Source organism: Colias eurytheme, chromosome 23 (genome assembly GCF_061535395.1).
Source record: "Colias eurytheme isolate Ceu_HAF_F1 chromosome 23, ilColEury1 Martin Lab GWU primary, whole genome shotgun sequence".
Taxonomy (NCBI): Eukaryota; Metazoa; Arthropoda; class Insecta; order Lepidoptera; family Pieridae; genus Colias; species Colias eurytheme.
Genome location: NC_143002.1, coordinates 7,933,011 through 8,143,770, shown reverse-complemented (window position 1 = coordinate 8,143,770; position 210,760 = coordinate 7,933,011). Strand labels below are relative to the sequence as shown.

Genomic DNA, 210,760 nt, shown 5'->3' with positions numbered 1-210,760 from the left:
AATTAATATTCTTATTGCTTATTGGACCTACCAATATTCGTATTATTTTTCTACAGACGGTATTAAACAGAAACTTTCTACTTATAGTGGTTACAAAAGTACCTTATTCCGCAATAAATATCAATGCACCGAATGAATATTGAATGAATTAAACTTGTATTTACGTCTTGGGTGGTCAAACATTCAAATCATGAATGTCCCAAGTATTCGTCGCGACAATTAAATCACAAGGCGGACCATTTGTGTCCTGTCTCCCGGCCCACGCTTCAGTCCTGTCGTATGCAATACGGGCGCGCCTTTTCAATAGAAACAGTGTTAAAATTAGAATTTCCGTTTGGCATTTCTTAGATGAAATGCATTCAGTGCGTTTGATGAACGACTTCGGTGTTATAGTGCTTAGTGTTCGTTTATTTTTGTGCGCAGTTTTTTGTTGACTCATAGCTAGGTATATGAGTTTATTGTTCAAAGTGGGAACAATTAACGCTTTTATTAATCGAAAATACAAAATTGAGGTTCTCGTATGTTTTTTTCGCTTGTGTAATTTGTTTTTTTTTTTATTTTTTTCATAATTATTTGATGCGATGTTATCCTAATCTTAAAATTTTAAATGTTTTTCAAATTTCTTTAATTAAATTCTAATTTAAATATCTCAATTTACTGAGACCTTACTTAAGTGCAACTTAAGAGCGCGTATTTTGTTTTATCATTATGGATCATTATCCACGATAAAGAATATTCCAATTCTTATAAAAATATCCGTACAAAAATATTCCAGATCAACAGGTAACAACTTTAAACATAGGTAACTATCGTAAACAAAAAGCGTAAACATTGGACCAAGTGACTCACGATGACGTAGTTTTCATTATCATATCACAACCTCAAGCATACGTTAGTTGCAATCCGTCGCCGAACGGTATTTGTCGTGCTACTCAATACGAATTATACACCTATATATTGCTTTTAGAACATTTGTTTCCATAATAACGTATCGTCAAGGCTGTTTTTATCAAGTGAACGCGAGTGACACACTCCAATAGTGCCGCATAAATAACGCGTATATTTTCCTTAACGGCGAGAACAAAGGGAATTTATTATTTGCGAATTTATTTAGCGCTTTCCGGCTCAGCCTTTTGATTCTACACACGTGTGTGGTGCATATGTGAAAACGAGACGATGCGAGTGAGCGCAGCGCGCATATAAAAAAAACAAATGCAAAAATGATTAAAAGGAACGGTGATAATGTATGTGCGATCGCGTCGAACAATAATCAGTGTCAAGGCGGACGGAGTTCTGTCTCGCTCTGTCCCAACGCGGCTACGAGGATCCCGCGAGCCACTGCTGGCAGGATGACGCAGCCTGACGCGCACACAAACAGCAAGGAAGCGAATATCGCGCTGTCAACTTACGTCGAAAAGTGGAAAAACAGATACGAGGACGCTGAGAGGAAGCACAAAGCCTACCTGCTCAAGTCCGAAAAAGGTCGGTACTATTCATTTCGGTGCGGAAATCTTTAGTGTTCCCACTTTTTGTTGTCTGAACTGCGCATGCTCTGCCAGCCTTCTGGGTCGTGCTTATAAACTAAAGTACGAATGGCAGGTCTAGATTCGTATTTGTTGGATTATGATAGGATCAAGGATGACCTGTTGCGTACGCATAATGTATTTAAAACTTTTAACATAATATTCCTACCAGATGTTATTTTCCTTATAAAAACTGAACTATCAATTTCGTATAAAAATGATTAAATTATTTATTTTCCGATGACTATTAAAGGAATGTAATAAATTATATTTCCTGTTAATATAACAATGCCTATATACCTAATTAAACGTAAAATTGAAAATGAATTTATTTTTCATTTTGGTGGGTAGATAAATTAATACCCAATTTTTAAATAATTTTAACATCGCACATCACTATTTTTAGTTTACAAAATTGAACGTCAAACTAAATGTCATTTTCAAACAAATATTTTGTACTTATGTCTTAGGTAATTATTTAAAAAAAAATCGTATTTTTAGAGCAATCTCAATAATTATTAGTTATTTATTATGATTATATTTTTATAATGTGTGGCTCTTATTATGTTCCTAAATATAACATTTTTGAAATAAATTAAAAAGTTTTATCACAACTTCTGTTTACTTCTCATTTATAAATCGCAACATGGAGGTAAACAAATATTACATTAATTTTGTATTAATAAAGCGTGATTTAGTTATTCTGAGAAGCAAATTAGTTACTAATGCGTTAAATTCGTAATTGTTTTGTGAGTAATGATTTCATAAGAAACAATGGGATAAGTATTTTTTATCAAAAATAAGAATAACAAAGAATGTGCTTTTCATATTATAAAAAAAAACGTAGCCAGTGTCACTCTAAATACATAAGAAATTGTTTGGTTAGGTTGACTAAAATACTTACAAAAATACTAAGGAAAATTTTACAATTTACTCCAACAATGCAATGTTACGATGAATCAAGTGCTCTGAAACATGAAAATTTTCATTACAAGTTTTGAGTCACCGATTTAAATTAGTCTGTTTCCTTTGAATTATGTCTTGTGGTTTAAATAATACAATTTACTGCCATTTCACTCTGAAAACTTGGATTAGTCAGATGTTTTTAGTGTAGCGAGCATATTTGTGTAAAGCAAAATAGAACATTTAAATAAATAAATACAGTAAATTTGAAACATTATTTGTACAATGTTACTTCATTCTAATAGCTTATAGACCTATTTCCTTTTAAATATTACTACAATACTTGACTGAGATGAACAAATTCGATCCAGACATTCATACATGATAAAATAACAAATTGAAATAGCGATTCTTTTAAATCTATAAATGAATAATCTAAATTATGCATAAAACAAACAAATTGCTAAGAATTAACTTCAAAACAACTCATTGTAACGGCTGACAGAGATAATAACTTCAAGTAGATTTCCTCACTCAAAGATAGGTTTATCTGATTATAGCAATGTAGATAAATAATGAATTCTTAATATTGCATTACATGTTACATTATAGCTGTATTTAGATATAAATGTTATAAGAACTAGTCATGTGTAATATTATTTGTATTATGTATTACTTGTATTACTCATCTTGCGTAAATTTTTTAATTAATGTCTGATTTAATTCATTTATCTTTATTGTGTTATTAATCTTTACACTTCTTTATTAAGTGTATGTATCAGTAACACAGAATTATTTTAAAATGGTTACCAAACATGAATAAAAAAATTAATGTTTTATAATAAACGCAGGGCAGGTTATTTATGTTTTGTTTTGTAGATAAAGCGTTTAATCATAAAATAAATTCATAAGTCTAAAATTTTCTTATCAGCCATTGTTCTAATTTAAATGAGTGTAGAATATGTTATTGATAAAATATATTGATATCTACGCTTCAAGAAACAAGTGGGTGTTGTTTACAATCAAAATGTTTTGGAATCAACATGTGTGACATTTACTTAGAAAACAATTTTATTAACTTAAAGGCAGTCCTCATACATATAGATTTATGATTTTCATAAGAAATTTAAATATTACAAGATAGATAATGATCTTTCATCATATGAACTTAATAACTTAGGTTCTATAAATAAGTACCTAATTATTAAATAGATTACAAAACTGAATACCTATTACAATCTGCTTGTTTATAATTGTTCAAACATGTATAGCGGAGTTAGTATGAAATGTTAAACATCTTGGCAAATGGCAATCACTAGGCATATTTATATTATCTAAATGAATGTTAATGACTCCTAATGACTGCACTAATTAGGTAAACATGTGCTAGTTTCCCTTGTTTTAAGTGGTGCTAATGTAAAACTAACATTACAATGTTTTTAAATACAAAGTTATGAAAGTTATCACTGTCTAATTTTAATTCATAAATTATTGCTGTCTTATTTTGTTGCTATTTTGACTAAAATATTGGACGGCTGTACATGAATTATATGTTAAACAAGTGACAAGTACTGTTAATTAATGCTTCTTCTTATTTTGTTCAAAAGTTGAGATAATCTCAGCTATAGAAAAAGGAAGAAGTAAGTAGTTACATATAATTCTACCATATTTTGTGTAATGTGTTTCATAATTTTTATATGGCAAACCAATTTTGATACTTAATTCGTTTTTTATTTAAAACTGGTGCTCATGTAACTTGTTATTTAAACTTTACAGTTCTAACCAGCACTTTAATTTATCATGTAGTTCTTACTCCATACTTTATTAGCATCTCTTGTTGTCGGTTTTCTTATGAACATTTGCTTTCAATAATACATATTCAATTAACTTTACCTACGCGAGAAGTCGCTTTTTTTTTCAAAACAAATGTATATTTTGTAAAAAAATGCGTAATTCTAAAAAAAATCCTACAGCACGCAGAGAACACGATGACCTGCAACGGCGGTACAACATACTCGTTGAGGAGCGGAACCACCTGGACAGCGAGCTGGGCGACCGGGAGCGCGAGCTGAACAAGCTGCGGCTGGTCTCCGAGAAGCTGTTCCAGGAGTACCAGCAGCTGAAGAACCAGCATGAGATCGACGCGGGGGTTATGCACAAGTGAGTGCTCTATGATTTTGTTCTAAACTAGGTCGGGTTGATCCAAGAATATTAATTTCAATTAAAAAAAAAGAAAAGTGACTCGGTAGAAATATAGTTTCTGATGGTCAAAGATTTTTAAAATCCATTTATAAGCGATTATAGGTTTTTGAGTTTATTCGGAACATAAAAAAATACCTACAACAAATAAAATCATTCTTATTAGTATTTTTGTAGATAAAAAGGAGACAAAGATACGTGTGTTTGTATATACAATTGAATTAAAAAACAGCTGAAGAAAGTTTTTACCTACAACCTAAAACATGATTATCGATTATGAAATATTTTTTTGCATTGAAATTGAAAATCATGTTTTATCATACTTGCCTCGACACCCTCTACAGATAGGATTATTTTCAAATCCCACCTACTGGATGCGATTATCGTTGCCATGATAACGGTTTCTAAACAGTATGTGTTGCGCAATTTTTTTATTGTAATTCGTTAGTCGCCATGGCAACCGTTTTGGCACCCTGTGTTGGCACCTGGAGTACTCTAATTAAGGAATAAAAAATGTAAGAATAGTTTTCTTATTATTGTATTTTTAAGTTGATTCTCAAAATAAAGATCTTTTCTAGTATAAATAACTCTTACCCTTACTTAAATTAAGAATTAAGATTCACACTTCAATGGTCGAGATTTGAAGACCAAAAAATAAAATTGCAAAGTGTAAAAATTAAATTGCGAATTTGCGAATATTATACTCCTTATTCAACTGATCATAATTTTTATGAAATCTCCTATAATTAGAAACTGATTGCAACGGAACAACGTTACAAATTGCATTAAAAATGTACTAGATCCTCAATTAAAGTGGGAGGGAACCGTGGGCGATGTAATTTGATGTGACGTCAGCGACTGAGAGCCATCTAGAGTTGTGATGATAAGTCTCTGTATTCCTAACTTGTATAAGTTCCATTATTTCGAATTTGCGGGTATTTTGGCCCGTTGTTACAGGAAAAGATAGAGTAGGTATATTCTGCAGAATAAGTTCATATTTTAATCAAATTTTTAGTAATTTGCAAGTTGAAGGATATTTAAGGCAAAATTTTAACATCTTTTTTTGGCAGTCGCTTTAATTTCAAAGCAATTTTTCTGATTGTGTTTTTTACAGCGTGGTTGAGTATGCAATTAAACTTACATTAAATTACGAAACATTACGTAGCCAGTAGCTAGTTGTTGCGTTATTATCACTTTATGTTGTTGCAATTCTCCAACTGCGCCAAAAGGAGGGTAGGTGTTTCTAGTGAACTCACAGACGCATCAAAAGTTTTCCAATCCTAAATTACTTGTTTAACATAAACGTTTATTATTTATATCGCGTTATTTACCATTTCCTATATACGCAATGACGTAAAAGATCAAATAAATCAGCAATCTCTACGAAGAGGACACCGAGGCGTGATGGGAATAATGAATATTTGTAAACGTCATTATTTAATTTAACATGCATTCAATTAGAGGAAGCATGCATATTCAAACCGCTGGCTGATATAAGCGGTTAGCTGTTTTGTTCTTAATTCAGAGTAAAGCTTTGTACGGGATAAGACGGTGCAATCATGTAAGTTGGCTTTTCCCTTTAATAGATTTCTTTATTAATTGAATCACTGCGTAAAGTTGAATTACTGCGGACTCTTTTCGCCTGATAGATACTATAGAAAGTTCCAATAAGAGCTTTATATCCAAGTCATTTCACTTATACAAAACTAGCAGTGCTCCTCGGTTTTATACGCATTGTTCCGCTCCAAGCGGTCTTAGCGTGATCATATAGGTAATATAGCCGATAAATGGGCGGCGAGTATATACTCGATAAATAGGCTATCTACACTGAAATAATTTTTCAAATTGCATCAGGAGTTCCCGATATTAACGCGTTCAAGCAACGGAGCTTTAGTAATATAGATATGCTAAAATTATTATTAAACTTGATTAAAGAGTTGCTGGCGTGCCTAAAATCATCTCTTGCTATTTCTAACGTAGCACAAACAAAAATTTGTAGACTTATGAAGGTACTTACGAAAGTTTTTTGCCTATACCTTTATTCGCGGGTGAATCCACGGGCTGTAACTAATAGTTAAACATATAGTTAAAAATCAATTAATTGGCACAGTGACGTATTAGTTCCGAGGCCCAGATATCGGATAGAAAGCTCATAAGCATATGTCAGTAACGCAATATAATAAATTATACCAAAAATATGTTAATTCGGTCACATTTTCACTATTTTGACTATAACTTGTTTTTCACTACTCCCTCACGAACGTGGCATATGATTTTTAATATGTCCTAAAATTGTAATTATAATTCATAATTGCAATTATAATTCAATGCCCGGTTGTAATTAGTGTGATTAATTTTTAATATGTGTCCTAATTGTAATTATAAATTAGTGTGCGTTTAAATTATATTTAGGGTGATGGATTTTTAAATGTTATAATATTGTGTCACAGTATTTGTGTTTGTGATTAAGTAATAATATGTGTTCGTTATGTATAAATGATGATGTTATATTTACGTTTATTAAATACTGCATGTAAGTATTTGTTTGTGGTCAATCCAAGAACTCGAGATGCGTATAAATTTATTCTTGGATTTATTTACATTGCATCGTTGTTTTTATTATAAACACAACTTGGCTTTGTTTGCAATTTTATACCTTTGGAGTTTGGATACTTTTTTCCTTTTATTATTTTTCGGGAATATATATTTTGAGTGTTGTCTCATTTCTTTATAATTAAAGTGATTTTTTTAAATTCCGATTCTGTTAAAAATTGAGTAGCTGTTTTTGTTATTATATTTTTACGAGTACCCAACTAAAAAAAGTATTTAAATAAACTCATTTATTCAGGGAAAATTTAATTTCCTTAGTGGGTAGAAAAGTGAAATGATCTATGAAACTTTTTCGTTATACAACTACTTAATTTTTATTAAAGTGAAACTTTTATTACATCGTCTCAAACTGTTTGCTCTGTGTAGCGCATGTCGCGTGTATCGCGGCTGCCGAGTAGGTAGGACCGTCACGCGACATGCGCTACACAAAGCAGTGTTCGGAACCGTTCGAACAGTTTCACTTTTACCGTGATTTCATAAAACCACACAACATTTTTTTCAAAATTTCATATTATCATTGGTGATCTCATAATTCTACGGTGTATTTTTCAGCAGCAAACTGTCAATTAATTTTATGGGAACAGATTAATTTTCCATTTAACTAATACAAATTTTCTCATCATTTCCAGGGTGATGCAACAGGCGGGAGAATGGTACAAACAAAATAAACAGTTGAAGAGACGAAGCACAGCGTTGTTGCACGCGCTGCCATCTACCGTGGATATTGATCTCACTGATGCCAATGATAGTTGTAAGTATCAATTTTTTGAAAAAGAACCTTTATTTTATGTGATTATGGTTGAAATTTGTTTAGGTGATCAATAAGCTTCAAACACGTTAATGGATTCCAAAAAAACAAACTAAATATCATTTCACGAAGGTTTTTATCTCGGTTTAAGTTCATGATTTTTTTAAATGCATTTCTGTCATATTTGTTCTATTATATTTATTGAATGCTTTGAGAGTTCTGTATCCATCTACACTTGGATGCAATAAATTTCATTTTAACTTAATAAGTTAAAAAATGTTTACCTACTCGGCAGCCGCGATACACGCGACATGCGCTACACAGACCAAAAAGTTTGAGACGATGTAATAAAAGTTTCACTTTAAAATTGACTTATACAAAATCAATTGATGAAAATCACAATATACAACAATTTTTCTACACAGCATCAGAAGCAAGTACAAATGAAGAGGTAGAATTCCTCAAGCGCACAGTGAGCGAACTATCGGAACAGATCGCAACACTACAGACGGAGGCTAGTGCGGCGAAACTGCACGAATTCGAGGCGCACGAAGTTAACGTGCAATTGACACAGGTAATCTTAATATATATAAATCTCGTGTCACAATGTTTGTCCTCAATGGACTCCTAAACCACTTAACCAATTATAATAAAATTCGCACACCATGTGCAGTTCGATCCAACTTGAGAGATAGGATAGTTTAAACATGTAGGTACCACGGGCGAAGCCGGGGCGGACCGCTAGCTAGTCTAGCAAAATTGCGTTTTCAACAAGTTATTTGACAATTTTTTCCCGGCTAATGAAATGATAAACTGAATTTTTTTTTCTTGTTTATCAATTAGTGTTATATACGCAATGCGCGTGAATTTTTTCACATTTATAAAGTTACTTTATGTTACCTTAATCAGGCCTTCAAGATAAGTCTCTTTCCCCCAAAGACATTTCGAGCTAAGTTTGTGCACTCACTACGTTGCAACCGATTACAATTTACACAATCTGATCAGCGCATTATTATCCTTATATAGTCGTTATTAAAAACTGCTGAATACAATTGCCGAAAAACTTATGATTTTCTTAATTAGAACGTTATAAATTCATTAAATTTCCCATTTTTTGCCTTACAAAATCTATTGATAAATACTGCTAAAAGTTATTTTTTCCATTAATTTATTCGAGTTGGTTGAAGACCAATGAGTATTAATCCTTTAAAAAAATTTTTTTTTTAATTTTGATAATTCTTTAAATATTAAAAAAATATTTAAAATAATTAGGAAAAATCCTAGCGAATTTCTTTAGTCGCGCTCCTTGGGCCGGAGCGTTCTGACGTGTGCTCTACGCTCGATTTTCCTTCATACCGAAGTGAAAGTTGCTCTACTTCATTAAATTTAATATTTTTGTTAATTGATTATTTTTATCTTAGTTTTGTGCAAATATTCGTATTTTTAAACATTTGATTTCGATATGGAAAATAAACGAAAAAAATACGCGTGTTACTACTAGAAAAAAAATTATCTTCGAACATAAAGTTAATGAAACCAAATAGATTGCAAAGGTGATTGGCAACAATTTCTTTATTTTACGGGGTGTCAGTAAAGGGATGTATATTTCTTTAAAACTAAAGTAAGCTCATAAATTTTCTTATAATATAATTTTTTTGAAGTTCCAAAAATGTTTATTTTTCGTTTGAGAAATACGAAATATAATATAAACTTGTATTGAGAACTTGAACTTCCCAAGTTCATCCGGGGAAATCCCCATACGGGGAAAATGATTTGTTTACTCCAAAATTAATCCGAGGTGTTTTAATTTTTTCTTCTAGTCATTTTCAACGTAGCGGCATGTTGTTTGATTATTAATTTTGTAACTTAAATACAGGATGTTGGTTTTATATTCTGATCTTACAGACGCGCTGACAAATTTAGTCCGCCATTTCTAGTTTAGTCTACCAACTCTAAGTACCAATATTAAAACGAATGGATTATCATCACATTATCAAAACGCAGATGTAATGGAAGATCACAATAACATAGAAAATTCAATGGGTGTTGAGAACTAAACAAACAGAAGTAACAGAGACGCGAAGAATAAAAAAAGAGGACGAAAACGATAATTCGTTGATGCTTTCCCTTTTCGACGTATTGTTAGGGTACATCACCAATCTGCAAAAAACAAAACTGATGATTCCCAATTGCTGATTAAAAATGAAAAACAAATAATCGACAACAGTGGTGAAAATTTGCTGATCACAATGAAACATCCTTCAGTGGTAGCAGATTTACTCATTTCAAATGTATCGGTGAACAGCGTAAAGGAGAGGAGGACAGGAAAACATTATGAATGCGGATGGTGGATTATATACAGGGTGTAATCGATAAGTATGTGCAGGCGATTATGACGTTATTATTGCAGGTATCAAAAAACTTAAAACTGATATCGAAATTACTTTACCTAATGAGCAAAATGACAATAATAACTTTTTAAAAGTATAACGAGAAATATCTAAAAAATTTACTTTATACACTCCCATATCAAAAAGGGAAAATGGGACTAGTAGAAGTTAAATGTCTAATTCCGGCAAAAGATATGAATGCGGAAGATGCGGTTAAAAAAAATTTAATATTTGAAATACAATGCAAAAAATAACACTTTTGTCATAGATAAGAATCATGACTATTTTTTCTAAATTCAGGGACAACTAAACGTTGCAGAAGCAGAAGTCTGCTTATTTGCTGTTTGGACTGGAGTGAATAATTCGTTAAAAATAGAATATATAAAAAAAGTATGTAACGTTTAGGCAAAATAAAATGATGGACCATTATCAAGATTTTACATAAATTGCCTACTGTCAGAATTGATTGATTCGAGACTTCAGCATTCGATGCCCATCAAGGACCCATCCTATATCATTCAAGCGATTGAAAAAAAAGAGATAAATCCAGTGCAACCGATAAAGCATCAGAATGCTAGCAAAAGATTTATTAGGTTTATCAATATAAATCTATATATTACACATAATGTAATAAATCTGTAGAAGACGCGAAGACTGACATCCGCGCGGACGGAGTCGCGGGCGGAAGCTAGTCAGAAATAAATATCTTTTGTTTTCATTTGCGTATTTTTCTATTTCATAATTTTTTAAACACAAACATTACATTTTTTTTATTATATACAAAATTTGTTTATCCGTTTTATTAGTTAAGCTGAACAACTTTCACTAAGAAACTTAGGTCGAAAAAAATGTATAGAGTTCATTTTGTATGGAAAGCTTATTTTTTTTTATATTTCGTCCTTTCTTTGTCAAAGTTGATCAGTTATATAAACATGAAGTTGAAGATATCAATAGAAAATATTCGCAAATTTTGTGTACTGATAAAAAAAAAATCACCCGGTGTAATTTTCACGGAAATTGTTTCAAATTGTCATTTTTGGTACTTATTACGAATATTAAATTATGCATACGAATGATTTAATTTTTAAAAATTAAGTGGAGCAACTTTCCCTTAGTACATTTGTATTATTTACATATAGGATGACAGGATGCATTTGTTTGCACTACTAGACCAAGCCCTTAATGTTGTTTTTTATTTAGGGTGGAAGTTAAAAGGTTTTTGGAAAGGTTAGGTGTGTGATTTGGAAGATTTTATTGGTGTTATTTTTGTCTTGGTAGTTGATATTTGAAATTTTGTTCAAAGGGTGTTCCACAAAGTTCTATGTTAGGTCCTTTGCTATATTTTCTAAGTTATGTAAATGACTTTTCGAACTAATAGTAAATTTCTTATTGAAAAAGGATGCGTTCTTATTTCTGATGATTAAATAATCAATATTTATCGATAATTTCCAGGAATTAGAAGTGGAAAAAGAGAAATGTGCACAACAAGCGAAGGAATTAGAAGATTTGCGGCGACAGCTAGAGAGACACAACCGGGTGTCCAAATTGTTAATGGATGAGGTGACGTCACTCAAGGAGAATGCAGACAAGGACAGACAAATGGCTGAGACGTATGTATTGATATTTGTAATGAAAATAAATTAAATGTGTTCCTTGTTAATGGGGGTTAGGCGGTCAGCGAAAATTCAGCTATTCGGGCCTGAGGTAAGCGGTGAGGGGGTCCGCGTTTAGTATGGAATCAACGTGCTCGAAACTAAAAATCGTAAGCGCCATTCACATTTTTATCAAAAAGTGAATGAAAATATTTAGTATTTTCTAAATCTAAAACAGTCACGAAATCGAGAAGGTAAATACCTATGTATTTATGATTTTATACGAATTATTATCGTAAAATACGGTTGTTATGTGAGCATTTATATGATATTTTAGAGGTAACTACAGGAATTTTTTTTATCGAGCAAAATTTTTCCAATCGTGTTTTGGAAACAGTCATCCCATCACACATACGTTCTGTAATACATATAAGACATTTCAGTGCGAAAAAACTTCAATATTTTCAGTTATAGCTCATAGAAAACAGTCCATTTTTCCGTTTTCACCTACTAATGGCCCTTAAATGAGTTCTCGCTCGAAGCAAACTTGATATTTATCTTCTTTTTCTTGATTACTATACTATACTATTTAATTCTGTAATTGCTTTTAGTTTTGCAAGGTATTTTGTTTTATTTTCTGAACTATTTTTTTTAACCAAATATTAGTTAGCTGTACATGCTGGGTGGAACTGAACAATTTTATAGTTTAGGGTATTTTTTTTAGTAATGGATAAATTTTCATTTTTGATAATATATTTTTTGTTATTTCCAGGTACAAGCACGAAGCGCGCGACGCCAAAAAGCGCGCAACAGTGCTCGCGCACCAGAGCGCGCTACTGATGGGCGAGCTGGAGCTCGACGAGCGGCTCGGGCTGCTGCTCGGCGAGCTCGACAGCCTGCGAGCCGCGCTCGACTGCCAGGCGAACAGACACCGCGATCAGATTGAGCTACTGCAGGTGATCATTTTTGAAGTGAAAACTTCTTTAGCGGCGTTGAGCACTTTTTCTGTAATGGGTATAAAATGTTAAACTCGCGTCAGGACACGTGACCTGATCGAAAAAGCGTAAGACGGATACCATTCCAAAAAAAATATAATGTCAAACATGCTCAACCTAACCATGTTCTACGAAAAACGATAATCACAAATCTAAAATAATAAAATTACTTTAAGTCAATTTGATTTATGTTGTCAATCGTTGCGTATCCTTACGTAAAAATGCGGGACATTTATAGCCTGATCGTGCGGGGTGAGGTAAGTGTTTAATTTTGGCGGGCGGCGGAGAGTGTCCGTTCTGTAGCGTTTAGCTACTATTATGTATTCTGTGGTTCCGGCCCACAAAAAGAACAAAACGAACCTTATAGAATCACTACGTTGCCTCCTCGTTGTCTATCTGTTGTCAAAAAAATGACTTCTATGTCATCGCAATCTATACTAATACATTATAAAGCTGAAGAGTTTTTGTTTGTTTGAACGCGCTAATCTCGGGAACTACTGGTCCGATTTGAAAAATTCTTTCGGTGTTAGATAGCCCATTTATCGAGGAAGGTTATAGGCTATATATTATCATCACGCTACGACCAACAGGAGTGGAGTCACGGGGGTGAAACCGCGCAAAGCAGCTAGTCAAAATATACAGCCGTTTGTGCTACAAATTTACGCAAACCGCGCGAATCCGACTCGCCCTTGGCCGGTTTTTTAATTTCCTCACGACTTTAGCTTTTCGCCGGATTCGTATCCCGCCTCGTGATCAAATGTTTCCTGTTCTTTCAACATTCTTTAAAATTTTCTCATGATCATTTTTAGGTATGATGACTTTTTAATTGAAAAAAATCCTCTAGATTTTTATGAATTTTTAATCCGTACTCAACGTATCACTAAACTATAAGTCCCTTTCAACTTAGTATATCGACGCTGGGACAAATCTAGTGGGCTTGTTCAAATCTGTGATATTTAAAAATTTAAAGTGTTTTAAATTACATTATGTAACCATCATTTAACGCATCTCGATAATAGAAATAACCTAACAAAATAATATTTTCAGCTAAAACTATCAGAAAAACACGAAGACACAGACATACTCCTATGGGAGGAGAAGATAAAGCTAGCAGAAGAAGATGCACAGAAAGCGGTCGAAAGGGCGGAAAGGGCTGAAAGGAAATTGATGGAGTTTGAAAAGAGAATGAAGAATGAGCCCAGAAATACGCTCAAGTCGAGAATTAGTTACTTTGAGAGTGGGGGGAAGGGAGAGAAGAAACAGGAAATTAAAGAAGTTGTTGGTAAGTATATGGTTACGGGAATTTAGAATCTGAAATGAGTAGCTGAAAAAAGTAGTGTTGTGGAAACACTTGGCGAATATTATACAAAATAGATTGGCTAGTTTTATAATTAACCTGTTTAATGTGTTCTTATTAAAAGAAGTTGAAATGAACAGCTTATTTTATGCCAGTAATGTTCAAAGTAAGAAAACGCCTATAAAAGCGCGAGCAGAGTATTTCTTCGGACTATTTTTGCCAAACATAGCAATAATATTTTTGGTGTTCAATGTTATAATTACACTTTACATTTACAGAACCAGCACCACCCACCCCACCACCTACTCAAACTATCCAACCTCCCTCTCCAACCGCTATTTCCCCTCCTCCCCCTGCTCCCGCACCCCCAACTCCCCCCACACCCCCTCCCCCTCCCCCTCCCCCCTGTCTCCCCCCTCCCCCTCCCCCACCACCCCCTGCGCCAGTGGTGTTCGAGGGAAATGTGGAGGGTGATATGGCGAAACTATTGGCTAGCAAGTCGGGAACGTTGAAAAAGACGAAGCAGAATGGAGGTAGGTTTGGTTTTTGGTTTTAGCTAATGAGGGTAGTTTCGAATTTTTTTTTTAATTTTACCCAGAATATATTGCAAGATTTCACTGTCTATTATATTTTAAACAAACAGAAAATGAAATTTGCACAAAAAATTATTATGAACAGGCTTTTTTTTTTCAAATGTTAAACATTAATTTGTTTCAGGATATTTCTTATAGCTTTGCGCCCTTTTACTTTAATTGTTTTTTCTAGATCTATATCTACACTAATATTATAAAACTTTGTTTGTTTGTTTGATTGTAATGAATAGGCTCATAAACTACTGGACCGATTTTGATGAAATTTGGCACAGATAATCTTTAGACCCTGAGAAAGAACATAGGCTACCTTTTATTGCGCAATATGTACCACGGGCGAAGCCAGGGCGGGCCGCTAGTTAAATAGAAATTTACTATTTAGTTAGCGTTAGCTACTATTAGTATTCTGTGATTTAATATAGCAATATTTCAATATTCCAGTGACATTCTGAAAACAAATCTAACTTTTCAATAATCACTACAAAACTACACTTAACAAGCAATAAATTAAAAAATAATATTTGCAGGCGGTGCAATAGACGCAATAGTGGACCAAATAAAAGGTGGTAAATTCCACTTAAAGTCAACAGATCGCACTATAGAGAAGAAACAAACAGACGATCAGCCTGAAGCCGTGAAGGAAATGCTGCAAATACTCGGCACTTTGAGAAAACGGAGAGGACACAGGCCCAGTGTGATCAGTGATGAAGCTTAGTGTTGGTGATCATTTGTGATGTGGTGATGAAGATATAGAAATGTTAGAGAATGGTGAAGATATGGTTTTAAAGGATGTGTTTTTAAATGTGTGGTGAAGCAATGGTTTTTGGGCATTTGATGGACTTAAAATGGTGTAAAATGTGCATAATCATGATTTTGTAGTGATTTTTTTGGATATTTTGTTTATTTTGTCTGACGGTTCATCAACCGGTCATGTAACAACAGTTATGTAATATTTGGACAATTTTTGTAGTTATAAATGAAGGCAAATAACTACGGGAAAAGGTCACCTATGTTGTTGTAAGATTAGCCAATATTCACTAGGTAACATAACAGTGGATAAATCAAGTTTTAAATCCGTCAAATGTCTATAAATACTCGGTTTTTCAAAATGCCTATTTCTTGCGGGTACAGAAAGATTCAAGATGCGTCAATTAGAATGGAAGTTTGTAAAGTGTTAAGGAAAAATGTGTCAATCAAAATGGGTGATAAAGTATTTGTTTTTATAAATAAGATTTTGATTTATTAAATAATAGTTAGAGTTCGCGGCTTCACTCGCGTGATTCCTACATAAGGAGTATTCTATGTGCTAATCCAGATTTTATCTCTACAAAATTTAAAAGAGATATTTTATATTTTCGAAGCAATCTTCGCAAGTGTAGATTTACACAAATTCTTATATTTATAAGACCTTTATATTCTACTAATATAATAATTGATATTGTATTTGTTGACAAAATATGAAGCACATAATAAATATAATATTTGCCATTAGAATTATTCTGCACAAAATAGTTGAAATAATATTTAATAGATTCAGAAAGACATCGATTTTATAGTTGGAAATAATATGTCGTATCTCCTTTTAGTTTATAAAATTTATCAATAAATGGTGGATATCCTTTTTAACGAAAAGATGTTATCTTTAAGATTCCTAGGTTTAAGTATATGAGCTTATTGTCACCTTAGTGCTTATGTTTTGTGCCTTATTGTAAAGATAGTTAATAAATAATAATATAAAAAATATTAAAGATTATGTGATAAAATATAGTCAATCAAAATAATGGTTGCCTGTAAAGTCGGTTTTACGGGCGAAGATTTTACGTGACAACGTCTTTTTCTCGATCATAGTTGAGTGGGAGAGAGACGCAAGGCATTCGGCGGGCCTCTCTCTCGTTCGGTGACTCATCGTAACGTTACCGAGCGTTACACTTTTTCATAAGTGACTCCCAGTCGCAACCTAATTTAAGACGTTGTCACGTCAAAACTTATATTGTGATCTGAATACTCTTATATACATTGAATTTATAATTAATGATAATAATATTATTATATAAGTAGTTGTAATTTTTAATGATTATTTTCGGATAATTTTGTATTTTATGACTGATATGGTTTTCAATTTAAATATATTGTATGCGTATTACAAATACATAATAGTTACATTGTGAATTATAATTATGCTTTGAATCACTCAAACTTAAGAGAAATGTTATTTTAGATTAAACTAAATTTTTGTGAAATTAGAATTTTAAGTTCACCTTTGCACTTGACAAGTTACCCTGTAGTGCCATCGACTTTTGTGTTTAAGTTTAATAAAATATTATTATTTAAGCGTTGTTTTATTTTATTCGTACCATAAATCATCGACACACACTTTCCGAATGATATCTGATAAATAAGACTTATTTTCATGACAATTTTTGTTACACTACTTACTGTAATTTAATGCATAATATGTATTTACTTAAAAAAAATTGGGTTGCACCATGTTACTACAGCAATAACAAACATTTTAAAGTAACGGTTAGGGAAAATATCAATTGCATCCTTTTAAAAATTTTATAGATATAGATGTTGTCACAATTTTAACACTAACGCTATTTAAAGTTAACGTTAAATAACTGTCAGTAGCGTCAATAAAAAATGGGATATTATTTGACTTGAGACTGATAAAATATGCTAAAAACATACGCTGGTACAACCCATTTCACCTTCACTGTAAAAGTCACCAACTATAATTAATTATTTGGTTCACTAGCAAATGTTGCAAATTTTACAATCATCGCAGTTCTTGACAGTGCAAGACAATTTTAATCTCGATGTTTAAGATCCAATCATAATAAAAAGTTAAGTTCTTGTTGAGTTATTGACCTACTTCAGAGGCAATCACAATTAAAATAATTATCTCTTGTATCGTTTATTTACAAAGTCTAGAATTAAATTGATTGTTATGACTAAAATCGATTCCGGAATCGAAGTCATAATTTTATTATTTAACACAAATTCTTACATCTTCTAAAACCAAATTAATAGCCGATTAGGTAATTTTGGCTGCTGGAAAAGTTAAACGTCATAAAAGAAAATATTTATATGAAGCAAAGAAACAATACTCATATGATCACGAATTCATTTTATTATCCTATAATATTATAAATGCTCAAGAATTCTGTATGTTTGTCTCTTCACTCCTAAATTACAGAACCGACTAATGGATGAAATTTGGCACAAAAATTATATTTCTTGGCGCCAAATTGAATGATTTATCCCGGAAATCCAACAGAAACAGACAAAGCAGAAATAGTATTTATGTAGATTATTATTTCTAACGAATTATTTCAAAATAAATCAAAGGTAGAAACAATTTTTTATATTTATTGATACATACACAGCAATATTCATAATAGCAAAATTAACTGAGCAGTAATCAAAGTCTTTAGAATAATATTTTTCTCGGCGACTCCCGAAAATCTTCTTACAATGAGCCTATCGTCTTCCATTTTGCTGTAAAATAAAAGATAAAAACTGCACTAATTCAGTAACCAACTACTTTAGCAATAACAACGAGTAACGGTCAGGGAAAATTTCTCATGTTTCTGCATGTCTCATTTTCCATAGGTAGATTAACGGCACGTAAGGAAATTAATTCTTATAGAAAATGAAATCTATGTAACTACATACCATTTATTTTAAAAGGCCATTAGGAAAATTTTTATAATCGGAAAATTACGGATCGAAATTTTCCGATTATTATTGGAAATTTGTAATAATTGGTATGTCGATTTATTATTGGAAAAAAGAGTTGTTTTTTTTTGTGAGTGTAAGGTTTTCTGAGCAAACCATTTTTATATTTATAAATAAATGAATTATGTGGTTAAAAATGTAGATTGATACTGATTCCATGAAAAATGCAGTTTCAGTGTATGTCTATTACTAATATTATAAAGAGGATAGGTTTCTAATTATGTATGTATGTATGGTTTTCACGCATAAACTACTGAACCGATTACAATGAAATTTAGCACACATATAGAGGGTAACTTGGATTAACACATAGGATAGGTTTTATCCCGGAAATCCCCCGGGAATGGGAACTATGCGGGTTTTCCTTTGAAAACGCGGGCGAAGCCGCAGGCGGAAATCTAGTATATGTATAAATCTATGATTTACTTAAATGTATTTTCTTGGTAAAAGATTTCTGTAGGTTTATATCTGCGGTGATTTTATCAGCCTATACCTACCTACGTTATTAAAATTTTATAGCAAATCTTTAACAGTTCATTGAATTGACGTTTAGGCTCTTTTTGTCAGAATGTGAGAATGTTAGGGTAAAAAAAAAAACAAAATAATGTCAACATAATTTATTGTACCACATCGATCATTACATCTAGATAAATAATAAAATAAACATTTGATCTAAAAACGCTCACAACCAGCTTACGGACGGATAGACAAAATCACATTTACAATTAAGTATACAAAATAAACAAAATTAAATATATGGCGTATTTTAAACATTTTTAACAATATTTTTACACTATTTTCTATACATATATAAATAAGGCTCCAATCGATGACTTGATATATTATGTATAGCGTAAAGAGATGTCATGAAGATAGGTTTTCCTTGCCAAGTGGTCGCCGGTTCGATACTAGGAAATAAGATTTAAAAAATATTGAAAAAATTAAAGAAATAACAATTTTTAGCTAAAAGCGTACATTTTTAACGAAGCACATTTTTTTTTTACTTTGAACTTTCTACAATGCACATTTATTGGTCCCAATAGCCCGGTTTACACGCACACTCTTTACCGCGTGATTGAGTGCGCGGGATTGAACGCGGGAAAGCACGCGCGCTGAGGAAAGAGGAAAGATTGTGCGTGTAAACGATAATCACGCGCGATTGAACGAAGAAAAGCATGGCGCGTTGGAGTGTGTGCGGAGTGGATGCGCAATCTCGTTCTCTCTGTCATCGTTTAAATGCTCGCTCTTTCCCGCGTGAAAGCCGAATCGCGCGCGAAAGAGCGTGCGTGTAAACCGGGCTAATATTATAAAAATTAAAATACAGATACATAATATACAGATAATAAATTAATATAAAACAATATATATATAGCTTTGTTCGTTAAATAATTAAATGTCATGTCAAGTTTAAATTACATACAAAATACAATAATAACTACTAATACAACAATTATATATGTATTAGAATTAAACTATTTTATAATTTCCATATTAGTTAATATAATACTTTGTTAAAAATGCAACTACATAACAGAAATTAAATTGAATAATGCGTATTTAACTACAGGCGTTTAAAAGCCGTTACAATGTCTACTAGGTTTTTACTATTTAAATAATTTGTAGATATTTGTGACCAAAGTTTATAATTTCGTTAATCATACGTAGGTAAAAAAAAATGTTAGGTAAATTAAAATGTTATTTAAAATTAAAAGAATCTGGCCATTTAAGCTTTTCTTATACGAAATCACAAAATATCTTCAAATTTATCAACTGAACATACAAAAAGAATAACATTATACATAATTTATCCATTTGTAGTTGCGAAAGCGGGGTTATAAACAACAAATTAACTACAAAATGTCTATTTTTCCACTTTAGTAGTGTGTTGTCACTATGTGATGTATAGTAACTAAACACTAACTCACACTTTAGTTTAGTGTGAGTTAGTGCTCACTGTGAGCAATGTTATGTTGTGAGTTATGTGAGTAATGTTGGATGTTCACTGTGAGTTGTGTTGTTGAGTGTGTGTTATTTACAGTTTACTGTGAGTTGTAATGCGAAATAGTGTGTGTGCTTATTAAGTATTTTTAGTCTGATTTTTAGGTATAGTGCTCACTTCAAGTAGTCTGTAGTGTATGTAAATGTAATGTATATAATATGTGTGCTAACTAACTGCAAGTAGTATGTAGTGCATATTGCTCACTATGAGTAAATTATTAAGTATATATAATAATTATTATTGTGTGTGTATGTGTAAATGTATACTGTATATGTGTGTGTGTATATGTAAGTAGTGTATTATGCTCACTACGAGATCCAATTGCAAGAAGTATATCGTGTGAAGTATACTTGCTTACAGTGTACTATATCATGTGTACTGCACGTGTATCATGTAATAATAAAACAAAACTTCTAATACTGCGTAGTGTATTGTTGTTTATATCTAAATTATCTCTCTCTCTAGTTTATCTCACTACGAGTATAATGTAGACAGACAATGATATATAATGTGTACTCTATATTTATCTCACTGTGTCAAATGCACTGTATATCTCACTACGAGTACATTATTTATATATTTCACTGTAATTAGAATAGCATATGTACTGTATATCATGTAGGTATAACATTATTAATCTATTTCACTGTATATCTCACTGCGTACTAAAAAATTACTTATATATTTCACTACAAGTAGCATATCGTATATAATGTATTTGTATGTATCTTTGTATTACTTAAGTATTTCACTGCTAGTAGTATATCATGTATTTGTATGTTTATATTACGTCTTATATGTGTATGTATGTATGTATGTTTGTATATCTTACTGAGAAGCATGCCGCATATCGTTAACAACTTTTTGCGCATTCCGTTTCAACCAGGCAATGTTAACTCTTGCTGTTTCGATCCCCTGAGATACGCTGAGTTTGGCTTCAGATAGGTATTTGCTGTTTTCTGAAGACCATTTTAGGAACTGAAAGGAAATAAAGTTTTTATTTGTTGTATAGTTGTTATTATTTGGTTGGTTATGATGTTAGAATGGGTAAATTAACTATTTTCCAAGTTTGACAGAATAAATAGCTGTTTAATTTAATTTTATACAATTGTAGCGAAAATAGTGTAAAAGTTTGAGAAGCGAACTTGAAATATGTGAACTAAAATAAAGAATACACTGTCACACAGTATTAAAAATGTTTCATGGATAGGTCTCTACTTTCGACATATTATACAATTAAAAAAAATGTTAGATATGGCGCTGATATTCAGTAAAAACTGTCTTTCACAATTCTTTTAGAACCTAGTGAAAATTAGTAGAAAGGAAATTATAACTACATACTACAGAAATTAAAGCTATAATTAACTTACCTCATCAAGTTCCCTCTGTGTAGTGAATTGATTGAGCAGTGACTTTATGATGTAGCCCAAACGACGGCCCTGGCCTTGGAACCTGAAACATTATATTATCAGTATAAAACGATTGGCTGGAGATTTGATCTAAATTTATACTAATATTATGAAGCTGAAGAGTTTGTTTGCTTGAACGCGCTAATCTCGGGAACTACTTGTCCGATTTGAAAAATTCTTTCGGTGTTAGACAGCCCATTCATCGAGGAAGGCTATAGCCTATAGGCTATATGTCATTATCTCGCTAAGACCAACAGGAGCGGAGCACAGCTAGTAATAAATATACGACTCGGTAAATAGTAAATAGGTAAGTTTAATTTTATTAAATCACATAAATATATCAGTTTAAGTTTCTAGTCGCAATATACAGTACATTCGAGTGTGACTGTAATCAATAGAGTACACTTATACAATATAGAGTGCATAACTGTGTGACTTATAGTTACAGTAAACTCACACATTATACAGTGCTTCACAAGTATAATTACAGTACACTCACACATTATATAGTGCTTTACAAGTATAATTACAGTACACTCACACATTATATAGTGCTTTACAAGTATAATTACAGTACACTCACACTTTATAGTGCTTTACAAGTATAATTACAGTACACTCACACTTTATAGTCCTTTACAAGTATAATTACAGCTCACTCACACATTATATAGTGCTTTACAAGTATAATTACAGTACACTCACACATTTTACAGTACAGTTATATTAAAACTACTCACGCGTTATACATATCCTCAATACGTGTGTACACGAAGTCCTTAGCGATATAATAACCAACGTCAGACGAGAGCACAGAGGTGATAGCGGAGGCTGCGTCTTGACGACGAATGTCTGAGTTGTCGGATATTGACCATTCTAGGTATCTGTGGAAATTGAGGAATTGATTTCAAATGATATGGTAAAATTGTAGGTTTATAGTGTAGGCATTGATTTAACAAGTAATTTTGATTAAAGGTCAGCTGACCTTGTGTAAACTTAACTCAGTGTAAAATGTCAGTTATTAATAATTAAACATAATATGTGGATTAAAAAAAATATCGGAATTGCCACATTGTAAGTATAGTCATAATATCTTGGATGACAATTATCAATCTTGTGGGCAGTATTAAGATACCACAGTACATTGTGCAGTATGTGCCTATACAATATGCAGGGCGTGTGGTGTATGGATTGTTGAGTTTGAGTAATGCGGTATGTAGAGTGTAGCTGTGTTCGGGGTATTTGCATTATGCAGTGTGCGTCTGTTTATAAGTGCAATATATTGTATACAGTAAACCGTCTTCAGTGTGCAGTGTATGTGTTCGTATGTGTATGTTTTTTTATGTTAATAGCAGGCAAACGAGCAGACGAGTCACCTGATGTTATCCACTTGCACCCACAATACCAGGGGTATGGCGAGTGTGTTGCCGGCCTTTATACAGTGCATAAGTAAACTTAAAGGATCCCAAATCGTAACACAGTACTCACGCGTGAGTTCTGTATGTGTGATCGTATGTATATATATGTGTATGTATGTGTGTATGTGTGTACTCACTGCGCCAACAGCCACACATGCCGCGTGCAGGCCAGCGCCCGCAGCAGCGTGTCTCTCACAGCGGCGACCCGCGCGTGTCGGCGGCGCTGCAGGGCGAAGCGCCAGGCCGCCGCCCCGCCGCGACGGAGCGCGTGGCAGTACACTGTGGGGCGCAGGTCTAGCGGGATGCTGTGGACATAAAGGTACATTTACATGTACGGGGTAATAAAAGGTACATTTACATGTACGGGGTAATAAATGGTACATTTAAATGTACGGGGTAATAAATGGTACATTTACATGTATGGGGTAATAAATGGTACATTTACATGTACGGGGTAATAAAAGGTACATTTACATGTACGGGGTAATAAATGGTACATTTAAATTTACGGGGTAATAAATGGTACATTTACATGTATGGGGTAATAAATGGTACATTTACATGTACGGGGTAATAAATGGTACATTTACATGTACGGGGTAATAAAAGGTACATTTACATGTACGGGGTAATAAATGGTACAATTCAAAAATTAAATTACGATTAAGTATTAATAAACAAACTATATGTATAAATTACTAAAAACAAACAAAATTTCATAACAGATATGAGGGCAGATACAGACATAAGAGGACATAATATATACACCATTCGTATATTGGAACGCAACGCATTAGTATCAATGTACATTTTTAAATTAATATCAATCCATAACTTTACTCAAGATCATAATTTAAAAAAAAATATCAAAAATACTTGATATTACACAAAGTTAAACCATTCACAAACATAATGAAAGACAAAACAAAAATAGAAAGAAAACAGATACTCACGGGTTATTCTCATCAGGATTATCTGTTTCCATCCATTGCTGGAATAGAGCGATCGCGTTTTCAATGCATCCCGGAACTTCAGCACGACAAGCCGCTGAACTTGTTGCTACCTGTATGTGGAATATGTATTATTTATGTGTTTTTATATCTACACCTATTTTATCTACATTTGAAAACTATAACTTGACACGTAGACTTGACAGCTAACACAACACAAAAAAAAATTATTACAAAATGGCAGGTTACAAATCACAACAACCTGGTAGCTAACAAAACACTTTACAAAAAGGCAGGCTACAAAAAACAAAAATTTCAAAAGAAAAATTACATCCTGGCAGTTTACAAAACACACTCAAACGAAAAGTAATGCACCGCACCAACATGGTAGGTAACACAACAAATTCAATCAAAAAAATAAACCTGTCACATCCCAACCACACACACCAAAAAAACAAAACAAACATTCAAATATCGAACCTGCATCTTCACGCTACTCAAGTCATCCGGGTTCACAATCTGTTTGGTCGCCAAGCCTCCCTTCACGTAATTATTGCGTATTATTTTACGCATGTACTTTTGGAACGCGCCATAGTGTGGGGTGCGTTTTAGTACGTTTTCTATTTTAATGAGGGCTGATAGGCCTGTGGATAGGGGTAGGTATTCTTCTTCATGTTGGAGGTAGCTTGCTAGGCTGTAGAGAGAATAAACATTTATTTATGTGTAAAAACTTATAAGCGTAGTTCAATTTATTAATCGATATCTCCTAACTATAGTATTGAGTGTACTGGCTACTTATAATGATAACTCCCAACTAAGTAACTAATCAACAATAGTTTTATTCACATAATCCTTCCATATCTTTAAAACTAACTCAATAGCCACAAGACAAATAATTCAGTAGTCAGTTGTCAGTAAAAATCTAACACAGAAGTAATTATTCAACTAACACAGTAGTAATAAGCCAAATAACACAGTAGCCATTAGCCAACTAACTCAGTAATCATAAGCCAACTAAGTGGCTATAAGCCAACTAAGTGGCTATAAGCCAACTAACTCACTAGCCATTACCCTACTATCTCAGTAATTAGAAGAAAAATTAGTAGAAATTATCCAACTAACTCAGTAGTTATTAGCCATCTAACTCGGTGGTCATTAATCAACTAACTCAGTACTCATTAGTCAACCAACTCATTATCTATAAACCAACTCACTCGAGCGCAGTGCTATAGTCGAGTCGGTTGGACCAAGCAAGCTCGAAGGCGTCGGTCAGCAGCTGCACCCGTCCAAGCTCCGGGATTCGAACGTGCGACCGTTTGAGTGTGCTGGCCAAGAGCTGCCAGTTGCGGGTGTCGTAGTTCACGCGGTAGGGCGCTGTGAAACAGTTTTTATTATTTATTTTAGTAAGTAAGTAGTAAGAAAAAAGGTTAATTACATAAAGTAGTGATCTAAACCATTCTACGTCTGCTATACCTATAATTTTAGACTACCGTTACAATTCTTTAAAACTCTTTGCTAAAGTATTTAATCTAATACCTATTCCCTTATAATAGAATAGTCTATTTACTTGAAAATTTTAATTTTTGATAAAAGAAAATATTGAAAGTACAAAAATAATTTCTCAGATATTTTCACAACTATATAAAAACCAACTCACCGATCATATTATAGTTAAACAGCACCCACTCATCAGGAGTTGCACTATGCTCGAACCTGTACTCATTAGCCACACCTTCAGATTGTGATAACCACTGCACTTGTTGGTTTTGGGAATCCTTTTCACAGAGCACACTGAGTGGGACCCACCAGGATGAGGTTGTTTTAGCTGTGCCGAGTGAGAGGTAGCGTTTCTGTAAGATAATAATTACTTTATGACATATATTATATGAAATTATATAAATAGTTTATTTCAATGCAAATAGATTTAGGCAAATCGGCGAGTTGTATGTTCGAATTAATTAGATGACATAAATTTTAATAACATTTTACAAATTTTAATTAACCTTAGTTGACTCACTAAGTCGATAATGAATCACTTCAGTGTGTCTACTACATATTTCTGTTTGAGTTCCCGAATTATTTAAGTTTCCTTCTATTAGAAGAAGATTTATTTGTAAAATTCAATAATCCGGTAAGCCGATGAGTGAAGACAAAATTCATCTTAATCTAAAATTACGAACACACTCATAGTAAATACACACACTTTATAAAGCGACCGACGACGCCCTTAGTCAAAAGCGTTTTTTATTGTCGTGATTTCGACCGTCAATGAGTTTTGACACAACATATACGCATAAATCTAAATCTTTCATTTACCTGTGATATAGTTAAAGAATTATCCGCATAATCTCTAGTAACTGTAAGCAGCGGATACCCAGTCTGTCTTGTCCAAGTATCCATCACTTGTTTCACAGTCACGTTTCGAGTGAGTCCGCCATTTTGTTGACTCACTTGAGTGAGTTCCTTCCAGAGGTCGTCCTGTTCGGCGTTATTGTATGAGTGGGTTATGAGATAGCTGGAATTGAGTGGGTTTTAGTGAGTGAGGTTGTTTGTAACGTTGTGATTAATGAATATTGTGGCCAGTGTGGTTATCTTTATCTTTGTGGTAGTAAATGTATAATTTATTAAATACATATAATTGTTTTAAATTCAGAAGGGAAACTAGTCTTTTCGGTGAAGAATAAGAAATATTTTAGTTGGATATCATTTCGCCTAAAAATAGTCTACGTTTGACCAGATATTGCCATATTTTTTACATTTAAAATAACCATGTACATATTATTTTTGAAGTAATGATTATAATCTTATAATGAACGACTAAATAATATGCTTAGGTTCTATGGTTTTATTTTTAAAGTAATATTTACAAAGAAAACACAAATAAAGCACCTACATAATATTGAACTGATTTGCAATTTTCTGGTCAATTAAATTGAAATGCATAACATTAATTGTGTTCACGGTCGGAGTTAGGTATACAGACATGTGTATTTCAACAATATGTAACAATTAGTTTTGCTCTTTGTTTAAGAAAATAAATGAAGTCAAGTTATTATATTGTATAGCGAAATACTAGAAATCTATTGTAATTAAAGAAGGTGGTGAAAACATTATTTTAAGAAAGCAGAAATAATGGATTAATTATAAAGTAACTGATATTAAAAAATTCAAAATCAAATCCAATTGATTTTATTTTATAGCAGTTCCTTATATTCCAGCCTCTAATACCTTAAAAAAGAGTCCTATGTTTTAAAGTTCCTTTTATTTATTAAATTCTATTCAAATAATATACATAACTAGACATATTATGTTATTTTATTTGGCACTAAAAATAATCGGTTATAAAATGAACAATTAAAAAATCAAGTCTAAAATGGCCATCACTTGCAAAGAAAGGAGATTGCCCAAGTGACTATGGCACTTGGTATCGCAATCAAACTTATTGTGTCAAGATGAAATATGTATAGCTCAATTTAAAGCTTGATGTTAGTACTTGTAGAAACGATTAAAATTTTTATGTAAATAAGCCGCAGTTCGCGACAATAAAAATAAAACAATAGTTTAATTCAACACTTCAAAAAACTACTTAATCGAGTTTAAACTAACGATGAACGTTAAGTTTTACATTTATTACATAGGTAATATTTTAATTTACAAGACAAATGTGAAAAGTAAATCGTAATAAACATTATTTCAAAATAAATAACGTCGAACAATGCGTCGAATACATTCATTTCAAACAGAAACTATGACATGACACTTGCAAAAGAGATAGATATACTTATGTGTCAAAACAAAAACTTTTACTTTTATTTCCATTTATTCGGTATAATTACGACTTAATAGTGATAAATATGATCATTATAAATACAAATAGGAATTAACAATATCACGAACACGTGGCAAAACTAAAATTTTACAGATGCCACCCGTGGTCATTCTCCTTTCAATAAAAAAATTAAAATATATTATTATTACTCACTTGTGCAACGCTTTCCTAAACACATCTTCACCTAGGAACATGGTCATCATGCGGATTAGAGTTGAACCCTTTCTGTATGAGATCTGGTCGAAAATTTCCGATATACGCTTTGGATCGTCTATTGCTACAGACACCTGTAAAAAGTGTGATAAAGTTAATCAAAATAAGGGAATAGATATTATTAACATTAGAAGAAGCAAGAAGTTAAAATATTTTTCATCAAAGTATCCATAAGAATTTAAACATTATTTTGCGTATGCAAGAGATACGAAATAGTGAATCTACTGGTCGCCTAGTGCGTGTACTTGCATATGTCACGAAAGAAATAGTTGGTCGCTGCGACCTGGCAAATAAACTGCCCGAACATTAACTTACTCACATATAACCTAACTCAAACACCCAACTCACACATAACTCAACTCACACATAACCAAATCAAACATAACCAACTCACACATAACCAACTCACACATGACCAACTCACACCATAACTCGCACATAACCAACTCGCACATAACCAACTCGCACATAACCAACTCACACACAACCAACTCACACACAACCAACTCACACATAACCAACTCACACATAACCAACTCACACACAACCAACTCACACACAACCAACTCACACACAACCAACTCACACACAACCAACTCACACACAACCAACTCACACACAACCAACTCACACATAACAAACTCAAACATAACCAACTCACACACAACCAACTCACACACAACCAACTCACACACAACCAACTCACACACAACCAACTCACACATAACCAAATCACACATAACCAACTCACACATAACCAACTCACACATAACCAACTCACACATAACCAACTCACACGTAACCAGCTCACACATAACCAACTCACACATAACCAACTCACACATAACCAACTCAATCGTAACCAACTCACTCGTAACCAACTCACACGTAACCAACTCACACGTAACCAACTCACACGTAACCAACTCACACATAACTAACTCACACAACCAACTCACACATAACCAACTCACACGTAACCAACTCTCTCAGTTTCTTGCCGATTCTTCTCCGTAGATACTGCTTTCCGAATCGGTGGTAAATTTTAAAATATTTAATGACGTTACAAAAATGCTTCTATAAGAAGTCTAATTGAATAAATAAATGTTTGAGTTTGAGTTTGAGTTTGTAACTCACACATAACCAACTCACACGCAACCAACTCACACATAACCAACTCACACATAACCAACTCACACATAACCAACTCACACATAACCCACTCAACTCTGCCCCACTCACCGGGTGCGAAGACTCCAACGCGTCCAACGACAGCACGGACATAATATTCCCCACCGCGTACGCATGTTCCGCCCGCCACGTGGGTTCAACTGCACGTACGCCCAGAGATGCGACGAATGTAGCGAAACCCTCGTTTAACCACAAGTCTGACCACCATTTCATTGTAACTAGGTTACCGAACCATTGATGGGCGAGTTCGTGGGCTATCACCTGGTGGAATTAAAATATAACTTTTATAGAGACGTATCAAAACGTATAGGTAACATCTTGGTGACAGCTCTCGCTGCAAAGTGAGACGTCGAGATAATAATATAACGAATAAATCGCGTTAAACTACGAGTTACTTTAAAAGTTAAAATAATTTTAAAACATCCGTACTTATAATAGAAACTTAAGTTAGGTACTGTAAACACAGTCATTTAATTCAATTAAAATGCCGTTAATTAGGTATCCGTATCCATAAATGTTTCAAACTTTATTAATATTTTTAATGATAATTAGTAATTACACACAATAAATTATAGCAGATGCAACTTTAAAAGTACCCATAATCTCTTTCTAAAAGAATTGATTTCACCCCAAACGAAAAACTTACCTCCGCGACTCTTTCCTTGTTCAAGAACGACGATTGTCCCTTATCGTACAATAATGCAGTTTCTCTATACGTAATAAGTCCCCAGTTCTCCATAGCCCCAGCAGAGAAATCCGGGATCGCTATCATGTCTTGTTTCGGTAGAGGGAAGGATACGTTGAAGAATTTCTCGAAGTAGGATAACACTTTGGGACCGATTGTTGCTGCGTAGCCTGTCTGGGGATTGTAATAAAGAATTAAGGAGTAGTGTAGATTACTAAATAGTTAATGTGTAAATTTTAATTTTAATTATTAGAAGATAAAAATTCAAGTATATCAAGTGACAAAGTCCTGCCAAAGTTGTCAAATTTATGAAACTAATTCCTGTATCTATTTACAAAGATTGTGACGTACCCAAAAATTTACTTTCTACTTTTATTCTTTTTCTGAAAATTTTCGAGCACCCAAATAATTTTGCCAATTACTTTCTCTATTTACAAAGATACTGACGCGGACTTACCCAATAATCTACTTTCTATTTTTACTCTTTTACTGCAAAAAATTTTTGAGTACACATTTTTTTTTATCATTAAACATTAAACAAATTCTACAGTAGGTATAATAAAAAAAATGTCTTATGTGCTAATAAAAATTTCCAGATCTACCCTCTCTTACAAAAAAAAATCCCAAAAAGCAGAAACCCTCATCACTCCTCACTTACCTGATCAACAGCATCTTTCCTTGCCCAGATCCTGAACTTAGTAGTGGACAAAGCTGGTGGACTGTCCACATAAGCGAATTTGGAAACTACAAACGCCACTAGATATGTGGACATTGGTACTGATTTCTCGAATTGATCCCAGACAAATTGTTCGCGGGGTGCACTGGAATAGTTATAAAATAAAAATTGAAAATGTGGGTAGTTTTAAATTTTTTTAATTTCTGAGGTGTTTGCTGTGTCTGAAAAGTTCCATTCTGAAGATTCTTTAAAAATGTAAGAAACATGTCTTGTTATTAACTACCTATATGTTCTTATATCTGTTAAAATTTTCCGTTTTACGGTATTAAAGTTAATTTCAATGAATCACTGATCTAAAAAAATTACATATTTCGTTGGATCAAGTCAAAGTGTATCATTGTAAGCTGGAGAAAAAGTTACCTGAAAGATTGTTTCATCATTTCCCAAGGCCAGAAATCTTCTAGAGCACTGAAAAGAAATAGAATACACATAAGCAATCCCATGTATGTATTGACAAAAATATTTTAAGTGACTTCTTTATTGAATAAACAATAAACTAATACGATTATTTTTGAGTCGAAATTCATCATCTTCTATATAAAAATAAGTCGGGTTTTCCTTCCTGACGCTATAACTCCAGAAAGCACGAACCGATTTCCACGGTTTTGCATTCGTTGGAAAGGTCTCGGTCTCCGTGAGGTTTATAGCAAAGAAAAGGTGTCTCTGCTGGCGAAACGGAGTTCGCCGGGTTTGCTAGTAATATATAGAGACTAAAACAATTCTACTTAAATAGTTTAAAAAAGCAGAAATCTAAAAAAATGTTCAAAAAACTTACTTATCATTCGAAGAACTTTCCAAAGGCATATTAGAAACGGCTGTAAAATCTTTATTATGTGCTATGTTGATGGAAAACGTGGCTTTGTATATCGGTTCGTCGAAACATGGGAACCCTTTGCGGGCGGATATGGCTTCGAATTGGGTCGTTATTAAGTACCTGTAAGCAATAAAATTGATTGTTTTATTTATTTTTATTAAAAAGAGAAGATATCACGTAGTTCTACACATGCCATATGTAACGGGTAACTAGGGAAATGCGCACCACCTTAGACCACCTGTTAACTTAACATTAGACGAGATTGTGGCCAAGCCCTTCTCTATCAATAAACAAAAAACTTTTCTCATAATACATCGTCATAATATGTTTATTTCTTCGTATTTTTTAATTATTTGTCTTTAAATCTGGCCAGAGCTAAACTATTCCAGTGTCATTTCAAATATTTCAAAAGTGTTTTGCATTTTTCGAGCGATAAGGTAACCAACATTCGACCCATACTTCTCCATTTAGATATAAAATAAAAATATTTTACAGGAAATACCAGAAGGTATATAACAGGAAATACCAAAAGGTACCTATATAATATAACAACAGTATACTTACTCTTTCTTCTTACTCTTACTATCCACATAGGAGCTAATGTAAACTCCATCCAGACCTTGCTTCAAATTCCCATAAAAAGGTATGGCCAGCTTGTAAATCCTGTCTTCCTTCAATTCTCTATCTATTTCAAGTGTCAAGAAATTATAGGTATCGTTTAAATCTACACCCTTAACTTGATATTCATGGTTTTGACTAGTTAATTTGATTTTTTCGTTCGCTATGGAAAAGCCTTGCGCGTGCAGAACTATTTTTGATGTCGGACGTTTTGCTGTTAGCTGAAAGAAGAATAGCTTTTTATAATTCTGGGCAGTACAGAGTTCTTTAATCTGAATCGAATACGCCATACACATATTCTGACGAAGAATGTGACTGTCTTCTCCAATTCCCAAATTTCTCAAAATTAAGGATATAAGTATTGAATTAGGTACTTCTTTTGTTAATAGCAACAATCCAAAATGCAGCGAGCTTAAAAATAATATCAGTCTAGCAAAAATATTATACATATAACAAGAAGCTTATCGTAAAATGCATTGTCATCTAAATAATATGAATATAAATAGACCAGAAATCACGCCAATTATAGGATAAATATGCGACACGAGGACAAAACAATGTATCTACCTATAAACTATACGTAGCATAATTTAATATAAATTAATATTTTGACATATTGAGATCAGCCAATTAAATAATCTCCGTGCACTCAAGTAGTCAGTAGCTAAATTAATGAAGAGACAATATCAAATACCTATCTATTTTATTGTAATGCTTCAAGTTTATGGGTTAAACCTGGATATACAGATTATCAAGATTTTATCATCCCCGGTTGAACTGAGAACAATACTGCATAGACCTTAGGCATAGACCGAAATGAATGGAGATATGACATAAATAAATATTGACCCAGTCAACAAAAACCTGACTAATAAAAGTGAAAGTTAAGTTTGTTTAAGTTTTAGGCACTGACGCAACACCTAGGCTCCTTATTGGATTTAACCATAACGTCAATAAATACCAAATAAGTATAATGGCTTGGTTAAAACATTCGTCACGTCTCATTGCTAATTAAAAATGCTCATGAATCACATCCATTGCAATTTATATTGTACCTATATAGGGTGTCCCACTGTGGGTATACTAAGCTCAAAGGAGATTATAGTTTTGCATACGTTGAGTACGTAAAAAGTACTTATAAAATTCCAGGAGAATTTTTTTTTCAAATAGATGAATTCTTAAAACTCTATGCGTACACCCATAACAAGCAACCCGCCCAGCTTTGCTACCTGCTGCACGTGTCCTATAGTTTAAGATTATGTTTTCATAGACAAATTGCTCCTCACATTAGCAAAGCGGTATATGCTGGCTGCGCGAAGCTAGAGAAGAAAACATGGATTTTCAGGAAAAATTTAGAAAAAATTTTTGGATGTAATTTTGTTGTTTTTAAAGTATTTTTTACGTGATCAGTGTATGCAAAACTACAAGTCCTTTCGCGCTTAGTATACCAATAGTGGAACACCTGTATAATATTGTACGCTAATAGTGCCCGGCGGTTTTACCCGCATTGCTCCTCTCCTATTGGCCATTGGTCGTGATGATGCGTGATGATAATTGATGTATAGGTATATATATAGGCTTTCTTGATAAATGGGCTATCTTACTCTGAGAGAATATTTAGTTTCGCAAAAACAAACACTTTCTTCAGCTATATCATTAGTATAGATATAGATTGGTAAAAGGTGACTATAGTAGGTATGTATATCATGTTGGTACACATTCGATTTTGACAAAAATTTTACATTCGTGTGTTGAGAAATTCGCAATCCAAACAAAAAAAAATCTCTCGAGACTCAAACCTCTTTCTTATAAGTAATGATGATTAATGGATGTTATGTCCTTTTAGGTATATTATTGTGTTATGCTGTTTTCATATCGACGTTTGCCTTGACCCTTACATAGTACCTAAATTGTTACTAATACTATAAGGTATGGACAAGGGACAAATAATTTAGTATGATATGTATAACGTGTATAATGTGTGTGCGTAAAACTTTTTATTGAAGCTTCATATACATACTTACATACACGAAATATATTTACGAACATTGCTTTATCTATTGATTAATACTATACATATATTATATACATGGGAATAAATGGAAAAAAAATACTATACTACAATTTATATTTTGTATTAAATTTGTATACCTACGACGAAATTAAAAAAAAACGATAATTTTATCAGCTCAATCAACTCTTTGGATTTTAATTGGAAAAGTATCAACTTTCCTGCATAAATAATGTATGATTTTCATATTTCGCCTTAACTCTCTTAACCCTTAGCTGGTATCGCCTTTTTTGGCAACACTACCGGTATCGTGGGTCAAATTTTACCCATACCAAACAATCTGCTGTAGAACGTTGATTTTTTTATAATTTGCAAAAATTTGGTTAGTCATGAAATAAACAAATATTTTTTTACAAAATTAACTTTGTTTAATTTTAGAATATATAAAAAAATATCATGTTTTACACGCATTTGTAACTAACCTTATTTTTTGGCACTTTTTGGTTAGTGTGAACTTAAAACATAAAAAAAAATAGAAATGTAAGAAAAAATTTATCTAAAAGATATTTATGGCACTTCTCATATCTTTATAATAACAAAAAAATATATTACTTCTGAGATCAGCATAAAATAAAAAAAATGACAACCAAAACCAAAATGACTTCTACCATCAACCATCATCCTCATCTTCTTCACTCTCATCTCTCGTATTTTCTCTTATTCTCGTATTCTCCTCTTTCTTTTTCATTGTCGTTAGAACTTACTCCAAAAAAATGTCTTCTGAGCAACTAACAGGTTAGGGACTGTCTCGATCGTCGTCGATGATTTCGTCGTCACAAAGTTGGGTTATATTTGGTGTCCGTTCATTTTCCGATTCCAAATCATCACTTAAGTCGTCTATATTAACTCCTCGATTTGTCTATCGTCAAAAAGCCTCCATTGTAGTACAAATAAACACTAAAACAAAAAAAGTACGTAATTACACCCAGTGAAAAAAGTTACTTATTTGGTGTCGTGGGTCAAACGTGACCCAGACAGCTACTTACCTCCGCTCCTAAGATAGTCCCAGCGCTGCACTTCCACCCCCCGCCGCAGCTAGTGAAGCACTGAGAATACGTAGAAGCGCACAGTCGTTGCATAAATATTAAAAGAATTATAACCAAAAATGTTCGCTTCTGGGTCAAATTTGACCCACGATACCTGCTAAGGGTTAAGGTTAGGTCATTGCCCCAAACGAAAAAAAAAACAAATTTCGCAACCGATTTAATTCAAAATGAAAAAACAGCCTTGTAACGAGATATTGCATGCAAAAACAGTTTTTCATTGTCACAAAAGTAAAAAAGTTTGTAACGAAACGTTTTTTGGAGCGGACGTGGGTCGACTTATTATTCAAAATACAAAGGAAATGTTTAGCGTACATTGGAAAGTAGGTTAGGGAGATATTTTATGCATAATGTTGTTTGTTTGTCATGCGCGCAATGTACATTAGCTAGTTACCTTGTGTTCGCAATTTGCATAATTAGGTTAAGGTTCTGATGTGTATGGAAATTAAAAAATTGTTTGAAAGTTTACTTTTTATAAAACAGATTAAAATCCGTTCAATATGGGATTTATTATATTAATATGTCGCATCTTCATCTTGAACTGTCTACCAAATATGATGTACCTATGATGAAATTAATCTTGATGAGATAATAGCTGTTACCTCTATATCCATTAAATTTCACAAGGCTACCTAGCTATATGTTCTAGCTTCTAGGTATCTTATGAATAACGATATTAAAATATTGACCACGATCGGACGATCCTTATATACTTATACAGGGTGTAATCGTTAAGTGTGCACAAGCGATTATTCCGTAACTATTGCAGATATCAAAAAACTTTAAACTGATATCGAAAGTACTTAACCTAATGAGTAAAATGGCCATAATAAATTTTTAAAAATAAAACGAGAAATAACCAAAAATGTTACATTAAACGCTCCCATACAATTTATTTCCCATACATTTTGTATTCATAGTAGATTTTCGAAGTGACGTCCTTATTGTGCAATACAATGAGGAGGTCTATTTACAGTTTCTAAATGAACTTCCCTCCAAATTTGCGAAGTAATTAAAGCAGAAAACCAAAAAAACAAAAAAAAAGTTAAATCTTTCATATTAAATGTATAGGTTGATCCAAAAGTAATGATAATTGGGTATTTCCTGTGCACATAAAAATATAAAATAAATGTTTTATGCTTGCTCATGTAATCACTAAGTTATCACAAAAAAATTATATCTACAGGCCACGTTTCCAAGTATTAACATTAATTTTAATGTGAACAGTGCGAGCCAGAATGTTTCCCGACGAAAAGAAGAAACAACGATTCGACATTTAGAGGGTGAATTTCTAATTTTTTAATGAGATCAGGATAATTTTTTGTCACGATTTGTGACCATGGGCGTTACCTGGGTTCACCATGTTTATGCTGAAACCAAGAAACAATCAATGGCCTGGATGCGAGCTTCCAAAGTGACGGTGAAGATTTTCAAACTGAAAATTAGTGGGATAGATTAAAGCCGTAGTTTTTTGGGACGCTGAAGAAATGTGGAATATTTTAAGAAGGTAGCCACTACTTCACAGGGCTCTTACTACACAGACCAAATTAAAAGATTGCGGGTAGGTTAGTAAGAAAAAGAGACATGGCAAACTTCGGTCTTGAATGTTGGTTCACCAAGACAACGCACCAGATCACAAAGCGTCAGTTGCGATGGCTGCCAATCAAAAATCGGCATTGAAAATGCTTGAACACCCACCCTGTTTGTAAGATCTAGCTCCTAGTTAATTCTATCTCTTACCTCGGCACAAGAAACACCGTCGATACAAGAAATTTTAAGACGACAGCGAAGTGATGGCCGATTTTGAGGGGTTTTTGTAGATGAAGTCAAAGTTTTTTTTTTCTAAGTTAAGGAAAAAAAATATCGAAGTATATTATCTAGTTAGAAGACTATCTAGAGAAATACATAATTATTTTAACTGTAATGACCTTGTTTAATATTGATTATCATTACTTTTGGATCAACCCATGTACATGGGATATTCATATCTCATACTAAATGTATGGGAGGGTTTAAAGTTAATTTCTTAGATATTTCTCGTATTATTTTTAAAAATTTATTATGGCCATTTTACTCATTAGGTTAAGTACTTTCGATATCAGTTTAAAGTTTTTTGATATCTGTAATAGTTACGGAATAATCGCCTGTGCACACTTAACGATTACACCCTGTATAACTGTCGTCAGTACTTTTTAAATATATTAATCTTTACTTTCTAAAGGTCTACAAAATCTATTTATGTATCTAACTATGATCACAATTCACAATATTTTTGGATACAGATTGAAATTTTTACTTTCGCGCCCTTTTGGTAGCGACGCACTCTGCACAGATAAAAAATGCTGACCCAATTAGAATATCTAAGGAAAAATGTGATTCAACCTCACACGTGTGCCATTAGAATATAAAGCAGTTATCGATGGCCACAACATGTTTATGTATAACTGTAGTCTATTATAAATTATAATACTAAACATAGACAAGCGTTATTCTTTTGTTTGCATTTCGCGCGCAAAAGACCTCCTAAAGTTCGATGACATATATAGGTATTTTCGGAAGCTCCTAAAGTTGAATGACTTTGTTTATATATTATCTATGCTAATTTTATGAAGTTTTATTTGAATAAAAAACTCGATTAACCTAGTTAGAAATTCTAGTTTAATATAGCTATAATAAAATGAACTTTTGGACTTCATCTTTTGAATTTATAAAATTTTAACAATTTTCGCATGGCATTTTTCGTTACATCTACAATATCTATAACATTTTATAATGCTTTTAATACAGGACCAACACATGAACATATTTTGACTCTTAAACTTACCGTAATCTGAACAACGCCGAAGTGTGTGAAGTTAGTCTTTGGATCAGTATCGTAGGCCAGTTTCACGTCATAGTGTGTAGGTATGACGTCATCGGGCAGAAGGTACTCGCTGTCGGCTGCGACCAGCGCAACGGCCAGGCAGAATATTAGTAGCCGCATTTTAACTGTTGATAAAGAAATAAGATATTATTCTTCTTAGTATAACTACTAAAATTTTCTGCTTTTTCATCTATACTAATATTATGAAACTGAAGAGTCTGTTTGTTTGATGCGCTAATCTCAGGAACTAAGGTTGGGTCGCCTAAGATCGGATGTGACATAAGATCGGATGCATGGAATAACTCGCAAACTAGGCAATATTCTCTACTGCTACCAACACTACTAGATCCGCCATTTTGTTCTGCCCCTCTCTTCACTCTGCGGCCGGCCAGCGACCAGACGGGACGTGTACACAGGTGATTCAGCAGAAAATGTGTATTTTGTGGCCAAAATCGTCGATCCGATCTTACCTACAAAATTTTGATGGCTCATTGTGGAGAGTACTTTCATTGAAAAAATGTAATTAATTATTTTGGGGCAGAATTAGCGAATCCTCTTTCCATCTGTATACTTTGATTACGCCTAGGACGTTCACAACCCAAGATCCGATCTTCCCTCCCAATGCCGAAGATCGGACCGAAGTTTAGCTCTTGACTGCGCCTTATGCAATAATGCGCAATAATTATTAACTTTTAATATATTTTACTATCCAATGACGCTATGACTATCAGACCTTAGGTACATTTTCATTATTTAGTCCTAGAACACGGAGGATAAAAGTTTGAGAAACTTAATTAGGATGAGGAGGGAAGACCGGACTAAAAAAACGCAATAAAAAAAAACTTCTTTGTCAAATTTTTTGAGGAATTTCCTGACTCAATCATTGATGCTCAATGTATGGACGTAAGTCCGGATGTTTTCCTAATGTTAACATTATTATTAAACGCATAGAAGTGAAGATACTACATAGTCCGATCTTCGGCCGAACTGTTATTTTCTTCACTATGGTAAGTCGAAAAAAGTCTGCTTTTTAGGCTCTAAATTTGCTTAGATAGATAGCATCTACGCAAACCAAAAAATTAGGGGTTAAACAATATTTTTTTGTCATCAATTTAAAGTTGACCGCAACAGAAAAACGACATCGAATCATGAGAAATAAAATAAAAAATACAGTACGTATAAAATTTTCGGCATATGCGTCCGATCTTAGGCGACCCAACCTTACCTAGGTCCGATTTTAAAAATTCTTTCGGTTGTAGTATACAGGGTGTCCCACTGTTGGTATACTAAGCTCAAAGGAGGTTATAGTTTTGCATACGCTGAGTACGTAAAAAATACTTAAAAAATTCCAGACGCGTTTTTTTTTCAAATAGATGAAATCTTAAAACTCTATGTGTACCTACACCCATAACAAGCAACCCGCCCAGCTTTGCCACCAGCACGTGGGCTATCGTTTAAGATTATGTTTTCATAGACAAAATGCTCACATTAGAGAAGCGTTATATGCCGGCTGCGCGAAGCCAGAGAAGAAAACATGGATTTTCAGGAAAAATTTAGCTAAAAATTTTTTACGTAATTTTGTTGTTTAAGTATTTTTTTCATGATCAGTATATGCAAACCTTTAAGTCCCTTCGCGCTTAGTATACCAATAGTGTGACACCCTGTATATATCATCACGTTATGACCAATAGGAGTGGATCACTGCGGGTAAAACCGAAGGAGTTACATAGTTAGTTTTAAATATACCTACCTACAGTGAGGCAATCATTTTTCCTACAACGAGAAAAACCACAATTTTAAGGAAAATATAAGAATGTAAACAAATAAGGTGAATATCGACTTTAAAGGTCGAAATAGCTAATAATAACAAAGTAATAATCTATTTGTTTGACTTTGAAAGTGATTGACAAGGATTAAAAATAACAACATAGTTTTAGCACTATGACTTTTTGTGTCAAAGTACACGCTTAACACTTAGGTCTTAGGTGATAGGTCCTAACCGTCCTAATAGGTCATAGGACAGAATCTCACATCAGAGCTCAGAGGTATCACATTATGTAATCATGTGCCTTCCCAAGCTGTGTTATTTAATTGATGTGCAATTTGATCGAAACTAGCTTAGAACAAATGACTATAATATATAGTCACGAAAAAACTTAAAAAATAAAATTTGAAACTACGCCTAATCTTGAATTGATAAAAAAATAAAAAATGCATATGAATAAGATGAATTCCAAAGAACATTGAAACTAACAATTATCTGAATAGTTATGCGAAATGTACCTATTCATTTAATTCCCGCATGTGTTATCCTTACATTTTATGGCTTGTTTATATTTTACATAAATTATACAATTTATTTGTAATTGTTCAGTTAATTAAGGACAAACGTCGTTACATAAAATTAAACAATGAATAGTACCTAAATATGGGTCATAAATACAATGTGTGAATAGTACCTAAATATGGGTCATAAATACAATGTGTGAATAGTACCTAAATATGGGTCATAAATACAATGTGTGAATAGTACCTAAATATGGGTCATAAATACAATGTGTGAATAGTACCTAAATATGGGTCATAAATACAATGTGTGAATAGTACCTAAATATGGGTCATAAATACAATGTGTGAATAGTACCTAAATATGGGTCATAAATACAATGTGTGAATAGTACCTAAATATGGGTCATAAATACAATGTGTGAATAGTACCTAAATATGGGTCATAAATACAATGTGTGACGCCTTGGCTTCATTTTGATGAGGGAAAAACGCTCCTTTGTATGGAAGTACATTTATATGCCTGTATTTTATTAATATCTAAAACGCTAAGCTATTGTCAACAATAACAATATTGTTGGTAGAAAATTGTAGGGTGCGTGGTAAAATATATGTGGTAAACTTGAGAAAATTCGAAATAAATCCAACTTCCAATTTCGGTACAATATTTTTTTTATTTAAAAAATATTGAGATCTAACCTGCATATTTTTTCTTAACTGATTAATGTTAAAAATTAAATAGCCTCGCTGTTTTTAAACAATAACCGGAATTGTTTTCTTACAATAATAATTAATGACTTTGTCTTATTATTTTCCTCAATTCTAATGTTGATACTAAACCACTCTCACTTATAAATTTACCTATAAATACTGAGGAAAATGTTGGTAAATCCCCGACAATTTTGTTTTCATAACATAACTGATTCACGACTAAAACTCATTTTTTTATTGAGCCAAAAAAAAATCATTTTACGAAATAGGTTGCCATCTTTTCAGCTTCATTTATACTATGTAGTATACTGTATAGTAGGTACATATTAATTATTATATTATCTGTGTTATATGCAACCTTAGTATGAAACAGAACAAGGAATTGATAATTGCTCCGAGAGGAATATGCATTCATCACAAAGCTAAAGGCTCCATCAACATTGTTGTTCAACTGTTGTTCAACAAATGTATACGGTGAATACGAGGCTTTAATGTGTAGGTACTTATCCTTCGTGTAACGCAATGATACAGAATATTAGATTGTTGTTTTCATCATCACGACATAGATAATAATATAAACACCAAAGTTGCTTTCTCTGACTCTATGTATGCTTAAATCTTTAAGGCTACGCAACTGATTTTGATGCGATTTTTTCAATAGATAGAGTGGTTCTCAGGGAAGGTTTGAGTATATAATTTATTAGGTTATTTATTAGGCAAAGCGGGCGAAGCCGCGGTTGGAAAGCTATAGTACACCAAATTAGTCGAAAGCCAATTTGTTTATGATACGTACAAGGGATTGTGGAAAGATCCTAGTATGAATATAATAGCAGGTTTTTATTTCTTGAAATTATTACAAGTTATTAATTTGCATTGAATGGCAACATAGCGGCAGGTAAATCATAGACACAGTCTAATTTACTGACGCTAATATACTGAGCCTGTTCAAAAACAGCGTTTGGAATTTGGAGATGTTTGTCACCACACCCTGTGCCTCAGCAGTCAGCACACAGAATCAAGTACCTACATCCTATCCTATCTTACTAATATTATAAATGCGATGGATGTATGCGTGTGTGTATGTATAGGTATATGTTTGTTACTCTTTCACGCAAATATTACTGAACCGTTTATTATGAAATTTAGTACACATATAGAGGGTAACTTGGATAAATAGGTACATAGGATAGGTTTTATCCCAGAAATCCCACGGGAACGGTACCTATGCGGGTTTTTCTTTGAACACGCGGGCGAAGCTGCGGGCGGAAAATTATTATATTATAAGTTATACTATGTAGTAGGTAACAATCACAATAGATAATTTCTATCTTTACCGACTGTAAATGTAATTAATAGCATCTAAACTTACGTATACGGAACTGCCCTGATGTTACAAACTATTACATTATATCTCGCCTTTCACTTGAATGTTTTTGTGTTTACAATCTAGTCGGTTGTCTGTCAACTTTGAAACTTCAGCGACGATTTTCAACTTCAGTTTCAGAGACAAGTGTTTTTTTTTTGACGTGACAACGTCTTATTTAATTCGATAGAGCCGGCTGCACGCACGAAAAAACATGACTCATGCGGCGTTACCTCGCTCTGAGGCGTTCCATGTAAGGCTTGAAGTGCAAGCGAGAGCGCGGAACGAGCGACAAAGGAGCGCAATCGGACGTTGTCACGTTCAACTATCGTCAGTAAACCGACTTTAATGTATCTACAGACGCTCCGATTTGGTTGGTGCCAACCATATCGGAACCGACAAGGCAACCATTCCAACATTGCTACAGATTGTCCGACGGTTGGCCTTCCAGCTGTCAGTTGACCATAGAGTAATATGTCAGTTGACCATAGTACGAAGAGAATGGGCTAAATTCTACTATAGAAATAGAGAAAATTACAGTCATATGCGGCTCTTACAACTTATTTTTTAAGGTTTTTAATGTAGCCGCACTGTCAATTTTTTTTAATACTTCTAACATAATAAAATACGCTTGATTTCTGGCATCTCTATTTGCGTAATCTTTGTTACTTAAGTCCCACAAACAGGGAAAGTCTTTATATAGTTCCAGCAATTTTATTAATATGTCACGTTCGGTGACCGTAACTCCCTCGGCGTTCATGTTGACGTCCTACACCGGTGGCGATGCGAATGTGAATGAGCCAATTACCTATATTACTCTATGGAATGAGCCGATTTGGTCGGAACAAAGCTTCCAGACGTTCCAATCTGGTTGGATCGGATAGGAAGTTGGTTTGGTCGGTATCGCCGGCGCATCCGACCACGTCAAACCAATATTAATAATAATTATGTCGGACCGACCGCTCTCTACACTTTCCGATTTGGTCGTGGTCGGATGGTTGGCACCAACCAAATCGGAGCGTCTGTAGATGCTATTACAGACAACCAATTTTTTTTTCGTTAACTAAACCTAGGACTACAAACATTAAAAAGTGAAGTCCCATGTCCCCTAGTTTACATCACAAATCAGTATTTTAATAAAAAAAGTATATATCTAATATTATACTATCGCTGCATAGATGACTAGATTTCTAGGGCTTCAACTGTCCTTGCACTAAATAAGAGACTTAGCTTTCGCGGTAATGACGCGATACAATTTATATTTTTTTCAAACAAAACATATTAACTAGTTTTAATAATAAATTACGTACAATATAATATTGGGCTTTTGATGAACAAATATAATTTGGCTATAGGTAGGTATATAATATCAATATCAATAAAAGTAGGTAAAATTATATTCTCAAATATATGTAGATTTTAAGTTTTAACTAATTACTTCATATTATAGTTATTACTTACGTTTATTTTTTTATTCATTTAAAGAACCAACAACCACTGTATGATCACACTATTATAATACTATCTATACCCCGCATTGCTCGGCTGCTTATATTGCAATAATTGGTCTAAGCGTGATGATATACAGCCTATAACCTTCCTCGATAAATGGACTATGTAACAGTGAAATATTATTCATATTGGACCCGTGGTTCCTGAGCTTAGCGCGTTCAAGGAAACGAACAAACTCTTCAGATTTATAATATTCTAGTATAGATTTAAAGAATTGTTGTATTCTGTTATAAAAGGGAAGCCAAAATTATAATTACTACATATTTTGTTTTTTCCTCATACATTTTTAACTTTCTCCATTTTACCTGGTCCCAAAGCTCTCAGCTGGTTTTCGGAAACCTAATCAGTTCAAGGTTCATTGCACTGCCAATGTGATAGTGATACCCGCCGTTATGATAATGAAGTTTATAATTTATTACTTTTAACTTGAATACGTTGAGAAAAAGGTATGGAATATGTGTTGATAAAATATTTTACGCATTCTGCTATTGAAGGCTTTTTATTATACTGGCGTAACTAAGTAGTCCGTGATTATAATTATGATATGATAACAATAGCAATATAACTAAGATTGTAAGCTACGTTATTTGGCTATGTTTTAGAATGAAGCGATTCGTAGGTAAGCGCGAATTTACCTAATTATTTGTTTTTACTTTTATGTTTCAATGTGAGTTCAATGTTTATGTTGTTTGAAGGTAAATTTAAATTGTCGAATTTGTATATAAACAATATTCTTTCGCACGTTTTTACAACGTTAATTGGGTCAAATAAGTAGACTACTTATTATTGTCTTTGAAGGCTACTTGTATTTTTATTTTAAAAAAACAAGCTGACGTACAGCACACATTGATTTAAACATACAGAAATCAGTCAATCTGTTTCAAAGAATTAGTGACATTACAACTTACAACACTATGAAACGAAATTTTATAAATTTTTATCATACTTAACTACCTACTTACTTAACTACTTAATTTTTTTTACTGAAAATTTTTGGCACCATTCTCCTTGCCATTACTAAACCAATCCGTCCATAAACAATAGAAATTGTCGTATGAATTATTCAAAACTAAAGGTCGAAGGTCGTGGTGTGGTGATCGTCTGACACAGGATAACCATGTACGCCTGACCCTGAATATTTGAGGCTTTACTATGACTCATTAGGCGTCAGCAGTATAAATAAAAATATAATCATTGGATAACAATTTAGGTTTTCGCGATGTGTATTATTTTCTACTATCTATCCGCGCACGGCTTCATCCATTCACCAAACTTCACCAAAGTTTTGGGTTCATGACCAAAGTTAATAACAAACACAATATCTATGTTTGTTTATTTTTTTTTTACATCATAATATAGAGGAAAATTGTAAGAAATGTTTATTTTTCTGAAAGTATGCAAAATGTATATTTTTCAACATAATTAATAGGTAGGTATTTTCTTGTTTCGACCATAAGTGTAGCACACGCTTAACCTGTAAACTTTTATATTATTTTTTATGAAAGTGATGGTGTATTTAAAATTTAAATCAAGTATGAAGTAGCATACTGCATACATAAACGTCATAATCACTTCTATGAATAATACCTATATAGGTACTGATTACCCTAAATACATACCATGAAGTTACAAAAAATACATAATTAAATATTTGTGTAACGATATTTCTAACTAAGTAGGTATTGTACTCCGTTTAAAGACATGAGACTTTCACAGTAAATGGTAAGTTTAAACAAGCCTGAATACTTTCGAAGTATGTTTATTCTAAGTTTTACACCATCATTTACATCCGTTACTTTTGAAAATAATTAGCAAGTACTAAAATATGTAAAATATCAATGAAATGATATCTTAGGTACATAATAATAGATTGTATACCAACATCTGAAGATTTAAAATATAAATATTCTATTGTTTACTTTGCTAGTTAACAGTTATTGATATTTATTGAAAAATTTATTCTAGATTGACGGTAGCAGATAGCAGCAGATACCATCAACATGAATAGTCCGAAAGGTGTATCAAATTGTACACAAATGCGATCTTCGATTTAATTATGAGATCAAAAGTTACCCGTGCAAAAAGTTGCAAACGACGCATAAAACACCCACGTCACATGTGACTAATTCGATTAGGATTAAAATGAGTATTAAATATAAAATTCAATACTTACATCACGGGTTTATAATTCGCCATGAACGCGAAACTATAGAAAAATCGACAACGTAATAAAGAGAAAGTGAAATGTTAAACAACAACAGCTCACTTTATCGATACACGAGCGGTTGATACAAACATAAGATTAAATAATTTCATTTTTATGAATTGTGTAATATTTTTAATAATCGTAATGTAAATAAAATGAAAGCTACTTACGTGAACCGTCCGCTGCCACTAACGTCCGATCACACACTAAATTTGTTGTGGACTGTTGGACAATTGGACATTAGGATAGGTCGAACACTGCCCGTAGATTCATTAATTATGACATCGATTTGATTTTATGGATTACTGTATCAATGATGCATTTTAAGATTTTAGCACAATATTATATTGAACACCTGTTGCCAATGCATGTAATAAAATAAAAAAGTAAGTACTTATTATAGAAAATGTTTTGAAATTAAAGACCGAAAAAGAGTTCACTTTTGATTTTTGAATTTTTTTTCGGCGGCAAAAAAGGCGGCAACAATTTTTTTTTTTAATATTTAGTACCTATAATAACAAGTATTTTTTTAAATAATTTGTTATGATACTTTTTAAACTAATTCTGGGGCTATTGCACGCCTCATAAGCGAAGCGTTGAGGTGGGTACTACTGTGCTACTGTCACTTCGCGCAAAACATCTGATTTTTCAAACTTAAAATGTCTTTATGTATCATACATTGCACTTGTAAGATAATACATACACACACATATTAAGAAAAAACACTATTTTTAACGTTCATGATATTTTTGATGTCATTTTTGTTATTTAAACTAGTTAAAAAACAGTTTAAAAAAGTTCTGTCTTGGACGTCCGTGTGTCTGTATGTGCGGATCCTTTTTCTTGTTAACACGATAGCGACCGAAATACTTTACTAATCGAGTCTTTTTTTTTCTCTTACGCTTGAGTATGCTCAGGAATAGAACCCTTTCATTTTTCAGGGTCTGATTCGATGTGGTTTAATTGTTATTAACCTTTTGAACGCCAATGACATCTATAGATGTCATGCGCAATCGTGCCCTGTGCGCCAACGACACCTATACATGCCAAAAAACAGATCATAGATAAATACAAAATAAACATATTAAACCTTTACTTTTACGTGTTTTATTTATACAGTTTATGAACTGAATCCCCAGTTATTACATAATTGTACACAGTAAACAAAATTGCCAAGTAGTTATTCAAATATTTGATGACAAAAAATAACTTAATTAATGGCTAAAAAAGCATGTTCTCTCGCGCCAATGACATGTATACGTGCCTACTAGTGATGTAGTGTAATATTCAAGTAACTTCATTAAAATTTCAGCGAAATTACTCTAATTCGCTTAATTTTTGTAATAACTACAAAAAAAATATATAAGCTTAGTCACTGAGAAAAAAGGTAAATACTACATTCTTTGGTATAATACCATATTGTCTATATTGTGGATATTGTTGATTTGAATATTTTCCTTTTCGCCAATCATGCGCATCCCTAGCACAGTATCGATATGCAATCCCTTCTGCGCCATTGACATGAATAGATGTCGGACTGGTGACGTCGTAAGCGCGTGCCGTGTTGTTAAGTGCGGAAAGTTGTAAAAATATTTTATCGAGTAGCGGGCGAGTGAGCGAGCAGTTTTCAAAATTTATTACCTAATAAGTCTAATCAGTGCCTTTATTAGAATATTCTTATGATACAAATTGTCGCTATGTCATATCAAAATATGGTAATTGACCTAAATAGGTACCTACATATAATTAGTATTTGTAATAACTCAAGTATTAAACTAAATGATTGGAAAATAAATATGTAGTTTTAATGCAATTCCCTTTATTTAAAGGTAATAGTTGTTTTGATATTTACAAATAAACACTCCACAATAATACCTATAGTTCATATAAACTTAATAAATAAACTCGATAAGTTATAATAATATACAGCTACACATCCCTAATCAGAAGCGAGAGATTATAAAAAAAAGGATGGTTGCCCGCGCCATTGGCATGTATACATGCCAATGGGGCGTAACTGATAGAGAATAGTGCTGTAACTTGCTGCAATTTTATATGTATTTTTGTATCTCAAAAGGTTGATTTTTTTTGTTGATAGTTGCTATAAATGTGGTCTTAAGTTTTTACAGTAGGAGATGAGGTTAAATAAATATTATTTTTGTGTTATAAGCTGTTTATTCAAATATTCAGACGTGAATTATTATGTTTATCGATAACATCTTGGAATCCCTACTATTTTCAAGGTTATCTCATTGAATTTGTGGCTTGGCGTGGAGGGCACGGCGATGCGTTTTTGCTCTGGCGGTCAAAAGGTTAAATAAACAAAAATAATAATTAATAAATATTTATTAAAAAAAAATTATGAGGCGTGCACTTTTGGATTTTCCAAATTATTTATTTTCTGCACACGGTAATATTTATTTACATATACTTAAAACAATTAACTACGTATTCTCATTAAGTTTTGGGAGCAAAATAAAATTACTTAAAGGCGGAACTCAATAAATAGAACCTCTTAAAAACGATGGAGTTTCTCAATTATGAATTTTTATAAAAAAAAAAATAAAAGGAAGAAACTAATTGGCGCCCAAATGTACGATTTGATTTTTTTTTTACATGAAAAGAACTTTAATACAAAAATAAATAGCCTGAGTTCTATGAATGAAAAAAAAATTGCAACATAGAAATTAGAAAAAGTAGACAATTTTTTTTTTACACCTAAGTAACTACGTAGTCGGTAGGCACCCGCCTATCAATCCCATTGAAAAGTTATGAATGCCATGCTATTTTGGGAACCGGTTTTTTTTAGTGCTAACATCGTAAATAATAGAATTTTACTATTCAAATTTCGTTTGACATCAGCGTAGATGAAGATTACCGTTAGAGGAATGAGAGGCCAATCACCCAGCTGTCGTTTTATATAACAGTAGATGATAACTTATGATTGTAGGGAAAATATGGATCCAGCTTAAATATTATATGTATATTTCTTGGACTTATTTCTTGAAAAAAAACAAGGAAGTAACAAACGATACTTTGTGTTTTTTTAATGTTATTTGAATTTGTTACGTTATAGGTTTCAGTTCCGATTAAGTTCGTATTTGTGGTCACTGGTCAGCCGTAGGAGATCTATAGTGATAGATCTATATATGTATACATAATATGATATTTTTTTACACCGGCTAGCTATAAGTAGGTATGTAGATCACCTCTTAATTAATTTTATTTCATTAAAATATTTTTGACTGGGGTTACAATAAAAAAAAATTAAAGTATTAAAGCTTTTTCATGAAAAATACGAACGTTTATTTTACATTACGGTTTAAAAAATATTGGTATATAATTTATAAACTTTTACAATAGCACAAGCTTAATCTAACATGATCTTGACTTCTGGCTCTTGCTGCATGCCTGATCTATTCTATTTTTCGGATCATTCTCAAAGTATCTCTCGTTTTGTTCATCAGCACCACATCATCAGCTCGCTGCTTCAATGAGGTGGCTTCTTCCTCTAGCGTCGCCAATGTGGTGACTAGTGACGTCAGCGCTTTGGGCAAGATGGCGTCTGGTACGGAGAGACTTGCGTATTTAGTCTGTAAGAAAAGTGAGTATATTACCTTACTAGCAGTCCGCCCCGGCTTCGCCCGTGGTACATATTTACGTTTTCTCTACATAAAAACCATCCTCGTACTTCAAGGAATATAATAAAAAAAGAATTATCGAAATCGGTCCACCGGTTCTCGAGTTATGCGCTTACCAACACATTTTGCGATTCATTTTTATATAGGTACTAGCGGTCCGCCCCGGCTTCGCCCGTGGTACATATTTACGTTTTCTCTACATAAAAACCATCCTCGTACTTCAAGGAATATAATAAAAAAAGAATTATCGAAATCGGTTCAGCCGTTCTCGAGTTATGCGCTTACCAACACATTTTGCGATTCATTTTTATATATAAGATAAGATTATTTCATTTTACACTTATTACGTAAGCGTGTGTTTGAAAAACTGAACTTAATTTAATTAAATCTTTATTTAGTTTACTAGGCTTCTATTTTCCAATGATTATAAGGCTAGGACTATATCGATAAAGTTGAGATGAAAAACATGAACAAATCTATGAGACCCAAATATTGAATAGGAAATGAATTTCCACAATGGGCAAAGAAATAATCAACAAATTATAACAATATACCTTCGCCTTTTCACAGCTCTCTTCATACGAAACCAATTTCTGTTTCAACTGCCTTATATGATCGTGTATGTTTTCGGGATTCGGGTTCTGCTGAGCCAACGATTTCCTGGAGCATTCCAATTCGTCCCTTAACTCCTCTATAAACTTGTTATTACGGTCTATTTTCGCTTGCAGTGTTGCATTCATTTGTTTCAGTTTTAGTATCTCATATTCATCTTGCAGTCTTTCAGAGAGATCTTTCGATGTAAGGAGTGATATGGAAATAGGGTCTAGATTTGTATTGAATTCCGATTGTTTGACAGCACACTGCTGGAGTACTTGTTGTGCTTTTTGTGGTAGTTTATCTGGTGTTATGTTAAGTTTTGATAGTATCTCGGATGTGAGGGTAGCTGTAAAAAAAACGTCAGAAACATTATTGTAACGTTTCGTATGTTTGTATTGCTTACATTAATTTTTTTTTATAGTTTCTTTCAAAATTGAAAATCTTTATGAATTAGTGATTAAATATAATTACATTTTCCATAAATAGTCAAAGAAATATTTTTTAGATCATAGAGAATAATACAAAATATTAAATAAATAAATAGCATGTTATAGTATGTATGTAAAGTAGTATAGGTGGAATAAGAAAAGCTCTTGCATATTATCTTTAATTATTTATTAGTTCTTAACATTAAACAAACACAGATGCTTGCACAACTACATATTAATTTTAATAAAAATTTAGAATACACTCAAAACATTGTCTATTGTTTGTAATACTTATGCTTTAATAAATTAAAATGCAAGAAACAACAAGTCTTATATATAAATGTAATAATTGTCTTTAATAAAAACATAAAAAATCACTTAACAACTTATTACAAATATTATTCCATATCCAGTGTTGGAAAATTAACCAAACTTTCTATATTCTTAGCTACATTAAGTAATAACTCTTCAGAGAGACACGGCCCCATTAACTGCAAAGAGAGTGGCATATTTTGCTCCGATAATCTGATAGGGATAGAAACAGCTGGTACTCCTGCCATGTTCGCTGGTTGTGTGCAATAATCTTGAAACGCACACTGATCTCTGTTATTCTTAGCAACAAAATCTTTATACAATGGTGCATCGGACAGTGTAGTAGGTGTTAACAATAAATCAACTCCGTTTTCACCGAATACATTTTTAAAGTCATTTGCTATCAACCGTCGCAACTTCAAAGCTTTTACAAAGTATTTTTCGTAATTCTGTTTCAATAGGAAATAGTTTCCAGCGAATATCCTTGATCGTACCACATTATTGAAGCCTTCTGATCTGGTAGAGGCATATAGCTCTTCGGTAGAATAATCTGCGTCAGTTCTTAAGCCAAATTCCAGGCCGTCATATCTAGACATATTACTGGCAACTTCACACTGATTTAAAATAGAATATACGGTTATTGAAACAGAAGTGTGAGGTAAAGATACGGATTGTATTTGACACTTTTCATCATAAAGCAAATCAGTGACGTATTGCCAAGTATCTATTACTTCCTTACTCATGCCGTTACAGTGATACTCTTTGGGTATTCCAATCCTTATTTTAGACAAATCAATGTCGTTTTTCATTGTGATTGGTTTAAATTCACGTTTGATAGTAGTAGAATCTAAATCGTCTGGTCCTGCTATACAGTTAAGTGTGGTAGCAACGTCATCAACTTTTCTAGCTAGAATACCTGGTACGTCCATCGAATTTACAAGTGGAATAAGACCATATCTCGAAACTAGTCCATATGTAGGTTTTAAACCTACTATTCCACATAAAGCAGCTGGGTTTCTTGTTGAACCACCTGTATCTGATCCTATGGCTACGACACACGCTCCACTGCTCACTGCGACAGCACTGCCACCGGAACTGCCGCCAGGTATCCGCCAATCATCATCATAACACCATGGATTACGTGTCGGTCCGTATATAGAATCAACGGTGCCAGAACCCATCGCAAATTCATCCAAATTCGTCTTCCCTACGAGACATGCTCCAGAATTTATTAATTTCGTATAAACTGTGGCGTTATAAGTCGGCACAAAGTTCTTCAGCATATTGGAAGCGCAAGTGGTTGTTATGTCTTTGGTACAGAAGTTATCTTTTACTCCAACCGTTATACCTTCCATTAACTTTGTCTTGCCTTTAGAGTTTAATCGTTTTTCACTTTCAGTGCTTTGTTTCTTAGCTACATCATCCGATAATGTAATAAATGCATTTAATTCACTCGCTTTTTTAGCCCTTTCTAAACATAAGTCAACAAAACTCTTTGGATTCAGTGACTTCTCTCGATAAGCTTTGTGTATTTCTTTTATACTATACGAGGTTAACTTATTCATGTTTAATATATTAAATTAATTAAATGTTAATTTCGCTCAAGAGATAAATAAAATAGGGTTATACTGAAGTAAACATAGCAACTGTCAAAATCAAAACTTATTTTTGAAGTCTTCAAAATTAAAACTTACCGCTTGCTAGTTGTTCCTGTAGATCTCGTTGTACCAATTCATTATACAGATGGCCGTAATTACCAACAGAACTTGAGTCGATATCCATTTTAAATACTATGATAGTATAAATCAATTTAAAATTTAATTCAACGATTTCGTTTTTAAATTTTAAACTTTTGTTTGACAGTTGACACAAATCACAATAACAGCAAGTGACGTTTGTAAGATATACCTAAAAAAGTTGTAGAAATTAATTAATTATTTATATATGTCTAAAAAAGTTGTAGAAATTAAGGTGAAATTAAGCTTAATAATAATTCGTATTTTATTTTATAGGTGTTTGGACGAATTTTTAAAAAATTCATGTAAGAAATATATGTCACATTTGATTTTATCTTTTTATAATAATAAATTTTATCTACATTGTTAGTACTTTTGGCACTAAAAACGAAATATTACTACAGCAGCTTTAAAATAAAATCATATTTTATTAAAGTTAAAGCTTAGCACTAATTATATAAAAGTTTAATAAAATTTATTTTATAGGTAGTAGGTACTTGAATTCTTAATATTATGTCAAGGGTGAAGTTTGAATCGGCATGGTAACATTAAATTTGCGACTGAGCCGATTTCAGAAAAGTTGTAGAATTTTTAATAATATATAAATTACGCTATTCTTAACTTTTCCTGTTATATGAAGGAACTTAATTGGACAGTAATGAAATCTAATTTATCAGTTGTATATTAATTTTATTTTGTGAAGCAATATTAAAAATGGCTCATTTGCAATACATGCCTGGAGATCCTCGTTTGGTTGATCAATTAGTTTATGAACTAAAATCAAAAGGAATTTTCGATCAGGTTTGTGTTTTTAAGAATTTTTCATTTTATTTTATAACATATAAAAAGGTATAAACTTGTTCTTAGTCATTTATTCTAAAAATCCATTTCCAAAGTCCACCAGAACCTGAGACATTTTGTTTTTAATTTATGTTAGGAATGCTCTTAAATTATTGAGATAGTCAATTTCGAACAAATTTTATGTTATATTAATAATTCTAAAGAATTTCTGCAGCTGGGGAATTTAATAATAAAAAGAAAGTTATAATATCTGATTTCAATCACAAAATATTGTCAGAATAATTGATTGAATATTAAATACTTGATAACTGTAAATTTACAATTTTGAAGTAAAAATGTATTACTTATTAGAATTATAACTTAGTTAACATTATCTAAGAATCATGTGGTTTATTTCATAGGCTTGTTCTTATAAAGTGTAAAGAGATATATATATAAAAATCTCAACATACCTAATTGAAAAGTAAACCGCCATTCCATACTTCAATTAATATTCTATTTATGTGCCGTAATGATCAATTTGATATGTTATACATATTTCATACTTATATATTTCAAATTATTAACATCAATACTATATAGAGAATTGTTCGCTTGTCTCCATTGTACCTAGGAGGCGGTCTGCTTTCTGAACCGTTGCTAAATGTTAAACCTATGCTATGATAAATTTAAAAGTGCTTAGAAGAAGTTTATTTGATTTAATAAATGTTTGAGTTCAGAGTTTCTATGATTTTCTTGGTTATAAACTTAAGTTGTAATTTAAAGCTGTCATTAGGTTTTTATTCTGTTTGTAATAACAAGGGATAAAGTAGCCAAAGTGAATTATAAATCATAATTAGTATTATTTAAGATTATATATATATGATTAGTGTTCTGTTAGAATAAGTTATTTTGAATAAAATTTAATTAGTTGTATGCAAATAGATACACATTTTTTTAATTAATTAAGGTGTTTGGCAATAAATGTATTTGCCTTCTTCTTCAATAAAATTGAAAATGTACACCAAAATGTTTTTAGATATCATACTCATATCAAATCTATACTAATATTATAAAGCTGAAGAGTTTATTTGTTTGTTTGTTTGACTTCTGGTCTGATTTGAAAAATTCTTTCGGTGTTAGATAGCCCATTTATCGAGGAAGGCTATAGAGTATAGGCTATATATCATTACGCTAAGACCAACAGGAACGGAGCAATGCGGGTGAAACCGCGGAGCACAGCTAGTCTTAAATATATGTTCATTTTTTATTTCCATTTTCAGTTTCGTAAAGACTGCATTGCTGATGTTGACACGCGGCCCGCGTACCAAAATCTCAGGCAGAGAGTGGAAAACTCGGTGTCAACGTTTCTTGCTAGACAATGCTGGCAACCAGACCTAAATAAAAACCAACTGCGAGAAAAACTGAGGAAGCATATATTGGAGTATGTATAAAATATTTAAAGCTTGAGAATTTTTATATACATATAATTAGGTCATGTAAAAAATTATTGTAAAATATAATAATTGCACCTGCAATCATTGTCATTTAATTTTTTTTTTTCAAATAAATATATATTATTTAACAGCAAAAAAGAAACAAAGCAATATCAAAAAAAGCAAACAATATCTTAAAAGGTTGCCCTGCCTTGCTAACAGGGGATATGTTTTAGATTTATGTTGTTTTACTCATAATTTGAATTAAAATTAAATTCTTTCTGTTACAGTGGCAATTACTTAGAGCAGGGTGTAGAAAGGATAGTTGATCAAGTGGTAAACCCAAAAGTTGCGACTGTATTTGTGCCCAAAGTAGAAGATCTTGTGTACAACTACTTAGGCATTACAAGAAAGAAAACTACAGTTGCAGAAACTTCTAATGGAAACATTGATTTATTGCCGACTGACTTAGAAGCAGTCAGTCCAGGATCAGTTAAAAGCAATGAAGATAAAAATGAGAAAATGGAAATTGATGAATCTTCTGAAGCCACGAAGATGGAAGTTGATGAACAAACAGATAAAGTGAAAGAAGAAAGTAATGTTCTAACAGAAAATAATGAACAAGAGAAAACTGAAGAAACAGACACTACTGGTGCTAATGAAGTCACAGTACATGACTCTGATGGTAGTGACGATAAAGAAAGCATACCACTTCCAGCCGAAGAGATTAGACCAGAAGATATCCCCCCACCAGAAAATAGTCCGCCTAAAGTAGAGTTGGAAAAAATAGAACTGCCTAAAGATCCTGATGTAGCCACCGATATACCATTGCCAGATGAAATTATTAAAGAAGAAAATGATAGTTTCTTCAAACCAATAAATACTGAAGATGATGACGATTCTAGTTCGGATTCGTCTTTACGTAGGAATATGTCGCCGTTGACACCAATAAGAAATTACAATAATGAAAATTCTTGTGACGCTCAACAGGGCTTCGAAAATGAATTTGCGGAAACAAAAGAGGAAGACATAAAAGAACCGAGTTCTTTTAGATTTGCAATTGAAGCGAAATCGACGGAAAATAGTTTGGATACTACTAAACCTGATAAAAAGGAAGCAGAGTTATCCTATCAGTTTAATCAAGTAAATATCAATAATTTTAATTCACCAGCCTGCGAAGATAGCTCTAACAGCAATAACTTACATATAGATTACGAGAGTGACGCAAATAGTAAAATTAATATTGAGACAAAAATTGAACCTGATCAAAATTCTGAAGATGCCAGGAAATCTAAGAAACCCGAAGAAAAGAAAAGTAGTCACAAAAGCTCTCATCGCTCTAGAGATTCGCATAAACATTCTAGCAGTAAAGATAAAAAATCTGATTCTAAACCGTCAAGTAGCAGAGACAGTAGTCGGCACGATAAGAAGTCGTCCAGCAAAGATGATAAACATAAATCAACTGATAAAGAAAGGTCCAGAGACAGAAGTGACAAGAAAGATAGTAAAGATTCTTCAAGGCATAGAAGTTCTCACAAATCGAGTCATAAAGATTCCAAATCGCACAGAAGCTCCAGTTCTAGTCACAGGTCACACTCAAGTAAACATTCTGATGAGAAGAAATCTTCGTCGTCCAGCCACAAAGAAAAAGACAAGAGTTCAGAAAAGTCTTCCTCTAAAGAAGTTTCTAAAGAGAAATCTAAAGATTCAAAATCCAGTTCGCATCGTTCGGATAAAGAAAGAAAGGGTAGTAGTAGCAGTGGGAAGAGTAAATCGAGTGATAAAGACAAAGATAAAAAGACTAAAAAGGAAGCAGATGATCATTACAGTTTATCAGGGAGGGGAAATCCCAACAGGCGGTCGACTGATCGAGATTCTAATGATGGCAGCTCTTCATCCAAAGGTTCGCATCGCCCGGCAAGTTCAAAATCGTCGGAAAGTAAAAAAGATTCAAAAGAAAGCACTTCAAAATCTGATAATACATCAGGCAGTGGATCAACGAGCCCAAGCGATAAAGAGAACGTCGTACAAGATGCGGGAACAAAAGCAACAACATTACAAAATAAGCCTGTCATCAGAGTTGAAACTCATTTAGAAACTCCCGTCTCGTCACCGCCACGTTTACCTTTCGTACCTGATATAACATTAAAGAAGCCGAAAATCGCCGCAAATTTTGAAGAGGCTAAGAAAATAATGAAGATGCGGAAGTTTCTAGAAGAGGAGCAAAGGAGAATGAATCAAGAAGCGGCGTTGCTTTTAGAATTTCAAGCAAACGTCAGGCCAAGCTTAAGCCAAGTGTACTCAAGTATACCCGGACCTGAGTTGGAGTTTGCGTGCGATTCAAATACTTCGAGATCGCAGTATATTATAAAAAGTAACGAAAATGCAACAGAGACATCACTTGATAAGCAGGATAAACCCACATATACAAATGCGGAATTATTTGATGAGTTAAATGAAGGAAACCAAAACGATGCTATTAATAAGTCAAATGAAGTAGAATGTAATGAAAATGATGGTAAAACATCAACAGTAAAATGTGAAACAGAAAATGAGCATGTTTTGGCAACAGAAAGTAAAGATCTTGTAAAGGAAACAATAGCTGATAATGCAAATACTACTGAACGTGTAAACATTCAAGAAAATAGCCAACAACTTGCAGTACCTGACATATCTGGAAAGAAAATTAAAAAAGATACCGAAAATGAAAAATTAGTAATTATAGAAACTACAGAGAACCTGTCCCGAACGGAAAAACAAAGTGAGAGTAAAAAACAAAATGCAGAAAAATCCAAAGTAGAAGATACTACGAATACCAAACCGAGTCTATCTCACTTTGCAGAACATGAAAAATCTGAATCTGAAATAGAGAAATCTAAATTCAGTTCATTTCTTAAGTCATATTTGGATAAAGCTTCAGCAAATAATAAAATATATTTAATAAACTGTGATACATATGAAGAAAACGTTATTAGAGAGGCTTCGAGAACGTTCGGCGATTTTGAAATAATAAATTACCAGAGGAATGGACATCTAAAATTACCAAAAACAAAATCAATAGTAAAAGACGTTAACATTTCTGCTGAAGTGTCACTTCCTCTTGATATAGAATACGAACGTTCAAATGATACAGATAGCATAAGGTCACAAGTATTTAGTCCAGGAAAATCAGATTGTTCGTTCGAATTGAGTGACTACGACTCTAAATTGGAACAAATGGTCCATACGACATCCAGAAAAGAAATAATGGAGATTATACTAGGCGATATTGTTGACGATTCGTCAACAAAAATGCCGAAAATCGATTATATCACGGAATCTAACATTGACAGTGCAATGGATTGTAATTTGAAAAGAAAAATTGATGAAGTTGAGACAACAGAGAATAATAATAGGAGGGTCTTAACGCCGAATAAAATTAGGAAAATGAGCACGTCAGATCTTATAACATCTACTACAGAAGGTAAGTTACCTATTCAAAGTATAAGTCATATTTATTTATAGTCTTATTATGGTTATTTATTAAATACTATTGTATTTATTTCAGATGCGGAAGAAACAGAACAAAACAGTAAATTAAATACGCGATCAAAATATTTGGGAAGGGCGAAAAGGGTGGGCTTGCCCCGACCAAAAAGACCAGGTATTATTTTTCATCTTTTTGTTGAAGAATAATGTTTAAAATACTTAAACGAAGTAATAAAATGATAATAATTGTTTTTTAACATCTTTCGACATATTATATTGTATAAAATCTAATTTTAACAAAGACCAATTTTTCATATGTGACCTTATATTAATTCGCAAGTAAGACAAATAATTATGTACTTCTTTCCTTTCAGAATTACCTAATAGTCCATCAAGTGACAAATCAGTGGAAAATTACGAGCAAAATTCACAAATTACACCAAAAACACCAAACGGTAAAGTGAAAACACCAAGAAATGTAGTGCAGAGGTATGAAACGTCAGATTTGTACAAACCCAAGTTACATTATCTGTCGAGACGCAACGTCAGTTAGATTTATTATCTGTGCTGTTGCCGGAAAAAACACGGTGTAGTGTATCTGTGCAAATTTTTATAGGAATTTAAAATAATTACAATTTACAAACCGAAACGTCGCGTGATTGAGTAAAATAAGCAAAATAAGGTTTTATTGTATTGATAAAATTTATTTATCTATTGAATTTAATATAGATTGTTTTGATGTAATCTAGATTTAAAAAAATACATTTTGTATTTTCTCTGTTGATTGTCGATATTTTGAAATGGTGTAACTTTTGTCTCTGTAAGATATTATGTGTAAGATAATGTTATTAAGTGTTTGTTAAATTTAAATTTTAAATTAAAGAAGATAAAGTAATTTTAATTATTTTTTATTTGACATAGTAAATTGCAGTGTTCATCTAATTTGTCTATGGTTAGAATTCTTTTTTTTTATTTCGCATAATATATACCTATTTTGTAATATTGTAAAAATACCTCATATATAGAACACCAAAATTTTAACGTATACAATGTAAATTGTACTAAAAAAATGTTAGTGACGTTAAATAATTAGGGGCCATCCATAAATTACGTCACACGAACTTTTGAACTGTTCAACCCCTCCCCCTCCTCCTTGTCACAGGTTGTCACATTTTAAGTACTCCTCCCCCCATTAACATGTGACGTAATTTATGGATGGCCCCTTATATTTTATTTTGTTTCAAATAAAAGATAGGTCTTATATTATTATGATTGAAAATGTATAAAACAATAGCTATTTCTATAGCTATCGATATCAAATATATTATCGATATAATTGTAATTCAAAGTTTTTTTCCTTGTTCTATTGATGATATTTTTTTTTATTTTTTTTTATGAATAAAAATCAATCAATTTGTATTGGTACCTAGCAATTAATTATATACTTAGGTAAAATTATTTAAACACTGCCACTTAGTTCATATTATAATTACTATTGTATCGTCATTTAGAATTGTTTTTCGCCATTATTCATAAAGCAATATGTATCTACAATATTATAATTCATAGTCATAAAATGCTAATATAAACAAAGCATCAATAAAAATTAAAATAGTATTTTATATACGGCGCGACACGATACGGAAGTTTCAAGGTGCATTTACACATTCGTGTTGCTATTCGCCCTGTATACGAATGTTTCGTCGAACATTCGTATACGAGTGTTGCGAACCACAGCAGGATTAGAATATCATATCATCTGACCATCAGTCATTGAATGAATTTTAAGCGATGTAACGATGTTCATAGATTCGTCTTCTTTTAGATTACGTCTGAAAAACCGGTAACACGAACACGGGAGTCGGGACCCTCAACGCGAATAGAGTGTAATGTGTGCACATGCGTGTTCGTTATTCGCCTCGCTATTTGCAAGAATCTGTAAATGCACCTAAAAGCTACGATATGCGATTTACTGAACGTTTATTTTAAATTTAAATAAATTTCACCCAAGTTATGTGGGATTGTGTCGATTGTGCCGTGTTGAAACAAAGCTCCAAATAGACATAGGTGTAAGAGTGAAATGTAACAATTGCCTTATAAATATCACATTATTCATCAAAGTTCCTGTTATATATTTACATCGCAATTTTGATAGATGCATATTTTAAAACCCATTGAGATAATATTAATAGGAGACGACACCGCCTACATCACTTATGTTCCACTCAACATACGTCATGTGACGTATGTTGAGCGGTATTTTTTAATGGTTTTAAAGTGAAACGCATCAAACATGCCTTCGTGTGTGTTACGATATTGCACAAATAATACAAATAATACGGAAAAGTGCAAAGGAATAACTTTCATCGTTAAGTACCTAACTAGATAATAATTTTTAAAACTTAGTTAGAGCAAAAAAATGGCGCACAGATTTTATTCGTGGTGTCTCCTCCACACGTACTTAATATTATCTCAATGTTAAAACCTAGATTTTTCTGGTCTTTACACAACGGATTAATTATTCAAACATCCAATAATATAGAAATTGATAAAATGATAGTATTATCTCCCTTGCTCACTGACGCATTGATAATAATTCTGATACCACAATCTTAGCATCATCTCTGTCTGACTCTCAGAAATATTTTGATAATAATAATTCCTTAACTTATCTATCCATCGTTCTTTAATATATGCAGATTTCATAGTGACGTCTTAAAGCAGTACTAATTCCAGTGTGGGAAAGAGACAGAAATATAGGTCGTGTAGCGCTATCACTTTCCAACACTAGAATTAGTACTGTTTAAAGACGTCACGGTAACTCTCCTGAACATGAAAAATTATATAAAAAAATGTGTTGGTTTAAAGCAGCCGCATTGTAATTTAGGCAATTTTTTTCTCGAAATATTGTACAGATATTCTTATGAAATCACAAAAATGTAAACAGATACATTACCAGTAAGATGCTTTGTATATTATGTGATAATATAAAACTGTTATGCCCTTCTAAAATTTAATTAAACTAAATTCTTTAAGATTGTCTTTTATTCATGAATACCTAATAAATCCACACTTATCTATACTAATATTATTAAGCTGAAGTTTGTTTGTTTGCTTGAACTCGCTAATTTCAGGAACTACAGGTAAACCTGTATTTGAATTTTCTTTTTATTGTTATAAAACATCACCTCCATTTAAATATATAGATACTTAACAGAATATTACATTGTGTCTAATTAATCATGCAATAAAAGTAATAAAATTTCCATGATAACAAGAGCAATTATATTTTAATGAGGTCACCTGTCAGTCTGGTTTTTGCAGTACTATGGAATAAAACCACAATTGTTTGAAAGTTATCTTTATTCAATAAACTAAACATATACAAGCTACATGACAATAATTTAATTCAGAATGTTATAATACTTTAAAATGAGTATAATTTAGATTTGTGGCACGATAATACATTTTAATACTTTGACTATATATCATCCTTTATAAATATATCGATACAAATATTTGATAAAATAAGACCATACAGTAGAGGTCAAGAATTTATTACTGATAAAGTTGAAGGTTAAGCTAGGTCAATACTAAATTTTTCCATCCATAGATTCAGTCAAGATCAATGGATAATAAATAAATGATAATAAATTACTCTTATCTGCATTATCTTATTGTCAATTTGAAACAAAATGATTTTAAGTTAATTATCTAGTTTATCTGAAAATTAGTTGTGCGCTGCCTGTTTTTCTAAACCTGCCGGGTCCATAATCGGAGCCTGTTTCTTGACCATGCCTGATAACAATGTCTTGATCTGGGCAATAGCACGTCCTGGGTTCAATCCTTTCGGGCAAGTCCTTGTGCAGTTCATGATTGTGTGGCAACGGTACACAGAGTATGTGTCCTTCAACTTTGAAAGACGTTTACCTGTTGCGTCATCACGGGAATCAATGATCCATCTATATGCCTGCATGAGGACTGCAGGGCCCAAGTACTTATCGCCGTTCCACCAATATGAAGGGCAACTGGTTGAACAGCAAGCACAGAGCACACACTCATAGAGACCGTCCAGTTTAGCTCTGTCTTCTACGTCCTGCAGCAACTGGGTCTCCTTACCTTTGACAGCCTCCTTGTCACGCTGGAGCCAAGGCTCTATCGACTGGTACTGCTTATAGAAGTTAGTCAAATCTGGAACCAAATCCTTGACCACATACATGTGCGGGAGAGGATAAATCTTTGTGGGCTTTGACACATTCTTATCGATATGACTGATGCACGCGAGAGTGTTCACTCCGTCGATGTTCATAGCGCATGAGCCACACACTCCCTCGCGGCAAGACCTCCTAAAGGTCAGGGTGGGGTCTATTTCATTTTTTATCTTCAAAAGAGCATCGAGCACCATAGGCGCGCAGTCATCTAAATCCACTTCATAATTTTGTGTATATGGCTTCTTGTCGGGCTCATCAGGGTTCCAACGATATACTGCGAAAGTTTTCACTCTCTTTCCAAGGGCTGATGACGTAGCGAAGGTACGCAGCTGCCCGAAAGTGCCAGACGTAAGCCTTAGGAGCGGCATTATGTAATGTTTTCAAAACACACAAAATATACTAAAATGTTTCACAATGTTACACAACAAATTTGTTCTTACAAATAAAAATATAGCGATAGTTCGATTTTTCGTTCGTAGTTGGAAACGGCGCAGAGCGCGATCTTTTTCTCGAAATAGCAAGTGACAATTTACAAGACTGAAGACAAGTTACAGTACAGTAGGTAGGTACTCCGTATTTTTTGCTGTGTTCGATTGGTACATTTGGGTGAAATTTGAATTTCTATGACGTTCACAATGTCACTATCAGACGTAGACAGCTATCAGATGTAGACAGCTATCAGATGACATTGATTAAAATTGAACGTGCTAAAACCGGTGTCAATGTCACGGATTGATATGAAACTTGGTTAAAATTTGCAATTAGCTAGATAAGTTATACACGTGCACATAATAAAAAATAACTCGCACAATTTTCAGAAACAGTTTATTCATAAAACAAACTATGATTGCCATTACTAATTAGTTATTACATAACAAGTATCCGATCGTCACAGGTTATGGCGGGAAAAACTAGCATTTGATTGGTGGATAGTCAATTTGAAATTATTAATTCATATTTCATATTGACAATGACATATTTGTGAACACCGTAAATAAAAATAAAGGTCTAATTCGATGTATTAATTTTATATAAGTCTCAAAAACGGCGTCCAAATATGAATAGCGGCGTTAAATCGAAAATTGGCATTGATTCACCCAAGACCCCAGGCGGAATAAGTAAATCTCTACTAACACCATGTAGGAGAGTGGGATTATCAAGAAAGTGGGGTAAAAGAGGACCATCCCCATTTATATCTCCACTTTCTAATGGAAACAGTAGCAGTGCAGACGTTAAAGTGGAAAAGGATAATAAAAAAAGAAAGAGATGTAACAGTGAAGAATCAGATTCTATTCAAGAGATTGAAACAGAAATAAATTCTACACCAAGATCCAGTACTTTAAGCATTTCCAATACAAATGACACACCTGTACGTAATGTTTCGTTATCAAAAAAGAAATCCAAGACTTTATTAATGAAAGAAATTAAGGAAACTGAGAACATAGACAGTATTAAAGATGTGGATGCAATGCTAAAAGAAACTAAAAGTGATAATACTGAAACAATATCTAATAATTCAACAATAAAAAAATCTAGTCCCTTATCAAAATTGTCTAGAATTAATTCAAAAAATAAATTAATTTCTAAAAAAATAGCAGAAAAGAACATTGAAGAGAAATCTCTTAAAACTGATAATGAAAGCAAGGAAAATGGGGACACTAAATGTGAAAAGACTGTAAAGGAAAGAAGTCCTAACAATTTAACTAAAGAATGTGTAGTTTTAATTCAAAAGAAAATGATTAAAAGGTTGAAATTAGATAAGGTCGAGCAACAAAATAGTAACGCTAATAACTCTATTTCACAAACTCTTTTTGATTCTGATTCAGACGACACTCCGCTATGTGCATTGAGTAAAAAAGAAAACATAAAAACCAACACGGACTTAGATAATGATTTTATAGATACTAAAGTTGTAAAATTACAAGACAAGAAAACATCAACTACGGGTCTGAAAACAAAAATAAAAAATAAAGTTACACCGAAATTAAAACCAAAGATTATAGAAATAAACACATCCCAAAACTCATTTGACGATGATGATGATTTTGAATGTTTTAATAAAAGAACAATTTTGGTTAAGAAATCCTATGACAAAGTAATTAAGCCTGTAAAAGCTAAATCAACGGGGTCGATAACACAAAGGGATATTGATGAATTAAAGGCAAGAATAGAAATGAAGAAGAATTTATTAGTTGCTAAAACGATGAGCGAGGATACGGAAGAATTACGAAATTTAATAAAGAAATGGCAAAGGGGATGCCAGGAAGCTCTCTTTGAACTATTTGATCTGATGCGGAACAAATTTCCTGATAAAAAGAATATGGATTACTCTGAAATATTGCAGACACTGAAAATACCACCAGATTTAGTTGGTTATGATGTAGAAAATGATTGTTTTGTTACACCTGATGATAGAAGCTTAATTTTATCTAGTATTAATACATAATGTTATGTTAAGAAATAAATTGTTATATTTTTATGAATTTCATGTTTCTTTTACTATAAGTTAATGTATTATCACCTGCCTATGTGTTGCAAGTATTATTTGAATACCTAATATTTAAAAAAATGTATAACAATTTTAATACATAAGTTGCCATATAATGGTTTCATTTACAATTTATTTAATAAAACTTAGAAGATTTGCAAAGACCAGTGTGATACCTAGTTTTTCACAAATAAAGCTATACTGGAAACCTAAAAATTACAAAAAATTATTTCAATAAAAACAACTCACTCTAAATACAAACACTTTATTGCTATATACATTACACTACAACATTACAATAATCTAAAATCTATGTGAACGAACTGGGTTTTCTGGATCAAACAGCTTGGGGTCCTTCAAGAAAGATTTATCTTTGTAGTAATATGGCATATATGCACAATTTTGGGCTTTCCGAATTTCTTTTTCCACAGCAGCTTGTTTTGCTTTACACAATCCAGTTATGTGTCTTCCGTATATCCTGCCAGTATATGGGCTTTGGAACTGAGAAAGGAGCCTGTAGTTCTTATAGTCTGGTGTTATATTCATCTTGCACAAAATACATTGACGGGCTTCTTTTTTAAACGGATTCTCCATTTCTACTGGAGCATCTTCGTCAACTGCAGCCGTGGATGTGGACCGAATGTTTGCCAATACAATTCGATGAGTGTTCGATACTGAAATGAAATAAATACAATTATATATTTACGAAAACAAAAGTAAATAAGACATTTTTTACTTGAATAATTTGCACTAACTTATACTTCTGATCGATATATTCTTTAATAATGCCATTTTCTGATATGAAATCAACCTTATACGAATATTTTAATTGAAAATATTCCCACTTTATTATTATAACCTAAAATTATTATTATTGTGTGACAAGTGACAACTAACATTTGTCAACTAAGTGACATTTAATATGTATATAGTCTATGGTTAAGTAACACAGAAGCACAGATTTTTTATTCCAGAAGAGGCGTACAGAGACAAGATTCTGTGGCAGAGAAGCACGAGAAGTATAATAATTTATATAATAATTAATATTAGAGGTGCAGGCACAGGGTACAGCTCACAGGTATAGACAGGATAAAGCCAAAAGTTTTAACGTCAACCTCTACAATTATATCGACCTACACAATTTATAATCAGAAAGTTAGGTACTTCATTTTTTTTTCTTTGAAATATATTGGTAGAAGATAAAGTAATTTAAACACGACTTTCCTGCATTTAACCAAATAAAAAAAAGAAACCATTTCTTTCTACTTATTTTTTATGCATTTTGATGCGCCTTGTCGTCTAACGCGTAGAGCCAACGTAGAGCAAATGGTCTTCTAGGCATTAGAGCTCACTGCTCTGTATTTTATAGTTGCTTTTGAAAAATGAACTTTAAATTATGCAAAAGAGAGAAGAACCACATTATTAGTCTCTAAGTAATTAATTGTCAAAAGAAAAAGTGGGCAAATGTGGTTTTCGTGAATATAGTTTTCCTTTTTGACTCTACACATTGGAACTTATTGGTTCGTAGAACTATTAACTATCGACATTTCCCCTTGAAATTCCAGGATGCACAAAAAAATAATCAACCTACTGAATAAATATTGTGTACAAATTTGTTTTATTTATAAAATCACGAGTGTAATTCTTGGTAATAATTATTTTATTATCGTTTGTCATAACTTAAATTTATTACTTCACGATAAGCTTATAAATCAGCGCATAATTCGTGATAAAAAATTGTAGAGACTCAAAATACAATTATAAAAAATGAGTATTTTCGGAATTTCATGTACTTGATGCTAAATTTAAACGCCTTACAGTCAACGATAGGCAATTTGATACATTCATGCACCCATGAATTATGAAAGGATACAATATTATAAAAAGCGGTTTACACTGAACATAGGCCTTGAAGGCTGTTATTATTTTGTACTTATTTGTACTTCGTACTTAATAAATTCAGATGCATAAAATTAGTTATATTACCATACAAATAAATAAACGTATGCTACATAATATGTAACTCTATAATATAATACAGGATGTCCCACCGTCGGTATACTAAGCTCAAAGGAGGTTATAGTTTTGCATATGCTAAGTACGTAAAAAATACTTATTAAATTCCAGACGCATTTTTTTTCAAATCGATGAATTCTTAAAACTCACCCCTAACAAGCAACCCGCCCAACTTTGCCACCCGCACTTGAGCTATCGTTTAAGATTATGTTTTCATAGACAAAAAGCTCACATTAGCGAAGAGGTATAGGCCAGCTGCAAGAAGCTAGAGAAGAAAACATGGATTTTAAGTTCAAAATTTAGCAAAAAAATTTTGACGTAATTTTGTTGTAAAATATCAGTGTATGCAAAACTACAAGTACCTTCGCGCAAAGCTTCGCGCTAAGTATACCGATAGTGGGACACCCTGTATAGAGCTACACTGGTAAAGTTTAATCTTGAACATACAGTCAATGAATTGTAGAAACAGACATAGACATTTTCAGTTTCTTATAAATAATAATAACAAAATGTGATGGAAAAGGAATTGGACGATGCAGCCCCCCCACCAATTCGTATTTCTTACCATTCGCCGTTTGCAAAAATATGACAAACATGTCGTAAGTATAATTTTAAACTTACATAATATTATATTCTAAAAAACATATAAATTTATAAAGACTCAGCCACTCGTGAGTTGGTCAGGCATCCGCCCCGGAATGGCGCGAAAGGATGCGGGTTCGAGTCCCGCCTCGTGATCGAATTTTTTCTATTCTTTATAAATTTATATTTATAAAGCATTTGAATGCCATAAAACCAAAAATATCAATTTATATAAAAACATACTTATATAACAAAAAGGCTTAAATATCGACGCTAAAGTAGGCTTTTAATAATTTAAATAATAACTAAACATAGATAGAGCGTGACTCTACGTGGTGGAAAATTTTATATTTCATCGAATCACCAATAAAAAATTAAAGTGCATATCGTCAATGATAACTGCATTTTGCACGTTCGTTGGATTTGAGCACGAAATAACCATCACGATCAATTTTATACATCAATAAAAATATAATATGTCGTAATTTTATGAAGCTCCTACAACCTGACTGCTGACTACGTAATATTTGCGATGTCTAATGCGTTGTACCTACCTACTTTATTTACCCATCTTTTGCAGTTTGTCGTAATTGCGAAAACGGACAGCATATTTCAACATGTCCACTTAGTTGGTTAATGTATTATGCAACCGTTTTGAAATGCACGTTTCGTTGCGGAAATGGCGGGCCGGTGCATTGCATTTCCTCCGGCCGGATAATAGTTGGTGAGGCTACGCGCGGCAAGAAATTGGTTGAAGACGCGCGTCGAAACTACGTTCCGAGTTCACAGCCGGCGAAGCCACTGTCCGTGACGTACGTGGCTAACTGGCGAAGTCGATACCGTATCGAAAACCTAAAACAAAAACGCAGGAATCGAAATTTAAATTAGAAAGTGTTGTGTTTACGCGCGATTTTCCGCGCCATACAGTGACAGTGTCATCAAATTCTTGTGTTTGTGGTCTGTGACTTTTTGTTTTTTTTTAAACTTTGGATTTCGAATTCCTGGTAAGGGTTTCTTTTTTTTTAATTGTTAAAGCTGGCTATGATATTATTATGATCGTGTGTAATAGCAATAGATAATGTAGAGCTTAGAAATGCGTTTACATAAGTTTCCGTGTTATTAGAGTATTTATATAATTTCGTTACAATCTACCTCGGTAAGGGAGCGTTCGAAAGTTTGTGTGTCGGGAAAAGTAAAAGCGTTGCTTACCTATTGCTTACTCAAAAATACCATTGAAATTACGCATAGACGTTAACGTACCCAATGCAGGCGTAAGAAATCAAGGTTGTGAAGAGAAAGTGACCTGGCTGAGGGGCCGACTGTCTAAGAAATGACGTGTAAATACTGTCTTCTGTTTTGTTTACCATAAACATTATGGAAAATAAACGGAAAGGTTTTTTTTTTAATTTATTTATTTTACTCTACATTTTAAATTACATTAACGATTTTTATTATTAATTGCATAAGCTGTATTTCATAAATATAAAAGTAAATGGTAAGTTATGTTCCAGAATTTTAATTCTCCTTAAGTTATACGTCATCAAATAAGTTAGTATGCTAAGTTATTAGATACCTAGATAATATGTAATTTAAAATAGTAATGTTATAGCATAAGCGCAATGGTTGAGTAACAGCGTCTATGATTGGTTCGATTCACTAGGTTTGAATTATTACGATAACCGTTAACGTGATAAATCGCAAAGAGATTAAATTTATTTCATACTAGCGGTCCGCCCCGGCTTCGCCCGTGGTACATGTTTACGTTTTCTCTACATAAGAACCATCCTCGTACTTCCAGGAATATAATAAAAAAATAAATTTTCGAAATCGGTTCAGCCGTTCTCAAGTTATGCGCTTACCAACACATTTTGCGATTCATTTTTATATATAAGATTTTATCTATAATCTACATTAAGAAGAACTTACTAACATAACAGGATTTTAGCGTAATATTGGAAAACAAAAGCTATCTGAAAATTATTCATTTATCAAAATTACAATTATTATGATCATCACTGTCTCATTACCACTCATATATCTAACATGAAATATTAAAAAAATTGTCATTGCACCGAAGCTTTGACAAAGTATCTACATAATACTTATTTATCTGTGCTTTGGTATAGTAGAGCTAGTAGAGGTATTTTACACAGTCGCTCTCAAAAGGATGGAAAGAAAAGTAAAAACTGTGGTAAAAATCCGTAAAGTTCTTTTTTTTAGATAAGTTTCAACAAAAGTTCTAAAAATGCAAATTGAAGTTTAATATTATTATTAGGAAAAGCACAGAAATTACCGATTAAGTACCCTACTAGTGAAAAAATAATCAAAATGTAATATTTTACGCGACCGAGAAAATCCTTCAAACAACCCTGTTTTTAAGTTAAAAATATGAAGCTTGAAAAAAAAATATGAGCTTAAAAATTGAAGGCTTATTTTTTATTCGATTGTTGATAATTATCTGTGCCGGTTTTTAAACTTATATCCTGCTCTAGGTTCAGAATAACCAACTTAATTACTCCGGTTTTTCTCACTAAAAACACAAATATGAATAGAAAACATTAAACATCTCAATGAGGTTTAAAATTTTATATATTTGGATGCTAATTTAATTGTATAATATACTAATTCAACATTTTCCTGTTTTTTTTAATAGTACTCACTCACACAAGGCCATATTTTTTGAATTTTAATGAATATTTTAAATCTTAAAATATTATTGTATTACAAAGATGGCTCTACCAATATGAGTTATGAGTTATGACCTCATATTGGTAGAGTAGATATAATATATGTATATCATTGCACATTAAAAACGTCAGAATAATGAAAAAAGAAAGTTATTAAATAATATTGTAATAAGTATAAAAATACAATCAATAAATGTACTTAAACAAAAATAAATTGAAGACAAGAGCGTGTTTCACAGTGTCCCGGAAAAGGATAATATAAGTACATATTTTAATAATATATCTAAAGTAAAATACATAGTTATATGTATACAAAATATATAATATTATTTAACATAAAACAAGTTAATTCTAGTTGACCCGGAAACCGTAGTTCTGCAAGAAACAACCATGAAAATAAAAATATAATTTTACGGCCTCTTCTGAATGCTCAAACCTACCACATATACATAAAAAAATCATAAAATTTGGTCAACCAGTTTTTGGGAAGCTCTAGGTTAGATTTTTATACATAAGAGGAAAAATTAAAACATATATATGAAAATTAAGTTTATAATCATCCTAGTTGTGTTTTTGAATCGTCTTTATTCAATAGTTTTGATAAAACATCAACCAATAGATCTGATATTTTATATATGTATTTGATTTTATAAGACGAGAGTAAAGAAATAGCGCAAACATATTCACATAATATAATATACATACACTCTATCACGCTTCGGTAATAACACAATTGACAGTGGTAATAATATCTCCTTAATATTATTAACGTGACTCTACGACTCTATATCAATTATCAGCGGATATTTTTCTTACTGCTGCTGCACGGGCACAGACCATATTCCTCACTGGCCAAGTACGGGATGCATCTTGAGCTGACATAATATCCCAATCCTTGTTAAATACATTAATTATTGGAACGAACTTTTGGAACGAAGTTCCTTATCGCACGTTGTGAAAGGGGGCTAGACGGAAAAAATTCTTACGAAAAATTTTCACGACCCTTTTTGTAAGAGTTGTAAGCTGTGTTAGATAGCCCCTTTATCGAGGAAGGCTATTATTAGGCTAAGACCAACATCATCACGCTAAGACCAACAGGAGCGGAGCACAGCTGGTAATTAATATGTATTATCTTTATAAAACATGGGTTCTTATATTTATAGTTTAAAGCTTAGCCATCCCGGCACGTAAAAAGGCACAAAACCAGATATAGGTAAATAAGTTTTTGTATTAGGTATCTCTCAGGCATGGTACGCGCTGAAGTTAAATTAATAATTCTCCTTCATTTATGTAATTAAAATGTTTTTTTTTTAATTTAGGTAGACGATTTAACTGCGTTTTCGTGCGTTTAATTTTAGCGCAATTTATGAAAAAAATACCTTAATCCTATCCTACTAATTAAATGCGAAAGTTTGTGAGGATGTATGTAGTATGTACCTATGTGTGTGTTTGTTACTCTTTCACGCAAATACTACTGAACCGATTACAATGAAATTTAGCACACATATAGAAGGTAATTTAGATTAACACATAGGATAAGTTTTATCCCGGAAATCTCACGGGAACGGGAACTATGCGGGTTTTTCTTTGAAAGCTAGTTTTTATACATTTAAACGTGTTCATAAGGCCTTACCTTCAAAAGCGGGGGAAGATAATATGTACATAGGTACTATATTTCTACATAGTTATTATTATCTTTAAGAGTAGAGCTTATTAGCAAGGGTAATATATTTATATGTATAGTTCCGGCTGTATATCACATCGTATTTCATGTTTTCCACTTCGATGAACAAAAGGAAAAACATTTTCACGAAAAAATTCGACACGCTCTCATTAATTTCTATTTCTCTACGTTTTGTAATCGTCCTGTAAACTATATTGTACTTAATAAATGATCTCTTAATCTAGCTAATAGATTAAAATCACTACCTACATAGTATAAAACAAAGTCGCTATCTCTGTCCGTATGTATGCTTAAATCTTTAAAACTAAGCAACCGATTTTGATGCGGTTTTTTTAATAGATAGAGTGATTCAAGAGGAAGTTTTAGTATATTTTTTTTTATTTTTTTATTCTTACTTTATTTAAAAGGGGTTTTGTCAACAGTTGACAATGTCACCCCCGTAAAAGCAAATAACACGATATTAGCAAGATATTAGCATACATAATAAAAATTAACTACTACCACCCAAATATAGTTTTATCAGCATCTTTGCTTCTCGAGAAAGAGGAAAAGCCAAGATGCTGTTACACCATCCCAGATTTAAATCACTATCTATATTAATATTGTACATTAATTGAGATCGTAAGGCCTCATTCCGAACACATTCCATCAAAATATGTGTAACATCATCAATGACATCACATTCTTGGCAATTAGGAGATGTACTTAGCTTTAACAGAAATTTAAACTTATTTGACGGGATGTGCCCCGAACGAAGTCTCATCAAAATAACAGAATTTTTCCTATTACATTTATCAGAATCGAACCAGGCCCAGTAGACAAAGTAACAATTACAAAACGATAACGAAGTTAGAAATCGCAAAAATGTATGGGATTGACATACGCCGCGTTAGATCACGTGGTCTATCTAATGTCAATCCCATACATTTTTGCGATTTCTAACTTCGTTATCGTTTTGTAATTGTTACTTTGTCTAAGGCCCCTGGGCGATGTAGGAGGCTGACACTGAATCGTCCTATACCAAATACCTTTTGTGAGTGAGCGCTCATTAAAATATTCATGCCATAAATTACTACACATTTTTTTTGCACAGGAAAGTACTTCGGAATAAACCGGTAGACTATTAAATAATACTCCGTCACTAATTGCCTGCCTAGCCACAGTGTCAGCCTCCTCATTGCCCGGGATTTTTAGTATATGTTTATATGTTTTTAGTATACGTTTTAGACAAAGCGAGCGAACCCGCGGGCGGAAAGCTAGAAGTTAATAAACCAGTATAGAAATATCTCTACGTTTATAACAGGGTATGTGTTTCAGAGATCTAATGATAATTATTATTTATGACGTGCTCCTGCGGGAAGTCATACGTTGTTTTAATTTTAAACAACCGAAGAGTTGTGGGCAAAAATCACCACTATGTGGATCCCCGACAATGGAAAACGGCTGCGCGTGATGGCAGGCCCAAAATCAGATGGCGAGACGAACTGGACTCTCATTGCAAGGAATGGACTAAAATTTCAAACAATCGGAAGACGTGGACAGAGGGAAGAGAGGCCTTTGCCCAGCATAATGATAAAAATAATTAAGATTTTACAATGCAAAAAATATACCTATGAAAAATATTGAGCATTGATATATTCATATTAAAAATTAAAATATAATAGCTATGAATATGCATATTGTAGATATAGGTATTTTTTAAATGAGTTTCAAATTAAATATTAATTTTAATTTAGTATAGATGTGATTGATAAACAGCGGTAGATAAAGGTATGTCGAGTAATGACATGATTATTAAAATATTCGAGAATACATACTTACGTAATATGTACATGCAAAAAGTAAATAGATAATTGTATAGTTAGGTACGTTTAATATTTTGAGATGTTAATATTATTCATACGTATATGTATATTAGACTGCAAAGCAATTAAATTAAATTCATCCATACTAATATTATAAATGCGAAAGTAACTCTGTCTGTCTGTCTGTTACTCAATCACGCCTTAACTACTGAACCAATTTGCATGAAATTTGGTATAGAGATATTTTGATACCCGAGAAAGGACATAGGATAGGTTTTATCCCGGAAATCCTAAGGGAACGGGTTTTTCTTTGAAAACGCGGGCGAAGCCGCGGGCGGAAAGCTAGTTTAATTATATATCTACTTATCATTCAGACGATTAAATCATTGTAATTTTTAATATTATTCACATGCAATTTAAAAAGTTTTGATGTTATATAAGTAATACTAACTTTCCGCCAGCGGCTTCGCCCGCTTTTTCAAAGAAAAAACCCGCATAGTGTCGTGGGATTTCCGGGATAAAACCTATCCTATGTGTTAATCCAAGTTACCCTCTATATCTGTGTGCTAAATATCATTGTAATCGGTTCAGTAGTACCTATTTGCGTGAAAGAATAACAAACACATACACATACATGATACATCCATCCTCACCAACTTTCGCATTTATATGTAATATTAGTTAGGATTAGGATATGATATGATATATTATTATAGTAGCAGTACCGAGTAGGATTAGTAGGATATAAACTAACTTAATACTACCTTCTTCGTGTTTTAAAATATTGAAGAATGAAGCGAGTTTATTAGGCCTTTTTCAAATAATTTAAATAACAAGTCTTGTATTAGATGAAACAGATTAGTTCAAGTTTCCTGGCTCCAAAGGGTAAAATTTAAATTAATTAAGAGCGAATTTTGTAGGCTCATTTGGTTATGTTTTACTAATTAATAGCAGAGCAAAATATTCTTGCAATACAACTTAAATTGTGCCCGTAGTAATTTTTTATAATGTTGCCATAATAAAAATGCAGTGTGAGGAGTGAAGACCTCGAATTTCAAATAGGCGAGCGTGAAGAAAATAAATTGATTTTCCAATGTATATGCGCATATTGATAAAATCATAAAAATACATAAATTTTATTTGAAAGGGAAAGAATATTTTTTATTGTCCAGTATTTACAGAGGTACCTATTCAAGATAGAATAAAGTACATTGCATCAGTAATTTTCCGCAAATTGAATATTGCGTATTAATAGCTTGGCCTATTGTTGAACACACAGGTTGAACACAAGTTATAATTTCATTTAATAGCCTTCGTTATTAAACAAGTATCATATAATTATGCTTCAAAGTCAAGTGTGTAAAGTATTTGTTTAAGAGAGTGATATTTATGAATATAATATATAAAACTCAAAGGTGACTGATATATAGTGATCTATCAACGCACAGCCCAAACCTCTGGACGTATCGGGCTGAAATTTGTCATGCAGGTAGGTGTTAGGACGTAGGCATCCGCTAAGAAAGGATTTCCTGAAATTCTTGCGGGAAAGGGGAAAAACGGGGATGCACGTACAAAGTCATGGGCGGAAGCTAGTTTATGAATAAAATCTATACTAATTGCTAATATTCTGGCTGTTGTTTGCATGTAGGTATGTTATGTATAAGGTGTATAGGTATGTTTGGAAGTACTGGTTTGAATTGAACAAATATTTTTGTGCTTGATTTTCCGTTTATCGAGGAAGGCTATAGGATATAGGCTGTAGAGTCACAGTAGGTAGATAACGACAAAAAGTGATATACCTACATATGTTGAAGTAGATATTATGCACAGAACACAGTGCATACGTCAGCTAGTATTTCGTAATTGTGGTGACCGTTGGTCAAAATCACAGGCGAAAAATTCATTTGTTTGGTATTGTCTTGGTCTGCAACTTTTGCTGGTGTGGTTTAGCCGTGAAAGCGTAACAGACAGATAGACTTTCGCATTTATATTATGATTAGGGATTGGTCAATTGGTTGGTCACTATGGCCCATGAGTCTATAAAATCTGTGGTTACGAATGTTGAAAAAAATGACAATTCTACCTAACATCTGCAGACAAGTACCAAGATCTTAGTAATCCATACTAATATGTATTATAAATGCGAAAGTAACTCTGTCTGTCTGTCTGTTACTCAATCACGCCTAAATTACTGTACCAATTTTCATGAAATTTGTTATGGAGATATTTTGATACCCGAGAAAGGACATAGGCTACTTTTTAAATCCCACGGGAACGGGAACCATGCGGGTTTTTCTTTGACTGCGCGGGCGAAGCCGCGGGCGGAAACCTAGTAACTAATAAATAATCAGTAGGTAGGTACTACACTATCATTCCTATGTTACATAATTAAATCTACATAGACTATAGAGCAAAAGATAAATCGTAAAAAAAAAACAAAAACTCAAATCTTAGCTCATTAGGTATATATTAGTTTAGCTTCAAAGATTGTCCTCATTTATGTGGAAAATTTTCCATTACCAAATAAAATATGTTATGATCTTAGAGTTAGAGTTATACAATGTTTTAAATATATGAGCTTTATGTAAAAGTGTCCAAATTTAGATGTTTTGTCCTTGTCATAGAAGTGCTACTTTGGTATTGAATGAACATGATGTAACATACCTTCTGTAAGAAATGGACACTAATTTTTAATAATAATTTTTGAATTTGATTATTGAAAAAATTAAACATTAAAAAAATCCATCTTTATTCATTAGAATGAATGTGCATGTGTATTATATTTTCTTGTTCAAAAGTACCTACATAAATTCATCGCATTGTAAGTGACAAATGTTGCCGCTTGATTGTATATTCCCAAATTCATGGAAATTGAAACTTAGTACATACAAAAATAACATATACCTAAAGTAAGATTATTGAACTACCACGCAATACAGACACAAACATCCGTCAACAACGTCCTGAATGGTCGATATGCGAGCAATGCGATTGGTCCACTTCCTACGCACGCTCCCGCCATAATATTCATAAATAAATCAAACTGTACAAATGACACGAGCTAAAAACGCAGTGAAAGGCATGTTATTATGCGATAGTTACATCATATAACCGGCCACTGTTAACTGGGACATTCCGAGCTGCTTACCCAAAATATTGAGAAATATTGACATTAGGTACAACCTGACATAAGATGTTTTATAGATAAATCATAGGCTATCGTGGAAAATAACTTTATCTGTATACTACTATTAAGTTGGCTACATTTTTACTGTGTGGTTACGACAGAGAGCGTTCGATGTGAAGACTAGTAGAGTTTATACCTGTGAAAAGCCTCCTTATAGAAAAGTCCCATTATATAAACAGATCGAAACTATCTCTTCCATAACACATAAAAAGGAAGCTATCGATGATGTCATAAAATATCCAACTCTACCAATAATTACCTAATTTGCTTAATTTTCCTGAATTAGAGCTGGTTTAATTTTATTTATAGGTCTACTAAATATCTCTGCTTTTTCTGCCTCTTAGTAGGCTGTACCTAGTAAAGTTACTTTAAGATTTTGAGGAGGGCAACACTTTGTTTTCGGAAACGAAACAATACATTACTTCTTTGTGTTCATGAAAGCATTAATAAGTAAATACGTTTATAATCTTCTTATATATAAAAATGAATCGCAAAATGTGTTGGTAAGCGCATAACTCGAGAACGGCTGAACCGATTTCGATATTTTTTTTTTTTATTATATTCCTTGAAGTACGAGGATGGTTCTTATGTAGAGAAAACGTAAACATGTACCACGGGCGAAGCCGGGGCGGACCGCTAGTACGTTTATAAATATAGCATGTGGAACATTATCTTGCTTGTTTCCATCTCATAAGATATGCGCAAGTTGTCTGCATGCCTGAGGTCGTCTAACCGCAACGCCAGTAATGCAATCTGCATTCTGCAATTTTATGCCTACCAGAAAGGCAAATACTTGTCTTATGTTGGTAAAGTGTGCCTATATGAATTAACGATGTTATAATGTGGTGCTACCAACTTAAAAACATGTTTATTATCATTCGGAAAATATTTAAAATCATCTATATTCGAGCTCATAATATTATGCTTTGACATAATATAGAGTACAGACCTACAATAAGTTAACTTACAGTTTAAAATTCAAATAAGTTTAGTCATGAGTGTGGAAGTGTATTATTTAAAAAAAAAAAAAAATTAGGGCGCGTTATTATTCATAAACCATCGAGCAACAATTCGCGAGGAATGTCATTCCTCTATGCCCGGAAGTCGAATGCCATAAAGATACAACTACGATTTCCTGTTTGACTTCAGCATTATTTATATAAGCCTATACTTCAGTATGCAAATTGAAAACCTGACAAACACGTTAATTGCAGTTTCTCAAAGTGTTCTCTATTTTTTCTTAGATTATTACAATTTTTAATCCATAATTACAAACTACATAATGTTACCTGTTACAAGCTTACGTTATGCACTGAATAAATAATGTTATAAAAACTATACCTATGACTATGTTTATTTTGAAGCTGTGAGATTTTTCGTACATAATTTATCTTTAATTTTCAAACTAAAATTCTAAAATATTTTATACAACTGGTCTTCTTTTTGAATAGTCGTGTTTGTTACAAAGTTTACCAGTTTTTCTGTTGCTATAACATTCCATAGATTTTTATCTTCCATTTATTAATGAAAGCTACACGTATACAAAATTCAAGGCTGTAGAGTTTAGGATCTATGAACAAACATACTAAAATTTTTAACTGAGGTTCTCATAAACGATACGACTTATACGATGATACTTATTGGTGCTAAGTTGAATTCTAAAAATGTTTTCCAAATTGAGTTTCTCAATTGGGAAAGATTTTTTATAAGCTCTAATAGTAAGCGAGTCACTCATAAACAAATTTTAACTTTTGAAAGTCACAAAACAGGATTTTTATTATACTGAATGTTCTGTTGTTCCTTGTGTTCTTGAATACATAAGTTTTAAAACAAACACCAACAACCATATAGGGTTATATTTAACAAAAAATGAAGAAACTTTTTTTAAAGAACAAGGTGTGAATGGAGTTTCGAAATATGTACCTAATAATATGTAAAATAATAAATAAATAACACTCATGAAGCGGCCTTGCATGATTCAACTAAAAGGGTAAAAAATTTCCTCTTGCGTCTTAATTATCATTCATTTGGTATACACGGACATATTAAATGAGAATATTTCATTAAAATAGGGCTGTCAAAAGTGAAACTTTTTAATTTAATGCAATATTCCATATGAATACATATTAAGTATATCATTATATTTTCGTGTCACGTGTTATGTCATATCATAAGAATGTTAAGAAGTTTGGTTGTTTGTCGGTTTGTAAATGAAAATCTGAAAAAAATACTTAAGATTTTTAAAATGCATTCATTCAAGATTTAATTATTAAGTCACATAATACATTATGGAATCAAATTTTTACCCCGCGGTCTACCCGGGACCCGGGTAGAGCCGGGGTAAACGGCTAGTACTTAATAGGGTTGTCAAAAACAAAATCCTAATGCAATTACTAATATAAGACGTTTCTGCGTATGCATAAATCTTATATCTTATATATAAAAATGAATCGCAAAATGTGTTGGTAAGCGCATAACTCGAGAACGGCTGAACCGATTTCGATAATTCTTTTTTTATTATATTCCTTGAAGTACGAGGATGGTTTTTATGTAGAGAAAACGTAAATATGTACCACGGGCGAAGCCGGGGCGGACCGCTAGTTAGAAATATTTGTGGTTTATAAGGTACTTAAAGTCTTTTTATTAAGTACCCACTAATTCTTTGATTGTAAATCTAAATTGGTTTACGAAAAGTATGAAAACGGCAAAAATACTAAGTAAATTAACGTTTTTTTTCATGATTGCTGCTCATTATATTACCGATCTTGATTTATAGTGACCTCAAATGTAGGTCAATCTATATAATATGGTAGTTTTGTTATTTATAATTACTATATTGTAATATAAAATAAAATAAAATAAAATAAATTGCAATTTTATTTTATATTGTAATATACCTAATTATAAATTCAAATTATTTATTTATGTAATTCTTTATTTGAATAAACGTTGTAAACAAGATTAAAGTAAGTAAGTAATATAATTAACAAAGTTATTAATTCAAAAATTTATCTCATGTTGCAAAAAATGAAATGAATTATTATATGATATATCCAAAAACATTACGTTTACGTCACAGTTTTTTCATAATACAATGTCATGAAGTTAATTTAATCTATATACTTAACTAGCGACCCGCCCCGGCTTCGCACGGGTGCAATGCTGATACTAAATACACTACAGAAAAACTGTGAACGTTGTGTATAAAAACATAGCGGCCCGCTCCGGCTTCGCACGGGTATAAAATATATAGCCGGGCGGCCGGCCGGTACCGCCGCAAACGCTACGTCCTGCAATTTTTAAATCTGTAATATCTTCGAAAATATTCACTTAAATAATACGGTGTAAAGGTTTAATTGGTTAAGAATTAATGCTGTATGGGTTAAAATCGCATCGAAAATTAGCCATTATTTGTCGTAAAAAGTAAATGACAAAAAAAAGTTATTGTGGGTTATCCATAAGAGATAGACATATACCATCGCGGACTTTTCTGTAGACCATTTCAATGTGTATAATACTTAAAACATTATTTTGATAAAACTCGTGGGGCTCAGCCTGCGTTTGCAATGTAAGCGGAAAAAATGTAATTTTTTACGACATCACATTGGAAACCTCAAAAATAACAGTACTTCTCCACTATTTAATGGATGTTATTATACATATAAACCTTCCTCTTGAATCACTCTATCTATTAAAAAAAACCGCATCAAAATCCGTTGCGTAGTTTCAAAGATTTAAGCGTACAAAGGGACATAGGGACATAGGGACAGGGAAAGCGACTTTGTTTTATACTATGTAGTGATACTAGGTATAAAGATGAAGATATTGTTTGTTTGTTTGTTTGAACGCGCTAATCTCACGAACTACTGGTCCGATTTGAAAAATTCTTTCGGTGTTAGATAGCCCATTTATCGAGGAAGATTATAAGGCTATATATCATCGCTCTAAGACCAAAAGGAGCGGAGCAATGCGGGTAAAACCGCAGGGCATAGCTAGTATTTAATAATGTAAATTTGATACAAAAAATAATTAATAGTTTACAATATAGAAATATATTTATTCATCCCTGAAGGAAAAGCTAGATATTATACTATATAAAAAGTAAAATGGTAATTGGCACTAATGCCAATGTAATTATTTTTATAAAATTTTAATTATGTATAAACTGTGTAGTGACAGCCCTATAAAAGCAGATGACCATTGGCATTTAGTGGTTTGCCTTAACTCGACCTCATGGAGTTAATTTTGACGAGGTCTCGTAAATCGAAAACTGGTCCAGTAGTGGGTCATAATAATTCTGACATAAACAAATTACTCATGGTTTTCCCTTCCTTATTTTTATGTATGTAATTGGTAATTTCATCAATTGATTTAAAGAAATGAGAATAATGTAAGATGGATCTGTATAATTTATGGTTAAGTATCTGAATTTTCCTGTGAAAATTTGTATAATTTGATAATAATAAAAAAAATATCGGTACGTATCCCGTATCGGTATCTTTATCGATATCCAACTCTAGTATAAACTATACTTACTTACTTACTAGAGTGGCGCAGGGACCCAAAGTGAGTCTTGGCCTCCGACAATAAGAGCCTCCATTTGACTCTATCCTGCGCCATCTCTTGCCAGTTTTCAATCTGGAGGCTGCGCAGGTCTTTGGCAATTTCGTCTTTCCAGCGGTACCTGGGACGTCCAACCGGACGGCGTCCAGATGGCTGTCCCAGGTACGCTCGTTTCGCTGCTCGATCTTCCCCCATTCTTTCCACATGGCCGAGCCATCGGAGTCTTTGGGCTTTAATCTCACCTATGACGTTTGGCTCCGCCATTAGATCTTGAAGTTCTAGGTTTTTCCTCCTCCTCCAAACCCCTTCTTCTGTCAGCACTGGCCCAAACATCTTTCTTAGGATCTTTCTTTCAGTAACTAGGAGCTTGTCTTCTTCTTTTTGTGTCAGTGTCCAAGTCTCGCAGTCATACATTAAGATAGGTCTTATTATAGTTTTATAGATAAGGATTTTTGTGCGCCTGCTGAGGATTTTCGACACCAAGTATAAACTATAAGCACAGATATTAAGCTTTAAGCTTTTGGTAGGTACAGCTAGAATTTTCTTAACGTAAATTGAAAATACTTCGTGTTCCCATATAATTTCCAACAATTTATCTATTTGGCTTATTTCCAAAAGTAGAATATACAGGCCACATGTATCCTAGAAGAGGTCGTCTAACCGCAAAATAATATGACAACTATCTTACACATCTATACTAATATAATAAGGCTGAAGAGTTTGTTTGATTGAAAGCGCTAATCTCAGGAACTACTGGTCCGATTTGAAAAAATATTTTGGTGTTAGATAGCTCATTTATTGAGGAAGGCTATAGGCTATAATATAACATCACGCTAACACCAACAGGAGAGGAGCCACGAGGGTGAAACCGCGCGGCGCAGCTAGTTCTTAATAATTATTAAGTACAGCCTTTGTTTCTGCGGAAAACCCCAATAGTCATTATATAGAAGTATTAAATCAATAGGTACATAATTAGCTCCACCTTCTATATTGTTATACTAGCTGTGTCCCGCGGTTTTACCCGCATTGCTCCGCTCTTGTTGGTCTTAGCGTGATGATATATTATAATGCCTAATGCCTATAGTCTTCATCGATAAATGGACTATCTAATAGTGATATCAATACTCAAACCAAATCTGTTGTTCCTTCGAGATTAACCCGTTCGAGTAAAAAAGTAAACTCTACAGCTCTATAATATTAGTATCGGATAGATATATATTTTTCTACCGAAAGAAAGAAAGCTACATACTACATGCTAATACATTTAGCACAGTAGGTAAGGGTATGGTGAAGCTTTGGAACGATCAACCACCTGCGGTGTTCCTAAACAATTACGACCTTTAAAAAAAAAGGCTCTATTCTAAATGTCGTTAAAAGGCCGGCAAAGTACAAACATCACCAGTGTTGTTAGTTTTAATGGATTGCCACTTAAGATCGGGTGGCCTTACTTGTTTGCTAACTCTACCATTAAAAATGTATCCTGGTTATGCTCCTATCCTTAATTCCTTAATTACTACATTTACATATATAAGCTACATCCCGCTGTCTGTCTATCTCGATGTATGCTTAGTTCTTTTAAACTACGCAACGGTTATTGATTTGTTTTTTTTTTTTTATAGATTGAGTGGTTCATAGGACGGTTTTTGTTTATAGTTTTAGACAAAACAGGCGAAGCTGTGGGAAAGCTGTTTTAATTAAAATTCAATTTACGTTACCTATAGTTTTTGTGATGTTTGTTTGAACGCGATTCATTTAATAATATGCAACCTACGTTAAATTTCAAATAGAAGATCGAATTTCGACCACTATTTTTAAAAAATACTCTAAATTCTCTACTCTTTTGTAAAATATTTTCCATTCAAATCATCCCTTTTAATGTAAATATTTCTAGATATTCTTAAAGGTAGATAAAAACACAATGCACAACAACACAGTGTGCATAATTACATTTGCTACTCGTGCTGTGAATGCAAAAAATGTGTTTTCTAAACAAAGATGACCTTATTCTATTGTCGTTATGTTTTTCCTTATTAACGATAAAGTAATAATTATAGTTTAAATGAAACACGTGCGGAAAGCAAGATTTATGAGGATTTACACAATAAATATTATAATACTGTATACTAGGCATTCGCCCCGGCTTCACCCATTTTCGGTTCTGATAAATAGAATTTATGTTGCTAAGAATTAAAAAATATCTTTGTGTCAAAGGTGGAACCTATTAGTACATAAGCAATATTATTAGTAAGAAAATAAGCTATTATATACAGTGCTTTCCGGTTAAATAATAAAAAATAATTTTTATTTCATTACATTGATTAGCATTTGTTATTTAAAAGATGTAATAGTTGTGGTAAATAAAACTAATTATTACACTTGAGTGTTTTTAATTTATGACACGATGCGACTAGAGAATTATATTCTACGTTTTGTTAAACTTGTAAATGTTAGTAGTTCCATTATTTGTCTATGGTAGTTCTAAGGTATAAACATGTTGTGTGGTTTTATGAAAGCACGGTAAAAGTGAAACTGTTCGAACGGTTCCGAACACTGTGACGGTCGGCTGCCGAGTAGGTATACCTACTCGGCAGCCGCGATACACGCGACATGCGCTACACAGACCAAACAGTTTGAGACGATGTAATAAAAGTTTCACTTTAATAAAATAATTTGTACAACTATTAAAGTGTTAAATAAAGTTAATCTTAATCTTAGACTTTAGAAATAAGCCATGAAAGTTTGTCTATGTACTTGTGAAGCATAATGCGTAGTCGCTGGCTTTTAGTAGAGTTAATAAGGAAGCTATATAAAGAGCTATGTCTTAAACATTTAAATCTGCACTTAACACACATAATAGCCAAGGAGAAAAAATATGTACATCATTGTATATTAGGTTTAGTAAACTGCTATGTTTAATAAATCAGTGACATGGAAAAAACCCAGACTAAATCACATAAAATAGGTTAACAGCAAATATTTGTCTGGAATTGTAACCCCTTCTTCTAATTTTTGCTCTATATTTATTCTGTATTTCAATAATGTAAATTATCTGTAATTATTTAAGTACATAATAATGTCTGTTGCAATTTGCATATAATTATGTACTTAGCTGAAAGCTCGGCATATTAGAGGTCGCATAAACACACATGGTCTTACCAGAAAACAATTTAAACACAGTCTAACTTTAAACCAGGGATCTGTCACTTTAATAGTTGTCTAGACAGTGTCTGTCTTACCACAAAAAACTTTAGACAGGATTTAACTTTAAGCGCGGGTTCCCTTTTAAATCTGGTTTTGTCATATTTCACATAGACAACTATTAAGGTGGCAGATCCCTGGTTTAAAGTTAGACAGTGTTTAAATTGTTTTCTGGTAAGACCAACAATCTCTATGACCTAACTTCAATACACCAATATTTTCCGTCAATATATTTTAGAGCATATATTTAATTTATATTTTACTTTTTTCAGATATGGCAGCTCCGAATCATGTGCGATCGGACAGATTGCGGCAAATGTTCAGCTGGACGACAGGGTGAGGATTATTAAAAAATAAAAATTTAAAAACAATGAACATGAGATTTTTTTTCATTGGTATAAGTTATAAACAGTGTTAAAAAGCTGAATTGTTTTTTTTTATTTCGTATATATAGTCTCTATCTTAAAGGTCAAAAAAGAATCAAAGATGAAATTTCATTTCTCAAAGTATTTGTAGTTATCTATGTACCTATCACAAATAATAAAATATTATGGGTATCTATAAATATTATTATGTTAAATCTATCTATACTATAATAATATAAAGCTGAAGAGTTTGTTTGTTTGAACGCGCTAATCTCAGGAACTACTGGTCCGATTTGAAAAATTATTTCGGTGTTAGATAGCCCATTTATCGAGGATGACTATAGGACCGGAGCCACGCGGGTGAAACCGCGGGGCACAGCTAGTAATAAATGTAGAGCAAACTTAATAGCAAGGCTAAGACAAATATAATTGTTTAAAAAGTCAAAATAAAAGTCGTATGAAGCCGCTTATAGATTCAATAAATATTTATAACTAGCGGTCCGCCCCGGCTTCGCCCGTGGTACATGTTTACGTTTTCTCTACATAAGAACCATCCTCGTACTTCAAGGAATATAATAAAAAAAGAATTATCGAAATCGGTTCAGCCGTTCTCGAGTTATGCGCTTACCAACACATTTTGCGATTCATTTTTATATATAAGAAGAAAGATTATGTAGAGCCATAATCGATATTTGATATGATGCAAGGTGTTATGAGATGTTGATCTTCATGTGTTACTCATGACGTAAGAGCTACTTTCCCGTGCAGACACACGCCCATCACCAACCCACTTTATAGTGAGTCGTGCACGCGATTTTCAACCTTGTTGAATTTATTTTCTTTTCATACAAAGCTATCGATACATTTATTATTCTACGGTTTTAGTTCGCACTTTGATTTTGGAATAAGCGCCATCTATCGGACACCGTTGAGATTGGTATCAGCGCCATCTCTTTTTGTTAATTGATAATACTTGCTAGTCATTTTATACTAATGCTATTTAATATTTGCATATATTAATAGATGGCGCTGTATAAAACTTTAATGATTCAATTTTTTTATATCCATACTTTAATATTATAATTTATAAATGCGAAAGTAACTCTGTCTGTCTGTCTGTTACTCAATCACGCCTAAACTACTGAACCAATTTGCATGAAATTTGGTATGGAGATATTTTGATACCCGAGAAAGGACATGGCTACCTTTTATTGCGAAATATGTACCACGGGCGAAGCTGGGGCGGACCTCTAGTATTTAATAAAGCATACGTATATGAGAATAGTAGGAAATAATTAACAGTTATTTACATAAATATGAAAGGTTTCCTATGTCGACATAGCAAGTAGCAACCTTAATAAATCAAAATAAATAACTAAGTGAATGGATATACTACAATGAAAATAATTAAATTTTTGTTCGTGTTATATTTGTTTGTTGTACATATTTATTAACCTACATTAAATTCTAAACTTCTACAAAACAATTTGATTGTGCATCAATGAAGATTTAAAATTGAATTTAAAATCAATGAAGTATTCCAATAGGGTGGAACTGGAAGTTGGAACTTCCCTTTTACTCCGTCATTGCTTATCTGCTGATCAAGGGCCAAGGCCTATTGTATAAGATGAATTACCATACTTAAAGTGCGAAATACGGGGTACGATACGATGTACCCAGTGATTATTTTGGATCTGCAATAATGCCATATAAATAAATGCCAAGAAGTCTGCTTTCGACACACTTGACCTGTCGTTCACCTTTTATTTCCTCTACGATTAAATACCCATATGTCGTACGGATGTCGGAAATTATTTATAATATTTGAGACGCGTAACTCGGAAGGTATGATTGGGTAGTTGAGTTTTTGCTAAAGTTTTGACATAAATCTAATATAAAACATTATCCCTGTTTTCCTTGTCACGCTATCTTTAAAATCAGTAGTAAGTTACCTACTTACCTATTTGTTTTTTTTTGCTATTTACTATGTTGACTGACATCCAGAAAATATTGTGTTTTTCTAAGGTCAGCCGTTTACGTTATTGTTATGCATTTAAAAAAAATGTTTTTATGAAGGTATATTTTTGCGTTGGGTGGTTTCCACAGCAAAAGCAACGGAAATTTTTAATTAGCGATCAAATCACCTAGGCGCGGTGCAGAATGTAATGTAAAAAAAATTAAAGCACATAATGTAAAATCAACATTTCATTTAATAAAAATATTTCAAAATATTACCTGTATTTTGAAATCTTCTAGTTATATATAAAAATGAATCGCAAAATGTGTTGGTAAGCGCATAACTCGAGAACGGCTGAACCGATTTCGATAATTCTTTTTTTATTATATTCCTTGAAGTACGAGGATGGTTCTTATGTAGAGAAAACGTAAACATGTACCACGGGCGAAGCCGGGGCGGACCGCTAGTATTTTTATAAAATGAAATGTTGATTTTACATTATGTTCAAAGTATTTTACAGAAAGGTTTATCAAGACACCAAACACACTTGTAAAAGATAATAATAATTAATAATATAATGTTATCCATATTGATTGTTATTAACGTGCGTTAGTAAAATAAAAATGACAAACACCTAAAAAAAGCTTCCTGCTCTCTACGCACCTAAGATTTATTATTTCCAATTTCAAACAGCCTTCTCCAAAATCTTAATGAAGTTTCCTCCATAAGAAGCCTCGGAGGCTGTCAAATAACTCGTTTTCATTGGACTCTGCCCTCTGAGTCAAGGCATTGACTTAAGAAATCTTCCGTATGACGGAGAAAAAAAATTCATTACAATATTTTGTAAAAACGAAACGCTAATGATAGTTGTTCTTGAATAAAATTTCATATTTCAAGTCGATTTGGTCGCTGGTGACTGAATGGTAAATCGAAATGAATTGGCAGATATTGTGAATAAAAAGATACATCGCTATGGAAGTCACTAGAAAATACTATGTAATCGCCCCAGCTTCGCCAGGGATAAATCATCTTGATAAGCTGTACCGTTATCAAAATTGTTCTAAAAACCAGATAATATGAATTAATTTCATATATGCATACAATTTCATTAATTCAATTTGGAAAATCGCTGTTGTAAAAGAATCGATTGAGCTAGTTTTGCGTAGTATAAAATAGATGGCGTTGTAATACATATACCGAACTATTTACTATAATTTGTATACGTACTATATTATTATTAGTCTGTGCTATAATTAATTAGGTAAAAGTAGTATAACGAAGTTATTTTTTATTTCCAAATTATCTCAATTTATTTTTATAGAGGTTAAAAATTTATAAAAAAGATATCGTTGTCATTGGTATTAATTTTTAAAGTCATGTCGGAATCAAGGCAAAAATAAAATTATGGAACGTTTAAAAAATTATGTTCTATCAATTGCGTTGCGCTTCGTGGAAAAAAATCCATAATATGTTCAAGTTCTAGATTTTATAATTCTCTTGATGACTCTAACTTGGTGAAACTCTCTAACTAGTATTTTTCTCATCTTTCTAAACAACAAAACAATATCTAACTCAATTAGGTCCCCTTAATACAGGTTATACCTAGTAAGGGGGCCTGAACCCCAATCCAATATGTCAAACTTATGTATGAATTCAAATAAAGATTTTTTTTTTATTATTATTAGGACTTTATTATTTTGGCCAGATACAATAATTAATCGTATTATAATATATAATACCTATATGTTTACCTTTATTTAATTTCAACTAGTATTAGAAACAGTAGTTTTAGTAGTAGGTTAGTAAATTACAACATTGTATTGCTATGAAATAACTAATCTAGTTTTTGTAATAATATAGTACCTATTATATTATCTGTAGTAATAATAATAATGTAAGGTTTAATTTGACTGGATTGTAATACAACGATCTTAGTACAAAGCAACATATTTTCATAGTAAAGCCGAATGTTTTACGCTTTCTTCTGATTACGTGTAACGTGCAAGATTTCATTCAATCTGATACATATCAGTTATATAAGTCATTTCGAAAACTCTAGTTTATTTGTAACGTGGTCAAGCATTTGTATAACAAACTGCGTTCAAAAACCGTTGTTTCATAAATGATTAGCAGAAAGGTCGTTGGCTTCTTTAATGTGTTTTATCGTAATATAATTTAAAACGGCTATGAGAAAAGCTTTGTAATAAATATCAATTTTAGACGTTGCCTGATACATTGCAATTCAGAAAAATTAAACAGATTAATTAACCTGTTTTTGAAGTTCCATTAGAACTAAATGTAACGGCTTACCTTTGGGTTTAATCGGACTGAAAAAAAAACTAAATAAATAAAATGGTCTTTATTTGGTTCTCACAACATTAAAAGGTTACAAAAACTTAGTAATACTACACAATGTACAGTAGAAGATAACGTTGTGAGAAACTGGTGCCTGAAATAGACTACATAGAAGTCTGAAAAGGAGAGAAAAGCTCATGCTTTTATCTATTTCAACCAAAGAGTAATCCTTTCTCATATTTCAACTAGCATTCGTTTCAGTTTGATATTTGGGTATGGCTCTATCTCATTTTAGCTTCTAGATAGAGCTAGATACTAAAAATATCCTCATTTTCAATACCTACCTCAATAGGTACCTTACACATATCAGCATCACTACGTTTCACTACATAGTATAAAACAAAGTCGCTTTCTCTGTCCCTATGTCCCTATATGTATGCTTAAATCTTTAAAACTACGCAACGGATTTTGATGCGGTTTTTTAATAGATAGAGTGATTCAAGAGGAAGGTTTTAGTATATAATTTATTATGTTTTAGACAAAGCGGGCGAAGCCGCGGGCGGAAAGCTAGTTGTCTATAAATAAAAATGGATTATTTATATAATACATAAAACATGGACGATTATACATGCAGATGAAAAAAAAACATAAAATGCGAATTTATACATGAGAATGTATTGTATACGGTTATTACGTGGTAAAAAATGTACATAAATAAATAGTTGGGATTGTATACTCATTTGATGTTATCTATGGCGCAGTGGTTATGGCTCTAAGTCTAGCGCAAGTGACAGGTTCGATTTAAAACGCTTATTGAATTAATAAGAAAATGTAAATGATATAAGATTATATTCTACTACCTACTGTGTGTTCTCTTATATGCACTATTATATTTTTGCCTTCACAACTTAGTAGGTACTATTATTACAACAGTTTTGAGTGAATAGTATTGTATTCATATAAATAAGTATTACCGAAGCGAATGGTATCTCGACATATATCCAATCACATATAATAAAAATAATATGGAAATAAAAGTATTCGTTAAGACTTGTTAATAGAGAATAGATTTCATAAAAGTCAGCAAAGTTTCAAATCGTTTCGACGAATTTGCTTACAAACACTGTTTCAGAAAAATTTATAATTTACTAGCGGTCCGCCCCGGCTTCGCCCGTGGTACATGTTTACGTTTTCTCTGCATAAGAACCATCCTTGTACTTCAAGGAATATAATAAAAAAAGAATTATCGAAATCGGTTCAGCCGTTCTCGAGTTATGCGCTTACCAACACATTTTGCGATTCATTCTTATATATAAGACTAGCTGCGCTCCGGGGTTTTACCCGCGTGGCTCCTCTCCTGTTGGTCTTAGCGTGATTATATGCCTCTAGCCTTCCTCGATGAATGGGCTATCTAACACCGAAAGAATTTTTCAAATCGGACCAGTTGTTCCTAAGATAAGCGCTTTCAAACAAACAAACTCTTCAGCTTTATGATATTAGTATAGATTATAGGTAGGTACAGATAATAATAATATTTTGAGTTTCTGCAACGTTACAGACGCAAAGAAAAATAAAAATCCAAAAGACAAGGCGGTAATTGCAATATATACCTACCTACCTTCTTTTGATTGTGCAAAAATGTCAGACCATTTTCAACATTGGTCTTTATGGTTGAAATTCTTCAATAATATCAGTAACATTTAGATCAGGAAGTTATAGTCCCTGTCTCGCTTTGTTTCGCAGTCGCATCCTATAAATATATGCACATAGGTATATTGTTTCACAATATTTTACAATAATTAGTATCTGCTTTGGATAAAACCAGAGGCATCTTTCGTCTTTCATAACGAAAGCTATGAACATATATATTACATTAACAATTAACTTTAAGTTGGGAGAAATTCAAATAAAAAGCAAACAAAATAAAAAGTATTTGAAAAGGCTTAATTCAGTCGAATTTAATTTCGTTTCCTTGAAAAACTCTGACGCTCGATATAAAATCGCTAACCACTGCATCTCAGGCGAAAGACCTACTACAAAAAGTGTAAAATTTTATGTGTCAAATAATATACAAGCGTCAAGCATGTTTGTATGTTGACCGTATGACGCAGGCTTTACGTCAAAGAACAGGTTTTGGCGCGAAATAACGACGTTATTAGATATCTCACAAATATCGGGATATCCAGATCCTTGAATATGGACTGTTATTTTCTGAAGTTGTTTTCTTATTTGGATCCTCCGTCAACGAATTTTCTAGAAGGATTGTTTGTGGGAAATTTTAGCTACAAACGTGTGATTCATATAACTAACATATTATACACAATATTCAGGGAATAGTAAACTATTCTTGGTAATACGATATACAGGGTGTCCCACTGTTGGTATACTAAGCTCAAAGGAGGTTATAGTTTTGCATACGCTGAGTACGTAAAAAATACTCATAAAATTCCAGACGCAGTTTTTTTTCAAATAGATGAATTCTTAAAACTCTATGTGTACACCCCTAACAAGCAACCCGCTCAACTTGGCCACCCTCACGTGGGCTATCGTTAAAGATTATGTTTTCATAGACAAAATGCTCACATAAGCAAAGCGGTATATGCAGGCTGCGCGAAGCTAGAGAAGAAAACATGGATTTTCAGGAAAAAAATTAGCAAAAAATTTTTGATGTTATTTTGTTGTTTAAGTATTTTTTACGTGATCAGTGTATGCAAAACTACAAGTCCCTTCGCGCTTAGTATACCAATAGTGGGACACCCTGTATAGTAACTTATTTCTTAAAACCTTTTTGTGGTAAAAAACTATGTTATTATTTACTTAGTACCTACCTACATATTTTCTACTGTCCGAATTAATATTTTCCTCTTTTCGTTAGTGGAGAAATTATTGATACAGCAATAATTATGAATTAAGAAGCGGGCATCTTACATCTATCAATTATATGTAAGATGCCCGCTTCTTAATTCTTAACCTACGATATTATTAATAAATTCTTAACGACTGTTACTAAAAATTAAAAACCAGAAACAGCTTTTTTATAAAACTAATTGTACAAACTTGGATTTTGAATTTTAAACAGAGGCTTTGAACCTTAAGGTGTCCAGTTTTTTATTTTTATAGATATTCTAGTTGCTATAGTTGTCCTTGTGAGTCGAGTCTCAGGTGCGAACTTCGCTCCGTGATTTACGTGTTTTAGATCACAGTATTATATACCATAGAGACAGGTAATATGTATTATGGAAAATTATCTATGTGACAGCTTAAACTGGACAATTAAAAAATATTGTCTTCCTGTTGGATGGTAATGACAATTTTAAAATATGTTATTATTGTTAATTGTTTGTTGATTATTATTATTAATAGAAGCATGGGATTGTAAGTGGTTGTTAGTAATATCCAGAAAAATAACAAAATATTTAAGAGTGTAGGTGTAAATATCAAGTAGAGAATAATCTCGTAATCATCTAATAATCTAATAATCAAAAAATCTTTACAAAAAGATTTTTTTCCGTTCATTTGTTATCCATGAATATAATATGTATCTACATTTATATTATGAAATTATTAGAAACTAGCTTTCCGCCCGCGACTTCGCCCGCGTTTTCAAAGAAAAACCCGTTCCCGTAGGATTTCCGGGATAAAACCTATCCTATGTCCTTTCTCGGGTATCAAAATATCTCTATACCAAATTTCATGCAAATTGGTTCAGTAGTTAAGGCGTGATTGAGTAACAGACAGACAGACAGAGTTACTTTCGCATTTATAATATTAGTATGGATTATGAATCATTTGTTTGTTTATTGACATTTTACGTCTTAACTACTAAAGTAATATCCATGAATTGGTGCTCTATCAGAGATACAGCTCTATCTTTCTCAACATCAAAAGAAATGTGAGCTCGTAAAGAACCAAGAAAAACCTTGTTAATGTAATTCTTTTTTCATGTGGAGAATACATCTATATGTGTACATGTATATGTGTACATTGTATATGTGTACATGTATGGCCAAGGCCTATGTAAATGCATTCTCCATTTAATGAAATCCTAAGTACGTGTAAGTATGGCATTGTTTTTTAAATTGTTGTTTACGTTTAGACTTTTTCACCACAATTTCTTTCAAAACTACACAATAACAAAATAGTCAATGATTGAAACGAAAACGTAAACAAATTAAACATGTTAATGTGACATTAATGGACTTATTGAAAAGATAATAATTGTATCATTAGTGCATATGACCGTAAACCATACCGGAAGCGTTCTAATGAAATATCTTAAGTTAATGTTCTAATATAGTCATGGAAAAATTATAATACTGCGGAACGAATTAACAACAGGATTTAATCGGCAATACGGCGAAGACTGGAAACTTATGGTAAGGCCTTCTTTATAGTAAATACCGCCCACTAGTTCATGTTACGATAGCCTGAACACACTCATACAGAAATCTATTTTTGGTAGAGCTTGTAGACGTAGAGCCTAGTATCTAATCTGTGTTAGAGCGTTAAACTTGATATTGTTTCTTCGTAATGGAACTGCATTTTAGACCATTGATTTTAAAACAAACACACACACACATCACTCGTAAAAAATAGTAAGGGGATAATAGTGAAGTGAGTGTCTTTTTATTTTGAAATATACCTAGGACTCGAAACCTACTTGATATGTAGATGTATTTTTTCTAATAACAACTTAAGACAACTTGAAAAATATATTTTTGACTTCGACTATGATAAAATTTGCTTTAAAATACAAGTTATATTCTTGAACATTTTTCAATGATACACATGTATCAAAAAGGCTTGTTTATCCTGTTTTATTAGCTATTAAAACTTTGATTTTTATCACATTAGTAACAGGCCTTTTTACACTGAAAAATCTATTTATTATCTGTAAAAGATACTAAATTAGCTGGATAATCTAAAAAAAAGGTTTATTCTTTCCATATTGGTTATTTCAAGCGACTAAAATTTTGCACAGTCACCCTTAAACAATGCGAGCTTTCTCCAAAGTTTACCAAGGAAATCTCTCCTTTGAAACAAGTGCTCTAGATTTTTATTTAAAACTCTTCGTATAACATATAAGTTATGTCTCTACATAAAACTCTACCACAGCTCTACAAATTAAATCCTCAGCTACTCGAGATTCCACTAAACTCGTTAGAGTGTGTCATACGATTGTAGCAATAAAAACCCCAAGAGTTGCCGAAACAGCTTGCGTCAGCTCTACCGTAGAGACAACGACAGGTTCGGACGCAGCCAGGCAACTAGCCGCCGTCAGTCAGCTGCCGACCGCGACAAGGGACGCACGTCTACAATCGAATAATTAGAAAGTTTGAGTGTACGTGTGATAAATTGTGCTGTGTGTGTGTGTGAGTGTATGACACGACAATCGAGATGCTTATAACGTAAGTGTAATTTTATCTCGACAGGGCAAAAGGAAACTTGGCGATCAAGGTTTTTTAATTACTGTTAATTAAGGCTTTATGTCTCGACTCTACATGTCTTTGTGGAGTGCTACGTGTGTTGTAAGGCTTTCTAAATAAGACTTATTAAACCGATATATTTATCTGTAGAGACAATTGGAGTCTACTTTTTCTGTTTCTGTAAGTAAAAACAGATTTAAAGCTATTTTAAATTCAATCTGTGAGCTTGTTTGTTAATATAAATTACAAAGGACATACTTTTCAAGCCCGTTATTTACTTCGCAACAAAGATTATTTGCGCGATCAAACTGGGTTAAAATAGTTTACAGACAAGATTAAACCGAGCAAGTTCTGCGGAATTAACTATCATAACTTCAGAATCTTATGAAATATGATACCTTATGTAGATTGATTACCTAACACCATTCACTTATAAAGATAGAACCACCCGTTTCGTCTGTCCGTTTGTAAACTGGGGCCTTAGACAAAGTAACAATTACAAAACGATAACGAAGTTAGAAATCGCAAAAATGTATGGGATTGACATTAGATAGACCACGTGATCTAACGCGGCGTATGTCAATCCCATACATTTTTGCGATTTCTAACTTCGTTATCGTTTTGTTGTTGTTACTTTGTCTACAGGCCCTGGTCATGGTCAAGTGTGAGTCGCATTTTGACATGTTCCGTTTCACGCATACCTAATTGTGTGACACAATATATTTGCATCAAATCCCACCAATAAAGGTTTAGGGGTTGTTGTGCAACTAACGAACAATTATAGAGCGTTCAATTGGATTGTATTAACTGATTGATATTTTGATATTTTAATGTTAGGTTCGTGTCTATAATAATAGTGCTTCGGCGTATGTATTGGGCAATTCATAAAGCAAACTTATCGATTATTTTTATTAAAATAATGCATCATCATCATCAACTTAATTGATATTCTAATCTCATTACTTCATGGCATAATCTATCTGCATGCACAATTTGAACCACATCTTTGTTTGCTTTATTTGCAATCAGCTCTACATTTTTTACTCTATTTCACATTATTCCACAATTTATGTATAAAAAATAGAAAAAGAGGCTATTTTATGTAATAAATGCTTGAGTTTTAGGTAAAGAAACAGTAAGAACTTCAAGACATCTAACATTCAGTGTGCTCGGAACTACACTGGATGTAAATAAATTATTCGAAACGTTGAGTAAATAATCATATTATAATGAATTATTACAATATTTAAAATTCTTCAATTCCTAAACGATCTTCAGTATGTTATACCAACAAAGATTTCTCTATATATATGTATATCATCACGCTAAGACCAACAGAAGCGGAGCAATGCGGGTGAAACCGCGGAGCACAGCTAGCTATACATATAGCCCTCGCCTTCCTCGATAATTGGGCTATCAAACACCCAAAGAATATTTCAAATCGGACCAGTAGTCCCTGAGATTAGCGTGTTCAAACCAATAAACAAACAAACTCTTCAGCTTTATAATATTAGTAAAGATTTACTCAAGTTTCTGAAGGATTATATCGTGTCAAGGTGGACATACTGCATCGGATGAATGACTCAATTAAGTATATAATTGGTACCTTATATAAGTAATTATAAAATAACTAACTCATAACTGAGCTAAATCAAAGGACTATTAAAGTGGTCAATCAGGTCAACCATTTTCAAATGATACAAGGATAATAAATAATATAGTATTCATCAAAGAATATGCTAACATTTAATTGTCTAAATTTTGAATCTAAAAATCATATATCTTTACAAATAAATACATAATAAATAAATAAATCTTTAATTTATTGTGACATTGATTGTAATAAATGAGTGATAAAAACAGTCGTTTTCATATTTGAAAAATTAATACATTTGTTCGAGTCAATAGAAAAAACTGCTCAAATGTCAATCAAAAACTTATTGATTGATTTTATTTAGCAACAAAAGGTTTATAACACAAAATACACTATATACTGTTATAACAGTCCGCGCAGAGTCAGATGTAGACACTAGTTAAAATACATCTTCTTAATTTTTACTAGGTATCAGTAACTTTTGAAATTTTCAACTCTACAAAATTAATTGAAAAATTGCAAATCATCAAATAAAATATAAAAAGTCATGTACACATATAATTATCTTTTAAACAATTTCTCATAAGTTTTAAACAATAGTGTAATTTGCCTTGGTATCTAGTAAATGAAGGTAATTTGTAATTCCCATACGGTATAAACGAATACCTATTTTGTATTTAAACTTGTATATATAATATTATGTCTCTTGATTTTTTTCTTTAATTTTTATAAAGCGTTCTGAAACCGGTATTATAGTTATTATCTCGCCATTCGCAACGGTTAAAAATAAAACCTATATCGTTGACAATTTACATGATGGATATAAAAATATTGTTTTCTTCCTCAAAGTAAATTTTTGTTAAGTCACTATACTTAAGTGTATAACGTAGATAAATTCAAGTTAATTCCTTTGAAAACACAAAAACAATAGTAAATCTTTTAAAATGGTATTTATTATTTACGTAATTATATTTGTATAAAAATATATAAAACAAAATATGTATTCTCATCACCTATCTTATTTATAATTACCAACTACCAAGTATGAGTCATACACCTTTATTTAAAGTTTTAATTAAGTAGTTCTAATTTTAATCAAAAATTCCGCATTTTCAAACCCATATCTTTTATTATGTTCATATAAATTCAAAGCACAAACATTAAATACTTCCACATACCATTTGTTAAACCCTCAATATTATTTGCAAAATAAATTTTGACTCCACACATCTTAAAAATGAAATCAAGCGAAACACGATTTCAATCCAATCGCGTGTCAACACCATAAAGTATATTTTTCCGTAAACATTATCAATATTTATAAAGGTTGTTGTTCAGTGGTTGCAAGTTCATTATCTTGATTACTACATTTGTGTAATTGTTTATAAATTGAAGATCTAATTAACAGGCCTTGGTATAGTAAACAATTGAATCGTGGTTATCGATAAATTGTTATTCATTTGCATTAGGTTTTATGACGAATTTCAAGATGCTATGTTGTTTCATCACATTTGTTATGCATTATTACTAGCAACCCGCTCCGACTTCGTACGGGTGTATAATATAGGTTACATAGTGCCAGACAGACAGCGGGAAGCGACTATGTTTTTTACCACGCATTTTATACTAGACAATAATACAGTTATAGTCCAAATTTACCACATAGTGTTAGAGAACGTCAACAGAGATACTATGATATATTTATGTTAAATTATTACAAGTTACGTGCGCTTGTCAATGTTATTTATTTTTACAATAAACCCAGTGTTAAATGTCAATGCTATGATCATAAATTGTCATTGAAACAAGCAGTGCGTATTAAAATACGCACTGCGTGTTATACTTATTTTATTTACAATTATCTGAGCCAACAGATTATATCTCATAAAGGAAGAAACTGGGTTTTCAGATGACTTCCTAGTAATTAAACAAATATTTGAAATATGTAATAAATTGACGACATCTAATACCGCATTCGTGTTCGTTCTTCGCCTCGCTGTTCGCACGAATGTGTAAATGAGGCATAGAGTTTTGGAATTTGGATAAACTGTCTTATTCTATTTTTATAAAAAAATACCTATAAGAGTAAAATCCAATGTATGTTTTGAAAATTGTAGCTTATTTGGAATTACTTCTATGATATAAAAGTATTTGTTTTCGCTTCGTGGTAATTGAACACTATATATTTTTTATTTAGTATGGTTACACTAATTTAATAAACCTTGTGGGGTTTTCGATGGGTTATCAATGTGTTAATTTTAAAGATATATTAAGAGACTAAAATAAATATCTCTATGGGTTTCCTATTTTGATACCTATTAGTATTAGGTTATGCGTGAATTATCATTTATTGTATATTTTTTGCAAAACTACAATTATCAGTATGCGTTGCTAAATATAGAGCTTAACAAACGATCTTAAATTTTTTTATAAAATAATTTTTCTTCACATATCCAGGGAAATTAAATTCCATAGCAACCGTAAAACCGTTTCTTTCAGTGACAAAATCCGATTAATAAAGATTATATTATAATTAGCTGTGCCCCGCGGTTTTACCGGCATTGCTCTGCTCCTGTTGATCTTAGCGTGATGATATATAGCTTATAGCCTTCTATAAGCTATATAACATCGAAAGAATTTTTCAAATCGGACGAGCAGTTCCTGAGATTAGCGCGTTCTAACAAACAAACAAACTCTTCAGCTTTATAATTTTAGTATAGATGTAAGTCAAGAAATAAGAATATTTTAATCGCCACTAGAGAAGAGTCTCTCCAACTTATTAATAACCTACAAAAACGCTTCCGTGAGCATCACGATGTTATTAGTTTTTATTCAAGCTATTAAGATAATTCTGGAAAATCATTATTATATACTATTATGTAGCTCATTAGACTCACTATCAAGTCGGATGCGTGTCAAAGTAAACTACTTATGTGACATTTATGTATACTTGCATTTGTTTTTTTCTCGGTTCACAGTTCCTGGTTTTAATAAAAAGTGTTATAAATTGAAGAATAGAAGTCATTGATAATTGCTGGAGTTGGTATGTGTATTGGAAGATTTTGTAAAATCGCGAAGTGTCATAGATTAAAAAGAACCAAATTGTTTCCTCTAGATATAAGTTGATTGTTTGCAACAACAATAATCAAACTATAAATATAAAATAAAATGTAAAATTATTTATAATTTAAAGACAATACATTCCGCAAAAAGTAATATATTATAATTACTTAAATAACTAATACCTAATTAAAATCTATTTTTAAACGTATTAAAGAAAACAGCATCATACAAATATACATAAATTATTATAACAATGTATTAACTCAAATTATATAGTATAGCTTTATGTGTACTTTAAATAAATACAATCACACCTCTCATAAGATTTATCTCGTCGATTATAATATAAAATATTTTGATAGCTCTAATAGCTATTAATCTTTAGATTAAATAGATAAAACAAATACTTTGATTGCAATTGTTTTGCAAACAACACTGGCCTTGCGTGTGCAGTGAACGCGCGCGTGTGTGTGTGTGTGTGCGATTTCAATATACATGAATAAAGACTTATTTACAAAATTTATTAAATATATAATTTGGAATACCTTAACGTTTAAATTACACACACTTTAAGACGGTTTAAACTGTAGATTCTAAATGTAATGTCATTAATATCGGAAGATAGAGCTATGTTATGAGAAAATTCTTCGTCACTTTAGCTTGCTTTGTTATCATGCAGCGTCTTAGTTATAACATGGACAAATATAATGTTATAAAATAATAGCATTATTACTGATATATCTACAGTTGTGTTTGTTTCTTTCTGGTATATATCAAATAATATATAGGTGAAAGAGAGAGAAAAGACCTAAACATTTTCAAGCATTTGTAGTATGTATATATTTATTAAATTCGGTATCTCTATACCGTAAGAACTTAAAAAGTAAGTTATTATTGTAACATATGAAAGTACTGAATCAGTCTTACGACGTGTGAGCACTGATTGGAATTTAAAGTGCCTCCATAAAAATTGTCTGAGTTATTTTTAAGCGGCATTCGTTGATCCGTGTTTAAGGCTTTCGGCTGGTTTTGTGGACTATGATAACTGGTTGACCTCTAGCATTCGGTAAAATATTGATTTTAATATACGTTTCTTATTCAGGTATATTTAATTTAATAACTTAACCAATATGTGGGTATCATTTAGAGGCCTGCGGCATTAGCAACGTCGTGTGAGATTTTTTTAATTATCACGACATTCTTATTTTGGATATTTATAAATAGAGATGTAGGTATATTCTGCTTATAACAGCTAGATTAAATCTTATTTCAATCTTATTTTAGTTCAATCTTATTTCCTTATACATTCAGTAAAGTACATATCACAAAATTATACACCGAGTCACTCTTTAATAATATAATCGGTTTTATAAACGAATTAGTTTCTGACCCTGAATGACCTTTTGTGTTGTAAAAAGTTGTTTATGCATTGGTAGAACGATTCGTGAGCAGCGTTCGAGATCAACAACAAGTTATATTATGGAGAGGTACCGTAATTCAACTTATTGCTTTTATTTATGTTGTTCAGCGCCTTAATGTTTTTTGACCGCCTCCTTGGTACAGTGGTTAACGCGTGAGTTATGAGGGGTCCTGGATTCGATTCACGAATGATTTAAATAAATGTGAAATATGTGAAATATGGACAGGAGACTTTTATCATTATAGATTCTACGTCCTAAAACTAAGGGACGAAATTATTACAGCAATCTAATATTTTTTATAAAAGTTGTATCTGTATATTGGCGAGAAAAAATATATTTGCATTTTAGTATTGGAATTTTATTGGTATATTTCTGAATTTGGACAAAAAATATATGTGCATAGTTATATTTTTCTGGTTATTTTTTTCGTTTTTAGCTTTTTGTCTTTATCACTTACAAACTTGATAAAAAGTATCGTTTAGTTTGTAATATTTAGTTTCCAACGCTAGTCGAGGCTATCTAGAGGATTTATTAGATTCACATCTACCTATTTTTTATTTTTATTTCACAATGTATTATAGAATCTAATCAACATTTAATATCTTAAATCGTCATAATATGTCTTCGTCGACTAAAATAAAATATTTATCATTATTACTGTATTTTATGCACTGATAAAAAACTTTGTTAAAGTTGTTATTTTTTTTCATTTAAAGTATGGTATAAAATTTTTTTTAATACGTAATGATTACTAATAGTATCATATCATCAATGGCTCGACGTAACGAGAGGATGTTGTGTAAGCCTCCATCTTGTATTACGTGCACAGTAGTTTCAAAACACTGTGCAGATTGAAGAGTAATTAACTGAGGTCCCGGGTTCGATTCGGTAAAAATTTAAACTTGTTAATGGTGTCTGAATTATGTTTAAATTAAGCTCGGTCTTCCGTATTCGTCATATTATGAAACAGATTACTACCGTTTTCTTATATAAAAAACAATATATAAACTATAATGTATAATTTAAATAACAAATAAAGCGTATTTTTGAAAGTCGCGCGTTTCAAAAACTTTCGATTTGACAAAAATTAAGGTTCATAGAAAAGACTTCAACGCGCTCGCGTATCCGTGTTAAATTTATCTTCAGGAGAAATTGTGCGTTATTTTCCAGTTCCCAGTTTATTTTCGACGTTAATTGAGATATATTATCTGTGAATTAAACGATTTCAATACAGTTATAATTAATCGCACACTTCGCTAAACATAACGGGATGAGTCTGCGAAACGTATGGTAAAAATGCTTATTATAGTTTGCAGATAAGTTTATTGTTAGAAGTTAAAGGTGAAACTTCAGAGTCTATATGACATACAATGAAGAAGAGTACGGTTAGTCTCAAATTAATGATGCTAGGTTGCATTGTTTTATAATTTATATGTTTCTACATTATGCCTACATAGTATGTAACAATAAAAATAATTAGAAGGATTATTTATACCGTGGCACAAAATATGAAATACATAATACACTGTCTCATTTTTCTAGTAGCTATCGACGACTTGTAGTGAATTTCTACAAATTAGGTTTAGAGACATTTAAATTTCAAATTAAATTTTACAAATTAAAATTAAAAATTAACAAAGACATTCAAATTCAGAAAACCTAAATTTGTTATTTTCTTTATAATAGCGGAAATACAATCACAAAAACTTCAATAAAACGTTAAGATTAAGCACTTATTTTGGAAACAAAGTAACCTTAAGTATAATGCAATTCTCGAACAGTTCAGATGAAACAGGTTTATTTGCATCCGCGTATATTCGTTACCGGGGAACCCCGAGTGAAAGTGGCTTGCTCAATAATATCAGCGGTATTTATATTATAGTATTTTTGGTAATATAAAGCAAAATTTCCTCAAACGTATTGAAATCGTAATTCTACTTAATAGATGTGAGATTTAGAGTGGATTTTTGTAACTGTATCTATGAAATAAATAAAGTTTATTTTGCCAAAAAAAAAACACAGACGACGGTGACACAATATATATACAAAATATAACTGCAATATATATATTGGTACATAAATAACAGAATAAAACGGGTTTATAATATAGTATAGAGATATAAGTATAGATTAGAACTACTCTAGCATAAAAGCTCTTTAAATACCTTAGTACCTATGCACTAGATCATTTAAGAAATTTACTGATTTACCAGTGACCTCTGTACTAAAACGTTTATATTGCCATAAGTATTTATAGAAGGCAAAAACATCAGACTTTATCTATTCTTAAGTGTAATGGTCACTTACCATCAGGGACACACCGGTTTGCTTGCACGCTTATCTTATATATAAAATTCTCGTGTCACAATGTTAGTCTGCATACTCCTCCGAAACGGGTGGACCGATTCTCATGAAATTTTCTGTGCATATCGGGTAAGTCTGAGAATCGGCCAACATCTATTTTCCATATGTACCACGGGCGAAGCCGGGGCAGACCGCTAGTTATATATAAAAACACATTGGTATGCAATAACAACAGGTGAACAAGTTTCTTGGAACATCTGCAATATTATTAGAACGTGTAATAGTACCAGGGTAGATTGTAAGGACTTTTATACACCTTCATTACATAGTATAAAACAAAGTCGCTTTCTCTGTCCCTACGTCCCTTTGTATGCTAAATCATTAAAAGTACGCAACGGATTTTGATCCATTTTTTTTATAGATAGAGTGGTTCTCGTGGAAGTTTTAAGTATATAATTTAAAAGAAGCGGGTGAAGACGCGGGCAGGAAGCTAGTTTACTATAAATAAGCTAATTATATGTAGTCCTTATAGCTCGTTGTTGCATTATATTCGTGATCTTATTTATTTACACGCTCTAAAAAGCAAATACTAGTTGTTCTTAACCGATTTATTGTTTGTTAATTATTTATTTATTGAATTGTTTTTCTTTTTTACTAAAGTAAGAAATAATTAGTCTAAAGATTGATTTAAACAGCTTATAATTTAACCTTCTAACTATGAGCTCCGTGTCGTAGATTCTTTTGATATATATTTATTATATATTTAAATTTTGGTATATAACAAATGTTTTCATTTCAATATAAAATTCAATTTAGCATGCTAATTGCCAATAAATAATAATAAATTGTCATGTAAGTACTTTGATTATAACAAAATGAGCCTTGACGAAGTGCATTGTGAAGCGTTCCCAGGCTTTTCGCTGACACACATACAAAACAATGCTATTGTGGATCTTTCACATGTCGCACTCTTCCTTGTGTGACATAAATCGGTAAATACATAAGTATATAATACATCCGTTATGAATCATAATATATGCTATGCTTATTTACATTTATTTACTGAAAATTATATACTGGAACCCGAATATTAATAATTGTAATCTTATAATTTGCTTGATGCGGTTGGTTAAAAATTATATCTTACTGGCTAAAATATGTCTACTTGATATACATATGTACAGAACCACTAACGCTGTGCTGTGTAAATATGTCTACTTGATATATGTACAGAACAACTAGCTGTGCCCCGCGGTTTTACCCGCATTGCTCCGCTCCTGTTGGTCTTAGCGTGATGATATATACCCTATAGCCTTCCTCGATAAATAGGCTATCTAACACCGAAATAATTTTTCAAATCGAACCAATCGTTTCTGAGATAATCGCGTTCAAACAAAGAAACAAACTCTTCAGCTTTATAATTACTATGTACTCTATCTTGATTACTCGCAAAAGTTACTTTTATCCCTGTTTAACGGGAATGAAAATACTTTAAGATAATAATTTGAATTTATTAAATTTATGTATGTATTTATTGTACACTAGCGGTCCGCCCCGGCTTCGCCCGTGGTACATGTTTACGTTTTCTCTACATAAGAACCATCCTCGTACTTCAAGGAATGTAATAAAAAAAGAATTATTGAAATCGGTTCAGCCGTTCTCGAGTTATGCGCTTACCAACACATTTTGCGATTCATTTTTATATATAAGAAGATATTGTATTATGTTTTATAATTGATTGGCGCCATTTATCTGCGTCATGTAAGGGGGGACAAAAAGCAACCTTTAACTTTTATATATTACGTATATATTTTTTAATTCACGGAATATTACGTTGGTTACAATGACGCATTCACGGTTTTTATACAATTTCTTACGTAATAAGAATTTATTGATGTGTGTATGAGAGTGTTTATTAATAAACAGCTAAATGGGATTTAATTAGATTTTATGAATAGTTAAGCTTTGTTATAGCTTGATTCAATGTGTGTGCGTCATATTACAAGTAAAGATATACTGTGTAGTAAATATTTTTCAATATTATTAAGTTAATATTTGGAAAACATCTCAACATAAACTAGGCAATTGAGATTCGTTATATTGGACAAGTAGAAGCGCAAATACGTTGAAATATGAAATTAAAAAAAGACGTGTGGCATTCGGGTACTGCCGCAGTAAAGCATGCCTTCAAGCCACACCTCCGCCGTGCCCGTCGGAGTGGGGAGCGTGAGGTTTTTTCGTTACGGAATTTCTGGATTCGGTCCCCGCGCTCAAGGCCCGCGATAGAAGCTATGCAATAGCTTAAAAAAATACCGTTTGCCATATTTAGTGAATTATAGATGCTTACACCAAATTTATGTACTTTAGAAGAGGATCTTAAGCTAATATTGACGCTAAAAATCCCTAATAAGGACTTTACCTTGAAATCGCAAATTGATTACACTAATAGTGGTCAAACATCGCCATGTACAGGAAACGAAGTAAATATCTGCTTAAGGTGTTCAGCCTTCGTGCTTGAGGCCACGCCAAGTTCAAATATTGTGCAAATAGTTGCCAATCGACGCCATCTTTGATTTTAAAATCAACACTCAAAATGTTTAAGTGATCTTGAAATGAGATTTCTTAAAACTGTTCACTTTCATGTCTGTTAAGTCTTTGTATCGCAGTAAATTTTATATCCTATAATAAATGGTAATTTTAAATTTCGATGTAAAGTAGTAAATTAAATATTGACAGACATTTGATTTAAGATGTTATATGTAGAGCAAAATTCTGCACTAATATGTATTAAATGCGAAAGTAGGTAACTCTATCATTCTGTCATACAAAGAACTAACATTTAAATAGCTTAATAGATTTGGATGAGTTCGATAGATAGTTGGATAATAACAAACTCTACATTCGTGAAAAAGTATTCTACCTTTTTTATTATCACTGTTTTTCGTGCTTTATGAATAATTTAATTATTTAATTGATTCTGCTTATAACTTAAACGGTTTGTTCAACTTAATAAATAATCTAAACGAATACATTACTAATCAATTAATATTACAAATGACACAGTTATCCATCACGATTTAAACCACACACAAACGTATCAAATACTAATCCACAATCCACATTGCAAGACTACACATACACACATACTATGTTATCATATATTTCACGGCACGTGTTGGCAGTCGCGTGCCAGGCTGTAGTGCATACAAATTGCGAAGGCTCGCAAGGTCGGTTGGGAAAATCGAATTTCATAGAGGTTATATGGATGGTACGTGGTTGGTGATAGTGACGTTAGTTTTAATTAAAGTGTTTGCTATCTAGTGCAAAAAGGATTGTTTGTTATATTATTGGTAGTAAATTATTATTTTTCTGTATTTTGGGTATTCAAAAGCGCTTCTAAACGAAGTCTAGTTAAATAAATAAATGTTTTAGTTTAATTTTATATGCGATATTAATTACTTGAATGTGTTTTTAATCTGTATGCTTATTTTATATTGTTTAACTCATATTAGAATAAATATGGTGTGTTTTTCTGTATGTGCATAGTAAACATGTTTGACTGTGTACCTAAGCTACGTGGACGATAATCTCTATAAATGTTAGAATTCTCTATAAATATGAGAATGGAAGATTCCAAGACACTTATAATACAAAGTAATGTTTAAATTCATAGTAAGTACGGTCTGCATTGACGATACCTAATGTATACTATAAAAATAAATAGAGTCGATTTGCAAAGTCTTTGTTGATAACAAATCGTCCGTTATTAAACCTCAACAATTAAACTCAAACTCAAATATTTATTTATTCAATTAGACTTCTTCGAGTAGCACTTTTGAAACGTCATATTTTTTATATTTACCATACCGATTCGGAAAGCAGTATCTATGGAGAAGAACCGGCAAGAAACTCCATAGTTGCTCTTTTTAAAAATTAAATATCACAAACCCAATAGTTTATTAAATAGCGAACAGTAACATACAGCTAATAAACCGATTGTTTGTCCGTGTTAATAATTCATACAGCCTTTATAAACATATTATTTGGAGCAAGACGCAGGCCGGTCGGACCAGTCGAGACTTTGCAATACGCAATTTGTGTGATCGTATGATTCTAATGGCCGTACAGGTCACCCTACATTCATGTATTTCTTCATATTAATTGTATTTAAATATAATTTCGTTTGTTTGTCTCTCTGTTTGCTATAAAGTTGTTCTCTTGAAACGATGAATTGTAAGTGACGAGTAGATGTAATGCGTATAATCTTGTTTCACAATGTTTTTAGTACTTAACCGGTCTAGATGAAATTGTAAACTATGTGTAATTTGATCTTACTTGAGGCAAAGTATAACATCAATCAACTAAGATGAGAGAAAAAATGTTCAGAAGCGGTGACAAGACAAGTTAAATATTGCGACGTTTATCAACTTATCTATTTCAAATGGCTTATGGCTAGGGCGGAATTTATCTATACTGTAATAATAATTATTATAAAGCTGAAGAGTTTGTTTGTTTGAATGCGCTTATCTCAGGAACTATTGGTCCGATTTGAAAAATTCGATCGGTGTGAGATAGCCCATTTATCGACAAAGGCTAAGACCAACAGTATCATCACGCTAAGACCAACAGTAGCAGAGCAATGCGGTTAAAACCGTGGGGCACAGCTACTAATAATAATTATAAGGACCTACACCAACGTTGGCTCCAACATTGGCGCAGGTTGGGCCAACATGGAAAGGTTAGCTTATATAAGACTTTCGGTTTGACACACTTACCTCGATTCTGCACATGTCCGACATTTTGTGTCAGACAAGTTTTTGCCACAAACAAGAATAGTTAAGAAACAATAATGGTCGTATTTAGTTGATAAACGGTGGTTTTTATTGTTATTAGAGAAATCGTGATATTATAAGCTAACAGGAAACATTTTGTTGTTTGATACGAGTGACAAAAAATTGTGTAATGGTTTCAGAATTCGTGTGTGTTAGTATTTGTTCAATTGTATTATTAGTTACTTAATTTGTGGACAGATTAACTATAGAGTTTTGGGTATGTCATAGGCAAGGACAAGTCATATATTAAAATTGTTTGTGTTCATATTTTACATTTTATTATTTCTAAAACATATTAATGGTAAAGGGCCTCATCAACTACTGTAAATTGTATTAATTTATATTTATTTACGGCATTTATTATATTTTTTGTACACCATAAGAATTAATTAAACTTCAAATATACTTGTAAGTACAATAATAGCTAAACGTGTTGCTTAGCGCAAACTACTGAGTACCTATTATTCAAATATTTGCCTAAATCTCACTCACTCTCACTCTCACTCTCTCACTCATTATGAATGGATAATATATAAATTAAATAACAATAAAAAGCTTTAAAACTCGATTTTGTTTTCAACAACGTGTATGATTATACTAGTTTGTATGATAAAACGTACATATTATATTATTATATTATTTATTTATTATAAAGTCTTGTGCCGTATTAGTAGGTAGCAGATGCTTTGCACTTTATTTTTCACTTTAATGATATAGGTTTTATTTGTTATATAAATGTGTAGTATTTCATTGTAGTAGATTTAACGAGTCTTATATCCATACTAATATTATAAATGCGAAAGTAACTCTGTCTGTCTGTCTGTCTGTTACTCAATCACGCCTAAACTATTGAACCAATTTGCATGAAATTTGGTATGGAGATATTTTGATACCCGAGAAAGGACATAGGCTACTTTTTACCCCGGGAAATAGGATAGGTTTTATCCCGGAAATTCCACGAGAATGGGAACTATGCGGGCTTTTCTTTGACTGCGCGGGCGAAGCTGCGGGTGGAAAGCTAGTACGTTTATAAATTGTAAAGAAAGTTGTATAAACATCGAATAAATCGCGTTTTAAATCCGATATAAATATTATGTACTTTAATTTCTAGATTAATTTGTCAACCTTTTAAGTAAAATTAGATAGAAGAAGAGTAAAACTAGAGATATCTTAGATCTGTAGTTTATTGTCTCCACTAGGACCTTTTCATTAATTACTAATGCAGCTTCCATATTATAATATTTTCAATAGAAAATCTATGATAGGCCGGACGACAATAATGATGCAATGAATTACATAATTGATAATTTAGAAGATTAAACTGGGTCATGAACTCGCTTCCGTTAGAAAGTACTTATAATCGATCTGTATGCTTATCTTGCTAAATATTATAGAAATGGATTTTGCAATTTGAAAGTTACCTTGGCTAGACGGTTCAGAAGATCTTTCATAAGAAAAATTCGCTGTATAGTTTAGTAATTGTGAGTGTAAATACAAAAAGAATTACGATTTGGATAATTTATTTTTACAACATTAAATGCGATGTAATTTTTAAACGTCACGAAAAAAACACATTTTTATTAAACGACCTTGAGTGTTTTTTTTCTTTCTTTTTTAAATTTGCATAAAATGCCTTTTGATCCTACGTTTGAATGTTTTTACAAGAATAAAACATGTTTACTAGATAGTATGTTGTCTACAAACCATACATATTAAAATGTCGATTCATTATAAATGATTAATCATTGGCTCAACTGATTGTGAACGAATGCCATGTCTCAGGTAATTCCATAAAATTGTGTAACATACAAGACTAATATTGGTTTATATTTGACGCATTGAACGTAAGTTACATGCTAATAATATGTCACGAATATGATGACTCGTGTACTGTAAAATACATAAGCAAAATCACGTGTGAACCCTTGTATGGATAATTGCATATATCTGTTTCAATGTTCGATTTTCTTTACAGACAAATAGGTTAACCTTCTATATCCTGCCAGACTTTTTTGCTAGTCAAAGACCTAAATGTTTACTTACGTTAATTGTAAAAAATATTACTTATATAAACTATATATATCTGATTATTCTTGTATATAATAATTAGAGGTACAAATAAGGATGAAACTGAAGGACATTGCAAGAAATTTTATAAATATAGTAGTCCTTTTTTAACTCATGTCCCTTTGAATGTCAAAGAACGAGATGGTCATATAAAATAAGTTACGATATAAGTATTTGTACGACGTAACAGTAATTCAAAGTAAACTTCAATACAAAGAATCCTCAAGTAGTTGGAATGTCCTTAGGTAATAAGCATTGATGTTAGTCGGTCAAACATATAATCTATTCATTAGTTATTGTAAATAACATGTATCAATATTGTTAGGTTTATCCGAGTACTAGTTTACCCACGCAAATTCGTATGCTCTTCGAGGAATAATATTTTCCCCATTTTTACGTTTTTCATTGATGCTCCGCCCCTATAAGTTGTAGCGTGATGTCATAATATTTACCTCAAAAATTTTATCCGATTTGCAAAAATGTTATCTGTTAATATTTAAGGTATCAATTTTCACACAGCAATAACATGTGTTTGCAATCTTGTGATCTCCATATTCAATCGTAATATACATATAGATAAAGATTTAATTGATCATAAGGAACTCAAAGAAAAGCTAATTTAAATAAAAGCAGGTCACGCTATTCTCACTTCCAAGCTTATCTAACAATACCTCCTAAAACATCGACTTATATAAGTATATGTAATATGTACATTCATAATTTGTCGATGTAATATTTTGTATGAACTTGGCCTACTTTGAAGTCCTTCTTAGTATGATAAATAAGAAAGTTGCGGATATAACCATGGGTTGCGAAAACATTTCCCTTGCGAGATTCAGAAAAATGTGTTTATTATATCGACTAGAAGGATGTTAATTGTAATAAAACTATAACTTTTACCATAAAATATATAAAAAATACATCTAATTATACATACTAGATGTTTAAAAATAGCACACATTAATGAACATTAAGTAAGTCTTAAATTGCAACTCTTGTGATGTAGAGTTTATTTGATAAATGAAGGCTTTGAAATCTCTGAAATCTTTTCTTGTGCGTATACATTATCGTAGCGAATTAAAAAATATTTTACTTCACTTAACGTTTAAGTCACATTTTATATTAAATAAATAAAAAATAAAAAATCTTTATTGACATAATTACACAGGTCAAAATAATGAATCCTTCGGCTCAAAATTTCAATGTAATGGCAATTTCTTTGTTATAAAGCCGCATATTTTCCTTGCAAAACTTATAAAAAATTTACTCCTTTTACGAGTTGTGCTCTATTTATGTAATCACTAGCTTTCAAAGAAAAACCCGCATAGTTCCCGTTCCCGTGGGATTTCCGGGATAAAACCTATTCTATGTGTTAATCCAAGTTACCCTCTATATGTGTGCTAAAATTTCATTGTAATCGGTTCAGTAGTATTTAAACATACACATACACATACATCCATCCTCACAAACTTTCACATTAATTTTATAATATTAGTAGGAAATAGGATTTAGACAAGCAAACAACTTACCGTTATTGTAAGCACTCAACAATAAATAATCCTGAATACCTTGGACTTAGAAGAACTTTGTATTTCTCTAAAATAAAACCTTTGATGTAAATAGACATTGAAATAAGGCCGCCAGCGAGGTTGTTGAGAAAAATATATGCAAATGAACTAAACTATTTAATTCAACTGACTGCAAAACAACCTTCGTATTACCCAGAGTGCTTTAGATATACCTAGGAAATTAATTGGAAAATCCAGTTTTAATATGTATAATACATAATATGGTAGTCTGTTTATCTAAGTATGCCTTTCTTTAAATGTAATAGGTAGGTAATAGGTACGTATAGGTATTTCTATGTAATTTCTATGACTATAAAGAATAAACATGAGTCGTGCAACACACATTTTCGGTGGCTGTGAATATTTTTAAAGATCTTTAGCGTGTAAATTACTAAGGAGATTTCGGTTACATTTAACGAGTAAGTAGGTAAATGTGGAATTCGCTAAAATAATACAAGTATGTAGGTTAGTAACATATAAGTCACCTTTTACTTAGGTACTACGTGAGCGAAGCCATAGACTTGAGCTAGTATATTGAAGAAACTTTTCTCAAGTTAACGACTATTTACATGCAATCAATCTTAGATTAATCATAATGTTGGCAACATTCTATATATAACTTTTTAATGGGATAGGGAAAATACATGGGTTAGAATTACGAGCAAACATGTATGTGTCTCTACATACATAAATTATGTACTTGCTGTGCCCCGCGGTTTGACCCGCATTTCTCTGTTTCTGTTGGTCTTAGCGTGATGATATATAGCCTATAGCCTTTCTCGATAAATGAGCTATCTAACACCGAAATAATTTTTCAAATCGGACCAGTAGTTCCTGAGATAAGCGCGTTCAAACAAACAAACTCTTCAACTTTATAATATGTACCTATTAGTATAGTGACAATATAATTTCATAAGTTTATCTTTTTAAAGCATTTTTTAAACTATATCTGTTGCTATACCTATTATGTCATGATAGATTAGAGTTCATACAGTAACGTTTAAGATATGTACAATGAAAGTTCCTTGTTCCTACATGTTTACGTAATAATTGATTTTCCTCCGTTAAATGCCATGTTTACGTAAAGTGAAGTAAACTGCAGATAATCCTTGAAAGTGTACAAAAAAATGTGTGCGTGTACTAGTGTACACACGTAAGAAGTGAAACTTCTTTATGACCTTATTTTTCAAAAAATAATTTACTATATGCAACTTTACAGAAATACGTCGAATCACGCGTGGTAGGGATAAGAAAAAGATGGCGCGTAACGGAAAAATGTCACGCGTAACGAAAAAATGTTACACTAAATTTTTTTCCATCCCCGATAAAGAAGTTTCACTTCAATTATTATTCAGCACTTGATATCATTTTGTATTAATAATAGAATCTTCTTTAATAGGATAAATAAGTAAATTCGTTGATTGGTTGATGTTTTTGTAAATGTTTATTGTATTTGAATATATTTTTCTACGTTCACCTAAAAATATCTTGTTTCGATCTAATTTCTGCATATCCTCATAATATTATAGAGCTATTTTTATCATATGATTCTTGAATTAATTCTTCTATAGGTAAATGTATGCATACATATAAACGTAATTTTAATATCTATTTTTGTACTATAAACGATATAATATCAATGTCCTCGGGTAGCTTATATCAGTATTTATAAGTATAAAAACGTTCCTTATTATGCGGTCTCTTAAAATAAATATAATAATATTTAATTCTTGAATGTTATTAAATTTCTCGATCATTCAAAATAACCTCGAGTTTCGATGATTAATATTTTTAACGGAATCTTTTGCAACTGACTTTATATTTATTTATTTCACCCCCGCGGCTCCACTCCTGTTGCCCGTAGCGTGATGAAATATAGCCTATAACCTTCCTCGATAAATGGGCTATCTAACACCGAAAGAATTTTTCAAATCGGACCAGTAGTTCCCGAGATTAGTGCGTTCAAAGAAACAAACAAACAAACTCTTCAGCTTTATAATATTTCTTATGTTATTTTCCTCGGGCTAAAAAATATAAACTGCAATCGTCACTTTTAGCACTAAGCGTCGTATAAAATAAATGATGTAACTAAATAGTCCGGGATACATCGCCCATTTTTGCAAGTGATTACTATCAAGCTAATTTTTCGTGAGTAGCTTTATTTTGATGAGATGCCCAATAATTTCATGTATGAAACTCTCGATTGTGGTAGCGACCAGAGGAAACAAGGATAAAATATTTTGATTTGATGGTTCTCAAATATTAATTACTAAGTGAATGTTTTTTTTTTGTTCAATCTCAAGATAATTATCTAAATTATTCGAAAAAATATTTGTCCTACAAAATCTATGGTTTGATCAAAGAGTCCCCCTTTCCAATGTGTATCGATAACGAAGTCATCATAAATGATTACTAACAAGCTGATTTTTTTATTTTCACTTATTTAATACTTATATAATTCAACAGACATATTGTCCTACAAATTGCGTAATAAATATTTGAGAACCGTCAAATCAAAAATTTTTATCCTTGTTACCTCTGTAAGCTACCACAATCGAGAGTTTCGTACATGAAATTATTGGGCATCTCATCAAAATAAAGCTACTCACGAAAAATTAGCTTGATAGTAATCACTTGCAAAAATGGGCGATGTATCCCGGACTAAAATAACTAGGTATCATAAATATATGTTTACGTTTGTACAATAAAATATGTGAAATAAAAGAATAACATATAGTACATAGGAGATACTGTAATAACTTTCAATTCTTTATTTTAAAACAAAACTTGTTTTCCTTATTGAAGAGTAATTTGAAAAATAATAATTTTGACGTAACACCGATTTACCCTCTTACACAATCATACATAATGATAATAATTTAAAACATCCTAAACGCAAAATTCGTAGATATTAACTACATCGTTTAGATGTCAGCTTGTTTTTTGTAACAATATATTGTTGTGTGCGCAGATTTACGCGATGTAACAAAAAATAGTCAAATTGTTGCAAAAACCGTACGGAAAATCTGTATTTAAACAATGGTGCGACTTTGACACGACCCTAACCCCAAGTAATTGAACATAGTTACAACATAACACTAGTAAATTGCTCTGACTTCATCTGTGTATCCTTGATATATTGTAAATGAGGAAATACACTTTGCGAACATATTTTTGCTTTACATTAGTGATATTTTTCTCTATTTACATATTTTGTGAAATTTGGACTAATCCTTGGAATGAGAAAAGACATTTTGTATCAAGTAATTTTTCATTTACCTTTGTGAAATTCGGGCTAGTATTTCTATTTCCATTAAGTATCTATATCTTTTTTCCAATACATCACCTATGTCTAATGATATTCATAAGAATATAATTCATTCATATAATATTAATGTTAAAAAATAAATACTTGTCTACACGTGTTTAATAAAAAGTACCTACTTCATTAAATGTACTGTAAAGTACAGGCTCACTAATGATGGTTTAATAAGTTGTAGAGTGTTTTATTAGCTGTATTACTTAAAATTCAGCTTTGTTTTAGTATCGTTAATGAAGTAAATGATAGAGCCGACGGCTTGGCTTACAGAAATTCGATTTGTAGAGAAATTTTTCTAGAGCTTTCCGAGCCGGTGGTAACAAAACGATGTTATAAGGATTTGGCAGTTTTTCTGGAAGAATTCAATATATTATAATTTAAAAAGTTTAAGTTTAAAAAAATTAAAATAGTAACTAGTATACTAGCTGCATTTAATCTAAAAATTACTTAGATGATTATTGAGTATCCCTACTATTGAACAATTAATTTTCTTGCCATTGTAATTTTAAATACTGATTACAACTATAATTCATTATATTATAATGTCTTAGGACAAAGACAACGTGTGAGTCAGCAGTATTGCATGTAACAATGTATTATTGTGTTTGTAACAATTAAAAATTATTTAAATATATTATGCAAGTTGCAACACTGAAATAAAATTTGCATTATGGCCCTATTAATTATTGTATTATAAATAATATTTAATAGAAAGAATTACCGTTTGGTATTTCGTAATTATATTTTTGTTTTTGTTTGATTAAATAATAGTGTAAACAGTTTAAAAAAAGTTTCCGGAACTGCACAAACTCAAATCTACTCCATCGATTTTCATTCTGTTTTTACCAATGGATAGCGTGGGTTTTAGACTACGCAGGAGAAGCCGTGAGGTGTGGCAAAAATGCTTATTTCACATGAATTGCTATTAGTCTATTTATTACAAGTAGTACGGATTCAAATAAATAATAATATTATAAATCCACTTGTTATCTTACTTACTTCTAAGAATCACAACAAGAATCAAGTGTTAAAATTCTCAGTATGTAAGTAGTTAGTTGTGATTAAGTTGTGTCTTAGATACGATTTCAGACATGTACAGTTCTGAAAATCATGCTAAAATAATGCATTTTATAACTTAATAATTAATTTATAAAGAATCGCGAATGCCATAATGTACGTTTTATAAATGTATTAAAAAAAAAAATGTTGTGTGGTTTTATGAAACCACGGTAAAAGTGAAACTGTTCGAACGGTTCCGAACACTGCTTTGTGTAGCGCATGTCGCGTGTCGGTCGGCTGCCGAGTAGGTATACCTACTCGGCAGCCGCGATACACGCGACATGCGCTACACAGACCAAAAAGTTTGAGACGATGTAATAAAAGTTTCACTTTAATTAATTATTTTATTTTATTAATTATTTTTATTGAATTTATTTTATTTAGTGTTTAGAATAAAACGCCCAGCATAAAGATACTTTTCTGAAAACCCTGAAAGAAGATGATTATTGACTGAAGGAAAAATCATTGAAAAAATGCATTGATATTATTATAACGGATCCATCTAATTAAATTGAATACAATTACAAAACTATTTAGTAACTAACCAGCCCAACAATAAATTGAGCGTGTCTACAATTATAAAATCTACACACATCACTATGATATGCGTCAAATTACGTTAAAAAGAAATAGCAGTACGTAACTGCACCCGCCAAGGTCGAGTGCGAAAGGGACGGGTATACGTCTGTCAGTTTCGTCGCGTATTTTATCGCAATCATTTCACCACGCGACCGTGAGCAATGTGTCAAAACATACGCTCAAAGAATATTTAATCTGTGGACTGTTAGATGCATCTACTATGCCACAGATAATATTATAATAGTATGCTAGTAACTATGCTATACATAATATTATTATTTTTGTCTTTTTGTTTCGATCCATGTTTTATTGTTAGAAAATTGTAGCTAGAGAACAATACAATTTAATGCAATTCATTGTAATAGTATTACCATTTGTACCTAATAATATAATAATTTACTTTGTTGTTGTTATACTTACGTCTTCAGACACTTTTCAACAACGTATTCCAATAGTTACTATAATATGAGAGATTCTGAATTTATTCCAAATAGGTACTAGGTATTTATTATAAGCCTTTTTACGTCTCAGGTAACTGAAGTAAATATTTATTTAATAAACGATTACGAAACGATTAACAATCAAATAAATAACATAGGCTACGTCGTCCACCCTTAGAATTTAGTTATGGCTGTAGGTATAACTCTAAACCATATTCATTATATACGTAGCCATAACCTCAAAAATGGCAAATTATGTAAAAATTCTAAGCTCCACCACTTTCAAATAATATATTTGCAGTGTGGGATTGCTAAGGGTGGTTAGGCGAACCATTTAAGCCCTATATTAATCATGGTCGCGACATTTCATAGTCAGGTCTTGGTATGTATGGGCAGTGGCCGATGTCCTTTAATTGAGACCACAGTCAATATTGACACTACGGTTACAAATTCTCGTTAGTAAATAAAAAGGCAATGACCTATAAGTACTTTATCCTTCTTGCGGTTTGTGCCAATTATTTAGTGATTGCGGTTATTGCAATTCGAATATGACTTGGTATTTAATGAAAGAGCCAGACAACTGTGGAATGAATCACGATTAACTTTCCTATGTAAATATTTATTTATGTTTAAACAAAATAAATTAACAGAAATTAACTAATGACAATTTCATGACTGTAATTTTTACAAGCTGAGAATTGAAACTAAAAAAATATATGAAAAATAAGTTTTTAATTTAATAACTATTCCGAAAAGATGTACGCGAATGATTCTGTAACGGTGCATTTAGATCAATCGAACATAGAGCTAGAGCTAGAGCAAGAGCATGCTTTCGTGATCTTTTAGTGTAAACGAAAACTCGTATTCAGTGTTGTTCAGTATTAGAACATTGCATAGAATCTTTTCGAACGCGCTAAGAACAACGAAAGAATGCTCTACGTCCGTTTACACAAGAATTTGATATAGTGGGGTTAAAATGAGCATTCGTTCGTTTGATATAAATCGACCTATACTTAAAGATGAAGAGTTTGTTTGTTTGAACCCGCTATTCTCAGGAACTTCTGGTCCGATTTGTGAAAATTCTTTGGTGTTAGCCCATTTATCGAGGAAGGCTATAGGCTATTTATCATTATGCTAAGACCAACAGGAGCGGAGCAATACGGGTGAAACCACTGAGCACAGCTAGTGCACCATAAGACTATTTCTATTCAAAGGTTTAAAAGAATAATGCGATAATGTGAAAGCTACAAAAAATAAAAGAATTTCATATAATAATGACTAGGATCGCCCGGGGGTCGAAATTCGACCTTCTCAATGTAATGACTCTCACCTGCGTTCCACTGCATTAAATACGATAAATGTATTTTGTGTTGTCAGAGTGTTGGTTCGATATTTTGTATGATAAGCTTTAAGTTACTATAACTAGATACCGTAGAATATGTATATAAAAACAAACTAGAGATAATAAATGTATCTCAGCACTAACTTTATGACTTTGTATACAAAAGTTACTTCCAAGCCAGAGGTCGTGGGTTCGATTCCCACCCGGGGCAAATATTTTTGTTATGACAATAGATGTTTGCTCTGTGTCTTGGTGTTAATTATCTATATAAGTATTTATTTAAAATTATAATATATGTATCAGCCATCTGGTTTCTATAACACAAGCGAAAGCTTAGTATGGGATCAGATCGCGCCGTACCTATGTGAAAATTGTCCTGAAATATTTTTTTATTAGTAGCACAGGAAATCATGTCATCAATTGTATTCATAGTAGTAATTCTTTTATTGCCTAAAACTAATGTTTATTTTCTTTGTTACAGAGAGACCTCGCCTCCGTCGCCGATGGGTGACGAGAAAGAGTCTAAAATGAGTCACATACAGTTCTCAACACCATTGGACAAACAAAATACGATCGTAAGTATCATATAGCTATATTATTTTATCACATAATTTCTCAAAAGACGAAATCTTTATAATTACTCTTTAGTATCTACATACTAGATATCAATCAACGTGGAACTTAGATTTATTGGCTAATTAAATCGCTTTTCTATGGACTTTTTGATGGTTAGCTAGGACCAGTAGATACTTAAAAATTCTTGATTATTAAAACAATAAATACAAACTTTGTTGATTCCTTTTGGGTATGTGTCATATATAAATAATGATCTTAAAGTTAGCTCTAACTTCGCAACAAATGCTTAAGAGTATAACTAAGTTCTCAAGTTAACTTTGTTTATTGAATTGATCTCTATAAATACATATTATTTATATTTATTTCCTCTTTCCCCAGGCGTTACAAAAACGCGCCGAAGCTGTGTGCGTACAAAATGCCTACAAACACTACGGCTCAAACAAACGACCCAACCATGTGCTCAGTAAACTCAACATGACAGTTAAAAAGGGTACCATGTAAGTATTCAAACGCTATTTTTATGAATAAAATACGTAGTTAATTAGCATATGTCCAACGTCGTCCAGTCTCCCCTACAATCTATTAACGGCCGATCATAGACATTAAAGGCCCTTAAACTTTCGAGATTGCTTCTAATCGCCAAACGTTGCTCATGATGAAGAGGGCCCAAGGCGAGAAGTTCAAAAAAAATTCTTTTATTTTTCTTATTTCTAATCTTTTTTTGATCCTGGGCAAACTTGAATCATATTATCTTCTAAAATTCCATAATATAGATGAAAGAATCGAAACCACAAATAATATCCTATTTATTCTATTGGGCGTTAAACATTTCTAAAGAATATTAAAAATTTCCACGTCCAATGGTTAACCCCAATGCCAGTCATTTCAAAGAATGTATTAATCACAGGCTCAAACAATTAATTGTTGCAGTCTGTATAACAATGATACTCTGCACAATCATACAGGATATATCAAGTATAAATCAATACTATATACATAATATATATATAGGTTCTTCTATATACTATTGATTCACTATGTAAGGGCTATGGCACATGTCCAAGGGCGTCCCAACAAAGGATCATTAACCTCTTATTATAAACAATCGTCAATCAAAGGATGTATAATTAATATGATACTTAATACGAGGGCAATAGAAGCTATTTCCGCATATAATAAAGGTTACTGACGTAGGCTGTTACGTAGATAATTCATTGTAGAATGAAAATGGTTCTTACGTCCTGTAGATTTTATCGAAGTATTTAAATCTGAAATTAGGTGGAATTTTAACTTGATTTCATTATTGATTTTTAAGCGTGTTTAAATATTTGTAAGTATTTTATAATAATAGGTTTTTAGTTTAGTTACGTGAAAATAATTTTATAAATTGCAGTACGCATGATAGAGCTTAATTATTTTGATATTTATTACTATAATTTTATTCTTCGGCCTCTCTTATTTTATCAAATTTCGGTTACATAGCAGTATTCTTTATTTCATTTTTGTTATTCCTAAGAAATAAATACTTCAGATATTCTAAGAGCGACATCCAAATTATAAATGTGACGTATTTCTAAAGGATACAATTCCCCACATAATAATATATCCTTGATTTAATAATCTAAATATGTTTCCATACAAATAAACATAATAGCATTACCTTGGTTATACAAATTTCTACGGTCTACTTGTGGTTACGCCAGAAAGGATATTTCGACAGCGCATATTATTATACTTAAATATTATGGCCACGGTTTCAAGCGTGAAATATTAGATTTGTGAAGTATCATAATCCCGTATATCCCTAGAAATATTTAGTTTATTATCTTCTACTTGCCTTAGGAGAGGCCTATGTCCAGCAGTGGACGGAAAAAGGCTGAAGAGAGAGAGAGAGAGATCTTCTACTTATATTATAAAAAATTAAAAATGAATCACTAAATGTGTTGGTAAGCGCAAAACTCGAGAACGGCTGAACCGATTTCGTTAATTCTCTTTTTAAAGTGAAACTTTTATTACATCGTCTCAAACTTTTTGGTCTGTGTAGCGCATGTCGCGTGACGGTCGAACCGTACGATAATTATCGTACAAATACGATAATTTTGTGCCTAAGTTTCACTTTTACCGTGGTTTCATAAAACCACACAACATTTTTTTTATAATATTCCTTGAAGGACGAGGATGGTTCTTAAGGAGAGAAAATGTAACATGTATCACGGGTGAAGCCGGGGCGGAGCGCTAGTTTTTCATAAATATAAACTCTACATTTTAGTGTAAAAGCATCTTTTGTGATTAGTGAAATTGTAACCGATTTGAAATGCCTCTTATAATGTCAAGAATCGGCAAAAGTATACCTAATGTATACTGACAGAAAGAAACGTTCATATAAATCCAATGAAAAACTAGATTTTGTGCCACTTTAAATAGTGTAAGTCCGGTGTCTTACTTACGCATGCCAAACTTGGTCCCTGACTAAAAAATCTCTCAACCAATTAAGAGTTTGCCAACGAGGAATTGAAAGAAGCTACATGAATATCCGATTAAAGGACCATATAAAAAATACATCCATAAGGAAAGCAACAAAAGCGAACGACGTCGGTAATCATGTTCTTCGATTAAAATGGAGATGGGCAGGACACAACCAAAGGCAAAAAGATGAAAGATGGTCAACGATCATAACAAACTGGTTTTTAGCGGACAGGAGCCGAAAAAGAGGCAGACCCAATAAAAGATGGCAAGATGACATTGTTGATGTAGCGGGGAATCAATGGGTAAAACTGGCTAATGATAGGCAGAAATGGAAATTTTTGGAGGAGGCTTTCACCGCACAAAGCGGTCCTTACAATAAAGAAAATAGGATAGGTACTAACATAGAATAGCAACAATGTTACTAACAATAAACATATACTAGTTTTAAGATTTTACAAGTTATTATATAAAGTATTATTAAGTTATATATATATTAGTAGTATTAAGTTAAATTGTAAAACATTTTTTGTAAAAGTAAGGAAATAAAAGCTTATATTAAGGTCCGAATTAAGATCGGCCTTCATCCATCTAAACAAGATGAGTCGTATTTTTTATCGAATATAATTTATGAACTTACTAGATTTCCGCCCGCGGCTTCGCCCGCGTTTGCAAAGGAAAACCCGCATAGTTCCCGTTCCCGTGGGATTTCCGGGATCAAACCTATCCTATGTGTTAATCCAAGTTACCCTCTATATGTGTGCTAAATTTCATTGTAATCGGTTCAGTAGTTTTTACGTGAAAGAGTAACAAACATCCATACATCCATACATCCATACATCCATACAAACTTTCGCCTTTATAATAGTATTAAGATGCTTATCAGATAGGTGAAGATCGATCATAATTCGGATCTCGTACTAAAACGGACAGATTTAACTAATTCAAACTTTTTGCACTTATCAAGGATTGGTTACAATACAATAATTTCATGAGATTGAGCGTGTTTTTTTTTAGTTTTTGAAGTTATCGTCTTTACGCACGTTGAGAGTAAAATTTCAAGGTCGCGTCATGGCAATACCGTCACGTCATGCTGTAAGGCAATTTTGTATCTTTGTATTTTGCCAAAGAAATTTCACTTTTGACACGCATGCCCTTTTTTAACTTTATAAATTATTTACAGCTATGGCCTATTGGGGGCATCTGGTTGCGGCAAGACTACACTTCTCTCCTGTATCGTGGGGCGGCGGAAACTTAACAGTGGGGACATTTGGGTGTTGGGAGGAAAACCGGGGACCAGAGGTAAGCTATAGATACTATGTACTGTTAAAAAAACAAATGTACAAATCGAGACAATTCTTCTGGGTGAAAAAGTGACAAACATCCGGCAAATCTACTCTTACTGTGCATTTACATCAAACGAGCGAATGCTCATTCTAACCCCACTGTGTCAAATACTTTTAGTGTAAACAGGCGTAGAGCATTCTTTCGATGTTCTTAGTGTGTTTGAAATAATTCTATACAATGTTCTGATACTGAACAACACTGAATACGAGTTTTAGTTTAGACTAAAAGATCAAGAAAGAAATGCTCTTGCTTCTAGCTCAATGTTAGTTTGATGTAAATGCACCCCTAAAATACAGTTATAATTAAGATGATAGTATGGTACATAACATTGAACTAGAAAATATCTAGTAAGCTAATTTCCAATTCTAAATTTGTATTTTATAACTAACAATATGATGAAGCTCATATATTATCAATATAGGGCATCCATCAAAGATTTTTTTTAATCTTATGTATCCCTATTGTTCCGCAATGAAAAGTGGCAGGGTACAACTGATTTATATAGTTATCTTCATTTGAATTTTAATTTTTAGAAGTATGTAGTTTATTTGAGCTGTCTAGACTGCAACTTATCACGTTAAGTGATAATGGATAATGTAAATGTGTATTTGATAAAAATTTATACATTTAATAAAAACAATACACTTATTATCCTATTATTAGACACTTCATTGTCAGCTCTATAACAATTAAGCGCGTCACACACGGTGAAGATACTATAATATTTTATGTTAAGATTCTCTAATATAAAATATTACAGTATCTTAAGGTATCCGGTATCAGCGTTCTGACCATCATTTTTCTTTTTGTCATTGCGTACTAAGACCCCTGTAGAACCGCCATCCTGTTACAAATGACCCGAAATTTTGTGTCAGTGTTTCATTTTTTTTTTCAAATACATAGATGAATTCTTAAAACTCTATGTGTACACCCATAACAAGCAACCCGCCCAACTTTGCCACCAGCACGTGATCTATCGTTTAAAATTATGTTTTCATAGAGAAAATGCTCACATTAGAGAAGCGGTATATGCCGGCTGCACGAAGCTAGAGAAGAAAACATGAATTTTCAGGAAAAATTTAGCAAAAAAATTTTGACGTAATTTTGTTGTTTAAGTATTTTTTACGTGATCAGTGTATGCAAAACTACAAGTCCCTTAGCTTAGTATATCAATAGTGGGACACCCTGTATACGTTTTTATAATTGTAATATCCTTTCCTTCTGAGGTCACGCTTTAAGCATCACTTCCCCTATAAATGAACTAACCAATTATACCAATCTGATCACAGGTTCTGGAGTACCCGGCAAACGCGTGGGCTACATGCCTCAAGAAATTGCGCTATACGGCGAGTTCACAATAAAAGAAACAATGATGTACTTCGGCTGGATCTTCGGTATGGAGACAAGGGAGATTGGGGAGCGGCTGCGGTTCCTCCTCGACTTCCTGGATCTGCCCAGCGAAAACCGTATGGTGAAGAATTTGAGGTTAGTTTTTACTTTTTTTTGCTACTAGACCTTATTTTATTCATTTATTTATTAATAAATACTTTATTGCTCTGAATAAATTACAAATTGAGACTTAATCTGGGATACATTGTAACAAACGGCGGCCTTATCGCTAAATAGCGATTTCTTCCAGACAACCGGCCTTCTGTTGGTGTAAGATAATGTTCGTTAATCTTGACTGTACTAAGTAAGGTTTTAAAGTTATCTATAGGTGAGCATATGCTACTTATATAAAAGTTTATTTAAAGGAGTATGAGTATGAATATAAGCTGGAACAACAGTTAAGTAAAATTTGATACTTACGGACTTACCCTTAAATCTGTTTAGAGTAGTTCAATTAATAAAACCGTTAGCAACATACCTACCAAACAGATGGCTAAATTTTAATAACATTTGATAGCAAGATTTCCTATTTATTTATTATCGCTGCATAAAATAATATTAAATTGAAATTTTCACAAAAATACTCATTTAACGAAAACAAAGTACCGTCCATCCGTCCTTGTTAATGATTTAGGTGTTCGTACATCGTAAGCATGTTTACGTAAATATGTTTAAAGTTATGTAATATTTACCCACTTATTGTGTACTTATTAAGTTATAAATATGCATAGCGTATACCTTGCTATTATCCTGTGCTTTTATGTTCACCTTGGACTGTGTGTCTTTGAAATGCCTCGGATAATTTGCCCATTAAAATAGTAATAATTAGCGGTATAATTATAGGACAATTTATATAAATATTTAATATATAATACGAACACTTATTTCTGAATAACGATAGTTATTATAAAATATATATTATCGTTTAAGTTTTACAAATATTAAAGAAAAAACTGATACTGTGAAAAATCTTTATGAATAAGAATCTAGCATTTTTTATATTGAACTTGTATTTTAATTTATAACAATATAGTATATTGCAAATAATATTTTTTCCGTTACAAATTAAAGTTATTCTAATAGATTTCCAAACAGAGTATTGTAACGTAAACAATTTTAGGAAAATGTTTATTTTATTCAAGACAATTAGGTAATTGACAGCTTACATCAAACTTGGTAAAGAGTGAATCGATCATGAATCGATTACGATAATTGAGAATAATTTGTACCTTACTAACTTAGACCTTAATAAGAATTTAAAAGTAAACTGCATTCTGACCGCGAATGTATATTATTTTTATATATTGCTCTGATAAAGAATTATTCTTCATTGAATCAATCATTACAAGACAATTTTAAGAGGACATTTCTTCATAAAACCACAGCATTAAACTTTAATCAATGACATTTATTAACAATCACGTGACATTTGGTTCTGTGGGTTCTTTGCCTGCACTTTCGTACACGTCTAAAAAAAAGTTTTGCTGTACTTTGCGAATGAAAAAAAAACAAACTTCGCAGATAATGAAATTCACTTCCCGCCATTTTTATCTATACATATTCTTAAACATTTTGAAGCTATACAAGCGGACATAACTAAATAATACCCAGCTTAAGTACACATTGTATTTGTATATAAGTTAGCATATTGACATCACACGTAGGTACCTAAGTCTAATAAAAAATACGATATACATACTATATATTTTTCCGCTTTATGTGTTGGTCGTTTGTATGGATATTTTATTATTTGTTTACATCAATTCTCAAATTTTTGTTCGAACCCGTTTTATTTTTACCAATTCACACTACTGTAGGTTTTTAGAAATTAAATGCATTATTTAGGATTAATTCGATATTTAATCTTAAAAGATAAGCAAGTTTTGTTTTTATATTTCGTAGTAAATATATTTTTATCGATAGGTATTAAAATTGCATACCTACTTATACATATTTTTTCTGTATGAATTTGGCGGGAAGTCAGAGTACATACAGATTAAAATAATTTGGAAAATCCAAAAGTGCACGCCTCATAATTTTTTTTAATAAATATTTATTAATTATTATTTTTGTTTATTTATATTTATTAATTATTATTTTTGTTTAATAACAATTAAACAACATCGAATCAGACCCTGAAAAATGAAAGGGTTCTATTCCTGAGCATACTCAAGCGTAAGAGAAAAAAAAAGACTGTATTAGTAAAGTATTTCGGTCGCTATCGTGTTAACAAGAAAAAGGATCCGCACATACAGACACACGGACGTCCAAGACAGAACTTTTTTAAACTGTTTTTTAACTAGTTTAAATAACAAAAATGACATCAAAAATATCATGAACGTTAAAAATAGTGTTTTTTCTTAATATGTGTGTGTATGTATTATCTTACAAGTGCAATGTATGATACATAAAGACATTTTAAGTTTGAAAAATCAGATGTTTTGCGCGAAGCGACAGTAGTACCCACCTCAACGCTTCGCTTATGAGGCGTGCAAAATACGTGAGACAATTTTTTGGCGCGTTTTTTTTCCTATTTTCTATTAATAACATGCAAATTGCAATGCATGACATTGACACAATGTTGATTATTCATATTATTAATATTTAATGGTTTAATACTGCAAATAATAAAATATAAGTAACACCAGATTTTTACAGTCAAAATAAAATAAAATTTAAATCGTCGAGGATTATAAAACCGTGAGTAAAATTTTAGTAAAAAAATGTTTCACTAACATTTTCCGAAATAAAATTGTTTGTTTGTCGAAACTCAGAGTAGGTAAGTACGTTTTTTTAAATAATTTGCGAAGGAAACATATTATTTTCTTAAAGAAACAGAATCTAGTTAAGTTTGATTACTTACAATTATTTTAAACTAGCTTTCCGCCCGCGGCTTCGCCCGCACAGTCAAAATTGCGCTATTTTCCCGAGATAAAAAGTAGCCTATGTCCTTTCTCGGGTATCAAAATATCTCCATACCAAATTTCATGAAAATTGGTTCAGTAGTTTAGGCGTGATTGAGTAATAGACAGACAGACAGAGTTACTTTCGCATTTATAATATTAGTATGGATTATATTATGAATAAATTTAACTTTTAACGAAGGTCGAATATTTTGATGCCAGTTTTTCTAATAAGGCGTTAGGTAATCAGGATTATCAAATGAAGGTTAAATATGAAATACACCTAAAATTAACAAATTTGAAATTAATTTTAATTATGTTGTTATCATACGCTGTCTCTCGAGCATTTAAAAAGTCACATAGATTTCCTGAAACTAAAAATAGGTACACATTGTATTCAATATCATTTATATTACTTATTTTAGTATTATTTATTTAACTACGTCACAGTTTTACTATCCGGAAATTTTACGTGTTAAATAATGAAATAAAAAACAAGGAAGTAAATGTAGGATGTGTAAAATATTTTATAAAGCTAAGTAAGTTTTATATTTAAAAAATATGTTGTTATTTTATGATTGTAAAACAATATTCTCTCAAAACAATAATATGAAAAAGCTATTTATTATGGAATAGGTAATTCATCGATTCGTATAAACCTACGACTATAAGTTGAACGCGATTTATGAAAGTGATATTTTTCGATACATTAGCAAAAAAAGAGAGATAACTATTTTTCATATTTACATTAGCAAGGTGGAATAAACTTTCAAATAAATAAACAGAAGATTTAGTCCTAATCATAGTATTTTATTATCTGTGGTCCTAATGATGCTTAATTGGTACCTAACATATATTTTCATTTAGGAGTTAACCTTTATTACATCTAAATAACAACCAGATTTCATATATGGAGTATTAATTCTTGTCCTACATATCATTCACATCCGTTAACCTCAGTGAATGTAAGATTTCTTATGTAATCTTATTACGAACATTTAAATTGCTTGTTTCACGACGGTAATATATACTGTGAGTCTGTGATACATAACATTGGCCCAAGATTGGCCAATGTGGGCAAATATTTGTGTATAACTAGATTTCTGCAAGCCAACTTTCCTTTTGTTTAAACTATGTAATAGCACAGATAATATAACTTGATTTTAGTAATGTAGTGATATTCAAATTGGTAAAGTACTTCATAAGTTATCTTAGAAATATGAAAGTTGTATGAATCAATTATTTGTTTGTTTGTTCACGCAAAATCTACTGAATTGATTGGCTCTACATACGATGTAGAGCCAATCAATTCAGTAGTTCATAATCGTATTGAAATCATTGTATTAAATTACTCATTTATTCCACATCTATATATTTATTGCCACATCATTCTATGTTTTACCTATTTACAAAATTTAATCAGAGTTTAAAACATATTTTTTCCTTTTTAAATTGTTTGTAGCAGAAATAATGCCCAATTATCATCGCCCATTCAAAAGTTTCTCTCCAAAAGAACCGAACTGTAACAGACTAATTAATTACAAACATACATAATTATTTGTTTAAGTTAAGCGCCACCTAATTCATTACAAAGGCACTCCGTCACACTTATTACCAAATGCGTCACGCTTATTACCAAAACCGTCATGCTTGTAACAACGTCACGTTAGGGCGCCCATACACGGACCGCTTCAAGCAGTTGAAACCGACGGCTTGAAGCCACGACCGCGCGGTGAACTATGGACATTCATATCACTGCCGTACACGGACTGCTCGAGCCGTCGCGACCGCTTCAAGCCGTCAACTGCGCGGTTTGTAGCGACAGCTCGAGCAGTCAACGACCGATCGCTCGAGCAGTCCGTGCACGTTGCTCAGCCTAGCCGTTAACTGCTCGAGCAGTCCGAGTACAGCCGCCCTTAGGAGTGATTATTGTCAATTTGTCACGTACAATACTATGTCATTATTGTTACCTACTGTTGTTCCAAATGTGTTTGTTAGCACGTAACGAATCGTTTAGTTCTACTATTATACAGTAATTTGCCTAATTGATAATTAATTTAGTTCATTCGGCTTTTGATGTTAACCGTTTCATTGTATTTGAGTTAATTGATACTGTAAATGCACCTATTATAATATTTTGAATATGTTTTCTGCTATTACGTATTGACATAATTTTAGCTCCAAAAAAACAATTTGGTTGAAATTTGCTGCTATGGCTATAGGTTACTGAAACCAGTTACACTTATGTTATACGATAAAAAAATCGGCCTTAAACATTTTTAAGTAGTCATAAAATATTATTAAAAATCAGACCAGTAGTCTTAATGCCCCTGCGTTCGTTGATATAGTTACTATAGCCCTACTTATATGACTTCCATAGCACAGATACAAAATATACCTACTATATACCTATTACACACATAACTAAGGAATAGTAACTTTCTCCTTAATACGCCTATAAAATTCTACAGATGTCCTCAATCGAATTAAGGAAATGTTAAGATATAATGCCTAGGCTTGCGTGACGGTCTATCATTATAGTTCATTACTTTGAATAAAGAAAACCATGGTGTATTAAGAATGCTGTTTTACGACACTTTGGATATAAACAACTTGATTACCCATGATTATGTTTTTATGTCATATTTGTATAATTTATTACGAAACGATACAGAATCATTTTATAATGAAGATCATGGATAACTTATCAAGGAAGGGTTTGTCTTGGATTAAAATAGTCCCTCGTAAATTGTATAGATAATTCTTCGTTTGTTTTATACAAAAGGTAAAGGATCACAGCCAAACAGCCATGTTTTGTATGTGTTAAGGCTGTGTACGCGGTCCGTGCGCTGTTTGGCTCAAATATGTGATTTTTCAAACCAGATTGTCCATCAACCACTTATCTTACAAACACATGAATTACTAATAATTTTAGGAAATTTTATTGTCTATGTAGTTAGTTAAGAGTTTTTTTCAATTAATACAGTATTTGTGAATACCATCAAGATAACTAAGCCGATGATTACTTGATTTCACTTTTAGTGTCAATTTCGAAGCTAAAAATATCTGAAATTGCTGATAGATCTAACACACAATTATTTTTAACTAACTGCAAAAATCCTTATTAAAATAGTTAGTTAAAAGATTTTTTTATTTTGGACTCCTAACTTACGAAATTAAAATCCGAACAATGTGAATTTTTTTAGAAATTATAGTCGACAAAATGATTATTTTCACCAAGATATTTGACTTTATTGAATATAATTTATACATATTGCAATAAAAGAATGTCTTACTTATAAGATAAAATTTAAAAAATCAACTAAGGTACCTCTATTATTTTTCTACAATTTTTTTTAAAGTACTATAAAACACTGCGCGCGACTCACCCGATTAAAATCAGTCGGCAGCGAGCCTTTCCAGAGAGAGGACATGTTGCTCGGCGCTCTCCTGTGGACCTATGCTGTTCATAGTAAAAGGATAGCGCAAGCCGCGATCTATCGTAATAGATCGCGGAGATTTTGACTTGCGTTAAATTGAATATGCGCTCTTAACATAAAACTAATGTATATTTTTATAGAGCAATAAGTATATTTTTGTATAATATGGCTCTACATTTAAAAATTACAGTACTTTCTTATGTAAAATAATTAAATGTGTCAAATAATAGTAGTGAATAGGCAACTTTATTAGAAGTAATTAGTCAGTACAGATAATTATGAACTTTCGATAAAAAGTGTGTCTAAGTAGTGATGTAATAATTAGATAACTCACTTTCGCGTATTAAGTAGACCAAGTGAGATAGATGTATCTTTGAATTGGTGTACATTACATGCATTTAAAATTTGATGACTTGATAAATATTTGTTGAGCAACTGTTGATTAAAAATTGCTTGTAACTTGGTTTAAATGTTCGAAATCTATACTTGATAGAAAGCTGAAGAAATTGTTTGTTAGAACGCGCTTATCTCAGGTACTACTGCACCGATTTGAAAAATTATTTCGGTGTTAGATAGCCCATTTATCGCGGAAGACTATAAGTTATATATCATCACGCCAAAACCAACAGGAGCGGAGCACTGCGGGTGGAACCGCGGGGCATAGTTAGTAGAATATATTCGTCAATATGCGTTTTCAATTATGCATATAGTGTTGCTAGGGACTCCTCAAAATGTTCTACTTTATCTCGATCTACATCGACTAAAAGTCTTTTTGTTTGCATCTAATACAATTTTTAAGAATCATCAAAGAGAAGCAATATTTTTTAATTGCGAATATACAATAGACCGTTTTTGCATTGTAACGTCCACGTTATAACAAAAGATTTAAAATACAGCATGATCATTATATTTTTATCATCTATAGAATAAAAAGATTCGAAAGTTTAATTATTGTATAGAATAAAATAATGCAATGATTTGTGAATCTATACGAAACCTATACAAACTAAATTATACATTTGTTATTCAAAACTACGTTTGTGAAAGTGGCTTTAACAAAACAAAGATCTAGATAGAAGTCCATACTTGTGCCCTTTTCATTCATGCATACAATCAAAATGCTAACAAGAAGATCTTTTTAAAGAATATATTACATAATATGCCAATTGTTTGGCGAATTGTGTGGATTATTTTATTAGGTAATTGAATCATGTTATTTTTTGTATTACCACAATTCTAACAAATAAATTGTTTGAATTTGAATTTTGAATTTGATTTTGAATTTGAATAATTATACAAAATACAAATAAAACATTGAACATAATATTTACTAACTTTCCAACAGTGGTGGCCAACAGCGTCGTGTCTCCTTCGCAGTGGCTCTCATGCACGACCCTGAGCTGCTCATCCTGGATGAGCCAACCGTGGGCGTGGACCCACTGCTGCGACAGTCCATCTGGACCCACCTGGTGCGCATCACCAGCTCTGGTGATAAGACTGTGATCATCACCACACATTATATTGAAGAGGCCCGCCAGGCGCATTGTGTAAGTGTACGCTTATAATACGTAGATTAATTGTTACGTGGTTTTCTTTTGGCAAACTTGGTGACATAAAAAAATTGATTACAGAAATGAAACGTCGATGTTTATAATTATGAAAAATGGTTCATCAGCTTCGTTCCGTTTTGCTTGAATTATTTTTGGTGTAGAATACGTAAAGTGGTCAAAATTCAGTTGGTTTAGGACTTAGGTAGATATGACGATTTTACGGGATAATAAAGAGCATCCATCCTTCTATAGTTACGCATTTACAACAAAAATATGGACATTTATTTTATGAGTCAAATCACCTTATTAATATCTTCAATTTTCAAAAGTTCTATCTATCAAAACAGAGCAAAACATAGAGCCATATAGCCGACGAAATAAGCGTAAATATAAACCGGTTATAATATTTTTATAAGATCTCCATAGATAATAATTAATAAAATAAATGATTAAATTTGGAATGCGGTTAAACAACGTGACGATCGTCGATTGTCTGTTCGTTTGATGTCACGTTTTTGGTGTAAACACGTCTGGTGATATCGTATTATGAATCTTCGTTGTATCTGTAGGTTAAAATCGTTTGTTAGACTAACTAGATATTGGTAATAGAAAATTACTGGATTTGGATGGTTGGCGATGCTAGAATAATAAAAAAAACATGTTAAAAGTTCTAGAAAAAACATTTTAGAGCAAGATTTATATGATGATAGAGATGATAATTTCAGTACATTTTTCGATTCAGTAACTAATATTTTTATTACTAAATAAACGAGTTAAACTTATATTTTTATATAGTTTAATATTAAATTATCTGTGCATAGTACAAGCCAGTAATTAAATGTATTTACTAAACTACCAAGCAATGTCAATTAGGAGGAAAATTATTATAAAAGTTAGAGGTCGTACAAAACGTTTATTATATACATATAGAGATCATTAATTAAAGCATTATGAAGGTATAGGACAGATGGTTAATAATATAATTTTTTTACGCGCAAAATTTACATTTTTATTATCATAAATCATTATTAAATCAAGCCTAAACACTTACGTAAACTATTTATTAAAATTAGGTAGTTTTTCTCTATCGTCAACTCGACGTGACGTTTTAATATGTCATTAAATACTAAACAAATAATTAAAAACAAGTATAACTCGCATAGCAAATTAATTTTTTATTCTCTAATGAGAAGGCCGAAGCTTATTTTATTTGAATAACATTTAATAATTATGGATGAAAAAACACGGAGTGCTATGAGACCTTTTATCACATACAATATCTCAAATAGTGAAAAATAGTGTAGTCCTATGTCCCATAGTGGGGTAAGGGGCAGATGCATTATACATCTGTTTCACTGATCGTTTTTCTTTAGGGACAAGTAGGTGATCAGCCTTCTGTGTCCTGCCAGACCCAGACATTTTTTTTTCTTTGTCTCCACTGGAAATCGAACCCAGGACCCCTCGGGCTCGGTGTTACCTACGCTCACGCGTCAACCACTTGTACAATTGACTCTAACTGTAAATTTGCTTATAAGAGTTCTTATTAGCTATGATTTTTGTACGATTTAACAGACAACTATTATTTAATGTATATAATATAATAAAAATAAAAAAAGAGTTTATTTTCTCACATCAGTCACATAAAATAAGTTTACAATTTTCAGTGCATATAAATAAAATAAATACAACTAATACTATCGTACAGTAATCGTACCATATTTAACAGCTATGTCATTCAAAACAGGTCCTTAAGTTACACAAAATAAGTATTAATATTCCATAAATGAATTTCAGATTGGTTTGATGCGTAGTGGCCGACTGTTAGCTGAAGATCCACCTCAAGCCTTGCTCACTATGTACAACTGTATATCTTTAGAAGACGTCTTCCTCAAGCTTTCAAGGAAACAAGGTATTGTATTATCTATACTAATATTATAAAGCTGAACAGTTTGTTTGTTTGAACGCGCTAATCTCAGGATTTACAGGTCCGATTTAAAAAAAATATTTCAGTGTTAGATAGCTCATTTTATATAACAATTATTTAAAAGAATCTGAATTTACATTTAAAGTGGCATGCAAATAAATATAAGAAATGACGATGAGAGCAATAGCAAGTCAATGTCTAGCCTTTAATTTCTCAAAATAAAAGCGTAAAATAACATTTATTCCATTTTACAATTTATCTAATAGATTTTTAAAAATAACAAATAATTCAGTTTTATCCTTAACAATAACACGTGATGATACCACGCGATTTCATATTCATTATACCTATTCAAAATAAATTTAAATGAAACCATTTCTATCTAGCGTGTCTTGCGAGATCTGTTACATAAGGTTACATAACTACACGTTTCCGTGATGATTCCGAACCATTAACTTGATTCCCCGTGAAAAATATCGAACGAACGACAAAATAGAAATAGAACTTTCTATCGGACGCCATTTTAAAAGAAATTGAATATCACTTTCCATATCGATTTTATACACAAAATCGGATGTATTTTTTGCGTGCCAAATTTTAAGTGTTATAAATAATTTCGATTATTCATAATAGATCGTAATTATTTTTTATAAAATTCATAAAGCTTCTGAATATTGTTTTACTGTGACTTGTTAAAATGTTAAAATATGTAATGACGATTCAAAAGTGCTTCTAGAAGAAGTCTAATTGAATAAATAAATGTTTGAGTTTGAGAGAAACTAATGTCCAATTAAGTTTCATAATTTTATGTATATGTTTATTTAATAAACATTTTATGTATATGTTTTTACCAGTAACACTTAAAATCCAAACATTTATATATAGAGATTTAAATATATCATCAAAGTGTCCAAGATCATCTAACAACCTTGTAACGAACACGCGATCTAAGAAACATTAGTCATTGTGTTGATAAATTACCTTCCTGTTTTAAGGGACTAGTATTTCAAAGTACTATAGCCCTTTCATTGTTGAAACTATATAATATAAAGCTGAAGAGTTTGTTTGTTTGAACGCGATAATCTCGGGAACCACGGGTCCGATTTGAAAAATTATTTCACTGTTAGATAGTCCATTTATCAAGGAAGGCTATGAGAACACAAACTAAAACCTTTATTTATTCAATTAGCCTTCTTCTAGAAGCACTTTTGAATCGTCATAGCATATTTTTAACATTTAGACACAGCCTTAGCTACTAGTTATTATTCTGTGACACAGCTAAAGTAATAATTCAATAAAAATAAACAATAGATAATTAAAAGTGTAACTGGTTTTTATATGACATCCGTAAACTTGAATTCATAGAATCGAAATTAATTGCAAGATGTTTATGGATAGTTCTATTGATCGTAATATTAAAGTGGTCCAATCTATTGTTGTTTTCCTTATCATAAAATTTAGAGGCCTTATAATACAAGGAAAATCGTAAAATTTTCTGAACAACTAAAACAAATTAAAATAAAAGGTAGTGTAGTAGAGAAAGTAAATGCACTCTATTTATTTATTCTTTACAAGCGGTTCGACCCGGCTTCGCCCGTAGTACATGTTTACGTTTTATCTTCATAAGAATTACTCCAAGGAATATTATAAAAAAATAATAAATGAAATCGGTTTAGCCGTTCTCAAGTTTTGCGCTTACACATTAAGCGATTCATTTTTATTAGGTGTATAGAACACGTACTGATTACTGCAACGTTTTTCTTAAATACTCCATTTATTTATCTTATTTTTAAGCTATTGCATAGCTTCTATCGCGGGCCTTGAGCGCGGGGACCGAATCCAGAAATTCCGTAACGAAAAAACCTCACGCTCCCCAATCCGACGGGCGCGGAGGTGTGGCATAAAGGCATAGCATGCAATAGCTTTACCGCGGCAGACCCCGAGTGCCACACGTTTTTACACGCTTTATATTAGCTTCACCTGTATGTTTGTAACCGACTTCTTTGGGCGCGATTTTGACCCACTTTAAACGGCCAGATTTCGTTCAAACTTTGTAGATTTATTGAGGACCGATGACAATACACTAATTTGATAAAATTTTCTATTTTTTAGTTCGGTTTTCTATAAAAAGCGTGTTTTTTAGTTTTTTTAAACTATGTATTATTTTATTTTTAATAAATCAAATATTATTAATTTCCAGGTCAAGGCAACCAAGTGGTAGAACTAAACGTGTCCGGCGGAGCCCTAGGGCTCAACAAAATGTCCAAACGTGAAGAGGCGCCCTACGCTAATGAAGATGGGCAAGTTATTGGTCTGAATTTCCATCAGAGCAAGGAGGTGCTGATTGTGGATAATGGAGTTGGTTCTAATGGCGATGTGAGTTTATTTTTATATTTTATTTAGTTAATATAGTTTATTGTGAAATTCTGTTGATTTTTAGTAATTTTAGGAGCACGTTACAGTGCATTTACATCAAACGAACTAATGCTCATTCTAAATCAGTGGTAAATGTTAAAAATATGTAATGACGATTCGAAAGTGCTTTTAAAAGAAGTCTATTTGAATAAATAAATGTTTGAGTTTGAGTTTGAGTAACCCCACTATGGAAAATTATTTTAGCGTAGAGCATTCTTTCGTTGTTCTTAGTGCGCTCGAAAAGATTCTATGCAATGTTCTAATACTGAACAACACTGAATACGAGTTTTCGTTTACACTAAAAGAACACGAAAGAATGCTCTTGCTCTAGCTCTATGTTCGTTTGATGTAAATGCACTGTATGTAAAACTAAATCAACATTTTCTTAACTTAAAACGTAATGTTTGTTTTTTAATCACCTTTTTGTATATGAATTATTTAGAGCATTTCTGGTTTGAAAAAAAATATCTACATGAATATACATGTTTAGGAAATTGTTTTCATGTATCAACTCTACAATGCATCATAGTAATTTATTGAGTTCGAATGATAATGATTTGAAGAAAATTTAGTACACTTTTTGACGTAAATACGTCTTATAATTCGATAGAGCCGGCTGCACGCACGAAAAAACATGACTCATGCGGCGTTACCTCGCTCTGAGGCGTTCCGTGTAAGGCTTGAACCACAAAAGGACGTTGTCACGTTCAACTATCGTCAGTAAACCGACTTTACAGATAACCAATTTTTTTATTTAAATATTTGTTATGTAATCTTACAGCTCCCAGGTAAAATGTCGGAAGTTGCTACAGAGTGCACCGATTGCAGCGGTCGATTTAATGTGAGTTCATTTTTATTACTTTTACTTTTAATTTAGCCAATATGGACTGTAGATTGGGAAAATATTTCATCAGACACATTTCAATTTAAAATAGTTCATGAAAAATAACGCGATAGTTTTTTTCATAGCAAAATAAGATTGTTTTATGATGTTTTTGTTTTATTCAATTTGATTTGTTTCAACTTCAATCTAATGATTAATTAATATAGCTTTTAGGGATAGTGGTGAGCTAAATTTAAGATTTAAAAAATTAATACGAGCAATACGATTACCATTTGTGTTAATTTACATACCTACATAGTCAATCATAGCTTTTCTTTTCGATTTTCGATGAATAAATAAAAATTCTACAAATTCTCCGATGTAACCTACACATAGCTTAAATACAAACATCTTATATTAATTAATTTAAATTAATATTATTTCCAGTTCACATCCCGCGGCAAAATAAAAGCTCTAATCCAAAAGAATTTCCTTCGAATGTGGCGGAACATCGGCGTCATGTTGTTTATCTTCGCTTTACCCGTGATGCAAGTTATATTGTTCTGTCTGGCGATTGGAAGAGATCCTAGTGGATTGAAATTGGTGAGATTTTGTTTATTATTTAGTAAATGAATAACTGAATTGAGAACTTTTGCCTAATTGTATTTTTTTGGTGCAGAGAACTTTCTATTTTCATTCATCCATTCGTAAACCGTTACCATTAACACCCGTTACCATTAATTATACCATTTAATTTGTAATATTTATTGCATATATTGGTCTGTTAGTATTTTATTTATATGTGATAATTTTAAATGCCCAGCGCATTTTTGGAAAACTAATTTACGGATTTTGAGCATTATATCTATACATTATTTATGTTTGTTCTTCAAACCGAAGTGAACTTAAATGCTTTTTTATATAATATAGTTTTACAGGTGTTATTTCCTGCAAAAAAAAAATATTCCGCATCAGTTTAAGTAAGATTTTAGAGCGCAACTTAATAATAATATTTTATTTCCAGGCGATAGTAAACCACGATGTAAACGTATTCGACGGTTATTGCCCATACAATTCCTCGTGTTCCATGAAGAACTTGTCCTGTAGATATTTGGATAATTTAAAAAATGGCTCCATAATAAAGAATTATTTCGCAAATTTGGAAGACGCGAAACAAGCCGTGAGACAGGGCGAAGCGTGGGGAGTTATTTATTTTAACGAGAATTATACGGATTCGCTTGTTGCTAGATTGGCTTTGGGTAAGTTTTTAAATTATTAAGTTATTCTTTTGCTTAAAATATGTTAGTAACTTTAAGAAAAAAAATCAGATATAAACCGTTTGCTTAATGTTTTTGTGTGGAGAAAAGGATTTTTCTTATGAATAGAGAGAAAAACCAATTCACTTAATTTGTATGTTTGTGTGTTTAAGTAGTCTATTGAATCTTCTAAAAGAAATACACCTAGTATTGCAAAATGGATATAAACAGGGTTTTTAGTTTAAAACATTAATATAAAACTAAAGACAATTTCAAAATTCAAACTCGTGTCGCCTGAAAAACCTACAAACGGTAGCATTCTTTATTAAGTCCCGCTTAAAACAAGAACAAGATCTTTACATGTCTACTAGCGGTCCGCCCCGGCTTCGCCCGTGGTACCTATAGGGTTGCCAACCGTACTATAATATATAGTATTGTACTATATTTCGGGTCTGCGTACTATATACTGTTGAAAACATATATAGTACGCAAAAATACTATATTTTCAACACCGACAAATGTTACAAACAAATCCTTCATTAAAAAAAATAAGAACGCGCCTTTTAATTGTTAAGATGGCTAAGGGCTGATTTTTCAATCGTTGGTTAAAACTTATTCATCGAATAACGTATTAAACTACCATTTCAAAAATGTATTCTAATTGTCCGTATTTGACAGTTTACAGGTGACATTTTAAAATGTTCGTGTAATACTTTATTGGACGGATAAATTTTAACCAAGGATTGAAAAATCGGGCCTTAGTCATATATCCTATTGCGCATACAGGGTGTAATCGTTAAGTGTGCACAGGCGATTATTCCGTAACTATTACAGATATCAAAAAAATTTAAACTGATATCGAAACTCGAAAGTACTATACCTAATGAGTAAAATGACAATAATAACTTTTTAAAAATAAAACGAGAAATATCGAAAAATGTTACATGAAACGCTCCCATACATTGTGTATGAAATATGACTATTCCAAACATTTAATATAAAAGATTTTGCTTTTTTATATTTTGATTTTGTGCTTTAATTACTTCGCAAATTTTAATGAAAGTTCATTTATAAACTGTAAATAGAGCTCGATGTGATATTCCAAACCAAGGATGTCATTTCGAACATTTGCTCTGAATACAAAATGTATGGGAAATAAAATATATGGGAGCGTTTTATGTAACATTTTTGGATATTTCTAGTTTTATTTTTAAAAAGTGATTATTGTCATTTTGCTCATTAGGTATAGTACTTTCATTATCAGTGTAAAGTTTTTTGATATCTGACATAGTTACGGAATAATCGCCTGTGCACACTTAACGATTACACCCTGTATACCAGTGGCGAGAAGAAAGAAACAGAAGTAGTGTATCATTAATAAAAAATGAGCTTTTGTTTTATATTAATTTAAAAATTGAATGTGACAAAGCTTGACACTTTTATTTTAAACAAAAAGCTGTTACACAGTGCAAGAAGTGCAAAAAAATATAGTTTTTATAAAAATAAATATATAGGTATTTGTCTATTTTTTTTTGTTTTTCCCATAAAATACTATATTTTTTTTAAATGTACTATATTTTTTACACCTTATTTTGGAAAATACTATATTTTGATGATGAAGTGTTGGCAACCCTAGGTACCTACATGTTTAAACTATCCTATCTCTCAAGTTGGATCGAACTGCACATGGTGTGCGAATTTTATTATAATCGGTTAAGTGGTTTAGGAGTCCATTGAGGACAAACATTGTGACATGAGATTTATAATATATATTAAGACTAGATTTCCGCCCGCGGCTTCGCCCGCGTTTTCAAAGGAAAACCCGCATATTTCCCGTTCCCGTGGGATTTCCGGGATAAAACCTATCCTATGTGTTAATCCAAGTTACCCTCTATATGTGTGCTAAATTTCATTGTAATCGGTTCAGTAGTTTTTACATGAAAGAGTAACAAACATCCATACATCCATACTTACAAACTTTCGCCTTTATAATAGTTGTAGGATTAATGCTATTGTAGTATGATATATTATAGTAACTAAATGTATAATAATAATAAAATATATAATTGCAGGTGACACAGCAGACAACGAAACTATAATGTCTTCAGAAATCGAAGTATGGCTCGACATGTCCAACCAACAAATTGGTCTCATGCTCAGTAGAGATATACAGTTTTCTTACAGGGACTTCGCTAAGGTAAGTTATTTTTAGGAACTATTGATAGAATAAATAATTATTTTTTTTTTAAGTGAAATATCTATGTAAAAGAAAAAAATTTCTTTGGTCGCGTTGAGTGTAAAATTTCAAGGTCGCATCATAGCAATACCGTCACGTCATGGAGTAAGGCGACGATTTTGGTATCTTTGTATCTTGCGAGAGAAGTTTCACTTCTGACACGTGTGCACACACTATTTTTAATGTAATTGGGTACCAAAAGAACACTATAACTTAAATTCGACCAGGAAACTACTTAATATCTTTACTATTATTACAAAATTTAATAAAATGGAGACTAATATCTTTAACATTATTACAAAATTTAATAAAAAATGTTTTTCCAGGGTTTACTATCGACATGTAACTACAACCCGAAAGTGGGAGACATTCCCATAGACTTCAAGGACCCGATCTATGGAGACAACAATCCGTCCTTCACTGATTTCGTCGCGCCTGGTGTTATTCTTACGTAAGATATGTTTTTTTTATTATTATTATTATAGAAATACGTATTTAATATAAATATCAAGGATTTTGTGTCTTTATAAGCTTGTAAAATGAATAGTTAATATTGATTCTTATATTAGCACTAAACATTTGCAAACATACGCCGTTTATAACAATCTCTACTAATATTATAAAGCTGAAGAGTTTGTTTGTTTGAACGCGCTAATCTCAGGAACTACTGGTCCGATTTGAAAAATTCTTTCGGTGTTAGATATCCCATTTATCGAGGAAGGTTATAGGCTATATATCATTACGCTAAGACCAACAGGAGCGAAGTTACGCGGGTGAAACCGCGGGGAACAGCTAGTACATAATATTTCCATATGGACACTCTTTTTTTTTTCTTTTTTTTCTAAAAACAGAATAGTGTACATATTTTTTTATAACTTTTAATTTATGTTATGAAAGTTTTAACTGTTTTAAAATAGTAAGTAATCTAGATCTAGTATTCGTTCAAAGACACAAAATTCGATAGCTATTTTCACAAAATACCTAATTATTAGATTAATTAACTTAATATTTTAACGTTAATTTTATTTTTCCAGGATCGTATTCTTCTTAGCGGTAGCGTTAACCTCCTCCGCCCTGATAGTAGAACGAACAGAAGGTCTATTAGACCGTTCCTGGGTGGCCGGAGTTTCCCCGGGAGAGATATTATTCTCTCACGTGGTCACTCAGTTCGTGGTCATGTGTGGTCAGACTGCGTTGGTGCTGATCTTCATGATATTGGTCTTTGGGGTCAAGAGTAACGGGAATATTGCGTATGTCGTCGCTTTGACGCTGTTGCAAGGTGAGTTATAGTTTGGTAAATTTTGTGGTCAGGTAGTTCGTGGTCACACAGTTCGTGGTCACACAGTTCGTGGTCACACAGTTCGTGGTCACGCAGCTCGTGGCCACACAGTTCGTGGTCAAAGAGTTAGTGGTCATGTAGTTCGTTGTCAGGCAGTTCGTGGTCACGCAGTTTGGTCAAACTGCACTAGTGTTCATATTCAAGATATCGTTGAGCAGAATAGATTACATAAGTAGAATCTTTTATTGGAAAAGTCAGTCATATTAATTTTCTGTGTTATCTGGATAGTATTATATTATGCGGTATTATGCTATGTGTTATATCACATTGAGAATTTACATATTTATGTAACATGCCATTTGTTTACTAAAGTAATAGCAACATTTTAAATATGATATTTTTTGTTATAAATTAACTAGTATGTATACTTTACATTACCGAATTTTTAGTAACTATATATATTCTGTGCACACACTTTTTCTACACGTACACATATATTATTTGAAAGAAATCGCATCTAAGCGCCAAACTGTACATTATTATTTTTTTTTTTTTAGTAAATTGTTATAATTTGTATACAAGTGTTTTTACTTATAATCTGTATCCTTCCAGGTCTATGCGGCATGTGCTTCGGCTTCGTCATATCAGCGGCGTGCGAGCTGGAACGCAACGCGATCCAGCTCGCACTGGGCTCGTTTTACCCCACGCTATTACTATCCGGCGTCATTTGGCCGATAGAGGGCATGCCTTGGGCATTACGCGGTATTGCTCTTTGCTTACCGCTCACGTTGGCAACTTCAGCGTTAAGATCCGTGCTAACACGTGGTTGGCCGTTGTCCGATCCGGCTGTGTATATGGGCTTTGTTGCTACGTTATCTTGGATCGCGCTGTTCCTTGTTGTTACGATCACTATTTTAAAATTCAAGAGAGGATAGTGACCTCCCCCCCCCCACTGCTCGCGTGACGTCATCACATGTATTTATTGCAATAGCCCTCCGCTCATAGCTTGTTGAAAATGTTAGCTCCCCGCTCGTGACGTCATCGTTACTCGTATTTATTGCAATAGCCAAGCAACTATTTGTTGAAAATATTATAAAATTCTGTAATAAGTGTAGATAGGTTAAAACATTCGATCTTCGACGCACACTAACGCACATATGATTATAATGAGAAGTTCGTATATAGAAAGCATTATTCAATAAAGAAAAAGAGAGTTCGTGTATGGAAAGCACTATTCAATATATGAACGAAGAGACAATTAATTGGCTAATTAGCCACATTTCAACGTGCCCGCTTTTAACCTATCTACACCTTTCTACTAAAAATATCATATAAAATTTAAATAGCATTGTTTTTACAAATTTTATTTTCTGTGCATTCCGAATTTTTACATAAATAGATTATAGCTCGCATGCCCCATGCCTAGGTCACGTGACCCGGGCCCTAGAATAGCGAAATTGACTGTTAGTCGACGTGTAAATAGTAGAATATTTATTAAGGTTGTAGGGATGTTAGCAATAATGATTTGTCCAGCGCTTTTACGGTGTTTTTTTTATTTTTCTTTTATTTCCCGGTAGAGGACTCTCGTTACGTCTTTTACGATACCTGATGAAGTTACCAGATAGATTTAGATGGTGCCATAGTTGTCACGAACAATTCGAACGTATTTCGACAAAATTTTCATGTAATCGTCGATTATAACCTAAAATTTTGAAATTCACGCGCCATCTTCAATCGAACTATGTTCCATAGATAATAAATAGGCCGACGTATGTCAATGGTATAAAATATTATAATTATAGAATTAAAGTGTACAGTAAGTGAAATAGTTTAAGTATTCGATAGAATAAGGTTGTATCTAGATAACGGCAATACATATCTTGATATTTGGATTTGCGTATGTATCTTTCGATGTAATATTTTGTATTTTTTGTAATAAAATATAATTAAATTCGGTTTAATGACGGGCAATAATTAAATGAATATAATTCAATAGGAGCTAGATTATTTTTAGAATAGAAGTGTCAGACTGTGATTATTTTTGCTAACATTGACATTTTTGTAATGACAATTATACAATAATACTGTACCAAATACGATGTGATGTTTTATTTTTTCAACCTCTTCCTACCTGCTTTATATTGTTAATCTTAAACTTATGGATGTGAAAATGATTTTCGCTCTTCTACATAGAAAGTAAAAACTACTTGACCGATTGGAATGAAATGAACCGTTTGATTAATAGCCTGGGCTCATTAATAACCGACGTTTTATTAACTGTCTGAATGATAGCCAGCCATATTGTTTAATACAATATTTAACGAAATGATAACTAATGTTTGATGATGACGTTAAGAATCAGATAAGTATAGATATTGATTTTTAAATAAAATATTAATTTTTTATAACAAGTTTATTTTCAAAAATAACTTATACACATTATTTTAAATGTGAACTATTTCGTTAAAATTTCACTTAAAACTTTCTTCTTCTTCTGTCCTTTATTAAACTTTTGCTTCTGAAAAAGACAAAAGTAAGAAAAATTAAAGATAATCAAACATTTTGATTTTGAAGGGAAACTTCGTTGTGCGTTGAGAGTAAAATTTCAAGGTCGCATCATGGCAATACCGTCACGTCATGGAATAAGGCGACTACTTCTAACTTAATCTTGCCAATAGGCGAAGCCAATGCAAAAAAATTGATTGAAATAAATTTTGTACTAAAGATTGTAAATTTAATAGGGCAAAATTTTTTTTTTTTTGCATATCTTTTTTTGACGGTTAAACTATTGAACTTATTTTAATGACACATAAGAAGTTGATTATACGAAGTTGTTATAAGCAACATAAAGGCTACTTAAAAAATCTAAAATAGGGAATTTGGTATGGATGATTTTAGTACCAAAAAAATACCTTTTTCTTTTCTCCAGTTAAGCCGACAAATTCCTTCCTAGGTTTCTTCTCTCTATTGGGAGGGCCTTCACCTCCCTCCTGTAATAAATAAAAATTGGTTGTTTGTAAAGTCGGTTTACGATCGAGATGTTTACGTGATAACGTCTTATTGGTGGCAGCGCTCGAGATGAGACGGGAGATCGGTCCGTCTCTCTCTCGTTATACCTGCGATAGTGCGATCGCGCTCGTGAGGTTTTGGTGTGACACAAGTTTCTGAACACCCGACTAAAACGATTTTAAAAACGTTATCACGTTAAAAAACACTATAAGAGATAATATTTTGAACTTACATTTTTGTCATAACTTAGAATATTCAACTTGTACCTATTATGTCTTGCCATAAAACTATTATTATTTAAATGCATGAAATAAGAAAAAAGACGTGTGTCACTCGGGGACTGCCGCGGTAAAGCTATTGCATGCTATGCCTCCAAGCCACACCTCCGCGCCCGTCGGAGTGGGGAGCGTGAGGTTTTTTCGTTATGGAATTTCTCGATTAGGTCCCCGCGCTCAAGGCCCGCGATAGAAGCTATGCAATAGCTTAAAAAAATCAATTAATAAAACAGATTTTTGCATAAATAATGTAGCAATATTATATAATCATTCAATTGAACTAATTAATGGAAGAAAAATAAAACATACACACCTGGAATTTCCTTTTATTCATAATACGTCTGAACGCACCAGTTTCTTCTCCACCACTCACATTGTTATCAAACTTACGCGGATTCGACATATTTCCGTCATTTCCGCGCGAGTTGGACCAATTTCCACGTCCATTTCCCGGCCCATTCGGTCCATTACCGCGCACATTGTGTGCATTTCCACGTCCAAAAGAACCACCACGCCCACCTCCACGCATATTTCGTCCATTTCCACGCATATTCGGTCCATTTCCGCGCATATTAGGTCCATTTCCTCGTGCATTGTGTCCATTTCCTCGTGCATTTTGTACATTTCCTCGCGTATTGAAGCCTTTCTTGCCACTATTTGCGTTTTGCGTGCATCGTTTGACTCTCATTATCCTGTTTTTTATAGTCAGATCTTCCTCTGTGAGTGCTAGAGCGAGTTCCACGCCATCTTTTGACGCGAAGTTTACATAACCGAAACCTGTGAATGAAGAATGACTATTATCATAGTGTAACTGCTCATTATACGCATTTAAAAAAAAATTAATTGTCTTTAAAGTCGGTTTACTGACGATAGTTGAACGTGACAACGTCCGATTGTGCTTCTTTTTCGCTCTTTCCGCGCTCTCGCTTGCACTTCAAGCCTTACATGGAACGCCTCAGAGCGAGGAAACGCCGCATGAGTCATGTTTTTTCGTGCGTGCTGCCGGCTTTATCGAATTATAAGACGTTGTCACGTCAAAAGTAAAATTATTGAATATATAATGCAATATGTAATATTATAACATGTAGACTAGAGTCGATAATTTTTGAAACAAAAAAAAATCGCAGTCGGATGAAACCCATTAGAAAAGGAGGGGAATATGATGAAAATAAAAGGAAAAATAAATTACGGTCAATCCGAGTTCGGGAAGTGGGAGGGGGGAGCTTTTAAGAGAAAAAAATGGTTTCTCTCGATTTCCGACAAAACTACAAGTCCTACGGAAAAAAGTTCAATGGCAAAGTTGTAGATAATAAAAAGATCTACAACTCTTGTATTCACAATTTTTTCACATAACCTCAAAATTTAGGTGAAAAATTCAAAAAACCAAGTTTTTGGTTTTTTATTTTTATCTACTTCAAAATTTATTGTTTTTCTACGAAATTTGGTGGAAATTTACTTTATTATGTCCCAAATACACTGTAATTTATTTGATTGAAAATATTTATTTTTTCGCCTTATTTTGAATTAATACCAAAAAAACAACCTAATTTTCAATCGAAAAGTCACCCGTCAAAATATCAGCTTTTTTCAAAAACTTGGGGTGCCTTTTATTCATTAAAATCTCTACTTTCATATGGTGTAAAAAAAATAAACACCACCATAGTAAATGTTCTCAGGAAATGCATACAAACAGTGTGAAAATTAGCTTTTACTAAATCAGACACACTTCTCGAACTACCTGAAATGTTTTTATCGACATCATTTTGCTTTCGAATATGCTGTAAAATATTAAACTTAGAACAAATAATTATTTTTCTTTTGAAATATTACCGAAAAGCCGATACAAGAGAAGATATAGAGTTCGAGAAGTGTGCCTGATTTAGTAAAAGCTCATTATCACACTGTTTGTATGCATTTCCTGAGAACATTTACTATAGTGGTGTTTATTTTTTTTACACCATATGAAAGTAGAGATTTCAATGAATAAAAGGCACTCCCAGTTTTTGAAAAAAGATGATATTTTGACGGGTGACTTAACGATTGAAAATTAGGTTGTTTTTTTGGTATTAGTTCAAAATAAGGCGAAAAAATAAATATTTTCAATCAAATAAATTACAGTGTATTTGGGACATAATAAAGTAAGTTTCCACCAAATTTCGTAGAAAAACAATAAATTTTGAAGTAGATAAAAATAAAAGACCATAAACTTGGTTTTTTGAATTTTTCACCTAAATTTTGAGGTTATGTGAAAAAATTGTGAATACAAAAGTTGTAGAACTTTTAATTACCTACAACTTTGCCATTTTACTTTTTTCTGTAGGACTTGTAGTTTTGTCGAAAATCGAGAGAAACCATTTTTTTCTCTTAAAAGCTCCCCCCTCCCACTTCCCGAACTCGGATTGACCGTAATTTATTTTTCCTTTTATTTTCATCATGTTCCCCTCCCTTTCTAATGGGTTTCATCCGACTGCGATTTTTTTTATCTTTTCATTATTTTTAAAGGCTTCTACCCCAGTCTAATGTGGCTTCTGCCGAGATATAGAATTTACAAATATAAATAATATTACTACTTTTGAAACAAGCATCACAACAATTTACTACTGAATGTCTGTTCAATGTATAATATTAAAACTCAAAATCAATATAGAACCTCCTTTAGGTAGGTTATGGAGTTTCTTGCCGGTTCTTCTACATAGATACTTTCCGAATCGGTGGTAAATGTTAAAAATATGTATTGACGTTTCAAAAGTGCTTCTCGAAGAAGTCTAATTGAATAAATGAATTTTTGAGTTTGAGTTAATTATCACAAACGCACCTTTCCCCGCATTAGTCTTCCTATCCCTCACGATCCTGACCGACTCAATCTGTCCGCAGCCCTGGAACTTCGCCCTTAGCGCTTCGTCCTCCAGTCCAAAGGGGATGTTGCCAACAAACACTGAACATTTGGGATCGTGTGCTGAGCCGCTAGTGTCACTTCTAGTCACTCGTAGGTGGTGTTCGTTCATGACTGTATTGTTCGCTGATAACGCCTGTGGAAAGAAAGTATAGGTTTTTATAAGGTTCTAATCGTTAATCTATAGTCTATATCTATACTTCTATACTAATATTATAAAGAGGTAAGGTTTGTAATTATGTATGTATGGTTTTCACGCATAAACTACTGGACCGATTTTATTTATTTATTTATGTAAAGGTACCTTACAGCTAAACTTATACTAGGTATTACATTAACAATTCAATACGCCAATTAAAAGGTACACCAATAACAATGATAATACTGTGAGTGAGCAAAGTATAAAAATTACTTCGCAAATTTGAAGTGGAAATTCCAAATTCAAATTTCCACGCTTTTTCCGGACATTTTCACGCATTTTCCGGATATTTTCCGGACATTTTCCAGACATTTCCCTGGCATTTTCCGGGATTTTCCCAGGCATTTTCCGGGAATTTCCCAGGGTTTTTCCGAGCATTTCCCGGGGATTTTCCGGATGTTTCCCAGACATTTTCCGGACTATTTCGCAGACATTTTCCGGGCATTTTCCAGGCATTTTCCGGGCATTTTCCAGGCATTTTCCACGCTTTTTCCGGACATTTCCACGCATTTTCCGGATATTTTCCAGAGATTTCCCTGGAATTTTCCGGTTATTTTCCGGGATTTTCCCAGGAATTTTCCGGGAATTTCCCAGGCATTTTCCGGGGATTTTCCGAGCATTTCCCGGGGCTTTTCCGGATGTTTCCCAGACCTTTTCCGGACATTTCCCTGGCATTTTCCACGAATTTCCCAGACATTTTCCGGACATTTCTCAGGCATTTTCCGGGGATTTTCCGAGCATTTTCCGGGCATTTCCCAGGCATTTTCCACGCTTTTTCCGGACATTTCCACGCATTTTCCGGATATTTTCCAGACATTTTCCAGACATTTCCCTGGCATTTTCCGGGATTTTCCGGGAATTTCCCAGGGATTTTCCGGTGATTTTCCGAGCATTTCCCGAGGATTTTCCGGAAAATGCCTGCGAAATGTCCGGAAAATGTCTGGGCATTTTCCGGGCATTTTTCGGGCATTTTCCGGGCATTTTCCAGGCATTTTCCACGCTTTTTCCGGACATTTCCACGCATTTTCCGGATATTTTCCAGACATTTTCCAGAGATTTCCCTGGCATTTTCTGGTTATTTTCCGGGATTTTCCCAGGCATTTTCCGGGGATTTTCCGGATGTTTCCGGACATTTCCCTGGCATTTCCACGCATTTCCCAGACATTTTTCGGACATTTCTCAGGCATTTTCCGGGGATTTTCCAGGCATTTTCCGGATATTTTCCGGAATTTTTCACGTATGTTCCGGACATTTTCACGCATTTACCGGATATTTTCCAATTTCCGGACATTTTCTCGCATTTTCCGGATATCATCCAGGCATTTTCCACGGTTTTTCCGGAAATTTCCACGCATTTTCTGAGCATTTCCCAGGCATTTTCCGGTTATTTTCCGGGAATTTTCCGGTTATTTTCCGGGAATTTCCCCGGCATTTTCCAGGGATTTTCCGAGCATTACCCGGGGATTTTCCGGATGTTTTCCAGACATTTTCCGGACATTTCCCTGGCATTTTCCGGGGATTTTCCAGACATTTTCCGGGGATATTCCGAGCATTTCTCAGGGATTTTCCAGACATTTACAGGCTATGTCAGGGAAATGTCCGGAAAATGCCTGGAAAATCCCCGGAAAATATCCGGAAAATGCGTGAAAATGTCCGGAAAAACGTGGAAAATGTCACTTCAAATTTGCGAAGTAATTAAAGCAGAAAACCAAAAAAAGAAAAAGAAAGCTTATAAATCTTTCATATTGTATATGGGATATTCATACATATTTCATTCTTAATGTATGGGAGGGTTTAAAGATAATTTTTTTTGATATTTCTCGATTTATTTTTAAAAGTACTTTCGATATCAGTTTAAAGTTTTTTGTTATCTGTAATACTTACGGAAAAATCGCCTGTGTACACTTAACGATTACACCCTGTATAATTATAGTTAAATAAAAAGGTAACAATAAATATGAGTGAGTACAAGTGTGAGTGTAAGTGTGTGTGTGAGTGTGTGTGTGTGTGTGTGTGTGTGCGTGTTGTTTGTGATTTTCTTTTTCGATTTTGATGAAATTTGGCACAGACAATCTTTAGACCCTGAGAAAGAACATAGGCTACCTTTTATTGCGAAATATGTACCACGGGCGAAGCCGGGCGGGCCGCTGGTATATTATAAACAACAAGAATCTGATTAAATCATATTATGTGGCAGTAATGAAGAGAAAGTAATTACCAATTTTTAAAATGGTAGCAAAACAAGAAAGTGTAATACAAACCTGATCAATGGAATCTGCATGTTTGTACTTGATATACACATTAACAGTTGTCCTTTCTGGATGTAATTCATTTTTTATTACAGCTAATTTCGGCGTAACGGTCGCGTCTTTCACTGGTACTGTACGAATTCTGTAAATAAATATATAAATAACATAAATATAGTATACAGTACAAAAAAAAATTGTAAATGAAGTATCTAATTCTATATTCAATTTTGCTACATGATACATTCTAGTATTATAATGTAATTATAGACTGAAATATTTGTGTCTGTTTACTGTTATTGTTAGCTTAAAATAGCTTATTGATTCTGAATCTAATTTGATACAAATATAGACTATTAGTTTTATTCTAGATAATCAAATATTGCACTACTCATAACATAAACTTTTCTTTTCAGTTTATTAAGATTATAAAAAAAAAATTAACCTGCCTAAAAACCAGCACTTATAAAATAGTTGTAACGCGTCCATGATGCACATATTCATAAATATTTTATAGCAATGAAGAATTTATTAATTTTTGTTTATAAGAATTAACCAACTCACCTAACAGTTTCAATATCACCATATTGACTGAACAGCTTCTTCACTTCCTTCTTACATTTCTTGCTAAACGGCACATTACCGACAAACAATGTTCGTTTGATTTCATCCTCCGTGGCTATATGTTGTTCTTTAGGTTCGTCCGTTTTTGCTTTTTGCTTTTCTTTTTTATTTGACGTTTCTTCTTCCTCTTCATCGGAGCTTTCTTCTTGAGCTATAAAAATTAACAATATATAAGTGTTTATTATATGTATGTATTTGAAATACCAAATCTACACTTAATATTATAAAGCTGAAGCGTTTGTTTGAATGTGCTAATCTCGGAAACTACTGGTCCGATTTGAAAAATTATTTCAGTGTTAGATAGCCCATTTATTGAGGAAGGCTATAGGCTACATATCATCTCGCAAAGACCAAAATAAGTGGAAGACTGCGTATAAACCACAGCTAGTAGTGTATAATATTAATGCTGACTTTCATTTGTTAAAATTCATCTTTCTGTGGTATTTTAGTAGAATGTATTTTAGTTTTAACATGCTGCTAAAGAATTAAATAATCCATACTAATATTATAAATGCGAAAGTAACTCTGTCTATCTGTCTGTTACTCAATCACGCCTTAATTACTTAACAAATTTGCATGAAATTTGGTATAGAGATATTTTGATACCCGAGAAAGGACATAGGCTACTTTTTATCCCGGGAAATAGGATAGGTTTTATCCCGGAAAATCCACGCGAACTGGGACTGCGCGGGCGAAGCTGCGGGTGGAAAGCTAGTACATAATAAAATAACTTTAGTAAAATTGTGTTTATCCATAATGTGTTTTAGTATAAACATAAAAAGTCTTTAAATGATCTTACCAGCTTCAAGAGCTTCCTTATTTTCATCTTCAGACTGTATATCATCGTCCGATTCATGTTCCGAGTCAGTTTCCTGGCTTGTGATTGCATTTGGATTTACAATCATTTCCTCTTCTTGATTTGTGTCTTCTTGCTTGGTTTTCTTAGATTTCTTCTTTGATTTTAATTTATTTGTACTTGCGTCATTATTTTCTGTGTCCGGTTTAGTTTCTTCTGATTTATTGATTTGTATTGCTTCTTGATTAGTATTCGGTTTCTTCTTTTTGTTTTTCCTTTTCTTCTTTTTATTAGTTGTGTTAGTTGTGTTGTCTGATTTATTTTCAACTTCATTAACAGTGTCATTGTTTTCAGTTGATTTAAGATTCTCTTTCTCGTCAGTTTGCTCATTTGTTGATTTAGATCGCTTCCTTTTCGTTGGAGACGTTTTATTTGCCACTTCTTGATTTATTGTTTCAGTTACATTTTCTGTATTTTGTTTTGAGTCAACTGCGGGTTCACTGGGAGTAGACTTACGCTTTTTCTTTTTAGGCGTATTTTCATTGCTTTTTTGCACATCAACTATTTCTACAGATTCTTTCACAGGTGTCATTGATTCTTTTGATTTGTTCAGTTTATTTTTCGGTGACTTAGCCTTTGCCATGTTTAACGTCTGCGTATTTTCTGTATCTAATTGTTCGTTCAAATGTTTTTTAACTTTGTCGACAACTGGACTCGTCAAACTATTGTTACCTTCGTTCAATGTAGTATCACTGTCTGGGTTTTGAAAAATCCTTTTCGGTGATTTCTTAACAATGGCTTTCTTTTTCTGGACCGATGGTGACAGGAAAATAGATCTATCGTCAATAAATTCACTCTTCGGAGTAACGTTAGGAGACTGTGGATGTTTCGTTGGTGTAAGGGCCCTTTTTACTAATTTAGGACGACTCGGCGTCACGTTTCCTGATATTAATGCTGCAACACTTCCAACCACGTAATCCATGGTAGGAATTTAATATCAATTAATGCGAATTCTTTATTTTTACATTTCACGTTTGAATCGCACGTTTAGCAAAAGTCAAAATCCCACATGGTATTCGGGAATCGGAATTTTATTTTTAAATCTTTTTGACATCTGATAATGACAGTTTGTTTAGATGTTTCTACCATCAATATAATATTTAAAATTACCTACCAAAAATTACCATCGTAATATTATATTAAATTGTGAGTTAAAAAACAGTATATATTTCTAGTGTCAATTATCTATAAAAAGTAATAACTTTATTAACAGATTTCTACGTTAAAATATATTATGCGGAAAAAGTAGAAACATATCTCGGTACAGGCTTGGCGGCTTGGCGCTGACGCGGACGGTGCCTGAAACAATGTTACCAGTATAATTTAATTCAAATACTCCCAAAGCTGAGGAAAATAAGTCAAAAGGGTTGTAGAAAATACCACTTCATTATTAATTTTATGAGACCGAGAATAGATGTTTCATTTACACAAAAGTATTGATATAGATAGTGAGCTATTATAAATTCAAATTCAAATTCAAATTTCATTTATTTACAAGAATGTAGTTACAAAAAAGGTGTTATTACAATGTTAACGCGCTAATACATTCTACCCACTTTCTGGGTGTGCAAATATTTAAATGGAAATAAGTTAAATTAGGTACACTACACCAACACTACACAAATTCTTCACTAATCACTATTTGTTAAACGTCACTAATTCTTCCTTGTCACAGATTCCGCAATGTAATAAGTTCTTGAATATCATAAAATTGTTTCTCCATTAACCATTTCGTCAGTTTCTTCTTAAATATATTTACTGGGAGATCCTTAAAGTTATCCGGTATTTTTATTATATATTGTAATAGTCATAAATATCACACTATTTTTTGCTTGATTTATTCTACATGTTGGAAAGTACAGTTTATTTTGATACCTCGTTAACATATGCGAATTTACTTCTCCTTTCTTTTTAAAATATTCTGGGTGGTACTTAACAAATAAACATACTTCTCTTATATATATGCAGGTCAGTGTAAGGATACGTAATTTACCGAACATTGGTTTGCAACTGTCCCTTTGATGTAATCCGCACAGGGCTCGGATACATTTCTTTTGTGCCACAAATACCTTACGCACCTCGCAAGACTGTCCCCAAAGAATTATTCCGTAAGATAGTATCGACGATATATATGCATGGTAGGCATTTATTGCAGCATTCATAGATACAGTATTTCTTAGGCGACGTAATACGTAAACGAAACGATTTATCCTATCACAAATATATTCAATATGACTGTCCCATTTTAGACCTTCGTCTACCAGAACACCTAAGAATTTATGGTGTTTTACCTGTTCGATTACTTGACATTTCATTATTGTTACTACTATAACATTTCATTATTGCATATTATACACAAATTTTGCGTTAAGGATTTATCAGTAAATTAGCCCTTATTTTCACGTGGTTATTATGGTGTGTGAAGCGTATATCAAGACACATTTTTTAAGTATTTCAATTTCCTGCAATTCCCTTTTCTCCATCAGAGCTCATATTTTCTACAGGGGTTTAAAAAAAATAGTGCAATGGTTATGATTAAGTCATAACTTTTTTTTACAATTTGGCCAATCTGTCAGATTTAGTTACCACTTCACAGTTTCGCCGTGGGCACAGAACAGTAAAGTAGATAGAAGTGTGATGTGGGCGTGGCCCACGTGTCACTCATAAGGTAAGATCACCTAACTTGCTCTCAGTTGTGCGCAGAAAAATATTCGAGTCGGTTGTCAGCTGTCAAACCTTTTTTCCATATTTATTCATTAATTAGGACGTGTTGTTCGGTATTAGAGTGCAAAAATGATAGCAGACGTAATAATATCAGCAATGGAGGCATTTCATACCATCTGTAAGTTTTATTTTTATTTATTTTATATATAATATTTTATGTTATAACTTCGCTTGTAATTTGTCAAAATTGTATACAAATATCTAGTCAAAATGAACCTTAATCCGTAAGAAATTAGTACTATTATAGATTGAACAGCAAACAAGACTTTCTGGAATATTATTGCAATAAACAAACGAATGTCGCTTTAGTGATGCTTGTGGCGCATATCGACAGTATCGATACTTTAGAAAAGACAAACATTATAAATATTAAACTTTATTTTATTTTTCCTTAGCTTTCATTTGTCCAATTTATTTATAGATCTCCCAAAGAGGCTAATTTAAAAGAGAAATGGATAAATGCAACGTGACGAGTTAACTGGATGCCGAACAGCACTAAGCAGTCTAACAAAGGCCACCGATACAGCAAACCTACGGCAGTTCCAAGATTTAAAATAATGCATATTTTCTGTTTGTATTTTGTAAATATACAGGGTGTCCCACTATTGGTATACTAAGCGCGAAGGAACTTGTAGTTTTGCATACACTGATCACGTAAAAAATACTTTAAAAAAAAATTGGGTCCAAAATTTTTTGCTAAATTTTTCCTGAAAATCCATGTTTTCTTCTCTAGCTTCGCGCAGCCGGCATATACTGCTTCTCTAATATGAGCATTTTGTCTATGAAAACATAATCTTAAACGATAGCTCACGTGCTGGTGGCAAAGTTGGGCAGGTTGCTTGTTTTGGGTGTACACATAGAATTTTAAGAATTCATCTATTTGAAAAAAAAATGCGTCTGGATTTTTTAAATTATTTTTTACATACTCAGCGCATGCAAAACTATAACCTCCTTTGAGCTTAGTATACCAACAGTGGGACACCCTGTAGATTAATACTATTCTATTCCGTTTTTTATTTAATAATAATAATATAAAAAGACGTACTTAGTAGTTATAAACATACTCGAAAATGTGACACATTATACTATACTCATATAGTTAATAGAAAGAAAAAAAATACACAAAAAATATTTATTTGTGAATTATCGATAACAAGGCTGACATCCCTCAGGGCATAGCATCAGATAAATATCAAGTTAATGTCATTAATGTTGAGTGACACAAATTTCAACCTTATCTCTATGTGTTGAGGTTCAAAGTTATATCTATCGAAAACTAACGCCCTCTGTTGTGGAGTAGCTGAATGTTTTCGAATTTGGAATTTCTGTGCAATGAGAAACAAAACAGCTAATATACCTATATGATGTTATACTAAAATAAACCGTAACATGGTGCGTTAGGGTACATATTGAAATGCTGAATTTATAACCTAAGTCAGTTTTTACTCAAATTAAGCTGTCCAATCAAAGCCATAGTTTACTTGTAGTGTACTGTATAACTATCGGTTTAAATGTGTGAGTTTGGCGACACTGGTTTTCATACTAATTATGACATTAAAGCACTTCTATATGTTTTTACTGTTCTGTGGCCGTGGGATATTTTTATAATAAAACGGTAACACTCAATTTATTGTTGCCATATTAAAAGTAAAATTTGCCATAGTCAGCCAAAATAAAATTATTAATTTAAAACTTTCTGTAAATCCATGCATTATGTAAAAGTATTTTCTTATTATTACTATTTGTAACATATTAAGCTTGGACTAATTTTTTTCTCCCAATCTCCTATTATCTACTATGTAAATTTTTTTGTGGAATAGTGAATACGGCAATACTACAAACAAATTTCAATTTTTGTATCGCGCTGTCGGTGAAGTGATGAATAGCAACGACGCTTTCACGTTATACTAAATATTTGTTTGAATTCGTGTACTTTTCAGTGTAAACAAGTGCAGTGAGTTTGGAAAGTGTTCAAAACTTTGAAGAAAGTTAAATACCGTAAGTCCTTTTATTTCTTTACTCATAATCTGAATCGCGCCATGATACGCCGCCCGCCATTCTTAGATCTTGTTTTGCTTGAAGATTTGAACTATTTGAACATTCCTTTAGTTAATAAAGGTTGAAATTATGGAAATCTAACCTAAATTGAATGTATTTATAATAATTTACTTCATTAAGTATATCAAGTACATTGTAAGGTTATATCACACAGCAATAACTTCTATCGCTTCTCCCATCAATTTATTTAAACATTGGTAAAAATTTAGAATGTGGACCGTCAATGGGGGGGCGGGGAGGGGGAGGGGAGGGGAGGGGGGTCGGGGGGAACTCCTAGGTACCACCCCCCACCGGCGCAGACCAGTAGTTCCTGAGATATTCAAGGTCAAAGTTTGAGGTTATAATTGGGCCTAAAGTTACAAATAATGGATGGTAGGATAAACCTTTCCCTTCCCTCCACTCCCAAACTCCCTCCAGTTTCACTATACTGCTTCTGCTTCTGCTCCAGCGCTGCGGGAAGTGCAGCCCTATCACCCTTGCGTAGCTAAGTACATGCACTTAACTCGCCTTTGCAGCTTCGGCTGTTTGGTCGCCTTCGGCGACCAGCCTCAGCCGCTTCGGCTCGTACGGTGCCTGCACTTAGCTACAGCGGGTGAGGGCTGCTCTCCCTCCGCGCTTCCGATTTTTTACATACACTCTAGGGGTAACAGCGGAAGGACCACGTGGAGTCGGGGTTGACAGATTTGGTTATGTGACTGTTCAGCTTTTGTGTAATGGATTTATGTGTGTTACATTACCCATAATTGTTATTGTTAGAATTACTAACTTAAATTGAATTAGAATGAAATGTAATTGAACTGAATTATTAATTAGTAGCCGAGATGATATGTAAACTAGTGTTTTGTGTACGTAGGTAATGTCTTTATCTCTACTAAAATACTTTATTTAACTTTGTGCATTGTTATTATTATCCAATTATTTTAGAGGAAATATAATAATCCACAATTATTTTAATGTAATAAAAATTTATTGAATTCTATAAACATACTCCACAGCTTTTAATAACTCTTCAAAAGGATCTTTGTGATAAATTCTTTTATATTACTATCAATTTATGTATTTTATAAAGTATTATTAAGATAAAAATATCTCTAAAGCTGTATATGTGAATCCTTTGCTAGTGACAGGCATCTATCAACGTCAAAATTACGAAAATTATTACAAAATTATACAAATTTGTTTATTTTATTATAAAAAAAATAAGCGGCGTCGCAGGTTGAAACTTCGTAAAATTACTTCTCATAGTCTTATCTTATTGCTATAAAATCGCTGATATCCAACTCGACGGTCCACATCCTAAATTTTATCCTATGGACTATAGTAGGTTCGTGAGCAAACATCTAAATTAATATTTGATATGTTAAATATTAACTCAAGTTTTAGTTTTATTTCGAAGAGAAAAAATATGTATCAATATCGTAAAAATGTACGTAAAAAAATAAAAATCAAATCAGGTCAGATTTTGTACAAAATTAAACAGTCTATATTGGCAGAATGTTAATTATATCAGACCCTTCAAAATTAACTGAAGCATAGCAATCACTGAGGCATCATTAATGTGTAGAACCACACATCCTGTGTACGCTATGAAATATTAAGCTTAATTTGCCTTATTCTTACATTACATCACTACATACTACATAGTATAAAACAAATTCGCTTTCTCTGTCCCTGTCACTTTGTATGCTTAAATCTTTTAAATGCTGCAACGGATTTTGATGCGGTTTTTTTAATACATAGAGTGATTTTCGGCGAAGGGGTTAGTATGTAATTTAATAAATTTAGGTTTCAGACAAAGCGGGTGAAGCTAGTCTACTATAGAATAATTTTATGCAATTTTTATGTACATTTTTACGATATTGATATATATTAACGTTTTTTAAGTACAGTCAAAATCTGTTATAATGACATCGAAGGGACTACTCATATTGAGTCGTAAAAACCGATAGTTGTAACAACCGGATTTGAATTTTCTCCCTTTCTTTCCAAACGGTTAAAATTGACGAGTGTGATCTTAGTGTGATACACTATATTCTTTTGCTAGGTAGCTTTGAAATAATACGCGATTTTTCTTCGATATTGATTTGTTTTCTTTTTTGCGACATGTTACAATTTTCACAGTTAACTCAACAATAAGTAACAAAGTAACAAACTGACTTAAGAGATATGACGAAGCGGGCCTTCAGTGCATGTGCTTTGTTTCTAAGAATTACAAAAGACCCTAAACTTTGATTACTTTTACGATAATAGCCATTGACTATTATACCGTGCCAGATGTGGATACAGTTACCTATTCAAATTGTTTACAATAGAGCTGAGCTGGTCGTTCTACAGATATAATACTCCGAAAATATTAACCAAATGTGGTCGCTTAATGCGGTATGTCGTAGTAAACAATGTCGTAAAAACCAATGTTTTCGATAAGGCGGTCATATAACACTCAGCCAGGACCTTTGATTTTGGTCAATTTAACCGGTATGTTGTTCTAAACGATGTCGCCATAAACAGTTTTGACTGTATTTCCTTAATTTTTGCAACCAGTAGTTAGATGTTATTTTCAAGGCCAAGTAATTATTGATATTTGAGATTTTTTACTTCTATGCAAAATATAAATTGGGCAAATAATGTCATGATGATTTTTGTCTACACTTTTTTTATGTTTACATTCGTTCAAATTATGATGATTTAACTAGGTACATACATTTTCAGATTTGAACTTCATTTATTTTATAATTTCTTTGTTGCATAGAAAATAAGCTATTTATGATTCATACAAGTTTCTACTTAAATGATGTTTTCACATTTATGTAAAATAAGTAAGATATTTGCAACTCATAAATATTTGTACCGTTTTGTCCTAGGTAAATCTTTAGGTTCTTAGGTCAAATGCGCTTAAACACTATTTGTTATGTTAATATAGTCTTTTCACTTACTTGTGTTAATGCTAAACAGTGCTAATGTTAGTATTTGTCAATGTAAATAGATGTTTGGCCAAAGTAGGTGTTTGTTTTTGTATCATCTATTCATTATAACATTTTGTTAAACAAACAAGCTTATTCCTAAACATGTGAAATACTTATGTGATTATCTATGTTTTAATCATTGAGTTACTATGTTCACATAGTACATAGTAACTCAATGGTTTTAATCAAATTTTTTTATGAGAAGCAAGCCAAATTGCTATTAACTTTAGGGATATCTAATTTAATATCTACTATGACATATTATTATGGAAGAAGAATTGTAAAATATTTGAGATGTCTTAATTTAATATTCAGGTAGCGCTATTAAGAAGATAAAAAATACAAGTTACTATGAATAAAATCCTATAAACATACACAATTAAAATTCCTACATAACCATCCTGCGATAATGTTACCTTGACTTAATATCACTGTATTATGTGCCAATAATCTTATCTAAAACATGTTTGACCTTGTGTCTTTGAAGTAAGAGGTATAATATAAAGTTGTTATAGTCAAAACAACCTGTCCGTAATGTTTCAGACCCTGTATTTAAGATAATCGTGCACAATAAATAAAATGTAGTAACTGTAATTTACGAAATGTGTAAGAAAAATAAGATTTGTGGAAGAAATGTGCTTTTAGCTAGTTTGTGTTTACTAAAAAACTATAAAAGCAATAAATCAATCAGCCTATATTCCATTTATAAACAGTATTTGCTTTATAAATAAAGAATGCATATAAAAGTAAACAATTTACTACAAATTTTCAAACAATATTCATACTAAAGTGTTATTTGCAAGCTATGTGTACAAATACAATGGGTACATTGTGACAAGTGTTCCTTTGTTCAAATGCAAAACTAGGTAACATAAAAATACATCTGATTTTATATGGCTTCCACTAAACCATATCATGTATCGGAAAAAGTATTTTTAGCACAAAAAATTTGGTAAGTGTCACATTGCAATTGCAAAGTATTTTTGATTTTGAACTTATAGGTTCATTCATGCTTTCTAACTGAAATGAAATGAAAATTTATTTGTTTATTATAATTTATTGTACTGTTGTGTATAGGTATATTAAGAAGAGCTGGAACGTCAACACATTTACACATTGCACATGTTAGGCCGGGAGATACTGACACAAAATTTCGGGTCATTTGTAACAGGATGGCGGTCTAGAGCGGTCTTAGTACGCAATGACAAAAAGAAAAATGATGGGCAGAACGCTGGTATCTGCGGACTAGTCGCGTGGGCGTTAGTCACACTCGTCGGATAAATAGCGAAAGTCCAACGATTTGTAACACAAAAATTTTAGAATTTACCGATAGCCTTTAAAAAAGATGTAGGCGGTAGTGTCATGCCATACAGTTACGATGTGACTTACAGTCCGCCATACCGACGTGAATGCGTTGATTTAAAAAAAACAATTCAACCATTTGTACCGGGCTCACTTTTGCACAGGTAACCATCGTCGTGCAGCCATTTACTAAAATCGCCATGCCATACTTTTCGGACGATTCCAAATGGTCGCCATACCTCGGAAAATCTGCAAATTTTTGAATTTTTTTTCTCGCCAAACGATTTGTACCACCCTACATTTTTTTTTCAACAACTCCTGAATGATTATAAATAGAAGTGTGATAATGCCATACCTGTGGGAGGTGGCGAATGTGTATAAGATTTTTTTTCTTATTATAAGATTTTATTCGTAGTTTGAACGATTTGTAGCAGTATGGCACTAATTTTTCCCTCTATTAAAAGTATGGCAAATATAATAAATCGCCAATTCTTTTCATTTTTTTCTTACGTCTTGGCTTTAAGTCTTACAATCATCCGCCCCATGTTTGCAATCTGCGATATTTTTTTCTAGGTAGAATTGTATACAAACAAACAGAATATAATGATCCCATACTGTAAAAAATTATTTTACGTATTGTACAGTCGTATTTTTGAAACGTGACGAATAAATTAATTTTCAAGTATAGCAGCACTTTTTCCCCCTACTAGAAGTATGGCAAATATAATAATGGTCACATTTTATCAAATACTCTCCAAAAATCCAAATGCAATACTGGTACAAATTGTTTGGCGAAAAAAAATTTTTTTTTGCAGATTTTCGGCGGTATGGTGGCTATTTGGAATCGTCCGAAAAGTATGGCATGGCGATTTTCGTAAATGTCTGCACGATGATGATTACCTGTGCAAAAGTTAGCCTGGTACAAATGTTTGAATTGTTTTTTTTTTAATCAACGCATCGCGTCGGTATGGGGGGCTGTAAGTTACACCGGAAAAGTATGGCATGACACTACCACCTACATCTTTTTTATGGGCTATCGGTGAATTCTAAAATTTTTGTGTTACAAATCGTTTGACTTTCGCTATTTATCCGACGAGTTCGACTAACGCCCACGCGACTAGTCCGCCGGTACCAGCGTTCTGAGTTCTGACCATCATTTTTCTTTTAGTCATTGCGTAATAAGACCTTTGTAGAACCGCCATTCTGTTACAAATGACCCGAAATTTTGTGTCAGTATCTCCCGGCCTATGTATGTGTCATATTTTGCAATTGTTTATAAATACAGGGTGATGTAATTGGTGTAGTACGAATATCTAAAAATCTATGAATATGTAGTCTGGATATGTTTAGTGACGTTTGGAGAAAGACGCGAGAACATGAGGAAAAATATATTCAATTAGAACCAAAAGTAGATAATTACACTGACTCATTTATAATAACATTAAGAAATTCCGACAACGAAACATCGAGTTCTTCGAGCGATGAAAGTTACAGTGAAGTAGAAGATTACGATTATGATTAAATAGATTCTTCTTCTTCTCTATAGATACTGCTTTCTGAATTGGTGGTAAATGTTAAAACTGTGTTATGACGATTCAAAAGTGCTTCTAGAAGAAGTCTAATTGTATAAATGTTTGAGTTTGAGTTTAAAACCAATAGTGTGAAAATTATACAATAAACATGTACTTAACACATATTTGTTAGCGCGTATTGGTAGGTATTACGTACTTACTACAAATATAATATTTCTTAGATATCTTTACTCGACCAAAGTCAGGAATTTAATTATTATTTGATAATTGAATGATTATTAATACTTTTATCCAATTGATTATTATTAGAATAAATAATTAACTTCATCAATTGATTTACTTTTAAATTATAATTTTACAGGTAAATTATTATGAGAGCTTTCATAAGTAATTATTTTTGCATATATATATATATATATATCTACAACGCACCCATTTTACAATTCAAGTCTAAAATGAAACTAGAGTAGCATTTATTTTTGAACATACTGTAAGTGAAATTGCATAAGTGTGAGTACTGTGAACATGCCAGCTTTCCCTAATTGACCGATAGTTATGTTAATTCATTAATTTGGTTTTATTTTAAACAGCTCATTGTTAATCATTTGTACATTATACAATATGATTATCAATTGTGTATCGTTAATGCTAGTTTCTTATTGATAAAGTGGCAATTTTTTATTGATTTGATACTTCCATTGTTTACTATGTACATAATAATAATATATTGCATATAAACACGTTTTTTACACGGTATTTATTTATTTATTACTTTATTGCTCTTAAAAATTACAAATTGAGACTTAATCTAGGATACATTGTAACAAACGGCGGCCTTATCGCTAAATAGCGATTTCTTCCAGACAACCGGTTGTACAGAGAGAAATTAAGTAAAGGATAGGAGCCGGTATATTATTATTGGCTAGTAAACCAAATATGTAGTTATCATTTAATAGAATCATATAATAAAAATCATTTAAGTACCAAACACAAAGTACATAGAAAACAATGTAAATGCCTAAGTAATGTAGTACAATTTGGTATGTGGTACTAACCCGAATTTATTATACCAGTGTTTAGCGTGTATGCAGTATTTACGAATTCACAGCGCGCGTGTGGGCATCGTATTGCAATATAATTGAATGAGCTTCCTGTCTCATTTACACAATTGAGAATCGGTGACGTATCTGCCTTTGTAAGATGCTTTGAGCATGTTTCCAACCCTGTAGCACGATGTCTTAAAGCAGTATTATTTTCAGGAAAAATAACAGGCCCTTTAAAGTTTGTATAGCGGCATTACTTCATCGCATTAGAAATAATACTTCTCTATAACCTAAATATGTAATACAATTTTTTTGTCGACGCTACCAAAAATTACACGAGTTAAAATTGCGTGTTTTTTTGCTGACGGTCGTTCTGCTCATATCGTATTACATATTATGTAACATCTAACCGTGGACTAAATAAAGGACATTTATTGTAATACCGGACAGGTACGAATTGTAGTCGCGCTATAAGAGTACGCAAGTATTTAATTTTAGATCGTTTTTATGTGTCTTTGAACTAATTCAGAACATTGATAAAGACAAAAATCAAATATTGGAGCTTCTATTTCATAATTCAATTAGATTTCTTTTCGATTTGAAGAATTTAAATTATCATTAGCATATCCAATTATAAATCAAAACTCGCTGGAGCGATACATTCAAACGTGCAAAAGTTATATATATTTATTATATGTTAATAACCTTGTCTTTGTCTGTCAATAGTTGCTTGTCCTATATAACTACCCACACTCATCAACTTCTGAACAGGTGGGTAGGTATATCGTAAACAAGGCTTCAAATTACCAATCTTTTGAATTGTAATCTAGGTATATTAATATTTGTCAATGGTCAACCTACACGATTGTCGAAGTCTAGTTTTATCTATGGACATCATAGGTTGTTTTATATGGCTTCTAGTCTAGTCTAGGTAATAAAGTAACACTATTGACTTTCGAATCTTTAATAAGTACATATAGCTGTTTAGTGTCTCTTCTATCAACGTATAAATGAATAAATTTCAACTTTCTTTTTATGATGTCAGAATAAAAGTTTTTTATCTAAACATATTTTTTTATAATATTGGTTTGCCCTCTGTTTGTCTTTTTATTATAGATTGTTCAAAACGGTACGACCGATTTTAATGGTTACCGTGGTAACTGATTACTAACTTGGCAACTTCTACTTGGAAAAATAATCGCTAAAAATCCTCATTTAATGAAACAAGTGTTTATGGGCGGTGGTGACCACTTACCATCAGGTGGCCCACCTGCCCCTTTGCTTGCTCTGACATAAAAAAAAAACATAATGTTACATAGTTATTACGGACGACTGCTAGTACAATGCTCATAAAAAGCGCAGTTCCTTGCTCCGTTTAAAAAAGCTATTTTTATTATGACCAACAGATTTATGTTCACGAATCTATAAAATACACAGAGCATTTAATAGTAACATAGTTTACGGTAACAAGTGCGTATATAAATCATAATGTATTTATAATAAGCACGTGGATCTTAAATTAGCATGCAGGTACATAATTGCATTATTATTAATGTTATGCAAGCTAATGGTTCAACGACTTGTTGAATCATGGCGTACGGCCAGAGATAAAAGATTTATCTCGATAGGACTCTGTAGAGTGTAGACAGTGCTGAGTGCGTCGCCTCTTGAATACCTTGAGTTTATAGGTAACTAGAGGTCCGCCCCGGCTTCGCCCGTGGTACATATTTCGCAATAAAAGGTAGCCTATGTCCTTTCTCGGGTATCAAAATATCTCCATACCAAATTTCATGAAAATTGGTTCAGTAGTTTAGGCGTGATTGAGTAACAGACAGACAGACAGAGTTACTTTCGCATTTATAATATTATATTATTATAGTATGGATATAATGATGTTTGGATAGTGATATTGCTTGTAATGTTTTTGCAGCATTAGGAACTAACAAAAGGCTATCGAAAGATTAATTATGTTTTAGGATGCTTTTGCACCTGATTGTATAGAACCAATCGTACCGCTTTATTTATCGTTTGATGGTGGAAAACCACCCTAAAACATGAATTATTTTTACAAGGACAATGGCACGTTGGCTAATTATTAATTGTATAAAAGATATCTATCTTCAACTCTCACTGGAAAATAATAAGGAAGAGAAAGAAATGGTCTTGCCTGTAAAACTCAATCTCAAACATGTATTAATTCAACTAGACTTCTTTCAGAAGCCTTTTTTCATTCGTTATAAATCATTTTTACTTAATTTAATATTTACCACCCGTTCGGAAAGCAATTTCCACACAGAAAAGCCGGAAATAAACTCATACATTGCTCTTTTAACGAAGAAAAATCGATCAATAAATTGATTAAATATTTATTCAATTTGGGTTTCGGATTTCAACAATCCTGATTTGGAAATAAAAGCTCCTTGTCTTCTGGAAAGAATGAAGATGAATGAAAAATCTTGAGATAGTCGAATTAAACAAATAACAACACCAAATAATATTCCGCTATCTTTTTTATACTATCTTGATTCAACTTTTTTGTACTTAATATGCAAAACACGTTCTAATGACCGATAGAATACTAGTTCGTCTAGTCTGATGATTTTTTAGAAGTCTAGACCTCCATTGTACGAGACAATTTGATGTTTTTAAATTAATAAAGTTTTTTTACGTGTTATATTTAAAATTTATAGTTTGTAAACACAAAGGTTAAAAATTAAAAGCATTGTTTACCTTACTATAAAACCATTGCGTTATATAAAATTGCATTTTTAATAACTTCAATAACAAGATCTTTTATTTTATATATTTTTAATACTCTGGCACGATTGTAGTTTTTACAATAATCGAGGTCGTAATAATAAAATGTGCAGAGTATATTTAAAAAGGTGCATCTACTGGGTTATGTAAAGACGTTGACACCGTATATGATCATGTTACATATTATAACAATTCGATCGAATATCTAGGACACAGCTTATTTGCTAGAGATAACAAAAAGTCGCTTGCTGCACCTAGATTCAGCAATGATAAATTCGAATGTGTTTTGGATTTGAGGTTATGAATATCTATTCTGAGTTATAATATTACATACCTATGTGCACGTTGTTTTTATTTACTATTTTAGTTTTTAACAACGACTATTTGGCGATAAAGTGAATTTTTTAGATGTTTTTTAGCAATTTATAGTAAGTGAACGTGACTTACCTGATCCCTCCTACCTAAGGTTTTTTACACAGTCTCTTATAATCAAAAACAAAAATTAATGTGGGTCAAAAACACGATTTCAAAATATTTTTCAACTTTTTATGCTCAAGTAGGTACTGCATCTTTAACAATGAACCAACATTATTAAAGATAATAATAATTAACATCAATGAAAATTTGTAATCAAAACAATTGAAAAGCAATTAAAATTTAAATTACGTTTAATGTATTGCATGAATTAAACATATATCATTATTCAACTATAACATACATTTGACGTACATATTCTTCAATGTTTCTCCCATTTTCGCTAAAAGCATGTTTATTTATACACTGTAATTTGTAAATGTACACAGAAAGTCGTGCAAACAAGCCCATAGACTCAGACCAATAAAAAAGTATTTTATTGGTCTGAGCCCATAGAATAGTTTTCTAGTAAAAGCACATGTTATTTTCGTTCTGTCGCGGTCGCCGACAAGTGTTACCACGTGGTGTTTGACGAGAGACATGCGCTTTCGACAGGTTTGATTTGCTCTATTGACAGGGTTAGTTGATTTGGGAAAGCTTTTCGCTTTTATGGGTTGTTTATCTGGTGATGGTGATAACATTTCTGTAGACTTGTAGAGAATGTGGTTTTGGAAGGAATTCTGAAGTTAATTATTATTGAGCTTCTTAAGTTTGGTATGTACTGAGTTTAGTATTGAACTTTTGATGTATTTTTGAAGCAAGACTATTTTTCTAGTCTAACATTTACTAGTTACTTTTCGTGTGTGTTGTCTTACTGCACACTAGATAAATTAGTTCAATATACATAACACTTGATTACTTAGAACAATACTATATTAGGTTTGTCTACAACAAGACAACTCTCACAAGCAAGAGATAGCTTACCCGAGATAAACATCCAACTACCCGAATAAATAGAACGAACAACAAACGTGTTAATTAAACTTTCAAGTTTCAATCCTATTTAAAAATAGGATCTACTTCAAATTCTTCCAAACAGAAATTAAGAAAAACATTTACTATGGATGTTTAAAAATCTTAGATTTGAAAATAATATATAGAAAGCTCTTACACGTTCCGCATCTGTTCATAATGTTAATAGCTGCGGCCCTTCGACAAAAGTGGCGCGGGAGTGGTTGGCGTGTGGTGCAAGTGAGAAAATAAAGCGGATAGGTGATTTTATCATGTTGAAGTTCGATGTCTTGGCCCAATATGTAGTTGATTAAAATTACATGTCATTTTGATTTTTTGGTGAAAATGTATGCTTCGAATTAAAAAAAGACGAGTGGCACTCGGGGACTGCCGCGGTAAAGCTATTGCATAAGCGTGCCTTCTAGCCACATCTCCGCGCCCGTCGGAGTGGGGAGCGTGAGGTTTTTCGTTACGGAATTTCTGGATTCGGTCCCCGCGCTCAAGGCCCGCGAAAGAAGCTATGCTTAAAAAAAACTTTATTTACATAATAAATAGGTACAGCTTATACATATATGAATCCATAAGCTCCTGAATTAGTAAAATACTGTGTCTCAGGAGCAGAATAGAGTCGGGCTTTTTAAATTTATTAATTGTGTAACAGTGTATGTGCATAAAGTAAAGCTTTATAGCTTAGCTATTAGCTTAAGAAACTACGGCTATAAAATGAAATTTAATGAAACTGTCCAGGATTATGGACATGATATAGAATTGATTTTCTGTTTAACATAAACAACACACAATCGTTCACATCAGGATTCATGTTCGCATGGTGCATGAAAAAAGTTGTACCAATCTCTATTCGAAAAATTTAAGCCACCGCTTTCTGTTGCGTTCTAAACTACAGATAGACAAACAATCACACATAAATTCATGTACAACAATCTGCATGAATTAGTAACCACATGCTCAGTAGTTAGTAGACATCACACAGCAACGCTCGTGACTTACACCACACACAGTTTATTAGTGTGTGCGTGCGCGCGGTCGTTCACCCCGTCGCGTCAGCATTATTAGTGTGCTGATAAACTAAGATTCGTTACTGGAGGCCGTTTTTATAACCATTTCAATATCAAGGTGAGGTCTATGGAGCTGTTATGAATGTAGATTATATCTTTGGTGTTGTTCTTTGTTGTTTAGATTTTAACTTTTTAAGATTTTTTGTTTATGACAACTTGTGACATAACCGACACGCACTTGGTCAATAAAATTTAATTCAGAAATTCTTCATAACTTTATTAAGAAGTCTGTAAATTTCCTTTCCATATAAGGACACCGTAACTCTGTTATTATATTAATGTTATTTCCGGTACTATTCAGTTAAACAACTATTTTTTTTCGATTTGGAAGATTTGAGATCATTTATAGGTGTCATTAGAAAGTCGGTGGATAAATTAGTATAACCCAATTACTATGGGCAATGACCTAAGAAAATATTAACAGTAAAAATATTAACAGCCTCTACCAAAATTATACATTTTGATTATAATAGTCTTCACTTATTTACACTTCTTTAATCTTTTATTTCATATGTTAACTAACTTCTTCGTGTTTTTGTTTCCTACCAAGTTGTGACTTGAAAGTAAAAGTGATTGAGAATAGAATATTGATAAAATTCATCAATGTCAATAACGTTTTAGTTAAGCCGACTTAATAAGACGAAGCCATAAAATCATTAAAATTGAATCGTAATTAAGTTTAATTAGATGAATATTTTGTGTCACTTCATCATTCTCTTTTGATTAAATATTAATAAACAATTTTTTATTTCATTTAATAAAGTTAAAATAATCGTAAGTTAGGTAATAGTTCATACAAAATCTAGTTCCTCGTCGATTTTCAAATATTTCTATAGATAAAATAGAAAATTAAAGGTTCGAACTTTGCAGGTCACACGTCACAGGATGTTATGAAGTATGTGGTTCATTGTTTTTTGTTCCACTTAATTTGAGAGGCAGCTGTGACTCTACTCAATTTACAATAAAAATTCCTGTTATGAAAGGGGAATTTGAACCAATGAGTTTTTGAATGTAAAGAATAGGCAGTATTGTTTTATTAAATAATTTGGTTTGAGTAGGTAATTGAAAATATTTATTTAAATATGATATTTTTACCGTTTGCTGTCGATTTTTACATAACTTTAAAAAATAACTACAAATTTTTCGACAGATTTCATGACGTCCATTAATAAAATAAAAAAAAATGTCAAAAATCAAAATAGTGCATGTTCATCATTTCAACTATGTATTTATTTTTTTCAACATTTTTTAGTTTTGTGTTTCAAATGATATAATGAAGGACTTATTAATTGGGCCTACGGTCTCATCAAGTCATCAGTCACGATACGACGTTGAAATACAAACTGTTGAAGATGATTAAAAGGTCGTTAACATTTGACGTTTTAAAAATATATTTTTAATGTCTCACTCTCGTGCAACGCTGTTTTTAAACTACTGACTAGTATCCACGTGGGAAATATGTTTGGATTGATGTATTGCGTCACTAGGGCATGCACCCGGGTTTACCCGGTTCCGAAAAACCCGGGTAAACCCGGGTTTTTTGATGATCTTGAGAACCGGGTCTGAATAGTATGAAACCCGGTTCTCCCGGTTCCGACCAAAATATTAAAATATAAAGTATTATTTATATTTTACTGCATTATTTTAACAAATTTATTCTATCTGGCAACGTCAGACTCACGTGCATCGCGAATTTTCGTGCCACGCCTCTAGCGTGGCTCTGATTAGTTGATTGGAACCTTAGATGCTATGAGTTTCCTACGGTTGTATTACCAAAAAAAAATTAGGCTTCGAAAATGACAAAAATTAGGCTATTGAAATATTTTTATTAGATTTGTCGTGAATTTGAAAAGCTGTTGATTTTACTGTTTTATATAATGATCCAGTCATGTTTTGTTTTTGGTATCAGGCTGAAATTTATATCGAATACTCAAGTCTTCGGTCCCTTGATGCTCAAAGATGCTCAAAGTCAAACTCACAAGCCAACGCATCAAAAGATACAGCCGTAAATGCTGAAAATTTTCGCAAATTTTGACATTCGCATGGGACTCAAAACCTACAGGGTACTTCTCATGAACACAGAGTCTTTAAATTTGGTAAAAGTAACGTCTTATAACACAGATAAAGAAAAAATTTCTAAAAACATAAATTTTAAAGTTACAACATTATAAAAAATAGGTTTGTTCGGAGGCCTCGGAGCGCGAATCTGACTCGCACTTGGCCGGTTTTTTGCTTTACAGTTCGCAGTTAATGAATAAGGTTTAAGTTTATATGTGATATTATGATAACAAGGTACTTTTATAAAACTGATAAATATAGAGAAGTATTGAAATTTTGTTTCTTTATTAATGTAATAAAATAAGACACATGCCGCGTAAAATAAAAGGCCCATCAGGTACTTTTACAGTTACTTTTGTTTAATTTCGTATTTTTTTCCGAGGTATTATAAAAGAACCGGGTAACCCGGTTCTACCCGGTTCTGAGCTCGATTTGGAACCGGGTTTCAGAAACTTGGAACCGGACTCGGTTCTGCATGCCCTATGCGTCACGTTAGAACGAAGGTAGTTGCTAACAAACATAATTATATGCTCTAGCTAATGTTTCTAGTTGAAAATATGTTATTCCTTTCGCATCTACAGCATTAGGACTAAATGTTGTGTTGTTATGAAGATTTAATGATTGCTTGTTATGATACGAGTCGCAAATTGCGAGAATATCTATCTCGTTATATGGTCACGTAAGATTGCAAAGCAGGGAACTGTTTAAATAACAAAGGTATACAAATAATCTTGGACTGTTCATGCAAACTTTCTTTTTCTTTATACAATATTTCTAAACATTATTCCACCCACCAGAATCCCAATATTTTGCAGTAATAGGCAGGAAACGTAAATAAATAAGTGCAAATTTCAGACACACCTGCCACACTAATTGTAAATTAGTTTAAACATTTTGATAGAGTACGTTTTGCCTAAATCTAATTCTCTTTTGCAGATAAGCCATGAGCCAAAAAGTGACGCGAAAAGGGCCGATAGCAGAAGATAAGGAAAAGGTTAGAAAATATATTATGTAATTATTTAAACTGTAGCACTAATGTTCCAAACTTATTATAGACATCAGTTGACTTATATGAACTATTTAGTGCAGATAGCACACTTTACCGTCAATTGGCATCAATCCACTTGAAGCAACTGATTCATCTTATTCATTGCACCTATTAGATATCCAATAAGAGATGAAAGTCAATTTCAGTTTAAACGGAAGCTGAAATTAATTTTCCAATATATTTTTTCAGAGGCATGCAGATAGTCCGGTTAAGGATATGAAAAAGAAAATGGCTGCAAATGCAGAAAAAGAGAAACAGACGGCGGAAAAGGAAAAAACCACTGAAAAAGCCGCCGCAAATGACAAACAGACAGAGAAAGCTTCAGAAAAGACTGACAAAACGGTAAAGAAAGATGCAGCTGCAGATAAAAGTGACAAAAAAGATAAGCCCGCTGAGAAAATCACAGATAAGACCCCAGAGAAAAAAGCAGACAAAGCAGAGAAGAAGGAAAAAAGCGTAGAAAAGGTAGTTGACAAAAAAGATAAGCCCACAGAAAAGAAAGAAGCAGTAGTCGCTCCTACGGAGAAACCTAAAGAGGAGAGCAAAGAAAACGGCAAGGTGAGTTTAATTTACATTTATCACTGACCAAATATTAATTAATTGACGTATGATGATGATGTTATTGTTAATTTCCCTTTTTTCGTATCTACGTGACATCAATTTTTAGATGTAAACCAAAAACATTATTATCGAACAATGCGTTCATATGTGTTGCATATGGTTGATGCGCAGGATAAAAATTAGATGCAATTTCTGTTTATGGAAATAACTGCTTTTTATCGAATCTAGACCCACCATACCTTGTTTTTGACGTGATAACGTCTTTAAAATCGTTTTAGTTGGGTGACATGTTCAGAAACTTGTGTCACACCAAAACCTCACGAGCGCGATCGCAGGTATAACGAGAGAGAGACGGACCGATCTCCCGTCTCATCTCGAGCGCTGCCACCAATAAAACGTTATCACGTAAACATCTCGATCGTAAACCTACTTTACAAACAACCAATTTTTTTTTTAAGGAATTAAATGTATTTAGCTCTATTTTACGAATTTCCATCGTTAATTCCAGGCCGACACATCGGACAGCCGCAAGAAGGACACGGCTAAAGCGAAACAGAACGGCGCGCGGCACAACGGCGACGCGGACGCGACGGTGAGTTCGGACAGCGACGACGGGCTCTACCCGGAGCTCGCGTACGAGGACTCGGACATGGAGTGCTTCGAGCCGAACACGCCGGACGGGCCCAGCCGGAGCTACACCCGGCGATCGCAGGTGCGTGATACAGTGCAATGGTGCCACAGTATAAATGTGGAGCAGTACGGAAACTACGTAAAAACTGCTACGTTCTTCGTGAAACTACTACGTTCAAATAAAGCTAGGTTACGCTGTGTAATTCCTCCTGGATAACAGCAACGTTACAAAAAGTAAAACTACCTGCAAATGCAAGCAAAACTCTGATCCAAATATTTATTTTCAAGATTATTTGTTCGTAATAGGGTGGTCTTTCTTTTAAAACGGCTTTGATACCAGGTCAGGACTGTTGATTTTTTTTTAATCTGAAGATGCCGTTTTAGTTTTCTTAAAATTAGGCCTCGTGAATTTTTCAGCCTTTTTAATAATATTTAGTCATTAAATATTACGGGATAAAACTCCGTTAAAGTTTAATTTTAATATTTCAATCTTATAAGTGAACTATATTTTTCAATTCAATTAATTGATCATCACAGAACTCAAATAAAACTCAAATGTTTATATTATAAAAAACAACATCCAAGCCCTAACAATCTGATTGCTTCAATTTTATATACGTAATTATCTTAGCTTAGTTGCCATACTGTTACATATTTATACTGTGGTAGTGGAGTCTAGTGTGAGCGTGTGCGGGCTATAGGGGGACAGGTTGGTACAGCTGTGTATGTGTGTGTTATTGTATAGAGCAAATTGGTGACAATGCAGACACAGAGTTGGTACACATACTAAATATCGGCATGACACAGTAAATACCACTTATTTTAAGGTTCCAATCTCACTGAGTGTAGTCTGACTTTGAAAATGCTTAGAGGGCGTCCATAAATTACGTGAGGTACTTTTTTTTCAATTTTTGATTTTCAAAAAAAAAATTGCGTAACATTTTCCTAGACCAACATAAGATTAGATGAGATTTGACAAAACCCCCTCCCCCCTAAAACAGCTCACGTAATTTATGGACGCCCCCTTATGCACGGGTATTAGTCCCCGATACAAGAAAATGTGACTAGCGCTACATTCTACTAGAGAAGGTGAGTTATCCTTATACTCGTGGAGCTTTTTTGAACCATTCTAGATTAAAACTGGTCTGGATCTGTGTACTGCTTCGAATTTCCCGTAAAAAGTGAGTTGTTGAATGAAATTTTTATTTTTGTGTTATGGTAAAGGGAAATCTTTTGAGTGTCAAAATTTTTTCATAAAAATTATGAATAGCTATTTGGCAAGTGGTTTAATGTGTACTAATATGTATATCTTTATTTGAATTATATGTTGTGTGTTTGTATTATATGTTGCTTCATGTGTGAGTTTGCATGTTTTAATCTCAAACTCAAACATTTATTTATTCAATTAGACTTCTTGGAGAAGCACTTTTGAAACGTCAATACATATTTTTACATTTACCACCGATTTATTGACATAAGTCATTCTGAATTTATAAAAAGTATTGCATTGAATTGGTGGTACCTACATGTTTAAACTATCCTATCTCTCAAGTTGGATCGAACTGCACATGGTATGCGAATTTTATTATAATCGGTTAAGTGGTTTAGGAGTCCATTGAGGACAAACATTGTGACGCGAGATTTATATATATATTAAGATAAGAAGTAATAACTCCAATTCCAAATAAATATAAAACACTCATATAAAATGAATACTAAAGGTGAAAGCAAGCCGCACGCCAGAAACTCCACGACCGGCGTCCGACAAGCAAGCGGACAAGGACTATGTGCCTGACGATGTGAGTAAATATCCTGTTTTATTATTAAATGATATAATTTTTTGTGTATGTATGTTGGTTACTCGGAAAGTGCTGAATGGATTTTGTTAAAATGAAAAATAGGTGCTGTAGATTTGAAATTGCAAAAGAAGTTATTGGTTTTTATCTTGTGAGAAAATAATAATAATTTAGTCTGGGCAAGCCGAAAGCGTGATCGAATTTTCTCTATTCTTTAAAAATTACTCAATAAAATGTATGTAATTATTAATACTTGCAGCCTTATTGTGGAAAATAGTTAACATAATGTGATCGATATTGCATTCTATAAAAAAATCATGATTCCGTCATTTTTGGAAAAACTTTTTCAATGAAAATATTAAAATTTCCAGACGAAAGAATCAAAACTGCTCAAGCTGAAAGACGACGCGCCGTCCGATCGCAAGTTACGTTCGTCCGATTCACCGAAACCGCAAGACAAGAGAGAGAAGGCAGATGGCGTTAAACCGAGAGAGAAAGAGACGGAAGATGGTAACGATACCAAGGCGGAGGAGAAATTGGACGTTGAAGTTACCATTGAGGTGGAAACTGAAGGTTAGTGTTTTTGTGTTGTTGGAGGGTAGTTTTAGATGTTTTTTGAGGGTAGTTTCAATTTCGTGTTTGTGGGTAGTTTCAATTTTGTGATTGAGGGTAGTTTCAAAATGTTTGTAAATGCGGGTAGTTTTAAATATTAAGTTTTTGAGGGTGGTTTTATAATGTTCTTGTTTGAGAGTAGTTTCAAAATAATTGTAAATGCGGGTAGTTTTAATTTTTCTATGCAATTTATGATTTGAAGCTTGTGTTAATAACGTAAGAGGAATAATGGGCAGTCTGTTGTTGTTATTAAAAAAATTAAAATGGTATTAATCATTGAGTAGTAAAATCAGTGAAATATACTTTTTAAAGTCTGTTTAGAATGAATAAATTTTTAGAGCATTTCAATTTATTATAACTATGAGAAATTACCTTGCTTGATATCACTTTCTTTCGTATTTAATAAGTTAGAAATGTGACTAGAGACGTCAATGATGTTAATGTTATTCTTATTTTTAAAATTTTACTATTTTCTACCACATATTTATATGAAAGGTGAGTATAAACTTATAGATTTCGTAACTGACTTACATATTAATTGACAACATAAATTTTTGTACAATAAAATATGACTGTGTGTGCGAAACTCGCATGCGAATTTCGCACTCTAGTTCGAATTAGTTCAATGAATAAATGTATATTTTTGATTTGAAATACTCTCACATACTTGATATACAAATTACATATATAACATGATATAATAAAGCATGACAAGATTTATTTATTTATTAATGCTTTATTGCTTTGAATTAATTACAAATTGAGACTTAATCTAGGATAAATTATATCAATTAGCCTTATCGCTAAATAGCGATTTTTTCCAGACACAGCCCTCTATATTTGTCATCTCTCTCATTATACAATATACGTATAAATATGGTACACTAGTGTGTGTGCACATGTGACAATGTGTGTAGCGTGTACACAAACTCAAAGACGTTTTCACTGATAATATTTGAAATTAAATTAGTTGGATAACATTTTTTTTTAAATATTGGAAAAAGTATGACTCCTCTAATTACAATATATATGTATACAACGACTACTCGTTGAATTATAACTGGTCCTAAAGGTTTCTAATTCCCATACATTATAAAATAAAAAGACGTGTTGCACTGGGGGAGTGCCGGCAGAAGTGAAAACTTGATTATTAACGTTGAGCATGTTTGATATTTTGGAACGGTATCCGTCTTACGCTTTTTCGATCAGGTCACGTGTCCTGACGCAAGTTTAAGATTTTATACCCATTACAGAAAAAGTGCTCAACGCCGCTAAAGAAGTTTTCACTTCAATAAATCCCCCTTTTCTATCATGAAATATATACAAAGAGCACAAAAGTGAGTGTGTGTGCACGATGTGACGATGTGTGTAGTGTGACGCTGTGTGTGCGCAGACGCAGAGGCTCGCAAGCCGGACACCAACTACAGCAAGTCGCGCGTCAAGGTGTCGCCCTACAGACGCTCGCGAGTGCACGCGGATAACACGCAGACGTCTATCGTGGCTAACTATACGGGTGAGTTTGGGTTGTGGGTGAAAATAGTTTAATTTGTGTTTTTTGGATTTCAATGTTAAGGTAAAAGGTTGAAAGAAAAACAGCATAGAAGGTTTCTTTGAAGAAAACAACATCACGAAGAAAACACAATCATGTCATACAAGTAAATTAATTTCAATAATTTACTTGTATGACATGATAAAATAATACAAGTACATTCACTTTATTTTGACCTACATTTTACATCTTAAAAACTGCTTACTGGAAATACTTATTTAAGTTCGTTTGAAACACAGCAGAAAATACATACATTTTTTACACTAGTGCAGTGCTCCCATTAAAAAAAAAATACTATTCTTTTATTGAATTATAAAACACGGCGTACACTAACATGTTATGTTCTCAGGCTACACAACCTGATTCGTTATTTTTAAAAGAAGACCTATTAATAATTATTATGTCACATTACATTTTTTATCTTATTCATTACCCAGGCAACAACACAACAATGGAGATGGACTTGACAGAAACATCGATAGTTTCCGAAGAGCCATCATCAGCTGAGAGTCCCTATCTCAGTGGGCTACGCAGCATCCGTGGAAGGAGATCTTACAAGCATCTCGGTGAATTCTCGAGACGCACACCACTGGACTCGAGCCTGAGATATAACACTAGTGTAAATTCGAGTGTTATGAGTGCGAATGGTAAGACAAAACACCAACATAATATAGCTAACAAAACACCAACACACAGTATAGCCAACAACACACTAACATAAAATATCGCTAACAACATTTACACGAACACAAGCATCACTAACACCAACACTATTAATATTAACAACACCAACACCTTCAAAGCTAGCAACATATTATCAACACTATTAACATAAACACCATTGATAGTAGTTACGGCCCTGCCTTCATACGAAACTGATGAATACGCCGTTCGCACGGGAATAGAATGTTGGTCCGATTTCCCTGAGTTAGCATCCAAGCTTACGTCTTTATAATTATTAAAATGTATAAATTCATTCTTTAACTCCGATATGCATCGTGCAGACATGGGTGTAAAGTCTCAATTTAGCTATTAAATGTAGTTTTTAAGTATCTGAGTTTTCTTTTGGGGCCTCCGGCTGCGGGACATGTAATTTAGTAATATATGAAACACTAACACTATCAACATTTATACTCCATAAACATTGACATCTAAAATATTGGCAGCTGGAATATATGTATATGCAGCTCAAGATTATATTAAAACTTAAAAGTAGTGGTAAATTATTGAAACGATTTTTTGAAGTGAAAACTTCTTTAGCGGCGTTGAGCACTTTTTCTGTAATGGGTATAAAATGTTAAACTCGCGTCAGGACACGTGACCTGATCGAAAAAGCGTAAGACGGATGGATATCAAACATGCTCAACGTTAATAATCAAGTTTTCACTTCTGCCGGCACTCCCCCAGTGCAACACGTCTTTTTTTTTCAATGTAATGTTTCATATTATGCTACAAACAAACTGCTAATTCATTCACATTCCTATACTTTCATATGTAATATTTCTCACAGAACAATCGTCTCGTCCCACGGGCACAGTAGTAGGCCGAAAGCGCAAGCCGGAGCCCACAGACCCCACAGACCCCACAGGAGCCCTCGCGGACCCCACAGGGCCCGGGGACTGCACACACGTGGACGCAGAGGGCCGCAAGAGAGCGCGACTGTTGGACCGGCTCGGGGGACTCGCTAGACCCTTCCGGTTCAGTGCGGAGCGGGTTTGTGTGGAGAGTACCGCTGAGGTGAATAAATTCATTTATCATTATATCAAAGACTAGATTTCCGCCCGCGGCTTCGCCCACGTTTTCAAAGGAAAACCCGCATAGTTCCCATTCCCATGGGATTTCCGAGATAAAACCTATCCTATGTGTTAATCCAAATTACCCTCTATATGTGTGCTTAATTTTATTGTTATTGTTCAGTTGTTTATGCGTGAAAACCATACATACATACAAACCTTTCCTCTTTATAATATTAGTAAAGATAGAAGAAGAAGATCTACAATGTATAAATAAAAATATAATCGATCTTACTAATAACATGTTACCCATTCGCTATGCAATGGATTAGTTATTGCAATAACCTGTCTTGTTTTTATGATTGATGTTTCATGTGAGCAAGAGCAGGACACAGCTATGGTAGAAAATGGTTGAAATTTATCCATTGCTTAACTTTTTATTAGTAAGGCCGTATATATATAAAAATTAGGACTAGACTAAAAAAAATTAATAAAGTAATAAAAATCTACTGAATATGTCGACGAGTTGACTGACTCGCTAGACTGTTATAAAATTAAGAAACTGCAGTTTCCTTTGAATTCATCGAAAAAAATCACAATTTAAGGACGCTGTCACAAATCTGCGTTACTCAAATTTAGGTATCTAACGACGTAACTTTGTTCGCGGCAATATCACGCTCACGTAAACATAGCGCATTCCATTTTATAGACCATCTTCATACTTGATATTATTTTTAATTTTTGATATTATGTATTTTTATTGAAATTGATTCCAGAAGATTACTGGGAACTTTAAAAATTCATTTTGTTACTTTTATTAGTAGGTACGATCCTAATAAGTATGTTAGTATATTCAAACAACTTAAAAAAGTGTGACTATTTTACATCATTATTTCATTGAATAATAATCTATGAATTGTATACAATATCAAAGCTTTTTAAGAAATGTAGAATTATTATCATACATATGATGTTACCGGCACTGTATTAAATCCGGCATTGTATACAATTCTTAGTAAATGTATGTTATTCCGAAAAATAGGCGGAATGAAATAAATTATAGGTATTCGTCACATAACACATTACCTAGGATACTCTTAAATCTGAACTTTTCCTACGTAGTAAACACATTTGCAAGTGTGGGTGGTTTTTGGGGTAGCTATTAACCAATATGAGGTCAAAACTAAAATCCAAGATGGCGCCGACGAAAATTTTACATCTTTTCGTCATGGGTGTCATTTTCAAGGTTTTGGAGTAGCTCTTAACAAATATGAGGTCAAAACTAAAATCCAAGATGGCGCCGACGAAAATTTGACTTTTTTCGTGATGGGTGTCATTTTCATGGTTTTTGGGGTAGCTATTAACGAATATGAGGTTAAAACCAAAATCCAAGATGGCGCCGACGAAAATTTGACTTTTTTCGTGATGGGTGTCATTTTCATGGTTTTTGGGGTAGCTATTAACGAATATGAGGTTAAAACCAAAATCCAAGATGGCGCCGACGAAAATTTGACATCTTTTCGTCATAGGTGTAATTTTCTTAATAATAAAGAAATAAACTAAAATAAAATAACAAAGATGTTAACGTTTTTGTTATTCTATTTAAGCACGCTGTTTCTTTTTCCGTACAAAAAATCTAAGAGATATTGCAAAAAAATTGATCATCCATCCAATTTATGACCGCGCCAACCGATGCTTATCCTCGATATTTTTATTTGTTGCTATTGGTAGCGGTAAAGGAAATAACCTCATCTCTCAAAATTTTAACTGTTTACCTATCACGTTTCATGAGATACCTGGTGACAGATAAAAACACGAAATCTTTGTAATGAGGTCCTGTCATTTTACATTTACAATTTTATATTTATTCTATGCTAATACTAATATTATGAAGCTGAAGTATCTATTTTAAAAAAATAATTTTCAGTTTGTATTAGTAAGTAGGTACAATAAAACAAACAAAACATTTTCTAATTATGTAATTTCCGATATTATTAATAATTACAATAAATCTTGGCTCCACAGTGAGCTATGAGAATATGGGTTCAGTATTTTAGATGAAAGTAAGTAAAATAAAAATCATAAAAATCTCTATATATCATTTTTATATAAGACATGATGCAAAAATACACCAACAGTTGTACTGCTATTGAACTTTTGCTTAATTTTTGTCAGTCAACGGTCTATTGCATTTATGTGAGTTATGGTCCCTTAAATCCAAAAACCATGAAAATGACACCCATGACGAAAAGATGTAAAATTTTCGTCGGCGCCATCTTGGATTTTAGTTTTGACCTCATATTAGTTAATAGCTACCCCAAAAACCATGAAAATGACACCCATGACGAAAAGATGTCAAATTTTCACCGGCGCCATCTTGGATTTTAGTTCTGACCTCATATTGCGTAATATCCACCCCAAAAATCATGAAAATGACACCCATCACGGAAAGATGTAAAATTTTCGTCGGCGCCATCTTGGATTTTATTTTTGACCTCATATTGGTTAATAGCTACCCCAAAAACCATAAAAATGACACCCATGACGAAAAGATGTAAAATTTTCGTCGGCGCCATCTTGGATTTTAGTTTTGACCTCATATTAGTTAATAGCTACCCCAAAAACCATGAAAATGACACCCATGACGAAAAGATGTCAAATTTTCACCGGCGCCATCTTGGATTTTAGTTCTGACCTCATATTGCGTAATATCCACCCCAAAAACCATGAAAATGACACCCATGACGAAAAGATGTAAAATTTTCGTCGGCGCCATCTTGGATTATAGTTTTGACCTCATATTAGTTAATAGCTACCCCAAAAACCATGAAAATGACACCCATGACGAAAATATGTCAAATTTTTCGTCGGCGCCATCTTGGATTTTAATTTTGACCTCATATTGGTTAATAGCTACCCCAAAAACCATGAAAATGACACCCATGACGAAAAGATGGCAAATTTTCGTCGGCGCCATTTTGGATTTAAGTTTTGTCAAATTGCTTTACCCCACCAATCCGTTCAACAACCCATAAAAAAAGAGGATCTCAGTCAACATAATTTTTAAAACATAATTTTAAATTACTAATAATTGGAATATGAAACTTATACAGTTTACTCTTATAAAGTATCAAATATTTCAAATCACGAAAACGGCAGTATACGCACAATAATCTTTTTCTAATTCGTTTTTATTTTTGGGACGAGGAGCGATACACCCGTCCTTCCAAGAGCGCTTCTGAGCGCGGTCTGACGACCCGCGAGAGCAAAATGTATGAAGAAATCGACAAGTATTTTTAATTTAGCTAATAATTGAAATAAAATTTTGATTTAGATACAAAAAAATTATCACAATCTATAAAGGACTATATATCCCTCAATAATTAATAGGTAAGAAGATAGATTAGGCTTTTAATTTTCTTAAAAGTGTACCGGTTTAGACCCCATTTTTTTGCATTTTATGCCATCATTGTGCTGGGAAAATCGTATTTCAGCGACAATTTTGTATGACGTCGTACAATTTTTATAAGATTATCGTAGAACTGAATATATTATCTTTAAATTAAGATATTACTTTGTTCTCACGTGTAAGTGCTTTGAGTTAAAATTGTACCGTAAAATAGCGGTTTTTGCTAAAAATCTGTTATAGCACCCTTAAGCAAGAAACAGAACTTTATTATATTTGCTGTTTCTGCATAATAAAAAATGTTTTTTTTTTTCACATTACAGATAGTGGGCATAAACACAGACCTGCCGCTAACCGCTCCCGTCGCAACGGCTGATCCGGAAGCGATCAAACAAGTCGCTTCAACACCCATATATACACGACTCACGCAACAGCCGAGGGACAAACGGTGTTCTATTATGTGAGTGTTTTTTATATTAATACGTTTTTATTTGCTTCACCTGTATGTTTGTATGTTAGCGACTCTTTAAGAATCGATTCTGATGCGTCTTTCCATTCTATACATAGATAGAACACAACCATAGGAAACTGCTCGTGTATATATTGTAATGCTGTTTTTAAGTCTGTGATTACAAAATATACACGAATTTTGCGTACTGATCGTGTATACTTTGTAAGGCGCGGGTCAAACACAAGCGGCGCGGGCGCGGGCGTGCCATAAGCGCACCTCTTGAATCTGTTTTGCACCACGTCCTTCTTATACATTTTGTATGAAAGAATTTTGGACAGGCGTCGAGACGGCACGCCACGGTTGTGCCATAGTTGCGCCAAGGTTGCGCCGCCCCAAAATTATTCCATACAAAATGCCAATAGCGCACCCGATGCACGCCGCGCCGCTTGTATATGTCCCGCGCCTAACGCGGATGCTTGCGTCTTCGTTCCAGACTTGACTTACACTTGACAAAAGTGCTAAAAATCTAATAAGTCCATAAGAAGACGGTTGCGAGGCGACGGAGCCTATTTTTGTGTAGTTAAATAAAAAACGCGAACCTAAAAGGAAGATAGCAATGGTGGCAAAAAGGGCTCCCCGTCAGCAAAGCAGCAACCATTAGATTGATCACTTGTGTATAAAAAATAGTTCTCTGCCTATTTTTAGACCTATCAAATATCCATAAAAAAATCTATAGGACTGATTTATTCATTTTACAAGTTTAAAAATTCTTATATTTTCGTATATTTACAGGTAACGACAATGTAACGAAGGTAAGCGGAGGAATATATTTGCCTTATATTCGTGTCACAATGTGTCGAATAAGTGAATTGTTGTGAGCAATAGTGAAGGAATGTTGTTTTTAACGGATTTAAATCGAGTTTTATTGGAATAAACTAAGAAATATTAATTGGTGCATTGTACTCTTAGTATAAAGGGAAAGCAAAAGTTTTTTATCACTTCATTACGATTAAATGAAAGTAAAACAATTCTAGTAAAATCATTCAATGTCACAATTATGTTAAACTAGCTGTGCTCCGCGGTTTCACCCGCATTGCTCAGCTCCTGTTGGTCTTAGCGTGATGATATATAGCCTATAGCCTTCCTCGATAAATGGGCTATCTAACACCGCGAGAATTTTTCAAATCGGACCAGTATGTCCTGAGATTACCGAGTTCATACAAACAAACTCTTCAGCTTTATAATATTAGTATAGCTTATCCTTATCTAGAGCTACATAGAAAAATTGCATTTTTTTATAGTTTATCTCGCTCTGACATATACAGCGGTAGAAAGAGATAGCAGTTGTCACAAAAATACAGCTTTTATTAATGTTCCTCAATACAGTTAGAGATTTAAAAAGTTCAGTGTTGATAAAAAAAAGGTTGACTGGTTTTTTTGAAAAAATTAGATAAAATTGTATAATAAATCTCGATTTAAATCCGTCATTTATGAATCGTGTAAAATATTTTGATCATATTATGTATTTTCAATCAAAAATGTATTTACAATTTTTGCCCCCGTTTCAAAAGGGGATAACTTTAATGATTTGTGTATTGTCATCTTTATTGTGAAAATTATGTATTTTTAAATGTAACGGTTAGATGCATTAATAAACGCGAAAAAAAAAGCAATTCAAAGGACACGATAAAACGTCGTTCTTAATTTTTTTTTCATAATAGTGCATTTAACTGCTTGACATTGGAAACTGTGCTTTATTTCGTGTGAAAAAGGTATATAATGCGTAATTGTATGCTATCCAGATTATGGAATACATATGAACAATAATTATATATCGGATTGTTAAAATGATTATAAAAATACTGGTTCAAGACTAAAAATAGTCGTTTATTCAAAACCACACGATAATTTGTCGTTGAATGTAAATGCTACGACCAAATGTCGTTTAACTATGATGGAAACAGTAAAATCTTTTTTCAAAAATATACGATGAATTATCGTCGGGTGTAAATGCTACATTTTATGAATTGTACCAAAAATATGACAATTTGTAGCGATACTTTTATAGCATCCGACAAAATGTCGTCGCTATGTAAATGTACAACGGTACGATGTTTTAAACGTGGACGTATTGTAAGTTTTATTCATCGACTTTTTTCAATACATATAATAGGAATTTGTTTCATAAAAGTTGTCTAACCTATTGTTATGATCACTTGCTTTGTCCCGTGGCTTTACTCGCAATTTAATATTAATACATATAGAATATGAGTCTAATACTTCTTGAATAAGGCCAATAAAAAGAAAATATTGTATTTCTAAAAACATACAAAAAGTTATTTTTGCATCGTAATATTTAATCCATCAGTCCCCGGAATCACAGACACAATAGATAATCTATTGTGTCACGCCCCGATCGGGGCGCTCGGTGGTCAATGGGTTAAGGCTGAAAAACCTTAATATACACCTTTGTGCAATAAATTCCTATTATATACACCAATAGATTAAGTTAGGTTTACATTTGAGAACTAAAATATAGTGTTGCCTCAACTCTTTAAATAAGTGATTTGAATTATTATCAAGAAAATTAATGATATTGTTTTTCGAATCTGGCAACACTCTATTTTAGTCAATTGCGAATTTGCTAAATAGAAAATCCAAAGTTTTGATAGCAATCATGTACAAAATATATGTGCATTTTATATAAATAAAATATAAGAGAGACGCCGGTTTTTATTTTAAATGTTACTTTACTAACATGATAGTTTTTTTGCATGAATGTCCTACAACCAAGAAGCTTATATCTAATACACTGGAGATTGCACTATGACCATAAACTTGTAACAAGAAAATATGACGTTGAATGACGCCTGTATGTTTTTTTATCCCTTGGCAAGTTGGTGTGAAAGGGATAAAAAAACATACAGGCGTCATTCAAGGTCATATTTTCTTGTTACAAGTTATTGGTCATAGTGCAATCTCCAGTGATTAGCCCGGTTTACACGCACACTCTTTACCGCGTGATTGAGTGCGCGGGATTGAACGCGGGAAAGCACGCGCGCTGAGGAAAGAGGAAAGATTGTGCGTGTAAACGATAATCACGCGCGATTGAACGAAGAAAAGCATGGCGCGTTGGAGTGTGTGCGGAGTGGATGCGCAATCTCGTTCTCTCTGTCATCGTTTAAATGCTCGCTCTTTCCCGCGTGAAAGCCGAATCGCGCGCGAAAGAGCGTGCGTGTAAACCGGGCTTATTAGATATAAGCTTCTTGCCTACAACTATTTTACTGTTATAGGATAGCAAAATTAAGAAGTCAGACGAAGTTGGTTTATTTGGCACTTTTTGTCTGGACTATCTTTAACAAATGAAAAAAATAATTCATGACAATAGAACCACCGTCAAAGCCCAACCACCGAATTGGTATTGCCATATAGAAAATGATATTTTTTTCAATGCTGGTATTTTTTTTTATTATCTGAGCTCGTTTGAGCGCCATCTAGTTAAGGTTCTTAAATAGGTCAAATGGTTAAGTATCCACTACGCGAAACGAAACGGTGTGGGGATTTTGAGATACACAAATGATACTCAATTTTGAGTTTAACTCAAGGATATGGTACTGAGTTTGGGAAAAAACATAATATAGTCTTACCACAAAACAATTTAAACACAGTCTAACTTTAAACCAGGGATCTGTCACTTTAATAGTTGTCGTATGTGAAATACGACTGGTAACATTGGTAAAACCGGTAAAACCAGATTAAAGCGAACCCGCGCTTAAAGCTAAACCCTGTCTAAGGTTTTTGTGGTAAGACAGTTAAAGTTGAATATCGTTAAAAATAAAGGAAATATCGAAAAAAATTACATAAAGAATGTATTAAGAAATTGTATCTCTTTCTTTTTGTATGGGTTTATAAGAGACATATTTTTCGTAAAATTATAAAAAAAATCATCTTATTTTTTTACATTTTTTCACTCCGTTTCGCTTCGTGAATACCGCCTTCTTTAACATGTGTTCAAGGCATATGCATTTTAATATTAAAATACATTTAGTTCTGCAATAATAGCTCATAGACTTATCACGCGTTGAAGATAGTTTAAGTTTCGCACTCTGAGCTCGAATTCTTAAATTACTAAGCTTTTAGAGTCGTTTAAGAATTCGCTTGTTAATGTTAAGTGAAATGGACGCGTTTTTGGTGACATTTTAGTACAGGATAAGTGACGAAAAATAATCTATAAGGATTTCAAAGCATTTTTAAACAATTTTTTCTTCAATATTAAAGACAAAAAATGAAATTGCATGGTAACAGGCAATTTTTTGTATGTTAAATGTCAAAATGTTGCTCTGATGCAGTTTTAAAGAGTGACAAATATTTTTTTTTGTATCTATGTACATAAAAATAATGGAGTTTTGCAAAACGTGTAGCGTCTGGTTGAATAAATATTTTGTAAGTCTGTACTAAATGTCAAATTTACTCAAAATTGGTACATGAAGTATTTTTGTTCGTCCATCTTGGATTTATAACGTTAACTTATAGAATAAGTAGGCTAGTATAGATTTATTATGATTGAATGGAAATTATAATTTTTGTTAATAAATTTTTAAATCGGTACGATCTTGTTTTATTTTGATCCCTTTTTTAGTCATTTTAGAATTACAACATCGTTGTGGAACGAATTACCATCTGAGGTGTTTCCAAGCGTCTTTGACAAAGAAACCTTCAAAAAAAGGGCATACAAATTTCTTAAAGGCCGGCAACACATTCGCGGTGCCCCTGACAACGCGAATGCTTATGGGCGGCGGGCATCACTTTCCATCAGGTGACCCGCCTGCTCGCTTGCCCGCTTAAGTATAAAAAAAAAAAAAAAAAAAAATTTAGAATTAACTAAGATAATGCTCAAATATTCATACACAATCTTTACCAATGATTTACTATTTATCACTAATATATAAATTAGAAATAAAACACACAACTCAAAATCAATACATATATTTAATCGAAAAACTATTCATAATATTATCATTCTTCAACAATTGTGACGTCATCGCTCGTAATGCACGGCCAACTGCACACAGATACAACTTGCGCTAGAAAATAAAACAATTATTTATAAGATACATTTTTACAGAGTACCCTCAATTTTAGAGCAAATTCTTATGTCAATGAATGATTATTTTAGAGGTTCTTTCGGCATGAATAGCCTTTTATATTGAATACAATAAACTACTTATAATCTTTAATATTCTCATAATATACTAATACCATAATACCTTTTTTCTTTTCCGTGCACCCCTCAACCAATCCCATAGAATGTTGCCCGTACCCCACTTGTCCCCGCAAACCCCATAAGAACACATTATTGGGGATGGTATTAATCCCACAATCCTTTTTAGTCTGTTGACATTTGTCGCGCGCTTCGAACGTTTGACATTGTATCTCGGAGCGCAAGTGACTGTAATTCGTTTGCGTCGAATGCGTTTGACAGTTCACTATTGTTGCCTGAAAATATAATTTTAAATGCAATTGAAATGCTGTTTTAGTAACTGAATGCTCAATTTCATACAAATTAGGATGAGCTTTACATAAAATTCAGAAATAGCTTAGCCCTTAAATTCACGCCATTTTTTAGTTACAATTTAAAATATATTTTGCAAAAATATGTAAAACTAGCGTTCCGGTGGGATTTTCGGGATAAAACCTATGTGTTAATCCAAGCTATCTTCTATATGTGCGCTAAGTTTCATTGTAATCGGTTCAGTAGTATTTGCGTGAAAGAGTAACAAACATACATACACGTACATCCATCCTCACAAACTTTAAATTTATAATATTAGTAGGATAGGATAGTATAGTAAGATAAGATAGCAAATTCAAATTCAAATTTCTTTATTTGCAGAATGTAGAATAATTACAAAAGAGAGCAAGAGATTTATTACCACAATAAGCTAGCTACTACTTATTATTCTGTGCCACAATTAAATAAAACCAGTTTATATACACATATAAAACATACCCATTGACAGGCGCGTCGTTTCCACTCCCACATGTCCCAGGTGTAATTCTTCTCGATGTAACCGTCTACTGGATGAGCTTCTGTCTGTATGTCCTTGTCGCACACTTTCGCTGTATTCAAAAGTTGAAAAAAGTTCGTCATTCAAGTGCTTTTCTTTTTACATGGCTATGATAAACTATCTATTGCAGTCTGTAATATGTTGCCTGGCAGAGATTGTTGTATAGCAAGAAGACCGCCTTTTGCACACAATTTATTAGTTTTTAATTAATGTTTTAAGATTCACTTGTTTATTAGGATTGTAAATAAATAAACATCGCCACGGAATGGCGAAGACGTGGGCAAGTAACTATTCTCTAATCTGTGACGTGGGTTCGAATCCCGCCTCGTGATCTAATTTTTTCTATTCTTTAAACATTTAAAAATAAGTAAAGAGTTGTAACTATGTTCTTAAGGTTTAGGAAAACGGAATAACTACATAATTGCAATCTTTTAGAAAAAAAAAAAAAAAATATACACAAAACACAAACTCTTAGGCTGTGTCCTCACGACGAGTGTATCGACGTGTCGCACCGCACGCACGTCGCCCGCTACGTCCAGTAAGTTGATCAGGTGCGGGTTGTTGCGAGCGTGTTGTAATACTTCGTTCACGTAGCTGTTGTTAATTTTTATGTTATTTATGAGGCTTGAATGATATAAATCTTCTTATATATAAAAATGAATCGCAAAATGTGTTGGTAAGCGCATAACTCGAGAACGGCTGAACCGATTTCGATAATTCTTTTTTTATTATATTCCTTGAAGTACGAGGATGGTTCTTATGTAGAGAAAACATAAGAACCAACGTGTGCATGTACCACGGGCGAAGCCAGGGCGGACCGCTAGTATAATATAAATATTTCCTGGACAATTTCACACACGGCACGATCTGATCCCATACTAAGCTTTCTCTTGTGTTATGGAAACCAGATGGCTGATAAACATACATATATATAATTTTAAATAAATACTTATATAGATAATCAACACCCAGACACAGAGCAAATATCCATGTTCATCACACAAATATTTGCCCTGGGAATCAAACCTACGACACACGACCTCTGGCTTGGAAGGCAGGGCCACTACCAACCAAGCCAACCGGTCAGTCAGTTATTAATGATTAATGGTATGTTAATCAAACTTTTCCCGAAAATATAAATTTTGTATGCTTGGCACTAGGGCCAGTAGCGGGTTTACCAGCAGGCTGAGTAGGCCTAGGGCGGCAAATAAAGTTCATAACTTTTTTATTTCTATTTACAAATTAAACTAAAAAAATAACTACTAATAATTGGAGAGAAATTAAAATATTTTACAAAAATCGCAATATATTCCTAAGTAATTAAATTATATATAAAAATAAATTACACTAGAGCCACTATCAGTATCGCTACAAACGCTAATCGCTTCAAACTTCAAACTAAATGAAGCGGTATGATTGATTATTTACAAACACATTCCTCGCTACACATCCTCACACATTATTATATGTAAATGCACCCTAGAGGTCACTAGTATTCCTATTCTTAATTGATTCTCATAGTATGTACTTGGTTTTTACTCAACTTGTAATAAATAAACTAACCGTTGTGGATCCTTACTGAACCGAGCGGCCATTTTGACGGAACAGAATCCGTACCGCTCCCCCTTGCACTTGATGAGACCCATCTTCATGTTGCTGGGAACGAGCGCACCCACGGTTAGACACAGCGCGCAAAAACCTAGAAACTATCGAAAAAGATATATTGATTACGCATATTAGTTTATGTTACTTCACGTCAATAACAAAATCACTACCTACATGTCCTGTCCTGTCCTAATGTCTGTATACATAATATGTGTATTCTTAGATCTTTAAAACTGTGCAACGGATTATATTTTTTTTAATAGATGGAGTGATTCTCGTTGAAGGTTTATTAATTAGGTTTTAGTCACAGCGGGCGAAAAGATTAAGAGTAATCTGACCGTGTTTTTAACTTAATCTTTTCTGTGTACAATAAATTATTAGTAGGTAAATAAAACGTTTATTGCTTTTCTGTCAATTTTTCTATCTTTTCTGTTTCTTATTGTCAAATATCTTCATATTAAGCCATCGCTCACCCGCACATGCTCCCGTCCCGCGCTCAGCGTGTCCGCGCACACATAGTTCTTGAGCGAGCCGAGCGAAACTCGCTCATCCACGCTCACGCGAGATGAGCGGTCTTGGTCCGATAGTATTGTGCGACCTTTGAGCATTGACTGTACTAGACTGTATGGTACCTGGTTTTTGAGAGGAAATAAAATAAGTAAATAATAAAACTTTTGTCTAAAAATAAGTGTTCTTTTTTATTATTTTATACTTTATAACAACGTATGTAATCTACACTTTACAAGCTTGTTGATATAAAGCCGAAGAGTTGCTTTGTTTGAATGCGCTTATTTCAGAAACTAAGAACTGGAACCATTTAAAAATTCGGCGGCTAGTCGATACCGGGGCGGACCGTCAGTATTTTTATAAAACTGGGATTAATCTTTTTCAAATTCCACCACAATAGTACTTATACCTTATTTTTTAACATTGGGAAATGCCTTTAAGCATCCCCCTCTAAAGTTTTGCTGTATGAGGGGGTATGTGGGACTCGCAGGAAGTCATACCCACTAAAACCCAACGGTGGCCAACGGTGGCCACCTTCGGCGACAGGGGTTAACAGGCCACCACAATAGTTTATAGTATACGTAAACAACATATAATATAACCCATTTACTATTGCATTTCTATAATCTGCTATTGAACTTTTATAGACATCTGAAACACAGCGAAAACTAGGTATAATTAGGAGTCTGAAGTCCATATATTTTGTAATTTATACTTACTGTATAATTTTTCAATAAAGGATTTTAATATTATTTTATTGCTTTTTTTAATATTCCTACTTCCTACCTTCATCTGTTCCTGTATCAGGCCAAGGCTGATCATCAGCTTGTTGACGGTGGACACCAGATACATGATGTTCTGCATAGAGCGCCATACTTGCCACACTCGAGAGAACAGAGGCTGGGGCAAAAGTTTATTTTCGCTAAACAACTTAATTTTATAAATAATAATGAGAGGTATAGTTAGCATCTAATATTATAATATTATATGACAGTAACTAGGTATGTGGAAAATTATTATCTTATCAATTTTTTATTTTTAAAGTTAAAACATTTTTGAGGAGTAATTAAAAGCAAATTATGACTGTAAAGGCTATATAAACTTCGCTCTTTTCAAAAAAAAGGACGTCCAGGTGCGTCGTAAAAACTAAACTATTGTTGGATAATATCCTGTAAAGAAATAAAACTTAGATATCTAGTTAGTCCAGTTACAAATAAACTTACAAAAACAGTAATAATAGGCACAGCAGCTTTATATTTAACGGCCGCGTGTAGTTCCTCCAGCACCAAGCGGAATTTCTCAACTTGTTGAGTTCCACTTAGCACCATCGTCTCAACGTCAGCTAATAATTTGCGAATGTATACTTCGTATTGACGGTTGAACGCTAGCAGCTCGAATATTTGCTTGTAGTCCTTTCTAGAATGTTTAAATCGTAGTTAATAAAATACACACTAATTTTTTTTAGTTAACTAACTAATAAGTATATACTAGGTTTTAGCTACTTTTGCTGCCCTTGCTTTACAACACTTGTCATCATGTCTTTAATAAAAAAAAAATACAAAAGTAACTTTGTCTATCTTTGTTACATTTATATTGATTCGTCAGTTCAGTACCTACTTATTAATAGATGTCAATATAATATGTAGAATCAAGAAATCTCTAAATCCATTATAAAAAACATTAACATTCGTCAGTAGAGATCGCTACATGTTCAATAAATATCATTATCATGCATAGTATTTATTGGCGGACTAGTAAGTAAATACTCTACGTGTAACAGGCGCCTTATGTTAACAACTAACTGAGTGACCGCACTATTAGCCGGTAACAAAATACTAACTCAGTGACCGTGCCATTAGCCGGTACATCGATGAGAACATTCCCAGTCTCGTCGTGCACGCACAGCGCGTCCGCTATCGCCGTGGTCAGCGAGTTGACGCGCTGCATCACAGCAATCAGTGAGTTGGATAACGACGCTAGGCACGCTTTCCCAGCGTCCACTAGGTTAAAGGGCACTGGGAAAGTAGAGTGCATGGATAATATACCTACATTTATGTAGTCTCTCACTCGTAGTAAAGTGCTTTACTGGGTTAAAGATTGAATATAGTTAGATAAGTCAAAAATATGGGTGGAGGATTGACGTAAATTTAAGCTAATAATTATAGATACCAAATGGCTGCTACACTTTTAAGAATAAAAAGAGAACGATTGATTGTTTATTTGTATTTTGTTATTAACAAACGCAAAAATTGTTTAACAAATTTTGAAAATTCTATCTGTAGGTAGTAGTTAGGCACTACATTTCTGATCGATAGGTATTTCAAACAGTTGAAATTTGAATCCCATCTAATTTGTCATACGTTTGATAATATCCATAATTTACTTACAATCCGGTATACCTTCACCTCCCTTCTTACAGTCTCTATTGAAGAGGCGCACTCCAGAGGCGACATGCATCAAATAATTCAATTGTACTAATTTCTCGTTGCGCGGCAACGATGTGAAAATTCGCAGATCGTCTAATGAAAATACGCTCTCTAATGCTGACATGCCTTCTTTTAATGTCTGGAATGATTTCAAGAGATTTTTTTATTATTTATTTCAATAACTGACATATTAAATATTATTAATTAAATTTTATTAAAATCGGTTCTGACGTTTTAAATATTACTTAGTTAACTACCCTGGAAAGCGGAAAAAAAGCTTCTAGTTTTTTATAAAATAACTCATAAATACACGAGAAACCAATCAAATTTTTAAATCACACTTGAATTGGAAATTACTTTTTTAGATAATCTTTTGGTTTCGCAACCTACCACAATACTACCCGGGTTTCCCAGACCACTCGCCAATATAATATAAATGGACATTTTCCTGAACAGCTTCTTATAAGCGGCTTCATCATCAGGATCCTCGTCCAGTATTTCACTGACCAGCGGCCGGAGACAACTGTTAATTGAATCTAGATGTTTGTCGATTAGAGCTTGCAGTTTGTCGTAGTTCGACTGCATTGTATACTGCATTTTCAGTGTGTTCATTGATGTTTCACATTCTGAAAAAGTCGGACATTTTTTTTTAAATTGTCAAGTGCTGTTAAAGATCTAGTTTTTACTTTTTTTTTTAACAAAGCTACTTTTTTAAACGCGTCTTTTTAGCCCTAAGCAGAAAGAGGGGTGTTACGAGTTTGACGTGTGTGTTTGTGGCATCGTAGCTCCCAAACTGGTGAACCGATTTTAATCTTTGTAATTGTAGAAGTAATAGGTACCTAGTAGAAGTACAACTAGACTAGAAAATTGCAACGACCTTATCTACGCAGTTTGGCAGTTTGGCACAATTTATGTCCAGAAGTGAATTGAACCCGCACCGTCTGGTGCAATAGACAAGGACTCCATCCACAGTACATCTGGGCTAAAATATTAGGTATAAGTTTGTAAAAATCTACTTACTTATCAGCATTGAAACACATTCCGTGACGAAATACTCCAAATTATTCCTGCTAATAGTTCGCGCAAATAACTTTCCATACTTCGGATTTAGTAAAAGCAAATCTATCAAATATATAACGAACTCTGGGTCGACTGTAACATTTTGCGCTTGACAATTTCTTGCTATTTCGTTTGCTATATTTTTTATTACGTTCTCGTTACAAGCCATTCTTGTAAAATAAAATATTTGTAGAAAATTGATTGGAATGATTAAACGTTGCCATAGCAACCGCGTTGTTTTAAAACATTTTTTGGGAACTCCGTAGATAATAAATAACTTCAATTTTTTGGCTTATCACTCGTGCTCGTATCAATAAGATCACAGCATAGCATCATAATGTGATCATAATATTATAAGGCTGGCGCTACACATTGGCTTCAAAGTTTGAGCAAACATTTGACCAAACTTTGAAGTGAAAACTTTGACGCAAACACGATTACAAATATGCCTGCTAGACTTGTTTTCAAATGTTTTACGGCACAGTTATTGCAAAGATGGCTGATAGATCGGAAGACGATTTTGTGGACGCCGTCAATCTGTTTTATTTGAGTGCGTTCAATTTTTGGTTTCATTCTTTACATCAAAATGTAATTACATCAAAATGTAATTATTATATATATTATAATAGATAAATTATTTTTTATTCGCACCCATGCGTCGTTTACAACGTTACGGTTTTTGTGGTCTTTGTTTTTTGGATCCCATATGGAGGGTTCCGCTTCAAGTAGCTGAAGAAATTCGATAACTACATCATTACTCCACTCCATTATGACACTCAAAATATACACACACAACTGCTCCGGTCAGCGGCGCGCGCGTTACTAAGCATTGCAACAAGTGTGGCAGGGCGCACAAACTTTGAAGCAACTTTGAAGTTTGATTACTTTGATGTTCGCAGAAAAACCGACTCGACTCAGCAAACTTCAAATATGTGTTCAAACTTTGAACAAATAGGCAAATGTCAGTGCCACACTTCGCGACTTTGTAGGTATTTGCGTATTTGATCACATGTCTAGCGCCTGCATTACACACATTACGAAAAAAATATATTTTTGCAACGGTTTTTTTTTTCGAAAATTTTGTTAAGTATCGAAGCAAATTTTGATAAAGTACGGTCGCGAATTTAGAAGAATTTCTTGCCAAATTTCATCCAAATCGGTTCAATGGTGAAGAAGACACAGTTACTTTCATATTTATCTTAGTAGGGACATCTGTCACTCAAGCGTATTGAAATTATTGTATTTTATCGATCCTTGATAAGTGTACAGATGAATTAAATCGATTACATACAACGGTAAAAAGTGTACAAAATAAAACAACAATTGATTTGAAATTCATTAATTTAATCACTCTGGGACTTACAACCTGTTCATTCTAGCAAACTAGATTATTTTAAATATACATTTACTTGTCAGTACTTATTTTAGTGTCCTAATTTAAGGCCCATTTACATCACGCTAATTTCTGGCCTCTTGCCTAACTAATAACAGGCCTCCGTCACTCGCTCAAGGTCGCGCTATAAGCGCCTACCGCACAGTAGGTCGGTACCGACCCAAGCGGCAGTTGGTTGGCACACGCGAGACTGCGCACCCGTGTCACGTTTCCCGCGCTCGCTACCAAGATGCCCGGTTATTGCGATGTGGACGGGTGTCGGGAGTTCGGAGTACGGAGTCAAAGAAACTCACAAACCTACCAGGCTACTTTTTATCCACGAGACACATATAGCGGGTCCACGCGGGTGAAACCGAAGGAAACAACTACTATCAATAAGATTTCATTTTTTTTATTGTATAATGTAACAAATATAATTAACAATAAAAAATTAAGTGTTTCAGCAACTCTGTGTTTAATTTACGCGCTCGGTACAACCCTAAAGTTTTCGTTTGATGACGCAATCACGCGGCGTGCGCGGGAAACTCACTTCTCGGTGCGTGTTCGTAGAGTACATTTCTTACTGCAGCCGAGTTGCGGCGCATTTTGTAGGTAAATATAGCGTAGGTATTTTAGCTTTTGTATGGGAGTGATGTATCTGTTACGAAGTAACTATTCTCTAATCTGTGCTAATAATTAGTTTGAAGTAAAAAATGATTTGCGTACCTAGTTTAAACAATACGTAATATTATGTATTGAAGTGAAACTTCTTTAGGCGTGTTGAGAGTAAAATTTCACGGTCGCGTCATGACAAAACCGTCACGTGATGGAGTAAAGCGACGATTTTGGTATCTTTGAATCTTTCCAAAGAAGTTTCACTTTTGACACTAAACTTTTGCTTTCAAATAATGCTCTTGGAAAAGAAAATGGCGTCATGTAAATGGGTTTTTAGAATAACGTGCTTCTACAAGGCTTGTGTAATAAAGCACTAAATCATGAACACTTCAACTTTTCATTCTTATTGGCAATTTTCTTAAAGCTAAAAATTATAATCTGTTGACATAGTTGATTCAATATAATAAAACTATAGTAAAAAATCTATCAGTTACAAAATGCTTTCATTGCTGGTTAATGATACATACATTTTTTTCGATATGGCAAGACTATTATAATTATAGACTTGTTTATATAATACTAGCTTTCCGCCCGCGGCTTCGCCCGCGTTTTCGAAGAAAAACCCGTTCCCGTAGGATTTCCGGGATAAAACCTATCCTATGTCCTTTCTCGGGTATCAAAATATCTCTATACCAAATTTCATGCAAATTGGTTTAGTAGTTAAGGCGTGATTGAGTAACAGACAGACAGACAGACAGAGTTACTTTCGCATTTATAATATTAGTATGGATTGACTTGGTATAAAATAAATTTAATTTGCAGGTTTTTTTTATTTAAAAATCACAATTATTTCAATACGACGTCCCACTTTTGATTTAAATCTACGACATTATTAAAAAAAATTGTTACATAGTGACTAAATGAAAAAAATAAACATAGGAACAAAAACATTATATAAATCACTTAATATTTAGCTGCTTAAAACTAATATTACCGAGAAAATGCTTTCATTACATTTACACGTAATTATTTACATAGCTGTTACATTTATTTCAATTTTTTAATAATCAAAAATAGCTATGCGATATTTTTTATCCGTGCCAAAGTCAAAACTTAAATTCGTGCATTGTAAAAAAAAATTAAATCTATAAAAGAAATTCGGTATTTCATAGTATATAAACTACATTTTATTAATGTATTTAGTACATAATGGTACATTCTAAGTTTCAAACGTTCTATTATAAATCGATAGATAGCGTCTATCATGATATTGATAATTAATTAAAAATATTTATGTTTTAAATTCCTAAATTAGTGCTTATAGCATAAAACCTAGTCCAACTAATTCACAGTGGCTCGCATCCAAAGTGGACACAATTTTTTACGAAACAAATCTGTCAAATTCAAATTTACATTTTTTTTTAATTTCGATTGCGATCAAGGCATGGGAATGACAGTAAACTTGGCTGTCAATGACACTTTTTTAAATTTATTTTCTGTTAAAATACATGTACCTTCCGGTTCCGTTTCATTAAAACAGGAAAATATGGTACTTTTATATACCAAAGATCATCAAAATAAACTATTTTGTGTGTAACCAAAATGCTATATGTTTAGCATGTACAATAATATTATACTTTTTTTGTCAAGTTCACATTTAAAAACTTACAAACCACGCCCCTACATTTACTGTCATTTCCACTTCCGAACTTAATCCAAAAAGTGTGCCTTCAAGTACTTCATCATGCCAAAAGTCCTAAAGCGTTTAGTACCAATAACTTTATACAGGGCGTCATCACATATCGCAAATTGTTTATTATTGGGGTCATATAAATTCTTCTCCTTGACGATGGCCCACACTCGCTTAACAACTTCGTGTCTGGGCATTTGCTCTTGTCCCATGAGTTCAGCGAGGGCCGGTGACAGTTTGTATGCCCGTGTGTACCCCCCGCCCTTGCCTCGCCCGCCGGCAGCAGCCTGTAGATATGTAATTAAATATAGTGGTAAATTGTTATTTTTCTGTATTTTGATGATTCAAAAGATTTCTAACTGCGCGGCCACACACTCGACGAGTGGTATGGGATGTAACGAGGAAAGAATGCAGAGACAGAGTGTGGCCACGTTACTCGTCATGCCACTCGTCGTGCTCATCGTCCTGCTCACTGCTCCCTATTTTGTCGTCTTTTGCGCGCGAGTCAAAGGACCGGCAATACGAGTGCGAATGTCTGGCCACATACTCGCGCGATCGCAGTCCGCATCGAGCGCTCGCGCAACAAGCACACGTATGAAAAATAGGAATTTAATAATTATGTCGTCGCCAAGCATGGACTGGTCAAATGAAAAAGTGTTAATGTTTTTTATGTTCGAGGACGACGACGAAGATGTATATGTCCTTTTACTACCTACATTTTTTATAAAATAAATAAATAAATATTTCAGGACAATTTTCACACATGGCACGATCTGATCCCATACTAAGCTTTCGCTTGTATTATGGTAACCAGATGGCTGATAAACATACATATATGTAATTATATAATTTTAAATAAGTAAATACTTATATAGATAATTAACACCCAGACACAGAGCAAACATCTATGTTCATCACACAAATATTTGCCCCGGGTGGGAATCGAACCCACGACCTCTGGCTTGGAAGGCAGGGTCACTACCAACCAAGCCAACCGGTCAGTCGAACATTAATATAATTATACCCGGCGCGGCGAATGATGATCCCTATGACAGTTCGTCTTAGTGATTGCTCGTATGATGGGTCGTGTCGATACTTTACTATTTTATAGGCAAAGGCATGGTTTGCATTCATCCACGTCGGTAAACATGTTTTTATAAATATTATAAAATGAATTTTTAACTAAAATTTTTAACGTCTTTTATGTTGTTGTTGTATTAATTTAAGTTTTTTTGCATAGATTAAGTAGGTTAAAGTAAAACGAAAGTTTTCCAAAACATAAAAATGCGCCTTATCATTTTCACGTAATTTTTAACCCGTTTAACACAGTGTATTTTATTTTATCGTGAAAATGGAAGCCCCCATTTAATTTGTCTAAAAAACTTATATTATCATAGGTAAGTAAATTAACGCGAACGGTAATTAATTAATTAATTATGCTGCGAACTTCTGTTCCATTCAATAGTGAATGAACTGAAGCTTAAGCATGGAAAAAATGTGATCTCGTTTCCATTATCGAAATTTGTTTATCGATACTTTCCGCACTAGTCGATAAATGCCAACGATGTAAATTTTGTAGGACGTAAACGTAAAGTCAGATTGATATAATTTCTCGTAAATGTTAAGAATTGTTATAATTCCAACAGAATATCATTGTTATGGCATAAAGCTACGTAAAAATTAATAAATGCCATTTTTAGACGCTTCCAATACGTTTCTAATTTAATGGTGACGCCATTACAAGTTTGTCTCTTGAGAATAATTGTCAGTGTCATAGGGATCATCATTCGCCGCGCCGGGTATAGCTATACTAAAAATGCATAGCGCGCACGCTGCGATCGTTTCAACGGCCATTGTGTGCGACAAGGCAAATGAATGATTAATCGCGCGAGTAGAGCAGTGTGTGGCCAGAGAGGGCAATGTCGCGACTCGCGGCGAATAACGGTAGAGCTTAGATCATTAAGTAATGGATAACACTCGCAGGCGTTTCCCCTTTTGCTGAGGTATAAGATTATTCGAATCGAAAAATCTTATGCTTTCATAAAAACTACTTGCGTAATCGATTACAAACACTCTGCGTATTCGTAAAACATCGAAAGGACGTCTGCGAGTGCTCCGCTAAAAATGCCGTTTTGCACTGTCAAGTCTTGCAGAAGCAATTCAAACATGTCGAATATTAAAAAAGATGGAATAACCTTTCATTTGTGTATATTTTTTTATTTTTTAACGTACATTTCTAATTAAATGCAATTTCTAATAATCGTCGATGTATCGTTTAGCGATATGATCAAGACAAATAATCGAGTCATGTTTCGAGAGAGAAAGAGACGAGACTATCATGGAAAGAAAATATACAAATTTAATCTTTATCTACTAAGAGAGAAAGTTGAATTTAAAACGCGATAATGAACCGCATTCCTTACGAGACTATCTTTTAAAGAAATACAAATTTAATCTTTATGACCTAAGTTATAAAGTTGAATTTAGAACGCGATATTGAACCACACTCCCCACGAGACAACTCGGAATGAAATACAAATTTAATCTTTATGAACTTAGGGATAGAGTTGAATTTAAAAACTCGTCGCTTAAAAGGTCGTAAATTTTTACGACTTTCGTGACATAAATTATTTTTGTGAATGTGTGATTGTGTTTCAATAGTGTGAGTTGCCCTCCCCGCACCAAAATCAGCAGAAAGTTTAGTTAGAACATTTGCCAGCGTACTCCATCCATTACTTAATGATCTAAGCGGTAGAGCGATGAGCATGATAGTGTGGCTGCAGCATAAATAAATAAATAAATATTTGACTTTGAGTTTAATACGCTTAAACTCATGAACATCCTGATACAGTAACATCCCTGATATCCTGATAAAGTAAACCTGTTCTGTAATAAAAAAAAATAGAAACTAAATATACATTTTGATAAAATGGTAATTGTCACTCATTTTGAAATTTTCCTTAAAACTAGATTTAATTTAAAAAAATAATGATAAAAATATACAAATTTTGCGACAACGTTTAAGCTACCAAAATTAAATAGAAATACACGCAAATATAACTAAAAAAATTGGTTGTTTGTAAAGTAGGTTTACGACCGAGATGTTTACGTGATAACGTCTTATTGGTGGCAGCGCTCGAGATGAGACGGGAGATCGGTCCGTCTCTCTCTCGTTATACCTGCGATCGCGCTCGTGAGGTTTTGGTGTGACACAAGTTTCTGAACATGTCACCCGACTAAAATGATTTTAAAAACGTTATTAAAAATCATCAAGCTAACCTTTTTCTTGCCCCAGTCACTATCCTCGTCGTCTGAACCCTTCTTCTTCTTGCCTTTCTTGGCTGCTGGCTTCTTCTTTTCCTAAAAATCATAAAAAGGTTTATTGGTTGGGTAGTTTAGTTGCAATTAGTTGGAACTACATGTGCAAATCAAATTTTTGAAGTGAAACTTCTTTAGGCGCGTTGTGAGTAAAATTTAATGGTCGCGTCACAACAATTCCGTCACATCATGGTCTAAGGCGAAAATTTTGGTATCGTTGAATTTTGCCAAAGAAGTTTCACTTATGACACGGGTGCTCGGCACACACGCTATTTTTTATAGTTAATTTATTCAATTTATCAACTTAATATCAGCAGACTACAACTAATAGATACAAAGCATGAATAATACATTTTAGAGCATACAGAGTAGCAAACAAGGATCAGGTGGTCATAGGAGAAATATCATAGTGCGGATTTTCATGTCTCTTGCCGTATCATGGCAACTTAAAAAAATATATTTATTAAGCATTTAAATGCTATAAACTAAAATCACTAAATTATGCCTTATAGTAGTGAAGTCCCATGTCCCCTAGTGGGGTAAGGGGCAGATGCATTATACATCTGTTACACTGATCGATTTTCTTTAGGGACAAGTAGGTGATCAGCCTTCTGTGTCCTGCCAAACCGAGACATTATTTCTTCGTATCCACCGGGAATCGAACCCAGGACCCGTCGGTTCTACTCACGCATCAACCACTGTAAAATCAAATTGTGCCTTATAAATAGTTATAAATTCCTATAATAGCACGTCTTTTTTGTAAAATATATCTGTTTTTTTTGAAGTGAAAACTTCTTAAGCGGCGTTGAGCACTTTTTCTGTAATGGGTATAAAATCTTAAACTCGCGTCAGGACACGTGACCTGATCGAAAAAGCGTAAGACGGATACCATTCCAAAATATCAAACATGCTCAACGTTAATAATCAAGTTTTCACTTCCGCCGGCACTCCCCCAGTGCAACCCGGCTTTTTTTTTTCTATTTGCCATGATCGACAAAAAGTCGTCAAAATTCATTCATTCAATTATTCTATAATCACCTCTTCCGATTCACTATCAGCGGAACCGTCCTCATCAGAGGAGTCCTGCTTGGCTTTCTTGCCCCGAGCCTTGGGGGCTGATCTCTTTGCTGCTTTCTTGGGCTCATCATCATCGTCCTGGTGATTGGAAATATAATATATATATGTATTAGTATTTTCATTCGTTTGATTTCACCCGAGTATTATACAATAGCTGTGTCGAGCGGTTTCACCCGCAAAACCTTCCTTGATTAATGGGCTCACTAACACCAAAATAATGTTTCAAATCGGACCAGTAGTTCCTGAGATATGCGCGTTCAAACAAGCAAACAAAATCTTCAACTTTATTATATTAGTATAGAAGTATAGTTTATAATATTAGTATAGATAATAATACAGAGTACAGACAAGTGCAAATAAAATCTTGGCTATACCAGATTATGATTTAAAGTACCTACCTATAAAGAAATGGTGCCTTACCTTTTTCTTTCCCTTCTTGGCTGGCTTTTTATCCTGAAAAGTTAATTAATGGTTATAAAGTGTTCAATTTCACTGTTATTTTTTTTTACCCCAGACCTGTATAATGTTAACTACTACCAAATTGTTTCCCACACAGGCAAAAGCAACTACATATTTCTATGTGTTATTCTGATATATAAGCTACATCACTTCCATGCATCATCAAAATGTCTTCAGTGGTTATCGCGCAAAGTAGGTCCAAACATACATCATAACAATTTTGCATGTTGAAGGAAGAAGAAGGCCTGGAAGAAATCGCTTTTAAGCGATAAGGTCTTTTGTACTTTACATCCAAACAGATATATATTATACTGTACATTGTAATATTAAATGGTGTGGTACAATAAATGATTAAAAAATGTTGTGTGGTTTTATGAAACCATGGTAAAAGTGAAACTTATCGTACGGTTCCGAACACTGCTTTATACGTACTCGGCAGCCGACCGTCACGCGACATGCGCTACACAGACCAAAAAGTTTGAGACGATGTAATAATAGTTTCACTTTAATAAAAAAATTGGTTGTTTGTAAAGTAGGTTTACGATCGAGATGTTTACGTGATAACGTCTTATTGGTGGCAGCGCTCGAGATGAGACGGGAGATCGGTCCGTCTCTCTCTCGTTATACCTGCGATCGCGCTCGTGAGGTTTTGGTGTGACACAAGTTTCTGAACATGTCACCCGACTAAAACGATTTTAAAAACGTTATCACGTTAATTAAAAAAATGTTGTATGGTTTTATGAAAGCACGGTAAAAATGTAACTGTTCGAACGGTTCCGAACACTGCTTTGTGTAGCGCATGTCGCGTGTCGGTCGGCTGCCGAGTAGGTATACCTACTCGGCAGCCGCGATACACGCGACATGCGCTACACAGACCAAAAAGTTTGAGACGATGTAATAAAAGTTTCACTTTTATAAATAAATAAATAGAATTGTACTAAGAAGGTAATATAAAGCATACCTCTTCAGATTCACTCTCTTCCGAAGCGTCTTCCTTTTCCTCAGAACTGTCTTTGCGTTTCTTTCCCTTTGTCGGCGCGCGTTTCGCCGGTTTTTCTTCTTCACTCTAAAATTTACGTTTTTAATTTTAATTTATGTGATCTTATATAGTGTTTATTCAATTACTTCAGCGACTTTGTCAGGATTAAATTAGAGTTCTCTATTAAGCTTTTTAATATTAGTTTATAAGACAAGACATTATATATTGAACAGAAAATGAATAATAATTGAAACAGGACTCAAACAGAAATTAATGACAATTTACCACTGAGAGATAGACAAATTTGCAGTAGTCAATTTTTATTCCTCGGTATGCCGTTTCACCCGCAGTGCTCCGCATCTGTTGGTCTTAGCGAGATGATATATAGCCTATAGCCTTCCTCAATGAATGGGCTAACTAACACCGAAAGAATTTTCAAATCGGACCAGTAGTTCCCGACATTTGCACGTTCAAACAAACTCTTCAGCTTTATAATTTTCAAAGCAAAACCCGCATAGTTCCCGTTCCCGTGGGATTTCCGGGATAAAACCTATCCTATGTGTTATTCTGATGTATAAGCTATATTGTGGTAAAGTTTCACTCAAATCCATTCAGTAGCTTTTACGTGAAAGAGTAATAAACATCCATACTTAAAAACTTTCGCCATTATAATAGTAGTAGGATGTTTAGATTTACTTACTTCCTCCGAACCCTCAGATTCATCTAATCCTTCCTCCTCCGATTCCTTGCCGTTTACATAGTCCATAACAAGTTGATCTATGATCTTCTTTTTTTCAGTCAAGTCTGTACCAAATACCTCCTCCAATTTCTGTATAACCTTCTTAGTTGATGTTTTCGCGAGGTTTGCATTTTGAAGGATTTCTAAAAAATGTATTGTTTTATAGAATTAAGGTAGATTTTGAATAGTTTTCTGTTTATGGTTTTCTTTTAGATAGTTAAGTTTACATTTTGCAATGTATTGGAAGTTGGAACCAAATCAAATATAACAGTAACAAAATTACCCTTAAATTAGGGAAAATATGGGGGAAATTTAATAGAATATTTTCATAAAATGTTTCATTTTCGTTATACAATTGCAATTCATACCATAACAAAACTTTTTTTATACATATTGCTTAGACAAAAGTTGAAAAAAATATTTAGGTACCTGAAAAGTTTATACTTATATCTATCTTTTTAATTTAAATAATGTATGTAACCATTTTTCAATTTATTTTTATTTAACAATATTAAAATATTGAGAATTATCAAACTGAGAAATGGTAACACTAATAATTCTATCTGAGACAGAATGCAAACAATATGGCGGCTTCATAAAAATTGACAAAACAATTAATTGAATGTAAGAAATTTAGTTTATGATTAAACAAATACTGTTTAGCCGAAATGTTTCAGATAATAATTGTTCCAATATAAAGTGCGCGTTAATACGCATCAGAAACTTAAATAAAAATGCCGCCATTTCACCGTATCATACGTGGAGCATTGATGTAACAAGCAACGCATTGCATAAAAATAAACCACCAGTAGGCAGACCTAAATAGGATATGAGAAATAAAGGACCTAGCATAATAAAATCCGCATTACTAAGTGTAACAACTTTCACTTGAAACATTTTCGTATCGATGTAATACTATCAGAGATATTTCACTTTGAAGATACGAAAAAATTAACTTCTTTGGAACATAGTAGGGAAGCCATTACATGAAGCCCAACCAAATTTAATTGTATGGAAAATATGCTTAGAAATATATCTTAGTACGTTAAATATTACTCAAAAAGTTATTAGTTTCTATTGAGAAGATTTACTTACTTGAAATTTCCTTTTTTAAATCTTCTGTACTAACGTCTGCCATTTTCTTAGAACAAGTATATTCGAAGGAAGTATCAGCCACACAATAATATACCTACGCGCTAGATGCTACACGGCGCGCGGCGTCCCCACGAAATTTGACGACAGCGCAGTCGTCGAAATTCGGCGGCATTTACTCCACCAATGAAATCGAAGCGCACAAATTCAAATAATGCGTTGTCTTTTAAATATCAATTCTTTAATTTTAATGTTACATATTTCTCAATAATCATTATATTTATATTGAAAACTTCTTTTCCAATCAATTATCAACATAATTCTTTTCTTGTTTTGTAAAGTTTAATTCACCGTTATTTAATAAATATCGAAACATCGTAAGTGATCTTTGAACGAATTCATAATCCAGACGAGTGTCAATTTTGTAGTTGACATTTGTCAAAACCATGTGTTGATCGGTGGCTCATCGGTGGTGTCTCGGAGCAATTAACAAGCCTGGAGAAGTAACAATTAATTGAACAATAAAGCACTAGTTTGGCCTTTTTGGCTTATGGCAAAATGTCATGCGAAAAAAGAGGACAGATATATGTCAGTTCGACAGTTTGAAATGACATGTAGCCATTGAAATTTGTTTTAGTGACCAGACTGGTCACTAACGCATGGTGATTTTAATTATTGTTTTTGAGGTGAAAAACGTGTTTTCTAGTTTCTTATGTTATTTTCTGAAAAGATAATTTACTAAAGATTACATGGCTTGTGTTGTTTACGGCTGTAAAAGCCGTAGTACTGGGAAATCGGATGAAGATTGGAATTTGTCTTTTCACAGGTTAGTGTTTTGATCAATGTTTTTGTTAATAGTATTATAAATAAGTTAATTTACGTTATTTTCATAATCATCTATGTTTTATCTAACCGTAATCATTGAAATGAAATCATAATCAGCTTAGTTTTTAGAAAAAATGCAAAATATAACTTCCATAGTGTTGTGCAATTATCGATACTTGAGTAGGTACGAAGTACTTCATTGATAATGACTGCTTTAGGTTAGGAGAAAAAAAAGGTATATTTAAGTATGGATTTTATTGTTATTTGCAGGTTTCTGGCTTGAGAAAAATTAAAAGATGTTTGGGTTAAAGCTATAGCACAGGGAAAATTGGAAGCCTTCAAAACATTCTCGGCCTTGTTCAAATCATTTCGAATCAGACGGGAAGAAACGTAAAGTGCTTTGCAGAGATGCTGTGCCACAAGTTTAAGGTGGCATCTATTTTAAATAATAAATATTGTAATTTGTTAATTAAGTATCGAAATAAAATGTTGTAAAAAAAATTTTAAATTTTATTTGTTCAAATAATTGAAGCAATTTATTTTAAACTTTTACCAATTTTTTCCTGTGGAAATGAGTTATTTTCCCGCGGTAAATTGTAGCCTATATGTTATTCTGATGTTTAATCTATAATATATTATAATATGTTTAATTCACAGTTTAATTGTAAAGTTCCATAAAAACTCATTCAGTAGTTTTTACGTGAAAGAATATCAAATGTCCATTCTTATATATTTTTGCTTTTATAATATTAGTAGGATACGATTATTGATTTGTAAAAAGATCAACCAGGTGGAAGTCAGATTCGCGCACGAAGGGTTCCGTATAATAGGCATGACGACACTATCCATAAATGATCGTATGAGTGTTTTTAAGGGAAAATGTATAATAGATAAATTACATATAGTGACTTAGAAATCTTAAAAACATTAAGATTAATGAGATTATCAATAAAATAAAACATTGAAATACTGCAGTTGGCCATTTTGACTAAAACACGCGTGACGTCACGCTTAAGTAAACAACTCACGTCAGATGTTTTTTGTTGTTATGAATATGTTGAGAATACGCATTTTTATTTATTTTCTATTGTTTCACGTATGCTTTATCGACTCAGAACAGAAATATAATTGCGAATTCACGAATACATGGTTCGGGGTTCTCCGCGCCAACTTTATGCAATCATTTCTTATTATTTTCTCGCTTAAAATAATTACTAACACATTTTTGAGCATTATTTTGATGTGGATTCACACTGCAATTATACTGCACACCACTTATAAACTTTAAAATTCGTTTCTATAACACATATTAAATAAATATTTTTTTAATTTTCTTCGCAATGCGTACAAATAATTACGTATTTACCAAAGTGTGACGTCACGCCTACGCCATGACACCTGCGAGCTGTTTTGGCACAGTTAATAAATATTTTTTGGAAAATGGCTTTTATCTTCGTTAAATTTAAGTATATTACCGAAATATAGGGTTTTTCTTGTATAGTAAACGTATACACACATTATGGAAGAGGATTTCAAAATCTTTCGTCATGCCTATTCTATGAATGAATCTATGAAAACAGGAAAAAATACGTACCTTTTTACGAAACCATAAAAAACAACCTAAACCGAAATACCTAATAATATTTTTTTATAAATACCACTACCATACAATGCAATACGCATCGTAAATGAATAATTCCAAATTAAACGAATCTTAAAATTTGGAATTACCTATCCATAATTCAAAATTAAAAGAATCTTAAATTATCTTCAAGCAATTTTATAACCTAATTTTTTTATTTATCGATATTTTAGTAATCGATAAAGTGGCAAGCACTACCTTTTTAGAACAAAAAGTGGCTACATGTGGATTTGAATGCCAAGCCGATAACAGTGTGTTGTCTCTTTCTATCGCATTAATTAGGGTATTGAATAAAAGAGAGCCACTATATAAGAAACGTTCAATTAATTGTTACTTCTCCAGGCTTGTTAATTGTTCCGAGGGTGGTGTTGATACTTCAAAATTCAAATGTTCATTGTATTTGGGGGTGTCATGGCTGACTAACATCTTTCGGCCAAAGCCAACCTCACCTGCCCGTGGTGCACCCTGCTGATCAACGAACGAGGCTCTGGCGTTTTTCTTAACAGTGGTAGAGCTACAGCTGCATACATTTCATCTTTGTATGTAGCACGACCGGGCTGTAGCTCGTCCGGGGAAGTTACCACTGTCTCACTGAATACCGGCGTGAAGCATCGTTTTGCGTTTCGCATGAGTCTGTGAGACCACCGGAGGCCCATTCCCTAACCCCCTCAAAAAAACCATGGCAGCGGCATTTAAAAAAGTACTACCCCAGGAGGGTACCAGCGTCAATGACGCTGGAGAATCCCTCCCTGAGCGCTCTCGCTTGGGCTGCCCCACGTATTCTGGGGGGGGCAAAATTCCGCTTTCTTACACTGCTAGGCGTAAAAAAAGTAAACCCTCGTCGGTGACCCCTACCATGCCACTACATGTTGACTTTTGCAATATCAGGGGACTCCATTCGAACCTTACTGCCGTCCACCAACATCTTGAGACCTCCAAACCAGCTTTGCTTTTTTTGACGGAAACACAGATTTCTTCTCCAGCTGATACTTCCTACCTTAAGTACCCGGGTTACGCGTTGGAACATCTATTTGTACCCCGCGCCGGCGTGTGCGTTTACGCTAGAGATGACATCTGCTGTCGCCGCCTTGGTGTCCTTGAAGGTAATAACAACTTATCTATATTATGGCTTCGCGTAGATTGCGACGACCATCCCCGCATCTACGCGTGCCTTTACAGGAGACACAGTGGAAATAACGAAACCGACCAACTGATTGAGCACATTCAAGATACAATCGATTTACTACTTCAAAAGAATCCGTCCGCTGAAATTGTGGTTCTCGGCGACTTCAACGCTCACCACGCCGAATGGTTAAAATCTAGAACCACAGATTACGCAGGGCGTTCTTTCCATGACTTTATTTTGTCTTACGGCTTAACACAACTGGTATCTGCACCTACAAGGATCCCTGACGTAGAAGATCACGCGCCATCTTTATTAGATCTCTTCCTGTCCTCTCATCCGGACAACTATCAGATATCAGTTGAAGCTCCGCTTGGATCATCCGACCACTGCCTTGTTCGTAGTACTGTCCCAATAATACGCCAGTCTCGGCCGCGACCAGCAAACCATCGACGTGTCTGGCACTACAGATCAGCCGATTGGGATGGGATGCGTACTTTTTTTGCATCCTACCCATGGAGGCAAATTTGCTTTGCATCTGAGGATCCTGATGCTTGCGCCGACTCTGTTGCCGATGTGGTCACACAGGGTATGGAACTTTATATTCCTAACTCTGTGGTACCTATTGGCGGCAAGTCTCAACCCTGGTTCGGACAATCATGTAAAGCAGCGTCTCGTCAAAAACAAGATTGTTTCCGGGCCTGGGTAGAAGCCACAGCAGAAAAAAATCCCAGAGCTAAATACCTAAAAAAAAAGTATAATGCTGCCTCCAGACAGTATAAGAAAAGGATCCATAAGGCAAAATCTGAGTTCATTGTGAAGATTGGCAAGAGGCTGGCTCG

The 210,760-nt window shown here is 32.9% G+C and overlaps 14 protein-coding genes across 17 annotated transcripts; 5 read left to right on the top strand and 9 right to left on the bottom strand.

The window, feature by feature from the left end:
• The first annotated feature begins 831 nt into the window (after positions 1 to 831).
• Positions 832 to 15,649, top strand: LOC149898422 (uncharacterized). Its single transcript, XM_090115437.1, has 9 exons — positions 832 to 1,482; positions 4,400 to 4,586; positions 7,865 to 7,986; positions 8,409 to 8,557; positions 11,826 to 11,983; positions 12,738 to 12,921; positions 14,008 to 14,242; positions 14,536 to 14,790; positions 15,375 to 15,649. Exons 1-9 carry the CDS (start codon positions 1,221 to 1,223, stop codon positions 15,560 to 15,562), a joined length of 1,740 nt encoding a protein of 579 aa, XP_089971563.1. The 5' UTR covers positions 832 to 1,220; the 3' UTR covers positions 15,563 to 15,649.
• Positions 15,650 to 19,190: 3,541 nt separating this feature from the next.
• LOC149898421 (aminopeptidase N-like) lies at positions 19,191 to 46,761 on the bottom strand. Of its 3 annotated transcripts, none has more exons than XM_090115372.1 (19): positions 46,676 to 46,761; positions 38,389 to 38,552; positions 32,397 to 32,671; positions 31,794 to 31,952; positions 31,379 to 31,426; positions 30,941 to 31,103; positions 30,244 to 30,456; positions 29,649 to 29,858; positions 28,347 to 28,480; positions 26,681 to 26,879; positions 26,022 to 26,214; positions 25,579 to 25,738; positions 24,845 to 25,058; positions 24,368 to 24,477; positions 23,552 to 23,719; positions 22,737 to 22,880; positions 21,958 to 22,039; positions 21,420 to 21,565; positions 19,191 to 19,496 (listed from the first exon to the last, which is right to left on the bottom strand). In XM_090115372.1, the coding sequence occupies exons 2-19, from the start codon at positions 38,545 to 38,547 to the stop codon at positions 19,382 to 19,384; spliced, it is 2,892 nt and encodes a 963-aa protein (XP_089971498.1). In that variant the 5' UTR covers positions 38,548 to 38,552; positions 46,676 to 46,761; the 3' UTR covers positions 19,191 to 19,381. The 3 variants fall into 3 exon arrangements, with proteins under 3 accessions (XP_089971498.1, XP_089971499.1, XP_089971500.1); XM_090115373.1 differs by lacking the exon at positions 46,676 to 46,761 and adding an exon at positions 44,249 to 44,339; XM_090115374.1 differs by lacking the exon at positions 19,191 to 19,496 and having other exon boundaries at positions 21,392 to 21,565.
• Positions 46,762 to 49,801: 3,040 nt separating this feature from the next.
• On the bottom strand, positions 49,802 to 53,345 carry LOC149898419 (uncharacterized). Its single transcript, XM_090115573.1, has 3 exons — positions 53,178 to 53,345; positions 50,701 to 51,089; positions 49,802 to 50,098 (listed from the first exon to the last, which is right to left on the bottom strand). Exons 1-3 carry the CDS (start codon positions 53,263 to 53,265, stop codon positions 49,922 to 49,924), a joined length of 654 nt encoding a protein of 217 aa, XP_089971699.1. The 5' UTR covers positions 53,266 to 53,345; the 3' UTR covers positions 49,802 to 49,921.
• On the bottom strand, positions 51,367 to 53,116 carry GatA (glutamyl-tRNA(Gln) amidotransferase subunit A, mitochondrial). The gene has a single exon (XM_090115572.1). It carries the CDS (start codon positions 53,046 to 53,048, stop codon positions 51,570 to 51,572), a length of 1,479 nt encoding a protein of 492 aa, XP_089971698.1. The 5' UTR covers positions 53,049 to 53,116; the 3' UTR covers positions 51,367 to 51,569.
• A 407-nt stretch (positions 53,346 to 53,752) lies between the features above and the next one.
• Positions 53,753 to 61,938, top strand: LOC149898418 (uncharacterized). Its single transcript, XM_090115390.1, has 5 exons — positions 53,753 to 54,020; positions 55,283 to 55,443; positions 55,726 to 58,898; positions 58,983 to 59,078; positions 59,278 to 61,938. The coding sequence occupies exons 1-5, from the start codon at positions 53,934 to 53,936 to the stop codon at positions 59,454 to 59,456; spliced, it is 3,696 nt and encodes a 1,231-aa protein (XP_089971516.1). The 5' UTR covers positions 53,753 to 53,933; the 3' UTR covers positions 59,457 to 61,938.
• Positions 61,939 to 62,248: 310 nt separating this feature from the next.
• Positions 62,249 to 63,749, bottom strand: SdhB (Succinate dehydrogenase, subunit B (iron-sulfur)). Its single transcript, XM_090115530.1, has one exon. It carries the CDS (start codon positions 63,480 to 63,482, stop codon positions 62,634 to 62,636), a length of 849 nt encoding a protein of 282 aa, XP_089971656.1. The 5' UTR covers positions 63,483 to 63,749; the 3' UTR covers positions 62,249 to 62,633.
• Positions 63,750 to 64,059: 310 nt separating this feature from the next.
• On the top strand, positions 64,060 to 65,593 carry LOC149898416 (uncharacterized). The gene has a single exon (XM_090115482.1). It carries the CDS (start codon positions 64,172 to 64,174, stop codon positions 65,558 to 65,560), a length of 1,389 nt encoding a protein of 462 aa, XP_089971608.1. The 5' UTR covers positions 64,060 to 64,171; the 3' UTR covers positions 65,561 to 65,593.
• A 258-nt stretch (positions 65,594 to 65,851) lies between these two features.
• On the bottom strand, positions 65,852 to 66,497 carry mRpS18C (mitochondrial ribosomal protein S18C). The gene is made up of 2 exons (XM_090115589.1): positions 66,358 to 66,497; positions 65,852 to 66,276 (listed from the first exon to the last, which is right to left on the bottom strand). Exons 1-2 carry the CDS (start codon positions 66,392 to 66,394, stop codon positions 65,906 to 65,908), a joined length of 408 nt encoding a protein of 135 aa, XP_089971715.1. The 5' UTR covers positions 66,395 to 66,497; the 3' UTR covers positions 65,852 to 65,905.
• A 2,438-nt stretch (positions 66,498 to 68,935) lies between these two features.
• snu (ABC-type transporter snustorr) lies at positions 68,936 to 144,655 on the top strand. Of its 2 annotated transcripts, XM_090115607.1 has the most exons (16): positions 68,936 to 69,204; positions 85,597 to 85,660; positions 119,437 to 119,530; positions 119,910 to 120,028; positions 123,178 to 123,296; positions 124,631 to 124,826; positions 132,419 to 132,620; positions 134,418 to 134,532; positions 136,748 to 136,923; positions 137,744 to 137,803; positions 138,233 to 138,388; positions 138,810 to 139,044; positions 141,114 to 141,238; positions 141,604 to 141,728; positions 142,312 to 142,556; positions 143,169 to 144,655. In XM_090115607.1, the coding sequence occupies exons 2-16, from the start codon at positions 85,599 to 85,601 to the stop codon at positions 143,489 to 143,491; spliced, it is 2,352 nt and encodes a 783-aa protein (XP_089971733.1). In that variant the 5' UTR covers positions 68,936 to 69,204; positions 85,597 to 85,598; the 3' UTR covers positions 143,492 to 144,655. The 2 variants fall into 2 exon arrangements, with proteins under 2 accessions (XP_089971733.1, XP_089971734.1); XM_090115608.1 differs by lacking the exons at positions 68,936 to 69,204; positions 85,597 to 85,660 and adding an exon at positions 95,193 to 95,349.
• LOC149898414 (uncharacterized) lies at positions 81,980 to 82,540 on the bottom strand. The gene is made up of 2 exons (XM_090115289.1): positions 82,169 to 82,540; positions 81,980 to 81,997 (listed from the first exon to the last, which is right to left on the bottom strand). Exons 1-2 carry the CDS (start codon positions 82,538 to 82,540, stop codon positions 81,980 to 81,982), a joined length of 390 nt encoding a protein of 129 aa, XP_089971415.1.
• Positions 144,656 to 144,954: 299 nt separating the features above from the next.
• On the bottom strand, positions 144,955 to 153,729 carry LOC149898412 (uncharacterized). Its single transcript, XM_090115559.1, has 7 exons — positions 152,602 to 153,729; positions 151,743 to 151,953; positions 151,194 to 151,323; positions 148,656 to 148,869; positions 146,154 to 146,617; positions 145,469 to 145,546; positions 144,955 to 145,074 (listed from the first exon to the last, which is right to left on the bottom strand). The coding sequence occupies exons 1-7, from the start codon at positions 153,578 to 153,580 to the stop codon at positions 145,012 to 145,014; spliced, it is 2,139 nt and encodes a 712-aa protein (XP_089971685.1). The 5' UTR covers positions 153,581 to 153,729; the 3' UTR covers positions 144,955 to 145,011.
• Positions 153,730 to 157,239: 3,510 nt separating this feature from the next.
• On the top strand, positions 157,240 to 183,335 carry LOC149898411 (uncharacterized). The gene is made up of 10 exons (XM_090115375.1): positions 157,240 to 157,380; positions 172,473 to 172,530; positions 172,774 to 173,142; positions 173,654 to 173,857; positions 175,497 to 175,574; positions 175,943 to 176,144; positions 177,577 to 177,696; positions 178,170 to 178,379; positions 179,243 to 179,469; positions 183,195 to 183,335. Exons 2-10 carry the CDS (start codon positions 172,480 to 172,482, stop codon positions 183,333 to 183,335), a joined length of 1,602 nt encoding a protein of 533 aa, XP_089971501.1. The 5' UTR covers positions 157,240 to 157,380; positions 172,473 to 172,479.
• Positions 183,336 to 188,309: 4,974 nt separating this feature from the next.
• On the bottom strand, positions 188,310 to 195,156 carry LOC149898410 (cilia- and flagella-associated protein 206). The gene is made up of 12 exons (XM_090115640.1): positions 194,949 to 195,156; positions 194,319 to 194,554; positions 193,890 to 194,067; positions 193,343 to 193,517; positions 192,726 to 192,918; positions 192,289 to 192,402; positions 191,469 to 191,627; positions 190,954 to 191,096; positions 189,860 to 189,984; positions 189,333 to 189,442; positions 188,590 to 188,818; positions 188,310 to 188,406 (listed from the first exon to the last, which is right to left on the bottom strand). Exons 1-12 carry the CDS (start codon positions 195,154 to 195,156, stop codon positions 188,339 to 188,341), a joined length of 1,938 nt encoding a protein of 645 aa, XP_089971766.1. The 3' UTR covers positions 188,310 to 188,338.
• Positions 195,157 to 197,781: 2,625 nt separating this feature from the next.
• On the bottom strand, positions 197,782 to 206,491 carry Non2 (upstream activation factor subunit spp27 homolog Non2). The gene is made up of 7 exons (XM_090115610.1): positions 206,332 to 206,491; positions 205,198 to 205,379; positions 204,480 to 204,584; positions 203,480 to 203,512; positions 203,021 to 203,137; positions 201,944 to 202,024; positions 197,782 to 198,951 (listed from the first exon to the last, which is right to left on the bottom strand). The coding sequence occupies exons 1-7, from the start codon at positions 206,372 to 206,374 to the stop codon at positions 198,685 to 198,687; spliced, it is 828 nt and encodes a 275-aa protein (XP_089971736.1). The 5' UTR covers positions 206,375 to 206,491; the 3' UTR covers positions 197,782 to 198,684.
• Positions 206,492 to 210,760: the final 4,269 nt, after the last annotated feature.

Bases quoted from the DNA above. Each gene is read 5' to 3' on its own strand.
- LOC149898422 (XM_090115437.1), top strand. From the start codon at position 1,221: ATGATTAAAAGGAACGGTGATAATGTATGTGCGATCGCGTCGAACAAT. The intron at 4,587-7,864 runs GTGAGTGCTCTA...CATCATTTCCAG, and splicing joins GACGCGGGGGTTATGCACAA to GGTGATGCAACAGGCGGGAG. The intron at 7,987-8,408 runs GTAAGTATCAAT...TTTTCTACACAG, and splicing joins CACTGATGCCAATGATAGTT to CATCAGAAGCAAGTACAAAT.
- LOC149898421 (XM_090115372.1), bottom strand. From the start codon at position 38,547: ATGCGGCTACTAATATTCTGCCTGGCCGTTGCGCTGGTCGCAGCCGAC. The intron at 31,427-31,793 runs GTAAGTTTTTTG...ATTTCTTTTCAG, and splicing joins GAAAGTTCTTCGAATGATAA to TGCTCTAGAAGATTTCTGGC. The intron at 28,481-29,648 runs GTGAGTGGGGCA...CACTTTTTACAG, and splicing joins CGTTGGAGTCTTCGCACCCG to GTGTCTGTAGCAATAGACGA.
- GatA (XM_090115572.1), bottom strand. From the start codon at position 53,048: ATGAATAAGTTAACCTCGTATAGTATAAAAGAAATACACAAAGCTTAT.
- LOC149898419 (XM_090115573.1), bottom strand. From the start codon at position 53,265: ATGGATATCGACTCAAGTTCTGTTGGTAATTACGGCCATCTGTATAAT. The intron at 51,090-53,177 runs GTAAGTTTTAAT...TTTTTTTTACAG, and splicing joins ACAGGAACAACTAGCAAGCG to CTACCCTCACATCCGAGATA. The intron at 50,099-50,700 runs GTATATTGTTAT...CTTTTCTTACAG, and splicing joins AGAGCTGTGAAAAGGCGAAG to ACTAAATACGCAAGTCTCTC.
- LOC149898418 (XM_090115390.1), top strand. From the start codon at position 53,934: ATGGCTCATTTGCAATACATGCCTGGAGATCCTCGTTTGGTTGATCAA. The intron at 55,444-55,725 runs GTATGTATAAAA...TTTCTGTTACAG, and splicing joins CTGAGGAAGCATATATTGGA to TGGCAATTACTTAGAGCAGG. The intron at 59,079-59,277 runs GTATTATTTTTC...CTTTCCTTTCAG, and splicing joins GCCCCGACCAAAAAGACCAG to AATTACCTAATAGTCCATCA.
- SdhB (XM_090115530.1), bottom strand. From the start codon at position 63,482: ATGCCGCTCCTAAGGCTTACGTCTGGCACTTTCGGGCAGCTGCGTACC.
- LOC149898416 (XM_090115482.1), top strand. From the start codon at position 64,172: ATGAATAGCGGCGTTAAATCGAAAATTGGCATTGATTCACCCAAGACC.
- mRpS18C (XM_090115589.1), bottom strand. From the start codon at position 66,394: ATGGCATTATTAAAGAATATATCGATCAGAAGTATAA. The intron at 66,277-66,357 runs GTTAGTGCAAAT...ATTTCATTTCAG, and splicing joins TATATCGATCAGAAGTATAA to TATCGAACACTCATCGAATT.
- LOC149898414 (XM_090115289.1), bottom strand. From the start codon at position 82,540: ATGTATGACTGCGAGACTTGGACACTGACACAAAAAGAAGAAGACAAG.
- snu (XM_090115607.1), top strand. From the start codon at position 85,599: ATGGCAGCTCCGAATCATGTGCGATCGGACAGATTGCGGCAAATGTTC. The intron at 138,389-138,809 runs GTGAGATTTTGT...TTTTATTTCCAG, and splicing joins ATCCTAGTGGATTGAAATTG to GCGATAGTAAACCACGATGT. The intron at 141,729-142,311 runs GTAAGATATGTT...TTATTTTTCCAG, and splicing joins GCGCCTGGTGTTATTCTTAC to GATCGTATTCTTCTTAGCGG.
- LOC149898412 (XM_090115559.1), bottom strand. From the start codon at position 153,580: ATGGATTACGTGGTTGGAAGTGTTGCAGCATTAATATCAGGAAACGTG. The intron at 146,618-148,655 runs GTGCGTTTGTGA...CTTCATTCACAG, and splicing joins GAAGACTAATGCGGGGAAAG to GTTTCGGTTATGTAAACTTC. The intron at 145,075-145,468 runs GTATTTTTTTGG...TGTCTTTTTCAG, and splicing joins TAACTGGAGAAAAGAAAAAG to AAGCAAAAGTTTAATAAAGG.
- LOC149898411 (XM_090115375.1), top strand. From the start codon at position 172,480: ATGAGCCAAAAAGTGACGCGAAAAGGGCCGATAGCAGAAGATAAGGAA. The intron at 173,858-175,496 runs GTGCGTGATACA...TGAATACTAAAG, and splicing joins GCTACACCCGGCGATCGCAG to GTGAAAGCAAGCCGCACGCC. The intron at 175,575-175,942 runs GTGAGTAAATAT...TAAAATTTCCAG, and splicing joins AGGACTATGTGCCTGACGAT to ACGAAAGAATCAAAACTGCT.
- LOC149898410 (XM_090115640.1), bottom strand. From the start codon at position 195,156: ATGGCTTGTAACGAGAACGTAATAAAAAATATAGCAAACGAAATAGCA. The intron at 191,628-192,288 runs GTAGGAAGTAGG...CTCAAAAACCAG, and splicing joins TGATACAGGAACAGATGAAG to GTACCATACAGTCTAGTACA. The intron at 189,985-190,953 runs GTTAGTTTATTT...AATTAACAACAG, and splicing joins TTCAGTAAGGATCCACAACG to CTACGTGAACGAAGTATTAC.
- Non2 (XM_090115610.1), bottom strand. From the start codon at position 206,374: ATGGCAGACGTTAGTACAGAAGATTTAAAAAAGGAAATTTCAA. The intron at 203,513-204,479 runs GTATGCTTTATA...TTAACTTTTCAG, and splicing joins AAGAGAGTGAATCTGAAGAG to GATAAAAAGCCAGCCAAGAA. The intron at 203,138-203,479 runs GTAAGGCACCAT...TCCAATCACCAG, and splicing joins CCAAGAAGGGAAAGAAAAAG to GACGATGATGATGAGCCCAA.